General features: G+C 38.9%; 3 protein-coding genes across 7 annotated transcripts; 2 read left to right on the top strand and 1 right to left on the bottom strand.

The window, feature by feature from the left end:
* The first annotated feature begins 1,840 nt into the window (after positions 1-1,840).
* Positions 1,841-81,231, top strand: GLIPR1L2 (GLIPR1 like 2). Its single transcript, XM_023539658.2, is given in 7 exon segments — positions 1,841-1,911; positions 1,914-2,086; positions 13,159-13,404; positions 15,258-15,361; positions 32,853-32,938; positions 63,202-63,228; positions 63,311-81,231. Coding segments are annotated over 7 exon segments (1,107 nt in total). The 5' UTR covers positions 1,841-1,853; the 3' UTR covers positions 63,724-81,231.
* On the top strand, positions 1,906-122,936 carry GLIPR1 (GLI pathogenesis related 1). Of its 4 annotated transcripts, none has more exons than XM_064283805.1 (8): positions 1,945-2,019; positions 63,202-63,228; positions 96,717-97,143; positions 97,928-98,173; positions 106,387-106,499; positions 109,871-109,956; positions 111,047-111,073; positions 111,177-122,936. In XM_064283805.1, the coding sequence occupies exons 3-8, from the start codon at positions 96,970-96,972 to the stop codon at positions 111,329-111,331; spliced, it is 801 nt and encodes a 266-aa protein (XP_064139875.1). In that variant the 5' UTR covers positions 1,945-2,019; positions 63,202-63,228; positions 96,717-96,969; the 3' UTR covers positions 111,332-122,936. The 4 variants fall into 4 exon arrangements, with proteins under 4 accessions (XP_064139876.1, XP_064139875.1, XP_003405260.1 ...); XM_064283804.1 differs by having other exon boundaries at positions 1,994-2,086; XM_064283806.1 differs by lacking the exon at positions 63,202-63,228 and having other exon boundaries at positions 1,906-2,019.
* KRR1 (KRR1 small subunit processome component homolog) lies at positions 112,123-125,069 on the bottom strand. Of its 2 annotated transcripts, XM_003405213.4 has the most exons (10): positions 124,947-125,069; positions 121,399-121,571; positions 120,372-120,506; positions 120,065-120,190; positions 119,889-119,972; positions 118,493-118,549; positions 117,257-117,427; positions 114,354-114,431; positions 114,148-114,241; positions 112,123-112,453 (listed from the first exon to the last, which is right to left on the bottom strand). In XM_003405213.4, exons 1-10 carry the CDS (start codon positions 125,029-125,031, stop codon positions 112,311-112,313), a joined length of 1,146 nt encoding a protein of 381 aa, XP_003405261.1. In that variant the 5' UTR covers positions 125,032-125,069; the 3' UTR covers positions 112,123-112,310. The 2 variants fall into 2 exon arrangements, with proteins under 2 accessions (XP_003405261.1, XP_023414841.1); XM_023559073.2 differs by lacking the exon at positions 118,493-118,549.
* Positions 125,070-243,793: the final 118,724 nt, after the last annotated feature.

Genomic DNA, 243,793 nt, shown 5'->3' with positions numbered 1-243,793 from the left:
CTGTTGTTGTCATTGCTGTGTGCCGTTGAGTCAATTCTGACTCATAGTGACCCTATACCACAGCGTAGAACTGCCCCATAAGGTTTCCTAGGCTGTAAGGAGCCTGGTGGTGCAGTGGTTAAAGCACTCAGCTGCTAACCGAAAGGTTAGCAGTTCTAGCCCAGCAGTTCCAATTCTCCGCTCTGTGGAGAAAGATGTGGCAGAGGCTTCTGTAAAGACTACAGCTTTGGAAACCCTATGGGGCAGTTCTACTCCATTCTGCAGGGTCCCTATGGAGCAGACCTTGGGTTTGAACCACCAACCTTTTAGTAAACAGCACAGTGTTTAACATAAACCCATTGCCGTCAAGTCAGACTCACAGTGACCCTACATAGAATAAAACTTCCCCATAGGGTTTCCAAGGAACGGCTGGTAGATTTGAACTGCTGACCTTTTGGTTAGCAGCTGAGCTCTTAACTGCCGTGGCACCATGGCTCTGCAATAGGCTCTAGCCATACTTACATACCTCTCCCAGGGTGTATTACATGCTTTTCTCTTTTAAGAATGCTCTCTTCCACCTTTCTGCTTCACCTTCTTGTTATCACATTCTCCAGAAAGGCTTCCCTGGTCTTCCATAAGGGAGTTAGTTGCCTCATACATGCAAAAATAACATTATGGCTTTGCATTTATCACATGTATTAAAAATGCTTGTTTGTGAATTCTCTAAACTGTAAGCTTCTTGAAAGTGGGGTCTATGTTGTGTCCACTGGTATTTCTCAATCACCTTACACAGCGCCTGGTAATAAATATTTAGAAAAAGAATAAAGGAATGAATGAAACCACCTTGTGTAGTTCTACTGCTTTTCAACTGGGTGCATGATAGATACTTTTTAAAAACACACTTATTTTTAGAGTTTTTTTTTTTTTTGGACAGTTACAATGCCTTCTTTGTGGCAAAATTCTTCCCCAACATCAATGATTTTGAATAACTGTTTAAAGCTATTGAGCACAATATGTTATATGTCAATGTGTATCCCAGAACAAACAGCACTTTCGATTTTGTGCCTAGAACTTAAATGCTTTAAAAGTTTCTCTTGAGCAAAATGTTTACTGGTAAAGACAACAGGACCAAAATCTGCTAGGACACCAGCCATTTTTGCCGGAAAGAAAGAAATGCAAACAAAAAATATGTTCTTTTCTACTATGAAAGCAATTTTTCAGAGGAGAATATGAATATTTTTATTCCAGGCTGTCTCATACACTGCCGGTGAAAGAAGAACTAGAAATAGTTTAACCTTCTGACAGTTCGATGATCCCCAGTCAAGCCTCCTAAAATCCTGAGTTTCTCACTATTTCATTTATTTTATGGTTTTTCACAAAGGCTCATTAAAACAATGAGAGAAAATCTCAACAGTGAAGTCGGTCTTAACGAGGATATTCTTTTGCCCATGTGGACAACAAAAAGCACAACGTGCATCAATTTCCCAGTTCAACACGATAAGTAGGAGGAAAAAAAATTAACATAATGATCATTGGTATTGCAGGAGAATGATCATTTTCCCTTACATAATTTTTTTAATCAGAAGGCTCCTAAAACAAATTACTTAGCAATTAACATTTATTGATAACTTATTAATGAACCATGTCACATCATTTGGTATCAGAAATCAAAACTGGACAATATTTAGCTATGTTAATTTAGTGGAAAGCCTACATTCAGTTAACTCAAGTCTCTCTGGAGGCTGTTCGACGGACATTCACTTTCTCCACCCGGTAGTTGACTCTTCCGTCGGCGGCGCGCACTACCCAGTAGACTGGCAGGTCACCGGGGCGTGCCGGCGCGTGCGCACTGGCCAGCCCGCGGCGGGTGGACCATGGAGTCCCCAAGGCCCTTCGCCTCGGAGTGGCGGTCTCAGCCGCTTTCCCTGGCGCCATGGGTGTTTTGAAGCTGTGGCTCTGTGAGCTCTGGCTACTGCTGCTGGGTTCCGGTTTGAACGCGAGATACTTGCCACTCGAAGAGGACGTAGACTTTATCAATGAGTACGTGAACCTCCACAATGAGCTCCGGGGCGACGTCATTCCCCGAGGGTCTAACTTGCGCTTCATGGTGAGCCCCCGAAGGCAGTTGCCAGAACCTCCAACAACCCTTGTCACTTCGCTCCCCTCAGCCTCAGAAAGTCTGGAACACTGCTCTGAGGCTTAAGGATGGTGAAGAACCGCCCTTTTAGTTGGGTTAAATTAGCTTTTCACTAGCTTTTGCCTCAAACCTCTGCTAAGATCAGTTTTTTTATATTAATTTTTCTGCTTGGGTATTTGAAGCTTATGCAAGTAATGTAAATATGGTCTCTGCCTTTACTGTATGCATAGTATAGGTCTGGTGGTGCAACGGTTAAGCACTGGGCTGCTAACTGAAAGGTTAGTGGTTTGAACCCACCCAGCGGCTCTGCGGGTAAAAGATTACTGCCAAGAAAACTTATGGGGCAGTTCTACTTTGCCACATGGGGTCTCTATGAGTCGGAATTGACTCCAGGGCACCCAACAATAGGACTTTGATTTCTCACATGAATTTTTTTTTTTCTTCTTCCCACCTACATTTCCTGTCACTTCCTTGGGCTGGTGGGCAGAGTTTCCTAGGGCTCCTTTCATTTAAGAAGCATCTGGGGTCCTAATTTTTTGCAGCAATCTCGGTCCCAGCACCTGCCTTATGTGGCTCTGTACCCACATCTTGTTTTTACACGTTGGTGTAACTTATATCCGGTCTAAGATCTCTCTTCAGTTAGGGCTCACGAATTCACCCTCTGCATTTCTGACACTTGTGTACTACCTTTCTTTCTTCTGAGCTCAGATATGGATTTAAAAATTTTTTTATCAGTTGTAGGTTGAACCACATGAAGTGTCCAGCCATTTTGTGACCTAGAAAACCCAGCAATTTCATAGGATTCAACCTAAGCATTTCATTTAGCATTTGTATGAGTGTGCATTACTAAAGGAGTTTGTATCTTAGTTTCCCGGAACCATATTATATTATTGGGTATTAGGGGCATGGAGTCCACCCCTTTCTTTTCTAGGTTCTCCCGAGGATGGGTGAATCCTATTTCTAACTTAATGTGGTTATACTGGTAGAGGGCCCAAGGCTTGGGCCTGGGCTCCCCTCATGTGCCAGAAAATGGCCTATGGTTTTATACCTAATACCACCTTCTAATATTACAGATAAAAATTTTTTTTTTAACATTGCAGTTAAAGTTAATAACTGTCTTAGTTACATTCCCTGTCCTCTGCGTCCCTAAAAGCAATAAGTTTCATATGAATCATTCCTGTCCATTTTTTAAACTTTTAAATATGTATATGGTTATCCATGCCAAAAATACACTTTATTTTAGTTTTTTTAATGTTTCCTTAAATGGCATCAAAAGAATCCACCAAACCCACTGCCATCGAGTCAATTACAGTGGCAGTGGGTTTAGTGGGTTTTTTAGGATGGCATCATGTAGAATGAATGATTCTGTTACTGGTTTTTTTTTTTTTTTCAGTCAAAACTATGCATTTGAGATTTATTCAGGTTTGCAGGTATAAATCTAGTTCACTCATTTTTAATTGCTGTGATAATTTATCCCACAAAGATAGCATTTTTTCATCTATCCCCTTATTTTTGGGCATTTAGGTCGTTTCAAAAAAATAAAAATAGGAAAATCCTGAAAAATGAGGATGACGACCAGCCCTATCAGATTGTATTTATATAAAGCGTCAAAAATTAAAGAACAATGTAGCACTGGTATATTAAAATACAAACAGACCAGTGAAAAGATACAGAGAGTTCAGAAATAACCCAAATACATGAGGGAGTGTAGTGTATGATAAAGACAGCATCTCAAATTCGTAGGATAAAGACAGACTTTTTAATAAATTGGTGTTGGGAGTTTTGGGTAGTCATTTGAAAAAGATAATGTTGGATCCATCCCTCATTCACACACCAATATAAACTCCAAATAGATCAAAGATTCCTCAAAACTGGCTGACAAAATGTTGGTAGACTTTTGTAATTCTACTAGTCTGATAGGAGAGATACAATATGTGCAGATAGTTTTAATTTGTGTTTATCTTACTATGAGCAAGGTTAGCCATCCTTTCATGTGAGTAAAGGTCTGTTCATGTCTTTAACCCATTCGTTTTTTATCAGGCTTTTCCCTTCCTTTTCCACCACCCCACTTTCTTTATATATCAGGGAGATTAGCCCTTTATCTGTGATATAAATCGTAATTATTATTTCTAGTTTGTCATTTTAAAAATCTACTCATTGTATTTTTGGCCATTCAGAATTTGTATTTATCAGTTTTAAATTGTTTCTTGATTTTGAGTCAAAGTTAGAAAAGCATTCCTTTCTCCATGCATTGCTGGTGGGAAAGCAAAATGATAATACCTACTAAAATAACATGTTTTTAGTCTTGGCCTTATGATCCCATTTTTGAATATCCTACAGATATACTCACACAAATAGGAAATGGTATCAGTGTAATGTTATTCAGTATAACATTGTTTAATAATAACAAATTATTAGGAAGACTCTAATGTCAAGCACTGAGGGGCTGATCTGGCTACACAAGGGAATACCACAAAGCTGTGGAAAAAAGTGAGAAAGCTCCCTGTAGTATTATATTTCCAGGATCTCGGAAAAAGCAAGGTGTATTATGCATTTTGTGTAAGAAAAGGAAATAGATTAAAAAAAAATGTGTATTTGCATAAAAAACATTGGCGAGATCTACAAGGAACCAATTGGTTACCTACTGAATGCTATGGGGAAGTGGGATGTTGAGGGTGGGGAGCAAGATAATAACATGACTTTTCAATGATTTTTTGTGGTTTTAAGTTAGTAATTAGAAGCTGTAGTGTTAAAAATTAAAATATTTTTGAGAATAAAATATATTTCTAAATGCATGGTAATGATGTCAGTAGGAATTGTAATTAAGTGCTAAACAAGTATTCTTGGAACAACAGATCCATGTGATAAGAAAAAAAATGTAATACCTAAATATTAAAATGATTCTGAATACTCACAGCAAAATCCAGGAGTTAGTCTCTTCCCATCTTCAGGCAAATAAAACATCAAAATGGAAGTGAGCATAGTTATATAGTTTTTATTTTCTAAATAAATTTTTACATGTAATTTTTAAAATGATAATTAAAGATGGGATGAGCTAGTTGAATTTCCAAATTAACAGAGAAGGAGCAAGGAATTAAACTTGATCAAGTCTTCAGTATAAAGAGAGACAAAAAAGAAATGACAGTAGGAAATAAATTGCAAACATGAAATAGAATTTAAAAAATGAGCTAAATATTAATTATCATAGCAAATATGAATGAATTAAATTTCTGTATCAAGAATTACAGATTGATTAAACAAACAAAAATCCAGCTTTATCTCATTTGTAAACATATATACCTAAAACAAATTGAAAGGATTGAAAATAGAGATGATTATAAATTATCACAAAAGTTCTAATAAAAAAAGAGGAACAATAGTATAAAACAGTTCAGATGTGAAGATTAAAGATATTAAAATAGACAAAAAGAAATACTATGTAATGGGAAAAAAGTATAATCCATGAAGATAAAATAGTCAAAGACATTTGTGTACTAAACATCACAACAAAAAATACATAAAGTAAAATCTAGAAATCACAGAAAGTTTGTTTAAAACATAATCATTGTGGGATTTTTTTTACATTTTGTTCCAAATTTGACAAATGAAGTAGATTTGAAAAATAAACTGATTATTTAATACAATAAGTTAAAATCGGACAAAATAAGAATTATATATAATTCTTATGCTCATGGAACTTTTACCAAAAAAATACTGTTTTCTCGATCATAAAGAAAAGCTTAAGCAGAGGTTTTGCAGGCTATATTTCTGGCCACAACTTAACAAAACTAGAAAGCAAGAACAGAAAATGATGTTTAGTAGAATCTTAACTACTTAGAAAGTAAGCAAACTTTTAAATTACCTTTGGATCAAGAATAAAAGCCAAATATTTCCCCACATGTAGACACTTAACATCAAACATGGAGTCCTTGGGTGGCACAAACAGCTAAGCACTCAACTACTAACTGAAAGGTTGGTAGTTCTGTCACCACAAATCGTGGATTCAAGCTGCCTGCCGCAAAGCCGCTACAGAGACAGGAGGGTGGTAAGCAGCAAGAAGGCTTTATTGAATACTGGTATCGAAGAGACAGAGGGGATAGGTTCCTCCCAAATTCTGTCTGCCTCAAAAGGGCCAGCTGGAGGGTTTTATAGGGAAAGTAAAGCTAAGCCTGATGAGTCTGGAGAATTTTTAATTCCCCTTTGAGGTGGTCTTGCAAACCGCCTGCCAGGCAGGATGATCTTTTCAGGGTATTCTTAGGGTCCCTTCTGGCATCATTGAAGTTGTGTCTTCTGATATCACCGTCTCCTAACTCCTCAGTTCCCAGATCCTATCACTTGTTTTTCATCATAGGTTAATCTTAAACCTTTACAACGTTAAGAGAGAACAATCAGAGAGCAAAGAATCGCAAGGCATGCTATAGCTCACAGAGGTTTCATCAGTTCCCATAAACATCAACTCTTCTACCACCTGGATGTTCAAGCAGTATTTACCCATTTCAGTTCGAACCTACCCAGAGTTCGAACCTACCCAGCCTCAGAAGAAATGTCTCACAGTCTGCTTCCAAAAAGTCACAGACTTGAAAACCCTATACGGAGCAATTCTACTCCACAACACATGGGATCACCATGAGTTGGAATCGACTTGATGGCAACTTGTTTTATTTTGTTTGTTTTTTAATATGAAAACATATGGTGTATATGTAAAACTGAAATTAAAGGAAAAGACAATCATTTGATATAAATGTTACATCAAAAGATTGAGAATAAGTGAACTAAGAAATTCAAGAAAAGCAAAAAGAAGGAATGGCAGAATAAATTGAAGAGGTGAAATTAATGAAAAAAATTTTAAAAAAACCCCACAAAACAGTATTCTACTTAAAAGAGAAATGGAAAAGAATGAACACACTCCTGATAACACTATGGGAAGACAAGAAAAAACAGACTTTTTTGGAGTGAGAAGAATTATAACCACACATACAGATGTTGTCCATTAGGGTCCGTACCCTGGAGCGTCGAGCCAGTGAAAGGTGCTCCAAATCAGGAGTAGAACGTGTATTCAGGAGATGTGTACGTCACTGGGGACCTGGCAGCAGCACAGGCTATCTCTATGGAGCCCCCAAGAGCAGTTTCACTTTAGAGCTTATATAGAATATCACAAGGGTTAGGTGTGTCTTTGTAGGCTGCAGATGGCTTGGCTGGAGGAGTTATTCATTACAAGATAGTGTCAAAGGTCTCTTAGTCAGACTAAAGATATACATGTCAAACATTGACAGAACAAAGCAAAGTTATTTGCATCAGATCAAACAAAGAACAAAGTCATTAACATTAGGTCAAAACAAAGTTGTTAACAAAGATGCAGAGGAGGCAGGCAGAGGAAGGAGAAAAACTTATAGGTTCATCATGACGTTAGTTATGTCAGGGTCTCAGCTGCCCATTTTGAAAAAGGAGAAAACATGCTGGTTATTAGGGTCACACAGATGAGATTACCAGAATTGTAAGAGAACTTGTTCAACAACGTCAATAAATTCACATATATTGAAAAAATTACTTTTCTAGCAAAATGTAAATTACAAAGTAGAACCAGAAAGAGCTAGGGTATTCCTATGCATATCAGATTGTTGTGATCCATAGGCTTTTCATTAGCTTATTTTGGGAAGTAGTTCACCAGGCCTGGAAGCTCTGCCAAGGCCTGTTTAGCATCACAGCAATACACATGTACAAGCCTCCACTGACGGATGGTAGCTATGCTTGAGGTGCAGTGGCGGGAATTCTACCACTTAACCAATCACCGCCCACTAGAGAACTGTAACAGACCAATACTTTAGAGAAGAGCAGCAAGGTTGTTGAAGATTTATTATTTAAATAGGCCTCAGTCCCAGGTTGTTGTTATTGCTGTGTGCCCTGGAGTTGTTCCGACTCATAGAGACCTGTAGGGCAGAGTAGAACTATCTCATAGGGTTTTCCTAGGCTGTAATCTTTACAGGAGCAGATAACCAGGTCTTTCTCCCAAGGAGCCACTGGGTGGGTTTCAACCTCAGACCTTTCTGTTAGCAGCAGCCCAGTGCAACGGCTGAGCCACCAGGGCTCCTAGTTCAGTTTATAAGGGAGTTATTTCTAAATAATCTTCAAAGAATAGTTACTTCCAGTGTTATTAGAATTGTACTATATGTTTAAAAAATGAGAGATGGGAAATTTCTCAATTCATTTTATAAATTTAGATTAACCTTAATATCCAAATCTGCTAAACAGTGAAGAGAAGAACAGAAAAATGTAGATAAATTTCATTTATGAGTATCCATGTAAACTTCAAAATAAAATAGCAAAGAAAACCCAACTATGTATTAAAATAATATTCTCTAGTCTCTTATAATGTTATTCTTTTACTCCCCATCAGCCACACTCTGTATATTTTCTTTACTTAAATCTGCTCAGTTTCCAAAATTGCTAATATATATTTAATTCTTCATCTGCAGCCTTCTATCTTTCAGCTAACTTGTGAAGATACTCCCCATGTACTGAATGGGTGGACAGATAAATGAATTAACAAATGTTGCAGTGTAAAAGCACAAAGGGAAAAATTAGAAGACAAAGATAATAGATTGCAGATTTCCCAAATTTGTCCAATAGGCAATGTGGAAAGAGAAAACAATAAAGGGGAGGAAATTAAGAAACACTAGAAGCAAATTTCCCAGAGCTGAAGAAACACAAGAGTTTTTAGATTAAAAGAGATTTCAGGGAAAAAAAAAAAATGTGAAAGGCTGGATATCTATCAGGTACCCTATTTATCTCATCCACACCAGTTATCTCTGCCTTAATTGCCTATTTACAATTCTTTAGATTGTAAATAACTGGTCACAGTGTAAATTAGTTGTGTCTGTTGAAATGCAGTGGATCATTGCTCTGTGGGTAGAGCTCAGACAAATATATTGGGGAAAAAAATCTTAAAATTTACGTGTTACCTACAAAGGAGCATGAACATGGGCTCAGCTAAACAAAGGCTAATGGCTAACAAAATTCTTTACTTTTTCAAAGCACATTTATCAACATCTTCTTAAAGTTTCTCATTAAGTATTTCATTAACTGCTACTTGAAACCTTACCCTTTGTGTTCAAATGTAATTTCATTCAAGGCTGAGTAAAGGAATTTGGAAGTATCATAATTTATTTGCACATTATTGTTAGGTACACTGGAGTCGATTCCGACTCATAGCGACCCTGTGTATAACAGAATGAATCACTGTCTGGTCCTGCGCCATCCTCACAGTCGTCATGCTTGAGCCCATTGTTGCAGCCACTGCATCAGTCCACCTCGTTGAGGGTCGTCGTCTTTTCTGCTGACCCCATACTTTACCAGGCATGATGTCCTTCTCCACGGACTGATCCCTCCTGACAACATGTTCAAAGTATTTGAGACAGTCTCACCGTCCTTGATTCTAAGGAGCATTCTTGTACTTCTTCCAAGACAAATTTATTCACTCTTTTGGCAGTCCATGGTATGTTCAATATTCTTCGTCAACGCCACAATTCAAAGGTGTCAATTCTTCTTTGGTCTTCCTTATTCATGGTCCAGCTTTCGCATGCATATGATGCAATTGAAAATACCATGGCTTGGGTCAGGCGCATCTTAGTCTTCAAGGTGACATCTTTGCTTTTCAACACTTTAAAGAGGCCCTTCGTAGCACATTTGCCCAACGCGATGCATCTTTTGATTTCTTGACTGCAGCTTCCATGAGTGTTGATTGTGGATCGAAATAAAATGAAATCCTTGACAACCTCAATCTTTTCTCTGTTTATCATGATGTTACCTCTTGGCCTAGTTGTGAGGATTTTTGTTTTCTTTATGTTGAGGTGTAATCCATACTGAAGGCTGTGGTCTTTGATCTTCATCAGTAAGTGCTTCAAGTCCTCTTCACTTTCAGCAAGCAAGGTTGCATCATCTGCATAACACAGGTTGTTAATGAGCCTTCCTCTAATCCTGATGTCCTGTTCCTCATATAGTCCAGTTTCTCGGATTATTTGCTAAGTGTACAGAATGAATAGGTATGGTGAAAGAATACAACCCTGACACACACCTTTCCTGTCTTAAAACCACTCAGTATCCCCTTGTTCTTTCTGAACAATTGCCTCTTGATCTACATACAGGTTCCTCACGAGTGCAGTTAAGTGTCCTGGAATTCCCGTTCTTTGTAATGTTATCCATAACAGATCCACACAGTCGATGCTCTGTAAATCAGAAACAGTAATAATACATGCTTCATAAGGTTATTATGAGCGTTACATGAGATAATGCTCTAAAATATTTAGAATACTGGCTGGTACATGATAAGTATTTGGCATATAAATTATACACAAAATAAGTCAATAGAAGGATGATCATTGGAGAATTGTTTGCAAAATGGGAAACAAACTAAAGGTCATTCATTATCAGTGGAATGGTTACATTTATTACAGGCTATTTATTGATACCTTGGAGTATGTGCAGAGTTTGTGAAAACTGACATCTAGTTGTGATGATATGGAAAGATCTATTTAAGTGAAAACTGCAACTTACCAGTCAATATGGCATGAGCACAAGAGTGCAAAAGGAAATAATCACAAAGTAGTCAACAAACAACCAAACTTATATCTTATGTTTGAATGTATGTGTGTATATACAATGATAGAGAAATGTATCCATAGGAAATTTTTTAAAGATAGTCACCTTTCCTAAGTGGGAAAGGAAGTAGGTGTGGTATATTCTAAATACCTGATTTGTTGAAATATTTTGTATATTTATGTATAATCTGTAAAATTATTTAACTAAGAAAGCTCCAAGGAACTCAGTATTACTTTTCAAAATTAGTTAATTTTGAATACACTGTAACATATGTACTCATTAATAGTCCCTGAGTGGTACATTTTGATTTGACAACTGTTTTTTTAGATTTTTCTGTGTGTATTGTTTTTGTTCTTGTCCTTAACTAAACAGTGAACTTAATGAGCTGCTAGATGATGATAAAAGTACACTTTTCTGGGTGTTTCAAGATAGCTAGCCAAGGAGTAGCATCTTTGATTTATATGTGAATTTTAGAATCCAAGGTACCGACATATTTGAATTGAGTGACTTCGGATGTAAATTGAAAACTCCATTCTGAATTAAATTAAGATTTTCATTTCTACACTTTTAAAGAAATCATTCAGCCTTTTGTCAATGTTTGCTGCTTGAAAAACAAAAGTCAGAGCTTCTAACCTAGAGAGATTTACCTGGTGCCTGTTAAATGTTTACACAGCCGGCCCCAGAGAAGACGTCTTACTGATAATGTTAAATGAAGCTAGAACCAATAAATAACTTAATAGCCAAGATAAGTATATATCAAACTGTATCCCCATTTTGACTTACAAATTAAATTTCACTCATTAAGATTTTTCCATTGCAGTCTACTTGTTATTTGCAAATTGGTAACTGGGTAGAAACTAAGTTTGTTAAGGAGGCTAATCACAACTGTAAAAATCTTGACTGTTGGTAATAAAAAGAATGCAGAGATTCGAGCTTTAACTTATGTAAATAAACTTACTGTCTTAACTGTGAATTCTAGAGCCCTATCTCACTCTCCCTCGGGTGGATGGGTAATGTTTACATTTCAGAAGTCTTTAGATTTAGAGCTGATTTAATCTTCATTCTGCATTTCAAAGATTCCAATTAAGCTTGACTCAGCTTGCAAACCATTACAAAACCCCTATACCAAAAGTGTTTATGCATTTCACTTTAGAAATATTGCCTTAATGAAATTATATCAAGTATAAGAGATTTGTGTTAGAAAGTTTACAGTTTAACCACCCCTTGTAAATTTTTTTTCCTTCCCTTGAAAATGCTCTGATGTGAACTCATTTGCATTTGTTTACTTTGCCTGTTAAATATCCCATTGTTCTGCCTGCAAAAGCAGACCACATGCTGCACTTGATTTAAATGCCATGTGTTCTCCCTCAAAATGAAATTATTCTTCCAATAAAATTTTTGTTTTAATATCTCTCAGAGTGTTAGTCTAGTGTTTCTATTAGGACATATATTTTCTCACATTTCTAGGAACTTCCGTATGTGCCTATAATATTTATCAAGTACTACCATGTGTTGGAAACTCTGGTGGCATAGGGGTTACGAGCTACGTCTGAGCTGAGTCAGAATTGACTCAATGGCAATGTGTTTGGTGTTGGTTTTTTACCATGTGTTAGTGGGAATCAACTCGATGGCAGTGGGCACCATATGTTTTGGAGCCCTGGTGGCACAGTGGTTAAGCGTTCGACTACTAACCAAAAGGTTTGCAGTTCAAATCCACCAGCTGCTCCTTGGAAACCCTATGGGGCATTTCTTCTCTGTCCTATAGGGTTGCTATGAGTTGTAATTTGACTGAACAGCAGTGGGTTTTGTTTTTTTTGGACCATGTGTTTTTATGCATATAATTTCTCAGGTTGTTCTCCTAACCATAATCTCCTTGAGGACAAAATGTATGTCTGACTTCTCATTGTATTCCTCACAATACAATGTTTTGCATGTAATTGGTGCTCAATAGTTCCTGAATTAATAATATTTAAATTATGTATTAAAAAAACTGAACCCATTGCCACTGAGTCGATTTCGACTCATAGCAACCCTGTAGGACAGAGTAGAACTGCCCCCATAGAGTTTCCAAGGAGCAGCTAGGAAACTGGTTAGCAAACTGGTTAGCAGCTGAGTGTTTAACCATTCCGCCACCCAGAAAATTCCGTGGATTAAAAATAGATGTTGCTAGTTCTGAACAGATTGATTACATGTAAGAGTTCTATAGTAATTCGTATCATCTAACGTTTAGATATTTTAATTATATTTTCATGGCCCTTTGTCTCAGAAAAGTTGTTTTATGATTGTATCAGAAGTTTTTCCCTATAAAAATTCCACAAACAAAACCCATAAGTACAAAGTTAGAATGCTGTTTTTCTTAAATCTAACTATGAAACTGCAAGGAAAATAGAGCACAAAAAACCTTATTACTATTATTTTGTTTTCTTTGCTTTTTGCATTTTTTTCAGACTTGGGATGTAGCTTTGTCACGGACTGCTAGAGCATGGGGGAAAAAATGTTTGGTTACACCTAATATTTATTTAGAAGACCTAAATATGGCCCATCCTACATTTAATGGTATTGGTGAAAATATCTGGATTGGCCCTGAAAATGAATTTACTGCAAGTATTGCTATCAGAAGTTGGTATGCAGAGAGCGTAAACTATCATTATGAAAATGACAGTTGTACTGATCACTGTTCCCATTATTTGCAGGTATCTAATTTTTATATTATTGTTAATTAAATAGACTCCTTAATTGCTTTTCTCTCTAGTTTTTATTGATTATATTTCAGTATATAGATAAACTCAGTTGGTAAAATGTTTACTTCTAAAAAATCAAAATTCTTATCACTCGTAGATACTCAAAATGCCTGTAATTCCATTTGTTGTATGAAGCATGCCATTAAGACAGTCCGTGAATATAGTAACCCTAATCGCCATACCCAAAGACGAAAGATGCTTTTCTAACAATAATTCACATTGTAAAAGGAAGCAAGAACCCAGCAAATAAAAGTTATTTTGAACTTATTGACCATAAATTAAAATAAGTTATTTTTTGCATAGATCAATACATGTACTATTGTCTAACTGATGGATTGAAATATTTTTAATTCAGTTTAATAGCATTATTTCCATGTGTCATGTTCTAACAATCCACCCTCACGCTTTATGCTCCAAGAATATTGGACCACTTGTTATTTCCTGTACGTACCTTTATTATTTGACATATCACATTGTTTAATAATCATGTAATTATATATGCTACTACATTGAGGTCGGGACCTTGTCTCCTTATTATTGTTCTCAACACAATAACGTGACATTTTTAGGTCTGCAATATTTGTAGCAGGAATGAAGAAATTATTGCATGAACTTCCAAGCTTGTTTAAAAGATGGCTATTTTTCAATCGATAGACCCAAGTGTCATGTTTTATGTAGAATCTAAAATCTTGGGATTTGTTCATGTTGAATTCGTATCTTTTGTTTCTTTAAATGAATCATATTGAAAAAAAAATCGATCTGCTGTTTCCTCTTCTAGAAAGTTGTAGCAGTCCTCCACTGACTTATATCAAAGCTAGACTCCTCAGTATGACCTCAAGACTCAGTAAACTAACCAAATCTAGTTCTTGACATATTCCTCTGTATTTTTTACTCCTTAATTATGCTCAGTTGTAGCAACTTAAGTGTTCTTGTTTCCAGTATTTGACCTGCTTGACTCCACTTCAGTTCTTGCAGACAGTCTGTTCTCTACTCTTTTAATGCATTACTCTATTTCTTTTAAAATCACACTTTTAAAACCACTGAGACTTGAGATTAAAAAAAAAAAATAGAAACATTCTTCTCTCTTCCACAGAGGTTAACAAAACAAGTGCTTTTGGAACTATTTGAATGATTAAAGCCATCCAGAGAATTTCTTAAGTGTGTTTAATTAGTCCCATCTTTCATTCTAATTCAAGACCCATTTTTCCTTTAATAACTCTGTTCTTATGCCCCCTTTTCTTAAAAAAAAGAAAAACAAAACAAAGCCCGGACTCTCATTATATCTTCTAATGGAATTTCTTCAACAAAAGGGAAAATTAAATACTGGTAGCATTCACTTATTCTGTACTCTTACATCTCTTTTCCTTTCCTCCATACTCTTAGTGTTCCTCTTTTTCTCACTTCTCTGCTTAACCTCCATCCTTCCAAAGCTTTGTCTTCTCTCCCTTTTCCTTCTTCCTACCTGCCTATGACCTAGAACTTTCAGATTCAACCAGAGGCTGAAAATTGACCCATCAGCTGTGTTTTCCTTAGGCTCTGAAGCATTATTCTGGATCAGTATTTCTCAAACTGTTTTTCCTAGGAATACGGTAGTGGTGGAATCTATTAATGTGTTACCCTAAACACAATTTTGGAAACACTGCCCTAAGTCCATGATAATGTTCTACCTGTATCTAAATGAAGAATAGTTCATATTCCTTGAATCCTTTGGTTAAAGATTATATGGGAATGGAATATATTATTTATAACATGCTACAGTAAATGTTTAGGATTATATTTTGTTTTCTTTGAAAATTTTATTTTAGCTTGTTTGGGACAACACTTATAAGGTTGGTTGTGCTGTTTCTCCATGTTCAAGAGTTGGACATATTAAACATGCAGCAGTTTTCATATGCAACTATGCACCAGGGTAAGTTTAATAAGATAATACAAAAACAAATTGGAAAATTTTCAAGGTTATGTTTTTCTAACTTTCATCATGTTCTAAGTTTTTTTGGTGAACTATAAAAGAACTAAATATTAAATACAGCATTAATCAAACATTAATTAGATAATTTATATTAAAGAAAACCAGTGCTGTCAAGTCGATTCCGACTCATTAAAAAAATTCCATAATAAAACAAGTCATAACTTGATATACTGATTTTACTTACAGAATATCTAAGTATCATCTTCTAGAGGAATGTTAACTAGTGCACTGTTTCACAGTATCTAGCCTAATTAGCATAGGTTTTAAATCATTTTCCAAATTACTTTATTCCCGTATTTATAATAAAAGTCAATAGAAAATAAGACTGTTGTTGTTGGATGCCATTGAGTAGCTTCTGATGCATAACGACCGCATGTGACAGAGTAGAACTGCCCATAGTGTTTTCTTGGCTATTGTCTTTGTGGAAGCAGATTGCTGTGGCACACTTGAGTGGGTTCAAACCGTCAACCTTTTGGTTGGCAGCAAAACATTTAACCTTTGCCACCAGGACTCCTCAGAAAATAAGGTTAGATATGTTGAAATTTATGTTATAAAAATTGCTTCAGGAATACATCAGTTTTGTGACATTGTCTTAGTTTCCTAATGCTGCTGTATCAGAAATGCCACAGGTATGTGACTTCAAAGAATAGAAATTTATTTTCTCACAGTTTAGGAAGTTCAAAGTCTGAATCAGGATCTCTGTCCTGCCAATTCCTTCCTTATAAGTAGCCTGGGCAATCCTTGTTCCTTGGTGATCTTCGCATGGCATCTGTCTTCCCTGGTTTGTGCTTGTTTGTCTCTGTCTATTCTGTCCTCCTTATAACTCAGCATTGATTACTTGGATCCACAACCAGTGGCCCATGGAAGCAGTAGTCGAGAAATCAAATGATGCATTGCATTGGTCAAATCTGCTGCAAAAGACCTCTTTAAAGTATTAAAAAGCAAAGATGTCACTTAAAGGACTAAGGTGCACCTGACCCAAGCCATGGTATTTTCAATCACCTCTTATGCGTGCAAAAGTTCGGCAATGAATGAGGAAGATCAAAGAAGAATTGATGTCTTTGAATTATGGTGTTGGTGAAGAGCATTGAATATACCGTAGACTGCCAGAAGAATGAACAAATCTGTTTTGGAAGAAGTACAGCCAGAATGCTCCTTAGAAGCAAGGGTAGCGAGACTTCATCTCACATATTTTGGATGTGATATCAGGAGGGACCAGTCCCTGGAGAAGAACATCATGCTTGGTAGAGGGTCAGTGAGAGAGAGGAAGACCCTCAATGAAATGGACTGAAACAGTGTCTGCAACAATGGGCTCAAGCATAGCAATGATTGTGAAGATGGTGCAGGACAAGACAGTGTTTCATTCTGTTGTACATAGGGTTGCTATGAATTGGAACTGACTGGATGGCACCTAACAACCACAGGACACATCCCACACTGGTATGGGCTCATTAACCTGACAAAGAAAGCCCTATTGTTGCCAGGTAGAAACCCCAGGTTCTGCCCAGTGTGACTCATCCCAGCCAATAAACAAGAAACCGAGGTGGGAGAGTGGAAAGACCCCTTTATTTCTTTGCACAAGGAAAGGAAACAGTCGGGGCTACTGCTGCCAAGACCGCTTAGTGAGGAGGAAGGTTACTTTTAAGGGGTTTACAGGTAGGAAGTTCATACAAGTTACATCAGCAGCATTCTTAGTCATAATACACAGGCACAATGGGGTTTACGTATAACTTCATGCATCATATGTTCAGGAAATGGCAGTTTAACTCCACCCAGAGGTGGGGAAGTTACTATGCATGAGGTCTAGAAGGTTATCCTGAATGTCAAAAGGGTGTGTAAACTGGTTTCTGCCAATTTCCTCTAGTTTCAGGTACGAGTTAAGGAGAAAGGAACCAGAATTTTAATGTAAAGTTATGGGGCATGCCAAGCAAGCTGCTTGAGACAGTGGAATTTTCTGCAGCCTGGGGACCTCTGTCTTACTATTCCCAAACAGGGATTATATCCAAAGGTATGATGGTGGTGTTATTGTGTGTCCTCAAGTCAATTCTGACTCATAACTCTCCTACATGACAGAGCAGAAATGTCCCATAGGGTTTCCAGGCTGTAATCTTTACAGGAGCAGATAGCCAGGTCTTTTCTCCCATGGAGCCACTGGTGGGTTCAAACCACCATGTTTGGCTAGCAGCCAACCTCTGAACCATTGTCTCATCAGGGATCCTTATTCACCGGTATAGGGGTTAGGATTCCAATACATATTTTGGGGGGACACGATTCAATCCATAACAAACAGAAATTGACCGCCCTTTGAGGTTGCATTATTAATTGCGGCTAGTCTGGAATCATAAAATCTCAGAGATGGAAGGGTACTGAAACGTTTTCTATTCACGTTGTCCATATGAAACTTTAATATTCTTTCTACGTCTTTATGGTTATTTACCCTATACCTGCACACCTCACTATCATGGGAAATAATTACCTTCTCAAATATCTTCTGCTTCTGGAGAGCTCTGTTGGAAAGTTGCAGGTCAATAAACAATATATAATAAGCAATATTATAATAACTTCCAAATAAGTGAGAAAATATCCTAGTCAACATTTCAAATAAACAGTATATATTGCCACTAGAATTGAGAAGAAATTTCTGCCAAATAAAATGCTTCTGCGACTAAACAAACAAACACACAAAAAAGAAGTGATTACTGATTGTATTTCCTTAGATAGAGAAACTGGTATAACTACATGTTATAAGTAGAATTGAACTCAAAAAGGTGTTTCCACCCAGACAGCTTTGACCATAAACCCCCCCAAAACCCAAACATGTTGCCATCAACTCAGCTCTGACTCATAGCAACCCTATAGGACAGAGTAGAACTGCCTCATAGAGTTTCCAAGGAGCACCTGGTGGATATGAACTGCAGACCTATTGGTTAGTAGACATAGCACTTAACCACTATGCCACCAGGGTTTCCATAGGCATGCAAAACAAATTTGGTGTGTAGGCTTCCTTTCATCCTTGCAGACTGGGAGCATTAGGATTTTTTACTACATGGAGAGACTTTTGAAAGTTATTACTAATTGGTATTGCAAATTCAAGCAGAGGACTGGGAACTGGACAAGAGGGGGACTTCCTCTGGGTACCAGTCCTATTTATTTACTCAGCAACTATGTACAAGGCTCTGTTCTGTGTACTAGCGAGACCAAAAAAGGCTGCCCACATTTAGTTTAGAGCCTTAAGAGACACTAAGTGAATGTATAATATTTTAATTTCAGATAATACAGCATAAAAATAAAGCAGGATAAGCAAATAGGGAATGACTGGTATGGGAGATGGATTAGGACAGTTATAGGAAGGGTAGTTACAGAAGTAGGTAGCATTTGAGCTGAATGCTCAAAGCTGAAAGATGGTTAATGAATGTCCTAGGTAGAAAGAACTTGTATAAAACCTCTGAGATGAGAATGAGTTTAGCATGTTTCGGAAATGAGTAACTGTAATGAGAAGTGAGCATTGAGATGGAGAATTAGATCACAGCTAGATCAAGCAAAATACCATAGACCATATTAAGGATTTGGGATTTTATTTTAAGTAATGGCAAAGCTATTGGAAGTTCTTAAGCAAATGAGTGACATGATTGGAAGTTCTTAAGCAAATGAGTGACATGATCTATGTTTTGAAAAGATTTCTTAAAAGAGAGAGAATGGAGTATAAGGAAACAAGAGTAGAAATAGGAAGAACAATTAGGAGGTTGTTTCTGTAGTATAGGCTACAGAGTGTAGTATCTTAGATTAGGGTTTTAACATGTGGGTTGTTTTTCTATTTTTGCATACTAAATTACCACAAATTTAGTGACTATAGCAATGCCCATTTATTTGCTTATTCTGTAATTCTGAAGTCCAGGCACAGTGTGGCTGGATTCTCTGCTCATGGCCTCAAAGGATGAAATCAGGGTGTTAACTGAGTTCTCATCTGGAGGCTCTGGGGAAGAATCTGCTCCCAGCTCTTTCAGGATATTGCCAGAATTCAGTTCCTTGTAGCTATAGGATTGAGGTACTCATTTCCTTGCTGACTGTCCAGCCGGTAGCTGTTTAGCTGTTCTCAGCTCCTAGAGGGATGTGTAGTGGGCTAAACTGGCTCCCCCCAAAATGTTTACGTTTTAATTCCCCAGAACCTGTAACTATTACCTTGTATGTCAAAAGAGTGAATATTATCTTCGGCAAAAGATGTGACGAAGTTAAGGATTTTGAGAGGAGTTTATGCTGGATTATCCAGGTGGGCCCTAAACACAATCCCATGTATCCTTAAAAGAGAGAGGCCGAAGGAGATTCAACACTAGACACGCAGAAGAGGAAGAGGCAATGTGACCACAAGGCAGAAATTAGAGTGATGCAGCCACAAGCCAAGGAACACCTTGAGCCACCAGAAGCTGAAAGCGGCAGGGAACAAATTCTTCCCTAGGGCCTTCAGAGGGAACGCGGCTCTGTCAATGCCTTGATTTCAAACTTCTGGCCTTTAAAACTGTGAGAGAATAAATTTCTTTTGTTTTAAGCCACCTACTTTGTGGTAATTTGTTAAAGTAACCACAGGAAACAATACACGACGGAAGAGTTAAGGAGTAGATTTGGCCATACAGAAAATAAGTGAAATCAAAGACAACCTTGAAACATTTTCTCAGGGCATAAAAAATGAGGGAAAAAAATGAAAATACACATGAAAAAAGAAAGCAAATATATAGGTAAGATAAATCTGCAAATTGGTGTTCCTAGAGGACAGAGACAGAGAACAAATGGAACAGAAATGGTGATAAAAGACAATTTTTATAATCTTTCAAGATCCCCATATAAAAATTAAGGTGTCTCCAGTATATCAGAAGAAAAACAAATAAAACCGAAACAATATGTATGTATAATTATTTTTTAGTGATTTTTTAATTTTAAATATAAAGATGCATACATGTTTAAACATTATTCAAAAAAACCAAACCTGTTGCTGTGGAGTCAATTCTGACTCATGGTGACCCTACAGGACAGAGTAGAGCTGCCCCATGGGGTTTCCAAGGAGTGCCTGGTGGATTCGAACTGCCAACTGTTTGGTCAGTAGCTGAACTCTTAACCAGTAAGCCACCAAGGTTTCCTTAAGCATTATAAAACAAAGTAAATAAAGCAGTATTCATTAGATTAACCTTGAACTTAGATATTGAAGGTGGCACAAAGACCCTGGGAATTAGAGGTTAACAGTTAATTTTATTAACTGAGCTAGGAAGAAGATTTGGGGTGTAGGAAAAAGGACTTGTTTATTTTCAGACACGTTGCACCTGCAGGTGACTGCAGAACCTCGTGTAGTAGATGCATCAAACACTGACTAGATGATTACACATTTTTTTACACAGCGCCCATTCTGAAAACACTTGTAGTCTGTTGGGAAAGAAGTGTGTAAAGAAACAAGAACATCGACAAAGTATACGCACACATCTGTATTTTAAATAGAGGAGAGTTGTAAAGGCAGGCGTAAAATCATAGAGGAGTTTGGACTGGATGTAGATTTAGAAGCAGTTAGCTTTGATGCATAGAAGATGTGTATTGGGGGACAAGAGGCAAATAAGGAAGATAAAAGATCTGGGGCTGGGGAAAATGACTCGAATTTAGGTCTGGACTCTTAAAATAAGTATAGTGTTCAAAAGTATTGAGTAAAGAAAATTTGCTTTATTTAATAGTTAAGTAATACAACCCGGTATGTAGTACCATTTTCTTTACTTCATGGGCAGATAGCTAGAATATATTTTCTAGCTTCCCTAGCAGCTTGGTAGGGCCAATGGAACGTAGGCCACTTTGAGGCCTGACGCCTGTAAACTTGCTATGTGATCCTTCACCCTCTCATCTTCCCTCATCTGCTGGGTGGGTGGATAGAATCCAGTGGATGATTCAGATGTGCTAGAAGATGTCAGGGCCACAAGATGAAATGAGCTAGGATCCCAGCATGACTTCACGGAGGAAAGCTCCTTATTATAGTTACTCCCTGAGTATATTTGAGTCTTTTTCTGGACTTTCAATTACGTTCTTTTTGCCTGACTAATTATTTTCCAGTATCACAGTACCACATACGAAAATATTTTAGTATATGAAAATAAAGCAGGTTCGCAGTTACTCTCAGAAATTTCTTGACTCTTCATGCATGTTTATATTTTTTGTGCAATTAGAAAACAAAAACAAAAAAAATTCTCTTACATTTTTATATAATTCAACAACAAAAAAACTCTTGGCAAAATTTTTATTGGCTTAAGGAGAATTCACATTTTTGAGAAGCATCTTGCTATCCAAGAACATGGTATGCCTTTCTATTGTTCAAGGTTTTGAATTTCACAGTGGTATTTTTCAATTTAAGATTTCTGCCTATAGGCCTTGAATATTTCTTGTAATTTCTAAGCTTTTTTTTTTTTTAATGTGTGCTGCAATTATAAATATTCTTCTAGTATATATTATGTTGTCCCTATGAAGGCTTTTAAGTCTAATTTGTTGGCTTGTACCTTGAGCCCATGTTAGTAATGGTGATAATGGCCATCCTTGACTTGTATGAAGTTGGCTTTTGGGTTGAAATAGATGTATTATATGAAGGAAGTATCCATCATTTCTATTTTATTGAGAGTTTTTAATCAATAATGATTTTTACTCAAGTTCCTTTTTATTATCTGTTGAAATGTTCATGTAAATGTAATCTTTTCATCTACTTATAATATGGAGTATTTATTTTCTGGGGCTTCTGTAACAGTGTACTACAAACTGACAGAAATTTTTAAATGACAGAATTTTTTTCTTTCACAATTCTGGAGGCTAAAAGCCCAAATTCAAGGTGTCAGCAGGGTCAAGCTCTCTCTCTGAAGGCCCTAGAGGAAGAGTCCTCCTGGTCTATTTCAGCTACAGGTAGTCCCAGGTGTTTTTTTGGTTTGTGGAAACCTAACTACAGTCTCTGCCTCTATTTTTACATGGCCATGTTCCTTGCGTATGTCTGTGTCTCTTCTGTTTTTATAAGGACCCCAGTTATATTGGATTGGAGCCAAGTCTGTTCCACTATGGCCACATGTTAACTAATTACATCTGCAAAGATGCTGTTTGCAAATATCACATTCACAGGTACCGAGTGTACATGTCTTTCGGCACACACAATTCAACCCATAACACGTGAATTTTATTACTAGACATTCTAATATTAAATGACTCTTGCATTTCTGCAATAAACTCCACCTGATCATGCTATTTGATCGTATTTTCAATATGTTGCTGGATGTTGTTTGCTGTTAAGTGGTAATGGATTTTTGTGTAGATAATCATAAATGAGGGTTGTTTTCAGTCTTCATATGTATTTCTGTGTGTGTGTGTGTGGAGAGAGGCTTCTTTAGGGTTTTTGTTTTTTTTAATCAAAGGTATGCATATAATTAAAAATTTAGTGGTAACTTTTGTTAATTGAATTTGTCCTTTTAAAAGATTTAGTAAGCTTCTACTTTGAATAGGCCAATAAATTTTTTGAGAAGTAACGCATTGAAAATGACCTTCTTAGTCCATAGTAACTGATCAATTTAGATTTTCCATCAATCTGGTTTAGTTTAACAAAATTATATTTTCCAAAAAAAATAATAAATTCTTCTAGGCTTTCAAATGTGTTTGCATAGTGTAGATAATCCCGTTGCTGTTGAGTCAATTCCAACTCATAGCAACACTATGGAACAGAGCAGAACTGCCCCATAGGGTTTCCAAGGAGTGGCTGGTGAATTTGAACTGCCAACCTTTTGGTTAGCAGCCAAATGCTTAAACCACTGCACTACCAGGGCTCTATAGTGTAGGTAAAAAAAAAAAAAAAGGTAGTATCATTTCTTTGGTTGTATATTTGCATTCTCTCCCCTTTTTCCCTAATTATGCTAGTTTCTCTGCTTTATTTATTTACAAAGAACTAGTTCTTAAATTTGTTTTACTATTTTTTCCATTATCTAGTTCACTTGTTTCTCTTTTCACTTTTATTAGTTTCTTCCTTACTCCCAATTTTACAACATAAGCTTTCAGTTTTTCACCTTTTGGTATAATGAAAGTTACTGTTTTTTGTGGATACCATTCATCAGAAAGAAGAGATTTTTTCTATTTCTAGTTTGTTAATAGATTTTTTGTTTTGTCATGAATATGTGTTGAATTTTGTTAAATGCTTTTTCTACATATATTGAAATAATTGCATACTTTTTCTCCTTTATTCTTTTAATATGGTATAATATGTTGGTTGATTTTCAAGTACTAAAATTTCTTATTTATGCTTGACATAAATCTCTCATGGCCTTGATGTATTATTATTCTTATGCATTTCTTGATTTGATTTAATAATATTTTTGAAGGTTTTCTGTGTTGATGTTCATGAAGATAGTGTTTGTTTGTTTGTAATGTTCTTGTCAGGTTTTGACATTAGGGTTATGTTGACCTGATAAAACAAACTGGGAATGTTTATTTATACCTCCTCTATTTTCTAAAACCGTTTGTGTGAACATAGTTTTATCTCTTTCTTAATCACCACTAAAACCATCTACCCGAGTGGAATTTTTATTTGTGAAAAGATTTTTGATAAATTATATTTCTTTAGCAGATACAGAAATATTCAAGTATTTTATTACATCTGGTTTAAATTTTGATAAGTTATATTTTTCAAGAATATTATCTACTTAAGTTGTTGAAATTATTTGCATAAATTTCTTTTTATTTTTTAAAAATTTTTTATTCTTCAGAGGAAGGTTTACAGAACAAACTAGTTTCTCATTAAACAGTCAGTACACATATTGTTCTATGACATGGGTTGACAATCCTGCAACATGTCGATACTCTCCCTTTTCAACCTTTGGTTCCCTATTACCAGCTTTACTGTTCACTCCTGCCTCCTAGTCCTTGCCTCTGGGCTGGTGTGCCACTTTAGTCTCGTTTTGTTTTATGGGCCTGTCCCTTGTTTGGCTGAAAGGCGAACCTCAGCAGTGACTTCATTACTGAGCTGAAAGGGTGTCCAGGGGCCATACTCTCAGGGTTTCTCCAGTCTCTGTCAGCCCAGCAAGTCTGGTCTTTCTTTTTGAGTTAGAATTTAGTTCTGCATTTTTCTCCAGCTCTGCCCAGGACCCTCTATTGTGATCCTTGTTAGAGCAGTCATTGGTGGTAGCTGGGCACCATCTGGTTGTACTGGACTTAGTCCGGTGGAGGCTGTGGTAGGTGTGGTCCACTAGTCTTTTGGACTAATCTTTCCCTTGTGTCCTTAGTTTTCTTCATTCTTCCTTGCTCCCGAAGGGGTGAGAACAGTGGAGTATCCTAGCTGGCCGCTCACAGGCTTTTAAGACTCTAGATGCTACTCACCAAAGTAGAATGTAGAACATTAATTGTTTGTAAATTACGTTATGCCAATTGAGCTAGATGACCCCCAAGATCAGGGTCCTCACAGCCCTTGGCCCAGCAATTTGGTCCCTCAGGGAGTTTGGATGTGTCTATGTTTATGAGCATCCGTGACCTTGCCTTGTACAAATTGTGCTGGCTTCCCCAGTATTGTGTACTGTCTTACCTTTCACCAGCATTACCACTTATCTATTGTCTAATTAATGGTTTTCCATCCCCACCCCTCCCCTCCCCATAACCATCAAAGATGGTTTCTCCTTGTGTGTAAACCTTCTCTTGAGTTTTTACAGTAATGGTCTCATACAATATTTGTCCTTTTGTGACTGACTTATTTTGTTCAGCATACTGTCCTCCAGAGTCATCCATGTTATGAGATGCTTCACAGATTCATCGTTGTTCTTTATGGTTGTTTAATACTCTGTTGTGTGTATGCACCACAGTTAGTTTATTCATTCATCTGTTAATCGGCATCTAGGTTGTTTCCATCTTTTTGCTGTTGTGAACAGTGCTGCAGTGAATGTGGGTGTGCATAGGTCTATTCGTGTGACAGCTCTTATTTCTCTGGAATATATTTGTAAGAGTGGAATTGCTGGATCATATGGTATTTCTATTTCTAGCTTTCTAAGGAAGCACCATATCATCTTCCAAAATGATTGTATTATTTTGCATTCCCACCAACACTACATAAGAGTTCCGATCTCTCTGCTGCCTCTTCAACATTTGTTATTTCCTGTTTTTTTTGATTCATGCTAGTAATGCTGGGGTGAGATGGTATCTCATTGTGGTTTTGATTTGCATTTGCATAAACTTCTTCTTAATATTCATTTATAAGCTTTTTAATATCTGTAAGATCTGTAGTAATATCTAGTCTTTCATTGCTGAAATTGATATTCTGTGTTCTTTCTCTTTTTTTTTTTCTTGACAATCTAGGTAGAAAAAAAATCCAGGTAGAGGCTTTATCAATTTTGCTGATCTTTGTAAAGAACTTTTATTTTTTTGGCTTGGTTAATTTTCTTTATTGTTTGTCTATTTTATTGATTTCTTCTTTCACTTTTATTACTTCTTTCCTTTGGGTTTACTCTGCTCTTCTTTTTCTATCATCTTTAGGTAGATTCTTAGGTCATTATTTTATATGTTTGTTCTTTACAAATAAAAGCATTTGAAACTCCACATTTCCCTCTAAGTATAGCTTTAGTTGCATCTCATACATTTCAACATATATTTTATCATTGTCATTCAGTATTAAATACTTTATATTTCTCTTGTGATTTCTCTTTTGACTTGTGGGTTATTCAGGCATGTTATTTAATTTCCACCTATTTACCTTTTCTAGCTTCTTTGCTTGTCTAGTAATTTTTGGTTGTATAATAGACCATGTGTTTTCTATGTTCTAGTGGCTCTGGATTCTGTTATCTTCCTTGTATGTTTTGTTTTATGGCACTTAAGTTACTGGCACATTATTTGGTTCATGAGAAGGTTTGGTTTTAAGTTATGGTGGGTCAAGTCTATTTTAATTTTGCCTTTCATCCTAGAGGATAGCCCTTAGTCTTTGGACATGTTCTTTTCTCCTAACTCATAGACTTTCAGTGGAATCGCCAAGGTGTTTACCAAGCCCTCTAATGACTTGAACTCCAAACTTTGTCTTCCCTGGAAGCTGCTGAGATCTCAGCTCAACTACTTCAGCTTTCCTTACTGTTGTTTTCTTCTGGGTTCCTTGGGATTTAACCCTGCACATTTGCCATACAGGAATCAACAAAGAATTACAGGGAAATTTCTATGCAGATTCTAGTGTTCACTTATCTCTGACTGGCTATCTTTCTGGAATTTTACCTCTTTATTTTCCAGACTCTGAAAGTCTTGAATTTCAGCCTCTAACTCCTCAGCCAAATAATTCTGCTGTTTTCTGCTGAAACTCTAAACTCTGTGCACTGTGAAAACTAGGGAGGTGGGTGGGGAGCTGCTCTCTAAATAAATGTGGAGCTTTAAAATAGTTATTTTAAAATATTTTATCCAGACTTTATACAGGAGGGTTGGTAGTGCATTCAAGCTACTTTGCTGTTATTGGTAGGGAAACTCCTCTCAAGGCATTTTGTTCTCTGGATATTTTTCTTGAGTTTTAACTTTAAATATTTTGCTGCTTTGTTTTTGGTTTTCTTCTTCAAAGGTACTGTTTACTGTAAAATGCTGTATCATCTGTCTTCTACAAATGTTGTTTAATCTTTTGTCATTTATCTCTAATCTCTATTGATCTTATTTATGCTCATATTTCTCAATCTTGCCTTCTATGACATTCACCATATTTTCTGTGATGTACTCCTCATTTGTGTGATGGTTTTATTTTTCTCTTCCACTTTTTCTTGAATCCTGACAGCTTACATTTTATTTCTTTTCTGATTGGCATTCTTGACTTATGGAGGTAGGGTTCTTTCATTAATATTTTTCCTGGAAATATATTTCATCAAAATTTTTCTCTGCTCCATGCCAATATTTTTAGTGATAATTCTTTGTCTACCATTTTATATGCTTATTCCTTTCCTCCTTTCTTCTTGCAGTTTTTTTTTTTGGTTATTTCATCTTTAAGTGAGGTTAAATCTTCCTGAATCAGCTCGTTGCATGACACTTAAATCAGGGAAGAAGAAAGCCCATAAATCTATAGCAGCAGATTTTTTTTTTCTTTTTATGTTACAGGATTATGTGTGTGAATTAGTTCTCTTAGCCTAGATCTCATCTGCCAGGGAAGATTAGCAGTTTTAGTTTCATGAATGGACTGTTTTCTGCAAATAGGACTTCTCTGAAGGATTCTTTATTCAGCCCCCTACCTCTGCTTCCTTTTGGGATCAAGTAGTTCCTTAAAGCTGTCACAACCAGCCTGCCTCCTCAAATCTAATTATTGCTTACAAAAAGTATTGCTTTTAGATATTAACATAAGCCACTTTCTTTGGAGTTGTCCTCTAATAACTTTTTTCTGAGATCTACAGCAATGAATTCTTCTTTTGCTACATTTTCATACTCTTATCTTTATTGCCTTTGGCAACACTTCATCCAATTTTGTGTTTATAGGTTCTGTGTCTCCAGAATCTGCAAAACTGGAATTTGTGTTTATGTTTTCCTTTGCTTTCGGAGATTCCCAAAAGGAAAAGAGAGAAAGTGCTGAGTTTAGTGTATCAGGCTACCAAAAGCCTAAAATTTAGTTTGAGTTCCACTTTGGTCTGAGGATTATTCAGGAGTATCCTTTATTTCCATGTATTTAGAATTTTACTTTTTTTTTAATTAATATACTCATTATAATCATCCAATGCAGCATATGCTATAACATAATAAATATAATACTATTTTGAGTTTTAAAAGTTTTCAAGTGAACAACTACATAATTAACTTTATAAAATGTTCCATAGATAATCAAAAATTTATACTTTGTATTCAAACTGTATATGAAGTTATATCTATTTAAAATATATTTTATATTTCTATTACTTTCTAATTTTTTAGTCCTAGCCCACTAGATATTGCACTGTGACTGGATTTTTATCAAGTTTTCCTTGGTACGTTTTGAACACTTTTACTCTCCCACTTCCTCTCTGACTAATGCCTACTTACATTTAGGTTAATAGGTTAATAATTCCTTCTTACTTCCCCTCTACTTTATGCTCATATTTCTCAAACTCTACTATTTTAAGAATCTTTAATTTAGTACTTCTCATGTGGCTCAGTGGAAGAAAGGGCTGACGATCTGCTTCCATAAAGACTACAGGCAAGAAAAGGAATAAGTCATCTAAAATTCAGATTTTAAGAGGGCAAGCAAAGTAAATACTTAAAATTATCATATCAGATTTAGGGAGAACCATTTCCATGGCGTACAGGAGACCAATGCCAGATTGGAATGAACTGAGGAATGAGAGGAAGCCAAGGAAATAGATACAGTATAATCAACTTGTTCAAGGCATTTAATTGTGGGGAGTAAGAAAGAGGGAGGGCACTAAGCTGCAGGAAGAATAAGATTAATGCGGTTTTTTAAATTGTTATTGTTTTAAGATGGAAAAGGTGTGAGCATGTTTAAATATTGATATGACAATGCTAATACAGAATGAAAGGTTAAGTATACAAGGCAGAAGGAGCCCTGGTGGCACAATGTTTGAGTACTCACCTGCTAACTGAAAGGTCAGCGGTTCGAACCCACCAGGAGTTCCAAGGGAGAAAAGACCTGGATATCTGCTCTTGTAGAGATTACAGTCTAGGAAACCCTCTGGAGCAGTTCTACTCTGTCCTATATGGTCACTATGAGTTGGAATTGACTTGATGGCACACAACAATATAAGGCAAAGGAACCCCTGGCTAAAATATAGGGTTAAGCACTTGACTACTAGCCAAAAGGTTGGCTGTTGGAACCCACTGAGGGGCACCTCAGAAGATAGGCCTGGTGATCTGCTTTGTAAGGTCACAACCTTGAAAGCTATGGAGCACAGTCCTACTTTGCACATATTGCGTTGCCATGAGCCAAAATTGACTTGATGGCAATTAACAACAATAACAAATACAGGGCAGAGTATATGTAATTAAGGCTATAGGTCCCTAAGAAGATGGAAGGGTATATGAGCTTTAGATAGAAGGAGGAACGATTTTTCAGTTGAATTAGAATGGAAGGAAAGTGGGAATAGGTATGTTTGTGATATTTAGTGAAAGAAAATTTCTCAAGTTTCAATCTAACAGCTAGTGAAGTAGAATAGAACATGTCCTGAAAGTGAAGGAGGAGGCAGAGGAGCTGGAATTTTAAATTTTGATGGTTGAGGAAGGTTTGAAACAGCTGCTGTGGAAAGTGAGAAGTCAAAAGGAAGTTGACTTGGGAACTACAGAAGAATTCTCTACCTAGTTTAATAGTTTTAATAATTTTTCTCCAGCAGCACTCCTGGAGCAGACATGGAGCATGCTGATGAATTCCTCCAGTTTTTCCAACACTGCAGTTTGTCAAGTGAATATGAAGGAAATGAGTGCAAGACGTTTGCAAGTTTCAGCTAGAGAATATGTGAAACAATAGACTTAAGCTGGATGGAGAAGAGAGAATGGGATGGCTAGTGAGAAAATTGGAGAGAAAATAGACTCGAGGTATCAATGAAATTGATAAACAACAGCGGCAGGAGTAAAAGAGTGAGCAACCTGAAAGGATAAGAGATTTAGACAGTGAGTGGAATGTCTGATTTGTGAGTTGAGAGATGAAGCAGTTTAAGGGAGGACAAGATTCAGAGTGTGGCTTATAAGAGTAGTTGATAATTATGGAATATTGGGTAATTGAAGTTATAGTTTTCAACATCTATCTTTAGCTTTTTTGATGGTGAAGACATCCAGTAACAGAGAAGCCAAGTTATTGTATGAATCATCCATATGAATCTTGTAATCATACTCGATTCTAGGACAGTGGAAACATTTGGTCTGAGCCAGGTGCTGAAGACTTCAGTGAGTAAAGAGGTGTAATCAGAAAACCCTGGTAGTGTAGTGGTTAAGTGCTACGGGCTGCTAGCCAAAGGGTTGGCAGTTTGAATCTGCCAGGCGCTCCTTGGGAACTCTGTGGGGCAGTTCTACCCTGTTCTATAGGGTCGCTATGAGTTGGAATCGACTGGACGGCACTGGGTTTTTTTAATCAGGAAATAGATAGCTGTCTTGAGGAGGGTTAGAAGATGGTCCAGCTAAATAGTATTGGCCTCAAAGGAGCTTTATCAGCTTTTAACTATGGCCCCTGATCCTTTAGGTGCAGGATGTGGAAGTAAAGAGAAAAGACCTGGCCAACTGGGTTTTACAGAAGGTAATATAAAGTAAAGGAGCCCTGGTGGTCCAGTGCTAATGTGCTCGGCTGCTAACCCCACCATCGGTGGTGCAAACCCACCAGCCACTCCACAGGAGAAAGATGTGGCAGTCTTAAGGTTATTGTGTACACACGGGGATAATTTGAGGCAGAAAATAACAGGGTTCATACTTTTTTGACCTTGATTAGGCCCAGGATATAGTCATGGAGTTTTTGAAATAGACACGTTAGATGTGTCAGAAGGAGAGACAGATGGAGTTTCTAACTAGGCTATCCTGTTTGCTGCTTGTTAACATTGTTTTTTTCCTCCGGTTTATTGGAATAGATTCTTTAAGTCTTCTTGGTAAATCTATAGATCCTCCAGATAGGAACCAGAAGCCAGGGCTGTAGTATTTATCAGTAAGCCAATGGGGCTGCTTCTTGGAAAATGCACAGGCCTGAAAATAGCCTATTTTGTCTGTTTCTTCAGGCACTGCCAGGGCAGCTGTGAAATTTCAGTAGACTTTGCTGGTTATAAATACTTATCTATTGTTCTCTCCTAATCTGGCACAATAATTCCAACTGTAGCTGTGTAATTGTACTGTAGTTTCAGACTTGAGTTGATTATGATTCAACTTCTCAGAAACTCAGAGAAAGAGATGCCTGGCATTTCTAGCAATCTGATATAAACGGTGATTATGAACTTCAAATATTTTAAAAAGAAGACTCATTGTATTCTAGCACATGTGATTGATTGATTGATTTGCCTTCCCAGTTGCTATTCCAGGCTATGGTTATCAGATATTATGATCATGGGGTGATTGGCCTATGCTCTAGAGCCCAAAGGCAGTCTTTAGTAAGTAGCTTTTTGCAAAGATATAAAGACAGAAACACCACTTCCCCCCTCCCCCGTCCCTGGCATCTTGTGAGAGGATAATCTCTGTTTCTGTGTTGGAGGCATATATTTCAGTAATAAAGAGTTAGGGCAGAAAAAGTAGACTAGGGTGTAGGTAAAGGTGACTAAATCAGTTCTGGAGGTTCTAGAAGGCTGGTGCTCTGACTGGAATCCAAGCAAAATACACTTCTTTCTTGATAGGGAAATAGTGAATTTGGAGAAGTAATATATAATCTGCACATAACTACCAACCTCTAGATATCCTTGATGGAATGGAAAGCTTGCAATTCAAGGATATCTAATACCATGTTGGGAGTCATCAGAACCCTTTGAATAAATAAGAGATGGCTCAGGAATTTGATATTCAGGTTTTTGAATATGTATTTCTTAGGTTTGACCGTTCTTCTAGATGGCTGAGGTTGGCTCAACCAGGGATGTATATACCTAAAGTTTGTTTTTACTGCTTCCAGTTGCGCACTGGGTATATGTGGAATCCTGTTTAAAGGACCAGGATTAGTGCCTCTCCTCCCACTCAGGACGGTCTTTTCCCAGTTTGTCTCCCCTGTTTTTCTAATACTATATCTTTTATATAAACTTCCCAATTTGTATCTACTTTCCAACCTTTTTTTCACAATTAGCCCTGGTAATTGATGTAATAATTTTCCACATCTGTCTTTAGCTCTGTACAAAGTATTGAATCATATTTGTAAAATCCCATTTTCATTTGTTTGCTTGTTTATATATTTATGTATTTTTTCATTTAGACCTCAAAATAGGCTATATGGTTGGATCTTTTGGACAATAGGCATTTCAGGATTTTACAAACTCTTCAGATAATTAAGATACCATTTCTACGGAACTTTTAATATGTTTGTCCCAGGTAGAGAGAAATTATTTATAAAACATAACATCAGTGTTTTAGAGGATTAATTTTGCCACACACTAAAATGAAAGGTTTAAAATCCACTCATATTTAAATTACAGTACTTTGTATCAAGGACGTAGGAATTAGTCTGACAAGAGACTGTTTCCTGGGGGAAGAAAGGGTATGCTTACATCTCCAATTTAAGTACTTCTTTGAGTCCATTGAAGACCCTGGTGGCATAGTGGTTAAGAGCCACGACTGCTAACCAAAAGTTCAGCAATTCGAATCCACCAGGTGCTCCTTAGAAACCCTATGGGGCAGTCCTGCTCTGTCCTCTAGGGCCGCTATGGGTTGGAATTGACTCAGCGGCAATGGGTTTTGAGTGCATTTTCTTAATCAAATCACTTCATTGAACTAATTAAAAACTCATAACTATATTATTTAAATCACATATAAAAATTGAGACTTTTTTCCTAACTAAATGTTTTCTGCTTTTTTGTAGAGGAACTCTGAGGAGAAGGCCTTATAAAGGTGGATTATTTTGTACTGAATGTGGCAGAGATGACACATGCACAGATAATTTATGCAGTAAGATAAAGAAAATAACTGAAATGTGAAAAGGAAAAAAAAAGTCCATGGTGCATTGGACAAGAAAAATGAAGTGATTGAACACTAGTTTTTTTTCGTTGCCATGTTAATATTGTTCTTTTGTTCAGAATGATATTATCAAAGGAGGGTTGAAACAGAATCAACTTGAGAGATTTCTAAGCTACACAGCCTCTTGTACCCTTCCTCACCCCTCTTCCTGCCCCTAAGAGCATACCGGAATGTCATAAAGAATGAATGAGACCTAACAGTTATACTCTGAAGAAAGTATCATAGTTAATAGCACTCTAAGAGTGAGAACTTTTGGGAGCGACTGCTCTAAAGGATGAGGTATCCCAAATACATATACAAAGAGAAAGTTGGTAAACTAGCAAATGTTTTATAGCCTTTTCCTTTAGCTCCCCCCCCCAAAAAAAACTAAAGTCTCCCAAATATTCGGCAAGAGAAAAATAGAAAATATGTTTCATTATATTTTTCTTCTGGTTTTCCCAAACATAAGTGTATATAATCCAAAAGAATAACTATATCTGGAATATACAGTACTTAGAATGTAATAAGGGGTAAGGTCAGACAGGAGATAAGGAACATATTATGCTTTTGTGCATATCACACTTTGGGAATGAATCCACTCCAAGATTTCTATCCTTGCTTTACTTGAATTGTGAAGCAAAGTCTTTTACTTTTTGTTCTTGCTCTTGCTCTTCTACTTCTCATCTTCTTCCAGAAAAATTCGCTCCTAAAATCATTAGGTAGGTCAGAGCTGCCAAACAGAGGGGCAGCCTGGTGTCATACGTTAAAAACATAAGCAGTATGATGAGGGATCCACACAGGATGCAGTAGGCATAGGGAGGCAGCCTCAGCAGAGTGAAGACAGTGTCCACACGGGTTGCAGCCTGGCACAAGAAGTCAGAGCCCTCATGGAGTAAGGCATGAGCCCATGCATGAGGTCATGATTCAGGTATCAAAGCCATAGCAGGGTAAGAAGTATCTATGCAAGGAGTAGCTTGGCATGTGGTATCTGAGCCCAGGCAAGGTGAGGAGAACATCAGCACGGAGTGGGAAGGGACAGCCTGGCATAGGGTGTCAGACTGAGCAGATGAGGAAGGCATCCACGGAGGGATGGGCTAGCACTGAATGTTGGAGCCCAAGTGGGATGAGTAGAGCGTTCAAGTAGGGGGTACCCTGGCATGAAGTATCAGAACCTGAGCAGTAAGGGGGCATTCATGCTTAGGGGCAACCTGGTATGAGATGTCAGACTCCAAAGCAGGTGAGGAGCCTTCAGTGTAGGGAGGACAGGCCAGAGCCTGAATGGGGTAAAGAAAGATCCACACGTTGGAGCATCTAGAGCTGGGATTCAGAGTCTAAGCAGGGGCTGGGGAACCAAGAGGAGGGCCAGCCTGTAGGTTGCCAGATTAAATACAGGATGCCCAATTAAACTTGAATATCAGCTTGTTGTTGCTATTAGGTGCCGATGAGTTGGCTCTGACTCACAGCAGCCTTATGTATAACAGAAGGAAACGTTGACCAGTACTGTGCCTTCCTCATAATTGTTGCCATGTTTGAGCCCATTGTTGGAGCCACTGTGTCAGTCCATCTCACTGAGGGTCTCCCTCATTTTCACTGACCTTCTACTTTACCAAGGATGATGTCTTTCTCAAACGATTGATCCCTACTGATGACACGTCCAAAGTAAGTGAGACAAAGTCTCACCATCCTCGCTTCTAAGGAGCATTCTGGCTATACTTCCTCCAAGACTGATTTGTTTGTTCATTTGGCAGTCAATGGTATATTTAATATTCTTCGCCAGCATTGCAATTCAAATGCATCAATTTTCCTTCGATCTTCATTTTTCATTGTCAAGATTTTGTATACATATGAGGTGATTGAAAATGCCTTGGCTTAGGTCAGGCACAGCTTAGTCATCAAAATGACGTTTTTGCACTTCAACACTTTGAGGAGATTTAGTATAAATATACCCCAAATATTGCATGGGATATACTTACACTAAACATTATTTATTGTTTTCTTAAATTCAAATTTAACTGGCTATCCTATATTCTTTGTTCCCTGAATCTGGCAACTCTAACAGCCTGGGATGAGGTGTCAGAGCCTAAGCAGAGTGAGGAGAGCATCCATGATGGGGAGGAGATAGAGGCAGTGATAGGAGATTAGTAGTATAATAGAGGATTGATCAAACAAGTAAATACGGATAATGATAATGAGAGCCAGGTTTCTCACTGAGAAATACAGAATGGAGTTATAAATATATAGAGATAGAAAACTAGCATGAACCTTGTGGTGTTGAGTTGAAATTATAGGTATTGGTGTGAACTTACGAACTTCAAGAAATATAAATACGGGAATAAACATAGATGTAGATGTGCGCATATGTATGTATATACATACATATATTCCTTAACTCTGAGAGGGTCTTAGAGTAGCTGCCCCACCCTCCAAAAGCAACGAGCACGACTAGCATTCAGATCTTGGTTCCTAAATTCTGTTCTACTAAAAGAAACCAGAATTCATTGGAGAAAAACCTGACTCCAGGGCTGGGGCAGGAAAAGTATAAGATGAACCCAGAACATCTTTTTGTATGTAAAAGCAAGGAAGTGCTCAAAGAATAATGGGATCGTGTAACAAAAAAGGACACAGAAGTTGTAATTAGAGACCCTCACTGGTCAAATCTGGAACAACTCGAGCATTAAAATAATAACAGTAGTAATGGATTATAGCCCATAGGATAAAATAGGAAACTATGAATTCATATATACATATCAGTATAAATTAATAAATTGAAAGTTCTATGAGGAAGAGTTATTTACCTAGTTTCAAAGTAACTTCCCATAAAAATACTTATTAATTACTAAGGGGAAAGGCGCAATTTCACATTGGAGCAACTTGGCAGATGATGGCCTAATCAAGGGTGCAAAGTGAACATGATCAGTAATGGAACAAATTAAAGCCATGTGCTTACTGAGAGGATGCAATGAGAAGAAGGCAGCATTACTTCTTTGGTATTCCTGCCAAAGATGCATAATCTGATCCAATCACGAGGAAGCATTGAACCAATCCAAGTTAAGGATTTCTTTAAAAAAATGAAGATTTGTCTACAAAAGTAACAGTCCTATTATCTTAAAAAATGTCAAGATCATGAAAAGCAAAGAAAAAATGAACTGTTCTAGGCTAAAGCAATGTAAAGAGACATGAAAGTTAAATGCAATGCATGGTTCTGTACAGAATTCCTTTACTATGAAGGGTACTGGTATAATTGGCAAAAGTGGAATAGAGTCTAAGGATTAGATGGTGGTAATGTAAGAATGCTAATTTTCTGATTTGGACAGTTATATTATGGTTACAGAAGAATGACCTTGCTTGGAGGGAATACACACTGAGGACCCTGGATGATGAGGCATCTGGTTGGCAACTTACTTTCAAATAGTTCAAAATTAAAGTTATTTCTACTCACAACTTTTTTGTAAGTTGGTGATTGTTTCAAAATTTTGGTAATTTAAAAAAAAAACAGTAATAATACAGAATCTCAGGAAAGTTTGGAGGCTTTTGTTATATATTCCAGGAGAGAGATGGAAGTTCATATTGGAGCATGTAAGCGGAATATGAGTAAAACAAATTTGATTAATATTTGTGAAGCAATATTAGCAAGTCTTGGAGGCTAATTTGATAGGGTGATGAAAGTCTCAGGTCACTTGTAGATTTGGGATTTGGTTGTCCAATGATGTAATTTATTGGGTTATATGAGGGAGGAGGTGATGACACAGAGATGATGGGTTCACTTTTGAACATTATTAGCTTTAGGTACCTGTTTAGCTTCTGAGTAGATAAGACTAGTCAGCTTCAAGTACAGATCAGGGCTATCTTTGAGAATTATGAGCATATATATGTGGTTAAACACATAAAAAAGGAAGAACTCACCCAAGTACAAAATGTAGAGAAAGAAGAGTATTATAACAAGGGTGGTATCCTGGGGGAAAAAAATGAAAAGACATAGAGGAGAATCTCTTGAAAGATAATGAAGAGAAACAGTTGTAGGACAATAAGAAGAAAGTACCCTAGTGTCACAGAAGCAGAGGGAATGAAGTACTTAGCAAGAGAATAATCAACTGAGCAATACGCAGCAGAGAGGCCCCATTGAAAAATGAAGAGAGCCCATGAATTTGGCATTGTGGAGAACATTGTAGACCCAGGTGAGAAGTTTCAGAGGAATGGTAGGGGTAGCAACCAGACTGCCATGGATTGAAAGTGAATGGAAAGTAACAAGTAGAAATATTTAGGGCACTATCGCTCTGTCAAAAAAGCTTCTAACTTTGCACTAAATACCAATAAAAACACTTTCACTTAACAAATATTTATTAAGGGGTGACTATGTGCTTTTTTTTTTTTTTTTTGTGCCAAATGGAAACCCTGGTGGTGTAGTGGTTAAGTGCTATGGCTGCTAACCGAAGGTCTGCAGTTCAAATCCATCAGGCGCTTCTTGGAAACTGTATGGGGCAGTTCTACTCTGTCCTGTAGGGTCGCTGTGAGTCAGAATTGACTCAACGGCAATGGGTTTTTTGGTTTTTATGTGCTAAATGGAAATCCTGGTGGCATACTGGTTAAGAGCTGGCTGCTAACCAAAAGGTTGGTAGTTCATGTGCACCAGGTGATCCTTGGAAATCCTATGGGGCAGTTCTACTCTGTCCTATAGGTTTGCTGTAAGTTGGAATCGACTCAGTGGCAAATTTTTATTTTTTTAATGTGCCAAATAGGTGCGTTGGTGAACAGTGGTTAAAGCAATCGACTGCTAACCGAAAGGTCAGGTCGGTGGTTCAAAACCACCAGTGGCTCCTCGGGAGAAAGATGTGGCAGTCTGCTCCTGTAGAGATTTACAGCCTCAGAAACCCTGAGATTGCTATGAGTCAGGATCAACTCGACAGCAGTGGGTGTGGGGTTATCTGCCAGACACTGCGTCATGAAGTGAAAATAAAATAATGAGAGAGTCACTTCCTGCCCTCTTTTAACTTACAGTGTAGCTAGGAAGATAGGTATTTAAAATAAGCAATAATATTGTAAAGCATAGGACTGTCATGCTTTTAACATTTTTTATATATTTGTTTAAAGTTCATATGTATGTATTCCACCCACCACTGCCGTCGAGTCGATTCCGACTCATAGCGACCCTGTAGAACTGCCCCATAGAGTTTCCAAGGAGCACCTGGCAGAATCGAAATGCTGACCTCTTGGTTGGCAGCTGTAGCACTTAACCACTATGCCACCAGGGTTTCCATGTATGTATTAGCACCGTAAAATCAGGCTACAGAGCAGTTCCATCACTGTAAAATGACTCCCTGTGGTACCCTTTTGTGGTCATACTCTCTACCCAGCCCTAACCTCTGCCAGCCTCTGAGCTGTTCCTCACCTTGTAGTTATTAGGTGCCATCCAGTCAATTTCCGATTCTCAGTGACCCAGTGTGACAAACTAGAATCACCTCATAGAGTCCCCTAGGCTGTAATCTTTATAGGAGCAGATTGCCAAGTCTTTTCTCCCAAGGAGCTGCTGAGTGTGTTTGAACTGCCTGCAGCCAACCGTTCTGCAACCAGAATTCCTTTTCATCACCTTAGTTTTGTATTATTTGAGAACGTAATATAAAAACCCCAGTGCCGTTGAGTCGATTCCTACGCATAGTGACCCTATAGGACAGAGTAGAACTGCCCCATAGAGCTTCTAAGGAGAGCCTGGTGGATTTGAACTGCCGACTCTTTGGTTTGCAGCTGTAGCACTTAACCACTGTGCCACCAGGGTTTCCGAATGTAATATAAGTGGAATCATATACTATGTAGCCTTTGGAGACTGGCTTTTTTTTCCTTCACTCAGCATAATGCCTTTGAGATTTGTATACACTGTTATGTATATCAGTAGTCTGTTCTGTCTTTGCTGAGTAGTATTCCATTATATAGTTGCACCAGTTTATTTATTCACACATTGAAGGACTTTTTTTACCCATTTTTGGCAGTTATGAACATAACTGCTATAAACATTTGTGTACAGGTTCTTTTTTTTTAATGTGTTTTTATTTTTCCAGGGTAAATACCCAGGAGTGAGATTGCTAGATCATATCATGTGGGTTGACCAGACCATTTTCCAGAGTGGCTGTACCATTTTGCATTTCCACTAGCAATGTATGATAATTCCAATTGCTTTGCTGAAAAAAAAAAAATTTTTTTTTTTTTTTTTTTTGCTGTCTTATGAGTACTTGGTATTTTCAGTATTATTATTATTTTTTAGCCCTTCTAATAGGTTTGTGGAAACCCTGGTGGCATAGTTGTTAAGTGCTACGGCTGCTAACCAAAAGGTCTGCGGTTCAAATCCACCAGGCGCTCCTTGGAAACTCTATAAGGCAGTTCTACTCTATCCTATAGGGTCACTATGAGTCGGAATCGACTCGACAGCCACAGGTTTTGGTTTTTATAGGTTTGTAATGGTATCTTGGTTTTAATTTTCATTTCCCTGGCAGATAATGATGTGGAACATCACGTGCCTATCTGTCCTCATTATACCCTCTTTGGTGAAGTGCCTTTTAAAATCCTTTGCCAATTTTTTAATTGTGCTGTTTGTTTTCTTATTTTGGGTTGTAAGAGTTCTTTATTTAGATGTAAATCCTTTGATCAACAAATGATTTGAAAATAATTTCTCCCAATCTGTAGCTTTTCTTTTCATTCTCTTAAAGTATCTTTTCATGAAACAAAGTTTATAATTTTAATGAGGCCCAACTTATCAATTTTTTTTCTCTATGAATTCTACTTTTGTTATCATGCCTAAGAATTCTCTACCTAACTCAGGTCTCAAAGATATTCTCCTGTATTTTCTACTAAAGGCTTTATAGTTTTGTATTTTATGTTTGTTGTTGCTGCTGTTAGGTTCCAACTCATAGCAACCCCATGCACAACAGAACAAAACACTGCCCAGTTCTGTAGCACATATTCCTATGCTTGAACCCATTGTTGCAGCCACTGTGTCAATACATCTTGTTGAGGGTCTTCCTCTTTTTCACTGACCCTCTACTTTACCAAGCATGATGTCTTTCTTCAGGGATTGATCCCTCCTGATAGCATGTCCAAAGTATGTGAGACGTAGTCTCGCCATCCTTGCTTCTAAGGAACATCCTGGTTATATATACTTCTTCCAAGACAGATTTGTTTGTTCTTTTGGCACTCTGGGGTACATTCGATATTATTCTCCAGCACCACAATTCAAAGGCATCAGTTCTTCTTTGGTCTTCCTTATTCATTGTCCAGCTTTCCCATGCATATGAGGTGATTGAAAACACTATGCCGTGGTTCAGGTGCCCCTTAGTCCTCAAGGTGACATCTTTGCTTTTCAACACTTTAAAGAGGTCTTTTGTACCCAATTTGTCCGATGCAATGCGTCTTTTGATTTCTTGATTGCTGCTTCCATGAGCATTGATTGTGGTTGAAAATAAAATGAAATCTTTGACAACCTCAACCTTTGCTCTGTTATCATGATGTTGCTTATTGGTCCAGTTGTGAGGATTTTTGCTTTCTTTATGGTGAGGTATAATCCATAATGAAAGCTGTGGTCTTTGATCTTTATTCATCAGCAAGTGCTTCAAGTTCTCTTCACTTTCAGCAAGCAAGGTTGTGTCATCTGCACATTGCAGGTTGTTAACGAGTCTTCCTTCAGTCCTGATGCCCCATTCTTCTTCATAGAGTTCAGCTTCGTGGATTATTTGCTCAGCATACAGATTGAATAGATATGGTGAAAGGATACAACCCCGATACACGCCTTTCCTGACTTTAAACCATGCAGTATCCCCTTGTTCTGTTTTAACAACTGCCTCTTGATCCATGTACAGATTCCTCATGAGCACAATTAAGTGTTCTGGAATTCCATTCTCTACAATATTATTCGTAATTTGTTATGATCCACACAGTTGAATGCCTTAGCATACTCAATAAAACACAGGTAAATATTTTTCTGGTATTCCCTGCCTTCAGCCAGGATCCATATGACATCAGCAATGATAACCCTGATTCCACATTCTCTTCTAAACCCAACTTGGATTTCTGGCAGTTCCCAGTTGATACACTGCTGCAGCCACTTTTGAATGATCTTCAACAAAATTTTGCTTGTATGCAATATTAATGATATTGTTTGATAATTTCTCCATTTAGTTGGATCACCTTTCTTGGAAATAGGCATAAATATGGATCGCGTCCAGTCAGTTGGCCAGGTAGCTGTCTTCCAAATTTCTTGGCATAGATGAGTGAGCACTTCCAGGGCTGCATCCATTTGATGAAACATCTCAATTGGTATTGCATCAATTCACAGAGCCTTGTTTTTCCTCAATGCCTTCAGTGCAGCTTGGAGTTCTTCCTTCAGTACCATATGCTACCTTCTGAAATGGTTGAACATCAACCAGTTCTTTTTGGTTTAGTGACTCTGCATATTCCTTCCATCTTCTTTTGATGCTTCCTGCGTCACTTAATGTCTTTCCCATAGAACACTTCAGTATTGCAACTCAAGGCTTGAATTTTTCCCTCAGCTTGAGAAATGCTGAGCGTGTTCTCCCATTGGTTTTCTATCTCCAGGTCTTTGCACATGTCAATCTAATACTTTGTCTTCTCAAGCTGCCTTTTGAAATCTTCTATTCAGCTCTTTCACTTCATCATTTTTTCCTTTTGCTTTAGCTACTCGACTTTTAAGAGCAAGTTTCAGAGTCTCTTCTGACATCCATTTAGGTCTTTTCTTTCTCTCCTATGTTTTTAATGGCCTCTTGCATTCTTCATGTATGATGTCATTGATGTTATTACACAACTCGTCTAGTCTTCGGTCATTAGTGTTCAATGTGTCAAATCTGTTCTTGAGATGGTCTCTAAATTCAGGTGGGATATACTCAAGGTCTTTCTTTGGCTCTTGTGGACTTGTTCTGATATTCTTCAGTTTCAGCTTGAACTTGCATATGAGTAATTGATAGTCTGATCTGCAGTCAGCCCTTGGCCTTGCTCTGACTGATGATATTGATCTCTTCCATCATCTCTTTCCACAGATGTAGTCAATTTGATTCCTCTGTATTCCATCTGGTGAGGTCCATGTGTATAGTCGCCATTTATGTTGTTGAAACAGTATTTGCAATGAAGAAGTCATTGGTCCTGCAAAATTCAATCATGCGATATCTGGCATCATTTCTATCACCAAGGCTATATTTTACAACTACTGATCCTTCTTTGTTTCCAACTTTCTCATTCTGATCACCAGTACTTATCAGTGCATCCTGATTGCATGTTCGATCAATTTCAGACTGCAGAAGCTGGTAAAAATATTCAGTTTCTTCATCTGTAGCCTTAGTGGTTGGTGTGTAAATTTGAATAGTAGTCATATTAACTGGTTTTCCTTGTAGGCATATGGATATTATCCTATCACTGACAGCATTGTACTTCAGGATAGATCTTGAAATGTTCTTTTTGTCCATGAATGCAGCGGCCGTTCCTCTTCAAGTTGTCATTCCTGGCATAGCAGACCATATGATTGTCTGATTCAAAATGACCAGTACCAGTCCATTTCAGCTCACTAATGCCTAGGATATTGATCTTTATGCATTCCATTTCATTTTTAACGGTTCCCACTTTCCTAGATTCATACTTCATTCATCTAGGTTCTGATTATTAATGGATGTTTGCAACTTCATGAGAGCTAAAATATGGCCTTGAGTATACCCCACCTGAATTTAGAGACCATATCAAGAATAGTTTTGGCTCATTGAACACTAATGACCAAAAACCAGACGAGTTATGTCATGACATCAAGGACATCATACATGAAGAAAGTAAGAGGTCATTAAAAAGCCAGGAAAGAAAGAAAAGACCAAAATGAATGTCAGAAAAGACTCTGAAACTTGATCTTGAATGTACAGCAGCTAAAGCAGATGGAAGAAATGATGAAGTAAAAGAGCTGAAAAGAAAATTTCAAAGGACAGCTTGAGAAGACAAAGCAAAGTATTATAATGAAATGTGCGAAGACCAGAAGGTAGAAAACCAAAAGGGAAGGACATGCTAGGCATTTCTCAAGCTGAAAGAATTGAAGAAAAAATTCAAGCCTCAAGTAGTGATATTAAAGAATTCTGAGGGCAAAATATTGAATGACGCAGGAAGCATCAAAAGGAGATGGAAGGAATACACAAAATCACTGTACCAAAAAGAATTGATCAACATTCAACCATTTTGGGAGGTAGCATATGATCAAGAACCCATAGTGTTAAAGGGAGACCACCAAGCTGCACTGAAGGCACTGGCGAAAAACAAGCCTGCAGGAATTGATGGAGTACCCGTAGAGACGTGTGAACAAACAGATGCATCACTAAAAATGCTCATTTCTCTATGCCAAGAAATTTGGAAGACCGCCACTTAGGCAATTGAGTTGAAGTGAACCATATCCGTGCCTGTTCCAAAGAAAGGTGTGATCCAATGGAGTGTGGAAATTATTGAACAATATCATTAATACCACACAAAAGTAAAATTTTGCTGAAGATAATTCAGAAATGATTGCAACAGTACATAGACAGGCAACTGCCAGAAATTCAAACTGGATGCAGAAGAGGATGTGGAACAAAGAATGTCATTGCTGATGTCAGATGGATCTTGGTTAAAAGCAGAAAGGTGTTTGCCTGTGTTTTATTAACTACGCAAAGACGTTCAACTGCGTGGGTCATAACAAATTATGGATAATATTTTGAAGAATAGGTATTCCAGGACACTTAATGTGTTCATGTGGAACCTATACATAGACAAAGAGGCAGTCGTTTAAACAGACCAAGGGAATACTGAGTGGCTTAAGATCAGGAAGGGTGTGTATCAGGATTGTTTCCTTTCACCATACTTACTCAAGTTGAAGTTGAAGAAAATTAGAGCAAGTCCCTGAGAGCCAAAGTACAACCTTGAGTATAAAAAACCGAACCAAACCCATTGCTGTCAAATTGATTCCGACTCGTAGTGACCCTGTAGGACAGAGTAGAACTGCCCCATGGAGTTTCCAAGGAGTGCTTGATACATTCAAAGTGCCGACCTTTTGGTTAGCAGCCGTGGCACCTAACCATTACATCACCAGGGTTTCCACCTTAAGTATATCCCGTCTAAGTTTAGAGTTCATCTCAAGAATAGATTTGATGCATTGAACACTAATGACAGAAGACCAGACAAGTTACAGAATGACATCAAGGACATCATACATGAAGAAAACAAGAAGTCATTAAAAAGAAAAGACCAAAATGGATGTCAGAAGAGACTCCGAAACTTGCTCTTGAATGTAGGGTAGTTAAAGCAAATGGAAGATATGATGAAGTAAAACATGAAAAAGTGGTGACGTTTCCTTTCACCATACTTAATCCGTATGCTGAGCAAATAATCTGAGAAGCTGAACTATAGGAGGAAGAATGGGGTATCAGGATTGAAAGAAGACTCATTAACAACCTGCTATGTGCAAAAAAAAAAAAATTTTTTTTTTTTTTTGTGTGCAGATAACACAACCTTGCTTGCTGAAAGTGAAGAAGACTTGAAGCACTTACTGATGAAAATCACGGACTACAGTACAGATTACATTTAAACATAAAACAAAAATCCTCACATCTGGACAGTAAGGAAAATCATAATAAACGGAGAAAAGTTGGAAGTTGTCACGTATTTCATTTTACTTGGATCCACGATCAACGCCCACGGAAGCATCCATCAGGTAATCAAACATTGTGTTGGGCAAATCTGCTGCAAAAGACCTCTTTAAAGCATTAAAAACAAAGATGTCACTTTGAGGGCTAAGGTGAGCCTGACCCAAGCCATGGTGTTTTCAGTCACCTCATATGTATGAGAAACCTGGACAATAAATAAGGAAGACTGAAGAAAAATTGAAGCCTTTGAATTATGGTGTTGACAAAGAGTAATGGATATACCGTGGGCTGTCAAAAGAACAAATAGGTCTGTCTTGGAAGATGTACTGCCAGAATGCTCCTTAGAAGTGAGAATGGTGAGACTTTGTCTCATGTACTTTGGACATGTTACCAGAATGGATGAGTCCGTGGAGAATGACATCATGCTTGGTAAAGTAGAGGGTCACTGAGAGAGAGGAAGATCCTCAAAGAGATGGATTTACACAATAATGCGATAATGGGTTCATACGTAGGAACAATTGTGAGGATGGCACAGGACCAGGCAGCATTTTGTTCTGTTGCTCACAAGATTGCTAATAGTTGGAACTGACTTGATGGCATCAGCAATAACAACAGTGTTGGGTTGAATGATTTCTCCTACTTTATTCTTTTTTTTTTTTTTTTAAGATTGTTTAGCTATTTTCAGGGCCTGTGACTTTCATGTAAGTTTTAGAATGAGCTTGTGAATGTTAAAAAAATTTTTTTTTTTTTTTTTTGCTGCAATTTTCATAGAAATTGTATGAAACCTGTAGATCAATATGGGAAGAATTGACATCATTACTATATTGATCTTCTAGCCATAATTGAAGCCCTGGTGTCATGGTGGTTAAGAGCTCAGCTGCCAACCAAAAGGTTGGCAGTTCAATTCCAATGGCTGCTTCTTGGAAACTCTATCGGGCAGTTCTAGTCTGTTCTGTAGAGTCGCTATGAGTTGGAATCAACTTGATGGCAATAGGTTTTTATCCATTAATGGAATTTGTTTCTTCATTCATTGAGGTATTCTTTGATTTCTTTTATCAGTGTTTTGCAGTTTTCAGCATATAGATCCCATACATGTTTTGTTAGAGTTATCCCTAAGTATTTCATGTTTTTGGAGCTTCTATACATGATTTTTTTAAAAAAATAATTTTTATCATGCTTTAAGTGAAAGTTTACAAATCAAGTCAGTCTCTCACACAAAAACCCATGTACACCTTGCTACACACTCCCAATTACTCTCCCCCTAATGAGACAGCCTGCTCTCTCTCTCTCCACTTTCTCTTTCCGTGTCCTTTTCACCAGCTTCTAACCCCCTCCACCCTCTCATCTCCCCTCCAGGCAGGAGATGCCAACATAGTCTCAAGTGTCCACCTGATCCAAGAAGCTCACTCCTCACCAGCATCCCTCCCCATCCCACTGTCCAGTCCAATCCCTGTCTGAAGAGTTGGCTTAGGGAAAGGTTGCAATCCTGGGCCAACAGAAGGTCTGGGGACCATGACCACCGTGGTCCTTCTAATCTCAGTCAGACTACTAAGTCTGGTCTTTTTACGAGAATTCGGAGTCTGCATCCCACTGCTCTCCTGCTCCCTCAGGGGTTCTCTGTTGTGTTCCCTGTCAGGGCAGTCATCACTTGTAGCCGGGCACCCTCTAGTTCTTCCAATGTGAGGCTGATGTAGTCTCTGGTTTATGTGGCCCTTTCTGTCTCCTGGGCTCGTAATTACCTTGTGTCTTTGGTGTTCTTCATTCTCCTTTGATCCAGGTGGGTTGAGACCAATTAATGCATCTTAGCTGGCCTCTTGCTAGCGTTTAAGACCCCAGATGCCACTCTCCAAAGTGGGATGCAGAATGTTTTGTTAATAGATTTTGTTATGCCAATTGACTTAGATGTCGCCTGAAACCATGGTCCCCAAACCCCTGCCCCTGCTCCTGTGGACTTCAAAGAAGGACTTCAAAACATTCAGTTTATTCAGGAAACTTCTTTGCTTTTCGCTTAGTCCAGTTGTGCTGACCTCGCCTGTATTGTGTGTTGTCTTTCCTGTCACCTAAAGTAGTTCTTATCCACTATCTAATTAGTGAATACCCCTCTCCACCCTCCCTCCCTCCCCCCTCTCATAATCATCAAAGAATATTTTCTTCTCAGTATAAACTATTTCTTGAGTTCTTATAATAGTGGTCTTATACAATATTTGTCCTTTTGCAACTGACTAATTTCACTCAGCATAATGCCTTCCAGGTTCCTACATGTTATGAAATGCTTCACAGATTCCTCACTGTTCTTTATTGATGCGTAGTATTCCATTGTGTGAATATACCATAATTTGTTTATCCATTCATCCATTGATGGGCACCTTGGTTGCTTCCATGTTTTTGCTATTGTAAACAGTGCTGCAATGAACATGAGTGTGCATATATCTGTTCGTGTAAAGGCTGTTATTTCTCTAGGATATATTCCAAGGAGTGGGATTGCTGGATTGTATGGTAGTTCTATTTCTAGCTTTTTAAGGAAGCGCCAAATCAATTTTCAAAGTGGTTGTACCATTTTACATTCCGAAAACAGTGTAGAAGTGTTCCAATCTCTCCACAACCTCTCCAACATTTACTATTTTGTGTTTTTTGGATTAATGCCCGCCTTGTTGGAGTGAGATGGAACCTCATTATAGTTTCGATTTGCATCTCTAATGGCTAATGATCCTGAGCATTTCCTCATGTATCTGTTAACTACCTGAGTGTCTTCTTTAGTAAAGTATCTGTTCCTATCTTTTGCCTATTTTTTAATTGCATTATTTGTCTTTTTGTAATTGAGTTTTTGCAGTATCGTGTAGATTTTAGAGAGCAGGCGCTGATCGGAAATGTCATAGCTAAAAAGTTTTTCCCAGTCTGTAGGTAACCTTTTTACTCTTTTGGTGAAGTCTTTGGATGAGCATAGGTGTTCGATTTTTAGGAGCTCTCAGTTATCTAGTTTTTCTTCTGAATTGTTAGTAATGTTTTGTATACTATTTATGCCAAATATTAGGGCTCCTAATGTTGTGCCCATTTTTTCTTCCATGATGTTTATCATTTTAGATTTTATATTTAGGTGTTTGATCCATTTTGAGCTCGTTTTTGTGGATGGTGTGAGGTATAGGTCTTGTTTCATTGCTTTTGCAGACAGATATCCAGTTATGCCAGCACCATTTGTTAAAAAGACTGTCTTTTCCCCATTTAACTACTTTGGGGCCTTTGTCAAATATCAGCTGCTCATATGTGGATGGACTTATGTCTGGATTCTCAATTCTGTTCCATTGGTTTATGTATCTATTGTACCAGTACCAGACAATTTTGACTACTGTGGCGAAGTAATAGGTTCTAAAATCAGGTAGAGTAAGGCCCCTCACTTGGTTCTTCTTTTTCAGCAATGTTTTACTTATCTGGGGCCTCTTTCCCTTCCACGTGAAGTTGGTGATTTGGTTCTCCATCTCATTAAAAAATGTGGTTGGAATTTAGATCAGAATTGCATTAAATCTATAGATCGCTTTTGGTAGAGTGACATTTTTATAATGTTAAGTCTTCCTATCCATGAGCAAGATATGTCTTCCCACTTATGTAGGTCTCTTTTGGTTTCTTGCAGAAGTGTTTTGTAGTTTTCTTTATATAAGCCTTTTACATCTCTGGTAAGATTTATTCCTAAGTATTTTATCTTCTTGTGGACTACTGTAAATGGTATTGATTTGGTGGTTTCCTCTTTGATATTCTCTTTGTTAGTGTAGAGGAATCCAACTGATTTTTGTATGTTTATCTTGTATCCGGATACTCTGCTGAACTCTATTAGTTTCACTAGTTTTCTTGAGGATTCCTTAGGGTTTTCTGTGTATAAGATCATGTCATCTGCAAGTGGAGATACTTTGACTTCTTTCTTGCCAATCCGGATGCCCTTTGTTTCTTTGTCTAGCCTAATTGCTCTGGCTCGGACCTCCAGCACAATGTTGAATAAGAATGGTGATAAAGGGCATCCTTGTCTGGTTCCCGATCTCAGTGGGAATGTTTTCAGGCTCTCTCCATTTAGGGTGATGTTGGCTGTTGGCTTTGTATAAATGCCCTTTATTATATTGAGGAATTTTCCTTCTATTCCTATTTTGCTGAGAGTTTTTATCATGAATGGGTGTTGAACTTTGTCACATGCCTTTTCTGCTTCAATTGATAAGATCATGTGATTCTTGTCTTTTGTTTTATTTATGTGGTGGATTACATTAATTGTTTTTCTAATGTTGAACCATCCCAGCATACCTGGTATGAATCCCACTTGATCATGGTGGATTATTTTTTTGATATGTTGTTGAATTCTATTGGCTAGAATTTTGTTGATGATTTTTGCATCTGAGTTCATGAGGGATATAGGTCTATAATTTTCTTTTTTTGTGGTGTGTTTGTTTACCTGGTTTTGGTATCAAGGGTATGGTGGCTTCATAGAATGAGTTTGGGACTATTCTGTCGTTTTCTATGCTCTGAAATACCTTTAGTAGTAGTGGTGTTAACTCTTCTCTGAAAGTTTGATAGAACTCTGCAGTGAAGCCGTCCATACCAGGGCTTTTTTTATTGGGAGTTTTTTGATTACCTTTTCAATCTCTTCTTTTTTTTCATGGGTCTATTTAGTTGTTGTACCCCTGTTTGTGTTAGTTTAGGTAGGTGGTGTGTTTCTAGGAATTCATGCATTTCTTCTAGGTTTTCAAATTCATTAGAGTACAATTTTTCATAGTAATCTGATATGATTCTTTTAATTTTAGCTGGGTCTATTGTAATATCGCCCATCTTATTTTTTATTTGGGTTATTTGCTTCCTCTCCTGTTTTTCTTTTGTCAGTTTGGCCAATGGTTTATCAATTTTGTTGATTTTTTTCAAAGAACCAGCTTTTGGTCTTGTTAATTCTTTCAATTGTTTTTCTGTTTTCGATTTCATTTAGTTCAGCTCTAATTTTTATTATTTTTTTTCTTCTCGTGCCTGTGGGTTTCTTTTGTTGCTCTCTTTCTATTTGTTCACGTTGTAGGGATAATTCTTTGATTTTGGCCCTTTCTTCTTTTTGGATGTGTACATTTATTGATATAAATTGACCTCTGAGCGATGCTTTCCCTGTGTCCCAAAGGCTCTGATAGGAAGTGTTTTCATTCTCATTGGATTCCATGAATTTGTTCATTCCATCCTAAATGTCTTCTATAATCCAGTCTTTTTTGAGCAGGGTATTGTTCAGTGTCCAAGTGTTTGATTTCTTTTCCCTGCTTTTTCTGTTACTGATTTCCATATTTATGGCCTTATGGTCAGAGAAGATACTTTGTAATATTTCAGTGTTTTGGATTCTGCTAAGGCTTGCTTTATGTGGTCTATTCTAGAGAATATTCCATGTGCACTAGAAAAGAAAGTATACTTGACTGCTGTAGGGTGGAGTGTTCTGTATATGTCTGTGAGGTCGAGTTGGTTGATTGTGGCATTTAGATCTTCGTGTCTTTATTGAGCTTCTTTCTGGATGTCCTATCCTTCACCAAAAGTTGTGTGTTGAAGTCTCCTACTGTTATTGTGGAGCTATCTATCTTACTTTTCAACGCTGAGTTTGTTTTATGTATCTTGTAGCCCTGTCATTGGGTGCATAAATATTTAATATGGTTATATCTTTTTGGTGTATTGTGCCTTTAATCATTAGTTAGTGTCCTTCCTTATCCTTTCTGATGGATTTAACTTTAAAGTCTATTTTGTCAGAAATTAATATTGCCACTCCTGCTCTGTTTAAATTGTTGCTTGCTTGATATATTTTTTCCCATCTTTTGACATTTAGTTTGTTTATGTCTCTAAGTCTAAGGTGTGTCTCTTGTAGGCAGCATGTAGACGGATCGTGTTTTTTAATCCATTCTGCCACTCTCTGTCTCTTTATTGGTGCATTTAGTCCATTTATGTTAAGCGTAATTGTGGATGGGTATGAATTTAGTGCTATCATTTTGATGTCATTTTTTGTGTGTTGTTGACAGTTTCTTTTTTCCCACTTAATTTTATGTGCTGAGTAGATTATATATTGTCCTTTCTTCATATTCATTGTTGTTGATTTTGTTTCTGCTGAGTCTCTATTTTTTTCTTCTATTTTATTTTGAGGAGTAGGATAGTTTGTCTCCTTTGTGGTTACCTTGTCATTTAACCCTTTTTTTCTAAATTTAAACCTAACTTTTATTTTTTTGTATCGCTTTGTGTTCCCCTCCATTTGGAAGATCTATGACTACATTTTCTATTCTCTCTTTATTGCTTTAATGATGTTTTCTATTATGTAGTAACATTGTTGTTTCCCTTTTTTGAGTGTCTTTTAATCTTGATTTATTTTTGTGATTTCGCTGTCTTGGTTGACTTCTGATTGCTCTGCCCAGTGTTCTAGTCTTGGGTTGATACCTGATATTGTTGATTTTCTAACAGAACTCCCTTCAGTATTTCTTGTGGTTTTGATTTTTACGAATTCTCTAAACTTCTGTTTATCTGGAATTGTCCTAATTTCCTATTCATATTTGAGAGACAGTTTTGCTGGATACATGATTCTTGGCTGGCAATTTTTTCTCCTTTAATTTTTTTATATAAGTCATCCCATTGCCTTCTTGCCTCCATGGTTTCTGCCGAGTAGTCCGAGCTTATTCTTTTTGACTCTCCTTTGTAGGTGACTTTTCACCCTAGTTGCTCTTAAAATTCTCTGTTTATATTTGGTTTTGGCAAGTTTGATTATGTCTTGGTGACTTTCTTTTAAAATCTACCTTATGTGGAGTTCAGTGAGCATCTTGGATAGATATCTTCTCATCTTTCGCGATATCAGGGAAGTTTTCTGCCAACAAATCTTCAACAACTCTCTCTGTATTTTCTGTTATCCCTCCCTGTTCTGGTACTCCAATCACTCACAGGTTATTTCTCTTGATAGAGTTCCACATGATTCTTTAGGTTTCTTCATTTTTTTTTTTTAATTCTTTTATCTGATTTTTCTTCAAATATATTGGTATCAAGTGCTTTATCCTCAAGTTCACAAATTCTGCCTTCCACTTGCTCAAGTCTGTTCCTCTGACTTTCCGCTGAGTTGTCTATGTATTTTTATTGTTTATCTTCTGAATTTCTGACTGCTGTCTGTCTGTGGATTTTTCCAGCTTATTAAATTTTTCTTTATGTTCCTGAATAATCTTTTTAATTTCTTCAGTTGCTTTATCTGTGTGTTCCCTGGCTTGTTCTGCGTATTGCCTCACTTCCTTCCTGATGTCTTGAAGGGTTCTGTATATTAATCTTTTGTATTCTGCCTCTGTAATTCCAGGAAGGCACTTTCATCTAGAATATCCCTTGATTCTTTTTTTCAGAGCTTGTTGAGGCAATCATGGTCTGTTTCTTTATGTGACTTGATATTTACTGTTGTCTCCAAGCCATCTATAAGTTATTGTATTAGTTTATTTTATGTTTGCTTACTGTCATACCTTCTTGCTTTGTTTTGTTCTGATATGCCCAGATGGGTTACTTGAGTGAGCTGGCTTAATTATTTTTACCTTTTGAGCTCTGACATCCTATCCTCAATTGGCTTGAGCTGTTATCAGGTATATCAGCCTAGGAGTACCTTCACTTTTCTTATATGAATTCAGCTCAGATTTATAGGTAGCTGATCATCAGGTGTATGGTACTGGCTGTGTCCTACCATCTTAGAGGGGCAGGGGTGATTGGTGTAGGTACCGGTATCTGGTTGCAGCAGGGTGTCACGCTCTGAACAAGGCAGGGGGCTAAGAATTGTCCACCACGTGTCTCTGAGGAAAGCGTGTCCCTGTTCCCTAGAGCGTGCTGGTGGGTGGGTTCTGCAGACGGGCCATGAGCACCCAATGTTTTTGGTTGTAAGGACTGGGAGGTACCAGTTATCCTTGGCCCCCTGTCGTAGGTGCCTGGGTGACCTGAGTAGAGCCACCAGTCCTTAGGCCCCTGATGTTGGTAGGTAAGGACCATGTTCAAGAGGCAAAGCAATGTCGAACATCAAACACGCACCTCTCCGCCACACTGCTGAAATGATTGGTGCCTGCCAACAAGGGTTCATTCACCTGAAATAGGCCCACACAGGTCCATGCAGAGGGGAAAAGTACTTAAAGCCCATGGACCGTCTATATCTGGACAGGAGCCACTTCTGTCCTGTGCTCCCCCTTTTAGTGGAGCTGGCAAATTATCTTTTCCCCAATTGCAAATTTATTCCTTCTTTAATACCGGGAGATTGGCTCTAGGCGCTCAACAGGGCCTATCTCAGTCCCAGGGAAATCAGCCACTGAAGTCGGCTTGGGGGTGGGGAGCGTGGTACAATATATGCAAGTACTTAGGTTTTACCAAGAGCCCTGTTCATCTCTCGTTCTGGAGGTGTGAGTAGGCGTGTGGCTGGCTGCTTCTTCCTGAGGAAACTGCAGCCCAACGCTAGTACCAGTCCACCACCGCCACTCCTGGGAATGGTGCCTGAGGGCTCCCCCTGATTCAGGTCCGGTAACTGCTCTCTGCTTCTGAACTGTCTTTTCCACCCCTGTCCCTCAGTTTGTTTTCTAAGCTTGCCTTTGGTGTTCAGGGCTCCTGGCTTGTCATAAATATCCTCATTTCAGTTGTTTTTTCAGGTCTTTGTTGTAAGAGGGCTCGCCAAAAGCATTTGTCTATTCTTCCATTTGGGCTCCACCTCTCAACATATGCTCAGCTTCTTAAAATGATAGTTTTATATCTTTTGCCAGACTTGGGAGGTAGTCAGCCATTATTTCTTCAAATATTTTTTTCAGCATCACACTCTCTTTTCTTCTGAAACTCTGATGATATGAAAATTAGACTTTTTGTTGTTGTCCCATGAGTTCTCTGAGACTCTCATTTTTTAAAAGCTTTTTTTCTCCTTTTTGTAGGATAATTTCTGTTGATCTGTCTTCACGTTCACTGACTCTTTCCTCAGTCATCTCAAGTTTGCTATTCAGTCTTTCCAGTGAGTTTTTTGTTTTGGTTATTTTATTTTTCAGTTCTAAAATTTCCATTTTGTTCTTCTTTATATCATCTATTTTCTTGCTGATAATTTGTATCTTAGCTTTTATTTCAAGGTATTCATGATTGTTCAAGCATTTTTATAATAGCTTCTTTAAAGTCTTTGAGAATTCTGGTATGTATGTCATCTTGTCATTGGTGGCTGTTGATTGCTCTTTCTCATTTGAATTGATAGTTTTGTGGCTCAATTGTATCCTGAAAATTTTGAATATTACATTTATGAGACTCTAGATCTTGTTTATATCCTATTGAGAATGAAGGTATTTTTAATTTAGAAGGCATCTGACCTGATTGGATTCAAGCCAGAAGCTATAACTTGCCTTCTGTGGGCTATAATTCTAATGTTCAGTTTTCAAAGCCTTTTTAGTACTATTTAGATCTATTCAAATGTGTACCACCCAGCGTTCAGTCTGGGACCTATGGGAAGGTCTATCAGTTAGCTCTAGGTCTTTGGCGTGCTAAAGCCCACCAATTAGCTCAGCTTGAGGCTTTTGATATGCTAATTAGTATCAGTTCCATCCATGTGAAGGTTGGGAGTGAGCCCAGAAGTTTATAAACAGCTTTATATGGTTGTTTCCCCAAGCTCCCCCTTCTCTACTGCCTGGTACTGTCTGGTTCCTTGGAGCTTTTTTTTCCTGTCCTGTACCCTGGTGGCATAATGGTTAAGTGCTATGGCTGTTAACTAAAAAGTGGGCAGTTCAAATCCACCAGGCGTCCCTTGAAAACTCTATGGGGGTAGTTCTACTCTGTCCTGTAGGGTCGCTATAAGTCAGAATCAACTTGACAGCAATGGGTTTTTTGGTTTTTGGTTTAGCCAAAAACCACCCACTTCCATGATTGAGCCATGTTCAGGGCCTACGCAGCAGGACAGAGTCTTCTACTATTATTGTAGAATTGTCTGTTTCTCCCTTCAATTCTTTCAGTGTTTGCTTCATATAATTTGGGGTTCTGATAGTAAGTGCATATATATTTATAATTGTTTTTTCTTTTTTGATGAATTGACTATTTTATCATTATAGAGTGCCCTTCTTATCTCTTTGAACTGCTTTTGACTTAATGTACATTTTGTTCAATATTAATATAGCCACCCCAACTCTCTTTTGGTTACTATTTGCATGAAATATTTTTTCCATACTTTCACTTTCAACCTATTTGTGACTATGGTTATAAAATGTGTCTCTTGTAGATAGCATATAGATGGATCATGTTTTTTTACCCGTTCTGCCACTACTTGCCGTTTTGCTTTTGTGTGTGTGAGTCTTATACCTTTTTGTCCCTCATTTCTTCCAATACTGCCATCATTTGTGTTCAGTTGATTTTTTTTGTAGTTAACTTTTTGATCCCCTTCTCTTTTCTTTTTATGTATATTTTTTGAATATTTTCTTTGTGGTAGCATGAGGATGACATTTAACATCTTAAAATATAACAACCTAGTTTAAATTGATACCAGCTTAATTTCAGTACCATACAAAAACTCCATTTCTCTACCACTCCTCCTCCCTTATATTGTTATTATCATAAATTACATCTTTGTACATTATGTACCTAATAACATAAATATATAATTATATTTTATGAATTTGTCATTTTGGATCATGTAGAACACAACTACAAGAGTTACAAGCCAAAAAACTGGCCCTTACATGTAATCATGAGTTTACATTATTGGAGATCCTTTTTTTTTTTTTTTTCTTTAATATGACCTCGAGTTATTGTCTAATGTCCTTTCAATTCTATCTGAAGGACTTCCTTTAGCATTTCTTGTAGGTTAGTTCTAGTCATCATGAACTCCCTCAGCTTTTGTTTACCTGGGAATGTCTTAATTTTGCCTTCATTATTGAAGTTTTGCTGGATGTAGAATTCTTGGTTGACAGTTTTTTTTTTCCTCCAGCATTTTAAATATGTCATCCCATTGCCTTATGACCTCCAAGGTTTCTAAGGAGAAATCAGCACTTAATCTTATTGAGGATCCCTTATATATGTAACAATTCATTTCTCTTTTGCTGCCTTCGGGATTCACTTTTTTACCTTTGATTTTACAGCGTTGTTTATAATGTATCTCAGTGTGGGTCTCTTTGGGTTTATCCTACTCAAAGTTTGCTGAGCTTTTTGGATTTGTAAATTCATATCCTTCATCAAATTTGGAAAGCTTTCTGCCATTATTTTTTCAAATATTCTGTCTCTTTTTCTCTTCTCCTTCTGCGATGTTCATGATGCGTAGTTGGTTTTCTTGATGATGTCCCACAATTCTATTAGGCATTGCTTACTTTTCTTCATTCTTTTTGCCTTTTATACCCAACATTTTTGATTGATTTATCCTTTAGTTCTCTGATTCTTTTTTCTGACCGCTCAAATCTGCTGTTGTTCTCCTTCATTGATTTTTTAACTTCAGTTATTATGTTGTTCAGCTGCAATAATTCTGTTTATTTTTGTAGTGTCTATCTCTTTATTGATATATTCATTTTCTTCATGTATTGTTTTCCTGACTTCCTTTAGTGCTTTCTCCATGTTTTCCATGTAATACTGTTGTTTTAAAGTCTTCTAGTCTGTCTGTTTTCCAGGCTTCCATAGAGATGATTTCACCCCCTTGTCTTGTTCTTTAGAATGGGACGTTCTTTCCAGTTTCTTTGTGTGCTTTGTAATTTTTTGTTGAATCAAGGGCATTAGAGTTTATAATGTGTTAGCTCTGAACATGTGTTTGAAGTTCTCAATTCCCTCCCTATACACAGTGTTTTCCAAAGCACTAATCTATGCAAGAACTCCTACTCTGGGTTCTCCTTCAGTTCTTAAGAGTTAAGTGTCTGCTTCAGTCACACAGTTAAAAAACCCATTGCCATCGAGTCGATTCTTACTCATAGCAACCCTGTAAGACAGAGCGTAACTTCCCCATGGGGTTTCCAAGGCTGTAGTCTTCCAAGCAGATTACCAAATCTTTTTCCCATGGACCCACTGGTGGGTTCTGACCTTTTGGTTAACAGCTGAGCACTTTAACCACTGTTTCACCAGGGCTCCTTTCACACCATTTAATCTTAGGCGATTAAGGGAATTCACAGCCTTCTGTCATTGCTCACCACTCTCACCCCAACCCTGTGTGAACTCCGAATCAGGCCAAACCAAGGCTCCAGTCCTTTAGGCAGCTCCCATACAGATCAGAAGAGACACACTGAATACTCCACCTGCAAAGGCTGCTTTACGTACTCCAGAGCCAGAGATTAGGCCCCCTCCCTGTGAACGCAGACTGTATTCATCTCTGCCATAGCTGCAGCAGCTGTTGCAGTGGCTGCTGCTGCTAAGCCAGGAGGGTGATGGGTGGAGATAGTATTAAAAAAAAAGATACCTACAGTTTAAAAGAGGTATTGGCGTTCAGTGGTAGAATTGGTAGAATTCTAACCTTGCATGGGTCTAATTTCTGGTCAGTGCATCTCATGTGCCACCACTCGTCTTTCAGTGAAGGCTTGCAGGTTACTGTAATGCTGAATCGGTTTCAGTAGAGATTCCAGATGTAGACAAAGTAGGAAGAAAGGCCTGGCAATCTACTTCTAAAAATCAGCCAGTGGAAACCCTATAGATCACAATGATTTCATCTGCCACAGATCATGGGAATAGTGCAGGACTGGGCAGTGTTTCATTCCATTATTCATGGGGTTGCCATTACTTGGCAGCCAACTCAATGGCAGCTAACAACAACTGTTTAAAAGTCACGTTTTTCTTATTTCTGCGTATGTTTAGTTGCACTACACTCCTTCAGCTTTTCAGAATTCTTACAGAGTTGAGTTTACAGATTTCTAATTGCTTTCCTTGGGAGATCTTGAGTTGGCATTGGGATCATGGACCTGCCGAGGCTATCTTCCAACTCTCTGAAAGATCAATTTTTAAAGAGTGAAATAAGTTTGACTCTACTCCATTTTCCTTATAAGTAAAGCAGAAACCAAAAGGAAAACAGGAAATTTAAAAAAGCTCCATCTGACTAAAATTTGGAGTCATTTGCCACCCTGTACAAAGTGTACATAAGGATAACCAAATTCAGAGAAGGTATTTGTAGCTGCGTATCTCAAAGCCTATACAGCACAATTTTCCAAAGTAAATGGCAAACCCTGAGGGGCAAATTCAATAATTCTTTTTTTGAGACAATAGAAACAGAATGCACAGAGTGGAATCAGGAGCTCCTAAGTAGTTTTCCACCAAGGAAAAATAGGAAAGGCAGCTCAAATGAAAAATCACCTAGAAAAATGACATACTTTCAGTAAGCTATCTGTCCTAAGTAAGACTTTGTATTTGGACAGCCTGGCAACTGTCAATCTCTGTCAGCTAAAGAGAAGTAAAGTCTAAAAAAGGACCTCACACATACAATCCTGTGATAAGAAAATTTACAGTAAATTAGGAAGAATTACAGTGAACCTGGAGACTGACCTGGCTCCTGTCCTTCACAATAGCTTGCAAGTACCTGGTCTGGGAAAAATTCATTTGTTCAAAGATGAATAATATGGCAGACAGATCCTAAGGTGACCTTCAATGATCCCCCACCTTCTGGTATTCATGTCCTTGTATAATCAATCCCCTCCTCATGAGTGTGGGTGGGATCTGTGACTTACTTCTAATGAATAAAACGCTACAAAGTTAATCTAATACCACTTCTGTGATTATATGACATTATATAGCAAAGGTGATGGTATGTCATGCCTGTGATTTTGCTATGTTGTATAAGAGTCTATATTGCTAGCAGACTCACTCTGTCTCTCTTGCTGGCTTTGAAGAAGCAAGCAGTCATATTGTGAACTGCCTAGGGAGAGGCCACTTGGCAGGAAATTACAGGTTGCCTCTTGGAGCTGAAAGTGGTCTCCGGCAGACAGCCAGCAGGAAACTGATGCTCTAAGTCCAACAACCACAAGGAAATGAATTCTGCCAACAACTTAAGTGAACTTGGACAAAGACTCTTCTTCATTTGAGTGTTCAGATGAGAACACTGTCCTGTCAACACTTTGATTTTATCCTGGTGAGACCCTGAAGCAGAAACCCAGTTAAGCCATACCTGAACTCCTGATCCACAGAAACTGTGAGATAATAAATGTGGTTGTTTTAAGCTGTTAAGTTTGTGGTAATTTATTACACCACATAGAAAATTAATACAGATAAGACTGGTACATGATCTATGCACAGAACTCCAAAAAAAAAAAAAAAAAAAAGAGAAAAACAAACAGCAGAAGAAAAATGCTCACCAGAAGAATATTGCCACGGAACAAATAGAAAATGAGAACAGATATAGCATCTTCAATTCAGCAAATCTTAATAAGGCATATTAGTACAAGAGATCAAAGCAAAGACACAAAATTTAAGGAAGATACATAAAGACAACAGAAGAAGATGAAACTACAGGAAAAACGTGAAGGAAAAATGTAAAACCATTACAGAACTGAAGATTACATTGGAAGCAGCATGAGAAACTGACACTGGGGGAAAATAGTAAGGGTTATAGAAGTCAGGTCTGATAAATGCATCAAGGAATTAAAAAAGAGTGGAGAGAAAATAATAAATATACACTAATAAATTCAACATGTGAATAAGGCCCTAAAATACAGAAACAAAATAAACAGAAAATAAAATGCTAGATATAGAAATTTAAAGACAAACTTTTCAGGATAAAAACACTTGAATCTTAACATTTGAAGTGTACACTGTATGCCAGTAAAAAGGAGAATTACTGGATGCCAGAGAAAAATAAAGAATCCTTTAAGTACCCAAGAAAAATGTAAAATCGTGTGTTAGAGAGTTGAACAATCTGAGTACAGTCAGGAAAACAGCCACTTTAATTATTCTGGCAATAAAGTGTTTAGTATAGGCAATACAGCTTTCACCAATATGAAAGTCAGGGAAGTTGCCACAAAAAGGCAGAAAGATGGGACTCAGAAGGTCATGGAAGCAGAAACTGAAGACCTGAAGCACCAAATAAGTGATTCACAAAAGCTTTCCAAAAAATCAATGCAATTCTCAAGAATCTTTGAGAAATCTTCTACCAACTCTCTCAGTATGTGGCCACAAAGTAGATAGTTCCCCAGTTCTACCAAGAAGCCACTGTAAATCTTACATCTGCCCATGTCTCTGACTGAAACCACCTCTGGATAATAATGGCCTTTGCTTCTCTTACATCTTCCAAATTCTACTTGAGCTCCTGACACTGGCAAACTCTAACCTGAAGCTGTATGGAGAAATGAATTCTAAGAAATGTAGTTCCAATTTCAGCTCTACCATACAGAGGCAACTTTACATGGGTATGGTAATAATGCTGAGTTCATAATTAACAACACTTCATAGAAAGGAAACATTCAGGCTGGCCTCAGACTTTTCTACAACAACAGTTGTAGAGACAGTGGAGTGAAGCTTATATTGTTCTAATGAAAGAAATGTCAACCAATAATTTATGTATAGCCAAATTTATTATTCAAGAATAAGCAAATAGACAAATATATTTGAATACATTGTTAACTCATGGTATATAGTTCTCATATGCACTTACTCAATAAACTCCTAGATAACTAGACAATAGATAAGTGGTAACTTTGGTGAAGGGTAAGACAGCACACAATACTGGGCAAGCCAGCACAGCTTGACCAAGGCAAAGTCATGGAAGCTTCCTGGACACATCTAAACTCCCTGAGGGACCGAATTACTAGGCTGTGGGCTGGAGGCCATGATCTTGGGGGACATCTAGCTCAATTGGCATAACATAGTTTATAAGGAAAATGTTGTACATTCTACTTTGGTGAGTAGCATCTGAGGTCTTAAAAGCTTGTGAGTGGCCATCTAAGATACTCCATTGATTTCACACTGCCTGGAGCAAGGGAGAATGAAGAAAAATAAAGACACAAGGGAAAGATTAGTCCAAAGGACTAATTGGACCACAACTACCACGACCTCCACCAGACTGAGTCTAGCACAACTAGATGGTGCCTGGCTACCACCACCAACTGCTCTGACGGGGATCACAATAGAGGGCCCCGGACAGAGCTGGAGGAAAATGTAGAACAAAATTCTAACTCACCAAAAAAAAAAAAAAAAAAAAAGACTTACTGGTCTGACAAAGACTGGAGAAACCCCAAAATATGGTCACCAGGCACCCTTTTAGCTCAGTGATGAAGTCACACCTGATATTCACCCTTCAGCCAAAGATTAAAACAAAATGAGACTAAATGGGCACACCAGCCCAGGGGCAAGTATGAGAAGGCAGGAGGGGGCAGGAAAGCTGGTAATGAGGAACCCAAGGTCGAGAAGGGGAGAGTGTTGAAGTGGGGTCGGCAACCAGTGTCACAAAACAATACGTGTATTAATTGTTTAATGGGAAACTAGTTTGCTCTGTAAACCTTTGTCTGATCCGCCCCCCCAAAAAACTAAAGTACAATAAATAAAAAAAAAGAAAGGAACTGAATTAATGGCCTGAGGAAATATGCATTTAATGCCACTAATTCAGAGAGAACAATAGACATATACATAATTCCCTCAGGGCCGTGGAAGAATGGGGTCATCTACTCAATGTGAAGGAGAATACCAGAGGTGGACAAAAGACACCAAGAGCCACTCAGAATCTGGTATCTGTGACTCAGTATTCAGAGATGAAGAGGATGAAGGCCCATACTCGGGGTGAAGGACCAATGACTTCAGCAACCTAAATTGCCCCGTGATAAGCCTGGCACCTAGTGGGGTGTGCAGAAAAGACTTAACATAGTAGGCTGCTCTTCTTTGAAACACTGGCTATAAGGTTGGCCCTTGGCTCATGGAATTTGGATTTCTGGGGGGTTTCTACCATTCCCAGAACGGAGAGGGTGGCTCATGGTGCCTTACCCGTTTGTGCGAACAATATGCTTTACGCTGAACATCTGCTTCCCTTCTGGGCATCTGGAAAGTTGGTATCTGCTAGGCAGAGCGTGCCTCCATAGCCAAGCCCCAGTAAAAACCCAGGGCACTGAGTCTCCAGTGAGCTTCCCTGCCTAGCGACATTTCACACACGTTGTCACAGCTCATCTGCTGGGCACATTAAGCACATCCTGTGTGACTCCACTGGGAGAGGATCTTTGGAAGCTTGAGCCTTTCTTCCTCTGGACTTCATCCCATGAGCCTTTTCCCTTTGCAGGTTTTGCCCTGTAACCTTTCACTGTAATAAATCATAGCTATGAAAATAAATAAATAAACTCCCAGAGGATGCCCTTCACCAAAAAGAAGAGATGAATAGAAAAACTGGTGCAGAAGAACAAATAGTAAGCAAGCAATCTTAGTAACTGATGGAATGACTAGAATAAGCCTGCTGGCTTTAGTTACAAAACAAAATGTGAATGTAATAAATTTTGGCAACATACAAAGGATGTAATTAATAAAATTTTGAAGGAGAAGGGAGAGGTAGAAAAATACACTTATTTATTCAAATTTTATAGCCAGGAGATAAAAGATATTATTTAAATCTGATAAATCAGACAATAAAGGTATCAGTAAATTTAAATGTATTTAAACATTAAATCATTTGCATAAGTAAAAGAAGAATGTGACCAATGAAAATCAGTGATGGGAAGTGAAAGCAAATGCAAAGAAGAAACATACTAATTACATCATTGTTCATTCTAAGGGATCAATAAATACACATACAAAGAATAAAACAGAAAAAATACAGATCATATACTAAGATTTTTTTAAAGAAATACACATACAAAGAATAGAATAGAAGAAATACAGATCATATACTAAGAGATTTTTTTAAAGAAACAGCCCTAAAATAGAAAGCATTCATAAAATATGAAGTAAAAAAGAAGACCGAGCACAAAAAGACTAAAATACCTTCAGAGATCCAACAAAAGGTCAATTTATCTCCATGGTGCCTAGAGAGTGAGTTCTAAAATTTCCCCCAAAGGTAGTAGTGTTGCAAGACAAAGCCCATGGTTGCCATTGGGTCATCTATGTGTGAGAACTCATTTACTTTCCCATTCTCTTTCCCAATGGAAGCAGGAGTAGTAGTACTGACCCTCTCTATCCAGGTGGGAAGAAAATGGGAATTTAATTTCTGAAGAATGTTATGATTGTTTTGGGTTAAATAGCTAAAAATAATAAATGCCAAGCTATAAGGTTAATGTTGTTGACTAGGAAATGAAGAGCAACTAAAAGCTTCTGAAAATAAGAGGTAAAGGAGGAAAGTAAGTAAATTCAGAAGATTAATTTCGAGTGATCTGGGGTGGAAAAAAGAGATGTTGGAGCTGGAACAAACTTTAGAGGGCAGAAGTGAAGTGACGTATAAGGTGACACAGTGATTTAGTTAGTACTAGAATCCACATTTTCTCCTATACAAACTTTTACACTCCTCTTTAGGAAACCAGGTGACTTTTCTTAAAGGAGAATATATTGTACTTTACAACTGGTGACTGGTTTGTGGGGGAACATCAAAGATGATTGCATGATGCCTGGGAACTAGGAGAATGGTGACACTATGGTTGGAAAGATTATCTTATACTCTAGAAAAAGAAGAAATTTTATGTAATTCTTTAAGAATTTTCTTTTTCTTTCTAGGTAATGCAGATCGTGACGAAGTCATATGTATGTATTGTTGCCCTTTATTTCTTGACTGATTTAACTTCTCTGTGTGAACTCCAGTTTTCAATTGCTTCTTTATTTACAGATTACCGATTTTGGTATCCAAGGTGGGAAGTACCCCGGCCGATTGTGTGTGATCCACTGTGCATATTTATTTTAATACTGAGACTACTGTGTTTTATCCTATGTACCATACTAGTTTTGATAGTACAGTACCGCTTTCCAAATATCTTATTGGAACAACAGATGACATTTACTCCTGATGAATCTGAAGTAGAGGAAGAAAGAAAGTTGAAGGAAGAGAAAATGAAAATGAAGGAGGTAGAAGAGAAAAAGAAAGAGGAGGAGGAAGAAGAGAAAAGGAAAATGGAGGAAGAGGAAACTGAAAAAGAAGAGAAGGAGGAGGAAGAGGAAAAGGAAGAGGAGGAAGAGGAAAAGGAAGAGGAGGAGGAGGAAAAGGCAGAAGTGGGAGAAGAAGAGGAAGAAGAGGAAGACTAGCCACTAGCATAAGCCAAAAATATAATATGAAAAAAGCAAATAATAATAATAAAACACTGACCTTTAACAAAAAAGCAAATATACAGACCACTATTGCAATAACTTTTATTCCTTTCTCTTTACCAGACCCATTCAACAAATTTAAATTGGAAAAAATAAGTAAACAAAAACCATGTATTGTGTAGTAAGTATTGTAAGCTCTTGGACACATAGAACGATAAAGATGTGATGATAGAAACACTAATCTTAAGATTTCACAATAGTATCCTGCTAAAGAAGGGAATTTCCATTTCATAAATATGTTTGTATCTCTGGTTTAGCTATTTTGTAATGAGTTCATATACCTCTCACGTATTAGATGAGATTATATATGTAAGGTACTTAGGACTGTTCTGGGTTCAGAACAACCATTTAATAAATATTTGTTGTTTATATTACTACTATCATAGTGGAGGATGGTGGTATTTTCCATGTGATACCAAGGCATCTAATATCATCATTTTTGTGGTGTATGTGTTTGGAATGCTTGAGGTGGTACTTGTACATCCTATTAGGAGACAAATTTATCATTTCTACTTCATGTTCAATATTTCATTAAAGCCTTGCTATAATTTTTTACTAAATGATATAATTTATTGCCACCAAGGGTTCATAAATGCCAAAAATTTGATTAGTTGTGATTGAGCAGTCTGGCTGCTTCTAAATTTAGCTGATGAAATAAAACAAATTTTTAAAAATAGTTAATTGTAGTTATTCCATATGTGCATTTACAGTTCATATAATTAGTAAGATAAATGAACAACTTGTCACTTATAATACTAATAAATGAACTGAATAAAAATACCTAGCATAGCAAAATATACCAACTGTTATTAACTCTATATTTATTAGCTCTATTCTTTTAATTGTGTCAATATTATATTAAAAGTCTGTTCTAAAATGGGGCAAGATGAGAATTATTTGAAAAAGCCCTGGAACCTCCTCTTGGGGGTTGATAATTTGGGGGAGGCGGGGAAGTGTTGTTTTTGTGGGTTTGTTTGTTTTTTTCCTTTATTTCTTAAGTTTTGTTTTTTTTCCCAAGAACTACACTTTAGGGAGATTAAATTTTTTTATTTCTATGAAGTCAGCCTCTTTTCTACTCAGCCTCCTAACTACATTGTAAGTAGAGAAAAGGGCTGGATCTCTACAGTGATTTTATTTATTATTATTATTACATATTTGTATACCACTTCAAAAGTGCTTTCACAAAATTATTTAATACTCAAAACCACTCTGTTTTTTTTGTATTGCCTCCAGTTTTAAAATGCAAAAACTAACCTTGGATTTGTGAAGTGATTCAACCCAGGACTAAGAATAAATTCATTTCTGAATGTTCAGATGCATATCTAGAGTCTACATATTCTCCAGCTAATTTCTTGGAATATGATAACTACTGGCCAGTGGTTCTTAACTGGGGGCAGTTTTGTCCCCCTCCTCCCATCCCCCAGGACATTTACCAATGTCTGGAGACATCTTTCATTGTCACACCTGGAGAGGTGCTGGCAGGACAGCCACCCACAGCAAAGAATTATCTGGTCCAAATTGTCAGTAGTGCTGAGGTTGAGAACCTCTGTCCTAGGCATATTTCCACCCTGGACATGTATGAATTATGGATGTATTGGACATGCTATTATATTTCTTTAAACTTATACTTTCCTGGAAATTGTTCTGCCTTCCTTTCCCCACCCCCCTCAGCTTTTCATATCCACATGGTTACAATTAGAGCAGTCACTTTGTTATTGTGGTTTTTCTTTTGTCACGGGATGGTTCACTGACCCCTTCTGGGCCTAATAACAGCCCTTTGGATTAGGGATCCAGATAGATATTCAAGGCGGATTCTCCTGGGGAAAAATGTCCTAGTGATATATGTATTTGTACAAGCTTTGGCTGTGCTAGGTCCTTGAGATAAGTGTGCACAGGCTTATAACCTAACTATCAATAGATTCAACAAAGACACAATCCTAGAAATTGTTCTCAATTCTGAGGATTGTGCAGTTTAAAAATAGTCAAAGACTGCATTTTAGTCAGTAAACAGATCCCAAGCTTGTATGGCTAAACGCACAAGTGAGAAGCTGACTAAGCTGAGCCGTTACCCATGGGAGCAATATATTTTCACTGGGTTTTCTAAGGTATTGACATTTTTTTCTGCTTTTAGCTTTATAACTGAGTCCCTGACAAAAACAAGAAAAAGGCTACAAGCCCAGATTGTCCACAAATACTCAAACTTAGATATCAACAATTCAAGAAGTAGCATTTTCTGGCACAGACAATACAAGAGTGGATGAACTAGGAATAGGAAGTATCTTACTAAGGATGCTCTCAATAATTCATATCAACCCCAAAGCAGTGCAGTAAATGAAAATTAAAATGTGCCATTTAAGCCACTATTACACAAAGTTGGGAGCAACAGAGCATTAAGGGTAATTTCCATGTTAAAAGAATTGTTACAAAGTTCACATCGGAGGGCCATTAAGACAGATCACCAATTGAACTGTTCACAAGAGATCTCTGGAGTTGTGTGTGCAGGGATAGAGATGAAAGTTGTAACTCAAATCATAAATACCCAAGTAATTTTTAAACTTTTTTTTTTAATTCCAATCCTTATTAAGAGCAGAGATTCAGTTATATGTCTCCAAAATAAGAACATTAAATTCTAGTAATCTGTGACTCACTATACAAATGTGACTGTTAGAATTCCAGTAGGATTAATAGGCTGGATCAGTCCTGCCTCCCATGTGACTTAGGCAGATCTGGTGCTTATAGAGTCCACCTCCCGAAGGAAGGAAATCTCTATAGATAACATACTTGTCAAATTCTTTGAACATAGGCTGGGAGGAAACAGAGTGGAGAGTTTGGTCATGCTGTATTTGCTGCCTGTTATTTGGAACATTTCTCAACACTGCCTCCTCTGGTAGGGCAGAGCATATAATAAAAGATGCGAGATGAAGGAAAAGGTAAGTGGTAGTTCAGCCAAGCAACCCTATTTCAGCATTTTAAAGAACAGTGGAGAGCAAGAGAATGTGTCCTTAGCAACCTTCCTCCATATGTCTGCACCCCTTAAGGAGCAATCTTGACAGAAGACTCCAGCATTGAGGCAGCCATTCTGAGTCTGTAGCTATGAACTTGGACAAAAGGCTGTCCTGGATAGGCAATAATGAATGAGCATTGTGGATGTGGCCAATTTCTAATGGGATAGTCGTGATTTGGAAATAGGAGTGAGAGTAGTAGGATACTTAATCAGGTTTTTTTCCACCTAAAAACCCAAGGAAAATTTTTACCTGATAAAATAGCCTGGCCATGTGCAGAAATGCCAGGCAATTAACAAGTTTAGGAATCTACAAGGTAATGAAGTTTACACCAAGTTCAAGTTCCTAAATATGGTGGAAGGGACCTGAAAGTGGCTTTCTCTGCATAAATGAGTACATTTTGTGTGTAAGCAAAATGACGTTGCTTTTGTGGGTGGTCTCTAAATCTTACATGAAAACTATAGTCTTGACATAATGTAGTACAGTGGTAATTGGCTTAGGAGCCATAAGCCAGAAAAAACAAACAACCCTGATTTTTATGAATGTTGGAAGCCAAACCTCATATCATCTGTTCTTGTCTCATGTCGATAAAATATATCTACATCACTTTTAATGGCTGCAAAAAATTTCCATTGTATGCTCTATATGCCTCATATTATTGGACATTCATATCCTTTCTAACATACTACATAAATGACAGTGACTGTGGGTTGTCCAACTAGAAATGAGATTCCCCACTACTTTAGTTTATTCCCACTTGCTGAGGGTGTTGGGGGCAGTTGCCCCGTTAATCTCCCTCTCCACACAATTCTTAGAAAGAGGGACTTACAAATGTCCAGTACTGTTAAAGTGCTAATTCTTCTACAAGTGACCAGCTGGTAGCAGGAGAAGAGCACAAGGACAGCTGGTTCTCTGAGTTTCTTCCACTCTACTCACTGGTCTTCTCTAGAACTTCCTCCATCTTGTTTTCGTTTTTGGTTGCTGCTCTGGCTGCTCTCTCCTTGGGTCCAGGACTTAAATCCAGGGCTGACTTACCCAGGAGGCACAGTAGGAAGTACCTAGGGCCCATGATACTTTTCAGGGCCCTCAAAAATGTTTTCTTTAAAAAAAAAAAAAAAATGAATACAGTAATAATGAACGTATAGTAATTAATCCAGCCTGGACTGTATTTGTCTTTATACCAACACAGTCATAAAATATAATTTTTAATAATGTTTTATGGAAGAAGATGCTCACAAAGTCAGAAGTGCCTAGGGACCAGCCCTGGCGCTTAGGCTGGTGGTTTCTTCTTGTGTTTGGTGTGCAACGCTATCCCGCAAGACAGACATGAGAGAGAAAAGGGAAGGAACTAGCTTGATACTTTGAGACCAAGCCCTGCCACACACACACGTATCTGAGCATTTGTCCGTTTATTGAGATAAATTGTTAGAACTAAGATGTCTGGATAAAACAGTATACACATGTTGAAGGCATTTGTTATGCCTTACCAAAGTAACTTTGGAAAATGTTAACAATAGGAACAGTGTATGAGTACCTGCCTCTCCATCCCTTCCCCAGTATAGAGTGCTATCATTCTTTTTACGCTCTGTCAATCTGACAGACTACAAATGGCAACTCCATATTTTAATTTGTGTTTTTAGTGCTAGTGAGGTTGGACTTTTTTTTCTTACGCTTATTGGCCATTTGCAGTTCTTGCATTGTTTGCCCATACATGTTTGGAGTTTTTATTATTTTCTTATTGGTATATAAGAATACTTTATATTCGAGGAATCCAATCTTACTGTCAAGGAGCCCTGGTGGTGCAAAGGTTAAGAGCTCGGCTGCTAACCGAAAGGTCAGTGGTTCAAACCCACCAGCGGATCCATGGGAGAAAAGACCTGGCAACCTGCTCCCATAAAGATTACAGCCTAGGAAACCGTGTGGGGCTGTTCTACTCTGTCACATCATCGGTTGCTATGAGTGAGAATCAACTTGATGGCACACAATTAACCTTACTGTCAAATGGTTGCAATATCTGTCCCCAGTTTGTCATTTGCATTTTTATTTGCCTGTAGTGCTATTTAGAATCTCTCTGTGTAGCAAGAAAAATAACCCCAGTAACCCCAGGACTATATCATTATATCTCACAAAGAAGGATGGACAATCTGCCTTATTAGCTCCAGCCCAAATCCTAGGAAGGCCTCTGATTGGCTTGGCATGGATCATGTTCCCATACAGAGCCAATCACCATATCCAGAGAATGCAGAAGAGGATTGAGAAGAATCTGATGGCCTAATTTAGGTCATGTGCTCATTCCAGTAATTGAAGATGGAGAGACAGGGCACCATGATTGACAGCCAAACCATAGCTACATGAAGCTATGGGAAAATGCTCAGGATGCAGAAATACCACAGTTACCATAGTGAAATTGCAATAATATCACCTCAATTTTTCCCAAACTGATAGCCAGTTGTCCTGAAATCTGTTTTTTAATAATTACTCCAAAAATAATGCTTGGGGCCCTGGCGGCTCAGTGGTTAATAACTGTAGCTGCTAACCAAAAGGTAGGCAGTTTGAATCGACCAGCTGCTCCTTGGAAACCCTATGGGGCAGTTATACTCTGTCCTGTTGAGTCGCTATGAGTCAAAATTGACTTGTTGGCAACGGGTTTCATTGTTTTTTGGTTTAAATAATGTTCAAGTACATATGCCAAAAAAAAAACCACAATTTTGGCCAGATACAATTTTGGATTTGAAAATGCTGAATTTAACAAAGTTAAGCTTATTTCTTTACTATGTACCACATAAGTTCTCAGAGCCTTTGATAGGCTAAATTTGAATTAGGGATTGCTAAACTTGGTGGTGCCCTGGTGGTGAAGTGGTTAAGAGATCGGCTGCTAACTGAAAGGTATACACTTAACGGCAACGGGTTGGGGTTTTTTAGTTTTAAACCGGGTTGGGGAGCCCTAGTGGTACAGTGGTTAAGTGCTTGGCTGTTAAGCGAAAGGTCAGTGGTTTGAACCCACCAGCCACTCCATGGGAGAAAAGACCTGATGATCTGTACCCACAGAGATTTACAGCCTAGGAAACTCTATGGGGGTAGTTCTACTCTGTGCTGTATGGTCACTATGAATTGTAACTGACAGCACACAACAACAACAAACTGGGCTGGGAATTTGAATTTACTCAGTGTTGCCTCAGAAGAAAGGCCTGGGGATCTGCTTTCATAAGATTATAGCCAAGAAAATCCTGTGGAGTGCAGTTCTACTCTGAAGCACACAGGGTCATTAGAATCTACTTGAAGGCATTAAACTGGGTATAGAATATGTAGTGTTCCATGCTTACAGTCATCAAGCAGTTTCTCACATATCTGCTGTGCTTTTGAGAGAACATTGGTAAAATGCTGCCATGTATTAAATTCTTAGAAACACTTGCATTTCTTTTTGGACTTTCGTTTTATTCCATTGATCTGATTAGTTAAGATTGATAGTGAGATGTGGATTACATTGAGATGCTATTAACTAAGAGACCTAGGAATATCACACCCATCACACTCCACTTTCTCTCCCACCTACACCCCCACACATACTTCCCTAGCTACATGAGAATTATGGAAGGCAAAATATTTTTCTCTAAGTTGAAGAACCATAATGAGCTTGATGAAACCATACCTAAACCCATTGACATCTTTTTTGGTTAGTAGCCAAGAGCAAACCATTTGCACCACCTAAGGACCAACTAAAAACCACGTCTAAACCCATTGCCTAAAAAAAAAAAAAAAAACCCATTGCCTAGTTGGCCTTTATTAGGACCTCATTAAGAGTCATGATTGATTGAGTCAGTCCATCTCCCATAAAGTCAACTGGTTTTTCTGGCATGGCTAGCCCCCACCTGAGTCACCTCGTTAGCATAAACCATCAGGTGTGGTCTGGAGGCCTCATAAAAGATAGTCAATGGGGAATTCCTAAGCTTTTAGAGGTTATCACACAGGAACCAAGGACAAAGAAATTCTTTCAGTAGAGTTAATGTAAGGCCCACAGGTGACTTGGTTGAGGATTCTGGTATCTCTGTGACGTAACTTCTGCTAAGTTTTATTTGTATGTGTCCTACATAAGGCAGAGACTAGGTATCTCCATTGTATCTCCAGTCTGATGCAGCACCGCCCCTTCCCTCCTCTTCCTTCATGGTTAGAGTGTGGTTGAGAAGCTGTAAATAGAGAAATCTGTCTTGTGACCATGAGATAAAAAGCATGAGCAGAAAAGCCACACACTAAAGATGACAGAGCAGAAATGTAGAAAGAGCTTGAGATATTAATGACATTTCATTGCTCCTGCATCAGGCCTGGACTCCCTGTGTTTGAACTTCTTATTCTTTTAGACAACGAATCTGCTAACAGAAAAAAAAAAAAAAAATTGAGAATTAGAATGTCCAAAGGAAACAGCAAAGGTGCTTTTGAAACCACCATTTCCTTTTGGTTGAGTAAGTCTCAAAATTGTCGGATTATGCTGGCTACATTATTTCTTTTGCCAATTTTGTCGTTTATTCCTCTCTGAAATGTAAACATTCAGGTTATGTTCAGATGCCTAACAAATTTAAATCAGGTATGACTATAGCTAGCAGCAATATTCAGTATGACATAGGTACTTCATAAACCCACACTTTTTAATTAAAAATTTACTTGCAAGTTACCATTATCCTGTTTGGTAGTTAGGCCACTGTAAATGGATTTTTGTCCAACTAACATCCCTCCTTTCCCTTCAGAAACAACCTCAAGACAATGAAACTCAAAATGCAAGAGTTTCTGTTTAATGGACTTCTTCTCAGAGTGTAAATACTCATGCAAATCTATGAAATACAATCATGTTTATTGTCTTAGTTATCTAGTGCTGCTATAACAGAAATACCACAAGTGGATGGCTTAAACAAAGAGAAATTTATTCTCTCACAGCCTAGTAGGCTAAACACCCAAATTCGGGGTATCATCTCCAGGAGAAGCCTTTCTCTCTGTGTTGGCTCTGGAGGAAGGTACTTGTCATCAATCTTCCCTGGTCGGGGAGCTTCTCAGTGCAGGGATCCTGGATCGAAAGGACACCCTATTCTCCCAGTTTTTGTTTCTTGATGGTGTGAGATCCCCCTGTCTCTCTACTTGCTTCTATCTTTTATGTCTCAAAATAGGTTGATTTAAAACAAAACCTAATCTTATAGATTGAGTCCTGCATCATTAACATAACTGCCCTTAATCCTGCCTCATTAACATTATAGAGACACATAGGAAAATCACATCAAGTGACAAAATGGTGGACAATTACACAATACTGGAAATCATGGTCCAGCCAAGTTGACATATATATGGGGGGCACACAATTCAATCCATGACATTTATTAGTGGTTTAATACATTGACATGTCTTAGTAGCTCAACACACACACAAAAAAAGAAATAGAATATATTTAGTCCTAGTTTTCTTCTTCTTTGAGTTTTAAGTCAAAGTGTGTCCTCCTACATTTCCACACCTGTGAGTGAAGTTGTAAATTGTGGTCTCATCAGTGATGGATATACTCCTTATAAAAGGACCATCAGTAAAAACTCACTTGTTTCTGTGTGACTGTGTTTGGCTTTGGCTTTGTTGACTTTGATTTTAGATCTCAGATGACCTCGGATAATGACCAATGATAAACTTCCTGTTTGGTTTCTGGTCAAGCTGGCTATTTCCCAGTCCTTCTTCTCTGTCTGATTCATCGTTCCTGGCACTGACTTTGGCCTAAGCTTTTAACCCTCTTTTCAATGGCAGCCCCATGGAATCCTGACTGAGCCTGTGTACGTTGGGTTAATAAAACTGGTAATCCCCTGGCAGGATTGATCAAGGAAAAAAAAAAAAAAAATAGAGAAAAGAAGAATTACCAACATTTGGAATAAAACAAGGGGCGCCACTAGAAAGCCTAGAGAAATTAAAAGAATAGTAAGTGAATATAATTAATAACTTTTTGGCAATAGATTCAAGAGTTGAGAGGGAATGGACAAATTCTTGAAAGATACCACTTCCAAAACCAACATGAGAATAAGTAGAAAAGCTGAATGGTTTTATGTCAAGAATTGTGAAGGGTCTAAGATTTTATGCTATTTGCAAGCTAACAAATTACCACAGCTTCAAGGATACTGAAAGAAGATACAAGACTCCTGGGCCAGAGACGGAGGACAATATTTTACTTACAGCAATATTTGTGATTTAAAGCTTTTAAAAAAACATGCTTGTTTATTAAAATTTGTTTTTGTTAAAGATATACGTACACATAAATTAAGAAATCAAATAATTCTCTATGGCCTGTAATAAAAACATAGTTGTCCCTCGGAGCCACAGCTGACAGGTCATGGTTTACAAGCTGTTTTAGCAACGAACCTGCTAACAGAAGAAAAAAAATTGAGAATTAGAATGTCCAAAGGAAACAGCAAAGGTGCTTTTGAAACCACCATTTCCTTTTGGTTGAGTAAGCCTCAAAATTGTCAGATTATGCTGGCTACATTATTTCTTTTGCCAATTTTGTCTTTTATTCCTCTCTGAAATGTAAACACTCAGGTTATGTTCAGATGCCTAACAAATTTAAATCAGGAATGACTATATCTAGTGGCAAAATTCAGTGTGATATAGGTACTTCATAAACCCAAACTTTTTAATTAAAAATTTACTTAGAAGTTACCATTATCCTATTTGAGAGAATTTATAATGATTTTTAATATTTAGCCATCACAATTATCTGAAGATAACTGGTACCAGAAAAAGACTGTTTAAAACAAATCTACTTTAACCAAAAATTCAAAATAAATTGTGGAGTAAGGGATTTAAATGGGGTTTTATTTTGAAAAATGAAAGTAAAACTTTGGAAATTGAGTTCATCCCTCCTCCCCCTCATATTTAAATGCTTAAGTGAGAGTTCAATTATGGATTAATTTTTAGAAACAAAAAAGAATAAAATGAGTGTAAAGAAATTCCACAATATTTTTGGCAAAGTTATGTGGTACACAGAACAGCATATTTTTTTTCACATTTGACTTTCAAAGTAAAAAATAAAAGCATTGCCATCGAGTTGATTCCAACTCATAGTGACCCTATAGGACAGAGTAGAACTGCCCTCCCATAGAGTTTCCAAGGAGAGCCTGGCGGATTTGAAATGCTGACCTTTTGGTTAGCCATTGAACTCTTAGCCACCACACCACCAGGGTTTCCTACTTCAGCGTAAAGGGGGTCATTTAAAAAGGTACAAGAGGTCATCATCAATTTTCCAAAGAACTCCCATAATCTTTTGACATTTAAATCATTCTCATATTAAGGCCTAATGGAGCCATTATTTGTTGATTTGTTCTCCTTTAAATGCTAACTAATTATAGTCAGTTGCTTATCTCCCAGTGGTTTTCATATAAATTTCTGAAATCCTGAATCTTTTGTAAGAATTGCAGTTTTACTTTGCAGTTGACTTATCACATTTGTATTGTATTGTTGGATGTTGACACTACTGCAAAATTAGCAAAAACCCTACCAAGATGTTGACTCTTCCTACAAGGATTAAGAATTAATGATAGGAGACAGGAATGTTTGAGTAGAAAGTCATTATATAAGTTTATTAGTGAGTTTTGTGTGTGTGTGTGTGCTTTGACTTCTTTTGCTACCCTATGCTACCTTGTAACTTTGAGGACTTGAATATGAATATTGGATAATGAGAATGATTATATTATAGTTGTTATCCAAGTGTGTGTTAGGACAGAATTCTATAGAATTTTCTGATATTAGGTTGGGGTGTCGTCATCTACTTCTTTCTAATTTTAAGCTCATATAGATAAGAAACTTGAATTTCAAAATGATTTGGAGGATCAAACAAATAGGATCTTCTTTTAAATATAAGATTATACACACAGTTTATAGCTGAAAAATCTTCCTAAATTGTTACCAGCCCATATTAGTCACAATATTCATACTGATCATGAATTATTTATTTAGACATCACTATCTTAAACATACATTAGCCACAATGTAATTTTAAATTTTCTAGTACCCACACTAAAAAAATAAAAACAAACAGGTAAAATTAATCAGGGTAATATAATTTATTTAATTCAATATATCTAGAATACTATTATTTCAACAGGAAATTAATTTTTTTAAATATTAATGCGATAGTTTACATTCTTTTTGCATTACTAAGTCTTTGAAACTTGGTGTGTGTTTTACACTTGCAGCACATCTCAATTTAGACTAGCCACATTTCAGTGCTCAGTAGCCACACGGGGCTGGTGGCTACAGTATTAGACAGGAAGTGCCTGGGCTCTAGAGCATGTCTGCTACAATATTCAAGTAAGCTTCTGTTTACTTAATATGACTTGAGGTGGGGAAGTCTCCTGAATCAGAGTGACAGACAGTAGAGAGATGACATAATAATGAAGACAGCCTACACTTGCCTCACAGTTTAGTGGAAAAGAAAGACATGTATGAAAAAGAAGTAACGGAGCACAGAGGAAAGGCATTGCCTAGGAATTCAGAAAATGCATCACAGAAAAGGTAACATTTGAATTAGGCCTTAAAGGTTGAGTAGAACTCGACAGAGAATGAAGGGAGAAAAGGGCAGTCTGGTTAGCAGGAACAAAGGCACTGAATCATGGAAGAGCCTGGCATTTGGGGTTTGCTGAAAAGCTAAATGTAGCTGAACTACAGGGGATCAGGGGTCCAGGTTGGCTAGGTGGCCTAAGGACTGCAGAAAAGTTTGGATCAACTACTGTTGAAAATTAAAAAAAAAAAAGGGAGGGGGGGAGATCTGATTTAAAGTGTCGCCAAGCAACAGCAAATTTTGGGATGTCCTTCAGCGCGGTTTTTCCAATTTCGTATAGTTCTATTTAGTAGAAGATGTCCATGGGTGGTGCAAAGAGTTAACTCGCTCAGTTGCTAACCAAAAGGTTGGAGGTTTGCATGCACCCAGACTGCCTCAGAAAAAAGGTCTGGTGATCTACTTCCAAAAATCAGCCATGGAAATCACTATAGAGCATAGTTTTACTCTAAAATATATGGGGTGGCCATGAGTTGAAAGTGACTCGACAACAACTGGTTTTGGTACTTAGTAGAAACTAAGGTAACAAATTTTTTTGATCAATGATTGGCTGAGCTAATTCATAGGAATGTAATGAGAGTGAGACTACTGAAGATACTGGTAGAACATGGTTGTGATTAGTGATTATTGGTGCCAGCTATAGAAAAAAAAAAGTTGGGGTGGACTGAGAGAATAAGTAGATATAAGAAGCCTGTGAGGGGGCCAAGATGGCTGACTAGGTAGAAGCTACCTCTGATCCCTCTTGCAACAAAGACTCGGAAAAACAAGTGAATCGATTACATACATGACAATCTACGAACTCTGGCCATCAAACACAGATCTAAAGAGTTGACCTGAGTGACAGAGACTGAGAACGAGCAACCATGGGGAAGCAAGAACTGCTTTTGGAGCCTGGAGCCAGTGTCCCATTCAGAAAACCTTGGTGCCGGGCTTTGGACGGGGTGCAGGGGAGCTGAGCACGGCATCCTGAGGTGGCACAAACATGGGATGCAGCCCTAGCCCCCAGAAGTGACCTCAGGGGAAGCCAAGCCGGTGCACGCAGGCAGCAGCACAGCGACACGGCTGACAGGAGGAGAAGTCACAGGGAGGCAGCAACTGATTTTGGAGCCTGGAGTGCAGCGTCCCAGCCGGGGAACCTTGGCGCTGGGCTTTGGACTGGGAGTGGAGGAACTGACCCCGGCTTCTGAGACAGCACAAGCACAGGATGCAGTCCTGACCCTCGGGGGCAGTCTCAACCCAGCCAACGCACACAGGCTACACACACCTCGGAAATCTCAGATAAAACAGTCATCACCAAGCAAGATAAGTAACTTTGTCTGTATTCTGGGGTGCTACTCTCTCCTATCTATCTGATCCCTCCCCTCCCCTTCCCAGGTGGCTTCATTAACATTGGAATTTCCTGAGTCAGAGAGTGAAGTGCTCTGCGGTTTTTGTTTTTGATTTTGGTCTTTTCCTAACCCATTCTCCTGGCCTGAGAGAAGCAGCTACAAAAAACCCAGGGACCAAAAATCCTTCCCTGACTTCCTGAAATTGGACTAAAAATATAGAACCAGCTCCATCCAAGCATATGAGATCCACAGTCTTGGGCTTTCATCACTATAGGGAACAAGGTGGCTATTATAATGCAAAGGCAATTCTGATAGGGATCTGACTGTAATTGTTTTAGCAGATTACTGGAAAGACAAGTTTACCAGGTCTGATATCTCTGCATATTAAACAGAGCCCTCACTGACCAACAATGGCGAACTGAGGGCTGAAGCTCCCCCCAGATCACCTAGCCTCGTGCCTTAGGGGTCTGAGGATGGTGATACCTACCAATCTGTAGAGGTACATGCATTGGGTGCCTAAGGTACAGCTGCAGAGACCACCAACCAAAGTGCTTTAGGAATAGAGACACACCTACCTCACTGGCACTTGGGGGAACCCTGTCAGCATCCTGCCCCCCTTGGAGTGTGACCCCCTGCTGCTACTAGAATCTGGTGCACACAACTATCACCACTGCTCCACTAGGTGGATAGGTGACAGTCTGCACCACACACCTGGTGACCCAAAATCAGATTCTACTCAAGAATAGTGAATGGACTCTTAGGCTTATATATCTGGTAACAGCCCAAACCAGCTGGTAATAGGACATAAGTGATTCAAGGGCTACAACAATCAAGACAGCACAATCTAGTAGCCCATCTACATATATTGAGAGAAAACAAGATAAGACTCAGTGAGCAAATGTAAAATAAATCATTACAATATCTTATAGATGGCTCGGAGACAGCAGTCGATATCAAACCACATAAAGAAGCAGACCATGATTGGTTCTACAACTCCCCAAACAAAAGAATCAAAATCTTTCCCAAATGAAGATACAATCCTGGAATTGCAGATGCAGAATATTAAAAACTAATTTACAGAATGCTTCAAGACATCAGGGATGACCTCAGAAATGAAATAAGGCAATCTACACAAAAAGCCAAGGAACACACTGATAAAGCAGTTGAAGAAATCAAAAAATTATTCAAGAACATAGTGGAAAGATTAATAAGTTGCAGGAATCCATAGAGAGACAGCATTCAGAAATCCAAAAGATTAACAGTAAAATTACAGAATTAGACAACTCAATGGGAAGTCAGAAGAGCAGAATCAAACAATTGGAATGCAGAGTGGGGGAGCTGGAGGACAAGGGAATTGACACCAATAAAGCTGAAAAAAAATCAGATAAAAGAATTAAAAAAAATGAAGAAACCGTAAGAGTCATGTGGGACTCCATCAAGAATAACTTGCATGTGATTGGAGTTCCAGAACAGGGAGGGATAACAGAAAATACAGAAAGAATAGTTGAAGACCTGTTGGCAGAAGACTTCCCTGACATCATGAAAGATGAAAGGATATCTATCCAAGATGCTCATCGAACCCCATATAAGACTGATCCAAAAAGAAAATCACCAAGACATATTATCATCAAACTTGCCAAAACCAAAGATAAAGAGAAAATTTTAAAAGCAGCCGGGGATAAAAGAAAGGTCTCCTACAAAGGAGAATCAATAAGAATAAGTTCAAACTACTCAGCAGAAACCATGCAGTCAAGAAGGCAATGGGATGACATATATAGAGCACTGAAGGAGAAAAACTGCCAGCCAAGGATCATATATCCAGCAAAACTCTCTCTCAAATATGAAGGTGAAATTAAAACATTTACAGATAAACACAAGCTTAGAGAATTTGCAAAAACCAAACCAAAGCTACAAGAAATACTAAAGGAAATTGTTTGGTGGGAAAATCAATAATATCAGATACCGGCACGACACAAGGTCACAGAACAGAACATCCTGATACCAACTCAAATAGGGAAATCACAAAAACAAATTAAGATTAATTTTAAAAAGAAAAAAATGCTCAAAACAGGGAATCATTGAAGTCAATATGTAAAATATCACAATAATCAGAAAGAGGGACTAAATACAGGAGGCATAGAACTGCCATGTGGAGAGGAAAAGAAGGTGATACAAGGACAATACAAGTTAGGTTTTTGCGTAGAAAAATAGGGGTAAATATTAAGGTAACCACAAAGAGGTATAACAACTCCATAACTCAAAATAAAAACCAAGAAAAACATAACTCAGTAAACATAAATTCAACTACTATGAAAATGAGGAACACACAATTTACAAAGAAAAACAGCACAAAAAAGTAAGTGGAAAAATGAAATTGTCAACAACACACACAAAAAGGCATCAAAATGACAGCACTAAACACATAAAAAAAAAGAAAGAAAAAAAAAACATATCTATAATTACGCTGAATGTAAATGGACTAAATGCACCAATACAGAGACAGAGAGTCTCAGACTGGATAAAGAAACACGATCCGTCTATATGCTGCCTACAAGAGACACACCTTGGACTTAGAGACACAAACAAACTAAAACGCAAAGGATGGAAAAAAATATATCAAGCAAAAAAGAGCAGGAGTAACAATATTAATTTCTGACAAAATAGACTTTAAATCCACCACAAAGGATAAGAAGGACATTACATAATGATTAAAGGGACAATTGACCAGGAAGATATAACCATATTAAATATTTATGCACCCAGTGACAGGGCTGCAAGATACATAAAACAAACTTTAACAGAAGTGAAAAATGAGATAGACACCTCCACAATTATAGTAGGAGACTTCAACACACCACTTTCGGAGAAGGACAGGACTTCCAGTAAGAAGCTCAATAGAGACACGGAAGATTTAATTGCTACAATCAACCAACTTGACCTCATAGACTTATACAGAACACTCCACCCAACAACTACAAAGTATACTTTTTTTTCTAGCGCACATGGAACATTCTCTAGAATAGACCACATATTAGGTCAGAAAACAATCCTTTGCAGAATCCAAAACATCAAAATATTACAAAGCATCTTCTCAGACCAGAAGGCCATAAAAGTGGAAATCAATGACAGAAAAATCAGGGAAAAGAAATCAAATACTTGGAAACTGAACAATACCCTGCTCAAAAAAGACTGGGTTATAGAAGATATTAAGGAGGGAATAAAGAAATTCATAAAATGCAATGAGAATGAAAACACTTCCTATCAAAACCTCTGGGACACAGCAAAAGCAGTGCTCAGAGGTCAATTTATATCAATAAATGCACACATACAAAAAGAAGAAAGAGCCAAAATCAGAGAACTGTCCCTACAACTTGAACAAGTAGAAAGTGAGCAACAAAAGAATCCATCAGGCACCAGAAGAAAACAAATAATAAAAATTAGAGCTGACCAGTGTCAGTTAATTGGGGAAAAGATAGTCTTTTTAACAAATGGTGCTGGCATAACTGGATATCCATTTGCAAAAAAATGAAACAGGACCCATACCTCACACCATGCACAAAAACTAACTCCAAGTGGATCAAAGACCTAAACATAAAGACTAAAACGATAAAGATCATGGAAGAAAAAATAGGGACAACCTCAGGAGCCCTAATACAAGGCATAAACAGAATATAAAACATTACCAAAAATGATGAAGAGAAACCAGATAACTGGGAGCTCCTAAAAATCAAACACCTATGCTCATCTAAAGACTTCACCAAAAGAGTAAAAAGACCACCTACAGACTGGGAAAGAATTTTCAGCTATGACATCTCTGACCAGCGCCTGATCTCTAAAATCTGTATGATTCTGTCAAAACTCAGCCACAAAAAGACAAACAACCCAATCAAGAAGTGGGCAAAGGATATGAACACGCACTTCACTAAAGAAGATACTCAGGCAGCTAACAGATACATGAGAAAATGCTCTCGATCATTAGCCATTAGAGAAATGCAAATTAAAACTACGATGAGATTCCATCTCACTCCAACAAGGCTGGCATTAATCCAAAAAACACAAAATAATAAATGTTGGAGAGGCTGCGAAGAGATTGGAACTCTTATACACTGCTGGTGGGAATGTAAAATGATAGAACCACTTTGGAAATCTATCTAGCGTTATCTTAAACAGTTAGAAATAGAACTACCATACAACCCAGAAATCCCACTCCTCGGAATATACCCTAGAGAAATAAGAGCCTTCACACAAACAGATATATGCACACCCATGTTTATTGCAGCTCTGTTTACAATAGCAAAAAGCTGGAAGCAACCAAGGTGTCCATCAACGGATGAATGGATAAATAAATTGTGGTATATTCACACAATGGAATACTACGCATCGATAAAGAACAGTGACGAATCTGTGAAACATTTCATAACATGGAGGAACCTGGAAGGCATTATGCTGAGCAAAATTAGAGGCAAAAGGACAAATATTGTATAAGACCACTATTATAAGATCTTGAGAAATAGTATAAACTGAGAAGAACAGATACTTTTGTGGTTACGAGGGGGGAGGGAGGGAGGGTGGGAGAGGGTTTTTTACTAATTAGTTAGTAGATAAGAACTGTTTTAGGTGAAGGGAAGGACAATACTCAGTACGTGGAAGGTCAGCTCAATTGGACTGGACCAAAAGCAAAGAAGTTTCCAGGATAAACTGATTGCTTCAAAGGTCAGCGGAGCAACAGCGGGGGTTTGGGGACCATGGTTTAAGGGACTTCTAAGTCAATTGGCAAAATAATTCTATTATGAAAACATTCTGCATCCCACTTTGAAGTGTGGTGTCTGGGGTCTTAAATGCTAACAAGCGGCCATCTAAGATGCATCAATTGGTCTCAACCCACCTGGATCAAAGGAGAATGAAGAACATCAAGGTCACACGATAACTGTGAGCCCAAGAGACAGAAAGGGCCACGTGAACCAGAGACTTACATCATCCTGAGACCAGAAGAACGAGATGGTGCCCGGCCACAACTGATGACTGCCCTGACAGGGAGCACAACAGAGAACCCCTGAGGGAGCAGGAGAACAGTGGGATGCAGACCCCAAATTCTCATAAAAAGACCAGACTTAATGGTCTGACTGAGACTAGAGGAATCCTGGAGGTCATGGTCCCCAAACCTTCTGTTGGCCCAGGAGAGGAACCATTCCCGAAGACAACTCATCAGACATGGAAGGGACTGGACAATGGATTGGAGAGAGATGCTGATGAAGAGTGAGCTACTTGTATCAGGTGGACACTTGAGACTATGTTGGCGTCTCCTGTCTGGAGGGGAGATGGGAGGGTAGAGAGGGTTAGAAACTGGCAAAACCATCACTAAAGGAGAGACTGGAAGGAGGGAGCAGGCTGACTCATTAGGGGGAGAGTAAGTGGGAGTATGGAGTAAGGTATATATAAGCTTATATGTGACAGACTGACTTGATTTGTAAACTTTCACTTAAAGCACAATAAAAATTATTAAAAAAAAAAAAGGCATACAGAAATAAAAGAAGAAGAAGAAGAAGCCTGTGAGTCACAATAAATACAGAGAGCAGATTTTGTAGCAAGGAGAGTGCCAGAGATGTGAGAGAGTAGGAGACTGTCGCCAGAATAGGACCTTGGAAATAGAGCAATTGCAGTTGGTAAAGCCCAGAATAAGTCCATGTGAGTGATCTGTTAAAATCAACAGACTAGAGTTGGTTTAAAAAGTTTGTAGACAGAGAGATAATTCAAATAGATACAGAGATTATATAGGCTGAGGCTCAAGTCTTCAGGGGTTGTAGGAGACGTCCAAGGATGATGATGCTAAGAATGGAATTTGGTACAAATGAATGTCATGTCCCTGAAAGAAGGTCATTGAGGGAAGGCTCTGTAGCAATTGTCCTGAAGCTGGAGTGGGAATCTGGGAGAGTTGTGGTCCTACCACGAAGATACAGTGAGTGAGAGTAAGTGAGTGCCTTCAACCTAAGCACTTTTCAAGGGATAGGATGTTCTCAGGGCAAAGCAAGATAGCATGGGCTAAACAGTCATTCTCATACTTTTGTGGTACCTCAAAAACGTTGGGGAAAACCAATGAAAAACCCTGGTAAGTTGTTACGGTGGGGACATTCTAATACACACCAGTGTTTGTGAGCCATTGGTGTAAAGGTGAGAGACTGCCCTAGATCTAATTGCACTTCTTTCACTTTACTAACTGTATGAACTGGAACAATTTAACTTGAAATAACTCTGGCCCTCAGTTTCCTCATTGAAAATGTGGCTATAAATACTTTACCAGAATTTTAAGGGAGTAAACACTGATTGAGAACTTTCCTTGTCAAAAATGTGGCTATAAATACTTTACCAGAATTTTAAGGAAGTAAACACTGATTGAGAACTTGTAGCACAGGGCTGGTGAATGGACCGCAGTGAACTGGCAGGAGTTAGTTGTCCTCTTTGAGTAAGTGGAACAGTACTACATGCAACTATTAAACTTCTCCAGTTTGGGGCAGGGCGAAAGCTAAAGGGCAGAAGATGAAGGCATGTTGCTGTGGTAACTGCATATCCGTTCTCACAGTTCCTCCCCACAAGAGCTGCTTTTCCTGCATGCAACTTACAGTTAGTACAAAGATCAGCTACTGAGAGGCTGGTAGTGTAACTGCTGAAGCATGGTAGACGTTGTTTGAGGTCACCCTAGCAGAAAGGCCCTGAAGACACTCGATGGCATGCAGAGAGAGCTTCCACTCTACCTTACACAAATTGAAACAGCATTACTCTACAGAGAAACAGAAACGAGAGCACCAGGCAGATTTTAATGATGAAATTGTGTTAACTTATATTTGGACCACAAAGCTATTACTTATCAAATTAGGAAATGCAACAAGAGTATGTAAACCCTCAATGAATGGCTTCCTCTGAAACATATGTATGCTAATGAAAGTTTTAAAAATATTTATAAAAAGACAAATACCACCATGTTTAAGAATTTAGAAATGCGTGTCACTCAGCTATCCCCTTAACATTATCTTCAGATCCATTGTTTAAAAAGTAACTAAAAACGAGTTGTCATAAAGTCAGTTCTGACTCATGGTGACCCCACATGTCAGAATAGAGCTGTACTCCATAGGGCTTTTTTGTTTTAATAATATTTTATTGTGTTTTCAGTGAAGGCTTACATAGCAATTTAGGTTTTCCATTCAACAATTTCTACACAAGTTGTTCAGAGACATTGATTACATTTTTCACAACGTGTGGACATCCTCATAATTTCTGTTCTGGTGGTTCTATTTCCATTAATCTGGTTTCCCTGCCCCCTTACATTCTCATCTTTGTTTTAAAGTAATTGTTGACTATTTGGTCTCATATGGGTGATTTTTTTTTTTTTTTTTAAAGAGCACGGTCTTTATGGGTGATAGTCATTAGTTTTGGAGACAATTTGTTATTTAGCTACAAGGTGACCTCGGGTTAGTTTTGGTTTAAGGTTTGAAGAATAGCTCAGGGCAGTATTCTCAGGGAGTCCTCTAGTCTCTGCCAGTCCAATAGGTCTGTTTGTGTGTGTGTGTGTGTGTGTGTATATTTGTTTTGTTTTTTAGGAATTTAAAGTTCTGTTCCACATATTTTCTCCCATTCTATCAGGTCCATCTATTCCCTTTAGAATAATCAATAGTGGTAGCCAGGCACCATCTAGTTCTTCTGATCTCAGGGTAGATGAGGCTGTGGTTCATGTAGACTGTTCCTGTAGACTAGTTTTTCTTTGAATCTGTAGTTTCCTTCTTTCTCTTTTGCTTCAAATGAGTAGAGACCAATAGTTGTATCTTAGATGGCCACTCACAAGCTTTTGATAGCCCAGATACTACTCACCAAACTAGGATGTAGAACATAACTTTAGGAACTATATTATGCCAATAGACCAAGATATCCCACAAGACTATGGTCCTAATTCTTCAAACCCTGAAATCCCGTGAGGTATTTGGTTATGTCTAAGACATAGCTGTAACTGTGCACCCTATGTGCTTTATTATATATATGAATATATGCGCATACATCTGTAGAGTTTTTAATGGCTTGTTTATGAAAGTAGATCACCAGGCTTTTCTTCTAGGGCACCTCCGGGTGGACTTGAACCTCTAACCTTTCAGTTAGTAGCAGGTTAACCGTTCACACCATCTAAACTAAAAAACTAAACCAAACCCATTGGCATCGAATCAATTCTGACTCATAATGACCTAATAAGACAGAGTAGAATTACCCCATAGAGTTTCCAAGGAGTGGCTGGTGGATTCGAACTGCTGATATTTTGTTTAGCAACTGTAGCTCTTAACCACCAGGGCTCCTTTGCACCACCTAGGGACTCCAAAAAGTGACTACTCTGTTTCATTTAGAGCAGAATTTACTTCAGGACTTGTGGGTTTGGCTATTTCTCTTATACCACATACCAAGTCAAAAGTATAATGTAGAAGTTCCCCTGTGACTTCCTCCTTGGGCAAACTGTGCCTCAGCGTCATTTAAAATTAGGAAGTGATGAACTAAAATCTATCTTGCAAAGAGAGAGAAAACAGTAAGTACTTAAACCAGATATATACATACACATGGTTCCAAATGGTTTCAAAGTTTACGTTAATGTATGGTCCCAATGCCCATATGCTGATAGTGGAAGTATAAATTAGTACAAACTCTTAAAGGGCAATTTGGCACCCTATGTTTTAAATCTTTAAAACATTCGTATCTTTTAAACTAGTAATTCTATTTCTAGGAATCAATCCTACCAAATAGGAAATGTACATCATGTTTAAAAATATCCACGGCAGCAATTTTTTAACAAAGAAAAATTGAAAGCAATCCGAATATTCAACAATAGAGAATTTTTTTAATTAATATTTTATTTTTGGTGAAAATACGCACAGCAACACTGTCTCCCGTTCCATAGTTTCTAGCCATAATAATTGGTGACATTGGTTATGTTCTTCACATTATGTCAGCATTCTCATTATTTCTGTTCTATTTATTTCACTTCCATTAACTTAAACTCCCTGCCCCCCAGCCTTCTCATCTATATTTTAAAATAGCTGTTGACCCTTTGGTCTTATATAGATAATTAAAAAAAAAAAAGAACTCGATACTCAAGAGTGACAACCCCTGCTCGTTGAGCTAAACTCTTACTTAGCTTAAGGTAACTTCAGGGGGGAATTTCAATTCAAGGTTTGAAGAGCAACTCAGGGCCACAGTCTTGGTGACTCGTCTAGCCTCAGTAACATGGGTCCAGTAAATCTGTACTCTTTAAGAATTTGAAGTTCTGTCCCACATTTTTCTCCCTTTTCAATAGGGAACTTTTAATATAAATTATGTTCAATTCATTTCAGGAAACACTGTGCAGCCCTCAAAATATTTATGAAGAGTTATAATAACCAAAAGCACACTTACAGAATGATGGTAAGTGTAGAAAAAAAGCAGGATATAAAATTCCATAAAATTAGGCCCTCAGTGGATTTTCTGAGTGGCACTCTGCTACTAGCCAAAAGGTTGGCCATTTGAACCCACCCAGAAGAACTGCAGAAGACAGGCCTGGTAAGCTGCTTCTGAAAGGCCACTGCTTTGAAAACCCTATGGAGCAGTTCCACTCTGCACACATGGGGTCACCATGAGTCGGAATCGACTCAACAGCAACTAAAAACAACATGGCCACAAGTAACAAACATGTATGTATATGTATGTGTGTATTCATTCATATATATTCATGTGTGTGTATGTAATCACATATATCCATGTGTGTATGTATATATATATATAAATATATATACATGTTTACACATATAAATACATATGAATGAATAACAAAGACTAGTACACCAAAATGTTAAGAGGGAGTCTTCCATGTGGACTTGTTTTTTTTTTTTTTTTTTTCTTTTTTCTTCTCAACAAGTCAGGATTCTTAGTTGTGAGTAAAGGAAGCCACTCTGGTAACATTAATCAGATAGGCATTTATTAAAAGAAATTAGGTAGCTGACAGAATTGTTGAAGTGGCTGGAAAAGCAATCTCCAGGCTCAGCTTCCCAGAGCAATGCCTAGATCTGGCTGACAAGAAATCATCACCTTGGCTACTGCTGAGCAATAAATGCCAACAACCGGACTTTTCTACAATGACTGGCTTCTAGCTCTTCTAAAAAATTACCATCTCTTAAGCTGCAACTTCCCAAAGCTGTACACATCTGCTGCCACCGATCCTGCAAAAGAGCAAGCTTCGTGCAGAGACTTTCCTCAGGTTGCTCATCTCCAAATCAAAGTCTCGGAGGTTTTGAGCAGAGGAGTGACACAGTGACTTATATTGTAAATGGATAAGTCTGACTGCTGGGAGAGTACATATGTAAGGGGCAGACAAGAAAGCAAGGAGACTACTGAGGAAGCTATTGCAATAATCCAGGCAAGAGATGAAGGTAGGTTGGTAGAAGGGGTATTAGTGAGAAGTGGTTGAGTCCTGGATATATTTCTAAGATAGAGTTAATAGGATTAAACATGGAAGGTCTGGGGAAGAAAAATACAGATGACTACAAGATTTTGAACTGAGAATTTGAGGAAGATCATAGGTGGAGATGTCAAGGAGCAGTTGAATACATGGCAAAGGCTTGAGGCTAGAGATAGAGACGTGGAAATACTGTGATTAATGGCTGGCACAGTGGGGCAGTTGTCATTAACTCCATAGGACAGTGGGAGGGAAGTCTAACTACAATTATGGGCATGCCTGGGCTTTTCTGGTCAAAAGCCTATTTTCATGAAGACAAAGGAGCCTCCAAGGAACCTCGGTGGCTCAGTGATTAAGAACTCGGCTGCTAACTGAAAGGTTGGTAGTTCAAACCTACCAGGCGGTCCACAGGAGAAAGATGTGGCAGTCTGCTTCCACAAAGGTTACTGCCCCGATGGGGCAGTTCTGCTCTGTCCTACAGGGTCCCTGTGAGTTGGAATTGAGTGGACAATGATGGGTTTGGTCTTGGATTTAAGGAGCCTCCTAGAGGGAATTCATACTGAGCCTTGTTCTGATCACCTCCTATTCACTCTGTTGGTGAAGGAGGGATTTCCTGCCCTAAATAGTATGAGGTGGCTGAACACATGACAACCAATATGGGACAGATGAGACTGACAGCAGTTTAATAGTCACATACACTCACAGCGCAGGGAAAGAGGACAGTACCTGCCATGCAGGACCACAAAGGGACTGCATTTGGGAATAGAGTGAACAAGCAGGGGCTGTGGGAGGCAGGCTTTGCAATAACAAGAGAAGAGGGTCCTATGGGAATATATGACTGGTTTGTTCCAGTAATTCTATAGGCTGGCAGGGAACCAAAGCTCATGAGGTTGAGGACCAGGTGGAGTGCAGCTGGTCCAGCTGATAGGGGAACTAGCCAGGTGGGGAGCTTTTTCCACTGGATTGGTAGGGGGGCATATCTGGTGACAGCAGAGCTAGACCTTTGGGGCCTTGTGAAGCTCCAAGATGTGAAGGCAGGACCTGAAATTTTAGGCTTTACAATACAAGCTTGGCCCAATAGAAAATTCCTTAGAGCTTGACAGAGAGGGTAATTTTGAATAGCATGAGCACTGTCACTTGGGTTTATCTCCTAGTCCAAATCCTGTAGGAGGGCAAGAAGGGTGCAGTAACAACTGAAAAGCATCAGGGCATGGAGCGTTGTTTTGGGACCCACTCTGGTCTGGGCTCTTTGACGTACCCCTATGGGAGGCTCACGAATCAGTGGCTACACAGGAGAAGAGGCCAGTGTCTGGACATAAGCTCTTGGTGGAAATGGACTTAACTCACCAGGTAATGTGAAACAAGCCCTTTGATAACCTTTTATGAGTGGTTTTACTGAGCTCTGAGATCCTGTGTTAGGCAGTTGGGGGCAAAAACAAGTGAGATTTGTGTTACTATCTTAATTTGATGCTGTCGACTAGTCCTGGGGAAGGAATCTCTGGTTGTAGTACATATAATCACTAATAAAAAACAATTGAGAAAAGGAGAATAGCAAGAGTGGTTAGAATAAATTTTTTCTTTTTTTAAGTTTAAGAAATTGAAAAAGAAATACCACATCGCAGAATCCTTAGTATACAGAAAAGATTCAATATAGCTATAGTTAATGCTTGGAAACCGTGGTGGTGTAGTGGTTAAGAGCTATGGCTGCTAACTAAAAAAGGTCGGCAATTCAAATCCACCAGGGACTCCTTGGAAACTGTATGGAGTAGTTCTACCCTGTCCTATAGAGTTGCTGAGTCGAAATTGACTTGCCGGCAACAGGTTTTTTTGGTGTGGCATAGTTACACTTGAATATACAAATATAATTAACCTAGTTGCTGAGACCTGCTAGAAAGTACATATAAGCCAAAATCTTCCAAGCATCTTGGATTGCTGGGCAGAAAAGAAGAAATATATAAGAAAGCTAAAAACTTCGAAGCACAGCAGCCTACAAGTGTTTTAGTCTAATAACTAAAGAACACCAGTATTCCCTAGCTTGTACATTCTTTTAGAAGAAATGAAGGTACATATCAGCAGGAGCATTTATTCTTATATACGAAGTACCTTTGAATAAGATGTAGCATTTGCATACCATTTTCCATCTAAATCTCCAAAATACATTGAAAAATGAATTATAGGATATCATTATGGGTAATTCAGTCTATCCCTTTCTAAAATTAGGGAAAAATAATTGATTTAGACTACCAAATGAATACCAAATACAGAGGTATGAGAAATCACAAGATAATCTACTTAACACCATCTTGAATATTTTGCATCAAAATCTACTGTGAATCTATGACAATAATTTCTATAGTATTAAAATACATTTTTCTAAATATTTATTTCATTTGTAGTATGTAAATACCAGTGCCAGTTGTCATTGGTTCGATTCTGAATTATGGCGATCCCACATGTGTCAGTACAACTGTGCTCCAGAGGACTTTCAATAGCCGATTTTTTAGAAGTAAATTGCCAGGATTTTCTTCCTAGGTGCCTCTGTGTGGTCTCAAACCTCCAACCTTTCAGTTAGCCATTGAGCATGTTAATGTTACACCATCCAAAAAAAAAACCCAAACCTGTTGCTGTCAAGTCAATTCCAACTCATAGTGACCCTATAGGACAGAGTAGGACTGCCCCATGGAATTTCCAAGGAACACCTGGTAGATTCAAACTGCTGACCTTTTAGTTAGCATCTGTAGCATTTAACCATTATGCCATCACGGTTTCTTACACTCAGGGACTCCTGAAAAGAGAATAGCAATAATAGCTAACATGCTTATTACTTGCTATGTGCCAGGCAATCTCTAAACTCATTTTACAAATATTATTTAAATTCCTTAATAATCTAAGTAAGTAGGTACTATTGTTGTCCCCCAAGAGTCCTGGGTGGCATAAATGGTTAATCACTCAACTACTGACTGAAAGGTTGGCAGTTCGAACCCATCCAGAGGAACCTAGGAAGAAAGACCTACTGATTTGTTTCTGAAAGGTCACAGCCTTGAAAATCCTGCAGTGCCCAGTTTTACTATGTGGCATATACAAAGAACTAACTTTGGTGTTCTGTGTCTGGTTTCTGAAAATAGCCTGAGCAATTCAGGTAACTTCTGTCTTTCTAAAAGAGCCAGGCCATACTTAAATATATGTAAATGAATTTAAAAAAAAAAAAAAATTGGGAGCATCTAATTCATCTCCTTGGCAATAAGTCTCTGGAAGAGAGGGGGCATGATGGGGTCTCCACTGTCCACACCCTCTGAGGTCTGATGCTTGCCCATGTAGCAGGCCATGTGGGCTTTGGAATATAAAAATGACCAGCTGTGGAACCTCATGGCCTCCTCAGCTGTGGTTCTAATGGCCAACACACATGGCATTAAGTTTATAGCCCACCTAAGTGGACCTCCCAGGGGGAGACTGACAGTAAGTAGGATCCCATTGTATCCTTCGTTCATGAAGCCAGGTAGAAGACTTGGGTGGAAGACTTCTTTACCGTATGTTTATGCAAATCATGTGCGCCTTCTACATTTGTTTGCCACCCACGCCTTCCCCTCCCCCATGAGGTATTTTCATATGCCACTATGCTAATTTTTTTACACGTTGCCGTAGAAAAATTAGCATAGTGCCCTTATAAAAATACCTAGCGAGGGGAGGGCACTATTGGTAAACAAATGTAGACAGCATGCATTATTTGAGTAAAAATACAGCATACCCACCAGGACAGTTTCCAGAGGCCAGGGGGTGGTGTGTCATAAAACTGTCTCATTTAAGCCCCCCACCCACAACACAAAGTGGGATGTGCATGGAAGTTTTCATCTCTACCCAGGCTGCTTTTGAGCTAGAGGGAGTCAATTGCTGTATGCTGTCTGCCTCTTATTGTAAGTAATAAAAGCTACTTTCCATATGCTAATGTGTGTTCAGGCTTTCATCAGAACAATGTGATAGAAATGGAGCAATCCATACTAGTTATTGGTGCCCTTTTTCTAATGGACTGTCTAGAAATTGGGGACCACCTGTGAGTATCAAACAGTTTTCGCATATTGTATTACAGCTTACTATATGCCAGGCATTTTCTAATCTCTTTTTACAAATATTTTTCTTATTTAAATTCTCTAATCAATCTAAGTATTTAGGTACTATTGTTATTCCCAGGGAGTCCTGAGTGGCAAAAATGCTTGACCATTCAACTACTAACCAAAAGGTTGGCAGTTTGAACCTACTCAGAGGAGCCTAGGAAGAAAGGCCTGGCAATATGTTTCTGAAAGGTCACTGCCTTGAAAACCCTATGGAGCACAGTTCCACTCTGCAACACGTGGTGTTTCCATGAGTCAGAATCGACTTGATGGCAAGTGGTTTGGTTTATTATTATTCCTATATTTTACACGTAAGTAAGTTTTTTAAACCAAAGCACAGAGAGGTGAATGTCTAAAGTCACACAGCCAGTACGTAGGACTTGATTTGAGCCCATACAATCTAACAATCTAATGAATTTAACCACATAAATCACTAACCACTAAAATCAGGCTTTAGAATCAGATAAACCAAAATAAATAAATAATCCAAACCAATTGCCATTGAGTTGATTCTGAGTCATGGAGACCTGCGCTCCATAGAGTTTTCAAGGCTGTGACTTTTTGGAAGCAGATTGCCAAGCCTTTCTTCCGAGGCATCTCTAGGTGGGTTCAGTTAGTTTGTGTCATCCAGGACTTCTTTGGAATCAGATAGACCTTATGTGAACATCTTACTGATGTTGTGTTCTTGGTTCTTCCCCTCAAAAAAACTAGTTTTAATTTATTTCCTGATTATTAAAAAAACTACATGCTTAATGTAATAAAATTTGAACAACACAGAAATTTTTTTTTTTAAAGAATAACTTTAAGTGCCATCATTCAGAGACAATCACTGAAAACAAATCCTTTGTTAATACACGTACACATATTTATCCTGATGAAGACTCAGGGTAATGAGAGGGAACCCACTGCCGTCAAGTCGGGCTGATTCCGACTCACAGCCAGCCTACAGAATAGAGTAGAACTGCTCCGAAGGGTTTACCAAGGAGCAGCTGATGGATTCAAACTGCTGACCTTTTGGTTAGTAGCCGAGCTCATAACCACTTTGCCGCCAGGGCTGTAATGAGAGGAAAACTCATAGCAATGTTGTAAGCCTTCTACCAAGTGGAGGCTTGCATTTGTTTCCAGGTAAAATTCCTGCTATAGTGGGGCAACCCGCATCTGTGGGCTTTTGATGTGGAAATGTATTGTGAACAGAGAAGTCTGAGGGCTGTGGCTCTAAGGAGCTAATTTGTTCTGCATAATAGTCTAAAACAGATCTCTGTGGAGGACAGTCTTGGCCTTCTGCTATTTTCAGGAAATTAGGAGAGAAATTCTTTCTAAAATCAAGATAGTATTGCTTCTTCTTAGAAGTTGTATTTTTACAACTGGGATTGCATAAACAACCACAAAATGTCCCCAACTTTGCTTGCTTGCAAGGTCTTATTTTTTTTCAGTGTTCAAAACTCAGACAGTCTAGCTCACAGAGACTCAGAAAAAGAAAGGAAGCAGGCCCAGGGCCTGGTTATCACCTCAAGCAGGAGGAACATTTCACTATTGATTATCACTACCTTAATCAAAAAGTTGCCTCTGAGCCCCAGACAAGGAGATGGTTAACCTAGGCCAATACAGTGGAAACGAATGCTAGTAGAAATTAGGCAACCTAGACAATATTAGAAATTACATATGAGTATTTTGTGAAATTTGTGTGTGTGGCAAAAGCAAGAATTCTGGCTTGTGGTTCTGTAATCCTTCTTTACCTTTAAAGAGTTTTCATCAGAAATACCTCCCCTGCCCCATTCCATTCACCATATTTCTTGATTTTTCTAAAGACAGGTGTTTTCTAAAACTAGATCATACCCAACCCATTGTTAAAAATCCTCTAATAACTTCCCATTAGTGTGGTGATAAAATGCAAATCATCAGCACCGTTCAGAAGATCTTCCTGATCTGATCTTTCTTCCCTCCCCAACTGGCATGAGAGCATCGTTTGGCTTTTGAATTCCAGAAGGCCAGGTATCATGCTTCCTCTCAGTCATAATCAATACCTAGGGGGCCAAGATGGTGGAATAGACACTTTTGGTGAGCCCTCTTAAGACAAAGACCCCAAAAAACAAGTGAAACAAGTATATTTATGACAAGCTAAGAGCTCTGAACATCAAAGGCAAGGTTAGAAAACGAACCGAGGGGAAGGGGGAGAAAGAGACAGTTCAGAAGCAGAGAGGAGTTACCGGAACTGAATCGCCGGTAGCCCTCAGGCACCATTCCTGGAGCAGCTGTGGTGGGCTGGTACTAGCATTCGGCCTCAGCTTCCTCAGGGAGAAGCAGCCAACCACACAGCCTACTCACACCTCTGGAACCAGATAAGAACGGTGCTCTCAGCTAAAGCTAAGTATTTGTGTATATTTTACCGCGCCTCCCCCTCAAGCCGGCTTCAGTGGCTGATTTCCCTGGGACTGAGATAGCCCCTATTGAACACCTAGAGCTATTCTCCTGGCCTTGGAGAAGGAATAAATTTGCAATTGGGGAGAAGATAATTTGCCACCTCCACTAACGGGGAGCTTAGAACAGAAGTGGCTCCTGTCCAGGAATAAATGGTCCGTGGACTTTGAGTACCTTTCCCCTCTGCATGGACCTGTGTGGGCCTATTTCAGGAGAATAGGCCCTTGTTGGCAGACTACAACCGTTTCATCCATGCGGTGGAGAGGTGGGTGTTTGATGTTTGACATTGCCTATTAAACAGGGTCCTCACCTACCCACATCAGGGGCCTAAGGACTGGTGGCTCCACTCAGGTCACCCAGGCACCTGCGACAGGGGTCCAAGGATAACGTACCTCCCAGTCCTTACAGCCAAAAACATTGGGTATCCGTGGTCTGTCTGCAGAACTCACCCACCTGCACACTCTAGGGAACAGGGACATGCTTTCCTCAGAGACACTTGGGGGACTATTCTCAGCCCCCTGCCTTGTTCAGAGCGTGACCCCCTGCTGCAACCAGATACTGGTACCTACACCAATCACCCCTGCCCCTCTAAGACTGTAGGACAGAGCCTGTACCACACACTTGATGATCAGCTACCTAGAAATCTGAGCTGAATTCATACAAGAAAAGTGAATGTACTCCTAGTCTGATAGACCTGGTAACAGCTCTAGCCATCTAAACAGGACGTCAGAGCTCCAAAGATGAAAATAATCAAGATAGTTCACTCAGACAACCCATCTGGGCATATCAAAACAAAGCAAGAAGGTACGACACAGTAAGCAAACATAAACTAATACAATAACTTATAGATGGCTCAGAGACAACAGTCTATATCAAGTCACATAAAGAAACAGACCATGATCACCTCAACAAGCTCTCAAAACAAAGAATCAAGGGATATTCTAGATTAAAGTGCCTTCCTGGAATTACCAGAGGCAGAATACAAAAGATTAATATACAGAACCCTTCAAGACATCAAGAAGGAAATGAGGCAATACGCAGAACAAGCCAAGGAACACACAGATAAAGCAGCTGAAGGAATTAAAAAGATTATTCAGGAATATAATGAAAAACTTAATAAGCTGGAAAAATCCATAGACAGCAATCAGAAATTCAGAAGATTAACAGTAAAATTACAGAAGTGGACAACTCAATAGAAAGTCAGAGGAGCAGACTTGAGCAAGTGGAAGGCAGAATTTGTGAACTTGAAGATAAAGCGCTTGGTACCAATATATTTGAAGAAAAATCAGATAAAAGAATTAAAAAAATGAAGAAACCTGAAGAATCATGTGGGACTCTATCAAGAGAAATAACCTGTGAGTGATTGGAGTACCGGAACAGGGAGGGATAACAGAAAATACAGAGAGATTTGTTGAAGATTTGTTGGCAAAAAACTTCCCTGATAACGTGAAAGATGAGAAGGTGTCTATCCAAGATGCTCATTGATCTCCACATAAGGTAGATTTTAAAAAAGAAAGTCACCAAGACATAGTATAATCAAACTTGCCAAAACCAAAGATAAAGAGAGAATTTTAAGAGCAGCTAGGGATAAATGAAAAGTCACTTACAAAGGAGAGTCAAAAAGAATAAACTTGGACTACTCGGCAGAAACCATGCAGGTAAGAAGGCAATGGGATGACTTATATAAAAAATTGAATGAAAAAAATTGCCTGCCAAGAATCATATATCCAGCAAAATTGTCTCTCAAATATGAAGGTGAAATTAGGACATTTCTAGATAAACAGAAGTTTAGGGAATTGGTAAAGTAAAAACCAAACCAAAACTGTAAGAAATACTAAATGAAGTTCTTTGGTTAGAAAATCAATATCAGGTATCAACCCATAATCAATACCTAAAGAGCATATCTATAGACAGAGACATTGGTGCAGTGGTTCCTTCTCTATTCTTGCCATCAGGCCAGGATTCCTACTTCACAACTAGACATGTAATTCCTTCCCCCCCTAATTCCCTTCGTTCCTCTAGGCCTCTTTTCGCGTGCTCAATACCTAGCTGATAGCAGCATCAGTGTAGACCTCCTCTGCTGTAGGCAGCCATCCCTGCCCTTCTCAGAATGAGTTAAGTACCCTCTTGTGATTCCTTATCTCCCTGTGCTTTCCTTTATCCAGATCTTCAACCCCATGTATTGTAATTGTCTTTCCCACCACAACACAGCTTTTATCATTGTGAGCTCCGTGAGGGCTGGGACTGTGTTTTTATCTCTATATTACTAAGCTAATGGGTTTGGTTTGGTTTTGGTTAATACACAGAAGAGGAATTGAATATGTGATGAATTAACATGGAGTTCCTGGGGAGTGCAAACGGTTAATGCACTTGGCTGCTAACCAAAAAGTTGAAGGTTTAAGTTCACCCAGAGGCACCTTGGAAGAAAGGCCTGGCCATCTACATTAGAAAAATCAACCACTGAAAATCCTATGGAGCATAGTTATACTCTGACACACGTGGGGTTGCCGTGAGTCAGAGTCAACTCAGCAACAACTTCTTCTTGTTTTTAATTACTATATAACTAGCTCACTTGACCCTCCCAAACCTTCTGTAATTAAGGCGATAGAAAAAGTCCCATTAGCCTCATTCTGTAGGCAGCTGAGGCTCAGTGAATTCGGTAACTTGTCCAAGCTCTTACAGCTAGCTATGAACAGACCTTAAACTAAAATCTTTATTTGAGACCGATGCTCTTTCTACTGCTCGCTTTTTTTCTCTCTCTCTCTCTCACTTTCTCTCTCTCCCTCTCTGTCACACACACACACACACACACGTTTCCCCCTTCGTGAATGAATTCTAACAATGTTAACTAGATTTGTCAACCACTGTGTGCTGATACAACTGTAAAGAAAAGTTTTGCTTTTAATATTTTGCCAGACATTTATAAAAGGAAATCATGTGATTTTATTTAATCACCATAATCCTCCATTTTAAAAAAAATGGAGACTTATTTCCTCCGGAATTTCTTTTGGAAAGATTTCCCCTCATAAAAATTTATGTTGATTATAATAGGTGCCGTGTCACAGAGAACCACTGAAAAGACAGGGTTAAGAGCACAAAATAAGCTGCAAACCATATATGGAGAAACCATTTCTTCAAACTTGTGATGAACTCATGTTCTGCTCTCTGCTTTGTCAACGCTGAAGTCAGCTGTGCTCCGTGTAGCTGAGGGCTGAGAACCAAGAAGGAAGCAAGCACACTTTCAGAACCTGTGATCAGCTTCATCTCAGCCTGCGGGGCTTCATGCCTGTCAGAACGACAGAGCATGCGGGCCACACTTGCCGCAACGGTCTGGATGGTGTTTGTAGTCTCCTGTTACGCATACACAAGGAATACTCTGCCAGATATCGAAAATGAGGATTTCATCAAAGATTGTGTTCGAATTCATAACAAGTTCCGATCGGAAGTAAAGCCAGCAGCCAGTGACATGCTGTACATGGTAAGGAGAATATCAGTGTTGGTGGCATAGTCAGTCAAAAACAGCTTACGTGTATTGATTTGGGGTGGAAGTCCTTGGCATCCCTGCATGATTTTTTCACGTAAATTCACAGTCTGTGTTTGAGACACATCCAGTTTAGCTCTGTTTACCTAACTCTTGTTAGATGGCAGTCCCACAAGTGCATTTTACTTCTCTTTGGACACTTCCTTTCCTCTGCTCTTGAGTGGATTTTACTTCTCTTTTTTTTTGATATTTTTTCCCCTTTAATTTTTGTGGCTTCTTTTCATCTCTCAGTTCTCTGTTTTTGTTGCTGGCAGAGAATTGTTTTTCTATGGAAGGCAGTATGTCATCTGGGGGGAAAGGATGGGATTTTGATTCAATCGGGGGTGGGTTTGAATCCCAGCTCTGTGACGTGGAGCTGGTTTTTTAACTTCCTGAGCTTCTTGAGATATGGGCCCAGTGGTAATTACATTATATAATATATGTGAGACATGCACAGTGCACAGTATTTTGCACATAATAGTCCTTCAGTGATATATTGATCTATTTCCCTCACTTGGAGTCTAAATTTCACAAAACCAGGTCATCATGTTTACTGCCATCCACCCCTAGTCGATACTAAACGACCACACTTATAGAAAGGACCCATGTGCAGGGTTTCCTTCTCTATCCTTGTTGTCACACCACGTTTCCCATTCAAATTCTCACTCTACTCACCCCAGTTACATTGTTGGGTAGCAGTTTCCATTCCTGATATCTCTGTTATTTAATACTTATTTTGCAGACTTGGGACTCAGCATTAGCCCAAATTGCAAAAGCATGGGCAGAAACTTGCCAGTTTAAACATAATGTACAGCTGAAGTCACCCCACAGGCTGCACCCAAACTTCACTTCACTGGGAGAAAATATCTGGACTGGGTCTGTATCCATATTTTCTGTGTCTTCAGCCATCACAAACTGGTACAATGAAATCCAATACTATGACTTCAAGACTCAGAAATGCCAAAAAGTCTGTGGCCATTATACTCAGGTAAGTATCTGTCGTATAATCTCCTTAAACTTATTTTTCAAAGGTGAGGAGAAGAATGTGATTTAAGAACATACATGTAGTCCCTGACATAGGACACACTCGAGTTACAACAAATCACACTTACGGCTGTCTTTTTTTTTTTCATCTTATTGTTAGTAATGTGCACTACATATGGTGTTAAAATATATCTGTAAGTTTATATGTAATGTCTTCAACCCCCAAAGACAAAATTCAGATTTATAAAGATACTAATAATAAAAGGCAATACTAATGAGAACTAAAAAAAAATGAGGTATCCGATTTATGTCAGAACTCACTTAGGACGGAGTCGGCAGAAAGGAATCCCGTGACAAGTCAGGGACTACCGGTACATAGTAAGCTAGTGTGCCTGTAAGTATTCGGGAGTAGGGGCTATAGGCTTACTTTCAAAAAATCAAATAAAAATAATTCTAAAAAAAAAAAAAAAAGAATGGACTCCAGTATCAGAGGGGATAGTGTTGAAAAGTTAAGTGGTAGGATTTAAGGCCCACCAATCCGAGCAGGGAACCCTGGTGGCACAGTGGTTAAGAGCTCAGCTGGTAACCAAAAGGTCAGTAGTTTGAATCCACCAGCTGCTCTTTGGAAACTCTATGGGCCAGTTCTACTCTGTCCTATAGGGCCTCTGTGAGTCAGAATTGGTTCACCAGCAGTGAGTTTATAATGGTTTTATTCTGGACAGGCTTTAAATAACTCTGGTAACCAGCTATCCTCACGTGGGGTTTTATTCCATTTGTGAGCAATCAAAAGACCTCATGACTGACTTCATTTCCAGGTTCCAGCTGGCATGAGTCCTCTATGAAATGTGAGGCAGTTATTTTGGAACTGTAAAATTGGGACAAATAAGCCTGTCAGACAATAATAAGAACTGATGCTTCCACAACCTCTCAGTCGTTCAAGCATTAAGAATCTTTTGTGTGCCAGGCCCTCTGCCACACAAAGAGTTAAGAACGGTCCCAGCCCCAATGGGGAGACCAACACGGAAACTTACATAAACCATCTGTGGTTATTCTGCCCCTCAAATCCACAGTACTAGTCCCAGTAGCCACATGTAGAGCCCCTCACTGAGATTCTTTTTATTCCAACTGGTTTTGGCTTCCTGATCCGAACTCAAGTTTGCAGCAGTTTGGAAACCATCCCTAGCTAGCATCTTCTGTAGTCTTAATATGCTGCTTTTCTGTCCAAGCAACGTCTTGCTGGTTTGCTCTTATTTCCTGGCTGTTGTTGCTACATGCCATCAAGCTGGTTCTGACTCACAGGGATCCCGTGCACGATGGAACCAAACACTACCTGCTCCTGTGCCATCTTCATGATTATTGCTATGCCTGAATCCATTGTTGCAGCTGCTGTGCCTGTCAATCCATCTTGTAGAGGGTCTTCTTCTTTTTTGATGACCCTCTGCCTTACCAAGCATGATTTCCTTCTCCAGGGACTGATCCCTCCTGGTAACATGTCCAAAGTACGTGAGATAAAATCTCACCGTCCTTGCTTCTAAGGAGCATTCTAGTTGTACTTCTTCCAAGACAGATTTGTTCATTCTTTTGCCAGTTCATGGTATATCCAATATTCTTCTCCAACATCACAATTCAAAGGCATCAATTCTTCAGTCTTCCTTATTCATTGTCGAGCTTTTGCATGCATATGAGGTGATTGAAAACACCATGGCTTGGGTCAGGCGCACCTTAGTCCTCAAGTTGCTTTTCAACACTTTAAAGGGGTCTTTTGCAGCAGATTTGCCGAATGCAATGCGTCTTTTGATTTCTTGGCTGCTGCTTCCATGGGTGTTGATTGTGAATCCAAGTAAAATGAAATCCTTAACAAACTCAGTCTTTTCTCCGTTTATCGTGATGTTGCTTATTGGTCCAGTTGTGAGGATTTTTGTTTTCTTTATGTTGAGGTGTAATCCATACTGAAGGCTGTGGTCTTTGATCTTCATCAGTAAGTGCTTCAAGTCCTCTTTACTTTCAGCAAGCAAGGCTGTGCCATCTGCATAACGCAGGTTGTTAATGAATCTTCCTCCAATCCTGATGCCCTGTTCTTCTTCATACAGTCCAACTTCTTGGATTATTTGCTCAGCATACAAATTGAATAGGTATGGTGAAAGGATACAACCCTGACACTCACCTTTCCTGACTTTAAACCACTCAGTATTCCCTTGTTCTGTTTGAACAACTGCCTCTTGATGCATGTACAGATTCCTCATGAGCACAATTAAGTGTTCTGGAATTTCATTCTCCGCAATGTTATCCATAATTTGTTATGATCCACACAGTCAAATGCCTTAGCATAGTCAATAAAACACAGGTAAACATCTTTCTGGTATTCTTTGCTTTCAGCCAGGATCCGTCTGACATCAGCAATAATATCCCTAGTTCCGTGTCCCCTTGTGAATCCGGGTTGAATTTCTGGCAGTTGCGTGTCAATATACTGCTGCAGCTGCTTTTGAATGATCTTCAGCAAAATTTTGTTGCCATGTGATATCAGTGATATTGTTTGATAATTTCCATATTTGGTTGGGTAACCTTTCTTGGGAATAGCCATAAATATGGATCTCTTCCAGTCGGTTGGCCAGGTAGCTCTCTTCCAGATTTCTTGGCATAGATGAGTGAGCACTTCCAGGGCTGCATCCGTTTGTTGAAACACCTCAACTGGTATTCCGTGAATTCCCGGAGCCTTGTCATCCGCCGGTGCCTTCAGGGCGGCTTGGACCTCTTCCTTCAGTGGCATCGGTTCCTGGCAGCCTAGGTCAGACCAGGAGCTAAAGAGTCTGAACTTATGATTGGGCCCAACCACAATCATCTGCTGAAATGAAGTGTGAAAGCAAAAGCATTTCTCACATGTTGTTTTTAGCTGCCATTGAGTTAGCTACCAACTCATCGTGACCCGATGTACAACAGGATCAGACTGTTGCAGGAGACCCAAGTTCAATTCCTGGCCAACGTACGTCAGGTGCAGCTACCACTCATCTGTCATTGGAGGCTTGTGTGATGCTGAACAGGTTTCGGTAGAACTTCGAGATTAAGTCAGACTAGGAAAAAAGGCCTGGCAATCTACTGCCAAATATCAGCCAGTGAAAACCCTATAGGATATAGTAGAACTGCCCCCATAGGGTTTCCAAGGAGCAGCTGGTGGATTTGAACTGCCAACCTTTTGGTTAGGAGGCAAATGCTTAACCACTGGTCCACCAAGGCTCCACTATTTTCCATAAAAAAAAAAAAAAATTGTCCATAGTGATGTTTAATTGTCAGTTTAAGGGTACAGATCCTCATTTATTCATCCAGTGTTCAAGCTCCTCCTCTATGGAAGGCACTTTGAAGGCATTGGTGATATGTCTTAGTTCAGATTCCCTAGAAAACAGAGTCTGAGACAACAGCTTATGTGCTAACACTTTATTGAGAAGCACAATACCAAAGAAGAGAGATGAGGGAAATGGAGAGTGAGGCAAAGAAGGAGGGATACTGCCAGGGATGGTCCTTGGTCCTTAGCAGTTAATCTTCTTTTAGCAGAGGCAGATGAGTAAAGAGTGCCTTACGGTGCATGGCAAATGCACCTCAGAGAAACAGATTGCCACATGAGCAAGGACACAACAACCAATTGGGGCCAAGGGACGTGCAAGGCTTCACATGGCAGGAGACACATGAGTTGGTTCTTGAAAACTGAGTAAGAGTTTGTCAAACGAAAAGGAAAGGGAAGAGAATTCCAGGTAAAGTTAACAAGGTACACAAGGTGTGCAAGGTGTACAATGTATACAAACAAGCCTGGTACTTCAGAGGAATGGCAAGGAGCTCAGGATGCCTAAGGTAGAGAGCAGAAGACTTTTAAACTGACAACAGACTCCTAAACCTCATGTGTACGACCGAAGACATTCCAAGTCCATCTTTCCAGGGAGTCAAAACAAAAGGACAAAAAGTGAGATATCAGAGATGGTCTCCCCAAATTAACTGAGCTTATGTGTAGATTTTCCCCTTACATCCAGGGGGAAAAAGGAGAACTAATATTTTGGGCATGAAAAAATCTATTTTCTAAAAACCAGCCCTTTGCATACAGACATCAGAGCCCAAGCTAAGACATTCCTACCTGTTCTATTTAAGAGACCACTGCCTTCTTTCCCCACTTCAAAAGATGGAAGGATGTCTTGGGTATAGCGAGATGCAGCAGCAGCAGAAACCACTTTTTCAGTGCGTGTGGCGTTTAGAGGGAGGCCTGGTGGCGCAGTGGTTAAGAGCTCCGCAGCTAACCAAAAAGGTTGGCAGCTGGAATCCACCAGCCACTCCTTGGAAACCACCAGCCACTCCTTGGAAACCCTGTGGGGCATTTCTGCTCTGTCCTATATGGTCGCTATGAGTCAGAATTGACTTGATAGCAAGGGGTTGGTTTTTTGTTTTGTTTTTTTGGTGTTTAGAAAGGTGCTATTATCCATAGAGGAATAAATAGGCTCAGAGAGGTTAAGAAGTTATTTTCCCGATGTCATTTAGCTGTTAAGATCTGGCATGCAGATATCAGGGATGTTGTAAGGGTTAAATAATATAATAGATGTAAACTATCTAGAAAAGTACTAGTATTTATAGGTGTTGAACAAAGGTTAGTTCCCTTTGATAAGCTGGCTTCCCAGCACTTATATTGGAAGAAAGCTCTGACAGCTTGACTCCCTGTTTTCTTACTTGCAAGAAATCTTGTTGCAGGATTTAAGACTACTCAGTTGCCATTTTGGAACCCTGGTGGCACAGTGGCTTAAGAACTATGGCTGCTAACCAAAAGTTCAACAGTTTGAATCCACCAGCCGCTGCTTGGAAACCCTATGGGGGAATTCTACTCTGTCCTATGGGGTCGCTGTGGTTTGCAATCAACTCGAAGGCAACAGGTTAGTTGCCATTTTAAGTACATTCCAGGAAGTTACCTCAAGTGGATATTGTAACATCCTGCTTACCTCCATCTCTTATTGAAAAGCAAGCTATTTGCTGATTTTAGCCAATTATGCGTAGTTGTACCGAGTGAAAGCAGTGGACTTAGATCCACTATCTCCTCACAAAATGTATGGTGTTTCTGGATGGATTAAATCAATACTTTAGCTCTGTCTTCACTGGAGACAAACCTGCATTGAGGAAGAATGTTGATATATGAATATCACAGATTAAACAAATTAGATATTTTGGTGCTGACAGTTCAGCTTTGTAAAGTTTGGGAATATGTGGGCCGGGGTAGCAGATTACTTGGGTTTGATAGTGCTAGGCCTCTTCAGTAGATGGCACTATTGATTTTTATTCTGTTTTCTGTTTCTCTGCTTGAAATTTTATTTTTGCACTCTCACCGAATCAGTGGAAGTGTGACAAGTGCCACAATTTCTCGAGCTGATTTTATGTATGTTACAATATTACCACCATCCTGATAATGAGCCAGATGGACTCATAGTGAGATTGAAGGAGGGTGGAGAACTGGGGTTGACAGTGAGAAGGGAGAAAGATGTCCCCTCTACGTTTCCCACACGCAATGCTTTTGCTGTACCTGTTTAGAGTCCTTTGTTCTGGAGGGCTTGCTAAAAGGGAAAACACTCTGAAAGCATCTTGCTTGGGGCATGCGCTGTTCTCACAGTACTTTGTTGTCAGGCAGAATTAGGTTTCAATGTCTCATCTATAAAATAGGGACAAAACACTGATTTACTGAGTTGTTGTGAGGGTTAAACGTGATAGTGTATGTAAAGTGCTTAACACTTTACCTGGCACTAAGTAAATTCTCAGAGTCCTTGGGTGGTGGAAAGAGTTAAGGTACTCTCTGCTAACCGAAAGGTGGGTGGTTCAAGTCCACCCAGAGATGCCTTGAAAGAAAGGCCTGGCCATCTACTTCTGAAAGATCAGCCATTGAAAATCCTGTGGAGCACCATGGTACTCTGACACACATGGGGTCACCATGAGGCGGGGTCACCATGAGTTTGGATCACCATGAGTCAGAGTCAACTGGCAGAAACTGGTTTTTTAAAGGCTCTCTCTCTCAGGAAGATAAAGCCCTAAGCCACTTCCTTGACCTGCCCAAACTAGAGTTCCCTATAGGGGAGGCCTGGGAGTGAGGTGCACAGGGAAGTTTCCTAGGGAAACAGCTGGTTTACAGCACCAATCTGGAGGGGGGGGGTCCCTTGCTAAAGAAGAGCAATGCACCTCCTCCGAGCTGTGAGAGACCAGTAGCTTCTTTCCCAAGTCCACCCACCGACAAAACACGGAGCAGGACAGCCTGCGAAGAGAAGCAGCCTCCCCTGATGCTTGCCTACCTCACCCCTGGCAACCCCTCACCTCCCACCCCACCTTTAATCTTGGAGAAGCTCAGCCTAAATCCTCAGCACCCCAACTTTCGCTCTATACTCTCTACCCAAGGAGAGATTACTTATCAATTTAAAAAGGTAAACCTGATATTTTTCTGCAGCTGCGCTGGTCTTGTTTCAGCTCTGTCGGTGAGTTGTCATCTTTCTCACCTTGGGTTCACACAAGGTGTTGCTTTCTTCTAGAAGACTTCTCATGGCTCTCAGACAAGCACACTTCCGCTTCAGCTCAACCTCACTTCCTCAGAAAAGATTCCCATGCCAAGTCAGTCTTCACTTGGATTTCTAGTAGATAGCTGCGGTCAAGTCAGCTCTGACTCACAGCGATCTTATGTACAGCAGAATGAAGCCTTGCCCCGTCCTGTATCATCTTCATGATCACTGGCATGTTTGGGTCCGTTGTGACTATTGTGCTAATCCATCTCACTGAAGGCCTCCCTGGCCCTCACTGGCCCTGTACTTCACCAAACGTGATGTCCTTCTCCAGCAACTGTGCCCTCCTGATGATGCATCCAGCAAAAGCAAGTTGGGTTTTCATTGGCTAATTTTTGGAAGTAGATTCCCAGGCCTTTCTTTCTAATCTTTCTTAGTCTGGAAGCTCAGCTGAAATTTGTCCTTCAGGAGCGACCCTGCTGGTATCTGAAATATCAGTGACATAGCTTCCAGCATCGAAGTAACACACAAGCCAGCAAAGTATGACAAACTGACAGATATTTCAGAATTAACATGGCCTAACAGAACCCCTCACCTATGCTCTCACCCACCCTCCTTCCCTGGTTTTCTCCATCTCAGTAAATATTGCTCAGGCCCCAAACCTGAGTCACACTTTGTATCTTCCCTTTTCACCCCACACCCAAAACAAAAGCAAATCCTTTCAGCTTTACCTCTACACTATGTCATGAACCTCATCAATTCTCAAGAACTCCACTGCCATCACCCAAGTGTGAGTCACCATCTTCTTTCTTGTACCATTGAAACAGCCTCCAAAATTGCTTACCTCTTTCTTCCCTTGTCTCTCAGTCCATTTGTTTCTTAATTAAAAAAAAAAGAAGAAGAAGAAAAGAAACCATTGCCATTGAATCAATTCTAACTTTTGGTGACCCCATGTGTTTCAGAGAATTGCTCCATAGGGTTATCTTGGCTGTAATCTTTACAGAAGCAGATCACCAGGCTTTTCTTCTGTGGTGCCCCAGGGTGGGCTCAAACCACCAGTCTTTAGGTTAGTAGTCGAACACAAACAATTTTCCATACCTAGGGACCTCTTTCTCTCTTAATAGCTATAGTGAAACAGGAAAAAGAGCTTATCACATCGCTCACCTACAAGTTTCTACACAATCTCTCCTCTGCCTCTATCACCTGCCACTCTCCCCACCTCATCAGATCCCAGCTCTACTACCTCCTGTCAGTCTAACATGCCAAGAAAATTCCTTCTCAAGGTCTTTGTCCCTGCTGTCCCCTCTGCATGGATGCTCTTCGTCCATCATTGACGTCTCCTGAGTGTTCAACCTGAGTGATGCCTCCTCATCACTCACACCTCAGCTCAAATGCCTCCTCCTTAGACATGTCTTCACTGAACAGCCACATTAAAGCAGCCCCCCTCTTCCTCATCAGTCACTTTTAGTCGCATGACCCTGTTCTGTTTCTTCATCGTACTCTCAGAATTCTCGTAGTTGTTTATTTTTTTCACCCCCAACAATAATAATTTCATGTCTTGTTTCCGACTGGGTTCTGAACTAGAACTTCTCTGGTGGTCATTGCTCTCACCGATTAGAATGAACAGCAGCAGCGTACCTCACCATGGTTACGTAGGCTTAATCATACTCGAGTGTCTATTTTATTATCTCTGTTAAAAATCTGTATTTTCTTTTAGGTTGTTTGGGCAAACAGTTACAAAGTTGGCTGTGCAGTACAATTTTGTTCAAGAGTTTCTGGCTTTGAAACTCTTTCTGATGGAGCACATTTTATATGCAACTATGGACCAGCGTAAGTCCTTTTGAAAAAAATTAATTCCTTATAAAATTATTTATCTTAATTGAAGAAAATCTGGATAATAAAAGACAGCATAAAGAAGAAAATATCTTCCTTTATTCTCTACCTAGAGATATTAACTGTATTAACATTCTGGTACATTTGTTGTGTGTTTGTGTGTGTGTGTGTGTGTGTGCTCTTTATATAGACTACATAGATACACACACATATTTTAAGAGTAGCAAGACTAAAACGTTTGTCAGGGGCATAGATTAACTGGATATAATCATAGTGCCACAAGATGGGAAGACTGATGTTACTTTTTATTTATTGGTTTGTTAAAATCTTACATGATTTTCAAAACAAAACCTGTGAAATGAATTCTTGAATTTATATGACTTATTTACTTTTGAACAGTTTGTTTCTGAAATGGTTACAATTTTTTCTTCTTTGGAAAATAGGGGTTGCATGTGACTCCTCACTTCCTTTATACTTATGTATTTATGCATATACATCAAACACATTTAGAAAACTGAGATCATATTGTAAATACTTTGTAATTTTTACTTAAAATTATACCATGAGCATTTTCCATGTCATTAGATTTTCAAAGCATTTCAATAATAGTAACAATGATAGATAATGCTTTATATAATGTTTACTACATACCAAGTACTGTTCTCAGAGCTTCACATATATTCACTTATTTGATCTTCTTTACCACCACGTATCTGCCAGTTTGTTGTACTTTGGTGGCTTATATGTTGCTATGATGCTGGAAGCTATGCCACCAATATTTCAAATAGTGGCAGGGTCATCATTAGTGCACAAGTTTCAGTAAAGTTTCCAGACTAAGACTAGGAAGAAAGGCCTGGTGATCTAGTCTGTAATTAACCAGTGAAAACCCTGTGGATCACAACAGAATACTGTCTGATATAGTCCAGGAAGATTAGCATCTGAGGTTGAAGGCGCTCAAAATATACAGTGGCCACAATGGATTTGAGCATACCACTGATTGTGAAAATGGCACAGGACCAGGCAATGTTTTGTTCTGTTGTACGTGAGGTTGCCATGAGTTGGAGATGATGCAATGGCAACTAACAACAACAGTTTCCAGTAAAAGTCCACGAGGTAGACCCTATTATTACCCTGTTTTGCAGATGAGAAAACTGAGGCACAGAAGGGGAAAGTGAACTGCCCAAGGTCTCACTGTTAGTGATTGTCAAGGCTGGGCTTTGACCTGGACCATCTGGCTCCAGTGTCTGAGGTCTTATGGTAATACCACAGTCCATCTATTGAAGAATTTAGATTGTTCCCTGTATTGTCTTTAAACATATGATGAACAACTTTACATGTAGGTCTTTGGTCACTTCTGTTTCCTTATAATTCCTGAAAGTAATACTACTAGGTAAGAAGTATGATCATTTTTAAGGTTTGTTTTTCCTTTAATACATGTTGCCAAATAACCTTACAGGATTATTATATGAATTTATAATTTTTCATCAGCACTGGATATTGTAATTTTTAGGAATTTTTACATTGGATGCAAAATGGTATTTCATCTGTTTTCTTTTACATCTCTGTGATTACTACTGAACATAAACTTTTTTTCACCTGATTGTCTATTTACATTTCTTCTTTTGTGAATCACATGTATCCACCCCATTATTCCTGAGAATTCTAGGGGTATGGGGTGCTTAATTCTCAAGTCACCTGTCACTCAAGCTCTGGAGTCTTGCACTCAGTGAAGTTTCCATTGCCTGTGACTGTTTTGATACCTCTCCTCCTGGCTACTCCCGGTCTCTCTGATCTGCATTATCCAAAACCAGTGACACAGCTCTCTTCACCCCGTTGGGCACCACTCAGCAATGCTATGGTGTGTATGGTTAGGCGAGGATTACAGCACAGGACAGGAAGTAGCAACCTGGCCTGTCTGACAACACAGTACCCGATGTGCTTTGGCCATCACCGCCTTGGGGACCCTTATTCTTTTCACATCTTTTGCTTTAAAGATCTATCTTCTCTCTTCCCAGGGCCCAGGGCCTCACAACCCCTATCTTAGGCCAGTAGGGGAAACACTAGAACTTCCTGCTTCTTTGTTGAACAGAATATTTTAGGTTCCTTTGCCTCAATCACTCCCATGCAGACAAATCTAGGCCTTTTTAGTAACATGTTTTTCCTAAGATGAATTCTGCCATTCCTTTAACCCTCACAACTGCCTTTGTTTTTAAATTAGCAGTTTTGATTTTTTCTCCTCTCATAATTTGGGACACATAATTAAACAGAGAACGAAGAAGCATAATGTTTTAAACAGTCTAGAACTGAAACCACTTAATGAGTGTCGTGCATCTTAACAACAGATATCCTCATGATTAATGTCGTTCTGGAGCTTATCCCCTGAAGTTGCTATCAGAATCTCTACTATATTCTTTGGACTATATTCCGTGGTGTAGGGTAAGCACAAGTGTAAATTTAATTTCTGAAACAGTTGAAATTAATTTGGAACCAAACAAGATTAGAAAATATATTTTGGGTTGGAAATGAGGAATTAATGATATCGTAATGCCCCTACAGGGGAAGTTCTTAACTTTGCAGTTAAAAGTATAGCGTTGGGGGAAGGAGAGTCCATGAACTTAGATTAGAAAAAAACTTCCATTTTTATTTTCACTAATTTCCACTGAGAATGAAGGCAACACTCCATGACTGTATTCACAATACCTGTGACTTTGTATTAGCAGTACCTCTTACATGTGTCTCTGTAAATATATTTTCATATCACATTCCAGTTGCTGCAGGGATCTGAAGAGTCGATGGTTCATCACTACTTTGAAATTACTGCAATTATCAGACCCCCTGCTAGATCTTATTTAATACTTAATAAAACAAAAAAACCAAACCTGTTGCTATCGAGTTGATTCCGATTCATAGCAACCCTATAGGACAGAGTAGAGCTGCCCACATAGGGTTTTCAAGGAGCGCCTGGTGGATTCGAAATGCTGACCTTTTTTTGGTTAGTGGCCATAGCTCTTAACCACTATGCCACCAGGGTTTCCTTAATACTCAGCAGAGAAATACATATTACTATGTCACAAGTTACTTAATCTCTTAGAGCCTTAGCTTCCTTATCTGTAAAACGGAAATAAAAATAACTTCCTCCCAGGGTTGTTCTAAGAATAAAATGATGTAGATTAAGACCTAAGCACAAAGAATGAATTCTGCAAATACCAGCAGCCTTCCTTCTCTGTTTCCCTTTCTTTACTTCCTCCCAATCCTCTGAATTTTTAGACCTCCATCCTACTATTGTACTGGATTAGTCGAGTATTCATAGTAAATTGGAATTGGAAAAGAAAAACAACTCTCCTAATAGACAACGTTCTCCTTTACAGAGGAAATTACCCAACTTTGCCGTATAACAAAGGAGCCACTTGCAGTGCCTGCCGCAAGAATGACATGTGTTTGGACCAGCTCTGCGGTAGGTTAATAAAAGAATCTACCAAAAATACAATGTAATTCAAGCTATTGTAACTTCCTATACAGTTAAGAATGCCAACATTTGCTATATCCTAAAAGCTATTTTCAAGGAAACTGGCATCAGGTAGCAATCGAACCAACTGTTTACTGTCCTAGGAATTCAAGATAAATTTAGGAAGCAAACTGTACCTCTTTTAATCAGTCCAAAAAAAAAACCCCAAAAATGATTATGGTGTTGGAATCTGTAGCCCCAAGATGTACTAATTTCAGCAAGATAAAAAAATGTGTGTAACAAGGTCATCCAAAGTAACAGAATTCTATGCTTTGTGGTCCTACCTATCCAAGGCACTCTAAAGACCTGCATCTTCATCTGTGGAACTAAATAAATGCAACAAAGCTGCAGCGTGGCACTCTGTATTAGCAAGACAGCATTTCATGAGGGATAGAGTGTATAAAGCCAATGAAGATAATGTCCCAAGGATATTTTTCTATACTTCCTAGCAAAATTCTGCTTTTTCAGTTTTGAACCCTGGTGGCGTAGTGGTTAAGTGTTATGGCTGCACACCAAAAGGTCGGCAGTTCGAATCCACCAGGTGCTCCTTGGAAACTCTATGGGGCAGTTCTACTCTGTCCTCTAGGGTCGCTATGAGTTGGAATCGACTCAGTGGCAGTGGGGTTGGAGTCCCTAGGTTGCGCAAAAGGTGTACATGCTTGGCTGCTCCTCAGAAGGTTAGATGCTTGGGACTCGGAAGAAAGTCCTGGCAATCTACTTCCGAAAAATCAGCCATCAGAAACCGTATGGAGCACACTTCTGACACACAAGTGGTTGCCATGAGTTGGAAACGGCTTGACAGCAACTGGTTTTTATAGTTTCCATTATATAAAAAGCAATTTGATAAAAAAAAAAATTTAGTACAGGTAGTACAAAGAATCATAAAAATAATATATGAACAATTACCCTTTGAAAATCACTGCAATAAAGCCAAAGTAGGTGTTAACGATTATAGAGACTTAGCTTTTTAAAAATAAAACAAAAGCTTCACCATTATCCAACCTTTTAATTTTTCTTTTCCTTTTCCCTGACTTTACAGCTAACCCACAGCGAGACAAAGTCAAACGTATGTATATAAATCTTAAATCATTTCATTAAGAGCTATGTGAATTATATCACTGCATTATGAGAAACAATGTCTAAGACAATATTCTATGTTTGATTCATAGGTTACTACTCTCTTCAGTATCCAGACTGGCCGATATCCTTACGTAACAGATACACCTCTCTCTTTCTCATTGTTAGTCCACTAATTCATATACTGACTGTTATAATTACCATTTTGATCAAACACAAATACCCTAATTTAGTTCTTTTGGAATAATACAATCCAGGACAAAAAAAATCATTCATATATGACTTTTTTAAAAACAGTAACAAGTGAATGTATGTCTAATTTGAAAAACATTTCAGGAAACAAAGTGTGCTCTTACCAAAAAAAAAAAGAAACTGTTCTACAGGATAAATTCATCTTTACTTTTCACTTTTCTGTGAATAAACATTATCTTTGGTAAGAAAGCTAGCCTCTCTATGTCTTGGCTTCCAAATCTGTAAAATGAGTGAGTTACATTTAGGTGATTCTAACTCTATCGGCCCTCATTTTTAGTTACAAACATCTCTACGTTACTTGTCATATGCTGCCTCGACTCTAAACATCTGTGATTTTTTTCCCTCACTCTACTGCAACTTGGTATCTCTCTGTTTTACCTCTCCCCAGATTTAGGATAGAGTACTAATTAAGGAACTTGATTTAAGAGGCTTATGGGCTATATAATCTTGGTATAAAAAGTAAAATGTTTAGTTGCTATCATTAAAGAGGGAGAGAGAACACTGAAAATTTGATTTGCCTCAAAACCAAATGCTGGGACATGATAATATTTAATAGTCTAACCAGTGGTGTCAGTCACTGGATTTTATTGATAATTACAATAGCTAAACAATAGTTCGACGGCAGTGGGCTTAAACAACACTCCAAAAATTTTATATAAAATAACCTAAAGAAATTACTCCTAAAATCACAATTAGGCAAAATCTGCTTAGAATAGATTAGGCCCAACATACACAAAGACATATATATAGGTTTCTAGTACAAAATTTTTCCAAAAAAAACCCACATGAATATAATAATTTATTTATAAAGAACTCTGTTCTGGAAACAAAAGAAACTAGAAAAAAACGATCAAAGTATTCCTTCTCATAGATACGGCAACTAATGCCTAGTATACCTCAAAATCCTTTACAAAAGGAGATAGCTTAAGAAATGCTAGTTCAGGGTTTTTTTTTTGTTTTTTTCTTTTCCTATGTTACTTTTTTTTCTTCTTTTTCTTTTCATTTGCTTCCATCTTAAGCTTAAGTTCTTCAGCTGTAAGTGCTCCCAGTTTCTTATTCTTTGCTTTCTTAACCTTTTCTTTGATGGCAGCCACATCAATTTTAGTTTCATTAGAAGCTAGACAAGTGAAAAACACAATATATGTAATCCTTTACATTTTACCAAATAAAGCATAAACAATATGTGGTTAGGACAATAATTTGAGAGTACTGTTACAACTGAAAGGTAATATAAAATACCTGCCTAAATGCAGGAAATTCTGAACCACCATTTCCAACTTTCTTCAAATTAACAATAAATCATAAAGTAAAGCACTATAACATACATTAGTACAAGTACGCACAAAAATAACTTTAAAGCTGAGAAATTCAAACCAGTTACTGAATTCAGCTTTATTAAAATTGTATTTTTCCTGAAATCCACTTGAGATCAGATTATTTTTATTCTTTTTATATTCTTTTAGGACTTTAGACTACTCATTAATATGCCAATTATCTATCATGTATAAAACTAATTTAAAATTACAGTTCATGAAGAATATTACATGTAACCCTTTAAGCCTCAATGCATTTAATTAGCTAACCATGAAACCACAGGTTAAAACTGATGTTATCTAACACCACAACAAAAAAAAATCAAAATAAAAATTTTTCAAATAGTTCAATGAATGAGTAGTATGTTATTTAACAAAATTTCGGCAGTAAAAACAATAACTTAGGTAAGTTTGTGAAGGTCCTCCTATATAATCAACCATATAATCAATGTCAAAAACATGAATAAAATAGGGGAAGGAAGCACAAAACAATGCAACCTTTTCTGATGATTTAAAGTACAGTATTCAAAGCACAAAAGTACTGGAGGATAAAAAGTTCATACAAACTATCCAGCAACTTGAGGAACAAAGAGATTTAAAGCTTCCACTATAGTGGAACAGCTACATTTTAAATTGCTATTAGAGACTAAGGCTAAATTAGCTAGTGAGTACCTTCAAAATAAGTAAGTGCATAAACTGGAAATTTTAATGCTTAATGTTTTTAATTTTATATAACCTATTTTTTATCATCTACAAAGTAGAATACAGTATTTTTAAGTTAACATTGCCATAACATTAAGATAATAAAATAGTAATGGGTTACAGCTGTTTTTGACCACTAGGTCATGTACACTCCTGCCACTATGCCCACCCTCCCACACTGTGCCACTATTCACTTTGGAGGGTTACTTTAGGAAGCATACAAGTATTACCAGAGAAAGGGAATGCAAAAGACGAGAAAATAAATCAGGTAAAATGAGGCTAGAAATGAAGCATAAGGGAAAAGTGCTTTTCCTTAGCATCTTTTTAATAAAAAAAAAAAATAGCCTCTCAATAATTTCTTCCTGTCATACCGTTAGTGTTCTTTAGCCCAAAGTAATGAGAAATCCATGCTAAGAGTAATGGAACAAAACTTTAAGCCAAAGAACACACAAATAAATGGAAGAAAAGCCCAACCTCTTACGAGCCCTTTCTGACAGGCATGATAGCAAGCTCAGGGGTGTCACTGCTTCACTGTTACCTTATCTCTATAGGGGATGCACTGCTCTGGTTATGGCTCTCACAACAAAGGGTCCCTCCCCAGCCCAAGACACAGACAAGGCACTGTCAATCTGGAATACCCTGAAATAGCCATTAGTTACTACTAAATAATAAATTACCCAGGACATTTATTGTTCCTTGGATTAATGAAATGCTAAGATAATTGATGGAGGATATGGTTATTTTTTTACTTGATAGTCAGAGATTCGGACAAATTCAGCTGAAAAACAAACATTACCTTCCTTGGGCTTCACAACTGGTTTTTCTTTAGGTGGAATAAAAGCTTTCTTTCTTTCTTCTTGTCTCTTACTGACAGCTTCTGCTTGTTTAGCCTACGTTATTAATAGAGCATACGTTAGTAAAATAAAATTCACAGTTAAATAAGGATTCAAGTTTCCATGAGCTCTGCTAATAATGTTGTGAGGTAGACACAAACAGTATTACCTTTATTGCTTCCATTTTCTGTCGCTTCTTCTGACTTGCCTTCAAAAAGTATTCGCCACTAGCCAATTCTTTATCAATCTGTAGAAAAGGGCATTTACAATTACTTCAGGAATAATGTAGATGAGAAATCATTTCCTAAGACTGAAACCTAGGAGTAAATTTTTAACTTTGCAACTCTGGACAAAGGACTATTTGAATACACAGCTTCAGACCTTTTTTTCCCAGATAATAAATTCAACCATTGCTAGACCCTAGAATGGGTACCAAACGAGTATAAGGCAGTGTTCTTGGACTCCATAAGCCTATTAATTAGTAGGGGACATAAAGCAAGTACCCAAACCCCTACAGTGAAGGCTGCATATGAAAATATAGTCCACTTTCCCCAGCATATGTTGTTCCCTACCACACGTATAGGTAGAGTGAGCATTCAGTATGGGACACAAGGTGATTGAAAGTATATAAAAGAACCAAATTAGTAATTACAGATAATAATTATCCAAGGAAAAACAATTATTTTCAACTCTGTAAGAATTAACAAAATACAACTGACAAAGGCCACACTGCATGTGGTAAGGTCTGTTACTGGCTAAAATTTAATAAAATAAAATCTGCAAAATTAGACCTGGAGATTGGGACTTAAAGGGAATTCATGGTGGCCGAAGCTAATTCAGTAAAATCTGATATTAAACAAAAAAAAAAGTTTGAAGAATCAAATCCTCACTGTCAAAATTATACATGGAAAAGTAAATTTAATAAAAAACATAAAAGCATAGAAAAATTAGAACTATTTTACTGCACTATAAAGAAATTTATTCAAGACTTGTATCAGCTTAATAGTATTTAATATGGAAACACTCCTGTGCAGAAATTTCAGTATTAGTATAGTTTCAATATAAATCTTTACAAAGTCATAGTGTTTTTGGGATTAGGACAGAGTGGTTAAAACTCCCTATGACATTCTTAAAGGCAAGACATAAAAAGAAAGAAGTGTACTCTAAGCTCAGGGAAATACATGCACAAAAAGCACGGAAGTGGTCAAGTAGGTGATGTGTTCATGAGATGCACTACACTTTGGTTTAGGTGGAGTGAAAGGTCAATGTTTCAGCAAACTGTAAGAGGAAATTGGAAAGACAGTTTTGGAAAAGCCTGAAAAGGCCTTTATAAAGAAGCCAGGATATGATTTGAAATGACTGAAAGTTTCTGAGAAGAGACTAAAGTAGCATTTTAATAAGGTACAGAAGAAGAAAGAGGAAACAGTAAGAGACTGAAATAAAGGCAATGGCGTTCAGAATGATGAGCAACTGCCAGGATTTGGTGATTAATTAAATACTAATTAGAGAAAACCACAGTTGGTTCATTCAATATATAGTCAATAAGTACCCTTGTTCTATCTATCTTATATAGTGTTATCATATCCAAGGCACTGTTCTAGGCTCTTTACAAGTACTAACTCATTTAATCCTCATTAACAATTCTTTGAGATAGGTCTTATTATTACCCTCATTTTATACATGGGGAAACTGAGGCATAGATGAATTAAACAGCTTGACCAAAGTCATATAGCAAATAAGTTGGCAGAACAAGTCAAATGAGACATCGCTGTCTTCAAGAAACCTACAGTCATAGGAGAGAAAGACAAGTCAATCAGTAATTATAGGACAGGGCCATAAGAAGTATGGCAGGTGCTATGGAAACATGATTTAATAACTAGATCCCTCTACTTTTCTCCAACTATCAGTCTCCTTCTGGCTTCACTTTCCAAAGTAGACCCCATGGTCTACCACTTCCATTTTTTTGCACTGGAATCATCATTCCTTTTCTCCCTTTGACCTTTCTTCATACCTTCCCTGAAAAAACCCCAAACACAGGGCTGTGGAGAGGATGGTATATACAAAGAGATAGGGTTACATGCTGAGTAGAAAGAACTAGTAGAGAGGGAAGACTTCAAGATACAGCATAGGGAGGGGATAATGAAGCAAGACACCTTAAGGAATAGTTATAAGGTAGAATTCAAAGAAGTAAAAAGGTTGATACAAATAGGAAAAAAAAAAAATTGTGGTAAGAGAAGAGGAAGATGAGAAAATTCTTATATCAATTATTTCAGTAAACGAAAAGGCAAAAGTCATCTGCTAAGAGTGGGAGAGTCTGAGGGAATTAAGAAGATACACCGAACTGCCAGACAATATTGAGAACCTACCTGAAGCTGGAAACATGAATCTACAGTGGATTGAACCCAAAGATATTATTTTCTCCTACTATGTTTGGTAGTCACAGTATGGAAAAGAAACCACGTTTTTGGACTGATCCAAGTTTTAGGATTTTTCAGGGCAGGTGTGATAGAAAGAAAGGGAGGCATGAAAGAAAGAGTGATGGGCAAGAGTGAAACAAATTCTGGTCATGCTGAGAAATGAAATGAAGCCTGAAGGCAGTTGACGCAATGGGAGAAAACGGAGGGATTCATAACTTAGAGAAAGGGTAGATATTAGAATTTAAAATTTCAGAGCTGGAGCAGTCATATATATAGTACATTGTCACGGGAATATTATAAGACAGAGTAAGAGTATTGTAGGGCTAAACCATTGGGGTTTTTTTAATCCATAAAACGTTTACAGTGGCTACAGGGACACACTGCCACCAACCACCTTAATGAGTTTATACTCATGATGTAGAGTCTCCACTCCACCCCTCACTTCCATTAACTTAGCCTCAAAATTAAGTTCATTTACACTTACCCTCAGTTCTTACAACTCTACACACTCAAATGTGTACGTGCATGCACGTGTGCACGTGTACACACATACATGCACAGAAATCCCACCTAAAATACCCACAATAAAGTTTTTGACAAAATAGATTTATTTAGTCTCCCCCTCTTTTAAAGAAATTCAAGATTTAATACTGACCTGACTTTCTGGCTGTGGTGGTGGGAATGGTGTATACTCTTTCTTAACAGTTTTCTTCTTCGGTTCCTTGCGTTTATTTACATTTTTGTGTTTGAACTGTGGCAAAAATCTTTCCCAACTTTGTGATCTTAGTTCAGAATCTTTTGCCAATTCTCGTTTAATCATTAAAGTCTTTAATCAAGGAAACAGAAGAAGAAAGTAAAAATTTTTAATTTCAAAAGTCATACATTTGTGAAACAAATACAATAAAAACATTGTTTCTATAAATGATGAAATTAAAAGAGGTAAGCAGTAGTTCCTAGTCTCTCTGGTGAGATTAAACCAGTTCCATAAAGAAAAACAGGGCTATCTCAAGCATGCATAATTAGTCAAGCATTAGAAAACCATTAGAAATTTAGATTAAGAAATGCAGAACTGTTAAAATATTTGAGATGAAAATGAAACTAATTCAGCTTTTTGACTCTTATTGCATTAAAATCATCAAATTCAAGTTAATAATAGCAAGGGGTGATTTCTTATTAGCTCTATATTCCCTGTGAGCAGAAGTGTTTAGTAGCCACCAAGATCTTTCACAGGCAAAGAGAAAAGCAGAATAAATGTGTTCATGATTAGATAAAATCAATACTCTCCCATTTCTGCCACTCTGCTCGAATTTTATGGACATTGATGCATCAAAGGATACAAACCAGGCATTAGATGCACCGCTAGCTCTCCTTTTATGTGCAATGTCCCAGTGTAACTGAAAATCACTTTTTCACTTCAAACTCTGAGACTTTTAAGTTTCAATTGATTGCTCAACAAACATCCATCACCATGGCTCATTATACCATGGTTATATTTCCAAGCACAATTATGAACTTTGTACACACAGTAGACCTCTCTCAAAAGGCCTACAATTTGAGTTTGAAATCCCAAAAAAGGTTTTAACGTGGTAAGATATCCCAGACTTTATTTAAAAGAAGTATAATTGATATAATCTATGACAAATTCCATGAAGCTCATTTTCATTGTATGACAATTACATAATACTCAATAGTTTTCAAACTGTGCTCTTAAGGCTGGGGTGAAATAGAAATGGAGTTAAGTGGCTAAACTCTACCTTTAATTTACACAAAATAGCTCTGCTTTATCTATTTTATATATTAGCTTTCATAAAATATTTAACTTCAGGAAAAGTTTCTGTACCTAAGAGAAGTTTAACAACCACCAATATGGTGATATATAATTAGCACTCACTTTAATGTTATATATTGGATGAATATTCTTCATAGTATCTAGGACTACTTTCCGAACCTGAAATTTATGAATAAAAATAAATTAGTCACAAGGATTTCAATGAATTGGATAGGAGAGGACTACTACACTACAAAATATCCTATGTATCAGGCAATAGCTACCAAATTGAATATACAGTAAAACCTGGGTGAAAGCTGAACTTGTGTAAGATGGGAATCTGTCAGAGAAGAAAAACTCAAATATTTTCCACCTCAAATATTTTCCTCTAGATAGTGACAGGAAAGTGGTGACTATACCCTGTCAAAGGCAGAAAAATTGTGAGACCTGGAAAAACAAGGCAGTCCTATGGAGTACCGGCTCTCACAGGTTTCACTGTAGTAGTCCCTTCAACTGCTGAGTGGCTTCCAGAACTTTCGTAATAGTCACCCTCTTCTGAATACAATGAAGTTTCTCAACTTTTCTGTTAAAATGTGGTACCTAGAACTACAACACCACTCTGGAGCTATTTAATTTAGGGAGAAGAGGGCTGGTTTTAGAGTCAGAAAGCGTAAATTAAAATAATGGGACTGCCACTTCATATAGGAAAGTCCCATCACTCTCCTGTTCCAGGTTTCTCATTTGTAATATGGAAATAAAGCTATCTTTACCTCAAAGGTCCATTGTAAGAATTAAATAACGTATTTTAAAGACTATAAAGTATTCAAGATATTTAAACTGTAATTGCCTTATGAGAAAAAGGCAGATAATTTATGAGAAAGAGGTCAAAACAGAATTACTATTAAAGGGCCTGGAAAGGAACCAAGATGGAAAACCTCACAGCCACATTTAGACAGGAACAGCATCAAAGAGAGTGAACAGAAAAGCTCTGCTCCACAGATTTTCTTATAACATTAATTTAACAAATTAAATAAAATTCTCAAGAAAACATTTATTAAACTCTGCATTAAAAATTCAAACAAAACAAAATATATCTTTAAAGAAAAAAGTCTTCAGACTCTGCCCTCTACTGGCTGAATGCATTACTGCAAATGAGATCTATGGAAGTCTCCAATCATTTGAGCACACGTAACTGTTTCTGGTATGTGCTATGGAACCAAGATTTTAAGCACTCATTTAAAATTTGTAGTGGGAAGAGTGATGATGAGCAGACTTTCTAATTCAGAAACAGATTCTCCACAGTTGCCAAAGGTTGACCATAATATGTTAGGCTCCAGGAGTGGTAATTCATTCAAATAACATGAAGTGCAAATTATTTACTAATGGGAATCAAACAACACATACTTTAAAAACAAAGTAATTATAAAACCATATTTAATCCAATGAACTATTACAACCAAACTATTTAATTTTCTCTCTGATGCAAATTAACTGAAGATAATAAATAGTTCTCATTTACCTCTTTTAAGCCACTGAAGGGTCCAATGGCTGACACCGTGTTTCCCTGAACCATAACGTAACAGTTTGTTAACAGTTCCAATGCCTGTCTCAAAAGAACAATAAGTTGAAATTTAGTACACTGAAAAAACTAACGATAGAGGTAGATATTTATGCCTTCCACTGATTAAAAAGTACCTTCAATGTAGATCCTTTGGGCCCAATAAGTCGTTGTCTTCTTTTTACAAATCTTTCTTTATTTCGTACTAAAGAACCTATTTTAATGATGTCACATGCAACATCATCCTGAAGAATTCGTACTGCCTTTTAGAAAAATAAAGATAATAATCTCATCAATATTGTTTACAAATATATTTCTTTACCAGCCCAAGCTACTATCTAAGCATAAACATGAAGAGTATATAGCAAAAGATTTTATATGCTGTTATACGCTGTCTATAATATTCATACAACCAAAGCAAAATTTTTGCAATTTTAGAGTTACCTGATCAAATGAAACACTCCTTGCTAAAAGTTTTATTAGGTCTCTGGCCCTAATGATGATATATGGGTCAAAAGTCTTCTTTGTTGTACAAACAGTCATGCTGCCCTCAATCAAGTCCAAGGTTGCATTAACGTGCTACAAAAAGGACAGAGCAAACAAGCAGTTGTCTAAGATTGCATTCAATTTTAGATAATTATAGCACTCATCTTAACCAAACCAAACCAAACCCCACTGCTGTTGAGTCAGTTCAGACTTACAGTGACTCTATAGGACTGAGTACAACTACCCCACAGGGTTTCCAAGGCTGTAAATCTTTACAGAAGCAGGCTGCCACATCTTTCTCCCACAGAGTGGCTGATGGGTTCAAACTGCTGACCTTTCAGTTAGCAGCCTTTTGGTTAGCAGTGCTTAACCACTACCAAACCATTTATCAGTTTCTGTGCCATTAAGTCATCTTTCAAATTCTTTCAACTCCCACCCTGAAGAAGCTGGAGAGTTAAAAGATAAAATAATAACTTGATTACTCTCATCCTTCACATAATATCAGAAATCTAAGCAATTGAAACCACTTATACTTGGCTTTAGAATACACTGTATTACTAGAATAAAGATTATCTCTAGTTTAAAAAAAACACATTAATCCAAATGAGACCATACTTTAGACCTAACATAGAAATGTAAAGCTATATAGCTTCCTCAGCCTGGACTCAGCTCCAATCTACAATCCACTCCCTAGATGAAAACAGACTTTCCCTTCCAATCTTTCTTCCAATTGGTTAGGGAACTAAGGGCAAAGTAAAAACAAATTATCATAGATTCAGCAAGAATCTGTAATTATGAAAATTTAAGCATTTATTCTCAAAAGAAAGAATAAGATTTAAACAAAGCAAATAAAAATAATATTTTCTGACAAATGAGCATAATCTGAGCAATATTTCAACACAGTGAGTTGATAAACAATATGCTTAACGTAAAGGTAAAGGTATAAACGAGAAAAATCTCAAAGAAATGGATAAAATGTACATACATGTTCATTCAAGGCTTTCTGTACCAATGGCCAGCATTCTTTCAGGTAAGCCTCTCTATATTTTGGGAACAAAGTGGCAAAGCTGCTCTCCTCCAGGAGTCCTCTGGGATTGTCCTCTTTGGAAAAAGCTGGTTCTTTCCAACCATCCGGAACAGTGAGGAGTTCTGAGTCACCTATAGAAGGTAAAAAATTTACACGCCACATTTTATCTGTCTTTTGGACACTTTTTGAACACTTCTATGTACACATTCACAAGCTTCCCAATACTCTTCCTTACACTTTCTCTCCCTCTGCTTTTTATACATTCAACAGTCAAAGAAAATGCCTCTGTCATTATCATCAATACACTATATTATCTGTTTATGTTTTAGTCATCTCATAAGTTCCTTAAAGGCAAGAACTCTCCTCTTCCTTGTATCCACACAGGCAGGCATATGCTGACAGATAGTGGGTACTCAAGAAACTTCTACTACACTAAACTACTACACTAAACTATAAAGTTATTTATAGTTAAGATAGTGATGTAAACAAAATGATATTTGAGATCCAAATATCATTTTGTTTACATCACTATCTTAACTATAAATAACTTTTCTGACTTCCCTGGAATAGAGCCCAGACACACGTAATATGTGTCCATGGGTGTGTACATATGCATGAAAATGTCAAAGGCTGATTCTCATGTATACTTTCCATTAATGATAACTTATATAGGGCTTTAGGTTTTGCAAAGAGTTTTCAAGTGCCTTATTTCTGTATGCCCTTCATGACACTATGAAAGGTAGCAAGAACCAGGATTATTATTCTCATTTTATGGGTAAACACACAATCCAAAAAGGATAAGTGACTTGCTTAAGGGAACACAAAGCTGATTCAGTTTAGGACTTTCTTCACTCACACAAAATGCTTCCAAAGGACCATAAATTATCTCTCACATTGTTTTTTAAAAGTTGTGGTCCTGGATTTTAAGACCCTCTTAAATCCAATAGCTATTCTCTAATCTAAAACTACTCAAAAGTATGATCCACAGACTTTCAGCATCAGTATCACCTGGGAGTTTGTTAGAAATCCAGTTCTTGGGCCAACCCCAGACTAGGGAACCAGAATCTCTGGGGTAAGGCCCAGGAATGTGTGTTTTAACAATCTCGTCAAGAGACTCCTACGTATACTAAAGCTTCTCAGACCTGAACCCATTGTATCAATCCCAGTCAGGTAAACTTATTTTCTGCTTCGTGTACTCATATCCAGTTTCTTTTTTCTGGTTCAGATCACAGAAAATTAGTCAGATGCATGTTTCATTCACTCCCCCAATATCCATAAAAAGCCCTCAACATTTGAAAACAGTAATTACTTAAAATACATATCTGCTCAAGTCCCTACCCAATTTAAACACTTCAATGACTATGAATTAATAAGTAAGAAAAAGATAAATCTACCTACCCTCCCCCCAAAAAACTGACAAAACAAATAAGCAGGAATTTCACAACAGAAGAAAACACAAATAGCCATCAAAAAAAAAAAAAAAAGGGGGGGGGAAAGATGCAGAGCCTCATTAATAGTCAGGAAAGCTCAAATTAAAACCACAACCAGATACCTACCAAAATGACAGAAATTAAAAATGTGGGTAATACCAACTGTTAACAAGAATGTGAAGCTATGAGAACTTGCAGCCACTGCTAATGGGAGTGTAAACCAGTACAACTCCTTTGGAAAAGATTCAGCATTACTTGCCAGCCCCTACACTCCAGTGATTCCACAGCTGTACATATAACCTAGAGAAACACTCTCAAGAGTGTACCAGGAGACAGTTCAAAAACGTTTATAGCAATATTGTCCATCAACGGTAGAAAAAAAAATAAAGTACGGTATAGTCATACAAAGAAACACCGTATAGCAATGAAAAGAATACACTACAGCTACAAGTATCACCCTGCCTGAGTAGCAAAAACAGAACTAAGCCTAGGAAGCAAGACACAGAATAGTTTATTTTCATTCACACAAAATTAAAAAAAAAAGGCAAAGCTAAACCATTTTGTACATAGGCAAAAAAGGCTATAAAGAAAAGCAGTACGATTAACATGATTCAGAATGGTTACTTCCGATTTAGAGAAAAGGGGAAGAATATGATCTGGAAGGTACACGCAGGAGACTCTTGAGGTATGGTAATGCCGTATTCTACTTAATGAACTGGGTGCTGGTTTTCTGTGTATGGTTTTATTCTTTAAGTTGTACCTATAGGGTACACTATGCTAAGTACGTTATATTTTATTAAAAAAAAAAAAAACTGGAAAACCTTGTAACAACAACCTTTTAAAATCTCCCCGATGACTTCAGAATGAGTCGAAGTGAGACAGGACTAGGTTAGAGCAGGTTAGGCCAGGAAAAAGACAAGCAGAACAGAGAGTGGAATAAACCACCTGACCCACGTCCTGGAGATCAGAACAGAACACAAAGGCCCTGTGGGCAAAATGTACTGGCTGAGGGGGCTGAGAGGTGGTACAACTGAAATGTTGCAAACAAACTGTTTATGTAGTTTTTGCAGGACTCCACAGGAGCAAAGCAGGTGCGAAAGAAGTAAAAGCAACCACTGTTTGCCCTTCCCCTGCCCGCCAAAGGGGGCGATGTGACAAAGTGACCCAGTGTGCCTGTGTCACATCCCATAATGAGTTATGTCAGGGAGAACCAAAGGACTTCCATACTGAAAAAATCCTACATGCGCACTTGTATCTGCATAATCCAACCCCTTCTCAGAAATCTCCGCCCCCCAGAACCTCATGAATAAACATCAAAACCCCTCCTCCCCCACCTTATTGAAACCCATAAATACTTGGCTGTTAGGCAAATCGGTGAGAGTCTCTAAAGGTTCTAGCCTTTACTGTCTCCTTTTGTTAGCTGCTAACAAAATCAATTTGCTTGTGTGACTCCAGGCTGCCTCAATAGTCTTATTAGGCAGAACGAATCCGGTTGGGTTCAGCAGAGGAAGGGGCCCTCGGTAACAGGAGTCTTTAACACTTCTTACAAGACTGCTTGAGCAGTCCCAGAGCTATTTCTCTAGCCTGTCATTCACGCTGAAAAAAAGGACACTCCAGATCTCTCTTTCCCCGTATCCCTATGTCTGCCTGATTCCTTTATTTTCAGGGTTCTCTCGGGTTACAAAACGAGCTCCCCACCGCTACGCTACTCCACGTGAATCCTCATGCTGTCAACGACTTCCAGCCTCGGTCGCACAGAAATCCCGCAGCGCCCTCCGCAGTTTATTAATCCTCATCCGTTTACAGGTGACGGATTGCTCAACACCTTAACTTTGAGGAGTCGCCAGCAAAAGCAATGAGTTAGGAGCCCGTGGTTGGCTCTGTACCTGCCTTCAGTTGTTCCTCTACGCCCAGCCAAAGCATCCTCCTCCCCTGTCCCGTTCACTGTTGCCAAATACAAGTTCTCGGCTCCACAGAACAGACTCGAGACGGCCCTAAACATCCACAGCGAGCGGAAAAAAAAAATGTCAACTTAATGCCCACAAACCGCAGCCTTCGGTTCTCCCAGAACCTCACCTTGGTTCTCCTGCTTCGATTTCTGGTTACGAAATCGGCTTTTCCCAGCCGCTGCCCCTGGCACATTCTCCGCGGAAGACGCCATCTTAACACTGCTTCCGATGGCACCGGAAGTTGAACGATTCTCAAATCCCACCGGCTAAAATCCCTGTACTCAAAAAGAGTTCCGCTGTAACTCAGGCAAAGAAAAAAATCTGCGCAGTCGCCGTTGTGCCTGCGTTTGAAGCCAAACATTTTCACAAACCACAGCGCTTCTTCTACGTGGCCAATAGAGGGCTGGATATGTCTTTCCTAAGATGCACTGCAACCTCTAATAGGCAGAAATTTTGAAGGCGCATAATTATGTTAAAAATTTTGCTTTTATTGTTTCTTATAAACAGGAAGGATTTCCTGTACTCTTAGAATTTGCTCAAAAAAGAAAAAAAGCCCTATAACAACAAATAACAACAGGTGAAGGGAAATAAGGAGTAATTCCTTCGGTGTTCCCAGAAGTCCTTTGAAGCCAGTTTTTTATTATTTTCAGTTTAAGTAACTCTCAGTCACTAATAAATGCGGATAGAGCCAGGCTTCAAGTCCAAGCAGTCTAATCAGTGGCAGGTCCAGAAAGTCTACTACAGTAAAGGGAATTAAAGCTGCAAATGTGTTGGAAGGAGGGAAGGGGGGCAGGGAGCAGGTCTTTTGGTAATATTTGCAGAACAAACATACTTTTGATTTAATAGCAAGATTTTCTACAGAGGCTTTTATTCCCTCTTACATACATATAATTTAACTCATTTTAATGTTAGCATTTGTCAGAGCCCTGGTGGCACAGTGGTTAAGAGGTATAGCTGGTAACCAAAAGATTGGCAGCTGGAATCCACCAGCCACTCCTTGGAAACCCTATGGGACAGTTCTTTTCTGTAGGGTCGCTATGAGTCAGAACCGACTCAAGGCCAATGGGTTTTTTTATTATTATTATTATTTGTCAGATGAATCTTACCTGCAAGAAGAGAATGCCAGAAAGATGTTTGCCAGTGTTTTACTGACTATGCAAAGATATTTGATTGTGTGGATCATACCAAATTATGGATAACATTCCCAAAGAATGGGAATACCAGAATACTTAATTGTGCTCATGAGGAATTTCTGCATAGACCAAGAGGCAGTAGTTTGAATAGAACAAGGGGATACTGCATGGTTTGAAACAGGAAAGGTGTGCATCAGGGTTGTATCTTTTCACCATACTTACTCAATCTGTATGCTGAGCAAATAATCTGAGAATGTGGCATAAGGATTGGAGGAAGACTCATTAACAACCTGACATATGCAGATGATATAACCTTGCTTGTGGAAAGCAAAGAGGACTTGAAGCACTTACTAATGAAGATAAAAGACTACAGTCTTCAATATGGCTTACACTTCGACAAAGAAAACAAAAATTCTCACAACTGAACCAATAAGCAGCATCATGATAAATGGAGAAAAGACTGAAGTTGTAAAGGATTTGGCTTCACTTGGATCCACAATCAACACCCATGGAAGCAGCAACGAAGAAGTCAAAAAATGTATTGCCTTGGGGAAATCTGCTCCAAAAGACCCCTTTCAAGTGTTAAAAAGCAAAGATGTCATTTTGAGGACTAAGGTGTGCCTGATTCAGGCCATGGTGTTTTCAATCGCCTCATATGCATACGGAAACCCTGGTGACATAGTGGTTAAGTGCTATGGCTACTAAGAAGTCAGCAGTTCAAATCTGCCATGTCCTCCTTGGAAACTCTGTGGGGCAGTTGTATTCTGTTCTATAGGGTAACTATGAGTCGGAGTTGAGTCAGAGGAAGTGGGTTTGGTTTGCTTTTGGGTTCATATGCATATAAATGTTGGACAGTGTATAAGGAAGACTGAAAAAGAATTGATGCATTTGAAATAGGGTGGTGGCGAAGAATACTGAATATACCATGGACTGCCAGATGAACAAACAAATTTGTCTTGAAAGAAGTATATCCAGAATGCTCCTTAGAAGCAAGGATGGCGAGACTTTGTCTCAAGTACTTTGGACATATTATTGGAACGGACCAGTCCCTTGAGAAGGACTTATGTTTGATAAAGTAGAGGGTCTGTGGAAGAGAGGAAGACCCTTGACAAGATGAATTTACTTAGCTTTTGCCAAGAGTGCCGTTATTCTCTGGTTCCAGAGGTGTGAGTAGGCTGTGCAGCTCTCTATCTCTCCCTGAGGAAACCATGTCTGGAATGCTACCACCAGCCCTGCCACGGTCCCTCCAGTGGAATGTGCCTGAGGGGTACTGGTTTCCACTGAATCAGGTCTGGCAACTCCTTGCCACTTCTGAACCGTCTCTCCCCCCACCCCCCCCCACCCTGCGCCACTCAATCAGATTTCCTAACTTTGTCTTTGATGTTCAGGGCTCCTAGCTTGTCATATATATAATTGTTTCACTTGTTTTTTCAGTCTTTGTTGTAAGAGGCATCACCGGAAGCATCTTACTACTCTGCCATCTTGGCCCAGCCTCCCTATCCCATTTACATAAAGCAAACAACTTATTCATTCATTCTTTTGACAAATGCTAATGAGCACCTATGATGTTTCAGTTCCTGCTCTAGACACTAGGTTTTGTGATAGGGGCTAGAAATAATAACACCACCTCATATAAATATATGTTTGTATTTGATTTTACAATGAAGAAAACAAGTACAAAGACACACATTAAACTTTCAAGATTAGCTACCTCAGGGATAAAGATGAATAGAAAACTGAAATTAGGCAAAACGATTGTAAAAAAAATAGGTGCACATGAAAAATAGCATATTATTGTGAGTGTGTGCATGCCTAGAGGCATCTATGAAAAGATGCTCAGGAAAATGTTCGCCTTGTTGCCTTAAAGTATGGGTACATGGCAATGAATGACAATTAAATAACAATACCAATACTCACAATTTAAATCATTTTATTTTAAAATGGTTGAAATCTGAACACAAATATGTTCTCAGATCCACAAAGTAATTTCCAGAAAATGTAATGATAATACTAGAGAGGGAAAGAAACACTGCCATATCTAAAGAGTTTCATGCTCTCTGGGCTGCAACAACAGACAGACCCATTTTGATGGCGTTCTTCTCCCTGGTCTTTTAGACAGTCTAGCCCCACTTGCAGCTCCCACCCTCCTGCAGGAGGTCTGCACCAGCTCTTACCCCACTTATTCATCTTCCTGTGGAGGGTACGTTGGCCCCACAAATCTCCTTTGGAATTACAGACCTTAATTTCTACAGCAACCAGACAGGGAGTGGGCAAGAAAGGAGACAGGATGTGGTTTATCAGTGTCCCTGGGGGATGCACTTATCTTCCTATTGAAAAGAGGAAAAACTGGGCAAATAAGTGTGGTCTATTTTCCAATTAACCATTTCCATTTTTCTGCATTCATTTGCCAAGGATAAAAATACTTTTTGCACAGCAATCTTTTTTTTTCCTTACTTTTTTTTAATAAACAAGAAACCCAAACCCATTGCTATCGACTAAATTCTAACTCGTAGTGACCCTATAGGACAGAGTAGAACTTCCCCCTAGGGTCTCCAAGGCTGTAAATCTTTACAGAAGCAGACTGCTACATCCTTCTCCTGCAGGTTCAAACCGCTGACCTTTCAATTAGCAGCTGAGTACTTAACCACAGCGCCACCAGGGCTTCTTAAGCAACCTAGATAGGGTGGCTCAAATACATAGAGTTGATATGTTTTTATTTTCTAACATGCCTAAGCTGCTTATTATTCCAGTCAACCTCATCGAAAGCTTTTTAAAACCTTAAGTCAAAACTAGTTGCATCAACAACAGTAGCAATAAACGTGGCTTGGAAAATAAGGCCTCTTCTATTTCCAAGTGTGCATAATAAAATAGGCATCTAGTGATAACATTCAGAAAGGAAAAACTAAAACAAACTAGCTGTAAACTAGTTGTACTACGTTACATGGGGTCAGTGAGAAAAAAATTAGCTCCACATCACCCAACTAAAACGAGAACATCTGTAGGAAAGAAAAAAAAAAAAGCATCAACAGAAGTGAGGTGATCTGCATGGAAACCTAGGAAACCCAGGAATCCAGGGACAAAACTAAATTTGAGAGACATATTCAAGAGCCAGTCTTGGGATATTTTCTGCTGTAGAGTAGAATGTTTCATATGTCATTATCATGGTCAATGCCTGGATGAAATTGTTGTTAGTTCTGATTCATGGCATCCCTATGTGCTCCACAGGGTTTTCAAGACTGTGACCTTTCTGAAGCAGATCACCACACCCATCTTCTGAGACACCTCTGGGTGGGTTTGAACCACCAACCTTTTGACTAGTGTTTGAGCACTTAACCATTTGCTTCACTGAGCAATAGCCCTGCATAAAATATCCACCTCTTCCTCCAAGGCTAGGCTTAGCAACTCTCTGGATAAGGAGATAGGATCTACTGCTTTAGCTGCTAACCAGCTGATTGGTCTTGGGTAGGCACTTAACCAACTTGTTTCTTCAACTGTGAAATGAGGGAGGTGGGTTAGATTCTGTTTCTCAAACTTTAGCCAACATCAGTATCTCCTGGAGGGGTTATTAAAACACAGTTTGCTGGGTCCCACTCCCAGTTTCTAGTTCAGTAGGTCTAGAGTACAGCCCAAGAATTGACATTTCTAATCAGCTCCCTGGAGATGCTAATACTGCTGGTGTGGGGACTTGGAGAATCACTGGATGAAATGATCTCTAAGGTCTACAGCAGTAGCTCTTAACCAATTTTGCCCCCGCCCCAAGGGGTCATTTGGCAATGTCTGGTGGTATTTTTGGTTGTCAAAACTGGGGGCAGGGTGCTACAGGCATCTAGTGGGTACAGGCCAAAGACAATCCATAGGACATCCCCCACAATAAAGAATTATCAGGCCCAAAATGCCAGTAGTGCTAAGGTTGAGAAACTCTGTCTGTCACGGATTGAATTATGTCCCCCCAAAAATGTGTATCTCGACTTGATTAGCCCATGATTCCAAGCATTGTGTAGTTGTCCCCCATTTTGTGATTGTCATTTTATGTTGAAAGTATTAGGGTGGGATTATAACACCACCGTTACCCAGGCCATATCCCTGATCCAAGGTAAAGGGAGTTTCCCTGGAATGTGCCCTGTACCACCTTTTATCTCTCAAAAGATAAAAAAAAAGGAAGCAAGTAGAGAGTTGGGGACCTCATACCACCAAGAAAGCAAGCCATGAAAACAGTGTTATTTTCCACTCTTTTTACCTCCCTAGGGCAAAACTTGCCTGGTGTCAAAAGCCAAAGTTTCCAGGTGGCTTTTAATTACTCCCCTGGACTCCTTGGTAGGCCAATCCTGCTCCATTTCCCTCAACTTTGCTCTATCAAGTACTCCCAAACAATGGGACTTGTACATACAGTGAGTTCCTTGGGTCTAAGGATGTTCATTACTGCTTGAATATTAGTCTCTCCAGGCCCCAGGCCCACAAAACATTAATATTTGGTTGGGAATTGAATCTAACCTCTCCTACTGTTCACAGGGCACTCTTTTTCTCTTTCTGATTGTTCTCACTGATAAGCAACAGCTTTGATTTAATTTTCAATTATAATATTCTTCTCCCTAAAGGAAAACTGGAGCACATTTCATGATATTAGGTTCTACCATAGCAACAGAAGACTTTTTAATGCATGCATGAATATTCAAGATTTAATCAGTGGAATGTGAAATGTATTGATACAGCTGAGAATTATTATTTTATGCAAATGGAACAAGCAAACTACAGCCTTTTATTTGTATACATGACACTGGAGAAATATTTGAAATTTTCTGGGAAGCAGCTCTTTAGTCCTTTGTTAAGTCTATATGTCTCTCTCATCCTTCAGATAATGGGAACCACAGATGGGCCGTTATGAAATGAGTTTTTTAGATGAAGTATTTTAAACATTTAATGAGTTTATATTTGAACAAGTTACTTCATGATGCTAATAATATGGTGACATTGCTTCTTTACTGTTTCAAATTCTCTAATTAAAAAGTTTAGCTTACTTGACACACTTGGAGGCAAAAAGAAAAAACAAGCTTTAACACTACACTTTTGCCTGAGAACGCTTACTGGGGATTTTAACCTCTGGTTTTCCAGAACTTTCCTTTACTAATGTGATTGAAATCTATGGGGTACACATAAAATTTTACATACAATTTGGTGGGCTGTTCATACACCCCATGAGGTTCTCCATAGATGCCCTCGGTTAAGGGCCCTTGCCTTAAGCCTCCATAGTAGAAGTGTCTCAGAAGCCTTGATCTTATGAACATAGTAGTCCTTTTAGAGCCTTCCAGGAGAGGCAGAGGGGATGGAGGGACCACTTAGCCTTAAAAAATAATCACACACCTTCTACAATTAGAATTTCAGTACAATTGAGATCCTTGTATGTAGGTGTACTTCTCGAGACTCTGATTACAAGTTATAGAAACTCAACACAAAGTAACTTAAGTAAAAAAGAGGGTCTTTGGTCTAACATAACTGGGAAATGGACTAGAGGCTCAGTGATGTCATGAAGACACTCATGCCCTCTCACAATTTCTCTCTCCCCTTTGTTCCCCTGCCCCCTTCTATACTTGGCTCTGTTTTCCTCTGGACTGTCTTTATTCTAAGGCAAAATTGTCCACCAGAATCTCGAGGATTTACATCCCCAACAAAGAACAGTTTCTTTTTCCTAGACTCCTGTTAACCAGTCCTGGGTCACATGCTGGAGCTAGAGGTGGATCACACCCAAACAAACTGTGTGGTCTGGGAGTAGGAAAAGTATGACTTCTACAGGAAAATCCAAAAGGAGGTGGATGGATGCTGGTCAGAGGGTAAAACACACAATGTCCACTACAGTGAGTACAGTAAGTTGTCCAAGGGATTAATAGATTTTCAAGTTTAATCCATTGCCTCCCCCCACACCCATGCTGTCATTTCATTAAAATACATCACGTACTTGAAAAATTACTTAGAGCCAGTCACAAGGTAGATGATGGATTATTTTCTAATTTTTTTTGGAGAGGAAGGTAATAATTCTTTCTATCTGCTGCAAGGTTTTCAGACCTGGGTTGATTTGTATTTGGCCAAGCGCGTGTGGCAATACTGAAAAGTGATCTACTGTGACCTACTGTAATTGTGATGACTTGGTCCCTAATGTCTATTCTCCCGAAAGCACGGTCCCTTGAAGAAATGACTGTAATTTTTCTTTTAATTTTGAAAAGAATAAAAAAGCAAAATACAAGGAACAGTAGTCATTCAAGACCCAGCCACCTAGACTTAACAAATGTTAACATTTTGTCGTTTTTGCTCTGGATTTACACAAATGTGAGTGTATAATAAAATCTTACAAACATGCAAAATTAAAATCACTCTTTTATATTCTTTTCCAGACACAATAATGATATGATTTTATTTTTTGAACTATCTTAGGCTTAGAAAAAGGCAGATTGACTAATATAACCAATCCTTTTGTAGCCATAATTCAGGAGATATAAAATATTACCAATTAAAGCCCTGTGCACACTTCTCGAGTTTCATTCTTCTCCTTCCACCAGAGTCAACCACTATGAGTTTGGTGTTTATCACTACCATGTCTATTTTTTGACTGCTATGTATACGTACTATATGCATGTATAGTGAATGTCTAAAAACTATGTAATAATGAATATTAATAATTAGATACATGTTCATTAATGTATAAGGCATAATGTATGTATGATAATATATATCATATATAGAATATGTAACACCAAATTCATCTTGTTTAAGAAGGTAACATATAAAACCAAAAAAACAAATAACCAAACCCATTGCGGTCAAGTCATTCTAACTCATAGAGACCCTGTAGGACAAAGGAGAACTGCCCCAAAGAGTTTCCAAGGAGTGGCTGGTGGATTTGAACTGCTGACCTTTTTGTTAGTAGCTGAGCTCTTAACCACCAGGGCTCCTTGTATATGGATCGATTATATGTTACATATACAAAAACTATATGTGTGTATGTCCTGCTATATATACTTTCCTGCTACTGGATTTTCTTTTGTGAACATTTTGTTTTGAGATTTAATCATGTTGAATACATGTGCTTGTAGTCATCTATCAATGGTATATCGCTTCAGAAATTAGTTTATAGAAGACATCACAGTTTCTGCCTGGGCTGAACGCTATCTCTTCTCTCTTCCTCTCCCCTGTCCTTTCTTCTCTCTGTCCAGGATCACTCAATCTGGAGGAAGCCAGCTGCAATGTAAGCACCCTATGGAGAAGTTCATTTGGTGAGGAACTGAAGCTCCTACCAACAGCCCGTCAGAGAGCTTGAAAGCTGGTCCTCCAGCCTAGTTGAGCTTTCAGATGACTGCAGCCTCAACTAACACCTTGATTGCAGTCTCCTGAGAGACCCTGAGCCAGAAGCATCCAGTTAGGATGCTCATGAATTTCTGACCTTCAGAAACTGTATAGATGTTTGTTGCTTTGAGCTACAGATTTGGGTGGGGAGTAATTTTTTTTTACAGAGATAACTAACATAATATTGCAGCAAGTATAAGCATTCATTAAAACATCATATTTTGATGATGTGGACATGAATGAACCTTTTTTTCAGTAGAAATATTTTACTTTAGTTGTTGCCACTAGAGGGTGCAATGGCCACATATGATGGCATAAGAAAAGCATTGAAAGGCTACTATTTCCGCGGACCCTCTGACATCAGAGATGCAGAACACCTGAGCTAGCGGTTCAGCTCCGTGAAGTTACAGATGGGAAAACTGACCTTCAGAGACATTAACTGCTTGGTGCAAGGTCACACAGACTGAGGTCTAAGTGCACATTTAATAACATGCAGACTAGGTAACTACTCACCAATTCTGTTGTGTTTGAAATGCACTAGGTTTTTTATTTAACATATTAAGATTTTCAAGATCACAAAACTTGTGATGATTACAACCATCCCACTGTTAGGTTCTATTATGTGCGTTCTGTGATGTGTGTCTTTTCATTTAATCTACTCAGCACACCTTTGAAACTTATACTCATCAAAGCGTGAGGGTCATGAGGGTCAGAATCCTATTCAAGGGCATAATGCTAGAAAGTATCAAAACAGAAATTTGAATCTGATACAGCTTAAATCTCAGTACGATGATTTTTTAGGGGACAAGTCACTGTCTTTAGTTATACCAGGGAAATCTTTTTAGTATCTTGAGATTTTCACTTAAGTGGTGGCCGTATAGCATTGGAAAAGAAAAGATCATTTTGATGACTCTCCTTCACACGCACACACACCCTTCCCCCCACACACCCCCACACATATTGCTCCTGTCCCCTGCTCTAACTGACCAGCGGTGTGATCTTGGGTAACCTTCCTAGAGCTTCATTTTGTTGCACCTTATTCATTTCTCAGGTGAGGATACACCTATCTCCTTCAAACACTCAGCAGCGATGGTACGGTGATTAATGAGAAAATCTTCATGAATTTCATTTGATTGGCAGAAGACAGGTGCTTAATAAAGCTGAAAAATCATTACAATGATAAGTCATATTTTAGGACAGGTGAGCAGGTGTACGGCAATAGCGGCTTGGCTGCAGATGTTACCACATGAAAGCAATGAAGTCATATCAACATCTCAGCAACATTGAGTTAGCAGCAAGGGAGGCACAATATTAGGCTATTCACATGATGCTGCCAGACAGCAGCCATGTTGACAGGATACCATTTTTCTTATTGAGCAAAATGGCTTTGCTCACCACTGCTGCCTGGTACATACTGGTACATTTCCAAGGCAGGCAAACCAACATCCGTAGAAGAACTACCTAATCATTGTGGTACACAGTCTCCAAAGAGAGCCACAACAGATACCTTCCCTTCTTGTACATGCATGCCTCTCCTCATGCCAAGAGATGGAGTCTATTTCTCCTCCCTTTGAAACCAGATTGGTCTTGTGACTTGCTTAGACTAACAGAATGTAGTGGATGTGACTCTGCTAATTCCGGGTCAAGCCTTTAGGAAGACCGACAGCTTATACTTTTTCTTTCTTGAAAGAGAGCTGCACTGTAGGAAATTCGATGACACTGAAACTACCTCACTCTGAGGAAGCCCAAGCTAGCCATGCGGAAAGGGATGCGGAGAGAGGGACGGAGAGGCATGTGTGGCCAGTTCTTGAAAGTTCCACTTATTTCAGCAGAGGTGCTGGACATGTGGGTCAAGAAGCAATCTTAAATATTTCTGTTCCAGTAGATACCACAGAGAGCAGAACTGCCCAGCTTAGATTATAGAACCAGAAAAACTAATAAATATTGATGATTTTCAGCCATTAAGTTCTGGGGATACGTGTTATGAAGCAATAAATATTTGAAACACCTAGGAAACACTGGTGACATAGTGGTTAAGAGCTACAGCTACTAACCATAAAGTCAGCAGTTCGAATCCACCAGGCGCTCTTTGGAAACTGTATGGGGCAGTTCTACCCTGTCCTATGGGGTCACTGTAAGTCGGGATTGACTCGACAGCAATGGGTTTGCTTTTTCTTTGGTATCAACATCTAACATAGGGTCATATATCACTTGACACCTTCCCTTTGTGAAATGAAACAGAGGATTCTTTCAGAGAAATAAAATGGGAAAAATGAGTAACACTTCGGCAAAGTGGAGGGGATTAAGCTATAATTCCTTTTGAGAGGATACAGTTTTTAGTTTCATAAGAGTTCTGTTAAAAGAGAGCAATTTTTCCTTCCTTCATTCACTCACTCATCCATGCCCATTAAATAATTGTTGAATAAATTTATCTCCTATTAAGCACCGAGCACAGTTCTGGGCATGAAGTATACAGTGCTGAATGAGACAGATAATGTCCCTGAGATCATGGCGCTTACATTCTAATTGGAGAAGACAAATAACAACAACATCAAAAAGATAATTTCAGCTAGTGATAATGCAACCGAGAGTGGCTAATGTGATGGAATTTTCACAGTCTTTCCAAGAGTCCTCCCCAGCTCATCAGTAATAAACCAATAGGCAGAAAAAAAGAAAGAAAATGTTCCCTTGAGCTTGCAGTACAGTATAATCATCTGCAGCCTAATTAGCAATTTCTTGGTCTGAGTATACACTCCTGATTCGTGGTGTGGGTAGGGTCTTCCCATGTTGGATTTTATATCTCTAGCTTAGCTAATGCTGAAGCCAATCTGCTGAGGTGGATTTATATTTTATTTTTTCTCTCCGTAGTTTATCACTTTGGGGGAAGGTCAAGATGAGATATGCTAACTCTTGAGAAATCAGTTTGGGGGAAGGTCAAGATGAGATATGCTAACTCTGGAGAAACATGAGATATGCTAACTCTGACCCAGGTGCTGCATTTTAACACAGTTCCTGTGATGTAGTCATCATAGTACTCAAAGAAAATAAACTTGAATTAGGAAAGAGAAACAAGGAATTAGGCCCTTTACAGTCTTAAAATTCTTAGAAGGCATCAGTTACTCATTTTCCTCTGAGGAAAGGGCATTTTTTTATGAGGAAATCCCTCTAAAGTAAAAAAATCCCTCTCCTTCGATACATAAGCATGATTCTGTGATACGCTAGCATTTTTGTCAAGGTGCTTCCACATTCTTTTAAAATCATCACTGACTTCATTGAAAGAGAGAGCTTTATTTTGCTTTCTTTGCTTCTTCATTTTCTCACACAATATTCCACCAATAATATACGCTTAATAAATATTTGTCGAATGAGTGAATATTGGGTAGAGTCCAGCATCTGAATTTCAGCTCTGCCACCTAGTAGTGGTGTGACCTTGGTCAAGTTACTTAACTTTTCTACATTTCTATTTTCCCAATTGTAAAGAAGGGATAATAATATTTTCCATGATTGGTTGCAATAAAAGCAGGGTTTCAAACTTGTTTGTGCCAGCTCAAACCTCTGCTAAGAATTTGTATCTCTAACAAGTTCCCACATAATGCTAATGCTGCTGGTTAGGGACCAACCCTGAGAACCACTGAGATCAGTGGTTCTCAAAATTTTGAGATCAGTGGTTCTCAAAATTTATTATACATAAGAATCGCCTCGGGATCTTGTTAAAATGCAGATTCTGATTCAGTATATCTGGAGTGGAAAAGCAAATTCTTAGCAGGGGCTTGAACTGGAACAAACCAGTCCAAAGCCATGAATACAAGTGCAACGAAGTTATATGTATGTATATATATGTATAAGAGCTCAGTTACTAATAGAATGGTTGCCAGTTCGAATCCACCCAGGGTGCCTTGAAAGAAATGGCTGGCAGTCTACTTCCAAAAGATCACAGCTTTTGAAAATCCTATGTAGCCCAGCTCTACTGTGACACACATGAGGTCAACATGAGTCAGAACAAACTCTGTGGCAACTGGTTTGATTTTATATATATGCAGTGGGTTTTTTTGGTATATAGACGCTATGAGTCAGAATCAACTTGATAGCAACGGGTTTGGGTTTTTTTCTATAGACACATGTTTGTATGTATGTCACAGTGCCTGTATATGATGGGAGGGTATTTGCCTTTAGACACAATCCAGGAAAAGAGAAGATCGTTAGTACTAGAATTCATTTTGAGTGCATTTTTATTTAAATAGTGAGTTTTCAAACTCTGCTGTCTTCTAAGACATATTTTTATTTGACCAGTATTACTCGGCAATGGCTGAGCATCTACTATAATTTATTGAGACTCACCATTCGTGGAAACGTAACCACTTAATTTTAATTGTTAGCTTTAATTAAAAAAGCATTAATTTTACGTCAATGATGTAGTGGGGAATGGGCAGAAGAACAAAGAAAAGGAACAACAAACTTAACTCATTTTACAACTCTGATTGAGGTTGGATTACACAGAGATCATGTCTTCTGAATTGGCACCACAGCCCTTCATTTCCATAGAGCAGCAGTGTGCCACCAAGGTGGCTAGAGCAGGCAGCGACAGAAAACAAGAGTGACACTGAGTCTGCTACAGAGGTTTTATGAATCAGGATGGAGAGTCTCACTTCTTTCCTTGTTATGAGCTGAGCCCAGAAAAACTTTTTTTTTTTTTACTTCTGTTTGGAGTGATTTAGAAACTATATTCCAACTATGAAAAAAAGACATAGAAAAATGATACTGTATTTTGCATGAATTTACCCTCAATTTTTACTTTAGTGGCAATAACAACTGAATCCATACATAATTTTTCTTCTGGAGAGAAACATCTATTTCCACCAAAGCACCCAGTTCTTTCTCTGGCTACCAGGCATTGAGTATGCTGTTCCCTCTATCTGAGATACCATCTTCCCCTCTTCTCCTTTCCTTCCCTTTAGTTGGTACCTCATTTCATCCTTCAGGTCCCTGCCAGGATTCGTATGCCCAAGACATCCTTTGCTGTCCTACCCCGAAGCCGTGTTGGGTGCCTGGCTCCCCTTACACGAGCCCCTTCACGCTCTAGTCTAACCGCCTGTTTGTCTGTACTTGCACTAAAAGTTAACTGTGAGGCCAAGGTCTATGCTTGGTTCAAAACTGCATCCACAATGCTAGAGGAGTGCCTAGCACAGCGAAGGTATCCAGTAAGTTTGTGTGTGTGTGTGTGTGTGGTGAAAGTATACACAAAGATAAAAAAATCACCCAGTGCCTTTCCGACACACCATTTCAACAAGAGCAATTCAGTGATATTGATTACATTCTTCAGGTTGTGCTACCATCCTTGCTATCCTTTTCTGAATTATTCTTCCACCGGTATCTTAAAGTTTTTTTGTTTTTTTTTAATTAAATGAATAAAAGAGTTTTTAACACTTTCCATACCTGGTCTCTTTTGTCGTCATGGCATATCAGTGAGCAAGAGAAAAACCAGCCATCATGGAATAGGACAGGGTCCTTTCCCCACTCAATGTGGAGTCCCTGGGTGGAGCCAACAATTAGGTGCTTAGCTGCTAACCGAAAGGCTGGAGATTCAAATTCAGGGGTGCCTCAGAAAAAAGGCCGGACAACCTGCTTCCAGAAGGTCACAGACATGAAAATCCTATGGAGTAGTTCCACTCTGCAACAACATGCGGGTGCCATGAGCCGGAATTGACTCTTTAGCTTTTTGGTTTTCTTCTCTTACTACGTCTTGATCTTTCCATTCCTTCAACAATCTTCGATCACAATCTACTTGCTAGAGATTTGTGAACAAATAAAAGTCCCATGTCGTCAACTATATTACAAGGTTCTCAAAGGCTAGGACAGGCGATCTTCTTTTGAGTGACTAATGTACTGCTAAATATGGAGTAACTGCCCAGCCAACTTCTATTGGATTAATTAAATGGTATATAAAATGAGACTCATTAACTCATGTGCACAGCTTCCTTCACATGTTTTCCTAAAGAATCTGGCTTCATTCTGGTCTGATTCACTAACTGTCTAATGCCAGAAGAACTAATCTTGAAATTCCTGTGGTCATGGAAAACCCATTATAAAGTTTCCTGAAAAGGACCCGGGTAGAAATTCGGAAAAAAAAAAATTTGATCTTCAATAAGTAAAAGTCATAGGGTAGAGAGAAATGAATAACACAAATTTACCGTTTTTGTCATTTTTTATGCTGGTCACATATTTTTAGAATAAGTGGATGAGGAATGAGCGATACAGAATTTTAACAAATTTCAAATGAGATGATGATTGTAATCTTTAGAGTTTAAGCTTCATTTGGCAAGGTGAGAACATGTAATTGTTGAGATTTACCACGATTTTAAAATGAATGATAATGAGATAAAATCATGATTAGAATAATTAGCTTCAAGCTAAGCCATTTGTTTTAGACTGTAATTTAATAAGAAACAAAGTAATAATATTGACCTTACTGGATAGTTGCTTTAAGGGGAAGAAACTATAACATTTAGGGGGATTCAAAACTTCTCTCCTTTAACCACTAAGGAAGAGCCTTTCTGCTTTCACCAGTTGCCATCAAATTGGATCTTGGACTCATCGTATGTCAGAGCAGAACTGTGCTCCACAGGGTTTTCAACAGCGGATTTTTCAGAAGTAGATGACCAGGCCTTTCATCTGAGGCACCTCTGTGTGGACTTGAACTGCCATCCTTTCAGTTAAGCTTGCACCACCTAGGGACTCCTACTTCTGTGAAGATACACTAAAGTGACTGCTCTTATCTTACGAAATCTGTATCAATCTAAGTCTTTGATGCTTTATCCTGCAGTGAACATAACCCAGAAACCCAGGGCCGTCAAGTCGAGTTTCCAAGGAGTGAACATAGGGGCTTATAAATAGATTTAGAAATAAATAGGAACAATAAATTATTCCTTTCTATAATGCATTCTTACCTTGAGTAACAAATGACTGAGAGATTTCCAACTACTTGCATGCCTTTCTGACCAGGCAATCTGTGTAATCTGATGACATTCTCTACTCCACAGGAATCTACACAGCATCCCTGTTAGAAATGAAATGAGACAGAACAATTATCTCTGTAAACCTATGCATTTTACCAAGTGTTACAGCAAAAAGCTAAGGCTATACCCTAGAAGTAAGCTGATGAAAACATAAGATAAACAGCAGACTCCAGAGATATGGCAAAAATAAAATAACATGTTTTATCACAGATATAGGGTAAGGGGTCAAAGAATGTGTGAGCTGGTTACACATTCCATTCCACCCCCAACTGCTCAATGAAGATTCCTTAGGATTTACCGTGACAGATACTGTTGTAATCTCTTTAGCCCTCTTAAGAGTATATGTTTGGCTCAATCCCCACCCAGAATTTCTGGGTCTGTATCAGATAACCACCAACTTTTCAAATAGCGGGATATTTTACCGAAAATATCTTCATCTGCCATTGCATGCAGATTCACAAATAGGAGGGGCTTAGGCCTGGGAAAGTGGGTGATTAGGGAGTCAGTAATGGACTAGGTAGGAAAATCTTCTCTAGCCTAGTACTTATTGGCTCTTAACCCAATTTCTGCTGATGACCTGAGTAACTATGGAAATGCTGGTGATTAGGGAAAAAAATAGGTCTCTTAGGTGTTGTTTTGCATTGTTTAGCATTTTGGACCATCTAGTCATTCATTCATTGATTTATTCAAGAAAAATATTGTGCCTGCTCTATCCCCAAATTTGTATTGGACCCTAGAAATACTAAAATTAATGAGACAGACATAGTTCCTACCTACATTCAAGCTTACAGCGTTAAGGTGAAGGATGACACTAAATGAGTATTTACAATAAAGTGTTACAAAGTGATGAGCACTTCTTCCAACTGGTAGACTAGAAAAGGACACCAAAGCCTTCATCATCTGGGTATCCTAGTGCAAGTGACTTCATGCCCAAGCTTCAATTTCAGATGTAAAGTAAGAGGGCTTGGACAAAATGAGTTCTAAGGTCCCCTCCAGTGATAAGGTGCTACGATTCTATTCACATCTCTGCAGGATTGATGGTGTATTCCAGGTCTTTCTCTGCAAGAATAATTGGACAACTTTTTGGAGACTGAGAGCGGGCAATAGTTATGTTTCTGATCATTGTAGATTGGCAGCTCTGGAGCTCGATTTTGGAATCCTGAGATGTGCACTCAGGTCTACAAAAAATTCCCTGGGAAGAAAATCCATGTGGTACCCCATAGGGTCTTACTTTCTGTTCCCAAAGCCTCCCCCCGCCCCTTTTGTGTGTGTGTGGGGGGGGGGGTGTGTGCGCGCGCGCGCGCACGTGTGCACCAAACTGAGTGGGCTTACAGCTCTGTTCTGGTTCATTGTTAGCTCTTACATGCCCCAAAGGCACCTCCTTAGAAGGCTGCACCCTATCATTTTCTCCCTGAAGCAACCAAGTGGATTAGTAAGAACCTCAATTATTCTTCTTAGACCTGCCATTACCAAAATAAGGGGATGAGTCATATATGCAAACAGAGATGTAAACATGTCCCTATGTTTTCCATAGTCTCCAAACTAAATATTTCCATATTAGATACTATAATACGGATCGCTCAATACCTTTTCCAACCCCTTCTCTCTTGTTTTCCCTTACTATTGAGCTTGGAAAATTATAACGCTCAATACGCAGCCTCTCTTTCAGCTAGGAGTAGATATGTGACTCAATTCTGGCTTAAGAGATGTAGATGGAAGTCGCTGGGAGACGAAGAGAGCTTCTAGTTGCTTTGCTTTTCCCATTCTTCCTGCTTGGAACATGCTCGTGATAGTTGGAACTACAGCAGCCATTATGAGGATGAAAGTTGTCACTAAGACTGGTGGAGCAGAAAGAGAATGAACTTAGTACTTTGATGACATTATAGAGAAGCTGTCTCAGCCATGAAGGGGGTCTTATTTCTCGTACGTGTATACAATCCTAACTGATAAACTCCTAATAGTAATGCTGATCATATATAGAAGAATCATATATATAGCTTCAGGGTGACTTTGGCACGCTTTGCAGGAGCCCAAAATCGATCAGACCATGCTTATAGTTTTTTGAGAGTATAAAATCACCTTGATTTTCTCCTGGTAATTTATAAGTAGATATTCTGATGAATAAATATTAGAATATCATAACTAGATATAAATGAACCTGCCAGGACGTACCGGTCTCAAGAAGAAGATGAAAATACTTTCAATTTTGTGAAGCCCAGAGTTGTATAAGGCATTGTGCCCTTTCGGAGGGATAGAGTCTGAGAATGAAAACATGAGTTTTAAAAAATTCAAAGCTGGCTCAAATTCCACATCATGAGGCATATTTAAATGTCCCACTCCAGAGAAGATGTTTTTCAGATATTTAAACATACTGAGAATTTGCGAGGCCCTTTGTGTCTTATTAAACAAAAAGTGTTTTGAAAACAACCTACTCTAGGCAAGTTTGGACAAGTTATGGAACTTTGGTCTTGTTCAATTTCTCATTTGTAAACAAGTGTAATAACAAATACTCCTAAGATTGTATATATTGCATACAGTTAAGTTTCCAATAAATGTTATTTATTATTTAATGTCATGGTAAAAAACCTTATCTTAGAAAGTTTTGTTTCTATCTCATATTTACCAGCTGCTCCTTGGAGACTCTATGGGGCAGCTCTACTCTGCTCTATAGAGTCGCTATGAGTCATGATCGACGGCAATGGGTTTTATGATATTCAGGTTATATCAGTCTTTATGGGTAAGACATCAACAGTAATATATTTTACTAGATGAAAAGTAAGCTGACTAGACTATAAGGTCCTTGAAGACAAGGAACATTTTTGCCCAGCGTCAAGCATAGTGCCTGGCAAATAGTAGGCGCTCAATAAACACTTGTTAAATACACAACTGAGCCAATGCTATGAGAGGAGGTGAAAGGGATTCCCATGAGCATCTCTTTATTATATTGCGTTTCTGAGGGGCCAAATACAAGAGCTATATTTACAGCATAAAGCTTTCACTGTATCTGTGTCCTCATTTCTGAGCTCCCAGAGCTTGTTTTTGGCTACAGTTATTATTAGCATTATGAGAAGGCTTCAGGCGGACTGGGTTCTCTTTGTTATTTATTCATTTGTTTTGTTTGTTTTCTCCAAGTGGGATAGGAATGGTGTGGGGATTGACCTTAAACCACTGAATTATTCATTAAAATCTCACATTCTCAAGCAAGGAAGAGCAGAACATGAAACGAGGAACAGATTTTAACAAGTGTCTGGAGTTCCTTTTGTGTTTCTACGACCCCACAGATAGAATCTAGGCAGTTTATTTACAAAAGATTAATATTTTGTTTTCTAAAAAATGACTCCATCAACAGCAGGCCTTCCTTGGAATTTTTAGGCTGGTGTGCACTGCCTTATGAATGCAAAATAAGTTCTTGATGAAAATGGAAATTGATAAGTGAGGTAAGCTCAACAGGTGTCCCTGACTGCCCTATGCATGCTTGCAAAAGGAGAGAATAAAATAATGAGTTTAGATTCTGTCCACAATCCAGAACAGGAAAAATGAAGAAATTCCTGTAGATACTGCGGTATGATTTTCTCAACATCAGGTTCCATAAAAATTGACTTGTGCTGTCTTGTTGACATTTGACATATTCTTAGGCACTGTGTCTATTATTGATTGCATTAGTTTTGTTTGGTTGCAAATAACAGAACAACTCAAAATAGCAGTGGCTTACACTGGATAGAAGTTCATTTCTTTTTTATGTAAAAAAGTCCAGAGGTAAGCAGTCCTAGGCTGGTGTGGACATTCTTAATAAACATTTCATCTCCAAGGCTAGAGAGAAATATATGCATTTTAAATAGAATTGTGGGAGATTTGAGAGATTCCACAGTGGCTATGGTTTTGATTAAAATTAACTCTACATGGTTCTTAGCTAATTCTAAAATTCACCCAAAAACCGACAACCAAACTCACGGCCGTCAAGTTGATTCCGACTCATAGCGACCCAATAGGACAGAGTAGAACTGCCCCATAGAGTTTCCAAGGAGCACTTGGTGGATTCAAGCTGCTGAATCCACCACCTTTGGTTAGCAGTTGTAGCACTTAACCACTATGCCGCCAGGGTTTCCTCTAAAGTTCACATTCACTCTTAAATAACAAAGTTGTGCCACAATTTAGAATATTTTAAAAATAATGTAGACTGCTATAACATTTTAGGGAAGAATGTTCCAGAGACTTATGTCAATATAAAAAAGGCAATTTCAAAAATACTATGCTCTCCCACTTTGAAGTGTGGCATCTGGGGTCTTAAACGCTAACAAGTGGCCATCTAAGATGCATCAATTGGTCTCAAACCACCTGGATCAAAGGAGAATGAAGAACGCCAAGGCCACAAGGTAATTATGAGCCCAAGAGACAGAAAGGGCCACATGAACTAGAGACTACATCATCCTGAGACCAGAAGAACTAGATGGTGCCTGGCCACAATCAATGACTGCCCTGACAGGGAGCATAACAGAGAATCCCTTAGGGAGCAGGAAAACAGTGGGATGCAGACCCCAAATTCTCATAAGACCAGACTTAATGGTCTGACTAAGACTAGAAGAATCCTGGCGGTCATGGTCCCCAAACCTTCTGTTGGCCCAGGACAGGAACCATTCCTGAATGCAACTCATGAGACATCTATTGGACTGGACAATGGGCTGGAGAGAGAGGCTGATGAGGAGTGAGCTACTTGCATCAGGTGGACACTTGAGACTATGTTGGCATCTCCTGTCTGGGGGCGGGGGGGGATGGGAGGGTAGAGAGGGTTAGAAACTGGCAATACAGTCACGAAAGGAGAGACTGGAAGGAGGGAGCGGGCTGACTCATTAGGGGGAGAGTAAGTGGGGGTATGTAGTAAGATACATATACATTTATATGTGAGAGACTGACTTGATTTGTAAACTTTCACTTAAAGCACAATAAAAATTATTTTTAAAAATATGCTTACTGGAATAAGTGCATGTGTGTGTGTGTGTGTGTTCATTCTAGGATCACTGAACTGGATTAGAAAAACTTTTCTATATGCAAGTCCTATAATTTCTTTTTTATAGTATCTATAATAGTATCCTTGCAAACTGTGGTGCTATAGTGGTTAAGAGCTATGCCTGCTAACCAAAAGGTCTGCAGTTTGAATCCACCAGGCACTCGCTGGAAACCCTATGGGGGTTTTACTCTGTCCCATAGGGTGGCTATGAGTTGGAATTGACTCGAGGGCGATGGGTTTTGTTTTGTTTTTTAATATAGTATTCAGAGCCCTGGTAGCATAGTGGTTAAGAGCTCAGGCTACTAAACAAAAGGCTGGCAGTTTGAATCCACCAGCTGCTCCTTGGAAACCTTATGGAGCAGTTCTACCCTGTCCTATAGGATAGCTATGAGTCAGAATCGACTGGACAGCACCGGCTTTGGTTTTTATGTAGTATCCAGTGAACAGATATGTTTTTCCACAAACATTGTACATCTACGATATGCAAGTCACCTCCACCTGGTCTAAGATGTAATTCTTTGCCTTAAAGGGCCCAGAAACCATAAATACAGAACTCCAAACACCCATACTATGTCCCAAGTGGTAAATACTACGTAGAAGTAAACTGGGAGGAGGGAGTGGGGTGAGTCAGGAGGGGCTTGTAGGTTTGCCCTCTGATGTGAGAGAGAGAGGGACTGCATAGAAGGGGATCTGGCCGAGCTTAAGAGTCTTGTGCCCAAAGGCAGAGAACCATTCCCATTGTAATTTCTATTCAGCCAGACCATGTCTTTAATCAGCTGTGCCATCAGTGCCTTCAAGGCAATCCTGCCACTCCATAAAAAGAAACTCCTAAATTGGGCTTACGGTCAGTGAATAGGAAAAACCCATCAGTGCTTAGCAGCCAGGCACCCCTTAAGCATAAATTGAAGGTTGCTGGCCTCAGTGGCAAACAAGGGGCAGCAGAGGGAGACCAAAAAAGACCAAAATCACTGAACTGTCCCTGTTTTCATGCTCTCCTTTGTACCCTTATTTAAAAGAAAAATGTAAACTGAAACCTCTCCAAACATAAATTCATCTCAGCCCTCCACAGCTCTGTACTTTATGATGAATTTGCTGATATCAATAAATTATGTCTATGTCCTCAGACATTTTCAGTAATTCAATTTATTAGAAAACCAGATTTTCTCCACTGCCAGTTTTCAGCTTGATCCAGACCCCCTTCTGTATGTACTCTCATCATCTTCAGAGAGGGATGCAGATGTGCAAACAGGGCTAAAAACACATTTTGTTTTCATCCCTTTAAGGATCGGAGTCATTTGCCAAGTATAGCCTTAATACTTGTGTGATGTTTCTAAATGTGTCCTGACTAAGGCATAAAACTCTCTTTAAATTTTTTTGATTTACGTATTTTTTGTTATTGTTGAGAATATACACAGCAGAACATATACCAATTCAATAATTTCTACATGTATAAATCAGCAACAATGATTACATTCTTCAAGTTGTGCAGCCATTCTCATCCTCATTTTGTGAATTATTCCTTCCCCCATAACACAAACTCACTGCCTCCCCAAGTTTCCTATCTAATCTTTTGAGTTGCTATTGTCCATTTGATCCCATATAGATAGATCTTGAAAGAACACAATGCTTAAGGTAGACATTCTTTATTAGCTAAGGTAAACTATTGTTTGGTTTTAAGAAGACATCAGAGGATATTTTTGGTTTAAGTCTTCAGGGTTATCTCAGAGCAATAGTTTTAGAGGTTTCCAGCCTCTATGGCTCCAGAAAGTCTGAAGTCCATGAGAATCTGGGATTCTGTTCTGCATTACCCCTTCTGATCAGGGTTCGACTGTAGAATTTTTGATCAAAATATTCAGGAACAGTAGCCAGGCATCATCCAGTTTTTCTGGTCTCATGACAAAGGGGGCAGTTGTTCATGGAGGCACACATTCCATTCATTTCCTCCTCCTATTCCTGGCTCTCCTTCTTCCTCTGTTGCTCAGGTGAATAGAGGCCAATTGTCGTGCCTTGGATGGCCACTTGCAAGTTTTGAAAACCCTAGGTACTACACAACAAACTGGGAGGTAGAACAGAAGCACTAAACACAGTATTAGGCCAATTCACTGGGGAGTCCCATGGAATCATGACCCTAAATTTCTAAACCAAGAAACCAAATCCCATGAGGTGTTTGGTTATACATAAGCAGCCTCAATGGCTACTCTTTTTTTGTCATTGATGTAAATATACCTGTTACACCACTTTTAAGGCATAAGACTCTTTTATAAGAAGAATTGCTCTGTTGTTTCTTTTTAAAAGTTTAATTAGGAAAATTTTATTGTGGTAAAATATATGTAACAAAACACTTGCTATTTCAACTATTTTTAAGTGCACAATTCAAATACAAATATGTAAACAAATCATTATATTTTATACATGTTACTTCTGTTGTTAGTTGCTGTAAAGTCTCAGCTCTGACTCATTGTGACCTTATATATAACAGAAGGAAGCATTGCCTGGTCCTATGCCATCTTCACGATCATTGGTATGTTTGAGTCTATTGTTGTGGCTATTGTGCAGTGCCTTCCAACCTAAGAGGCTCATATTACAGCACTAGATCAGAAAATAATCTGTTGTGGTTCATAAGGTTTTCATTGGTTGATTTTCAGAAATAGATTGCCTGGCCTTTCTTCCTAGTCTGTCTTACTCTGGAAGCTCTGCTGAAACTTGCCCACCATTGGTGGCCCTGCTGGTATTTGAAAGACTGGTGGCATAGCTTCCAGTTTCATAGCAACAAAAACCCACCACAGTGTGATAAATTAACAGATGAGTGATGAGATATCACATTAAAGGTGCATAATCAAGAGTCATGGTATCTTAGAGGAAGAAAACCTCAACATGCCCAAAGGGTATGGCAGGCTTCACTAGAAGGTTATGTTTAAGCTAATTTTTAAAAGAATGGTGAGTGAAGAGCTACAATAATTCAGTGCCATTAATCATGAAGTATATGGCCTCCCTGGGAGGTGCAAATGGTTAAGTGCTCGACTACTAGTGGAATGTTGGTGGTTCAAACCTACCAAGAGGTGCCTCAGAAGAGAGGCCTGGCAACCTGCTTTTGAAAGCTCACAGCCTTGAAAACCTTATGGAGCAGTTCTAATCTGCACACATGGGGTCTCCAAGAATCAGAATCGACTCTGCAGCAACAAACAACAACAATAACCATATGTATGAACTGGGGAGGGCAGGAGGAGTAGGTTGGGTCCAGATGAGGGAGGGCCTTGAATTCCATGCTTAAAATTTTCAACTTTATCCTGGAGATGGTGGAAAGCTATTGAAAAATTTTAAAAAAGGGAGTAGCATGGTCAGATTTCCTGTTAGGTAGATGATAAATTTGAGGGGGCACAGCTAGAGATAGAGAGATCAGTTAAAAGGCGATTTTAATATCATCAGGTTTGGAGGAAGACTAATTAACAATCAGCAATAAGCAGATGATACAACCTTGTTTGTGGAAGGGGAAGAAGACTTGAAGTACTTACTGATGAAGAGCAAAGACCACAGCCTTCAGTACGGATTATACCTCAACAAAAAGAAAACAAACATCCGCACAACTGGTACAATAAGCAACATCATGACAAATGGAGAAAATATTGATATTATCAAGGATTTCATTTTACTTGGATCCACAATCAAAGTCCACGGAAGCAACAATCAAGAAATCAAACAACACATTGCACTGGGCAAATCTACTGCAAAAAACCTCTTTAAAGTGCTACAAAACAAAGATGTCACTTTGATGACTAAGGTACACCTGACCCAAGCCATGGAATTTTCGATCACCTCACATGCATGCAAAAGCTGGACAATGAATAAGGAAGACTGAGGAAGAATTGATGTCTTTGAATTACGGTGTCGGTGAAGAACATTGAATATACCGCGGACTGCCAGAAGAATGAACAAACCTGTCTCAAATGAAGTATAGCCAGAACGCTTCTTAGAAGCAAGGATGGCAAGTCTCATGTACTTTAGGCACGTTATCAGGAGGGCCAACTCCCCGGAGAAAGACATCATGCTTGATAAAGTAGATAGACAGTCAGCAAAAAAGAGGAAGACTCTCAACACGATGGATTGACATAGGGGCTGCAACAATGGACTCAGACATAATAACTATTGTGAGGATGGCACAGGACTGGGCAGCATTTCGTTGTGTTGTACACAGGGTCGCTATGAGTCAGAACTGGCTTGACGGCACCTAACAACAACAATAGGCAAAAACATTTCAAATATCAGATAAAGGGCTATAATAGTGGAGACACAGGTGGGGAGAAGAGAACTCAGAAATATTTAGGAAGTAAAAGCATCAGAGCTTAGAGACTAACAAAATGTAGTCAAGAATGGGAGGGTAAAGATGTGTCAGTTGACTCCATGAGTTTTGGACGTCAGTGATGTGGTGGACAGTACCATTAACTGAGATTAGGAATGTAGGAGAAGCAGATACAAAGAAACGGTAATAAATTCTGAGTGCATGGGTAAATCCATATATACAAGCTTGGTTCTCAGAGAAGAAGGCAGGGGAGGAGAATGAGATTTTTGCATCATTAATGTATAGATCACGGTTAAAACTGCAACAGAGGCTGAGTATACCTGAAGGGAGCATGCAGAGCAGAAGTGAACTAGGAACGAAGCTCTAGAAAGCATCGATGTTAGAGAACAAATGGATGATAAGATGAAAAGAGTACTGTCGAAAGTGGCAGAAAAGCCCTATAAGCCAAGGAGTAGGGTTTCAGTAACAAAATGTGGTTGCGTGTGTGTACCTACCTGTATGTTTTATAGAGGCAGTCTCTGGGTTACGAACATTCGATTTATGACTTACATACAACCTGTAGATACAAGCCGACGCCCCCAAAGCGTATTATATTTAAAATTCGAGGTACATACGATGGTTTATAATAACAAACAGGTGCTACTTTGTGAGGCAAACCAAAAGATTATTATTATTACTGTACTATTACGCTAAAAATGTTTTAGTGTATCCGGAAGTGTTTCTTTAATGTTTTTTATGCGTAGAAAGGTATACCATATGCTATATACTAAGACAAACATTTGACTGATATTACATACGAACTGTGCCTAGCTGTTTTGACTTACGTACAAATTCTACTTGAAGACAAATTTAGGAATGGAACTTGTTCATAATCTGGAGACTTTCTGTATTTCTAACGCAGATCCTATTTAGATACTTCTACTCACTCACTATCTTCAAGTATCCCTGTTGGTACAGTGGTTAAGTTCTCAGCTACTAACCAGAAGGTTGACCATTTGAATCCACCAGCCACTCCCCAGGAGAAAGATGTGGCAGTCTTTTTCTGGTAATGGATTTGGTTGTTTTTTTTTTTTTATTATTCACTATCTTCACTCTTTATAAGAATACCTGAACTTTTTATTTATGGAAACGCAAGCATTAAAAACAAACAAAACTTTGAAATTCTTGAGTGCACATGGTTCTAGAAAAGAATTAGGATTTCACCATGCAGCTCGTTTTCAGCCAGCAGGATGCCGCCATTATTGTTAACAGTCATAGCTGATAGAAGAGTTAAAGTAACTCTTCTTGAAGAGAAAGAGACCCCTTTACACCTAAAGTAACTAAATAAAAACCCCTACTATTACGCAAATTGAAAACCAGGAGGGAAATTTTAATTAAAAATATTTATAGCAAGCAGAATACCAGCTGCCAGTTTCTCTCACCACTCATGAATGGATTTTGCAGCTGGTCATAATTCTCTCTTATTTCAATCAGCTTAACCAATAATAACAGCTGTTCATTAGGCAGGGGAAGTTTTATGAGCATCCATGTGATATGTAATAACTGGTTAAGAAATCTTTAATATAAATGGTTTTTAAGAGAACAACATTTTGGTTTGATGGATCATTGCCTAAAGGACCATCATTTCCTTAAATAAGTAAAACTTTTCTTTGACCTCAAAGGTTTCTCTGTCTTCCATATGGCTCAAACATTTCTACAAATTTCCGAATCTCCTCATTTAAAATTATAAGAACATTTTAAACCGCATTAAACAAAACTAGGAAAAACATAACAGGAAGGGGATTTGGGAAGGGGTGACGAATATATACAAGGATGAATTTGATGCAATGTGGTCTTTCTTAAGACACCATGTTCTTGAAAGTATTAGCAATCTCATTCACAAATCCAAAACACCACTAAGTCAAGGCCTAATCATAGTTGTTTGTTTTGTTTTGTTTACTAAGTTGTCAGGGCTTTCTCTAGTAAGACATGTTCTAGGAAGTGAAAAACAAAAGTCAGACAAGTACTCAACAAATGAACAGAACATACCATAAGGAATTTAGCAAATTTATGATGTGTGTTGAGAGGAAGTCGATAACTCTCTTGAGAAGTATCCACAGTAAAACCTGTTGCTCAGATCTTGTTGGGTGAAGGCAGCATTGTCCCTGTTACATACTTATGCAGAGTAAAACAGATCTGACTAGTAAGGCTAAATAAAGGAAGAAAAAAATAAATAAATAAATCACGAAAGAAGATTTTAACAGAATTAATGATCCTGCTCGAAGGAGAGAGAGTAAAAAGAAGTTCAATGGAAACTGGTCTTATCAAAAAAACAGAACCAAATCTGTACCTTTGAGTCAGTTCTGACTCATGGCAACCCATGTGAGCTTCATAGTGCTTTCTTGGCTGTAATCTTTATGGAAAGAGATTGCCAGGACTTTCTTCCACGGTGCCACTGGGTGGATTCAAAGTGTCAACCTTTTGATTAGTAGCAGAGTAAAACTATTTGTGCCACCTGGGGACCTCAAACAGATCAAAGGTATCCATAAATTGGATGCTGTATTTCAATGTGTTCAGGATTCCTTTGTGTTCTCTTTTCTAAAAACTCTCCCAGCTTCCCCTTGGTAGAGTAGAAACTATTATTTATTGAATTCAATTAGCTTCATAACTAGTTTTATATCTTGAAAGAGACTGACACAAGACACATCCAACACTAATCCTGTCTCGTTAACATAACAAAGACAACCCATTCCCAAATGGGATTATAACCCCAGGTAAAGAGGTTAGGATTTAAAACACGTAAATTTTATCCCCCCAGAATAAAAAAAAAAAAATTTTTTTTTTTTTTATTCTGAGGGGATAAAATTCAATCCATAACACCAAGCAGCTTTCTCTTTACCAGACTCTCTTTGAGGGGAAAGGAAGTGGCTTCATTTTTCTATTTAGAAGTAAAATGAAAACGTTCTAGATGACTTTAAGGGGCTCTTTCTTCTCTGATTTTCTTCTAAAACTTTGAGCTCCTTCATTTGAGTTGCTTTACTAAGTTTACATGGCAGGCATAGAAATAGTAACTCAGCCAGTAAGCCAAATTTATTTCTAAGTGGGTCAGAGACTTAATTTTGAAATAGAAGGTAATTGGCAGGACATATTGGAATAGAGCCAGGGCCATTCATAAAGGACAGGAACATCTGATTTTTTTTTTAAATAGGTGAAAGTGGAAAAACAAAATTAGGGGGTGTGAGACAGAAGGAAAATTTGCAACACTGGGACACTTTTGTTATTTCATTTACATGCTTAGAATAACTTGTTTGAAGCAAAAAATACAAATATGGGGCTCCGAGATGGCAACTAAACAAGCAGAAATGATAACTAAAAAGAATCCTTTCGTCTTCCTATTACATTTGACTGGACAACCCCATTGAGATTACTTACTGGCTGCTGTATAATCCTCATATTTATAAAATTACATGCTCATGATTCTCTAATCAGATCAGGACGGAATAATTAAAGTCTGCAAAGTACAAGTGGTTATCCCTCCTCTCATTCCATGAATACCCGGGGGATTATCAATTAAAGATGCTCTCTCAATCTGCTATGAGAAATTTCCATGCAGGAAGTCAGTTGAATTTTGATTATACCAAATTCTCTGTTTCCTACACTCTCTTCCACAAACTGTATATCAATCTTAGATAAACTTTTATGAACATGCTATGTGCCCTGATACATAAAGTTGTGAGGAAACCATATTACATGAAGTAAAGAGGTATGTGGTTCAACCTTAAGGATGTTCATCTCCTGTTATAACATTAGAGTTGTGCAACACTGAAGATGAGTTTTTTCCTATCTTTTTACCTGTTCATTTTCTTTTAAACCAACTTGAATCTGTAGACCTTGTGTCTACTTCAGGTCTATTGCTTTTACCCTTTAACTGCACTGTTTTAGAAACACACTTTAAAACGGGTGCTCATAGCACTTCTATAAGGATTATTTTAATGGTCTAGTAGAGAGAAAGAGGAGGGAAAAAGAAAAAGAGGACAGTCAGAATGAAAATTTCAGATCATTTCTTTGTTTTCCTTTCTTCTAATTCTTTCCTCTGGCTCTCTCTGGTTTGGAGGTGAGGAGATTGGGCTAAAGGGGAAAGCATTCTAAGAAGCTTAAATTGAGCAGAATCTGTAGGGCCATAAGTCATAAGTCAGCTAGAAAGGAAGAGAGTGAATGTAATCAAATATAAGTTGATGAAGGTACATTAATTCTCCTTCCTATTTCTATCCCAGTTGTCTATAATTAAGGAGCCCTGATGGCACAGTGGTTAAAGTGGTTGGCTGCTAACCAAAAGGTTGGCCATTTGAACCCACCAGTTGCTCCGTGGGAGAAAGATGTGGCAGTCTGCTTCCGTAAAGATTTACAGCCTTGGAAACCCTGTAGGATCACCATGAGTGGGAATAAACTTGATGGAGGTGGTTTGGCAGTGGGGGTATCTGTAACTTAATATGAGGAATTGAGTAGAAAAAAACCTGAAATTTAAATTTCCCTTTTACTAAAGATGTATTTCCTTACTCATTCAAATGAAAATTAAGACAAGTCTCAATTTAAAAAAGGCTATGAGTAAATTAACCCCCCCCCAAAAAAAAACCAAACCCATTGCCATCAAGTTGATTCCTACTCAGAGTGACCCTATAGGACAGAGCAGAACTGCCCCATTGGACTTCTGAGAAGTGGCTGGTGAATTCGAACTACTGACCTCTTGGTTAGCAGCCATACCTCTTAACCACTACACCACCAGGGTTTCCAAGTAAATGAAAGATATGTCCAATTATTTGTAAAGAGAGTCAATTGAATAGACATAAAATTGCAAATTGACTTCCCAATCTTGGTCTTAGGTTTGTTTTTCATATGGATCATTCTTTATGAACATTTGTATAAGCAAAAAGTATTTTTACTCACTAGTAGGAAAAGTATCTTGCTTCATGTACTCACATGAGGTATTGAGTGACACCGTGTTATTTTTATCTACCGAGCAGCCAGAGATTAATTTATATGTATATATGTGTATATACATATACACCAAAAAAAAAAAAAACATTGTTGTCAAGTAGATTCTGGCTCATAGTGACCCTATAAGACAGGGTAGAAATGCCCCAAAGGGTTTCCGAAGAGTGGCTAGTAGATTCAAACTGCTGACCTTTTGGCTAGCAGCCCAGCTCTTAACCACTGCGCTATCAGGGCTCCATGTATACATACATACTTATATACACACACACACACACATACACACAAACATACACATAATGGGGGCAGATGGGGGGCAACTACTGGTATTTTTGATGCACACTTGGTTGAATCCTAGGATGTGGAACTTGTGGATACAGAGGACCAACTGTAAACACTTGGTTTGGCTGGAGTGGGGCACTTGGGCTGGATGATAAGAGTAAATAAGGAAGATAGGGATGCAGAGGTATTTTGGAGGACTTCAACGGTCAGATAGAGGAGTCCAGAGAGAATAATGCCTAAAACTTGTTTTTGTTGGTGATGGGCAGTTGCTAAGGAGAAAAAAAGATGTCTGAAAACATCAGATCATTGAATTAGGGGACAAATTGTTTTTATTCAGACAAAATTAATGAAATGAACTACTCCAAAGAAATTTGCCCTTCTGAATTTCTTCCTTTGCATATACTGAGACTCTAACAGTCAGTTAACCCGGATTTATTTAATCAATAAATGTTCACTGGATACCATAGTAAATTAGCATGTATTGAAAACCTACCATATGCCAGACTCTGTCTCATAATCCTCAAAACAGCCTAAGGTATGTTAGCACACTCATGTTATGCTAATTTTACAGAAGGAGGACTGATTGCTGGCCCAAGGTCACAGCACTTGAGTGATTAATAGGACTCAGGTCTCCAAACACAAATCTCATTCTCTTTCTACTATTTCCCTCCACTCCCAATCTGTTTCAGGCACTGAGCTGATTAATTATTTTAAAAACAAAGCAACACTGATGCACAGTCACATATTAATATTTTTATTTGCATATATACTACTGTATAGTTGGAGACAAATGGTGATAATTTTAGGAGTTTTAATAATTCCCCTAAATCAAAAATAGGAAAACTTTCAACGGGTTAAACAAAGACCCAGGAAGAAATAAAAAATGTCTTATAAATGGATATCCAAGTAAATGTCTATTAAGTAGTATGTTTTATAGAAATTAAATTTGCACTAAAAATAGAGATTTTGATTTTTGACATATTTTGTAGTTCATAAAAGAATTATATTAGCAAATGCAGTACGCATGACTCCTTCTTCAGAGTAGAGTCCTATGCAGCATCGAAAGCTGATTGTATCAAATTTTTATATGTTCTCATGTCAAATGAACCCAATTCTTCTATGTGCAGAATTGGTCCCTGGATGGTGCACAGTTTGCATTGACTACTAATCTAAAGGCTGGCAGTTCGAGCCCACCCAGTAGCACCGAGGAAGAAAGCCCTGACAATCTGCTCCCATAATGCTTATAGCCAATAATGATTAGAGCAGTTCTACTCTGTAACATATGGGATCATCACAAGACCGAATAGGCTCAGCAGCCACAGGTTTGGTTTTTGGTACATATTTCATTCTTTAAACGAATACGTAATAAATGCTTGATATGTGAAAGATAAATGTGTTGCTGGACTCTGATGAAAAATAGATTTTAAGAAATTGGAGATGGTTTCACAGAGAGCAACAAAAAGGGTAAAAAACTCAAGCATGTATAGGACTCAAACAAGTAATATTAATAAATGAAACATTTGGTACGACAATAGAGAATGGTTCGATTTAGGTGTATGTACATAAACATCTTTTCATTTTTAAAACAATTAAATTTCAAAGGATCCTTTGAAGTCACTGGTTAATTTTATTTTAAACTAGTGTGCATATGAGTCAGAACTGAATCGACAGCACTGGGTTTATGTATATTTAGATAATCAGGGACAGTTGTGTGCTGGTCAATGTTTAACAATTGGCTCTCTGGGAGAAAAAAAAAGCTCAAATTTTAACATCTGAAAATTTCTGTGGGGCAAATATTCCCACCAAAGGGAATATTTCAAACTACTAAAGGGTTGTCATCGAACGTAAAGTTGGGAAGAGATGAACAATAGCACTCCATTATTTTGTATTTTTACCATACAGATAAACCCATTGCTGGCAAGTTGACTCTGACTCATAGCGACCCTATAGGACAGAGTAGAACTGCTCCATAGTTTCCAAGGCTGTAATCTTTAGGGAAGCAGACTGCCACATCTTTGTCTCGAGGGGCAGCAGGCGGGTTCTAACCACTGACCTTCTGGTTAGCAGCTGAGCCCTTTACCACTGCACCACACGGGCTCCTTACAGATAACCAAAACAAACCAAACCCGTTGCAATTGAGTTGATTCTAACTGATAGTGGCCCTATAGGACAGAGTAGAACTGCCCCAGAGAGTTTTCAAAGAGCACCTGGTGGATTCGAACTGCTGACTTTTTGGTTAGCAGCCGTAGTTCTTAACCACTAGGCCATCAGGGTTTCTACCTCATGGGGCATAAATAAGCTCAGGAGCATAAATAATAGTAAAATGCAGTAAAATAATTAAGAAGTGACGAGTTTTGAGCATTTATCAACTTTGTTTTGAATATACTTTATTTAATTTAATTTTTAATATTGGCCATATTAACAAAAACCAAGAACCAAACCAGTTGCTGTAGACCTGATTCTGAGGCATGACTACCCCATGTGTGTCAGAGTAGGACTGTGCTCCACAGGGTTTTCAATGATGGATTTTTTTGGAAGTAGATCTCCAGGCCTTTCTTCTGAGGTACCTCTGGGTGAACTGGAACCACCAACCTTTCAGTTAGTGGCAGAATGTGTTAACCATTTGCACCATCCAGAAATTCCTGTATTTTACAACTGCCTAGCAATTTCCTAAAAATTTAACAATCCACTTTTGTGAGGAATATAAACTGCCTGCAGCCCACAACTGGGAGGCCAGGAAAAAGAAAACAGGCCTAAAAAAGTCAGAAGAATATTGAGGCTAGGCAAAGTCAAAAACTTTTACCTTATGTGAGTCGTATATGTGAGTCTATACTGGATCAATCAGATATTCACTAATATTTATTACTAATATTTATCACCAGGCAGCTCTTTACACCTAATTTCTTGTTTATTCCTTTCAACAGTCTGGTGAAGTTGTATTGCTATTACCTCCTGTTGACAGACAATGAAACATACACAGAGGAGGAAAACAACTTTTCTATTGGGAGAGCCAGGGATTGAGTCCAGATTGGTTTGACTCGAAAACCGATGATCTTAAAAAACGACATACCATCCCCAAGAGAGTGTAAACTTGCAGCCCTCAAAGCCACTCACAGTTCTGATTTAAAAGAGCAGAGGATTTGCTTCTGTATCAGAAGTTCCAAATTAGCAAACATCATGCAGAGTAAGGAAATTACAAGGATGCGAGAGGAACTTCCTCACCTGGACTCTCCTCTACCTCACTTCTAAGAAAGACTGCTCAGCTTACTACATCGTTTACTTTCTATGCACTTATTTTCATCTGGGCTTTCCAATTTCTGAAAAAAAAAAAAAAAAATGTGGTAAGGCTACTTTTTTTTTTTCTTCCAGTTTCCTAGATTTTCAACAACTGTTCTGTGAAGTATGGGGCTCCACTATTCTGGCTCTGCTTGTCAGAGTGATTAATGAGATTTAATTCCGCGCTGTCTTCTTCACCATCTTTCCCCTTCCCCCAATGACTAATAACTCTTCCACAAAGTCCAAACAAATGGCAACAGTATCTGGTTTTTATTTTTGGAAGTTTTCCCTAGCCAAAATGCATAGAACCTCTTCACAGACAGCAGCTTAGAAATTCCTGCCAGGATTCCTGCCCTTAACAGCCGCACTTGATATGGCTAGATGGCCCGTTGACTGATATCCTGGGTGGCATCATGCCAGCTCACAAATTGTCAAGCTATTTGAATCAAGAATCAGCGCGGGATGGTGATAAATATAGACGGGCATCCTGCAAAACAACCCTGCGAGGGGCCATATCTTCTTCAGGAAGTACCTTTGTGCCAGCACTAAAGCATTAACACCACATGTCTTTTTCTACACTTGACATCTGTGGACACTTAGAGTGTGTGACAAAAGGAGAAACAGAATGAGAGTGGAAAGGAAGACGAGAGAGCTTACAGGCAAGGCTAGTAAACCAGAGAAGGATGAATTACCGCTGGGGCCCAGAAGTCCCTCTCGCTGACTATTTAGCTTGCAAGGCTCTCTACAGGCACCTTATTTCAAGGCCAGCTTTTAGTAGAGAATAATTGAAAGAAGAGATCAGGAACAGACAAATCAAACCTCTGTTTCTAGCCATGCCATAAAAAAATAAAAACAAAATTGTTTGCCATTGAGTCGATTCTGACCCATGGTGACCCCGTGTGTGTAGAGTAGAACTGCTCCATAGGGTGTTCAAGGCTGTGACTTTTCGGAAGCAGATCACCAGACTTTTCTTACAAAGCATCTCTGGGTGAGTTCGAACTGCCAATCTTTCTGTTAGTTGAGCGCTTAACTGATCGTGCCATCTAGGGACTCCTACAGACTCCCCAAAAGATCAGCATTGCTCAATATGCCACATAGCCACCAGGTGAAACGTTAGGATAGGAACTAACTCCTTCTCAAGACAGGCACAAAAAACTGAGTTAAAACATGTCATGAAAATATAGAACAAAATTCTAACTCACACACACACACACACACACACACACACACACAAAGACCAGATTTACTGGTCGACAGAGACCGGAAAAACCCTGAGAGTAGGGTCCCCAGACACCTTCATAGCTCAGTCATTAAGTCACTCCTGAAGTTCGCCCTTCAGTCAAAGATTAGACAGGCCCATGGAATAAAACAAGACTAAATGGGCACACTAGCCCAGGGGCAAGGACAAGAAGGCAGGAGGGGACAGCAAAGCTGGCAACAGGGGACAGAAGGTCAAGAAAGGGAGAGTGTTGACATGTCTTGGGGTTGGCAACAAATATCACAAAACATTATGTGTATTGTTTAATGAGAAACTAGTTTGCTCTGTAAACCTTCACCTAAAGTAGAAATAACAAACAAACAAAAAATGTCACGAACCCAGATCGCTGTAGTCCTGAGGGAGTGAGAAAACACGGCTGTTCAGACAGCTCCAGACACCCAGACAAGTTTGACATAGCTTTAATAAATTCATCAGTGAAATTAAGATGCCTAGTAGTCTAAATATGTCTGTGAGCATGGGAGGACGTCAGGTTCAGGAATCGTGGGACTGAAACTCTGCCCTGTGGCTAATTTAAGGCTCAAGAAGGTTGACAACTGGCCAAGTATTATTTTACAGATAATCCTCAATTTCCTCATCTGTAAACTGAGAATAAAATTAAAAAAAAAAAAAAGAAAAGAAAAACAATGCTGTTATGAGGCTCGTATGAGATAGTTTATACAAAGCACCTTGTAAACGGTAAAGTTCCTACAATGTATCATTAAGTTTTTTGGATCAGCTCATTCCTTTGTAAAAATAAGTTACAACGCTGATACCCATCATATCATTACCACCAGTTGCTGTCAAGTCAACTTGGATTCATGGCGACCCCAAGTGTGTCAGAGTAGAATTGTGCTTCATGGATAACTTAAAAATCATGTAGAGAACACGCTATGTTAATCATGACTCTAATATATTGATACTATTGTTTTTGAACTGGTAATGTTTTAAAATTAGCCATTTTGGGATATCCTATCTTCAGGCTAATAAGGAAGTCATTGAACTTTAAAAAGTTATCTTGTTGAAGAATAAAGTAGGAGGACTGCCACTACCTGACCTCAGAACCTACTATACAGCTACTGTAGTCAGAACAGCCTGGTACTGGTACAACAACAGATACAGTGACCAATGGAATAGAATTGAGAACCCAGATGTCACCTGATCTTCAACAAGGGCCCAAAGTCCATCAGATGGGGAAGACAGTCTTTTTAACAAATGGTGCTGGAAAAACTGGAGGTGTATCTGCAAAAAAACGAAATAGGACCCATATCTCACACCATATACAAAAACTAACACGAAATGGATCAAAGACCTAAATATAAAGCCAAAAACTATGAAGTACATAGAAGAAAAAATAGGATCAACAGAAGAGGCCCTAATACACGGCATTAACAGGATACAAACCATAACCAACAACATATAAACTCCAGAAGATAAGGTAGATAACTGGGATCTTCTAAAAACTAAACACTTAGGTTCATCAAAAGACTCCCCAAAAGAGGAAAAAGAGAACCTACAGATTGGGAAAAAATTTTTGGCTATTACAAACCAGACAAAGTTCTAATCTCTAAAATCTACAAGAAAATCCAACACCTCTACAACAAAAAAGGCAAATAATCCAATTAAAAAATGGGCAAAGGAAATGAACAGACACTTCACCAAGAAAGACATTCCAGTGGCTAACAGACACATGAGGAAATGCCGCAGATCACTGGCCATTAGAGAAGTACAAATCAAAGCCACAATGAGATACCATCTCACCCCGGCATTGCCAGCACGAATCAAAAAAACAGGAAATAACAAATGTCGGCGAGGCTGTGAAGAGATCGGAACACTTATGCACTGCTGGTGGGAATGCAAAATGATACCACCATTTTGGAAAACAATATGGCATTTCCTTAGAAAGCTAGAAATAGAAATACTATATGATCCAGCAGTCCCACTCCTAGGAATATATCCTAGAGAAATAAGAGCTGTCACACGAATAGACATACGCATACCCGTGTTTATTGCAGTGTTGTTTACAACAGGAAAAAGATGGAAACAACCTAGATAATCATCAACAGATAAATGGATAAACTGTGGTACATACACACGATGGAGTATTACGAAGATGAATCTGTGAAGCATCTCATAACATGGATGAATCTGTAGGGCATTATGCTGAATGAAACAAGTCAATCACAAAAGGACAAATATTGTATGACACCACTACTGTACTGAAAATATTTACACACAAAAAGAAACAATCTTTGATGGTTATGAGGGAGGGGAGAGGTGGGGATGGAAAAACACGAAATAGACAATAGATAAGTGGTAACTTTGGTGAAGGGTAAGACAGTACACAATACTGGGGAAGCCAGCACAACTTGTACAAGGCAAGGTCATGGATGCTCCACAGACACATCCAAACCCCCTGAGGGACTAAATTGCTGGGCTGAGGGCTGTGAGGACCATGGCCTCGGAGAACATCTAGCTCAATTGGCATAACAGTTTATAAAGAAAATGTTCTACATTCTACTTCGGCGAATAGTGTCTGGGGTATTAAAAGCCTGTGAGAGGCCATCCAGCTTACTCCACTGATCTCACCCCTTTGGGAGCAAGGAAGAATAAAGAAAACTAAAGATAAAAAGAAAGATTAGTCCAAAGGTCTCATAGACCACATCTACCACGGCCTCCACCAGATTGAGTCCAGTATAACTAGATGGTGCCTGGCTACCACCATTGACTGCTCTGACAGGGATCACAATAGAGGGTCCTGGACAGAGCTGGAGAAAAACGTAGAACAAAATTCTGACTCAAAAAGATAGACCAGACTTGCTGGCCTGACAGATACCCTGAGAGTATGGCCCCCAGACACCCTATCAGCTCAGTAATGAAGTCACTCCTGAGGTTCAGGCTTCAGCCAAAGATTGAACAGGCCCACAAAAAAAATGAGACTAAAGGGGCACACCAGTTGTGGGGCAAGGACTGGAAGGCAGGAGGGGACAGGAAAGTTGGTAATAGGGAACCTAAGGCTGAGAAGGGAGAGCGTTGACATTTCATAAAACAATAAGTGTACTGTTTAATGAGAAATCAGTTTGTTCTGTAAGCCTTCATATAAAGTACAATAAAAAAAGAAAAAAAAAGTTATCTTGTTGAGTTACCTTCAGAATTTGTATATAAAGAAAGAAAATCAGTTTCAGGAATCACTGCTCATTTGAGACCCAACATCGTTGTTGTTAGGTGCCATCAAGTCGGCTCAGACTCGTAGCCACCCTATGCACAACAGAGTGAAACACAAAGCACTGCCTGGTCCTGTGCTGTCCTCACAATTGTTGCCATGCTTGAGCCCATTGTTGCAGCCACTGTTTCAATCCATCTCATTGAAGGTTTTCCTCTTATTTCTGATGCTCTATTTTACCAAGCATGATGCCCTTCTGCAGGGAAAGATCCCTCCTGATAACATGTCCAAAGTATGTGAGACATAGTCTCTCCATCCTTGCTTCTAAGGAGCATTCTGGCTGTAATTCTTCCAAGACAGACTAGTTCATTCTTTTGGCAGTTCATAGTACACTCAATATTCTTCGCTAACACCACAATTCAAAGGTGTTCATTCTTCCTTGGTCTTCCTTATTCATTGTCCAGCTTTCGTATGAATATGAGGCGAATGAAAACACCATGGCTTGGATCAGGTGCACCTTAGCCCTAAAGGTGACATCTTTGCTTTTCAGCACTTTAAAGATGTCTTTTGCAGCAGATTTGCCCAATGCAATGCATCTTTTGATTTCTTGACTGCTGCTTCCGTGAGCATTGGTTGTGGATCCAAGTAAAATGAAATCCTCGACAACCTCAATCTTTTCTCCATTTACCATGATGTTTTTGGTCCAGTTATGTTTATTTTCTTTATACTGAGGTGTAATTCATACTGAAGGCTGTGATCTTTGATCTTCATCAGTCAGTGTTTCAAGTCCTCTTCACTTTCAGCAAGCAAGGTTGTGTCATTTGCATAATGCAGGCCGTTAATGAGTCTTTCTCCAATCCTGATACCCCATTCTTCTTCAAAGAGTCCAGCTTCTCGGATTATTTGCTCAGCATACAGATCGAATAGGTATGGTGAAAGGACACAACCCTGACACACACCTTTCCTGACACTAAACCATGCAGTATCCACTTGTTCTGTTCAAATGGCGTCCTCTTGATCCATGTACAGATTCCTCATGAGCACAACTAAATGTTCCAGAATCCCCATTCTCTGCCATGTTATCCATAATTTGGTATGATCCACACAGTGAATGCCTTAGCATAGTCAATAAAACATACAGGTAAACATTCTCTGCTTTCAGCCAGAATCACTCTGATATCAGCAATGATATACCTGGTTCCATACCCTGTTCTAAATCTAGCCTGAATTTCTGGCAGTTCCCTGTCTATATACTGCTGCAGCTGCTTTTGAATGATCTTCAGCAAAATTTTGCTTACATGTGATATTAATGATATTATTCGATTGTTTCTGCATTCAGTTGGATCACCTTTCATGGGAATAGGCACATATATGGATTTCTTCCAGTTGGTTGGCCAGGTAGCTGTCTTGCAAATTTCTTGTCATAAAACAAGTGAGCACTTCCAGCATTGCATCTGTTTGTTGAAACATCTTAATTGGTATTCTGTCAATTCCCAGAGCCTTGTTTTTCACCAATGCCTTCAGTGCAGCTTGGACTTCTTCCGGCAGTACCATGGGTTTCTGATCATATGCTACCTCCTGAAATGATTGAACTCAGACCAACTCTTTTTGGTATAGTGACTCCGTGTATACCTTCATCTTCTTTTGATGCTTCCTGTGCCACTTAATATTTTCCCCACAGAATCCTTCAGTATTGCAACTTGGGGCTTGAATTTTTTCTTCAGTTCTTTCAGCTTGAGGAATGCTAAGCCTGCTCTTCACTTTGGGTTTTCTATCTCCAGGTCTTTGCACATGTCATCATAATACTTTACTTTGTCTCCTTGAGCCACCCTTTGAAATCTTTTGTTCAGCTCATTTACTTCACCATTTTTTCCGTTTGCTTTAGCTACTGGACATTTTAAGGGCAAGTTTCAGAGTCTCTTCTGATACCCATTTAGGTCTTTTCTTTTTCTCCTGTCTTTTTAATGACCTCTTGCTTCCTTCATGTATGATGTCCTTGATGTCATTCCACAACTCCTCTGGTCTTCAGTTATTAGCGTTTAACACGTCAAATCTATTCTTTAGATGGTCTCTAAATTCAGGTGGGATATACTCAAGGTCATACTCGTGGACTTGTTCTAATTTTCTTCAGTTTCAACTTGTAACTTGCATATGAGTAATTCATGGTCTGATTCGCAGGTGGACCCTGGCTTTGTTCTAATGACATTGAGCTTTTCCATCACTTCTTCCCACAGATGTAGTCAATTTGATGTCTGTGTATTCCATCTGGTGAGGTCCATGTGTTGGTGAAAAAAGGCATTTGCAGTGAAGAAGTTGTTGGTCTTGCAAAATTCAGTCATGGACTCTCGGGCATGGTTTCTATCACCAAGGCCACTTTTTCCAACTACAGATCCTTCGTTTCCAACTTTCGCATTCCAGCCACCAGTAATTATCGGTGCATCCGGATTGCATGTTTGATCAATTTCAGACTGCAGAAGTTGGTAAATATCTTCAATTTCTTCATCTTTGGCCTTAGTGATTGGTGCGTAAATTTGAATAATAGTTGTATCAACTTGTCTTCCTTGTAGGCATATGGATATTATCCTATCACTGACAGTGTTGTACTTTAGGATAGATCTTGAAATGTTCTTTTTAACAATGAATGCAATACCATTCCTCCTCAAGTTGTCATTCCCGGCTTAGTGGACCATATGATTGTCCGATTCAAAATGGCCAATACAAGTCCATTTCAGCTCACTAGTGCCTAGGATGTCGATCTTTATTTGTTCTATTTCATTTTTGAAGATTTCCCATTTTCCTAGATTCACACTTTGTACATTCCATGTTCCAATTATTAAAGGATTTTTGCAGCTGTTTCTTGTATTTTGAATCATGCCACATCAGCAAATGAAGGTCCTGAAAGCTTGACTCCATCCATGTCATTAAGGGCAACTCTACTTTGAGGAGGCAGCTCTTCCCCAGTGATTTTTTCAGTACCTTCCAACCGGAGGGGCTCATGCTCCAGCACTATATCAGCAATGCTCCACTACAGTGAATAAGGATTACACTGGCTAATTCTTTTGAGAAGTAGACCCCTGGGTCCTTCTTCCAAGTCTGTCTTAGTCTGGAAGCTCAGCTGAAACCTGTCTGCCGTGGGTGACCCTGTTGGTATTTGAATACCAGTGGCATAGCTTCCAGCATCACAGCAACACACAAACCCCTACAGTATGACAAACTGACACATGTGTGGGGGCACCCAACATAGTATCTACTTTATTCACCTGACATACTCTGAATGACTTTGGGCTCAGATAAAAATTCAAGTTCACCCTCAGTGGAAAATATTGCTTTTTTGCTTCATGTTCACAGTTTCACATAACTTCAGCATTTGAACCTCCACTTGATTTTTGTAGGCTAAGCAGGGTAGGTAATACTATGCCTGGTTTACCAAGGGTCAGAGAGATAGAGGTCTGATATGAACTCCGATTTTCTATTTCCAGAGGAATTTATTGTCCTATGGAGACTTCCTCAGTGAAGCCCTCATTCTCCCCTCCATCCAGACTATAAACAGTTTCCTTCTTTGTGTACACACACGCATGAGTTGCTCTTGAGTTGATTCTGACTCGTAATGACCCAATATGTGTCTGAGTAGAACTGTGTGCTCCTTAGGGTTTTCAATGGCTGACTTTTCAGAACTAAATTGCCAGGCCTTTCTTCTGAGGCACCTCAGGAGGATCCGAATCACCAATATTTTGATTAGCAGTCAAACACGTTAACTGTTTGCACCATCCAGGGACTTCTATGTTCCACTAGTTCTTGGTTTGGTACTCAGTTTAGCACTGGGCACATTGCATCCTAGCTCTTTGTTTCAATCTCTAGTTGGGTGAGAGCTCCTTGAGGGCGGGAATCCTTTCCAATTGCTCTTTCCTAACACTTAACAAAGGAGTCCCTGGGTGGTGCAGATGAAGCGGTTCTACTCTGCACACATGGGGTCACCACGAATGGAAATCGGCTTGATAGCAACAATAACAAAATAACAATTGCACTTAGCATGGTGCCTGGTACATAATAAAGTATGCTCAATAAATGTTTGATGGATGGGTGGATGGATGGATGAATGCAGAAAATTTTTACTATGAGGCAAAGTAAATAAGCAAAAAGGAGTTTACAACATGTGAGCACATATCTAGCTTGATCAAATGCTTATCTATTTACAATCTTTCCCTTATCTCTGGGAAAAACGCCAGGTATTTTGATTCTGAGTATTCTGAACAGTATACAGTCATAGCAACCTCAGAGGAGCCTGAGTTGAGGACACTGTATGAGGACTAATGTTCTTAATAGAATTTTGTTTAGTGCTTCTGTTTATTTGAATGTATTGGTATGTGTGTGTGTGTATGGAGACTTTAAAGTGCTTCATCCACATGTCTTTTTAATTGTCACAATCTGGTGAGCTGCGCAGGGACAGGATTATCACCTTATTTCATGAACGAGGAAGATGGGGAAGCTTGGCTCGCTGAGACCACTCAGGCAGCTTTTAGGAACGAGAAGATTGGAAATGCTTCTCTTACTCTTGGTATTTCTATTGTGTGAAAGTGCCACTAATCTTAGCAAAAGAGTAATCAAAATGCATCTGCTACCCAGGGACCCAAACACTCACTCAGATTCTGCAACCCAGGGAACCTGTGGCTGTACAACTCAAAGCCGCCACAATCAAAAACATACTCTGTCAATTCTGTTTAACCTCTGACACCTAGGGCCCAGAGTTCAATTACTGCCAGTTCTTCCTCAGGACTGGCTACATAATTTGAGTGGTCCAGTGCAAAATAATAATCCAGAAGCCTTGTTTAAAAATTATTAAGAATTTCAAGAATGTGACCATAGAGCATGAAGCCAAGTGCAGGCCCTTCTGAGTTTGCACACCCATGGACCATCTCTGTCCTTGCTCTTCTGTTATCCTTCAGACCCTCATCAAGTTTTATTTAAATTATTTCTCTAATATCTCCTATCTTGTCTACCTTCTTCCAGTATTACCCTATTGAGCATATCCTCTATCCTGGCATCGAGGTGAAATTTCTGAACTAAAAATCTGTCGAGGTCATTGTTGTTGTTAGTTGCCATCAAGTCAGCTCTGACTCATGGCAACCCTGTGTATAACGGAACAAAATGTTGCCCAGTCCTGTGCCAGCTTCAAGATCGTTGGTATGCTGGAGTCCATTGTTGTAGCCACAGTGTGTTTTTAGTGTCTTCCAACCTAAAATGCTCATCTTCCAGGACTATATCAGACAATATTCTGTTGTGCTCCATAGGGCTTTCACTGGCTAATTTTCAGAAGTAGATCACCAGGCCTTTCTTCCTAGTCTGTCTTAGTCTGGATGCTCCACTGAAACCTGTGTACCGTGAGTGACCCTGCTGGTATTTGAAGTGGCATAGCTTCCAGCATCACAGCAATACACAAGCTACCTCAGTGCAGCAAACTGACAAACGGACCTCTTTGGAGGTCAGTACCTTTCACCATATTCAAGAAGTTGGAGAAATAGATGCTGATGTGCATATAACATTAATCCTTCAAATTCCCTATAAAAGAATCTCAACTGGGATCCAAACTCAGGTGATTTCAAAGTCCATTAACTTTTTACTATGCTACACAGTCACATGAAAACGTTTGCCTTACTTAACGTGTATGTCCGTGCCTTTGTGATTTTCACATGCTGTTCCCTTTGCCTGAAAAAGACTCCCTCTACCTCTTCTCTTCCTTTTCCTTTTCATTCCCCTCTCCATACATAATGGAAAGACATATACACAAATCTTTGTGAAAACTTTTCTTATTCCCTTAGGCCGAGTTTTAGGTGACCCACTAGAGTATCCTATGCAACTCTTTGCTTACTATTCTCTTTTTGATCATTTGCTCCTTGAATGTAATAATCTTCTTATCCCTAATCTTGTTGATTGAGTCCTCCCTCATTAACATAACTGCCTCTAATCCTGCCTCATTAACATAATAGAGGTAGGAGTTACAACACATAGGAAAATCACATCAGATGACAAAATGTTAGACAATCCCACAACACTGGAAATCCTGGCCTAGCCAAGTTGACACACATTTCGGGGGTGGGGGGGGGGGACACAATTCAATCCATAATAGGATCTGTTATAGTTAAACAACAATAATAACAACAACACTTAAACATAAACCCTCTGAGGGCAGAAAAGTTTGTTTTACTCACCATAGTCTCTCCAGAACTCAGAACAATCACTGGTACACATTGTAGATACTAAATAAGCATTTTCTAATTGAATGAATAATGTAACTGTATGGCGAGCTGCCTCCTGAATTGTGTGCCCTTGATTCACATCTGCAAGATCCATTGCCATCTGCGCACTCTAACGACTCTCTGAAACTGGACTCAGCCACTGAAATTGTTTTGTGGCAAACGTGTCAGGCAGTAAAATCAAAGAAATGAATCATGGAAACCCTCTATATCTGGAAAAATCCTATGCTAACTTTATTATAATATTGCAAAGGTCCGTGTAAGAGGTTACCAACAAATGAACCTGAACTCTAAATTTAGAGAACCATATTGTTTGTCTTACCTGGGCTCAGCTGGGCTCACCCCATATGACCGAATCCCTAATTGTATCTCTCAAGCAGGATGTGATCTGGTAAGGAGACTGGCCCCAAACACCACATGTGGTCATAAAATTCGCAGTTTATTGCCTCCTCTTTTCCTTTTATCAGCAGGGAGATGATGGAGGCTCCTAAAGCAGAGAAGTGGTGGTAGTTGAACTTCAGGCTTTAAGTATGCACTTCCAGGCATTTTGCTGTCTTTCACAGCCAGTCTCCAGCTCAACAGACCAGAGCACTGAGTGAGATTCATGTGAATTCCTTACTTAAATAATTAAGCATGACTTATCAGTGCTTTGTCTATCTTCAAGAGATACTTTTGAAGGATTCTTGATCCTATTGCTCCACTCTACAAAAAAAAAAAAAAAAAATCTTGCTTTATTTTCAGCACTCGATATGCCTCTAAGAAAATACTTTTTGCGCATACAATTAATTTTAAGCTGTTGGTGTGAGGTAAATAATGCTGATATTAATCTAAATAAGTGGGAATGAAGTTCACTACCCTGTCAATAATTAATTTGTCACCCTCCAAAGGCTATTATCAGAATTACCACTATTCTTGTTCCTCCTTTTTAAAGATTTCTAATGAAGGTTGCATTCTGATTCTTTAAAACTAGTCCCTCGGCACTCTGCAGAAAACAACAGCAAATTAGCAACCTTAAGTGGATTTTTGTGCTAGAATCGTCCTGCCTACAATGTTCAAGGAAGAGAAATTAGTCTCTTGAGAACAGTCTAAACTAGTCCAACAATTTGCTTGAAGAAAGTTCTAAAGTAAGACTACTTTCACTTTGTTTTTAAAAATAGAAACACATGTGGTGGTATGAGTTTGGTGTCCATGAAGTGCTACATCCCAGACGGAAGACATGAGATCCTTGTTTTTTTCACAAGCATTAGCTCGATATTAAGAAGACCTTTTAATTCTCCATTTTTCTCCTCTCTTAAGAAATCATGAGCTCTAGAACTGAGTGCAATAGTAAGCTTGGACATTTCTCTACATTGTACCAGGGTGTATGAGAAACATATTTGGAAGTTGTTGGCCTTATTTTTGCCCTTGCTTTTGTTTTCCATTCAGGATTTCTCCCACCTTGTGCACAAATCAGTATACCTAGAGTTGGAGAATTTGTGCAGAGCTGGCTTCTGCAGAAAAGTGCTTAAATTCTTCCATTGAATTTCGTCCACCCTGTTCTAACTTCTGCTATCACCCCTTTAAAGGTCCAAAGGAGATCTGAGCTTTGTTTATGAGGGAAACAGCGAGGATGAGTCAACTGACAGTCCAGGGACAGGGAGTAATGAAACACTGGGATCAGGTGGTGGCAGCTTCAGCTCCTTTCACACAACACTGAGCAAGAATGAAGACGCAAGGGCACCTTTCAGGTAAAATCAGGGGTGAGGATTGTGTCAAGGTCTTGGCTATGCTGAAGCTCCCACCGGCCATTGTTGTCTTGCAGAAAAATTCCCAGCTGTGTAGCTGGCCTGATTTATGGAAGGGCTTAGGAGTTTATGGTAGAGATGCACTAAAAATTATTTTATAATCTGGTTGGGCACTAAACATAATCTATGAAGCCTTAAGGGTTTAGGGTCGCTACTCATTTGGACTAGGAGAATGGGGCTGCCGAAAGCCAAGGGAGCAGAGTTGCTCTCCCAGTGAGCCTGGAAGGCAGAACTGTAGCCAAATGGCGAGGGGCCTCCACCCAGAGTACAGCGAGCATGGCCAACACCCAGGGTCTGGAGGCGGGGGCCACTGCCTAGATGATTTCAGAGAAAAGAGGGTTATTTTCAAGCCTTGAGAGCTAATGAAAATTGTTCTGCTGGGTTTTTTACTGTTTTAGTGCCCATTATTCCTTCTTTCCCTCCAATTTCTCCCATTTATATTGGAAATGTCTACCTTGCGTCTGTTCCACCTTTGTACTTTGGAAACAGATAATTTGTATTCTAGATTTCTCAGGTTCATAAATGAAAAGGAATTTTGCCCCAGGATGGAATTTAGACTTGGAATTGCTTTAACACTTTTGGGATGACATTATGGGGTGAAAGTATTTTACATGTAGCAAGAACAGGAATTTTGTTTTTTTTTTTTTTAAAGGGTGAAATGTCATGGATTGAATTGTGTCCCCCCCAAATATATGCCAATTTTGCTAGGTTATGATTCTCAATATTGTGTGGTTGTCCTCTATTTTGTGATCTGATTATCCTCCATTTTGTGATGTAAATCCTAGCCTCTATGTCTGTGGTTACGGTCCCATTGTTACCAGGTGGAAACCCCAGGTTCTTACTTGGCATGACTTGCATTGGCCAATAAATGAGAGACTGAGGTAGGAAAACAGGAAAGGCACTTTTATTTCATCAGACAAGGAAGTGGGGTCAGTCGAAGCTGCTGCTGCCAAGACTTGTCACCAAGGACGGGCAGGCAGGTTACTTTTAAAGAGTTTACAAGTAGTGAGTTCATACAAGTTACATCACCAACATTCTTAATCATACTACGCAGGCTCAGTGGGGTTTACATATAACCTCCAAGCAAAAGCAGGATTCAGATGCAAAGCTGAGGTGAGAGGGAGTGGTGCAATGCAACAGTATAGCGAGGAAGCCAGGTAAAGAATACAGCACTGTCTCACCATTTGGGAGTGAGCTGTCCTTTATGTTAATGAGGCAGGATTACACATGTTAATGAGGATTAGGGTGGGATGCAACACCCTTATTCAGGTCACAGCCCTGATCCAATATAAGAGGAGTTTCTTTGGAGTGTGGCCTGCATCACCTTTTATCTTACATGAGAGAGATGTGAGCAGAGAGAGAGGGACCTTCTGCCACCAAGAAAGAAGAGCAGGAGTAGAGTGTGTCCTTTGGACCTAGGTTTCCTGTGCTGAGACCCAGGGGACAAGCACCTTCTCCCACAGCCAACAGAGACAGAAAACCTTCCTCTGGAGCTGACACCCTGAATTCAGACTTCCAGCCTCCTAAACTGTGACAATAAATTTCTGTTTGATAATAAAGTCATCCAATGTGATATTTCTGTTATAGCAGCACTAGGTAACTAAGACAGAATTTGGTTCTGTCTTGTATTTTCATATGATTTGAAAGCTGGACAATGAATAAGAAAGACTGAAAAATTGATGCTTTTGAATAATGGTGTTGGTGAAGAATATCGAATATACACCATGGACTACCAGAAGAAAGAACAAATTCATCTTGAAGAAACAACCAGAATGCTCCTTAGAAATGAGGTTTTGTCTCACTTACTTTGACCATGTTATCAGGAGGGACTAGTCCCTCTAGAAGGACATCATGCTTACTAGAGAGTCAACGAAAATGAGGGAAACCCTCAGCGAGATGGATTGACACAATGGCTGCAGCAATGGACTTACACATGGCAAAAATTGTGAAGATAGTGAAGGACTGGGCAGTGTTTCGTTCTAGTGTACACGGGGTCACTCTGAGTCGAAACCGATGTGACAGCACCTAACAACAACAACAGGAAGCAGTGAACAGTCTGAATATTTCACAAATTATCTCCCAGGTTCAGCTTCCAAGGACTGCCCCTTTTGTAAGTCTATGGTTTGTATTCTTTTGTGAGTGGAGATCAGATCACTATTTTGGGAACTGACGGAAGGAACAGTCAGCTTGGCTGTGTTCATGCTCTTGAGTGTATATAAGCAGCCACAAAATTTGGCTTCTTAATGTGAAATGACACCTGATAGAGAACTGTCCCCCAAGGAGGTATCAAACACAAAAATTCCACAGGAGACTAAGAAGCATGAGTCCAGCGGAGCATACACACTGAGCGAAGGAATATTTACATGTGGTAAAAGGAACTGGTGAAAGTCAACTCTGTAATGAATATTAAACAGCCTCCCATATGCTTTATTGGGAGATAGTCATTTGGGACCTGGCTGAAGGATAGAGAGTTCTCTAAAGGCCATGTTAAAAAAATTACAAAAGATATTTATATTAATACTTAACATTTATTTGGTGTTTTTATGAGCCAGATACTGTGTTAAGTATTTTTCAAGCGTCAGTTCATTGGTACATAATTAAATTTTTTGAGAAGGGAACTATTGTGATTGCCAGTTTTACAGTTAGGGAAACAGGTTTATAAAGATCAACCAGCCAGGTCTGTCTGAGCCTAGTGTCCAAAACATTAATGGATAGACCCTCGTCTATCCTAGTCACTCATAATTTCAAAGTCAGGCATTATATTAAATAAAATCAAGGAAGAATCTGGAAAATGTGAATAGTTGTTGGACTCCAAGGGCCGTTTATGATGGAGAATCCTTGAACTCTCCCATTAGGTAGCCAGCCAGAAGTGAGTTGTATGTGAATAATGAAATAAAAAAAACTTTACATGTCTTCCTCACAGAGTAAGAATATTTTAGAATAGTAAGCCTGTCAAAATCACAGGCTTTCCTTTGAAATACTGATTTTTTCTTAAAAAAAAAACCTGATTTTCAAAAATACAGGCACTGTGCTCTTTTCATTGCTTTGTATTTTACTAAGTCGCTTATGGGACCTGTTTATTTACTACAATCACCCGTACCCTATCTACTCAGTGGCTCTGGGGATCTAACATTCTAGGGAAAGGTAAGCATGCTGAAAGGACTTTTCCTACTAAATGTTACTTTAACTCACATGGTTTAAAGGGTCAACACCTCTCCAGGAAAAGCACCGGGGTAGGTAAGTGAAAGGTACATTCCAAGTGCTAGCACTGGAGCAGCAATGCTTGTGCTAAAAGCACTAATATTTGTGTTCCCCACTAGAGGGCAGTGCTTGAAAGAATAACTATCATGAGCTCCGAGGCTAGGCAGTACCAATTACTGGGACAATCCCTGCATTGTTGTTTCTCCTAACCCACCTTCAGAGCACATAAAGGTTTTATTTCTTTGGAGGAAAAAGGAGAAATAAATATGTTTGCTCTAGCATGAAGCACAAATCAATGATGATGCTGTCTTAACTTGCTGAGCACAGAGAAAGAGAAATGCCAGTGAAGTTTAATATTCAGAATTGCTAAAGAAGAAATGAAAGAAGACATCCTTAAAAATGCAGGTGACATCTCTGTACAATAAACTCTGGAAGAAAGGACATTTGTTGAAGTGGCGACCAAATGCTCAGAAAATGAGTCCTTCCTCTTCTGGTTTGGTCATTAATAGAACTGACTGTGAAGAGCAACTCACTTTAAATAAACATCTGTTATTCCTTCATCAGTGTAGCAGTCACAAAGTTGTACAGTACAAAACACAAGCTCAAAAATATACATACAATGTCACGACAAGGTTAAGATCTGTCCTTTGAGGAAGGGCATGAGCTTGGGAGGGAGGCTGGTTAACTATATTTGCAGATAAAACTTTTTTTTATGTTGTTGTTAGTTGCCACGGAGTTGGTACCAACGCATAGCGACCCGATGCTCAACAGAATGAAATGCTGCCCGGTCCTGCACCATCCTCACTATCGTTGTTATGCTATAGGCCATTTTTGCAGCCACTGTGTCAATCCATCTCACTGAGGGTTTTCCTCTTTTTTACTGACTGTCTACCTAACGAAGCATGATGTCTTTATCTAGGAGCTGATCCCTCCTGACAACATGTCCAAAGTAGGTGAGATGTAGTCTCGCCATCTTTGCTTCTAAGGAACATTCTGGTAGCACTTCTTCCAAGACAGATTTGTTGGTTCTTTTGGTAGGCCCTCTTCAATATTCTTCTCCAACACCACAATTCAAAGGCGTCAATTCTTCTTCAGTCTTCATTACTCATCATCCAGCTTTCACATACATATGAAGCTATTGAAAACACCATGGCTTGGGTCAGGCGCACCATAGTCTTCAAGGTGACATCTTTTGCTTTTCAACACTTTAAAGAGGTCTTTTGCAGCAGATTTGCCCAATGTAATCCATCTTTTGATTTCTTGACTGCTGCTTCCATGGATGTTGATTGTAAAGCCAAGTAAAATGAAATCCTTGACAACTTCAATCTTTTCTCCATTTATCATGATGTTGCTTATTGGTTCAGTTTGTAAAGATTTTTGTTTTCTTTATGTTGAGGTGTAACCCATACTGAAGGCTGTGGTCTTTGATCTTCATCAGTAAGAGCTTCAAGTCCTCTTCACTTTCTGCAATCAAGGTTGTGTCATCTGCATAACACAGGTTATTAATAAGTCTTCCTCCAATCCTGATGCCCTGGTCTTTCTTCTTCAGAGAATCCAGCTCCTTGGATTACTTGCTGAGCATACAGATTGAATAGGTATGGTAAAAGGATACAACCCTGATGCACACCTTTCCTGACTTTAAACCAGGCAGTATCCCCTTGTCCTGGTCAGAGGACTGCCTCTTGGTCTATGTATAGCTTCCTCAGGAGCACAATTAAGTGCTCTGAAATTCCCATTCTTTCGAATGTTATCCATAATATGTTGTGATTCACACGGCAGAATGCCTTTGCATAGTCAATAAAACACAGGTAAACATCTTTCTGGTACTCTCTGCTTTCAGCCAGGATCCATTTCAAATCAGCAATGATATCCCTGGTTCTGCATCCTCTTCTGAATTGGGCTTGAATTTCTGAAAGTTCCCTGTCGATGTACTGCTGCAGCTGCTCTTGAAAGATCTTCAGCAAAATTTTACTTATGTGTGATATTAATGATATCGTTTGATAATTTCCACATTTGGTGGAATCACCTTTCTTGGAAATAGGCATAAATATGGATCTTGTCCAGTCAGTGGGCCAGGTAGCTGTCTTCCAAATTTCTTAGAATAGATGAGTGAGTACTTCGAGTGCTGCATCCATTTCTTGAAACATCTCGATTGGTATTCCATCAATTCCAGGAGCCTTGTTTTTTGCCAATGACTTTGGACTTCATCCTTCAGTACCAGTGGTTCCTGCTTATATGGTACCTCCTGAAATGTGTGAACATCGACCAATTCATTTTGGTATAGTGACTCCTTCTATCTTCTTTTGATGCTTCCTGAGTCATTTAGTACTTTCCCTGTAGAATCCTTCAATATTGCAACTTGAGGTTCGAATTCTTTCTTCAGTTCTTTCAGCTTGAGGAATGCAGAACGTGTTCTTCCCTTTTGGTTTTCCAGCTCCAGCTGTTTGCGCAGGTCTTTATAATACTTTACTTTGTCTTCTCTAGCCACCCTTTGAAATTTTCTGTTCTTTTTTACTTCATCATTTCTTCTTTTTACTTTAGCTATTCGTCGTTCAAGAGCAAGTTTCAGAGTCACTTCTGACATCCATTTTGGTCTTTCTTCCTTGTCTTTTTAATGACCTCTTCTTTTCTTCGTGTATGATGTCCTCGATATCATTCTACAACTTGTCTGGTCATTAGTGTTCAACGCAACAAATCTATTCTTGAGATGGTCCCTAAATTCAGGTGGAATATACTCCGGGTTGTACTTTGGCTCTCACAGACTTATTCTAATTTAATTCAGTTTCAACTTGAATTTGCATGTGAGTAATTGATGATCTGATCCACAGTTGGCCCCTGGCCTTGTTCTGACTGATGATATTGAGCTTTTCCATCGTCTTTTCGCACAGATTTAGTCAGTTTGATGCCTGTGTATTCCATCTGGCAAGGTCCACGTGCATAGTCGCTGTTTATGTTGGTGAAAAAAGGTATTTGCAACGAAGAAGTTGTTGGTCTTGCAAAATTCTGTCATATAATCTCTGGCATCTTTCTATTATCAAGGCTATATTTTCCATCTACCTATCCTTTATTTCCAATTGCTGCATTCCAGTCTCCAGTAATTATCAACACATCCTAATACATGTTCGATCAATTTCAGACTGCAGAAGTTGGTTAAAAAAAAAAAAAAAAAAAAAAACCTTCAATTTCTTCATCTGTGGCCTTAGTAGCTGGTGTGTACATTTGAATAATAGTAGTATTAACTGGTCTTTCTTGTAGGCTTGTAGGCATATGGATATTATCCTATCGCATACACTGTTGTACTTCGGAATAGATCTTGAAATGTTCTTTTTGACAATGAATGCAATACCATTCCTCTTCAAGTTGTTATTCTTGGCATAGTAAACCATATTATTGTCTGATTCAAAATGGCCAATATGAGTCCATTTCAGCTCACTAACACCTAGAATATCAATGTTTAGGGGTTCCATTTCATTTTTGATGGCTTCTAATTTTCCTAGAGTCATACTTTCTACATTCCATGTTCCTATTATTAATGCATGTTTGCAGCTGTTTCTTCTCATTTTGAGTCATGCCATATCAGCAAATGAATGTCCATGTCATTAAGGTCAACTTTGCTTTGAGGAGGCAGCTCTTCCCCACTCATCTTTTGATGCCTTCCTACCTGAGGGGCTCATCTTTCGGCACTATATCGAATGATGTTCTGCTGCTATTGGTAAGGTTTTCACTGGTTAAATCTTTTCAGAAGTAGACTGCTGGGTCCTTCTTCCTACTCTTAGTCTGGAAGCTAAGCTGAATCCTTCTCTTCTATGGGTGACTCTGCTGGTATTTGAGTACCTGTGGCATAGCTCCCAGCATCACAGCAACATGCAAACCCCCATAGTATGACAAACTGACAGACACCTGAGGGTAGATGCATATAAAGGCTATGTAATCTGGTCAAGAATCCTGTTTTGGCTGCCTAATCAAATCTTCCAGTAAAAGTATCACTAATTAGATAGATGGCCAAAGTGGAGACATTGCTTCCTTAGACTGGAATTAAAGCCCATAGTCAGCAGTCTTACTTCTAAATTAACAAGGACAACTGGAGCCTGAATAATTAATTGAGGATTCATGGTTTTCAAAAAAGGATGGTGAGAGTAGGGTTAGGGAAGGAATATAAGTGAAGCAATGAATAAGGAAGACTAAAGAAGAATTGATGCCTTTAAATTATGGTGTTGGTGAAGAATATTGAATGTACCACAGACTGCTAGAAGAGCAAACAAGTCTGTCTTGGAAGAAGTATAGCCAAAGTGCTCCTTGTAAGCAAGGATGGAGAGACTTCGTCTCACGTACTTTGGAGTGTCATCAGGAGAGACCAGTCACTGGAGAAGGACATCATGCTCTGCAAGGTAGAGGGTCAGTGAAAGAGGAAGACTCTCAACGAGTTCGATTGATACAGTGGCAGTGATAATGGGCTCAAACATAGCAACAGTTGTGAGGATGGCACAGGACAGGGCAGTGTTTTGCTCTGTTGTACATGGGGTTGTTATGAGTTGGAACTAGCCTGATGGTACCTAAAAACAACAACAAAGTATGAGTTTATCAAAGAGTACCAAATCTAAAACTTCTCATTTTTCCTGGATTCAGCTCAGATGACTCACCAATCAGTAGGCAATTGTGAAGTCACAGAATTGGAAAATATTGGAGATCCTGGCACTGTGCTGGGTACTGTGGGAAGTTACAAAAACTGTAAGTTTTTCCCCTGCCCTGAAGGATAAAATGCATACACTCAACAATACAAGGCAGAAGATGAGGGATACAGTGAGAGTAGAAAGAGATCAGATGTGAAGATGGGGAATAGAGGGTTCTACTGCCATCTCAGTTCAATAAAACAGGCCTCTTCCCTCTAAGAGCTTATGGTCTAGTGGAGATAACCCTGCACCTAATTAGCCACCTGCTTCCCTATTGAGAGGGCAACTGTACCTAAGGAGGATTGGGTGTTAACTCTGATTTATTCTCAGCCCTTGACCTGAAGACCCCAAACATAAGATTCCTAACAAAAATCACCATCGTCAGGAAGAACAGGAGTCCAGTGCACTCCTGTAGCTGTGTGACCCTGCCCAAGACAGACAGCTAACCAACTCTGCACACCACAGACAGTTTTCCTCTTTGTAGAATGAAATCGCACATATGCCCACGTCACAGACTCAGTGTAAGGAAGGGCAGGAAATAAGGGTAGAAGTCACTCCGATGCCTCTCACAGAGCTCTTTGTGTTTTGGAGCCATCATGACCTCATAGATTTCACTAATTTCAAACAGATAGCTTTATTCAGCTGTTCATTTTGGACGTACAAAAATTTAGCTCTAGATAAATGGAGACCCTATTATTCACATTTCAAAGGATCTTTAAGAGCCTTAAAGCAGAGTATTTTTAAACAGTCTTTTTTTTCTCAAACGAAATGGTTACAATTGCAGAATGTTTGATCTGAAAGTGATTCTAGAGATCATTTAGTCTCCTCTCCTCCTCAATTTATGGATAAGGAAATAGCAGTTGGGCTTTTTTTCCCTGAGTCAAGAGTAAATTTTAGAAAGAGCTAGTTCTAAATCCGTGTCTTCTGAGTCTCGGCCCTGTCGATTGGTCAGCTGAGAACTGAAAACACAAGACTGGAATCAGAAATAAACGTGCCGTTGCTGTTCATTACCATGGAGTAGATTCCGGCTCACGGGACACCATGTGAAATATAAACATAAAGTGACTTTAAAACCGTCATGTTAGCAAACAGGAAGAAGATTTGCTTTTTAAAAGAATTCTATATTATGAAAGTTTTCAGAAATATATCTGTAGAGAATATTGATATACCAGTATCAAGAGTAAAAAAGAATGTATGTACACATGCTATTTATTATATGTAGTCATCCACCAGGTTACCTCTAGCCTTATCAAAATCAACATGGCAATAAAACATCTCTGTGCCCTACCAACTTCTTAATAGAATGCATTAAGTTTGTTTTTCTCATATGTAGAAAGATAAGGGTTATTAATGGCAGGAAGTGCTTATCTACAAAAGGTAAAATAGCAGGAAAGTCATTTGATGATTTATCTAGGCAAAGAAAAAAAACAATGGGGGAAGGAAGAAACTTCAGAATAAAGGAAAGCTTAGGGAATGAAATAAAATCAGTATTCATAATGATTTGATATTTGTAAATTGAAATCTTTACTGGAAAGCATTCACATATTTTAAATGGAAGGGGGTAATATAATTATGCAAATATGCCATCTGCAAATGACCAATTAAAATTACATGAATAAACAGTTGTACGAACTTTGCTAGAACTTTTATGAATAAAGATGATCACTTTGCCTCCAGCATGGTGCTTCCAAGAGGGTTCTGGAACGGTAGTGGGTGATGAGCTATAGGCAGGGGTGTGAGGAAGAGGTGACCTCAGACAGTCTTCTCCAGGTGTCTGACTTGGATTCTTGTATAACCACGTCAATAAGCAGAGTTATTGGTTTCAAGAACCTCATCTCACAGTGACTTAAATAAAAGGTAGAGAGCTATCTTCTCTCTAGAAAACAGAAAAATGGAGCACTCAATTATATCAACTTTGATGTGTGCTTAGAGCAGTAATGTTAAATGGGCAGCCAGCTCTCTGCTTATCGGCCAAGTCAATGGAGAAATAAACTCTTGTGTTTCCTTGCCTGTCAGTCAAAAAGTTTGGAAAGTATAATTTCCACGTTGAGTGTCAGTCAATAACCTCAGTCCTGAAGAAGACTACATCAAGGCTGGATTAGTTTGCATTTAATTTCTGTGAATTTACTTGTTTCTATGGTCACGAGGTTTTAACTTCCTCTTCAAAATAAATCAGATACTTGTATCGATACAAAGATTTTCAGCCTAATTTACCTGAAATTATACATAAATACATATGTGTGTATGTGTGTATCTGTATGTGTTTAATAAATACAAGAGTCCCTGGATGGCTTAAACTGTTATGTACTTGACTACTACCTGAAAGATTGGCAGTTCAAATCCACTCAGAGGCACCTTGAAAGACAGGCCTGGCAATCTGCTTCCAAAAGGTCATAGCCTTGAAAACTCTGCACACGTGGGTTGCCCTGAGTTGGAATTGACTTGATGGCAACTGACAACAGCAAATATTTAGCGAATGTAGTAAATTTAATTACAACCTCTACTTTCAAGTAACAGGCACTAGGTATTTGAGAGCCATTCTTTTTTCTTTTTTAAGCAAGAAGGAACATTTTGGATACATTTGGGTGTTTGTGAAGGAGAAGGAGTTTAAATTCACAAAGGCTTGGAAGAAGTAGTTTTTATACAGAATTACAATGTGCTGTGTGTACTGTTTGTCTATATATCTACATATCTGTATATTACTAAGTTGTTTTTGAAAAAAAAATTTTCATCTATAGACCCTTTATTATTATTAGTTTTTAATCCTATCAGAAAAAAATAACAGATTAAAGCAGAACTGCTCTGGCTGTGACTGGGAAGAAGCCCACATGCAGGTTGGCTCTGCCCAGGTCCCCACCTGTGGGCTTTTAAGGAGAGCTGTCTGTGCTTGGGACAGCGGTAGTGGTGCCTGAAGGAATGGCTATGACCTCATGACAGTTGCTTTCGGTAATCTCAAGAAGAAATATTTGCAACCAACCTGTGTAACAGTCACCGAACAGGCTGCTTCAATTTTTGCCAACACCAGAGATAAATATTTAGTTATTACTAATCAATTAAGCGTAGTGGTTAAGAGCTGCGGCTGCTAACGAAAAGGTTGGCAGTTCGAATCCAATAGGGGCTCATTGGAAACTCTATGGGGCAGTTCCACTCTGTCCTGTAGGGTCACTATGAGTTGGAATCGACTCAATGGCAACAGGGTTTTTTTTTTTTTTTAATTAATTAATAAAATATATGAAAATATAAAATATACAATCCCATTTTTTACTGACTGGAAACACTGGCAAAATTAACACAGGTGCTAAATGAATCCCATGCATTAAACATCCCACAAATCATAGCCCATGAATAAAAAAGACTACTTGAGCCAGTGAAGTTGAGTGGCATAACAGTGGGGATGTTTAGGAAGAATTTAATGATAGCCATTGATGAAGAGTGGATCTCAATTTATCTTCTATATTGTGGTGGGAGGGGGCGGCTTATTCGTTTCTCGTCTATGCACACTTTTATTTCCATCTGTTAAGAAACGTATTTTGGTTGTAGTTCAATATTTGTACAGTTGGCCAAGAGGTGTTTAATCATGTATTTGGATCAGTGTTGGTTGGGGACTGTAAGCTCTCGGAGGACGGGACTCACAGCTGCTTAACTTCAATCCTTTGCCAATTGCTGTATGCAGTCATGAATCTAGGGATGGCCTTGGGGACAAATCCCTTTCTGTGCTTCCTTTCCCTCCTCATTCTCCCTCTGGTCCCTATTCAGCCCTCTTAATAAGAGTAAGCCACTTCCTTCTGTAAAAAGATTCCATCTGCAGAAATTTCCTCTTGCCATCTGCTATGTAGGACTAAAAATGCCATAAAATGTACAGCAGATTTGGCTTTACCCATAATAATTTTAGGAGGCTTTGTACTCCACTGGCAAAGCATTGCTTTCTTCCATTTATTAATTTTTTTTTTTCGTTAACATTAAACTCTAGAACTAGCTTAACAGAGTATTCAAATAAAGCCCAGGTGATCAGGCTTTACAGTTCCAGGGACATTTTACACTAAGTGCCAGAAGTAGATGTGATAGGATGATAGGTAAATTAAAGCCTCTTTTTTTTTTTTTATGACAATGTAGCAGCCAGGTTGGGTCTTTCCTTAAACATGGGCTCTACTTCCCCTGAAAGCCCTTGCAAATTACATCTGATTCCTAGGTGTCCTCCAGATCAGGAAAATCAATGTCACCAAAGATTTATTCTTAAATTGCTGTTTCAAACTACAGAATCTTCATGCTTTCTAAACTTGCTTCAAGTTGACAAGGGAAGCGTGTTGTTGTTGCATGCCATCGAGTCAATTTCAACTCATAGTGACCCAACATGACAAAGTACAACTTCCCCTTAGGGTTTCCTAGGCTGTAATCTTTATAGGAACAGATTGCCAGGTCGCTTCTCCCATGGAGAGGCTAGTGTGTTTGAACCACTGACCTTTTGGTTAGCAGCTGAGCACTTAACCATTGCACCAACTTAAAGGAAGTATAGTTCTTTAAAATTTATATGTTTCAGTTAAAATGGGATCAGTGCATTGGCCTCAGGCAGTAGAGTAATTTTCAGTCTTTGGTCAATAAATTAAGCCCTAAATGGGATTCATTTTTCACCTGTGTGTATTGGGGAGGAAGAGACAGAAATCAAGGCCCCTGAAGCTTTAAATGAGCATTTACTTGAAACAATTGGTAATTCATTCACTCATTTACTCATTCATTTTATAGATGTTTACTGGGTACCTGAGATATACCAGACATTGAGTTGGAATCTACTAAATGACAATGTTTTTTTTTTTTCTTTGGTGCCAGGATTGGAGTCCCTGGGTAGGGCAAACAATAAAGTTGCTGCTAGCTGGAAGGTTGGCAGTTTGAGTCCACCCAGAGGTGCCTTGGAAGAAAAGCCTAGAGATCCCCTTTTGAAAAATTGCCCATTGATTTTGGAGCACAGTTCTACTCTGATGCACATGGGATCACTGTGAGACAGAATTGACTCCATGACAACAGGTTTGATGCCAGAATTGGGTTTCAGTGAACAAGGCACATTTCCTTTCCTTAGAAGTTTATAGGATAGTGCCACAGGCACAGAAGTGAACAGCAATGTGCAGGCAGAAGATGAACAGAGGAGGGGCTCCTAGCCCAGCCCTGGGGATGAGGGTGGCATTGAGATGAACTTGGTGGGTGAGTAAGGGAGACTGGTGAGAAGTCAGGAGGGAGAGATAATCAGGCGCCAGAATTTGAAGGGCCTAATGCACCATATTAATTTATCAGACCTTGATCTGCCTTTTCCTTTCTCAGACTTTGGTATCCTCGTGTGGCCCATATCCCAAAACCACAGGATAAACAAGAAATGTCTTCCGGGAGCACTGATTTTGCTTAGTGGTGAGTAATTTAAAATATTTGTTATCAAAGGAGTAAAATACAAAATCTGCATAAATTCATACAATAAATCATGAGCTTCCCAAGATATTTTACTTGTGGTAACTTCAGGGGGCCCTGGCAATGTAGTGCTTAAGAGCTCAGGCTGCTAATCAAAAGGTCAGCACTTCTAATCTACCAGTCACTCCTTGGAAACCCTATGGGGCAGTTCTATTCTGTCCTATAGGGTCGCTAGGAGGCTGGGAGTTGGAATCGACTTGACAGCAAAGGGTTTTGGTTCAGTAACTTCAGGCTGTCCTTCCAGGCCTTCTCTCTCTTCTGCCATTAGGAGAATCCTTGTGGAAAAGTTTGCAAGCCACAGTGTGGTGGAGAGCTATGGAGGGTTTTATGTAGACTACGGACAGGAGCCTATTAGCAGTTTAGAAATCCCCAGGCTGCAAGGTAGATAATGGTTTGGGGGAGGGTGAGAGTGAAAATAAGAACAGCTAGGAGGCTATTCCACTCACCCATATGGGAAATTATACTGGCTCTAACTAAAAAAAAAAAAAAAATTTTTTTTTTTTTTTCTAACTAGGATAGCAGCAGCACAGGTGAAAAAGGTGATTTGCAAGATACTAAAAAGAGAGATTCAATGGGATCATTGCTGATTCATGCATTTATTTAATAAGCATTTATTGAGTGCCTCCAACGTGCTAGGAATTTTCTAGATTTACAGCAGGGATAGATGCAGAAAAGAGCCCAGACTTTTTGGGGTTTAGATCCTAGGGTAAAGAGAGAAAAAAAAACATGTAAATAAGAAACTAACTCTGGCATATAAATCAGTCATAAATGCTTTGAAGGAAACGAACTGGGCAATGTGATATCGAAAAATCAAACCTACTGCCATCGAGTTGTAGCTCTTAACCTCTATGCCACCAGGGTTTCCATGATAGAAAATGTTTAAACAAATAACCAGTTGCCATTGAGTTGAATTCAACTCATAGTGACCCCACGTGTGTTAGAGTAGGACCATGATCCATAGGGTTTTCAATGGCTGATTTTTCAGAAGATCACCTGGCGTTTCTTCCTAAGTGCCTCTGGGTTGACTCGAAATGCTAACCTTTCTGTTACAGTAGAGCGCTTAACTGTTTGCACCACGTGGGGACATCAGAAAGTGTTTAGGGAGAAGAGAAGTAGATCTGGAAAGGGATTTAGATAGTGAAAGGGGAATAAAAGCAAACGGGATGGGTGGATGATGGTGTCCTACATTGAAACCTGCAACACAAGAGAAAGGAAGATTTGAGAAGAAATGAAGTTAAGTTCAGCTTGGGAGATCATGAGAATATGTCCAGGAGAGAATTCCTCTGGAATCTGTACTAAAAGTGTGAAGATTATATATACACGTACATTTATCTATACTCATGAATGTGCACACACAAAAATACATACAAAGACACCACATGGAATCCTCCACACAGAGATTGGGAAAGTAGTAAAACTAAGATCAAAAGAGTAGCAATGTGAAGCCAGAGTGAGGTCCTAGAGATCTCTTGAGCAGGTGTAGGGGTTTGAATGAAAGACCATCTATCCTTCATTAGTCAAGGATCATCACCATGTATGTAATGATGCACATTACCATACCTTCTGTGTTGTTAGGTGCAGTTGAGTAGACTCCGACTCATAGTGACCCTATGAACACAGAGTGAAACACAGCCTGGTCCTGCGCCATCCTTACAATCATTGCTATGCTTGAGCCCATCTTTGCAGCCACTGTGTCAATCCATCTCATCTCTTCTCTCTTCCGCCAACCCTCTACCAAGCATTCTATAGATACAGTCAAATATTGACAGGTTTGATTTAGTACTGGCACTGCTTGATTTTTATTAGTGATAAGAGCTGTCAGTGGGTGCATAGGGAGCTCAGGGGAGCAGCTGGTGCTCTGCTTCTGGGTGCACTCAAGACATACATGCTCACTGTCCACCTGAACTTCACAAAGGCACCTGCACGGTCCCCAGAGAGACTCCAAACTCTAATGAAGCCCATGCCCAGCAGCACAGGCAAACCATTAAGATAATGAGGGAGTTTAGTATTCTCCCATGTAAGTTCCCTTGAGCCCCAATTAGGAAATCTAAAACCCCAAAATTCCGAAGATGTGTTGACGTTGAAAAACCCAGATTCTTTCTTCCCCACATTGTCACAACGTGAGGCAGTGAAACTCCAGCCTGAAAAAGGAGGGATCACAAGGAAGCCTTTCTGGGAAGAAGCGCAGGAACAGAACATAAACAACAATTTTTTTTTCCCTCCAACAGTTCCTCCATTACAGCTGAATGTCCTTCTTCACCCACTGTTGCTTAATAATGTCAGCATTTACATTGACCTTTAAATTGGTCATTTGACTGGAGACAGTTTTCTGTGAGGCTTATTTAGCTAGGAAAGTACCCACTGGCTTATACTGAAATCCTTCATAATTATAAAAGCCGCAGATCTCACTCTTGGAGTCTTCCAACAACAACATTGAAGAGACTCCACCTTTAAGAAGGAAAAAAAAAGTGCCGGCATGAAAGGACACTTTGAGTAAATGAAACTGTCTTTGCTGCTGTGCAGCTTAAAATAGGCCTTTTCACGCATTATCCTATTACAGTTGATGGAAAAGAATGATTCTTTCCCAGCCATGGGTATATATGTTAAGAGGAGGCTTAAAAACCCTAGTGTTCTGGCCAAAGCCTGAAAGACAGAAATCTAAGGATATTGGTCACTCAGGAATAGACCAAAAAGACTGGACATTAAAAGAAGAGACTAGTATATGAAATAGATTACACAAGCTTTCCAAAATCATATTCCAGAATTGAATATGGACATGTGATCATCTTTGTTTTTCTTTCCTTTTTTTTCCCACATGCTCAGAAGAGTCAGAAGATCCCTGACACATACCTCAGCCCTAAGGCTATTTCTATACTTGGTTGTGTTGCCGTAGACACCAAAAAATCCCTAATTTTCTAAGTCTAGACATCATGGTTGATAGAGGGTCAGCGAAAAAGAGCAAGACCCTCAACCAGATGGACTGACACAGTGGCTACAGCAATGAGCTCAAACATATCTGCTATTGTGAGGATGGCACAGGACCAAGCAACGTTTTGTTCTGTTATACACGGGCTTGCTATAAGTCGGAAGAGCTCGGCAGCACCTAACAACAACAGACATGAGGGGGATATCCAATGACCAAATATGTATGCCCATTTGTAGTCTTTTTCCAGAAAAAAAAAAAAAAAAAGATCAGTTGGATTCTTTGAATACAAGTCTATAATGATGCACACTTTTCCTGACTTTAAACCACTCAGTATCCCCTTGTTCTGTTCTAAAGACTGCCTCTTGATCTATGCACAGGTTCCTCATGAGCACAGTTAAGTATTCTGGAATTCCCATTCTTCACAATGCTATCCATAATTTGTTATGATCCACACAGTTGAATGCCTTTGTGTAGTCAATAAAACACAGATAAACATCTTTCTGGTATTCTCTGCTTTCAGCCAGGATCCATCTGACATCAGCAATGACATCCCTGGTTCTGTGTCCTCTTCAGAATCCACCTTAAATTTCTGGCAGTTCCCTGTCGATATACTGCTGCAGCTGCTTTTGAATGATCTTCAGCAAAATTTTACTTGTATGTGATATTAATGATATTGTTTGATAATTTCCACATTCAGTTGGATTGCCTTTCTTGGGAATAGGCATAAATATGTATCTCTTCCAGTCAGTTGCCAGGTAGCTGTCTTCCAAATTTCTTGGCATAGACCAGTGAGCACTTCCAGCACTGCATCCATTTGTGGAAACATTTCAGTTGGTGTTCCGTGAATTCCCAGAGCCTTGTTTTTCACCAATGCCTTCGGTGCAGCTTGGACTTCTTCCTTCAGTACCATTGGTTCCTGATCATATGTAACTTCCTGAAATGGTTGAACATCGATCAATTCTTTTTGATATAGTGACTCTGTGTATTCCTTCCATCTTCTTTTGATGCTTCCTGCGTCGTTTAAAATTTTCCTTGTAGAATCCTTCAGTGTTGCAACTTGAGGCTTGAATTTTTTTTTTCAGTTTTTTTAGCTTGAGAAATGCCGAGCACGTTCTTCCCTATGATTTTCTATCTCTAGGTCTTTGCACATCATTATAATACTTTGCTTTGTTTTCTGGATCCCCCTTTGAAATCGTCTGTTCAGCTTTTTAACTTCATCATTTCTTCCTTTTACTTTAACTACTCGACATTCAAGAGTAATTTTCAGAGTCTCTTCTGACATCATTTTGGTCTTTTCTTTCTTTCCTGTCTTTTTAATGACCTCTGACTTTCTTCATGTATGTTATCCTTGATATCATTCTACAACTCGTTTAGTCTTTGGTCATTAGTGTTCAATGCATCAAATCTATTCTTGAGATGGTCTCTAAATTCAGGTGGGATATACTCAAGGTCATACTTTGGTTCTCGTGGACTTGTTCTAATTTTCTTCAGTTTCAACTTGACTTGCGTATGAGCAATTGATGGTCTGTTCTGCAGTCAGCCCCTGGCTTTGTTCTGACTGATGATATTGATTGTCTCTTTCCACAGGTGTAGTTGTTATGATTCCTGTGTATTTCATTTGTCGTAGTCCACGTGTATAGTCACCACTTATGTTGATGAAAAAAGGTATTTGCAATGAAGAAGCCTTTGGTCTTACAAAATTCTATCATGTGATCTCTGGCATCATTTCTATAACCAAAGCCATATTTTCCAACTACCAGTCCTTCTTCTGTTTCCAACTTTGACATTCCCATCACCAGTAATCAGCAATGCATCTTGATTTCATGTTTGATCAATTGCAGACCACAGAAGTTGGTAAAAATTTTCAGTTTCTTCTTCTTTGACCTTAGTGGTTTGTGTGTAAATTTGAATAATAGTCATATTAAGTGGTTTTCCTTGTAGGTATATACATATTGTCCTATCCCTGACAGTGGTGTACTTCAGGATAGATCTCAAAATGTTCTTCTTGGAATGCAACACCATATCTCTTCAAGGTGTCATTCCTGGCATAGTAGACCACATGATTGTCTGATTCAAAATGGCCAATACCAGTCATTTCAGCTCACTAATGCCTAGGATATTGATGTTTATGCATTCCATTTCATTTTTGATGATTTCCAATTTTCCTAGATTCATACTTCGTATATTCCATATTCTGATTATTAGTGTATTTTTGCAGCTGTTTCTTCTCATTTTGAGTCATGCCACATCAGCAAATGAAGGTCCAGAAAACTTGACTCCATACACGTCACTAAGGTTGACTTTACTTTGAGGAGGTAGCTCTTCCCCAGTTGTATTTTGAGTGCCTTCCAACCTGAGAGGCTCATCTTCTGGCACTAAATCAAACAATGTTCAACTGCTATTCATAAGGTTTTCACTGGCCAATTTTTTTCAGAAGTAGACCTGCAGATTCTTCTTCCTAGTCTGTTTTAGAGTAGAAGCTCAGCTGAATTCTGTCTGCCATGGGTGACCCTGCTGATATTTGAATACCAGTGGCATGGCTTCCAGCATCACAGCAACATGCAAGCCCCCATAGTATGACAAAGTGACAGACACATGGGGGGGCCTCATGTTAGGCTGACATTTTAAAAGTGTTTAATTTAATTTTCAAAACAAACCATGATGTAAGTAACATATCCAGTTTAATGATATAAAGAAGCTGAAATTAAGAAAAATTTTCACTTGCCTAAATGTCACTTAAGGAGTCTCTGGGTGGTGCAAATGGTTAAACACTGGACTACCAACCAGAAGGTTGGTAGTTCAAACCCACCCAGAGGCACCTTGGAAGTAAGCCCTAGTGATCTTCTCTGAAAGAGCATAGCCTTGAAACCACTATGGAGCAGTTCTACTCTGCACACTTGGAGTCTCCGTGAATCAGAATTGACTTGATGGCAGATAACAACAACATCACTTAACATTGGCAGGAAGAATATTCAAAGTCGGTATCATTTGATTCCAGAGACCATGTTTTTTTCTCACTGTTTCTCCATCTTAGAAAAATCAGAGAGAGAAGAAGGTGAATAAATTCAAGGAAGACTCACAGTATGAGAGATAGGTGCTGTGTGGGGAGGGCAAGCTGTCCACCTTCAAGAGTCAAAAGGGGCCATTGTTAGCTTTTGCCTTGGTGAATTTATTATTGCTTAGGGTTGACTCTCAATCTTGCAAGTTCAAAAATTTAATTTCATCTAGATTCTAAAGTTGATCCAGCTAGAGTATATCGTTTTAACTTTCTCAAATTTCTCAAAGGTTTATATACAAACCAAAACAATTTTTAAATTTACAAAAGGAGAAATATAACACCCAGTTTAATGAACAGTCACATGTAACTGAGCAGACATTCTCTTTACATAGATAAGCATTGTGATATGCCAAATTACGATCAGAAAAAGCAAAATTTTGTATATTATCAAAATATATACCGTACCAGACTCTGATAGCCATCCCCACCATTAAGATTTGATCACCAAGGCACCTAGACCAAGATCTGAGTTTGTCTTGACAAGACATTCTTTTTTTTTAGATAATACCAAAGAACCAAACCCATCAAGGTCAAGTTGATGTCGACTCAGTAGAGCTACCCCACAGGATTTCCAAGACTGTAATCTTTGCCACATCCTTCTCCTGAGGAAGCAACCAGAGGGTTTGAACTAGCGACCTCTTGGTTAGCAGTTGTGCACTTGATCACTGTGTCACCAGGGCTCCTTTTTCACATAATACTTACCGTGGTTTTCACGCAAATAACATGCGTCTTCAGTTTGCCAACCACTCCCTGATGCCTTCCTCCCCACAGTAAGTATTTTCATAGGTGCGCTATGCTAATTTTTTTAGTTGGATTATGAAAATACCTGGGGCGGGGGGAGCAGTTGGCAAACAAATGTAGAAGGTACACATTATTTGCATAAAAACACAGCAGATGTAAATGGCCAGTGTTTGCTCTGGGTCTCTTCCTTTTCTCATGCCTCCATGGCTAAATAATCCCTGTAAATTAATACTACATTACCTGCATTAATTAAGTTATTGACAATCCTGGAAGTCAGGGGTCCATTTTCTTTTCAGGTTTTTTGGAATACATTTCTGTTTATGCATTACTTGTTCACAGCTCAACTTTTAGAGAGTAGTCATTAACTTTATCCAAGAAGAAAAACGAATCATTTGGGGGCTGTAGCTGTACCTGGGACAACAAAAAAATCCAGTTTTTGCAGGGTTGACATACTAAATCGGATACTAAGCAGACACTGAAATAATACTGATTCTACATGCAAAAGGCACAATTTATTTGGCACAACTGTCCCTTAATCTGCTGTCTCATTAAGAAAAATTTCAAGCAGCTCATTTGTAGCATGAATCTATCATTCTGGAGAAAATTTTTCTCATGAGTAATTATATGAAATTTAAATAAAAATGCTGCCACCAAGTAAATTTGTTAAATTATGCTCTTACTGTATTAGGGCCTCAATTTAATTGTCATCTGTCTGTAAATACTAGAGAAGAATTTACCATCACTCTAAGAAGATAATGACTGGCAGTTCTCCATATATAATTACTCGAAGACAGGACAGCATTGTGTAGACTGAAAACATTTGCACAAAGAATATGGTTTATGTATGAGGTAAAGTAAGGACACAGAAGAGGAAATACTACTTTGAAATCTATTACAAATATCAGGAAAAGATTGGGAAAAGACAGTACCATTAGATTTAATGAGGGTTTCTTTCCAATACGTAATTATGATCTCATTTACAGAGAAAAATGTTCTTTGGTTCTAGACGTCCAAGAAGCACATCAAAATACAATCGGGCTTACGTTATAAATATCAAAGAAGAAAAATGGAGGAGAGATAATTATTTATATCAGGTCCATTACTCTTCTAGTGAGGAGATACGGATGTTAATGGAACTAAACATGTCTGGTTTTCAGGTCAGATGACATGGAAGCAGGATATATTTAGAATGAATGGAAGGTGACTGGGTTTTTGGGTAAAGTAGGCACTGGGTGGAGAAATTCAAGGAGCAAGAAGTCCCTCCCGCCAAACCCAGCCCTGCAATCACTGCCAGGGTAATTCCTCCATAGAATTTCTCCATGAAATTGCTATTTCTATTCAAATTTGAAATACCATTGGGAGTGAAAGAACCTTATGCAGCTACTAATTATTTACTTCTTAGTGTGAAATAATTTCAACATTTATTTGACAAAATTTATTTATGTACCAGGCCCTGTCACAGGCACTGAGGATACAATATAGGACTAACATAGACATGATTCCTTGTCCCATGGATCTTAGATTCCAGTTGAGGAGACAGCCATTAATCAAATAACCCTTAAATAAGTGTTCAGTTACAGACTGATGATTAAGAGAAAGCTGGACCAAAAAAAAAAAAAAAGGGCTTGACCGCATCTAGGCTGGGGTCTTGGAGAAGTGCTCTGAGGAAGTGAATGCTGAGCTGACTTGCTGAGGGATGAACAGGAGTCAATGAGGTGAAGAGAAAGGTGAAAAGTCATCCCGAGCAATAAGAACAGTATGTCATAAGGCTCTCCCCATGGCAGAAATGAACATGGCCCCTTCCAGGAACTAAATGATGTCCACTGTGGATGGATGGCAGAGACAAGGGAGCGATAAGAAACTGGGAGCTAGGCTGAGACAAGAGTGTGCAGAAACAAGGAGGCCATATTAAGGGCTTGGCGTTTTATCTTAAGAGGAACGGGAAGTTGATGAAGGTTAAATATGGGGGGTGGGGTGGGTAGGAGGGAGTGGTTATTATGAAATATGTATATTTAAAAGATAACAATATATCCAATTAATAGTGAGTTTTAAGAGCTTGGAAGAAAACGAATCACTGAGTGATGGAGGCGTGGAAGACGATGGGATGGAGAAAGGGTAATGTACACCAGGCAAATGTTGACTCCTGGTTTTCATAGGACGAATTCTGTCTGGACTCTGCTAGATATTCCTATATAGAAGTCCTGAGATTAGCATGACATGTAAGAATATTTCAGAGCGAGGTAAAGCAGAAACTGATGTTGGGAGCGATTCCGGGAACTTGGGTATAATACAGTAAGTTATTTTAATACGGGAATGCAGAAAAGTGGATTAGCAGACATATAAATGGTTTTTAAGATAAGGGGCTGGTTGGTGCTCAGTAGAAAGATCTATGGTTCTTTACAGCGAGACAATGAAGAATAAGCCTCAGGTGAAGTTAAGAGTTATCGGTAGTGGCAATAACATGACTTTAGTTTTCCATGCCATAGTTAGTGAGGTCTTCCTGAAGATGGGCCAGACTTCTGGACTCCAGGTCATTTGTGGAATTCTAGAGACTAGCCACAGCAATCTCATTGCATCTCAGTATCAACTGTGTGCTATACACTGGGGTAGAAATGAGGCTATGTCTCAGTTTAGAGAAAGTGTCTTAGGAGCAGATATGCTAACTGATGTTAGAAATCAGAGAGCTACATAACAGACAAGTACGGCGTTATAAATTTATTTATTAATTCACTTGTCCCTTGATTTCTCATTCAGCAAGTTTATTCAGTACCATCTTTTGGAAGATACTTTGCTATGCCTAAGTCCACAAAACTAAGAACTAAATCAGTTCATTTTATATAAAAACTAAGAAATTACAAATGTAATTTTGCAGGTATAATACATAAATAAATTTTCTATTTAGATCATGAGGCTAGAATTTAAGGACTCTCGTCTACTATGTGACTATATGTCTAAATTATAAGAATCGTTTTCTCAATGGACACCATTTTTGAGTGAATAAATTAAAAAAAACTATAATAACTTTTTGTCCAAATGCCATATTTCCATCAACTTCTATTTTTTGCTCCCAAGATAATATTCTTTTATAATACTAGGATGAGTCCCTGAGTGCAAATGGTTAATCTGCTCAGTTGCTAACCAAAAGTTTGGAAGTTCGAGTCTACCCAGAGGCACCTCTGAAGAAAGGCCTGGCAATCTACTTTTGAAAAATCAGCCATTGAAAACCCTGTGAAGCACAGTTCTGCTCTGACACAGATGAGGTTGCCATGAGTCAGGATCAACTCAATAGCAACTGGTTTTTATAATACCAGGATGTAGGAATATTTCAGGTAAACAACTGAAAATGGGTGAAAAAGATTTCTTTTTGCTTGTATTCATGTCTATGCAAATTGGTATAATCATATTCCACTGTAGGATGTAAGATTTTCAGAACCATCTGGCAGTGGAAAAATAAATGTGCAGTGACATCCTACGAAGCAACTTCTTTGGCAAAACAGTTCTCAAAAGGGAGAGTAGCCCAAGTTTCCATGGCAATAAAACTGTGCCGCATAAAAATCCCCAATATCTCGGCTGTTATTATTTAGCTCTGTAATAGAAAGCCTTTCCACTGTGGCAGTAAGCAGATGGGCAGGGGCTACCTCTTTTCTTTAGAGTTGGTAATTGGTCAAAAGATCAAGAGACAATCTAATTAAAAGTTCTCCTATTTACTTAAAAGATTCATCAGGGCAAAGCCAAAATGCTAGGGTAGAAATGAAAGGGCGCCCAGTACTTGAGAAAATTTAGAAGAAAAAAAGAATAGCAATATCTTCAGCACAATATCATGGCTTAAAAATATCTGAAACATTAGATTAAAAAAATACTCATTAATTGTGACTACAGGGAATTGGTGGCATAAATACTAAATAAAAAATAATATGTAAGCTTGCATGAAAAATCGGAGGACCAAAACTAACATTAAAAAAAAAAGGCATTGTCAAGTGTGTGACTCCTTAGTACCTAGAGAAGACTGACTGACAAGTTCCTCAGAACACTCGCTCTGGGGTAAAGAAAAAGTTAGAAAGGCAATAAAAACACACACCAATTCTTTCTGTTGTTGAAACTCTTTGACACTGATCAGCCTAAATTTGGAAGGCAGTATTTTCTTGATTGAGTCATTGATACCATTTCTATTATCATGTACAACTAGAAAAGGGATTTTTAATAGCCCAGAGTTCATAAATCCTAGAATACACATTAATAGCCTTCCAAGGAGCCTGTGACCCCCTGCCCCCAATCTTAACAATAAATAGTATTGTGATGGATTTGTGTTATGTCAACATGGCTACTCTGGAACCAAGTTTCCCAGAATTCCCTCCTCTGCAAATTTCCAGGTTAATGGGGGCCTCAAGAGACATTTTGCACAAGACTTGAGAGGTGAAAATGGGGTAGTAGCTGTCTTGTTTTTGTATGCTTGAAAGGGGGATTCAGGGCATGGAGCCCGGTTGGAACTCATGCAGGTTGTCACATATTTGCAGGCTCACCTTGTTGGCATGGGGCGGCAGCTGGGCTCCTGCCAGGTCCTCCTGCTGCATCAGCATCCCTGACTTCTGGACCAGGTGCATATTTAGCTCCCTGATGGAAGGCACCGGCTTCTCCTTTATCCTGCTTGTCTTTGCTTCCTCTGCTTCACATCCATCTTCTTTTCCCTACTGCTTCAGGAACCAGCAACAGACACAGAAATCACAGCTTTGCACCCTTCCTTAGACCCCTTAACTGGCTCCTACAATGCTGAAATGTCAAATCCCTATAATTGAAAGGTATATAAATATATACATATATACAATTAGTATATACATTTATACTTACTTTACTCCTACAACATACGATTGAATAAGACCAAATATAAGAAAAATCTGTTTATCCTGTAAATTCTTATTTAGCTGAATTTTTTCCTCATAGCACAAATGATTCCCTATAAAATTGCTCAAATCTCCCATATTCTCTTAAGCAGTAACAGCCATAAAATCTGTTCCTTTGTTATTATTTTCAACTACCATATTATCTCTTAAATAGCAATAGACTTTACTTTAAATAGCAATACACAACACTTACTGAGGGCTTATTGTGTAGCAGGCACCTTTATATATATTGTCTAAAAAAAAAAAATGATGCCTCATGACAATCCAGTGATGTAGATACTGTTACTGGCCTTGTGCTCCAGAGGAGGAAGACAGCTTAGAGAGGCTAAGTAGCCTAAGGCCATGAAGTAGGAATTTGAACCCAGGTCTCTCTCCCTTTAGAGACCATGCATTTAACGACTATACTCAATTGTCTCTTAGAAAACTTCTTGAAAGATAGACACTGGCTGTCCCTACATGTTAATCACATATTGCCTGCTCATCTGCTTTACAGTAAAGATAGAATATATGTAAACTGCCTGGCTAACCTGACATAACAGCATTCAGCGCCACAAATTCTCTTTGGTTCTCCACCCCCTCCACCAGCCATTACAGAAGAAAGTTTGCAGAGGTTCTGTTTACCTCTGTTCTCTTGTCAAAGTCACAGTGTTAAATGTTATAGTTAAAAAATGACTCCAAAATCTAAGTCCCCACACCCAAATTCACCTCTAAATTCTAGACCCACATTTCCAATGGCTTGTTGAACATCTCCGTGGGCTGTCCCTCTAGCATTTTAAATAGAACATACCTTCTCCTTCCCACCCTTCCCCTCCAGTTTTGTGTTCTCTGGTGGTGAGGCAGTGGCCGTGAAGTCTAAGCTTTTTCTAATGTGTTCCTCTCCTACCAAGATATGCCCAGGGTGCAGGAACCCAGAGGAGAGCTAGGACACAGTTTCTTGGAATGTCACTCTTACTCAGCAGTAAGTGTAAAATTATTCCTCTCTCAGATACTCTCATGGCTCATTCCTTTATTTGTTTGCAATTTTTGCAAAAAATGTCACCTTCCCAATGGGCCTACATAGCCATCTCCTCTGACACATAGCCATCTCCTCTGACACATACCCCTCTGCCCTCTCAGCTTCCCTTATCCTGCTCTACTCTTTTTCTCTAGCCCTAATCACCTGTGAACACCTATTTGATTTATTTATTATGTCTATTGTTATTGACAGTCTCACCTCATAAGAATGTTGGCTCCACAACGATAAAGATTTTTGTTAAGTTTTGTTTATCAATTTACCACCAGTGCCTAGAACAGAGCCCATAGTTGGTACTCTATAAATATTTGTTGAATGCATTAATGAACAAGTTTTATAACAAAACAAGCACGGCTATATTATGGCATGAACTGTAAAATTTGTACGAATTGAAAACTCATCAGCGGAGATAATTTTTTTCAATATCTTGGTACACATTTTTCACCTAAATAAAAAATTTAAAGGAAAATTTCTAACACTATGAAAAAGGCAAAGCAGTATCACTTGCTTTAAGTAGAAAACTGTACCAAAAATGTGGAATTACTAACATAAATATTACATAGGTACCACTTAAAATAGTCCATTATTCCATTAGTAGTATATGTTTGATACTTTGGGAAATACTGGCCTAAGAAATTTAAGAAGATTCCATTAGAGATCACTAAATCCTAGATCTGGATGGGATTTTAGAAACTAGCTCATTTTAGAAATGAAGAAATGCAAGCTGAGAGAGATTTAATTACTTGTTGCCAGCTACACAGTGATTTTTAGAGGCTTGTGGCACAGAGGCTAAGAGCTATGGCTGCTAATCAATGGGTCTGCCGTTCAAATCTACCAGCTGCTCCTTCAAAACCTTATGGGGCAGTTCTACTCTGTCCTATAGGGTCGCTATGAGTTGGAATCAACTTGACAGGAATGGGATACCACCCGTGAGCAGGAATCGACTTCACAGCAACTAACAACAACCACCTTATTTGCTAACTGAAGGATTAGAGGTTCAAGCCGACCCAGAGGTGTCTCAGAAAAAAGGCCTGGTAATCTATTTCTGAAAAATCAACCATTGAAAACCCTGTGGAGCACAGTTTTACTCTTACATACATGGGGTCACAATGAGTTGGAATCAGTTCCATGGTAACTGGTTTACCACTTTTCCAGGACAGGTTTTTGCTTGTTTCGAGCCATATAGTACCATTCACAACTAAACAAAGCCTCTCTGACATTTACCTGCCTCTGAGCTTTTGTCTCTCTTGACCATTTCCTTTTGTGCTTCTTGATCCTTTACCCTGTATACTCGGCCTCATCTTAAATGCCGTCTTCTCCAAGAGTGCTTTATTTGTATTTGTCTGCTAGCATATGTTTGTACTCTTTTTGCATTATATTGGTCTCTTTTTGTGCTGATATGTATTGCTTTTCTTGGGCTTCGGTAGAGATTTTGAGTAGAGAAACAGCCTTATTTTTATATATTTCCTCTGTACTACCTAGCGTGGCATCTTACAAGCAGTTTGTGCTCAATAAGATTTTGCAATGAACTGAATTGAATCTTATTACTATTTGGAAACAAAGCAGTGGAAAACGTGATGCTGGTGGTCTCTCTATATTATGAGGCCCATCTGTTTGCTATTACCTGTTCCCACCTGCTGTCATGACTAGCGTAAAACTCCATCTGCTACCACCTTTTCTCTTCCAAGCCCGAGTTGGCACTAAACCTGTCAGGCTCTAAAACAGATTTGCCTAGTCAGCATTATTCTCCCTAAATGATTTTTTTTTTTTTTGCTAATTACTAAAGTTCTGTTTTATTTTATTTGCCTCTTATGAGTATCTTTGAGATGTGAGCAAGGTAACCAATACTGAAATCAAAACAATCTGTTAAAACTATGTGAAAAAAGCACTGAGCAAGCCTTCAGGTTTGGAGGTGAAGCCAAAGTTACAGATGGAAGAGTGTGACCTTGGGGTGTCACTTAACCTTCCTGGCTGTCAGGTTTTTCTCCTTTAAGATGAGGGAATCAGGTGAGTGGCTCAAAGAACCCTTCCAAATGTAACACCTCTGATAGCAAAAGTTCTTCCTTTAGGGCAGTCTTACTGCCATTTCCTTCACAAGTTCTTCCTGGCCCCTACCCTGGGAAAAATGAATCACTTCTCTCAACTCCTATAGCGCGTAATTCTCACCTCTCTTATGGTAATATCTTATCTTGTGCTGTAGTCAAGTTATCTGTATAATTAACTACCTTGCTCCCTTATACTGTCCCCTTAAGTTAGGGGTCCTTGAATGCATTAGAGTCTTTGTAACTCCCCAAATGCTTAGCAGAGTGCATTATAGATACCCCAAAAGCAAACCGACTGCCATGGAGTTGATTCCGACTCATAGTGACCCCATAGGGTTTTCAAGGTTATAAATCTCTACGGAAGCAAACTGCCACATCTTTCTCCCAAGGAGCCACTGATGGTTTCGAGCTGCCGACCTTTTGGTGATCAGTCCATCGCTTTAACCACTGCATCATTAGGGCGTCTTGCATTATAGATAGTATGTACTTTATAAATATTTATTGACTGAGTGAATAAATTAATGAATTCACTGAAAAAGTATAACATCATGATAATCCTATGCTGTAAGAAATAAGAACCAAAAATGTTACTGAACTGACTGGGTGATTAAAGAAATTGGAGCCAGGGTTATGAATTTTGGTCATCATGCAAAGCAATTCCAGAAAATAAATGGTAATGCATTATTTAAACATACTAGCAAGATGATGTTGTTTTTAGGTGCCATCGGGTTGGTTCTGACTTATAGTGACCCTATGTGCAACAGAAGAAAACACTGCCCGGTACTGTGCCATCCTCACAGCCATTACTATGTTTGAGCCCATTGTTGCAACCACCGTGTCAATCCATCCTGTTGGGGGTCTTCCTTTTTTTTCCCTGACCCTCTACTTTAACCATGATGTCCTTCTCCAGGGACTGGAGATAAGATGTCCCTCCTGATAAGACATCCAAAGTATGTGAGATGAAATCTCACCATCCTCCCTCCTAAGGAGCATTCTGGCTGTACTTCTTCCAAAACAGATTTGAGGTATTTAATACGTAAATATCATAGCATGTATAGAAGGATAGGTCATGCTACACAGGGACTGGGAACACAGGTTCTAGAGATGGATGCCTGACTTCCCATTCTGGCTCTTACTTTCTATGACCTTGGGAAGGTTACATAACTCTCTGTGCTTCAGTTTATTATCTGTAACATGAGTGTATCCACTTCATAGAGTTGCTGTGAGAATTAAATGAGTGTTTGGCACATATTAAATATTGAATAAATGTTTGCCATTATCTTACAGTTAGTACTGAAATATTTCAATATGTCTGTCCTTTAAAAGGTAATAATAAAGAAAGCTTTCTCCTGGAAGCACTTTGAGATTTTTTCAGCTCTTATGACCATCGAATATGTCCTACTTACATCATTATATCAGAACAAAAATATCTTCACTTAAAAATAGCTAGAAAGCACTGAGGCGTTTAAAAGGTGACCTGGATTATTGCCCATCCAAAGTCAGTTTATTTTTCCAGTTTGAAAACCCTGCAATATTTGCTTGATTAAAATCCTGGCAAAATACGAACTGCACACTGTACTTATCTTCCTAATAATATATGCACCTCAGGCAGAAAATTAATGAGCATGAATCCCTCCCCTTAATAGTTCAGAAAGAAAATTATACAAGATTCTTACATCAGAAACACCTTCCTTTTGAAGACAACCAAAGCACTTTCCAAAATCTATCATTTAATGTTAATTCTGTGATTAGGACACAGGCTTCGTGACCAGACAGACCAGGGTTTACATTCTGGTTCTACCGCTTTCTAGCTGAATGAAACAGAACATGCCACTTCACCTCTCTAAGCCTCAGCTTCTCCATTTGCGAAAAGAGAGTAATAACGATTTCTTTACTCAACAGCTTAGTGTAAGGATTAAATAAGATCACATCAAAGGTACTTAGCACAGTGTCCAGCTGAGAATCAATGATCAGTTCAGTACATGCTTTAGCTATTATTATTTCTGATGAAACATATTTGCAATTATATCAGCAAAACAGTAAATTTTAAGACAACTTAGGCATATAGCATTTCATAAAGATGTTCCAGGTTTCTACAATACCAACTGATTGAGCAATCAGGGGAATTTTTTATGAAAGGCAAAATTTTGCTTGAGCAATGAATAGCCTTTTTAACAAGGTTTACATACTCTGGGGTAATGATACCACCATGATAAGTCTCAGTGTCATCTTCCTTGTTACGGACAACTGATGATCCACACAATTGTTGCCCAAAACGCAGACAGTTACACTTTACAGAGTAACAGGCAGAAGAATGAGATGCTCTGGCAAGGATATGGGAGTATTCTTGAAGCTGGAGGACCTCCAACATTTTGCCTGGTTTAAAGGATATGAACCTTGATAGCATGTCTACCTGACAGCATCTAGAATGGAGGTGGCTGCCTCATGACCAGCATTGCCTTTCCACCTGACTCCCCTCCCCACGCCCCCCCCCACCCCTATGCTTTCCTGACTTCTCACTCCATTGACTCCCGCAAGATCAAGTCTGAGAAAGAACATGAACAATTCAACCAAGGCAAGATGATTTCACCATACAAGAAGATTGCTTTTCAGCCAACCTAAAATATAAAAAATGTCTCCTGAAAAAGAAGGAACTATAAACTAGCAGTCTGAAAAAAAACGTAGTTTTATAGGATTTGTCTTTTTTGGTAGGTTGATGATTTACAATTGTAAAGTGCCAAGTTCAAAAACAATTCCACATTTGATAATGAGTAGAGAAAGGGCCTCTAATTTTACTGAGGCTCTTGAGTTCTGCTGTAATTTATAATATGCTTCCTGACAGCTCACTGAGCTGTGTATGTATATTTTTTTCACCTCTACACACAAGTCCTGCTCATAAGCCCACAAGCTGTTTCAAAACTCCAGGCTTCCAGCTGCCGTTCTCATAAGACACGGCAGATCTATAATTTCTTCAGATATTTTTATAAATGGCTCCTATGCATGGGGAAGACTTTATGAGGCTAAAGTTATCAGAAACTTCCATTATGAAACAACCCATTACCCATTATTAGGCCCCATCACGCAGCCTGTGAATAGAGAAAAAGCACAGAGAAATGTCATTAAAGATAAATGAAAATGCCGGAAAAGATGGAACAAGAGACATTTGTCTAACTCTATGTACTACAGGTACTGAAGTGTAACTGTATCTCATTCATGTTAGGTCATTAAGCCAGGGAGAGCCCAGGGACACTAAGAACCTTGGCGCTTAAAATGCCGTAAGCATTTAGCTCTCTCTCTGTCCCTCGTTCCCTCACTTCTTTTACCCCTTCCTCTCTCCCTTTATCCCTCACATGAAAACTCTCTCTTGTTCAAAGAACAAAAGCAAACCTGTTCGAGGAAAAAAAATAAATCTTGTTTTTTCTTCCACAGATGTGAAAGCTATTATACCATCCTTGTACCACACAATACCACTGAATAGTACTAAGCACTCTAAGAGATAATTCGTTGAGTAGTTGCTTCAATTATAAAAATCATCCAGACTGGATAATTAGACCCTCTTCTTAATTAAGAGGCCATTTCTATTCATCACCGCACATGAAGGTATGAAAATGGATAGATTTAAAACTGTCTTTGTAAACTGGGCTTATTCCAGGATTCTGGAAATTCTGAGATCTGGTGGGTTAGCCTGGCAGGGTCCCTTTATGAAAGGACAGAGAATCTCAGAGGAAAAGCTCATTCTAACGGCAGCGGTGGGTCCAGAGGTGACTTCTAGGAAAATGAGCCAGAGAATCAGGGTGAGAATGATTCTGGGACAAGACAGTCCTTGCTACTCAGGTTATCATTTTCCCAACACCCACAAACCTTACTTCTCAGAGAGGCTCCCTTGAGTGCATGACCTAAACTGTGCTCCCCATTCTTCCACCCATCACCTGTATTCTTCCCGAGTAAAATCATGTATTTGTTGGGTTTACTTGCTTACGTGCCTCTTTCTTTTACTTGACCATAGGCTCCATGAGACCAGGGGCTGTGTCTGTTTTTTTGTTCTCCACTGTTTCCCTAATAACTAGTGCATTTATATGTTAAGTGAATGGACAAATGAGTTCATGAGTACTAAGGGAAAAGGGGGGCTTCGATAGAAAGGTAGAATAAAGGACAAATAATCAGGTACATCTGGCCCAAAAATCAGTATCTTCGTTAGTTTCAATTACATTAATAGGGTAAGACGTGGCACGCTTAGTGCACATATCTGCGCTTTGGGCACCAAGCATCAAGAATTTTCTCCCAGATGTTAGATAACACCATCGGCAACAAAGATACTGTCACTGGAGGTGGGGGGGGAGGGCAGAAGGACATAATAAGACTTGTACTGTTCATAGCAATAAGGTAAAACAATAAAGGAGAGAAGGCTCCTTCCTTTGTTTCCAATCACTCTCAGAAACATTAACTGACATATTGGTAAGACAGAAAAGGAGTTTATAGCAGCATACATATAATTTAATGCCTTTTGTGTGTGTCCATGTGTGTGTACAAGCTGGAAAGGATGTGAAATTCATTTATATGTATGATAGTTATTTTTGAGGTATGAGATTTTATTTACCTCTTTGTCAATCTGTGTTTTCTTTTTTTTTCCTTTAAGCAAGAATTCCTCAAGTTTATAAACATTCTAAGTATCAAAGAGATGTTTTTTTGAAGGTACTTCAGAAAAGAAGAGCTAGTTTGTCTTATTTCAATGTGCTACCTTGAAGAACAGAGAGGAAAAGGTAAAACAATACCAGGTTACTTATAAAAGCAGGGACACGATGACCAAGCAAGATAATAAGATACTACAGTTCCTATTTCTTGTGTTCTTTTCTGCAGGTGAGCAGTTTCACTAACCTGCCATCTATGAGATATGAGGCTGGTTTAGATCTGGCCTTTTTTACTCTGGCTGAGGTCTCTGCTCTGTTCCACAGAGAGTGAATAGAAATATCAATAATTCTGTAAAGAACCATTGCCTTGATCTTTGACTTTTCCTTTTTCCTTAAGGAGCGTTTCCTCCAGTAACATCACTGTGGGTTAAATTTGAGATGTATCGGGAGCCCGAACAAATAGAATCTTCAGCTGTGTGCCCAGATAGACAATTTCAGGTCAGAATTTTGCTGTAGGTTTCATAGAATAGCCTCATTTTTATAAACACTCATGAAATCTAAAAACAGTCAAAAGAAAAAGCTAGAAAAGGTCTTTTGTTTTAAAGAAATGCTCCTAAAAATGATAGGAAAAGAAAAAAAACTGAAATGTGTTGCCCTTGGTCATTCGCCCTCATCCTGCTCCTGTTTTGTTAGATTTGCCTGCCATGGCTGGCTACCTTCAACTCTAATGATGCCAATTTAAGGGTAAAACAAAGGCTTTCTAAAAAAAAAGTTTTAAGTGAATATGATAAATGGAAAATGCAATTGGATAATGAACAATAAAATGTAGCTTTCTATCTAGATTAGGTAAGAATATTGCCATTAAAAATACCATCTTCCCCTGGGCAATACGGGACATGACCGATAGGCACCTCTTTGCTTTTGCTTATAGCAGCCCCTCTGCCTGGAACATGCTCTCTATAGTGTGCCTTTTTGATCTTTATCATTTGTCCAAAGAGAAACTGACATCTGTTAGCTTTTGATTGTGCCCTGAGGAAGCTGTTGCCATCAAAAAGGGTAACCATTTGAGAGGCTGAGAAGTAAAGCAACAACAACCAAAAAAAAAAAAAAAACAAAACCTACTCAATGGTTGTTCTCAGTCCAAGAAAAGCCAAAGATTGATAGTTTTTCCCAACCTGCCTCCAATTTTTATTTTCCACCACGCTATCTTAGCTTCAGTGGCGTGATTAAAAAAACAACAACAAAAAAAATAAAACCTCTTTGCTTTTGCCAGCCCAAAGAAGCAAAAAGTAAACCCTTTCTCAAGTGCCCATTCTTTACTATGTAGGCCCCGCATTAAAAAAGTAATTCAGGATCTTTGGTAGCAAAGCCTCAGGCCTTTTAAAATGCAAACTAGTGAGTCACAAAAAGAAAGAAAGTTGGCTTTACCGGAAATAGTCTCCGCACTTGCTCTTCATTTCCCACCATGCCCTGTGGCCTTATTCAGAATATTTCCTCTGCTCACAAAGTGGCTCAATATCCCCAGGCATGAGAGTGTGTCGTTGATAATTTGTTTAATAATATCTCCCGCATTGCCCACCAAGAGGTGTCACCACCTTTTTTTGGATCTTGGAAATGTATTCATTCCCTAGATGCACAGGGTTATCAGCAACCAAGTGGTTGGTGTACTTGGCTTTTAGCTACATTTTGTCTACATTTTATTTAGGTTGACCAAGTACCTAGTAATGATCAGGACAATCGGTATCAGAGGTTTCTGTCCATGAAATGAATTTTTTTTTAATGAAAATTTGATGGTAGTATTTTCTAATTAAGCAAATTTTAATGTTATCACTACCAGATATACCTTGAGGACACGTGTTTTCACAGGGAAAGACTTTTTTACTTACTCTCTGGGCCTGCACCACACGATCTTAGGCCAATTTGCTGTTTGGATGCTATTCTTATTGGTATCTCAATACAGGTGTCTGTGCAGAGCAGCTTGGCAAGACATGTTTCCCAATTCACCATAGAATTGTTCATCAACCAGGCAGGGGAGGACTGCAGGATCTGGTTAAATATTTCTCTTTTATTAGTACATAATTCAGGACAATGTTATCTCGTCTTTCTTGATTCTCATAAAATAAAAGGCAGTTGAGTAACTTTATCACAAAAGCCAATCTGCCTTAAATATCCTGTTGCCATCCAGTTGATTCCAACACAGTGACTCTGTAGGCAGCGATGAATTACTCAATAAGCAAGGTACGCTCAGGCTTAATTGTGTTTACTTCCTAACCTGTACTGCACAATTTCACGTGATGGTGTGATGAAAACCATGTAAATTTGTGCACTGCAGATTAGCAAGTAAGTACAATTAAGCCTATGCATACCTCAATTACTGTAAACCTGTGCATACTGTGTTTAGAGTTTCTAACACCTGACCTTTTGGATAGCAGCCTAGCTCTTAACCACAGCTCCACCAGGGCTTCTACCTTAAGTATAAAATCTTAAGCTTTTAAAATTCTCATTTAACTCACTGAATTTTCCTTTTGCCTCATCTTTCTGACATAATCTACGTTATTTGTATATATACAAATGTTGTATAGAGGTGTGTTTGTATATCTATCTATCCGTCCATCCATCCATTTGTCTGTAAATAATTTCTTTTCAAAAGTATTTGAGAAAAAGCTTCATAGTAAGGTTGTCCCTATAAAAATTATATCTTCATCATGAAAGGACTGCTTAGAAGTTAAAAAATCTAAAACATTTTAAAAAATCTAAAATATTCAGCGAAATGCTGAATGTATAGATAAAAACCTGTTGCCATCGAGTCGATTCCAATATAGTGACCCTATTTTTTATAGGACAGAGTAGAACTGCCCCATAGGGTTTCCAAGGAGTGGCTGGTAGCTTCAAGCTGCTGACTTTTGGTTAGCAGCCAAGCTCTTAACCACTGTACCACCGGGGCTCTGAATGTATAAATAGGAACTTTTATTTATCCCAAGTAATTTCCTATTGAAACTTCCGTTGTGATGTTCTGATGTGGGCTCATTCTGAGAAATATGATGAATCACTAGTCCTGGTCAGACATAGAGACTACAGCAACTCTCCTCACCATGAAATCTCATTTCAAATTTAGTCAATCAGTGTCTCTATACTTACGAGGGAGCTGGGAATAAGCCCTCAGGGAACTCATATCCAAATGTGGGTGATTCCGTCACTATGGGAAAAGAGCTAACTCCAAATAGCCTTTATGAGACATCTGTTTCCTTGGTGAAGTGCTCACCCCCTTGCGGCAAGAGCACATCTTAATAATTCATCATAATTTTTTTTTTTTTTTGCAAAGAGACAGCTACTCCACATTCTGTTTCAATTTGGGGGCAACTGTTGAAATGGAAAGGATTTATCTGAGTCCTGGGTAAGCCAGCATCTACAAATACAGAAGCTTTAGGTTTGAATAAGTAAGAAGGGCAATTCCCTAATTAAAAAAAACCCTTACCTGTTAAGAAAAAAAGGATTGTTTAAATTGGTAGAAGTTACATAAAGCATTTCAAACCATAAAATGTAATGTGGATTACTGTCAAGATTCCAATATTGTATATATGTTTTTCTACACATTTTCATTGTTTGTCTAGAGCTTTCACTGAAACCATCTGGTGAGGCTTATTTCCTTTCCCTTCTTTCCATCAATACTAACTCATGCTGCTTCCCATTTCCTCAGCCATGCACCCCTTAATGAACTAATTGAAGCACTCAGGGCTTAACATGACGCTGCTCCTGCATTACATTTCTATTTTAGCAGTTGTGTTTAGTGCTGCAACCTCAGAGATTAACTGGGAGTGGGAATTACCAGCACTAAAGTGCTATCACTTGAGGGAGTGTTTCCTGGAGCCTCTCAAATCCACCTAGATAGATGAATGAAGTTAGAAAAGGCTTTGTTTTTGAAGGACAGAACTGTATGTGTGTGAAGAAGCCATGAGAGAAAAACAGAAATCTGTGGCAAAAAGACACCCTCCAAAACTGTTCTAACCCTGGCACTCTAATTGAAAGTTAACAGAATAAGGATGAGGAATACAAATTAAAGTTCTCTGAGTTACTAAAGTAATTTTGAGGAAAAGAAACTTTCTGAATATGTCTTTCAACATACTCACACACACACACACACACACACACACACACACACCCCTATAGAACCTTTAACACAAATCACCTAAAAGGGTTTCAGAAGTTAATGGCACCAGATGGTGTGTGATGTGGGAGTTTTTTCAATACAGCCATTAGGAAACCAGTAAAGAATTAAAATCAGGTTGGCCTTCTGGCTAACAGATGTACAGTTCAAATGGATGTTATGTTGTCAACAAAACAAAGCAAAACAAAAGATGAGGGTAGCTCCTGTGCTATAGAAATAATATAAATAGTTCTGGTAATTCAGTTTTTCAAATACACATTCCTGCAACAGCTTATTAATGAAAATACACAACAAACCTGGGGGATGGCCAAAAATAATAAACTCAGGGGTAACATCAACAGATTGGGTTCTTGTGAATCCTTTGAAATCATGAAATAGTCACTGGACAAGACAAAATTAATTCTAAAATTTAAGAAGAAAACAGGTAAATGAGCTGAGCTTTATGGCATATGGCAGGGTCAGTGTCTCACAACCACCATGTCCAAACACTGTTAAGAATACAACTTTACCAAGTTCTCACTCAGCACATATATAGGCTTCCTTGATGTTTGTCAGTGAACTGGTAAATCATATTCAAAGTTCATGCTGATACAGGCAATTAGATTATTAATCCAATGAAATATTTTGGTCATGAAATAAAATACAAAGATAAGGCCAATAGGAATCATGCCCTTGAGTTGCTTAAAGACTGGTGGGAAAGATATGGTGTGCTCATAAGTACAGCTATATAGGTAGAACTGTCATATATGCTTGGTTAAGTTGTACAGTGCACAACCTGTATGACCATCTAGAACAGCCCGTAAATAAAATGCTGAGTAATGGGCTTTTAAAGAAGAGGGTAATGTTTTCCATCTGGGAGATCAGGAAAGGCTTCCTAGAAGAGGTGATGTTTAAGCTGTGCATTGGTTGAAAGGTAGGATTTAGACCCACAAGTGCTGGGATTATGATGGAAGGAATTTCAGCTAGAAGAAACAGCCTGCATCTTATGCCAATGGCATAAACCAAAAACCAAACCAAACCCAGTGCCGCCGAGCCAATTCCAATACCAATGGCATAGGACCCAAAAATTGATCTCAATCCTGCATGGTCTGACCAGTGTGTGCATCTGACCTGACATCGTAATGGGACTCCTTCAGCCCCACCCTGCCCCCTCCCCTCTTTGCTCAGCTAACTCACTATCAAATCTCAGTGTAGGCTTCAGTGCCTCCTACCCGCCCTCCATCCCAGCCAGGCGTAAGATCCCCTCCTATATGTTCCTTAGCACCCAGGACTGATCTGTCAAGGCACTTGTTATATGCATGTCAAACCATTTCCTTAACTGGATCCTCCACAAAAATGTAAGCTCCCCAAGGGCAAAGACTGCACTTAACTTGTTCACAATTAATTCTCCAGCACCTAACGCAGGGCATGACACCTCATACGTGCCCCATAAACAATTCTTCCTATGTTGCTTACTTGAAGATATTTTTCTACTTCTAATTAACTATGTTTTTGAGAAAAAGGAACCTGTTTTCCCTACAATGTGACTTCTTTCTACAGTGTTGATACTAGTAAAGAGAAACAAAATTGTACTTAGTAAGATAACATACCCCTTCGATTTTTTAAACTCTGCTTTTGGGACATTTAGGTTGTTTTCCAATGAAATAAATAAATGATACCCCTCATTAATCTCCATTTGGCAAAAAAAATTGAAAAATAAGTTTCGGTTATTTTGAAAATACAGAGGGTATATGAAAGACTAAGGAGTTTGGATTTCATTCATCCATGTATCCATTCATAGAAAGAATATTTACTTCATGCCAGGACACTTCTGGGCATTGGGGATACAGTTGGAAACAAAACAGAAAAGGAGAGAGAGAAACAAGTTAAAAAAAAAAAAAATCTGGTAATGGTAAGTGTTATGGAGAAAATAAAATGTGATTTATAGTAAAGATGCAAACATGAGAGACCGTACTTTAAGTTAGGTGATTAGAGAAGATTTCTCTGAGGAAGGTGCATTTAGCGTGAGACAAGAATGACAAGAAGTCTCTGGGAAAGAATGTACCAGGGAGCCAGTAGCATAAAGTTACTGAAAAAAAAAAAAAGTCACATATTTTACTTTAAGAAAATGTAAACCCCACTGAATGGCACTGATAAGTAAAATCTAGGCTTCTGCAGAGATCCTCTCCCTGGCTTCACTCCCTCATGGGTACAGGCTGGCCTGCTTGAAAACCAGGCCTCATGGCCGGAGGAGCAAGTCCTTGAAAGGAAGGGAGGAGAGATAGTGTTCTTTATTTTTTGTTTCAAATTCTATTTCCCATTCTGATTTCAGTGACTCTGAAGAGCTCTCCTGTCTTACCTTCCAGCTCTGAACCAGTCGGACTTCTTGCTTGCACACCTTTGAAACTCACCCTGGCTAACTTAAGATGAAAATAAGTTATTGGAAAGATATAAGAATAATGAGGATTTTATTAACCCCATGAAAATGCTGGAGAATCAAGCTTAAAGCTGACAGGAAACAAAAGGGACTAGGCAGCAGAGAACATAGCCAGTGCCCCGACACAGGAACATCTGCTTAGGACACCAGAGCCAGGCACTTCTGCTCCTTGCTGCATACTGCTGGCCCTACCACCAGTGGCCACTGGCCAAGTCAGTCTCTCATACAAAACTTTATATACACCTTGCTATATACTGCAAGTTGTTCTCCATCTAATGAAGCAGCACACTCCTTCTCTCCACCCTCTATTTTCTTGTCCATCCAGCCAGCTTCTATTCTAACTCATAGAAAACCTATGTACAACGGAATGAAACACTGCCCTCAATACTACTGGCGTACTGGGTCCAGGAATTCTTTATTGTAGGGGACTGTCCTATGCATTATAAAATCTTTAGCAGCATTGCTGGCCTCTACTCACTAAATGCCCATATTCCTTCTCTTACCCCCGTCCCCAAACAAAGAATCTCCAGACATTTTCAAATGTCACCCAGGCACAAAACGAACCAGGTTGAGAGTATTTTATCCATGCTTACTCTGCCAGGCACTTGACTAGGCGATTTACATCTGTTTTTTTTTCACCAAGAGCCTTTTTTCTAAACAGCATTTGAATATTTTGTCCCAACTTAGGTGACTTCGACCACTTCCTTGAACAATGAACTAAATTTTTTCTAGTTCCTAACCATGGGATGGAAACCCCGGTGGTGTAGTGGTTAAGTGCTGCAGCTGCTAACCAAAAAGTCAGTAGTTAAATCCGCTAGGCACTCCTCGGAAACTCTATGGTACAGTCCTCTGTCCTACAGGGTCACTATGAGTCGGAATTGACTCAATGGCAATGGGTTTGGTTTTTGGTTTAACCATGGAATCCAATCCATCTTGGACTTCATGCAGTTGTTGACAAGGATGACTTAGAGCAGTATATGGGTCATGCCCATCTAGTTCTATTCTCTGTAAAGCAACTCAAAGGCATCCTTTTTTTTTTTATATGACTTGTAAGCTCACTGTTGTTAAAGTATCATAGCCCTTGAATTGTAAAATACCTCTTATAGTAGGATTCACCACCAAAAAAAAAAAAAATTATATTAAATGTTCCTGTTTTCTTTTTAGCTTAAGTAACCATAAGTAGTCAACCAAGTTACTTAATTAAGGAAACCATAAGCATAAACATATTTGCATTCAACTTTACACTCAAACTGAGAGTGTAAGGATGGTTTTCAAATGTTAAGGTGCATTTGGGAGCTCGTTATGATGCATATTGCTGGCCCTGCCCTCCTTAGAACGACTTTGAAAAGAGCTGTAGAACTCAGGGATGCAATCAGTTCTAGACAAGGATCCCCATTAATTCTGATGTAAGTGGTCCTCTAACATACATTGAGAAAGATTGGTCTAAGCTCTCTTCCCATTTAGAATATAAAGATTTTTCTCAATCACTCCTGGCCTTTGGCAGTCATGCATACCATCACAATTATATGCTTCATTTTATAGACTGATCACGATCTTGAGGTATACTCAAGGGTGTCACAGTAATATCTGAACTTTTTATCTAACTGAATGTTTTACTTTTGCTTCTGATAATTAAATGATGTACCACTAGAACTTGAATAACTTGCTTAAAATCTACCTGGGAGCTTTCAACACACGGATGTTTGATGCTGTGGTGCTAGACTTTCATGACGCTTACATTGGCTACATCAGTCTCTGTTATCTTAGAAAGCGCTCCATTTCCCCAAATTTGGCATTTTCTATTGCCTTTCAGTGTATCACCTGGGGCTAAAACAGATAATCTTCTGAATATAAAATAACTTGTATTTCAAGGCTGCATCATAATATCATATTTAAGAGCAACTTTAAGTGACAGGGACATGAGTTTAAATTAAAATTCACCAGATTGTGATGTTACTAATGGATTTGTCACCATTTAACTATGGCCACAGTTGGATAATCAATAGCTTGTAGACACATGAAACTTGTCTATGTTTAGTCATTGACAACTCCTTATCCATTTCCCCTGTCCCTGATGGCTGGCAAATTTAATTTGTTAATGATCATAAGATACATCTGGATTTTTGAAATCAAATATGACAAAAGGTATCTTAAAATTGAAGGAAAACAACTCTTGTAACTACAATTTAAGTCTAAGTTTACTTTGGTACTCAGGATAATTTTCAAGAGTTAAAAAATGATTAGGCAGAATCATTTGAACAGGAGAATTTTGTTTTAAGTAGATTTTTTAAAGTGAGGAATTTTATTATCACCTAAAAGAAACAGTAAAATTTTCTGAATTAATGGGGCTTCTATTTATATCACACCTACTAGTACACATAAATAATTAGCACGTTCTTACTAAACGTGATTTTCTCTCCTTAAAAAAAAAAAAAAAAAAGTATAGGCTAATTTAGTAATTAAGGTTTAACTTCCTTTCCCAAACAAACCACAGAATTAGTCAGGAGATACAGAAGCAGGTTTATCAGACAGGAAGCTACAGGATTAAATCTGTAAACAAAGTTAATACCAGGAAGTGTTTGGCTCTGTTTGATTTCAGAAGAGTGTTGTAAAAATGGCGTGGGGGCTGTGTCTGACCTCCTGTAACTTCCCCAGGGGAAAGGAGAATCAAGATTAACAACCCAGGGTTGATTCTTATGAGGCGAAGGTCAGACAAGCCTCCTCTCTCAGCCATCTTTACCAATTCTGACACCAGCCGTCCCTCCCACAGCACTCTCTACTTCTCTGCTGGGTTCAATAATTCATTGCAATGGCCACACAGAACTCACAGACAATATTCATGACTATGGGGTTTATTAGGGAAGTAACACGTTAGAATTCAGGTTCAGGAATGCTCAGGATACAGTTCTTCCATCAGGACAGCCTCTTCTTATCCATGCCAACAGGCAGGCCTCTCTCTGGCCATCGGCCTCTACCCTGCTCAGGCAAGTGTTACAAAGCTCTCTTAGCTCTGCCAGCAAGTGCCCAGAGGCTCCCCACTCCATTACTAAGCCTCAGCCCAAAGGCACTCAGCTTTTTTGCTTGATGGGCTGGGAAGCCCACTGCTACATCTCCTGCTGGTCTCTCCTGCCATCCTTTCTCTACCACTGCTTCTCTCATCTTCCGTGTTAGAGCTGTCTTTCTCAGTCCCCTGATTCCAGGAGCTTCTCAGCTTAAGGATCCTGGGTCCAAAGGATACACTCCACTCTTGGCTCCCCTTCTTTGGTGGTGGTGGTATCTTGTCTTTCCTGCCTCTGGGATGGCTCATTTCAAGCCCAGAGGGATGGCAAAACTGACAAATCCCCTTAACTGTTGCCATCCAGTCAATTTCAACTCATAGCAACCCTATAGGACAGAGTAGAACTGCCCCATAGGGTTTCCAAGGAGTGGTTTGTGGATTCAAACTGCTGACCTTTTGGTTAGCAGCCGAGCTCTTAACCACTCTACTACTGGGGCTCCCGAATCCCCTTGGTTTGCCACACTTACCCTATTTGTACAGTTCCACTCAATCACTTGGGTGGGAGTTACAAGATCATGGCAAGAAAGGGCACACAAAAGCAATCCATTGCACTGCAGATGTGTTCCACAGTGATAACCTTGGCAAGTATTCCAAAATTGATTGTTTTTCTATCCATACTGTGTGCCAGTGCCTATGTTATTTGGTAGGTTAAGAACCATCTGATGGGTTCTTCTTCCTCTGTACAGAGAGTACAAAGTATAGAGGCAGAAGGAACTGCAGAAGATTCTTTTCTCTAGGTTGCTCCTCTTATAAAACTATCATTATCTACCCACTAAGACTCTAATTAAGACTCTAATAAGTGTTATTAGAAAACTCAATTAGACAGGAAAGCTAAAACTAACACTCAGAACTAAAAGGATGCTCATGGAACATCTCTGAATACTATCGACTGGTATCTTAGTTTCATTAGAAGATCCTTCTTTCCACTGGGGGGGAAATATTTGGATTTATCAAAAGTTTCAAGAAGGCAACAGATCCTCTGCCTTGCAGAATGCCAATCCCACAGAAAAGTCCTTTCTGTTCTTCTCCCATTGGATCTGTTTTCCTAAGTGTTGTGATAAAGTAAGCACGAGATTTGGTGAAGTTGAAAGGCTCCTGGGATTTACTTCTTGGACTTAAAAGTCATGCGGTGCATGTTTGGTGATAAGTCATCTTGGAGAGTGCCGTAGGGAGTCAAGATGCAACCGTAGCCTCAGTCTCAATGGCAACAGTGAACGAGGGTCATGAAGCATACAAGCATTCCCCTAACAATTGCTGTAGTCCAAATGTAAGGAAATTATGGCCAAACCTATGATGATTGAAACTAGATAAAAGGGAAAGAACAAATGTGCACAAAATTACAAAGAAAGATGAGCCAGAACTAGAAAATTTTCACAATGAGAAGAAAAAGAGAAGGCAAAAGAAAGAAAAATAAATGCTTCCCTTTTGAAACATGGGAGACTGTGAATATAGCAATGTGATTAATAGCAATAAGAAGAAGGGTAAATGGGATTCAAAGACACGTGAGTTTTGCAACTTATTAAACCTGAAGGACCAATCCAGTTGGATGTGTCCAGTTGTTTCTTGGAGGAATAGAAATACTACTCAAGAGGGGATTTGGACAACTGCACAAAGAAGTCAATGGAAACAGAAGGAATGGATGTGTTCTTCAAGGGAGAAAGAAATTTAGGAACAGATGGTTAAGGATAAAATTTCAAAAATACATCTAGCAGATAGGGGGCCAAAAACAGGCATCTGAGAAGACAGACAATATTCTGAAAGCACGTCAGCAAAGTTTAGTGTTAGAGAAGCACATTTCAAGGAAGGGCTGGTCAGCTGTGTCAGTGATGTGTTTAAAGGCCAACAGGAAATCTAAGGCAGATGACATTATGATGAACACACTGGAAAGAAACTAAAGCAGCTTATGATAAGTTGAAGGCAAATTTGAAGGAAGGTCATCTAGTACAATCCTCTAGGGATTGTACCAATGACACCTTATATTTCATCTCCAGCTCAGACTGAACAGATGGCACAAGTGAGAATCTCTTCATATAAAGGACCTACAACCCAGTCAACCCCATTTCCTTATTTGCCTCCAGAAGGGCTGGAAGCAAATCCCATCTGCATTCTCAGAGAAGCAGAATAAAACTCATTAACAAGATGTCTGAGCCTGGTTTGCAGTTTTATGAAGAAACTTTGCATTCGCAACGTAAAACATAATACAGCACACTCTCTCATCAAGTGCTTTATATCATAGCTGTACTTTAAATGAGATGTAATTGTTATCTAAACTGTCAGGCTTAAGTACTTTAAAATTAAGTATTAAAAATAAAATTGATAAAACTATTTTCACCTCAAATATTAAGAGTTGGTTGCTTGTAAGAAATGGAAATATGGAATTTCCTTAATTTTCAAATTTAGTAAATCCCAAACTTTTTAATATAATAAATTTCTCTGTATTACACCAAGGTTTTTTCTAACCTATCCCAGAGGTTTGAAATAAAGTCTGGAATTAACATGTATTTCATTTGTGCAAATACTTCCAATTTCCATCTTGATGAATGGCACTCCTCCAGATTGTATGTATGTAACCTGAATTTTACTACTACCACTTCAAATACTTTATCAGATTTTGCTATGCTATATCACACATCAAGAATTTGTAAAGACAACTTGTCCAAGGCAAGGTCATGGAAGCTCCATAGACACATCCAGACTACCTGAGGGATCGAATTACTGGGCTGAGGGCTGTGGGGACCATGGTCTCAGTGAACATCTAGCTCAACTGGCATAACATAGTTTATAAAGAAAATGTTCTGCGTTCTACTTTGGTGAGTAGCATCTTGAATCTTTATAAAAGCTTGTGACCGGCCATCTAAGATACTCCACTGGTCTTAGTCTGTCTGAAGCAAGAGAAAATGAAGAAAACCAGAGACACAAAGGAAAGATTAGTGCAAATGACTGATGAATCACAACTACTACAGCCTCCATGAGACTGAGTCCAGCACAGATAAATGGTACCCAGCCACCACCACTGACTGCTCTAATAGGGATCTTAATAGAGGGCCTCAGATAGAGCTGGAGAAAGATGTAGAACAAAATTCTAACCCATTAAAAAAAAAAAAAGACTTGCTGGTCTGACAGAGACTGGAGAAACCCCGAGAGTATGGCCCCCCGACACCCTTTTATTTCAGTAATGAAGTCACTCCTGAGGTTCACCCTTCAACTAAACATTAGACAGGCCCATAAAATGAAATGAGATTAAATGGGCACACCAGCCCAGGAGCAAGGATGAGAAAGGAGAGAACAGGAAAGCTGGTAATACGGAACCCAGGCATAAGAAGGGGAGAGTGTTGACATGTCATGGGATTGGCAACCAGTATCACAAAATGATATGTGTAATAGCTGTTTAATGAGAAACTAGCTCTGTAAAACTTCTTCTAAAGTACAATAAAAAAAAAAAAGAATTTATGAAGAAATAAGACTGCAGTTTGATTAATTATAGTCATGATTCAGACTACAAATCTGCCTTTGAGTTAATCAAGGAAGTTTCTTCTATTATAACAGTTTTTTTACAGACATAATTTTTTTATGCGTAGGTAATAATTCTACATTTTATAACATTATATCTGGTTGTAAATAACAGAAACCTACATTGAACTAACCCTGGTATCCTCACAATAACTAAAGGTCAGTAACTAAACCAAGCATAGGAACGAGGCTGGGCTATAAGAATGCTCTAGAACTAGGGCTCATTTTTGCCCTTTTGGTTAAGAGCTCCTCTTCTCTGAGGACCAGCTTCCTCTGCTCCTCTGTCATCATGTGAAATATGGAGGCCGATAGCCTCCTAATTTTATATTTATAGTTCAGCCATCCAGGGAGACACTGATTGCTCTCAGTTTCAATTTTAAAATTTTTAGGAAAAAGACTGGCTCAGTTTCCATCAGCTGTCCATTCTCAGATGAATCCACTCTGACCAAAGAGTGGGGTCCAGAAAGGAGACAGCATTCTGGACAAGGGCTGTTGGTATACATATTGGACAAACTGGCTGCCCTGAATCTATAGTCATTATAATGAAGAAGGGCTATGCCTAGAAAAGTGGCGTGTGCTACAGAGGCTGTTCTTACAAAGTGATGGGATAACCTGTTGATTTAATTGTTGTTGTGCTTAGGTGCCATTGAGCGGGTTCCAACTCATAGCAACCACGCAACACTGCCTGGTCCTGTGCCATCCTCACAAAACTGTTATGCTTTAGCCTACTGTTGTAGCAGCCACTGTGTCAATCCATCTCATTGTGAGTCTTCCTTTTTTTTTGCTGACCCTTTACTTTACCAAGCACGATGTCCTTTTCCAGTGACTGATTCCTCCTGATAACATATTCAAAGTATGCGAGACATAGTCTCACCATCCTTGCTTCTAAGGAACATTCTGGTTGTATTTCTTTTATTACTTAAGTTAAAATAATCAGTTAATTTGCTCGGAAGAAAACTATGGCCATGACTGTTATCTGGTCTGTAATTTTATTTAATAATCTTTGCTATTTTGGTGATGTGTAAACACACTGTGGTTAATTTTAGTTGCCTGTGGTTCTGGGTTGTGGGTCTCTGGCAGGAACACATTTAAAAAACAGATTTAAAAATCACAGATTGATAAGTGGGAAAGCTTAGAATTCATCTTGGCTGCTAACCAAGAGGTCGGCAGTTCAAATCCACCAAGCACTCCTTGGAAGCTCTATGGGGCAGTTCTACTCTGTCCTATAGGGTCGCTATGAGTTGGAATTGACTCGACGGCAGTGGGTTTGGTTTTTTTATTATTATTATAGAAGATGGAAACCCTAGTTAAGTGCTACAGCTGCTAACCAAAATGTCTGCTGTCTGAATCCACAAGGCACTCCTTGGAAACTATGGGGCATTTCTACTCTGTCCTATAGGGTCTCTACGAGTCTGAATCAACTCAACGGCAGGTATTATAGAAGATGTGGCCCTGGTGGCATGGTGGTTAAGAGTTATGGCTGCCAACTAAAAGGTCAGCAATTTGAATCCACCACCTGTTCCTTGGAAACCCTGTGGGGCAAATTCTACTCTGCCTATAGGGTCACTATGCATCTGAATTGACTCGACAGCAATGGGTTTGGGTTTTTTCTTTTTTTTTTTTTTGGTATTATAGAAGGTACTTGGGTTGCTGACTCAAGCCCCTCCTGTGTGCTTTCGTCTTCTGCAGAGATAGGAAAGCTAGAACTCATCCTTTGAGCCATGGGTGTCCCTATTGTTCAGTTCTCGGGAATGGAATACAAGTGGAAATTTACTAGTGCTGCCTTTTCTGCTTTTCCTTCTTCCTGCCTAGAAATCCAATAGGATGTCTGAGGTATATCAGGCATCCCTGAGGATGGCAAAGCAGGAAAGAAAGGAGATAATGAGAAACTATGGACTGCCTCTGCCTGGACGTCCTGTGGTATGAGACAGGTAAACTCCTTACCTCATTCAAGCCACTCTTATAGAGTTTTTCTGTAGCACACTGCTGCACACAACCCAATGGAGACCACCCTCACAATATCAGGCAAGGGGCAAATATCTACAAGACTGTTTGTACTTGGATACTTAAAAGCAGCCAATTTTCACTGCAAATCTTTTTGCCTTTTAGGGGAGTATGGTAGGCTTTATAATGCTCCCCTAAAGATGTCCATGTCTTAATCCCTAAAACCTGTGAATATGTTCTCTTACATAATAAAAGAGATTTTGTAGATGTGACTCAGGATCTTGAGATGGGGAGATTATCCTGGATTATCCAGGTGGACCCAACGCTATCACCAGGGTCCTGTCATGGATTGAACTATGTCTCACCAAAAATGTGTGTATCAGTTTGGCTGGGCCATGATTCCCAGTATTGTGTGATTGTCCTCCATTTTGTGATTGTAATTTTATGTTAAAGAGAATTAGGGTGGGATTTTAACACCCTTACTAAGGTCACATCCCTGACCCAATATAAAGGGAGTTTCCCTGGGGTGTGGCCTGCACCACCTTTTATCTTACAAAAGATGAAAGGAAAGAGAAGCAAACAGAGAACGGGGAACCTCAAACTGCCAAGAAAGCAGTGCTGGGAGCAGAGTGCATCCTCTGGACCCCAGGTTCCTGAGCTGAGAAACTCCTAGTCTAGGGAAAGATTGATGAGAAGGACCTTCCTCCAGAGCCAACAGTGAAAGATAGCCTTTCCCTTGGAACTGACATCCGTAGTTTGGGCTTTTATCCCACTAGACTGTGAGAAAATAAATTTCTGTTTGTTAAAGCCATCCACTTGTGGTATTTCTATTATAGCAGTACTAGATAACTAAGACAGAATTTTGTACCGAGATAGTGGGGTACTGCTCTAACAGATACCTAAAATGTGGAAGTGGTTTCGAAACTGTGAATGGATAGAGGAGCAGCCACGACAGAGGACCAGCAGCAGCAGAGAAACAGCAGGAGCAGAACCAGGAGACCAGTGCGAGATGGCACTGGAGCTGACCCATGGAACAAGAGAGTTGAGTGCCTGTGCACAGGATGCTTCCTGGAAGAGTGGGGTGCCTCCAGGCACTTATCAGTGGAGCTACAGATCTTTAAAACACTTGCTGGGCAGAAGTGGATGTGAGGCCCAAGGAACGGAGAGGCCAAGAAACCAGGAAGCGTAAGCTGAAGAGACAAGAAACACAAGAAGCCGAGCTGCCTCAGCCTCAAAAGGTATGGCCCTGACATCAGGGGTTTCAAAGGGTGGAGCCATGGCCTCTGGCATTTCTAAGGGTGGAGTCAACACTCAGATGCACTAGGAGAATGGTGTGCCTAAAGCTAAGGGAGCAGAGTTGCTGTCCCAGTGGGCCTGGAAGGTGGAGCTGAAGTCCTGAATTTGGACTTTTAGCCTACTGCACTGTGAGAAAATAAATTTCTTTTTGTAAAAGCTATCCACTTGTGGTATTTCTGTTATAGCAGCACTAGATGACTAAGGTTGTTGTTGTTGCTGTTAGGTGCCATCGAGTTGGCTCTGACTCATAGCGGCGCTACTTACCACAGAACAAAACACTGCCCGGTCCTGCGCCACCCTTACAATTGTTGTTATGCTTGAGCCCATTGTTGCAGCCATTGTGTCAATCCATCTTGTTGAGGGTCTTCCTCTTTTCTGCTGACCCTGTACTTTGCCAATCATGATGTCCTTCTCCAGGGACTGAGACAACATGTCCAAACTACGTAAGATGCAGCCTTGCCACCCTTGCTTCTAAGGAGCGTTCTGGTTGTATTTTTTCCAAGATGGATTTGTTCATTCTTTTGGCAGTCCATGGTATATTCAATATTCTTCACCAACACCACAATTCAAAAATGTCAATCCTTCTTTGGTTTTATTCATCATCCAGCTTTCAGCTTTTCAGGTGCACCTTAGTCTTCAAGGTGATGTCCTTGCTTTTCAACACGTTAAAGAGGCCTTTTGCAGCAGATTTGCCCAATGCCATGCATCTTTTGACTTCTTGTCTGCAACAGTAGGGAACTAATAACAGGGGGTATAACGAATGATAGTGTAAGCACACTGGACTCTGCTGTAAGTTCCCTCCAAATCACTCAGCCTCCAGTCACCCCTCAAACCTATCCAGGACACTGCAGGGCCAGCATGAGTCTGTGTCCTTTCAGTAGAGTGAACTTTTTCTCTCTGATCTATTAAGTCCAGCAATAAGACTTGAAGGCCCAAATCAGGTTTTTTATGTCCATAATTGACTTTCTGGACTCAGTTTCCCAAGGTTTTTGGGAAACCTAGTAAGATTATATCCACTGAGTGGAAATTTCACTCATGTGACATTTAATATAGAACTCTCTGACTGCATGATTAATTTGTGCACATCACATATGACCTTATTATCAGATTTACAGAAAGTAGCAATGTAATTATAAAGCAGCTATTTTCAGCACGTTCTGCCAGGTTATTTCTCTGCCAAATCATTATGCTCTGGGAAACAACATGTGGCGCTATCGAAAACAAGTTGAACCTCACGAGCAATCAGTTCAGATAATTGCATCTTTACTATTGACAGTTCCCTTAGGACTTTTGGGTCTTGAGATCTGTTCTGCTCTGGGACAGCAATTCATTAAGGTTTCCATCCTGAGCCAGTTTTAATTAAACTATGCTCTTTTTTTTTTTTTTTTTTCTTAGCTCCCCATAGCTCATTTTTAAAATCAGGTCATAGTTATTACAGAAATCCAGCTGTTGAGTTAATTTAAGACCCTCCTCTTATCTGTCATTTCAAGGAGCCTCCCATCAGTTTATAAGTTCAGCAATTTATTTAGCTGAATGAGCATCAAATGTACCTGTATCCCCTCTCCCAAAAAAAATTTGACATTTCAGTTTGTATGTTTTAAAAAATAAAAGTTTCATAAACTGACACCACGTTTGTGGCAATAACACTAGATGATGAATTTAATGCCCTAAATGTAGTTTAACCTTTAGTTCTATTTGGGATTTCTTTCTTCTGAAATTAAACTGTCTTGTGATTGATTAATTGACTGATTGATACATTTCCAGAAAATTCATGAGTTTTAATACCCTTTCCAATGGGATTATTTTACCTGACCATAATCATTTTTTTTATTTTATGCACAAAAGGAAATATATTTGTTTGTTTGTTACTTGGTTATTTTTGCTGAGAAGCAATAACATGTCATTAACTGTCGTCATTGTTTTTCAGAGTGATAACTTCATCTTAGCAACACAGTTTCTCTCTCATTGTGGGTGAGAAAAAAAGAATCTTGTTGTTAAACAAGTAATCTAATAAATAATAGTTGAGTGCCTTCTTCGTGCAAGCCCAATACAAGGCAATGCATAGAATATAAAATTGCCTAAGAAAGGCTCTACTTCCAGGCAATCCCTGAGCTCATACATGTTGGCGCTCATTCTCTACTTCAAAGAAGAGCTCAGGGACTCCTCCTTGCCACTCTGCTCCTTGTCACAATGTTTGAGAGAAGATTTGAGAGCAGCAAGTCTGAAGGCAAGGTGATCAGTTAGTTATGAGGTGGCTGTAGAAACATAAAACAATAGGAATCAAAAGAAAAAATAACGTTACAAGATATATTTAAAGAGAAAGTCTTGAAAGGACTTAGCAAGTGATTGGCCATGCAGGCAAACATGTAAGTAAATATAAAAGACTAGTTTTTTACTTAATTTCTTTAAAATACATATGACAGTTTAAAGCAAAAATTAAAACATATTCTTATGAGATTTAGAACATAAATACATGTAATACATATGAAAATTACAGCATGAAGGATTGGGTAAGGTGGGGGTTAATGGAAATACGTGGTTGCAAAGTTGCTACCTTAATGCGAAGAGATACATATTAATTTTAAGTGTACTGAGAAAAATTAAGAATATGTATTTCAATTCCTACAGCAGCTACTTAAAATTTATGTAAATAAATACAGCTAAAAAGTCAATGTTGTTGCTGTTAGGGGCCATTGAGTTGGGTCCCAACTCATGGCAACCTCATGCCCATGGAATGAAACCCTGCCCAATCCTGCCCCATCCCCATAATCAGTTGTAAATTGGACCATTGTGATCCACAGGGGTTTCACTGACTGATTTTTGGAAATAGATCACCAGGCTTCTCTTCCTATTGATGGTCTGTTCCACAGTCGGCCTCTGGCATTGTTATGATGGATGATATTGAGCTTCTCCATTGTTTCTTTCCACAGATGTGGTTGATTTGATTCCTGTGTTTTCGATTTGCTGAGGTCCACATACACGTGCAGTTGAGTTTATTTGTTGAACAAAGATATTTCCAATAAATAATTTGTTGGTCTTGCAAAATTTTATCATGTGATCTCTGGTGTGGTTTCTATCACCAAGGCCATATTTTCCAACTGTCAATCTTTCTCTTTGTTTCCAATATTCACGTTCCTATCATCAGTAATTATCAATGCATCTTGATTGCATATTTGATCAATTTCAGACTGCAGAAGTTTTAAAAGTCGTTAATTTCTTCATCTTTGGCATTAGTGGTTGGTGCATAAATTTGAATAATAGTTTATTAACTAGTCTTCCTTGTAGGTGTATGGATATTATCCTATCACTGATAGCACTGTGCTTTAGGATCCCAAACCAAACCAAACCAAACCCATTGCCGTCAAGTCAATTCCAAAGCATAGCAACCCTCTACCGACCCTACAGGACAGAGTAGAGCTGCCCCATAGGGTTTCCAAGGAGTGGCTGGTGGATTAAAACTGCCTAACTTTTGGTTAGCTGCCAAGTTCTTAACCACTGTGCCACCAGGGCTTTGTACTTTAGGATAGATCTTGAAAAGTTCTTTTTGACGATGAATGTGACACCATTCTTCTTCAATTTGTTATACCCCACATAGTAGACCATACCCAACATACGATTGTCTAATTCAAAATGACCAAGGCCAGTCCATAACAGCTCACTAATGCCTAGGATATTGATGTTTATGCATTCCATTTCATTTGTGGTGACTTTCAGTATTCCTAGAGTCATACTTTGTACACTCAACATTCCAATTATTAATGGATATTTGCAACTGTTTCTTCTCATTTTGAGTCATACCACATCAGCAAATGTAGGTCTTGGGAGTTACTCCATCCATATGATTAAGGTCAATTCTACTTCAAGGAGGCAGCTGTTCTCCAGCTGTATTTTGAGTGCCTTTCTAACTGAGGGGCTCATCTTCCAACACCATATTAGATAATGTTCTGCTGTTATTCACAGGGTTTCCACTGGCCAGTTTTTTCAGACGTAGACTGCCAGTTCCTTCTTCCTGGTCTGTTTTACTCTGGAAGCTCCACTGAAACCTGTCCACCATGGGTGACCCTGCTGGCATTTGAAATATTCATGGCATAGCTTCCGGCATCACAGCAACATGCAAACCACCAACTGGCAAGACAAACTGACAGATGAGTAGTGGAACCATAATAAGGATGAATCTCACAAACATAATGTTGCGTAAAAGGAACCATACTCAAAAGAATACATACTGCAGGCATTTATATATATTTTAAAAACATGAAAAACCAAACTGTTGTGTTTAGAGATGCATTTTTGGGTCCAAAATTATAAAGAAAATCAAAGTGATAAGTACCATAAAAATTAACATAGTTAGAAGGTTGCCCAAGTGGGGCTTCCATGGTATTTAAAAAAACGCACACATTCTTGCCCTAGGTGATGATTTTTACATGAGTTTTCATTGAACTGTAATTTTTAGTTTGTCCACTTTTCTCTCTGTGTGTTATTTCACAATGAAAAAAGAAAAAAAGAAAGAAAGAAGGAAAGGGAAAGGAGCTGAAGGAATCAGTCAATACACATTAAGTGCTACAAAAAGATCAAGTAGAAGGAGAAGAAAAAGTTGTAACATCTGATAATTGTAGGCCACATGTGGCCTTTCAAAGAACAGCTTCAGGGGAGTTTTGGGGACAAGATGTCAAACTGCCAGGAGACAGGAGTTAAAGATAAGTAGATGACAGGAGGCATAGGAAATAAGTTCCACCTACTCTACTCTGAAGAAAACAAAAGACAAGACGATAGAGAGGTAAGAACCAGTTGCTGTAGAATTGATGCCAACTTCTGGCAACCATGTGTGTCAGAGTAGAACTGTGCTCCACTGGGTTTCCAAAGGCTGATTTTTCAGAAGTGGATTGCCAGGCCTTTCTTTTGAGATGCCTCTGGGTGGACTTGAGCCTCCAACCTTTTCATTAGCAACTGATTTTGCTAAGCATTTGTACCACCCAGGAATGATAACAAGGTAGGATAGCTATTTTTTGTTATTTTGTTTCTCTGAGTGTATCTGTTTGGGATAAGAGTGTATTTGTGGACAAAAGGATAGGAACCAGTAGAAAGGAAGCTGTAAAAATAGACTGGGAGATGTAGTACTTCCCTACACTGTGGCCTCCAAGCTTTCTCACTCTTTTTCATCTGCTCCTGCCCTCTGACCCAATGCCTAGAACAGCATGTGGGGAAGGAGGTGAAAAAAGAGAAAGAAGAAAGACAAAGACAATGCAAACTTTTCATTTTCCATCATAGGTTTCCCAGCCAAGGGCAGGCTGGAGTGGAGAGGAAGGGGAGCAGCTTTACACTGAATGGAATTGTACTAGAGTTTTGAAGGCCCGAACATTAAATGTTTTCTTTATACTTTAAAGTGCTTTAAAAAGCAATGAGATTCATTGGTGGTAGAGGGGATGGACAGGGTGATGACAACACAACTTCGAGACAGTAGTGAAAGAAATAAAGCTAGTTAGTGATTTTTCCCTACAGTGAATGCTGTGGTTTACCACCCAGATTCTTCCCTCCTTAACCTCAGGGATGAAGCCCTCATTCCCCAAGTGCTGGGTGTGTTGGCTGCTGACAGCTTTTAACTGATTCCCTCTCTCAGGATTGTCTGCAGCTAAAGAGAGCCACTTTTCCTGAGGTTATGCCTCCTTCCTGAGGTCAGCCTATATCCAATAACTGGTGCATAGAATTGAATGAGTCATTGACTCTGACTACCACCCAGCTTCTTCCTTTACTCTAGGGTTTCTCACACTTGGCACTATAGACATTTTGAGTTGGATAGTTTTTTGTTGTTGGGTCTACCTGTGCATTATAGCATGTTTAGCAGTGTCCTTGGCCTCTACCCATTAGAGGCCAGTAGCACACACTTCTCCAAGTCATGACAATCAAAAATGTTTCCAGATGTTGCTATATATCCCTGGGGGTGTGGGTGGGGGCAAAATCTCATCCAGTTGAGAACCACAGCCCAATACTGACCTCTTCACCCCCACAGGTGTTGATCTGAAGGCATTCCCCAATAAACTTCCTGTGGATCTGTGGCACACCTCAAGGGGTTCAGGTTATTCAACAAACCATTTACACATGCATTTCTTTATTGGTAAATTATATCTGTATTACTATAATTGCTATGTACATTGTAGAACATAAACAAAAACAAATCTAAAATGAGATAAAAATAAATATAATTAGTAGTTCCAGCGTGTTCATCCTCTCCTCAAAGAATGTTCATTAGCAACTCTTGGGGAATCTATATCCTTCAGAGACCAGTGCCCTGGGAGACGGGAGGAAACAGCAAAACGAATGTAGGTGGAGGGTTTATTCTTAGTAACCTTCTAAGTCAGGGGAAAAAAAGAAGAGAACAGGTAAAATAAGGACTTTGGGGGTGATATGGTGATGGGTGAAAATAGTCAGTGAATATCCAGATGGCTTTGATCACTTCAGTTGGTCACATAAAGGAAATTTGTGGCTAGAAAAAGAAGTAGACCAGGTGTGCCTGACAATGCCTATAAACGCATTAAAATTCTTGAGAAAAAAATGCAACAAAAGTTTAAAAATGGCAAAAGCCTTGGAAAGTAAAGGTAAGACCATGAATCAAAGTTCAGATGGAATTTCTTTGAATTGCATTGTTAGTTAAAAAGGTAAGTCCTTAAACTTAACACATTATCTTACATCTAAATAGAAATTAGGGTACTACACACTTTTATGAGTCTATTAGTATAGCATCATACTATTAGAAATTAAGATACATTAATAGAAATTCAAACAGAAATTGACATTTATGATGAGAGACTTCATTCCATTACCAATCTATTTTAGATCAAGTAATGAAAGCAAATGACATAGAGGTTTCAAATAATCTAGTTAATAATGTTGAAAATATGGTATTTTTTTTCATGTTTGTATTTAAGGCCTATGTTTCTAACCTCTTTCTAAGCCTTTTCTGAGAGGGCCCCAGGGTGCTGGTCCACAAGTGCTCAGGACCAGACCCCTCAAAGAGGAGGAGCTGCCTGCCTCTGTGTACTCCACCAAAGCATGGGACAAGCTCTTCCCTCCAATCCCATAGTGGATTTGTAAAATGGATGATATATTTTTCAAACACACACACACACACAAATACCAACTTGATTAGAACATTTTTTAGGTAGTTTAAAAAAATCAATAAGCTACCTACATAAAGCAAAACAACCACAAAATACTGTTTATTATTATTTTTTTAATTTCTAAGCAAAACTAAAAGCCAAATAAAAAACTGGAGACATATTTAATCTCTAAACAGCTCTTAAAAATCAACTCTATGCCAATAAAATGTAAAACTTAGACAAAATTGATGTATTCCTAGAAAAGTATAACTTCCCAAACCGACTCAACAACAAAAAATTTTTAGTTTACTCACAAAGAATACATCAGCTGAAATGGTTTTACAGGTGAGTTCTATCCATGTTCAAAAACAGATCTCCCCAATCTTGCAAAAACTCTTTAAGAAAACAGAGAGAGAACATTCTCCAACCCAGATTAGTAGGAAAATACCAAAGGCTATGCAGAGTCAAGCCACAGAAAAAATGCAAAGAACAAATGAACATGTTTAAAAAGATTCAACTGCCCTAGTAAGCTAAAAATTAAAACCATAATTAGGTAACATTTTTGCAGGTTTTTTTTTTTTTGTGTGTGTGGGTTGAAGTCTGGTAAGAGAACAAATTATTATAACTTTTATGGAGAGCAATCAGAGAACTTTGGCAAATGTATAAAAAGCCTTTTTTAAATGTATGTTTTTAATATAATGATTCAACCTATAAAAATACATTTTTAGCAAATAATCAGATATGTGGGAACCTAGGGATGTTTATTACAGTGCAGTTAAAAAGAGGAAAAGTTAATTCAAAATGATAATGTTAATATGTAAGAGAATGATTAAACATATTCTAGTACATCCATTCAAAAGAATGGTTTGTGCCATATAAATTATACATTTTCAAAGAATTTTTTAGTGAAATAGAAAAAAGAAAATGATACAATATTATATAACACAGCAGAATACAAAACTGGAGATGGAACATGATTCCAACTTTGTACAAGAACACTGAATACAAGACATTATCCATAAAAAATATAATATACCCCAACCAAGCAGGATTCATGCCAAGATATGCAAGGATGGTTCGACATAAAATTGATCAACGTAACCTAAAACATAAATAAAACAAAGAATCACATGATCATCTCAATCGATGCAGAAAAGGCATTTGATAAAGTCCAACACCCATTCCTGATAAAAACTCTCATAAAAGCCGTTGCCATCAAGTCGATTCCTACTCATAGAGACCCTATAGGACAGAGCAGAGCTGCCCCATAGTGCTTCCAAGGAGTGGCTGGTGGATTTGAACGGCCAATCTTTTGGTTAGCAGCTGAGCTCTTAACCACTGTGCCACCAGGGCTCCGGTAAGACATTAAAGACACCAAAACATTTATAGAGATTATTTTTTGGTTGCTAAGAACATATGTGATCTTTATTTTTTAATTCTTCTGTGTTTCCTATGTTTTCTGCAAGTATGTATCACTTTTATAACCAGAAGAAAAACAATAAACATTTCTAAAGGATCAGAAGAACTTATCTATGGCGTGAAGGGTTATAATTAGAGTAGGGGTGGAGTAGACCTGTTGGAAAAACTTGAACTAATCACGTGAGGGAATATTGCAGGGAAATTAATGAGAATGAGTAGAAGGCACAAAATATTTGGAGCTGGGTTAACACAGTTTTAGTCTTGGTTCTGCCACTTATTGAAGATGTCATATGTTGGAGCTTTCTTATCTCTGAGGCCAAATAGCCTTCTTCTTTACAAAGCTCTTGTCCAAAATAGGTGAATTTATATACTTAATGTGCCTAGCACCATATCTAATGTTGAATAGGTTTTCCATAAAAGTTAGATCTTGTCCCCTTACTAATTCCCAAATCTTATCTTTTGATCTTTCAGTTTTTGATCTGCTGGCTAAGATCAAGTTGATGTCACCAGTATTTCCACTATGACCAATGAAAACTTGATCCCATAAGTCTCTATCCATGTAAGACGAATTTAAAACGACATTTGGCCCAGCTGAATACAAAAATACATCTCCTTTGAGCATAATTAATTAAGAGAAGAAATTCATTCAAAGAGAACTGAAAAAATTACGTTAGCTGAATTGAAATTATTTGACTGGTCTTACTAATCATTTCATTTTCAAGTCAAACCAGTGGTACATGGAGACAATTAAAAGTGAGTCAGGTGATTAATGAAATAATACCCTAGTTATCGATTTTCTTCTCAATGGAAATTTTAAAAGGAAAAAAAAAATTCCATATTGTTGTGGAGGGAAAAATAAGAATACCTGTTCCTTGAACTATTTTATAAACTGTTCTTATGTGTTCTTATTTTAAGATTAGAATTAGTTTCACAGAGATATTAATATAATTAATAGTGATATATAATCAATATTTGCTGTTGATAATTTTTTTGTTGATTTTACTGAGTTGATTATAAAGAATTTGAGGTAACACCAAGCATCATGTTTCCAAAATGCCTGGCGTGTTTAAATATACACAAAACAGTACCATATATTTGTACATAAATATTCTAGATTAAGACAACTGTTTGTAGAATGAGTTTGTACACGGCTGTATTTTCATCATCTCGGGCAAACATTCCTTGTCGTGAAACCTTGAATTAACTAAGAAAATATCTCAGGAAGAAAATAAATTTTGGTTTTGGGGCATTTTGTTCTATTTCCTTGTATCACAAAGTGAAGAATTGAACAGTGATGTTTGCCTGCCTGTTATTTTGAGCTGAATGGAATGGAAAATTACACCAGATTGAACAGGGAAACTGCCTTGACCTTCTCAATTGCTTGGAAATGGAAGTGTTTATTCAAGCGTTTAAATGGTGGCCCTGACACACAATGTCCTTGATTAATATAAACTGTTTCTCAGAGGTGTAAGATAAGCAAGCAGCTCAAGGCATATGATTTTTTTCGCTTTTCTTTGCTAAACATCTCTATCTAGTACAACTGAGAGGTCCTGAAAGAAAAATCCTTTGTGTCTGTCCCACCCTGGACTTCTTTAACAGGTCTTCCAGCTTCTATCCTTGTCTTTTTATCATCCATTTTCCACAGAGGGCCAAACTCATCTTTTTAAAACGTGAATCAGTTTCCCTCATTTCCTTACCTAAACCCCTAAAATGGCTGGCTATTGTGCTTACAACAAATTCTGAACCCTTTACTATGGCCTACGAGACTCAACAGGGTCTGGCCCTTTTCTGACTTCATTTTGTGCTGCTGCCCCTTGCCCCATTGTGTCCTAACCATACTTTCCTTTTTACTATTGCTCAAACACACTAAGTTCATTCCAGGCTTAGGACCCTTGCTCCTGCTGTCCCTTCCACATGGAATGCCTTATCCCTAGACTTTCCCATGGCTGGTTCCCTTTCACATTCTGGTCTCAGTTCAAATATCATTTCTTCAGAGAGATCGCTGACCTTCTAATCCAAAGTGGACTATCCCTGCTCCCTAGTTACTTTCTTTTTGGCCTATTTTTGTTTCTTTGTTTTTGTTTTTGATAACACTTGTTACTAACTGGGGTCCCTAGGTTGTGCACATGGTTTGCACTTGACTACTAAAGGTTGGCAGTTTGAACCCACCCAGCAGTGCCACGGAAAAAAACCTGGCAATCTGCTTCTGTAAAGATTACAGCCTAAGAAGACACTATGGAACAGTTCTACTTTGCAATACATATGTTGCCATGACTTGGAATCCACTCAGCGGCAACTGGTTTATAACTAACTGACATTGCTCCTGGTTTATCCTCTTTCTACTTCTCACTAACATATCATCTCCATGAGGGCGAGTGTCTTTCAGTTATATTCACTGCTGTATCCTTAGCATCTAGAAAAGTGACTAGCACGTAGTGCTCAGTCCATAAATATTTGTTACACGAAAAAATAAATTTATCTGTGCAACTAATCAACCAGAGTTTTTTAGTTGCAAGCAACAGAAACTGACTCCTGCCAATTTAAGCCAAAAGGAATTTATTGGAATGATACCACAGAATAGCCAGGCTTGGAAAATGGGTAGGAACCAAGGTCAGAAGGCCAGAATGACAACTAAAATGGCACTAAGTAACAGACTGACCAGAATGATGATGCCCCCAGCTCTTCTAGTCATGACCTCGGGAAAGCCTCCCACTGATACCACTGCTGTAGCTGCTACTAGGTGCTGGTTGCTGCTACTCCCACCACTGCATCGAACTCTCACTTCTTAAAAAAATAAAAGAATTCTGCTTCTTTATTTCCTTTTCTCCATGCTTAAATTTTCTTGCTGCAACAATCCTGGCCATGTGTCCATGGCCCTAAGTGAGGGTAAGTTATGAAATAAACAGTAGCTTCTAACCTTTGGGACTTTTGTAGTAGAACATGGATGTTATCACTATAAAATTATAAAATGTGAAAAGCAGATCATTGCCTGAAAATACATTGATCTCACTACGTTCTTCATGGATCTTTCAATTTATTCAACAATTATAGACTGAATATCTTCTATTTCCTCTTTGATAAATATTTGCTGAAGTCACCTAATGAAGGAAATTATCAAACAATATCATTAATACCACACGCAAGCAAAATTTGCTAAAGATCATTCAAAACTGGCTGAAGCAGTGTATAGACAGGGAACTGCCAGAAATTCAGGCTGGATTCAGAAGAGGATGTGGAACCAGGGGTGTCATTGCTGGTATCAGAGGGATCCTGGCTGAAAGCAGAGAATGCCAGAAAGATGTTTACCTGTGTTTTATTGACTATGCTAAGGCATTCGACTGTGTGGATCATACCAAATTATGGATAACATGGTAGAGAATGGGCATTCCAGAACAGTTAATTGTGCTCAGGAGGAACCTGTACATAGATCAAAAGGCAGTTGTTCAGACAAGTGGATACTGATTGGTTTAAAATCAGGAAAGGTGTGCGTCAGGGTTGTATCCTTTCACCATACCTATTCAATCTGTACGCTGAGTAAATAATCCAAGAAGCTGGACTATCTGAAGAAGACCTGGGCATCAGGATTGGAGGAAGACTCATTAACAACCTGCATTATGCAGGTGACACAACCTTGCTTGCTGAAAGTGAAGAGGACTTGAAGCATTTACTGATGAAGATCAAAGACCACAGCCTTTGGTATGGATTACACCTCAACCTAAAAAAAAAAAAAAAATCCTCCCAACTGGACCAACAAGCAGCATCATGATAAATGGAGAAAAGTTTGAAGTTGTCAAGAATTTCATTTTTACTTGGATCCACAATCAACACCCATGGAAGCAGGAGTCAAGAAATGAAAAGACACATTGCATTGGCCAAATCTGCTGCAAAGGACCTTTTAAAGTGTTGAAAAGCAAAGATGTCACCTTGAAGACTAAGGTGCACCTGATCCAAGCCATGGTATATTCAATCGCATCATATGCATGGGAAAGCTGGACAATGAATAAGGAAGACCAAAGAAGAATTGATACCTTTGAATTGTGGTGTTGGCGAGGAATGTTGAATATACCATGGGCTGTCAAAAGAACAAACAAATCTGTCTTGGAAGAGGTACAACCAGAATGCTCCTTAGAAGCAAGGATTGTGAGACTGCGTCTTACATACTTTGGACATGTTGCCAGGAAGGATTAGTCCCTTAAGAAGGACATCATGCTTGGCAAAGTACAGGGTCATCAGAAAAGATGAAGACCATCAACGAGGTGGATTGACATAGTGGCTGGAACAATGGGCTCAAGTATAACGACAATTGTAAGGATGGCCCAAGACTGGGCAGTGTTTCGTTCTGTTGTGCATAGGGTCACTATGAGTCGAAACCTACTCGACAGCACCTAACAATACAACAACATTGAATGGTTAAGAACGCTTGACTATAATCTTAAGACTGGCTGTAATTAGCCCATTAAAACAAAATACCATAGGAAAATACAAATCAAAACTACAACAAAATACCATTTCACACCTGTTAAATGGCAATCTCTCTTTGTGTGTATCCATTCACAGAGGAGATGAAAACCTGGACTCTAGACCTAAATGTTACCCTTTCTCACTGAGTGATCATGGGCAGGTTTCTAAGCCTTAGTTCCTTTACCTATTAAAAAAATAATAAATAAATAAAATAAAAATAGATCCCTTCTATTGCTGCCATGCCAAGGTTTTCTGAGGATCATATAGGACAATGTATGAGTATGCAACAAAGAATAAAAGATGTGCAAAATACATGTAGTATATCAATATTGTTGTCATCTAAATAATAAGATTGGCACAATGGTTAAGCACTCGGCTGCTAACAGAAATGTTGGCAGTTCGAATCCACCCAGCAAAGACTTCACTTGGCAATCTCTTCCCGTAAAGATTACAGCCTAGGAAAGCTCTACTCTGTCCTATCGTGTTGCTGAGTAGAAATAGCCTCCACCACACACAGCAATAGCATCAGAATCACAAGAGCTAACAATTATTTAGCTCTTACTATGAGATCGAGCTCCAAGGGAACCCTGGTGGCATAGTGGTTAAGAGCTCAGGCTGCTAACCAAAAGGTCGGCAGTTGAAATCCACCAGGGGCTCCTTGGAAACCCTATGGGGCAGTTCTACTTTGTCCAATAGGATGGCTATGAGTCGGAATCAACTCGACAGCAACGGCTTCTTTGAGCTCCAAACCCTGGTGGCGTACTGGTTAAGTGCTATGGCTGCTAACCAAAAGGTCAGCAGTTTGAACCCATCAGGTGCTCCTTGGAAACTCTATGGGGCAGTTCTACCCTGTCCTATACAGTCTCTATGAGTCAGAATTGCTTGGACAGCAATGGGTTTGGCTCTTTGGTTGTTTATGAGCTCCAAGGAGCCCTGGTGAGACAGTGGTTAAGAGCTCGGCAGCTAACCAAAAAGTCTGCTGTTTGAATCCATCAGTTGCTTCTTGGAAACCCTATGGGACAGTTCTACTCTGTCCTACAGGGCCGTTCTGAGTCAGAATCAACTCAACCGCAACAGGTTTGGTTGGGGTTCAATATGAGCACCAAACACTCATGGTCTCTGGTTATACTTTTCCAGGTTTCTTTTGTTGTGTTTCCCAGGCTCCCACCCTGGACTTTCTCCTTCTAACACTCCATACTGTTGATCATGAGCTCTCTTCTCCTGCTAGCATCTCACCACCTACTGGATCTCCTCAAGAGTTCACTCCTTTCCTCTTGGCCTGTGCTTTATATGGAGAGATTTAGCTAAATTAGTCATTCTTCCGGGTTCCCCCAGAAGGAAGGAGGGATTTATCTGATTAGTGAGATTGGAATAAGAAAGTGACATTCTTTAGAATAGTAAGTACTATTAAGCCATTTTTGCCCTGCATGTCAGGTTGGTCTGTTTGTCCTATCACTTGACACAACCTCTGCAGGAAAATAAAATTTTCATTATACTGTATATTCTCTATATGCGTTATTTTAAGAATTATAAAACCTTAGATCTTAGAGATTTGATTAGTTCATGGTCTGGCTGGCTATACGATATATGAGTACTTTATGTATGTTAATTCTAGATATATTTGACCTTATAATATTTCAACAACTCTACTTTTATTCAAAATCAAAGAAATGAAGACTTTACGCTTGTGAACATTTAAAATATGTATTCATTTCAACTTGCTAACATAGTAAAACACGGAAAATGTGATCTATAAAGAATAAACACAAGTCATGGTGCTTAGAACACAAGATACACACAGTGGGCAGATTTTCTAAAGGCTCATCTCCACAGGGAACAGGAAAAAAGAAAACACAAATGTCTCTGCCCTTAGAAGAAGCCTTGCCTTTGTGTGCTATTTCCCAACAGATTAAAAGGCAAAGAGAAGCCCCAGCTAGTATTGCTCTCCTGGGATTTGAAAGAACAAAAGAAAACACCCCTCTGCTTCCAAGGATGACATTTAGGCAAGAATACTCTGCCTTTTCTTTGTATTTCTTCTTCTTCCTTCGTTATTGAACAAAAGAGATTAGTGGTGAGATGGAAATCTTTTTATTCTGTTTTGTTTTATTTTATTTTATTTGGTGGTAAGAGTTTATTTTAATAACAGCAGAGCTTATTTTGTTTCCTTCCTTCAAATTTCTAATGCAGTAATATTCAATTTGTTAATTCTTGGGCAATTTCCTATTCTTCCAGGGTGCAATCTGAAACTTAGGACCTCTAATTTTTTCAAATGATATATAGGCATTACGGGGGGTACCCTTAGTTAATGCTGGTTGTAAATGACTTCCTTGTGTGACCTAACTTTCTCTCAAAGTCTTATCCCTAGGACATCAACTCATTTTTACATAACTACCCTAATAATGTGTCATGATGGTAGGTAACCACCATTAGAAGAGACTTGAAGCTTAATAAGAATATTTTCATGGCCATACTTTGGACCTCAGTAATAGTGTCAGACTCCTGGAGCCATCAGTGGGAAGTGATTTGAGACAGTCCAATGAACGGCAAAAGTTATGCCAGAGCACTCGGTCTCAGTTCACACTGAGACAGAAGTTTCCATTACCACCTCTGTCTCATGAGCCCTACTCTAAATATCAGGGGATGTGTGGGAGGCACCTTCTCCTGCAATCCAAAAACCACCACTACCAAAATAATGTCTAGCTACTGCACGCCAGTATCCTCATTCTGTAAATTCTGCCATACTGAGACAGGTTCACTTCTCTGAAATCCTCTATGTTTCCTCTAGACTGTGCGGGTCAGACACTGAGATAAATCCTCTGAAGGGGGTAGAATCTTCTTCCTTGGTAGTTTTTGCCAGTTAAGTCCACAAATGTCTTTGACTTAAAACCACACAGCCTGAATTGGATACTCTTCATCCCTGGTGTCCTCAATAATCTATTTTTATGGGTTTTCTCCTAGTCCTCTGTTTATACTTTTCCAGTGTCCTTCCAGGGTTCTTTTTCTTCTTTCTTTTGTTGTATTTCCCAGGCTTCCATCCTTGACTTTCTCCTTCTAACACTCCATACTGTTGATCATGAACCCAAATACTTACAGGGATCTGGAAGCAGCATAAATACATGAAACAAGCTGCATGTGAGAAAAATAATGTGACTGTCTTACTCTTTTTTTTTAATCTTTGCTACAGCAAAGAAATACTTTTTATCTTATAATGAAATACAAAGCAACACAAGCACAGTCTTAAATGGAAGCCAGTGGTCAATGTTAGGGAGGTAACAAGGAGTGGCTGAGTCTGTGGGGGAGCAGGAAGCAGCTGCTCTCAGCTCTAGACATCTGCCAATAGGTAATGTGACCATTAGCAAAAATTTTACATTTCTCAAGAGAATCTGGAAATCCATACTTGTGTTTGTAATCTCCAATATTTAAAATTTTGCTCAAGCAAAACATACGTGCATGCCAGAAATAGCCTACTAAAGAGAATATATCTCCATGCCACATAGGATCAGTGGATCAGCAGTCGGCAGCTTCTTCACTACAGATTACTAGAGAAGTGGTTTTTAAACTGCAGATCACAACCCATTATTGAATCATGAAATGAGTCTAATGGGTTGCAATCAGCATTTTTAAAAAATGGAATAGAATTGCATAGAAGGAAAGAGAATTAAACAACAATAGGATATATCAATATAATAATGGTAGACATTGTTCAGTGGTAGAATTCTCTCTCCTTACATATGGGGACCCAGCTTTGATTCCCATGCAATGTTCCTTAATCACTGCCACCACTTGTCTGTCAGTGGGGACTTGTATGTTGCTGTGATGCTGAACAGGTTTCAACAGAGCTCCAGAAAAAGATGAACTAGGAAGAAAGGCGTGGTGATCTACTTCCAAAAATCAGCCAGTGAAAACTCTGTAGATCACAACTGTCTGATCCCATTGTACATGAGGTCACCATAAGTTGGTGACAACCTGATGGCAGCTAACAACAACAATCAGATGCTCTTGACCCCTTGACAAAAGACACGTGTGTGGGTCACTACAAGAAATTCTATTCCTGACTGTAGGCAAAAGATTTGAAAGTCACTGCCCAAGTGACCTTATCCACTCTCTTACCTCCAGTTGCCACTTGAATGCCAAGGATTGTGAAATGTAAATCTGTAGGCTAGATTTTTCTCTTGAAATCCAGGCCCTTATTTCTAATTAACTGCTAGGTATTATCACTTGGATGCTCCACAAATGCAGTATAATGGAATGATTAAAATAACAGACTTTGTAGTCAGATAATGTGAGTTTGAACCTTGGGATTTCTGAGCCGTTGCTTCATCATTAAAATCAAACTATTTGAACCCATTGAATAGGATTGTTGTAAGAATTTGTCCTAAGAACCGTGTCTGTCACATAACAAATATTGCTTGAACATTAACCATGCTCCCAGCATTGTTCTAGTCACGGGAGATTGATGAGTAAATTCAACCCCACGGCTGTTTGTCAATAGTTGGAGAAAGGAAGTTAGAATCAACAAAACATCTGTTTAATGTTTTACTGGATACACATAGTAATCCTTTTAAAATGTATTTTATCACTACCCTTTCCAAACAGTCTCTTTGAAGTTTACTAACTTATGACCACAGGGATGACCTTTTCTCCCTGCTGAGTGTCAGACGGTCTCCTCTCCCCTCCTGAGTGCCATGAGCCTCTCCCTGCCCTTAGCTGACCACAAGGCAATTCTCAGAGAGGTCTTAGTTAAGGTTATAAAAGAGAACCTGTGATTTTGTCGTGATAAAAAACATGGGTATAATGGTTCCTAACCTCTGCTGAATAAGATGGTATCCTTTCTCCTTGTGAAGCTTGCTTACAGTGAATACATAAGCAGATACATCATAATATAATTCTAACTAGTACTGTGCTATTATAAGGGCTGATTGTTACTATAATTATGATGATAATAACGACAATGCTGAAGTGACGAATTGAGTCCATCATTTCCCCACCTATCTCCTTCTCTTCCCATGTTCCTAGCTTGATGAACTCCACCACCGTTCACATTGGTACCGAAGTCATAAAGCTGATGGGCACCTGATCGAGTCTTGTAGATTCTACTGTCTCTATATTTCTGAAATTCATCCACTCTCCATCCTCATTGCCGCTGTGTTATACCAGATTCTATCATCACTTGCCCAAGCTTCTGTGGCAACCTCCTAGTTGGGCTTCCTGCCTCCAGACCCATCCTCCTTTAATATCCTTCATGTAAAAACCACAGATTCACGCTAAAATAGTATCTGGACATGTTCCTTCATGTTCTCACCCTTTAGGGACTCCTCATTGTCATCTGTAGAAAGCCTAAACTCCAAGAGGGATTTATTTTCATGTGTATACCCTTCACAATCTTATCCCTGGTCCTTTCTCAATCACTATCTGGTCTCAAATTCTGTCTTGCAGAACTATTTGCAGTTCTCAAAACTTTTAGCTCTCTTTGTCACTTCTGGGCTTTTCCACAGATTGACAACTTGTTCACCTGGAAAGCTTTTTGCTGTCCCCACTTTCCTCACTTCTCACATTTTTCCCCAAATTAGGCTTTTCGATTGGGTACTCTTTGAAATTGTTTATTTACATAATTGTCTCCCCTTGAAGAAAGGGACCATGTCTTTATTCATTGTTGTATTCCCAGTAACTAATATAAAATGCATAAAAACCCAAAACCAAACCTGTTGCCGTCAAGTCGGTTCTGACTCATAGCAACCCTATAGGACAGAGTAGAACTGACCCATACAGTTTCCAGGGAGTGCCTGGTGGATTCAAACTGCCAACCTTTTGGTTAGCAGCCATAGCTCTTAACCAGTATGCCACCAGGGTTTCCATAAAATGCATAGTACATAGTAAAACCCATCGCTGTCAAGCCGATTCCAACTCATGGTGACCTCATGTGTTACAGAGCAGAATTGCTCCGTGGGGTTTTCTCTTCTGTGGCACCATTGGGTGCATTACAACTGCCAACCTTTAAGTTAGTAGAGGAGTATAAACTGTACCTTCTAGGGACCTTAGCACATACTAGGCCCTGGTATTAGTTACCTATCACTGCTGTAACAAATTAGCACAAACATAAACCAAAAACCCACTGCAGTCGACTTGATTCAGACTCCTAACAACCCCATAGGGTTCCCAAGGCTGTAAATCTCTATGGAAGCAGACAGCTACATCTTTCTTCCATAGAGCCGCTGGCGGTTTCGAATCGCCAACCTTTCGGTTAGCAGTTGATTGCTTTAACCACCACGCCACCAGGGCTCCTTTAGCACAAACATAGTGCCTTAAAACAACACAAATGAATTATCACACAGTTCTATAGGTCATAAATCTGACACAGGTTTCATTAGGCTAAAATCAAAGCCTCAGCAGGGGTAGAACAAAGGTTGAAGATTCTAGGTAGGAACCTTTCCCTGTGTTTTTCAGCTTCCAAAGGCCACCCTCATTCCTTGGCTTGTAGAGTCTTCAGAGTTAGCAAGAGCAAGTCAAATCCTCACATTGCATCACTCTGACCTCCTCTTCTGTCTCCCTTTTCTATTTTTAAGGACCCTCATAATTACATTGGGCCCTATAGGATAATTCAAAATAATCTTCTTATTTTAAGGTCACTTGATTAGCAACTTTAATTCCATCTGCAACCTTGATTCCCCTTTGCCATGCAAGGTAACATATTTCTAGGTTTCAGGGATTAAGACATGGAGATCTTTTGGGGGGGCCGTTATTCAGCCTACCAGAGCCCTCTATAAAGGATTCATAAGTAGACATGTGAATATGGTGCCTGTGGCTCTTTACAGCGGCAGCTGTAGTGGATGGATATTGTTCTTGCCTGCCCAGCATTCATTTCCTCTTTTTCTTTATATTCCCAGGGGAGCTCCTCTTCCCCACCACCGCGCACAGTCTTTGTGTGTACGAGTTAAGGTAATGATAGTTGCTATAAATACAATGTCCGAAATTCCAGTTGCCTCCAAAAATAAAAATTTATTTCTCATTCATACTATAGTCCAGTGAATATTTCTGGCTTTGCTGCTCTCCTCCAAATGGTTTAGAAGGCTTAGAGACCCAGATTCCTTGCGTCTTGTGGCTCTACCATTGGCAACACATAAATGCCAATATCATCTAGGAGTCCTCTTCATTCAGCTGGAAGTGGAGAAGAGCATAAGCAGGTGGGGAGGTTTTTATAGGCCACATCAGGAAGTGGCATGCATCCCTTCTGCTCACATTCTAAGGCATAGAAGCCAGTCCTGTGACTATACCTATGAGAAAAGAGATCAGAAATGTAGTCCAGCCAGGCACAGGAAAAAGGAGAAACAGGCGAAAAGATCAACTAGCAGCTTCTGCCACAGTGGGATTGTTAAACAACTGTGTCCAGCTCTTCCCCAGCCAAGGGGTGTGCTTGCAATTCAAGTTAAGTCAATCAGAAAATAAATCTTGAATGACTCTCAATTAAAATTGTATTCATTTACAGGTAACAGAAAACACAACTCAGTGGCTTAACAGAGTAAGGTATTTCAGGTACTTCAATAAGAAATTTGGGGAGAGCAGATTAGGGCATGCATGCTGGCTCATTGATATTGTCAAGGAGCCAAGCTCCTTCTATTTTCCTGTACTGCCATTTTTAGTGTGTCGTTGCAGTTCTTGTGGTCATAGGCTGGCCAGTGCCCCTCCAAGCATCACTTCCACCTTCTAGACAGGAAGAAGGTAGAATGCTTAAGGGTTGAAAACCCTGCCCATTATTTGAACTATGTTACTTAGACACCCTTCAATTGGAAACTGGAAAATTAAGAATGTTTATTCTCTAACTTCCAATAGCTGAAGAACGGAGAAGGGATTGGAATAGGTGCTGAGCGCCTGTCTGTTTGCACAACTGGAATGTTTGGAGCTGATTCATCCCTAATGAATGCCTGGAGCTGTTTTGGTTGCTGTTATTTCTTCAGCCTTGCTCTTAAGGCTTCTGTTTTACTTCTCTGAGCTATTTTATCTTTCCAATAAATTCCCTCTTCTATTTTAGTCAATAAGAGTTAGTTTCTGCTGCTTGCCACCAATGAACATTAATTGATAAACCCACTGCCATTGAGTTGATTTGACTCATAGAAACCCTACGGGACAGTGTAGAACTGCCCCATAGGGTTTCCAAGACTGTAAGGCTTTATGGAGGCAGACTGCCACATCTTTCCCCACGGAGCAGCTGGCCGGTTTGAATTGCTGATCTTTTGGTTAGCCGAGCACTTAACCACTGTGCCAACAGGACACCTTCGTTAATTGATACCACTAATAAATGATTTTGGGTACTTAAAGCTCCAGGAAGTGTCAAGTTTAGGAACCACTGGGCACTAAGCCCTATCCATGGACTATCCCAGCAACAACTGGGATTGAAAATTTAAAAGAATATTTGGCAGTTGATAAAATATTCAAAAATTTGTTTACTGGAAATGGAAATGCTCATCCAATGGAACATTTAGGTAAAATAAATTTCTCTCTACATTCCTGAAAGCCACTTTTATTGGTAATAACTGACTGGCTAGTGGCTGGAGCTGGTTAACAAATGGTGTAAACTCTATGGGATCATTGGTACTTGTTTAAATAAAATTGGTCCTTTCTTAAATACAATAATTTCATTAAACAAATGTCACTAACCCTAAGATTCACATGCCAATAAATAACTTCCATGTAACACCACAAGAAAAGCACTAAAAAATAATTAAAAAAAAATTCCACCAGATGAAATGTTTTCAGGATATAAAATGGGACCAAAAAAAAAAGTAGAATAGTATAGACTTTCCATAGAAATGACATTTGCAAAACTGACGATGATATATTATGATAATAATGATGTCTTTAATACTAAGGACATCATGCTTGGTTAAGTGAAAGAGAAGAAGACCATCAACGAGATGGATTGACACAGTAGCTTCAACAATGGGCTCAAGCATAACGATTGTGAGGATAGCACGGGATCGTGCAGTGTTTTGCTCTTTTGTTCACAGGGCTGCTATGAGTCAGAACCAACTTGACAGCACCTAACAACAACATGGCATAGGGGGCATCAGTGGTTCAGTGGTAGAATTCTCATCTTCTATGGGGGAGACCCAGGTCTGATTCCTAGTCACTGCCCGTCATGTATAACCACCAACATTCTGTCAGTGGAGGCTGGCATGTTGCTATGATGCTGAACAGGTTTCAACAGAGCTTCCAGACAAGACAGACTAGGAAGAAAGGCCTGGAAAACTGCTTCCAAAAATCAACCAGTAAAAACTCCATGGATTGCGATAGTCTGATCCACAGATAATCATGGGAATGGTGCAGGATCTAGCAGTGTTTTTTTTTCCATTGTGCATCGTGCTCCCATGAGTTGGGGTTCTACTAGGCAGCAGCTAACAACAACAACAATATGATTTAGATAAATCATGGCCAGTAAAAGATGAATTTTTCAGATGAGAAAACTGGGGGCCAAAGAAGATAAACAGCATAGACAAAGTTACTCAGCCAGTTAACATCAAAACTAGGATGCAAATCTAAGTATGAATAAAAGTGTAGTTTTGGGATATGGAAGATGAAACCCTACATTGGAACAAAAAATATAATTGAAAATCATTATTCCCCTTATATTGGGGCCAATCTGCAAACATCTTCATCATCTATTAAATGATTTGAATAGGAATTGAGTAACAAACTGAAATTATTTCAAGTGGACAATATTGAATAATGAATGTCTTGTGTGTGTGTCTGTGTGCGTTAAAGACAAGATTATATATTGTTTGGGGTAGAATATTTTCCATAAAAATTGAATGTGGGCATATGACACTGATTAAAATATTATTATGGCGCATATAAAATAGAAACGATAAGTTCCAATCAGTTTAAAAGCACATAAAAGAAAATGCAGCGTTTTCTCCTAATCAAAGTTTGTTTGCAAGATACCCTACACATTTCCTCCTAGAATTTAAAATGTAATTAATCATATGCTATAAACCTGAAGAGAAAAGCCATGAGAACAGTAAAATTACAACTTGTCTAGAATCTTGAAAATTGCAGAGAAGAGTTTTAAACAAGAATTCGGAGTGGACAATTAGCTTATTTCCAGTCACCATTAAACAAAGGCAACTGACTTTTTTTTGCAATATACAGATTTTAATTCAAAGTAAATGAGAAGTAATACACCATAAATTCTTATTTTGCCACTCACCAAGAGTCACCTGGAAAACTCGCTTTTTGTGACGAAGTACAGAAGGCTTGGTCACATTTAAATCACATTTAATGAGAACAAAAGAGAAATACCATCGCAAACCATAGTAGACATTTCCAAAAAAAAAAATCCTAACCCATTGCCGTGGAGTCGATTCAGACTCATAGTGATCCTATAGGACAGAGTAGAACTGCCCCCATGGAGTTTCCAAGGAGCACCTCGTGGATTCGAACTGCCGATCTTTTGGTTAACAGCAGTAGCATTTAACCACTACGCCACAAGGGTTTCCATATAGTAGACATTACATCCATAAAATTTTTTCCCAGTTCCTATCATAATATTGCTCAGTGCAAGTGTTACGTGGCAAACTAGTACAGCGTGGAAGTAAAAGCAAAAACAAACCAGAGAAAGAAAGCCATAGTCTAAGATTGTTAAACAGTTAACAATTCAAATTTAGTAATCAAACCTATATCATTGGGTTTATTAAAACAAATCTTCCTACACCTTGTAGTGTATGATTTAACTTTTACTTAACACAAACCAGCTTTAAAACTAGTAGGCCTCTTACTTTAATGGGAGGAACATTTCAAGTCAAACTGTGATCAGCTAGGATTTTCTAATACCTCAAAGTCAATAATCAGAACAGATTTTACAAAGTTGAACGATAATGATTTACTTTCATCTCTTAATAGTATTAGGAGTCCCTGGGTAGTACAAACAGTTAAGCCCTGGGCTAGTAACCAAAAGATTGGTAGCTTGAACTTACCGAGAGATGCCTTGGAAATAAGGCCTGGTGGTCTACTTCTGTAAGGTCGCTGCCATGGAAACTCTTTGAAGCAGTTCGACTCTGCACACATGGGGTCACCATGAGTGGGAATTGACTCGATGGCAACTAACAACGACATTCTGACTAATTGACTATACAATCTTATAACCATGAGCTTAAAAGAAAAATAACCCCAGAATAGGAAGAGATGTACTCTTTCTCTTCTCCCTGAGCAATTTTTCAAAAATGACAACTAAG

The sequence above is a fragment of the Loxodonta africana genome, chromosome 4, assembly GCF_030014295.1.
Source record: "Loxodonta africana isolate mLoxAfr1 chromosome 4, mLoxAfr1.hap2, whole genome shotgun sequence".
Lineage (NCBI taxonomy): Eukaryota > Metazoa > Chordata > Mammalia > Proboscidea > Elephantidae > Loxodonta > Loxodonta africana.
Note: the sequence above shows the minus strand (reverse complement) of the source record. Positions and strands in the feature narration are given on the sequence as shown.

Excerpts from the sequence above, each read along its gene's own strand:
- GLIPR1 (XM_064283806.1), top strand. The coding sequence starts at position 96,970 with ATGCGGGCCACACTTGCCGCAACGGTCTGGATGGTGTTTGTAGTCTCC. Across the intron at positions 98,174-106,386 it reads TCTGTGGCCATTATACTCAG|GTTGTTTGGGCAAACAGTTA; the intron begins GTAAGTATCTGT and ends ATTTTCTTTTAG. Across the intron at positions 106,500-109,870 it reads ATATGCAACTATGGACCAGC|AGGAAATTACCCAACTTTGC; the intron begins GTAAGTCCTTTT and ends TCTCCTTTACAG.
- KRR1 (XM_003405213.4), bottom strand. The coding sequence starts at position 125,031 with ATGGCGTCTTCCGCGGAGAATGTGCCAGGGGCAGCGGCTGGGAAAAGC. Across the intron at positions 120,191-120,371 it reads GGAGTGTTTCATTTGATCAG|GCAGTACGAATTCTTCAGGA; the intron begins GTAACTCTAAAA and ends TTTTTCTAAAAG. Across the intron at positions 114,242-114,353 it reads AGAAAATGGAAGCAATAAAG|GCTAAACAAGCAGAAGCTGT; the intron begins GTAATACTGTTT and ends TTAATAACGTAG.